The following is a 281,229-nucleotide window of genomic DNA, read 5'->3' as shown; positions in this document are numbered from 1 at the left end:
AAGCCTTCGTAGCTTGGTTTCACGGCAGCCGTGTCCACACTGTCTTCAGAAACATCAGAGTTGACTGAAGAACTATCATGTCGTTCGTTCCTGAAATTATTTGTGCATATATCACTAGCAACTTGTCGTTGTGGAATGTTTTCCTGAGTTGTCGTAATAGGTTCTGTTCGGCTATTGGCCTCAAACCCGCCCTCACGCATGCTCAATCTGGCGCGTTCCCACGAAGGGACGTGATTCGAATCACTAGAATTACGATAGATACTGCCTTCATGCCCAAAAGACGATCCAGTAATGTGACCAGTTGGCGGTCGAAGCGGCGGAGGTGGCGAGTCACTGACGTTTTTTGAAAGATTGACTGAAGACTCAAGCTCACTATCCTCAAGTGTAACATCGTCCGTACCGCGCGAAACTAAATCGAGGGCAGAGAAATGCTCCGCACTGTGCGGCTTCTCAGACTCAATGTCCAAGATAAAAGACGGCAGAGAGTTGCCGGGAGTTGAGGTTGAGTGCGGATCCTGAATGTCTGCTGATGCTAAAATTTCAACTGGTGTTTGCGAGAACGGTGTGTCCTGCATTGACAGACGGCTCCCCGCGGAAGTGCCAGTCTGGTCAAAAAGCGTATCCAGTTCTGCCTGCTTGACCCATTCTCCGCTGTTATAAGGGTTACCATCCTGTAACAGTTGATATTCGAATCCTTTTCTTGCTTCATTTTGACCTATCGCAGTAATGACAAGCTGAAGATCTTCTGCTTTTCCTGACTTGAGCCAGACAGTATCTCCGGTTCGAAATCTAGCAATATGCTCTGAATGGAAATGCTGGTCAGTGTGACCGTGATTCTCAACAGAGGTGGAATCGGGCTGTTGGCTAGCTTCGTCAGACGAGGAGGAATATTCAGGTGAGGGACCTCGCGTTGCCATATTCGATTCTAATTAGAATTGAACAGAATAAGTGACGATGGGGGCAGCATGCTACCAATTTTTTGAGAGGGACATAGCAGTGAACGTTGGTTGAGGCACCAGCTCGATCCAATCCCGGTGGCCGGATGCTATTGGCCGGGATGATATCGGAGTCGGATAAGTTCTCGGACCTGATCGCAAAAGCGCTGTACGGCGGGGCAGTTAACACCACGATCATAATTTCCGCAGGCTGCTACACCCAGTCTCGTCAGTTCTTAGTCTTTCAACACTTGGAGCTTTCATATTCACTTGCTCATTCTTGCTGAAGTCCTTTAAAGAGGGACTTGAAACCCAGCGACGGATTGAATGCAACTTGGATTCGGGATCTTTTGCTCTCAACGTGCAGGCTTTTGGCTTCACGGCCTTTTCGAACTGATTGTACTTCGTACCTTTCGTGCATGACTGAAATAACCAGATTTCGCCGCCGCCGCCCTATGCAGCAACTTTACCAAATAAGATAAAAGTCTCATTCAATCTTAGACAATGATTCGCTAGATATTTCTAGTTTTACACTATTTCAGAGGAGTGCACAGATGTGGAGGGCTTGGTTATTTCAGTCATGTACGAAGTAGCACTGGCCGTTTCCCTTCAGCTTCAATGCTACCGAAAGCTCTCTTAAGTGCTGGTCGATTTGATTAACCGTCCCTTCTCGATAAGAAAGTATAGAACTGAAGCTATTGCGTCGTATGCAGTGCTGATGCTTTTATGGAAGGAGCCCCAACTATCACTGAGTGAAAGCTGCGAGCGTTGGCCTGGAGGTTCAATCTAATATCGGTAGATGACGAAGTTGAGTATTTCTGGGTTCGCATTCAATTGATTAGAGGTAGATATTGATTGTTTGTATTGACCGGGACTCGTCACGATGTCAACCGCAAGTGCCACCTGACCGCCGTAGTCAAATTCAGGGGAATAATCGGGGAAGTTGCCCGGAGAAAAGTCTGCCCCTGAAAGCTTAATCTCGCCTTGTCGAATTAAAAGGAAGCTAGCAAACTTGTTCTCATCCTGCAGGCAGCCGATCGAAATGATGAGTTTTAGGAGAACTCAAGGCATGCAGTCCCCGCCGTAGGCAAACATGCGTACCGAGATACACAATTAGTAGGCAAACAAAGCGAAATCTCGTAAAAGATCAGCATAAACCTCGTAACCATGACCCGGCGTTTACTGGCTCAAGGCAGGAGAGAAGCACTAATGTAGATGAAAAGTGGTTTGTGCGATCGTCAGATGAGTACAAATACCAGTGCATCCCTTTGAGATAATTTTCCACTACCATCTCAATACCTTTTGATCAATCTTCGTCCAATCATCTAATTCAAGATGCAATTCCAGCTCCTCTCCGTCGCTGCTGCTTTTCTCGGTGCTGCTGTCGCCACGCCTGTCGATCTCTCTTCGTCTTTAGTGGCGCGAGATAATTGCACAACATACTCCAGTGTCGCAGCTGGGACAGTTTGCTACCATACACCATCTGATGTAAATTCCCATCAACCCCAAAAATCAGCTTGCAACTAACGAGAAATGCATAGTGTTCAGAAACCTACCTTGTGCAATCAGGCGATACTTGCCAGTCCATCGCTGCACTCTACAATAGCTTCACACTCACCCAATTCTACTACTGGAACCCGTTAGTCCTTGAAACCAATCCATGTCATCGATTTTCAGTACTAATTTCAGACAGTGATATCGGACAAACCTGCTTTGGACTCAGAGCCTACGTTCCTGTTTGCATCAGCACACCATGGTACACATTCGTGCCACCGGTTCAAGCGGATGTCGGTACCGTCGAGAGTGCAGAGAAAATCCCAGTCCCAGTCATGCCATCAATTACATCTAACTGCACGACCTTTGAACTCGCTGGAAACGGCTTGAGGGTTGATGCTATTGTGCAGCAGAACGGCATTACGATGGATGGCTTTTTGAGCTGGAACGCTTATATTGATAAAACCAACCCAGTTGCTTGGGATGGGTATTGGGTTTGTGTTGGTGCTTAACTTCGAGAGTTAGCTGTGAAGATTTATTTAGAGAGAGTCCGCTAGGTCAGTCTTGATATGCTCGTCTGAGCGTGGGTAGGCAAATTGGGCTGGGCGGAAGTGGACGAGTTAATGACGCAACAAGCACACATTCATTTATTAGAATCGCGATCGATATTTCGATTAATTAGATAAGTAATACTACCAAATATTATCGCCTAACAAAATCCAAGAAATCTACATGACAAAGTTGACTGATATCTCCATTGACTCGAGTACACCGAGTACCAAGGCCCGGACAATACAATTACAAGCTTCAAACATCATTCTATCGACGTGCAACAGCACCATCTCTGCTCCACCCACCACCTCGAGTATCTTTCATATAAAAGCCACGAGTGGCTTGCCGTCCACCACTTGGCTTTCCTTGTCTCCATTCCATATTGATAGCACTCTCGATCGCATCAAACTTTGGCGGGATTAGGCCTTGACGAAGGAAGAGATGATATTGATCTAGAATCCATCCGGTACAGCCTCTACCTTCAGTTGTGAAGTCATACTCATGATGACGCGCCCCAACAATCGTGTCGATGAATTGAGCCACCGTATGCTGGCGGCCTGTTGGAATGCTTATCATCAATTCATGATTTCTTGTAACAGCATGATTGCGATGTGTAATTGTCATTGCGCCCCGATAACCATGGCCTGGAGTTTGTGCTCCAAGTGTGAGCGAGGGATCCATGTTGATGCGAACCGCCTCTTCTTGACCAGTTTGTAGGAAAATGACCCAGTGATTGCTTCCATTTTGTAATACGGTTTGAGCAACGAAGCGAACAGCAATGACAACTCGATTTGCAGACCGAATAAGCTCCTGGCTGGGGGAGTATGTGACCGGATTGAAATTTGGTTCTGGAGAAATGCTCTTTCCGCCGCCCGAATTATTGTCTCCCTCGCTACTGAAGCAGCTACCCATCGTGAAGTTGAGGATAATAAATATAGAAAAAATAATTCTTTGAATACGAAAAATTAAGCATTTGTAAATGCAACAAATGGCTTAAGATGAATGCTGATAAGTAACTTAGCGTTATGTTATGGAGTGAGTAAATGATCTTCAAGTCGGTTGAGAGATCCTAACGGCTATCTTATACTAGAAGACTTCGACTTAAACGCCGGAAGTCATTGAATTTGTATTACTACTCATAGCTTTCGCTTCGTCGATATCATCTTCAAAGCGCTTAAGTCCAGAAGGTCTAAGAGAGAGTCTGCATAATTCCGAACAAAAATAGCGAATCGGACAATTCGTTGCGAAGACTGGAAGAGTCACTTCTCAAATCAGTCGCTTATTTTCATGCTCATAAACGCTGAACATAAAAGAAAGAGACATTTGTTAGGCAAACATAATCTTCGCAGGGCGTATAGTCTACTGCTATTGATTTCCATGAGCTGACGTTGTCCTAATTGTTGGCTTGTCAATCAGTAGCCTATCAGCAGCATAGCATAACCGATAACCAACACAACCACCGTTCAACACAATTTGAATAAACTGCTGTGCAAGCGCACAGATGGTCGTGGCCAGATCTGGCCAAGATAATTTCTCAAACAATAGACCCACCCGCAGACCATAAGTCTCCTTGGGGTGCGAAGGGTGGTTGTATTCATGCATGTTCTTACCACTACTCGCGAAACTACCAACCTTGAATGCTAAGCTGTGTCCACAAGACAACAACTCGAGAATCACTAAATTGTTTGCCTGATTTTGAATTATTCTGTGCGTTTCTATTTAATGATGCACAAATGTATCGAAGCTGTCAGGTCATGTGACACATCACGTGGCATGATCATTTTCGAGCCTGTCACTTCACGTACTCTCCGTAGCTGCCAAACCTCATTGAACACGAACATTACCAGACACAGCCAAAAGAATGTCAGCGTCTCGATGGCACGGCTGTGAGTCCGATGGGTGATCCTTCCCGTGGCAATCACAAAATAAGTGTCGAATGTCAACCTCGAAAACATGGGTTCATCTTCTTCGAAAGTTCCGAACGCGAAAACAGTCACCACATCGCAACAAGAAGTTGAACCAGATGCACAATGCTCGGTACCAGAAGTAGAGTTCTCCGATGCTTGAGAAGCACCCCGCAAGGATGTATGCCAAATCCTAAAGATTTCCGTTAATACATCTCCTGAACTGATGCGTCCTACCAATGTAGCCAGAAGCAAGAGACGATAGCTTTTCATTCCTGTTAGATAATTTGGAGCTTTCATCGGTGTCCGATGAGCAGCTCGCAGAATTGTTCTCGACCGCACCGATAATCCACCACTATGGTGCTGTCAAGATTGTCAGATTGTCCAAAACTCTTGCTCTAAAAGGTGGTCGAGGCGTTGCCCCAAGCGAGGCACGAAATATGAAGTTCGTCACCGAAAACTTGTCACTCTCTGCACCAAAGGTCTACCGAGACTTTGCTGCTGATGTCCCCGGACCGTTTGATGAGGGGTTAGTAACAGGTCATTTTATTGTCATGGACTATATATCTGGACCGACAGTTCAGGAGTGTTGGGAGTCCCTCGATGTGCATCAACGACAATCAGCAGCTGATCAGGTCGCCAGCATGGTCAACACTATGCAATCCAGGCCTCTTGATTTACCGTCAGGACCTGTTGGTGCGACAGGAGATTTATGTTTTGAAGGTCCATGGTTCACTGAAGATGGTGCCGGTCCATTTCCAACTTTAAAAGATCTAGAAGACTGGTGTAATCACAAAGTCGACATTTCTATATTGTTCAAAGATATACCTTCAGACTCTCCCAGATTCAAATTCGAGCAGCTGGTATTCACGCATCAAGATATTGCGCCAAGAAATAATATTCTCGACGTGCAGGGCAAGGTGTGGATGATTGACTGGGGGCTGGCGGGTGCGTATCCTCCTGGGTTTGAGCAAGCTATTCTACACAGAGAGGCGAAAAGTGATAAAGAGCTTGCGCAAATGGTCCTCGCGAGGTTGTCAGATCGACAAGAGCATGTATCAAGACAATATGAGTCAATCGCGTTTGGGCTTTCGCGAGGAGCACATCTTTGATTCACACTCGGTACGCTCGTTGGTCTGATAAATTCATGAGCAGAATCTTCGAAGTATGCATTTTGATAGTCACGCGACGGTTAGCCCAGATGGGATGTGCAAGACAAGTAGTGGAAATATTGCGTCCAGGAGTCGACAAAGCCGACCAGATAGTCACGTACCACGATGCTGACTACGATATACGCTGCAAAGATTCATGCCACGGTCTCATAATTCCGAAAACAACTAAGGGTGATTAGATAAACAGCACTAATGATATGTCTGACATGACTGCGACATTTCTTTGTGATGAAGGTTGTGATTCTACACGGACACAGCAAATCATTCATTCTTCAACCACAGAGTCCGAAGAACTCATGATTACCTTTTTCGATACAAGAGATTCATATCAATTCCAGTTGGCTGAAAGTCATCCATCATGCACGATCTCTCTTATGTATATATATCTGATCCCGTACCTCTACTATCTCAGTATTTCTTTGATACACCACAAACTTCTTACGCAAAGGAATTGGGTCCTCCTGGAACACACTTAGGACATGAGCACGCCAGAGCAAAATACCAACTTGGACGAAGAAGAAACTTCTACAGCAACTGTCGAGGAATTGGAATTCATTCTTGTCTCCACACGAAACCTCAGAGAGAGACAGAATCAGGTTTGGGGACCTCCAAGTGGAATGGACATATCATTTGGATCGCAGAGCAACGCGTCGACGGACCCATCATCCAGTCAGCGTGAAAATGTAATGCAGCTAACGCAAGCACAGGATAGCGACGGTACGGACGACACACATTTTTCTTTTCCTGGTACAGATACTTCGATGTCTGAGGGGCTCGATGACGATACAACTAGAACCACTTGGATCAGTGGAAACAGGGCCAGTGCAGAAGACGACACATCTAGATCCAGCTCTCCAAACACATCCACCAGAAGTGCAGATGATCCTGGGGCGGCAAAAGACGAATATCTTGGCTATTTTACGCAGGCACGACGGGCCGCCATGATGAGGCAGATGCAAGAAGATATGGGCCGCTACGATGCCCGAAGAGAACGAGATTTTGGACTAGGTGCGCGCGACCCGAGGGCTTTAACGCAACTACGAATACCGAAAAGGGATCGCCCAGATTCAGCGCAAGGGAGAGACTCTACTCGAAATGTCCGCCGAAGGAGAAACGCTATAGTTCCCGCTGGGCCTATTGTCGGTAGGTCAAGGCTCAGAGATCCGTCCAGGTAAGATCAACCTTCTCACTTACGACTCCGTCGATACACAGTACTATTGGTAATTTCTTAAATCCACAAAGTCCTGTCTAATGCAGTGAAGTTCTTAATTAGAACCTTAAAATGCTAATCTATGGTCACTGACGCCAGTTCAGACTCAGACAGCTAAAAAATCCCGAAGACACGCACCAAGATCTAGGTGTTCCGCCTAGACCGACGGATCCCTTAAGAGTGAACAGTGCAGATTACACATACCGATTTTTAGAATATCTTCATGCAGGTGGCACCCCGTCCCAAGAATCACCACCTCCATCCGGCACTGGAGATATCTTCACAGATCATCACGCTCGGTTCAGTTTATTGAACGAGATAAGCGACTTACACCCCGAAGATGATGAGATCGGAACATACCTCGTGACGAGTGACACTTTGGCACTAGTCTTTCAGACCATTTTGCGAATTGCAGTATACGATGGTCTCAATCGAAGAGAAGCAACTGCTTTCATCAATGAATGGACTTGTTTCATTCGTAACTGGGGAGATATAGTTCCTTATGTTCCTGGCTCCCTACACCCTCGATACATGATGTTCTGGGCTGCGTTACGACGAGGGTGGGCACATTGGATACCAAGTCGAAGATGTAGAAAGGAGATCCGATACATCCTGCGCCGCAAAACTCGAATCTGTCACCAGTTTCCGTTAGCTAACGATCAACCACTGACATGGGATGTGCGTCGAAATTTTCGACGATCAGTCATCTACCAAAGTGGTCTCCCTGAGCCCGAGCTGCACCGTTTGGATCCTCTGTTCCATGACGAACAAAGCTCCTTGAATCGGATGACTTTGGTGTTCGAGAACTGGACCGCGATTTCTGAACACGTCGAGGCAGGGCGATTGCCGAGCGAAGCCAGCTTCACGTCGCAAGAACTTCGAATGGATCGACTGGAACGACTGATCAGAGAAGAACGATTAGTGAATGATGGGATGGAAAGGGTGGACGAGGAAGCAGATGTAGAGGATGATGAGGACGATGACCTGTATTTTGCAGGCGTGCATAGGGACGAGGATCTTTCTTCTGAGGTGGATGAAAATGAAGATGGTGAATACTCGTATTTAGCTTCGGATGACGACGATAGCGTTGACGACGACGAACGGTTTGCTGATGCGGATGAAGACGAAGATGTTACATTCGTTCGCGGTCCGAACAGTACACGGTGGGCTTAGAGTGTCGAGCAATGCTTGCTACTGCTGACTTACCCCAAATCAATGGTTTATCTGTAGTATCAGCCGTTGAGTAGTGAGCCAAGTACCGTGTGGTGGGGAGAATACATGTTGGTGACATATTACTACCTGATTGGTTGAGAGACTGTCAGAGATGTCGATTATCTTAACAAATTCGAGATAACAATTGAACATCTTAACAGATTAAACAATTTATATGATACCACTCAGACTGGTTGATTAAATTTCGAGTTTCAGGTGCCATATATTTTATCCACTAGGAGAATGCCAAACGGCTTTTGTAAATGCAGGACTCTGATGAAAATGCGGTATCTGTCTAGACTCCAGACTCCAAGACCCATGAACGAAAAACCCCAGAAGTACCGCAGTAAATAGACCTCAAATGACGCCCCATATGACATTCTTCAAGCCTTACCACTCTTCCCCTCAATATCCTTCAACAACCCCACCAAATCCGCCTCATTCCCCTCCATCTCCAGTCCCCGTCCAACCCACTCCTTCGCCTCCTCCAACCTCCCCATCTCCATCAAACACTTCCCCTTCCTCCACCACGCCTTCGCATTCCCCACCTTCTTCGCCTCCACACTGGCTTCTGCATCCACAGACCCCTCTACCCAATTCGACATCGCCATGTGCGCCTGCGCTCTATTCGCATACAATCCGGACACCTCATCTCTGATTAACCCACTTGGCTCCCAGGGCGGTCGTGTCAGTGCCATTTGCAGCCCCAACGTGTAGAATTTTATAGCTTCCGCGTGCTTGCCTTTGCGGAATTCGCCGTTGCCGGATTCGCGCAGCTTGGTGATGTTTGCGGACCGCTTTGGGTTTACGGGGATTGGTGGCGGGGGGACGGGGGATTCGAGGTTCAAGAGGGATTTGTGGAGGTGGTTGAGGGCTTTGAGTTCTTCTTGGAGGGTGCGCGAGTTGCTGGAGGATGTGATTGCTTTGGATGTTGGGTCCATGTGGAGGTCCAAGAGGGTGAACGTCTCGGGGTCCTCCATTGTCGCGGTGTAATTATTATTCGGGGTAGAGTTTTGTTAAGGTTGATGTGACAATTGAGGTGGTGGTTTTGTAGCAGAGAAATATATCTTTGAGGACAGCTTGTTCGTTGCGAGGCTGAAGCCGTGTGTAGTATTTAATCCGGCGTCGGCACTTGTCGGTTTCACGTTAATCCGACATAGTCACGTGATACTCTTAACGTCGTTTGCCAAGCCACTCCGCCTCCCGCAGCCAAGTTGATTCAGACGTCAGTTCATCACTTGCTCAGCAGGCAGCCTTGAGTGCATGGCAAATCAGATGTTGACGGCCCGAAGTGAATGTATGGTAGGAATAAGCACTATATGCATCACATGGCTTGGTATCCTGACCGAAATCCCTTTTCCTGATAACATCATCAAAATGAGGTTAGCATGGGATGTCACAGCCTTTTCGAGTATGATTCACAGCCTACTTGAGGAAAGTATATTGTTTGACGAGTGCCTCATTTCAAAGGGAAAATAGTAAGTTATAACAGCAATATTGTGAAAATTCAATAAAGACAATCTTTCCATATCAAATCATACCTACGCAAATATGGGAAGCTATTCAGATATCAGTGAGCGAAGACATCGCCACCATCACCACCACAATCAAACAGTAGCTCGACGAGAAGATGATTCTTACGAGATTCAACCTTATCCCCGCCACCAGAATCATCATCACCATCACCATAGCAAGCACCACCATAGAAACGGATCTAAGGATCGGAGCTACGCATGCGGCGGCGTCTTCCACGCCATAGGTTTCGAAGTCTATGAGCTATGGGACGCTTTCTTGTATGGACTGGGTGGAATTATGCACAAGATGCGCATTTGAAACATAAGTTGCGAAGAAGATGGTCTCTTGGACGGACTTTTTCGAATATATCTCCACTCTTCCGACGGTTCGGCTATTGAGGACAACCCCAATCACGTCGAGCGTTATAGCACATCACGCGTATGATACGCGAATCCACCGTCGACGCTCTTTTGGTGAAGCATTAAAAACACATGTCGAGAGGATGATATGGGAGGAGGCGCTGGGTGGCACTCTCTAGTCGAGCATCTAAGCAACCAGACGTTACATCCCATACCGAGCAAGTATTTCAACGGCTCTGGAGGCGAGCCAGAAAACGACTGGATTCCAGAATTAGGGCTTTGAGGCTATTCGATGCGGCCATAGAACGGTTGAATATGTAATTGGGTAGTAAGGTACCCTAAGCAGGAGGAGGATATTGTTGGCATTTGAAGGGGTCAATCCACCTCATGTGGAAACCATAGGCTGTCATGATTCATAAGACCTAGTTTTGTGTGCACGATAACATTATGTTATACTCTTCTGCTCTGATTTATCCAATTATGTTGGCTGTTGCTTTGGAAGGCTCTCTGTTGCAAGCCTTTCGGTTTCTATGGGGTTCCTGCATTAGGTATCCTATTGTGTGAATCATCCCAGCCTTAGCAACCATATTCACACGTTGTTGCGATTAATTTCGTCATTAAAAGCCAGGAAGTGGGCAATATTGAACCCTGGTTGTACATGCATCTCTATGCGAGTGATTTGCTGTTTCTGAATTTCATGCTTATAGGCCTTGTCTGCATACTTGTTAAATTGGTTTCTATGAAATATTTAATTTAGTTCATAGCCTGGCCAACTCGTCGTGTAATATGGTCTGGCAATTGCTCACTATTTCATGACTGGTAGAATCCAACTGTTTTCAGATTCGGACCACCAGCTCTTCTCTTCTGCTTTTAGTTGACGAAGCCTGTGAAGCGAACATCTGTCTCATACGCACTCTGTCTGTACCCCAGCTTCAATCAAGAGCCGAATCTTCACAGATCCCATCATTTTCAACCTCCTCGATCTGCGTAGATTCCAGATCCCAACCTTCAGCGTCTAAAATCTCGCCCTTCGCCTCGTCAAGAATCTCAAAAATCCCTGGATCAAGTTCCCACCCCTCCAAGTAACTATTCCACAAATGATTCTTACACTCCCGTACAAGCAAATCCCCCGTGGTGCTGAAAGTCGCCAGATCGATCTTCGGCTCTGTCCAGTCGGCTTGCTCCGTCCTATCATAACCCTTTCCTTTCCTCATACCCAAAACATCCAACAAGTGCGCGCCAACACTACGACCGCTCGCGGGTTGCGGATCAGCTTGATAAATATCAAGTGCAGCAAGAACAAGCTCTTTCTCGCTGCGGATACTAAACTCCCTCATAGCCTCAATCGTCTTGCAACGGATGATCTCTTCAACTCTCTTGGCGACCTCGTCGGTTGTGAAATCAAGTGCTTCCAAGTTGTCTTCCCGTTCGCAAATTGCCTGTCTGTAGTGTTGCTTCCATACCCTATGACTATCCCATTTCTCGACGATGAGGTCGACTTCCTCGACTCTATATCTGGTGGATTGCGCGAGTGTCGCCAACACTGGATGACGCGTGTCTAAATGGTGCATGTACTTGTATAATTGTTGGAGGTTTAGAAGGAGTGGTGAACCGGACGCCATGTCTAGGACGAGAGGAAAGGGTGTTTTCGCATATGACTTTCGTTGGTAGTGGTCGGATAATCGATCACCGAAATGCGTTCCTTCTTTGTCGTCGAGATCCATAAGGACTGTGGCAGCCTCGGACTCGTTACCGGCGTCTTCGTATATTTCGAATGATTTCTTGTGAATGGATCGGGATGACCACCATGGCGCCGACGTGTCGGAATCTGCTCCGTAATCGGTTAAATCCATCTCGCCGAAGGATTCCATTTCGTCGTTGTCGTTTTCTTTGTTGTAAAGAAACCACTCTACGATGATCTTCAATACTTTGAAGGGGAGGTTTAGCATATTATGAATAGCAGGGAAATTTTTGGATAGAAAGCATAGTGTTATGATGGGATAGATATTTAGACTGTCCGGGAAATGATTACTCTTGGATAGAAGCGTCATTAAATTGCTAGTTTTAGGGCGCCTCGGTTCTGTGTATTCAGACTCCGTTCAGATATCATTCAGAAAACTCTATCCCAACTTCGTTATTCTTTGTGCATTCAGCCTACTAGAATCTATAACTACTAGAATTCATCACTGCTAGATTCTGAATTTGAGCTTGAATATGCGTAAGTCGGGCCTTTAAACAAACAATGGTCAGGTGAATATGTTGAGATGCTCTTTGTTCACTCAAATATCACAGTATTACAGTGAGTGAATGACATCGAATGTTAGTTTTCATCAAAAGTGTTAGTTTTTATCAAATATTACGAATAACTGCAACCTTACTAGGCACTTAATTTGATATATTCATCATAACTAATATAGAATTTGTCCCGAATGGCTAAATAGTGTTTGCACAAACACACTCTCTAAGGGCGTTTTAAGAGTCAAGGCGGCCCGTTTTTGTAGAAAGATGTTTTGAGGAACGGTAAAGTGCCAAGGAAGTAGAATTTTGAAATTCAGATCATAGAAGTGAATAGTGATCCGTAGAAAATGATTTCTACCCGCCCATCCACCATTTCTATTCACCACCATCCCCCTTTCCTCGGCCCTCCGTCGGCTTTTCACTAAAACTCTTATTTAAATATGAAATCAATAGCATTTCACACCAATAGCACAGCTGGAATCAGATCCCCGAGCGAAATGGTTATGGTTAAAACTTCATGAGTATCTGTCCACGAGCAGAACTTATGAGACTACAACCACGCTAATATCCTACTACGCGCCAGAGAGCAGGAAACCACGGGTACCTACTACACGTCAGAGAGTAGGAGCTGTATGCGATATATATTTTGCTTTTCTCTGTTTTTTTCTTTGGTTTTGAGGCGAGTACCCGGACGTATCATCTTTTTTAAGATTCTTTTTGGACGGTAGAGATATCAAACTTTTTTTTAGAGATCGATTAAGGCTCGAAATATACTAAAACAAATCACCCGATATCAGTGTATTAAATGAGTTGAGTTGAGCAGTGGCTACTACTCAACTCAACTCAAGATAATTATAACCTAGTCAAGCTCAACTCAAACTTAACTCAAGTTATTCATGATTAGTTTGAGTAGCTCGGTTAGTATTAGTAAGCCTCCTAATATTACCCTCTACGGAGGTGTAAGGGGTGATGTTTTTCACACCGCCTATATAGTAGAATTTTTATAAGGCGGTGTAGAAAATATTACCCCTAACACCTCCGTAGATAGGCGGCGGCTAGATTTATAGGGTATATTAGCTAGTAATCAAGGGGCTAACCCGAGATTCTGAGCTATCTAATTGGCTAGAGGTCAGGTGTGTGGCGCTACTTAAACTACTCAAACTAATTATGAGTAGTGAGATTTACTACTCAACTCAACTCAAGGGGGTCTACTACTCAAACTTAACTCAACTCAACTCAAGTTATCCATGAACAGTTTTAGTAGTTTGAGTATTCCATTAATTCACTGCCCGATATATCACTGGTCAACACTTCGCGGACGGAATTTTTGATGAGCTTTGTTCTATGCGATTATCTGACATCTAACTGCCTGATCTACACTGGAACTGCTCGGGACTATTGAAACTGGAAATTGTCTTGTCATACTTCTGTCGAATTGGGCCACCATCTCAATTGTTTTCTCATACGCACAGCAAACTATCAGAGTTGGCATACTCATAAATTTATCTGTGAAGAATAAACTGTACCTTTCTCTTTGAAAACACCAGCGCACTGTACGTACAACTCCAGTATTCCTCGCGTGAGATAGGAATCAACATTACAACTATCGCCCCACAAACCCATCAAGAAACACCCATCACAAGCTTACTCTTCTGAGAAATTTGAGCCGCAAAAGTTTCCATCGGCGTAGCCGCCACAATATCCAAAAGTGCCATATTGGCTTTCAGTTCTCGCGTAATCCAATTTCTCACTTCAAGAGCAACAAGCGAGTCGACACCGTATTGATACATCGGACGACTTGGATCAACTTCAGACGATGGGATGCGCAGGATCTCGGCTATTTTGGCCACCAGAGCGACGGTGATGATATTGGCTGCTAGCGATAGGTCTTTGTTATTCCCAGCGTCTGAAAGTTTGGAGGCAAGAGATATTGTGGTCGACCCTTCGCTATCTGCACTGCTCGATAAGGTCTTATCTGAAACAGCGAGAGGTCCAAATCGAGGGTCTTCTAACCAAGGAGGGTTGGGAAGGTTATTGGCGGCCATGATGTTGGCGGTTCCCAGACCAACACAAATTTGAGGCGACCAATCTCCACCTTGACTGTTTTGCTGGCTATTGATAATAGTCTTCATCAAAGCATGGAATGTGGGCTCTCTAATACCAAGTACCTGCTCCCAAGTTTTGAAGTTATGAGTGACCGATTCAGCAATGACACCAACATCGAGCATGATTCCCAGATTAACCGAGACTGCTTTCAGGCCTTGAGAGTGGCGATAATGGGCCAAAGCATCTTGATATGAGTTTCCGGCGTCGTACTGGGCTTGACCTGGATTGCCACAGATACCGGAAATGGAGGAGCAGAATATCATAAAATCAAGCGGTCGGTCGTGGTTGAAATATTGATGGAGATTCCACGTTCCTTGGACTTTCGTTCGTAGCGGAATTGTCCAGTCTTCGTATGTCATATTCTCAATCACGCCATCGCGAAGTATCATCGCCATTTGAATCACTCCTTTCACTGGTGGGAGTTGCTGTGAGCAATCCTCCATGGCAGACAAAAAGGACGACTGATTTGCAATATCAGCTCTAAATACCTTGACTTGTACTCCTAGCGCAATCAACTCGTCTACAACAGCTTTGCTCTCTGCTTTGCTGGTTCCTGATCTTGAAATGAGCGCAATGTTTCGTGCACCGGAAGCAACAAACTCTTTAGCCAGACTGCGCCCTAGGCCTCCTAGCCCGCCGACGAAGAGATAAGTTCCAGTTGGATCAAGTTTGAGCGAATCTTTTGCTTTGCACAGCACACGAGCATTCTTCTTATCTTCCTCTTGAAAAGTCAAGACGATTTTGCCGCGATGCTTTCCTTGCTGCATAATGCGAAAGGCATCTTCCACCTTGCCAACAGGGTATGTGGTCAGTGGAGAGGGAACTTGGAGAATATCCTTCTGTAAGAGCTTGAATACTTCGGCAAGAGCTTCTCCTATAGCAGTAGGATCTTCTTTGATAAGAGTCGGAATATCCAAGTAGGTGAAGGTAGCGCTTTTGCTAAAAGGACGCATATCGAGACGCATGTTATCTGTGATATCACGAAGACCAATTTCCACAAATGTACCGAAGGTAGCAAGGCAATTCCATGAGATACGAAGGAGCTCGCCTGAAAGAGAATTGAGAACGCAATCCACGCCGCGTCCTGCTGTCACACGGTGGATACCTTTTGCAAAACTGCTGTCTCGCGAATTGAAAATGTGTTCCGGGACGATACCAAAATGCTCGGTCATAAACCGGCGCTTGTCCTCTGAGCCCACAGTAACGTAAACCACCAGCCCCAGATGCTTTGCTAGTTGTACAGCTGCTTGTCCTACTCCTCCTGCCGCGGCATGAATCAGGACAGACTGGCCGCGACGCAATCTAGCAAGCTTGACGAGAGCGTAGTAAGCGGTAATATGTGCCATCGACGATGCTGCTCCTTCTTCAAAAGACAATTTTTCGGGTATCTTCGCAGTAACGCGAAAGTCGCATATGGCCTTGGTTGCGTGGACTCCCCCAATTGATAGGGTGCTGACACGATCACCAATCTTAAAAGACTCGGCTGCCAATGTACCGGCTCTAAGGACAATACCACAAGCTTCTTGACCAAGGCCTGTGACGGGAACAAGACCCATAGAAGCCATAATATCCCTAAAGTTAAGACCGGTAGCCTTTACTTCCACCTCAATCTCGGTTTTGGCAAGTGGCAAGTCGAGGTAATTTTCCTCTCGGATAAAGTGCAGCGTATCCAAAAGGCCAGGTTTTCCGATAGTGAGACTGAACAAAGCATTCGCATCGTTAATGCTCGAGACACGAGTAGAATCTTCCAGATGGTTGCGTATATGCTCGTCCTCGTTGTGGCCCTTGTAAATACGCTGAACTTGAAGACAGCCATTTCTCTCTCGAAACTCGTTATCTGCCGTCGCTTCTAAATGTTTGAGCACACGTATTGCAAGCCTAGGACCATGGTTTATTCCTTCTTTACTGAGATGCAAGACTTGAAACCTGGTGCTCGCAATCTCGTTGTTGACACATCTTGCAACGCCGTCGACGATTCCAAATGATGGGTTATCGCCACGGGTAATCCAGAGGAGTCTCTCGCTACTAAGGAATAGCTTTTTGATGTTCTGGAACTCTGACTCAGAAAGATCTTCCAGAACTGGGCTTTCCAATTCGAGTAGGGCAATATATATTTGTTTGTTGACATCGTTCACGTTTGTTTTGATCGTTCCTAGGCCCTTGCTGGTGGTGACAACAAAACCCTGATCCACCAAATTATCTCGCAGCTCTTTTGAAACTATTTCGGATTGATGTGATACGAATATTGGCTCTAGAATATGTACTTCCTGTGGATGCGTGCCGTTGGTAAGCTTTTTGGGTAGATCTTGAATATTATTGTTGCTCCGGTAATAAAAGAGCTGCCCGACGTCGTCAGAAATGCTGGCAACAAGATTGAAACCTTTAGAGTTGAGTGCGGGAAGTGATGGAGGCTCTTTGATGTCGGTATTGGGGATAGAAGCAGAGGTCGCAATGATGAAAGCCGCGTCAGGGGTTGCTAAAGTCACTAGACGTTTTACTATGCTGTCGATATCCCCAAGAAGCCCGTTCTCGGCATTGCAGGAAAATATAAATAGGTTTACCGAAGAATCTGTTTCGGAAACACTGACGGACGCATCAAGTTTGAAAGACCTGAGACCGTTGTCGTCGTTGTTGCTAAAATCGTCCCCAAAATCATCAACAACTGCGTAACGTGCTTGACTTGTAAGAATTGAACCGCTGGGTAAGCGTGATATGATCGTGTTAGACGCGTCGCCGAGCTTTCTTACTACTTCAACAATATTGAGTGCCGGACGCTGGTGTAGGACTATCTGCAAGAACCTAGTGGCTTTTTCCTCAATATTGACGGTCTCGTCTTCTAGCACAATTTGTTTCATTCCATCGGCATCTAAACCATCTAGTGCGTAGTCCCAACGGACTTGAGATGAGATAGCGGCAGCATCAACATTCGAGAGACCCTCTTCTTTTGATGCTTCATCACCATCGTCTATCTCCAAAGGGGATAACCGAAAGTCATTAACTGATAAAAGAACTTGTGATAAGTTCTCATCAAAAATGTCGATGTTTGCTGAATACTCATTAAAGCCGTGTGGATGTGAGGTACATACACTAGGCATTGTATGACCCGCATCTGCGGATATATTGACGGATATCTCTAGCCCGCGGATGGAAGTAGGAACCATTGGCTTGCCGAAACCAAAATTACCGTTGTTTTCCTTGTCTGCAGAATCATAGCAAGTACTTCCAAGCCAGCCTTGAAGAACTGCATCTAAGGTTGCCGGACTTATAAGAAAAGGGCGGGCTAGTTTGCCTTTGGAGAATGTCTCGCCTATATCAATAAGCTTCACGTCGTAACAGGTCTTTCCGGGTCCCGGACGACAATTTTCTACGCCTTGAAAGACTTCACCATATGGCAGAGCCGACTTGGCGAAGCGTTCGTAGAAGAATTTCTTGGTACAAGTTTGTGGCAGCTCGATCAATGTACTCTGATATTTCGCAATGCGATTTGCTTCAACTTTGGATTCTTCTTCTAACATTTGCGGACTGCTAGTTTCCTCGTAGATAATACTCAACAGACCACGGCAATTGTTTCGGAGTTTTCCTGTCGGTCCAGAACACGAGGAGACGGTGAATTCCCACCAGACTGGTTGGGTAGAGCCAGAAGTGGCCATCAAGTGAGGCCGTAAGTGGACGGTAATCTCAGTTGCAACATCCTCGGTAAGAACCAAACCAGCCAAGAAAGAGATGTCGCGCAATTTGTAGGCAAGAGCAGATTTATCTGGAAAGAAACGCAAGGTCAGTAATTTTGAAGATCCTACTGGCCGAAAGACTGCTTTGGAGATCATAATTTACTTACTGATTTCTTTGATTTGTTGCGCCGCCTCAAGCACGATACTGATCATACCTGCGCCTGGAAATAACACCGTCGTGCCTACAACGTGACTTCGTAACCATGGTTCGTCATTAAGACGAATGAAACTACGCCAGATCCGCTCGTTCTCTTCCAAAGTCGGCATCATGGCACCCAGAAGGCTTTGTGTTGGAAACTGCTGAGTAACAACCTCGCGTTGCAGACGAGAATCTGCACGGAAGCTTTCGGTATGATTCCAAGAATAAGGGGGAAGATCCGCCAAAAGGCGACAATTTGTGTCACCATTTGCCTTGGATATATTTACAGCCACGCCTTGACGGAAAAGCTCATCTGCGAGAGTAAGTACAGTGTTCAGAGCATTCTTGCCTCGCACGAGTACCGACTTGTAATGCACGTTTTCGATTCCATGGCTCGATAGTATTTGCTCTATTGGCCCACCAAGGGCGCTGTGTGGACCAACCTCGAGGAGTAGATCAAGTTCTTTTTCGCCATCACCATCGCCAGGCGACACCAATTCTTTGACCGCATCTGTGAACAGAACTGGAGACACCAAGTTACGAATCCAATAATAAGGTAGTAAAAGCTCATGATCTATCTCGGTACCTGTGACACTTGATACCATCACGATCTGGTTTTCCTGGGCTGAATCTTCTTGATAGTGTTCTATGTCTGTAATCGAAGCGTAGTATTCTGCTGAGCAGAGATGCATGTGAGATGAGTGATATGCAACATCTACCTTGAGGCGCCGAGCGAATATGCCGAGCCCATCGAAGATGATGCGAAGCGCTTCCAATGCAACGACATCACCCGATAACGTGACATTCGACGGAGAATTAACACAAGCGACCGTTGCTTGGATTTTGGAGTTTTTCATGAGCTTCTGTGCTTCTGCTCTGGAACAGCCAACAGCCATCATTCCACCATCAAGCTGCTTGGCGCTCAGTCCAGCGGACGCGGTGCCCCTGAAGTAAGCAATTGCAATCGCATCACGATGGGACAAGGCGCCAATAGTGTAAGCTGCTGCAATCTCACCAGAACTGTGTCCAACCACTTTGGAAGGTTTAATTCCACAAGATCTCAGTTCTTCGACAAGAGCGATCTGAAGCACTGTGCAGATAGGTTGACTGATCTGAGGTAGGCCAAGCCTGGACTCTTTTTGTTCTTTGATGAGCTCTGCAATAGGATCCCAATTTGCTCCCATTTCTCTTAGAAATTGAGTTGACTTTGCTACAGACTCTGCAAAAACATGTCGCTCAAGCAATTCGACGCCCATCCGAGCCCACTGGGCACCTTGGCCCGTGAATACGAATCCAATGCGTGGGGCCTTGGTAGGTGAACGTGTCGCATCATCTCCGACCATTGTTGAAAGCTGCTCGCGCAGATCTGCAGTGTTCTCTGCAACGATTGATGTTTTCCAGGAGAGACCTGAACGAGCAACGGCCAAAGTGTGCGCCAAGTTCGCAAGATATCCTGAACTTGATGTGGCAGGGCCGAGAGTGTCCAAGAATGCGAGGATTGCTTGGCTGATACGTCTGAAACCAGCTTTATCGTGACTGCTGAAGACAAACAGCCTCTTTGATATTTTCTTGGTAGAAATTGTTATGCCATTGGGATTTCGAATTGCCTGAATATTCAAGATTTACAAATTAGCAATGTTTTTCAAGAAGATCCATGAAAAAAACGCAAAGAACGGAGATACACAAAAATAGTGTCGCGGTGGACAAGATGAGTGTCGGTAATCTGATACCCAATATCCAGATCAGATAGTTGCAATTAAACTTATTAGGTCTCAACGTAAGTCGGTCGTCGAACTTAGCTAATCATCGTTTATTTGAATTAACTGACCAAATATAAGGTGGTATGTCAAGTTGACCAACTGAAATCGGTTTGCTGATTGGACTTATATTGTCCGTCACGTGATATGGCATGAGAATATTGAAGAGTAATTGATGACAGCGTTCAATCTCTCAGAAGAAATACTACTTACAGCAGATTGCTTGAATCCTTCCATAACAATATGTGCGTTCGTCCCTCCCATCCCAAAGCCACTGACGCTCATGCGTTTCACTGCCGCTGCAGGCCAGGCAGTCAACTTTGTCGGTACCACCATATTCCACTCATCTAGTGGGATGGAAGGATTTGGAGTGGTGAAATTCAGATTAGGCGGAATAAGTCCTCGTTCTAAAGCCAGCACTCCTTTGATAATACTTGCCACGCCGGCAGCCGCTTCGAGGTGGCCAATGTTTGGCTTGACACTTCCAACATAGAGCTTTTTGCGAGATGATGACATCTTTTGGCCAATTGTCCGATGAATAGCTTCTGCTTCAATTGGGTCGCCCACTTTGGTGCCGGTTCCGTGACAGTCTACGTATTGAATTGAGGTGTAGTCCAGACCGTTTGATTTATAGACATAATCTATAAGGTTTGCCTGCGCCTCCAGCGAAGGCATTGTAACTCCTTGTGTCCAACCATCAGAATTGACACCAGAACCACGAATGACAGCACGAATGTTATCACCATCTCGAACAGCATTATCTAGCATTTTCAAGACAAGAACTCCACACCCCTCACCTCGACCGTATCCTCCTGCATCTTTGTCGAACGATCTAGAATGCCCAGTTGGATTGAGAAATCCTAAATTGCTCAAATGCATTGTGCCGTCTGTACTCAGAATGAGGCCAACGCCACCGGCTAATGCCATTTCAGATTCTCCAGAACGTAAGCTTTGACAAGCAAGATGGGTTGCCACAAGACTGGAAGAACATGCTGTCTGTATAGTTGCGCTTGGACCATGGATATCTAAAAAGTGGGAAATGCGATTGGAAATCATTTCGTCACTAACTCCGAGAATATGATATTTGGGAAAGTTCGCGAAGTCTCGAGCTACACCGTCCCGATAATCGCTCATCGAAGCTCCCATGTAGCAGGCAGTTTGGCTTCCTGCAACCTTTTGAAGAGGCATGCCGGCGTTTTCGAAAGCTTCATAGGCGACTTCCATCGCAATACGCTGTCTTGGATCAAGAGCCATTGCCTCTGCAGCCGTAATGTTGAAAAAGGCAGCGTCAAACACATAAGGATCTTGTTCCAAGAAGTATCCACCCTTAGTCGGAATAACATTCTGTCGTTTGCCATTACCCACTGGATGCTGAAACGCCTCTGCATTGTATCTGTCCGTCGAAGTTGAAAAGCCATGCCTTCCCTCTTTCAACAAGTCCCAGAACTTGGAAGGATTTGTTGCTTTCCCAGGAAAGCGACATGATAAACCAATAATGGCAACAGCGTCGCCAGACGTATTTCTTTCTTTACTTGACATTTTAAACAATTGTCAATTTGATTAACACAAGCTTCTCATCCCAGGTTATTCCACAAGAAAGCCGTAAGATAGTTTGAGACTGAGTATGAAGTTGAAGTCCAAAGAACAATTGAGGCAGAGTGAAGGAGTGTAGGCTGTCAGATAGAGAGCTGTTTTCTGTCAGTGGGACGAGATAAATGGCTGAATCGAGAAAGACGAGACGGCCTACCTCGTGTTTAAAATTGCATTCTGAGTTACAATTCAGTTGTGACCCATCAGCGGATGACACGTAAATATTATATCAATATACTCCTCTTCCTCTTGCTATTGCACAAGTTACGATAAAACAATTCCCTTATTAGTCGTCAAAAGATTTACGCGTAAACATACCTAACAGCAAATTATGCTAGCTACTAGACAGCCAAAGCCGACAACCGACACAACCTGCATACAGGGTGACAATCCTTTGAAAAATGTTCCGCCCTTACATTGCATGGCGTAAGGGCATGGTGTATGACGCGATCCGGCGAATTGGCGAATTGACCATGATGACAAAACTCGGTTAATGTGTAATGCATGGAGGCTTTTATATCTCAAGACCCTGCCCAGTATGGTCTATCTCCGAATAACTTCCACATGAAGCTGAATGTACCCATGTCTGTCAGAATATTAGACTATGTTCACGGGCGTAATCAGTGTGTATTCCACCGAATTGAAAAGTAACTGTGGGTTGTCTTACCGGCCGTGTTATGAATTCCCCCACGCAATGCTGATGCATACATCAGCCAACGGCCTAGATCTGGCAGGTAAAATACAGATCTTCCATGCGTGAGGTGGCCCGTCCCGAAAATAAGCGATATGGGCGCTGCCGCGTCCATGGTTTGTTGGTTTTCACGGATATGGCGCCATTTCGTTGACGGCTGGTATATGGTGAGAACCTTGGCGTTTGGCTATCTTGGGTTTTGACACTACATGGATTGCTTGATAGAGAAGTGATAGCCACCTGCAGGCTTCAAAGCCAATCCTGGGCGAGTGATAGCATAAGGCTGACAGGTTATAGATATGTTGGTAGCTCCGAATTGGCTGGCCGAACGAAGAGCCCACGAAGCATTTGTGGCGTCCCCGGGTAAGGATTATAAACTGAATTAGAATCGTTCTCACTGGCATAAACTCTCGAGAGCAATCTTCACATTTCATTTTCCTCCGCCGTTAATTCTTTTTGCTCCGCCGTTGCTTTTCTTTCCTCCGCCGTCGTAAGTCGTAAGCAGAATGCGACTTTGATCCTTACAGCTGCGTATTCCCTTTCGTCAATCATGTATTCCCTACCATTACTTCTTGACTTCGAGAAAAGACCGAAGACCGAAACGCCCATATCACCCCCTAAAAACGGCCAATCGGAAAATAGCCATATCATTGAATGCGAACTGTGGGGCTTCTTGGCGGCTAAACCTTATCTCGACCACTACGGTAGGAAACGTTGTGGCAGAGAGGGCAAGGGTTGAGTTCGTTTGATCTACCGTTCTCGCGATATGACGAACAACTCATCACTGGCAAGCCCTTGTAGGTATACAATTTGAAATCAATCCAGGAAACATATCCGCCTGATCTCCAGAACGGACACGAAGCATCCTATCGGGGAGATATTTTCCCATCATTACTTGCTGACGGCCTGCGTTATTTTCAGATGATTGATGATGATAGGTAAGCGAAAGCCGTATAGGCGATAAGATATTCTGTGTGAAAATCCTTTGGGCGTGGACTTGGTTGATATTTGCCAAGATTGACGTTAGAACTGTTAGGCTTTGAATAAGAACCCTTGATCAATGAGATATAAGAAACTGGTGTATAAACAGCCGGGCTATAGCTCTTTTCTGAGCAAGACCTCTCGTCGACTAGCCTTTTAAACCGAGCATATCCAAACTCAATATCTCCATTTTGAATTCTATTATGTCAGTTTGTTGAATAAAAAGACAAAATTGATATCACACCACACTCTCGACAACGTCAGAAGACGATCATACTTGTTCTCAACTCACAAATATCACACCATAAGAGATAATGAAGTCTAGCACAACATCAATCGACGTGCCGGCAGCGACGACTCTTCTCTTTGGAGATCAGACGGATTCATGGGTCGACGGCATCGACCAGCTTTACAAACAAGCGGCCTCAACTCCATGGCTAAAGTTGTTTTTGGACAAGTTATACGATGCCATAAAAGCGGAACTTAAGATTACCACGTTAGACCGTGCCTTGCAAACCAGCTTGGGTCATTTCTCAAGTCTCCAAGAACTGGGTGAGAGATATCGCAACAGTACCGACGACCTTGGTGTGGTGCGTTCGCTTCTCCTCCATACCGTCAGGGCCGGTAACTTACTGCAATGGGTGAAACGAGAGCCGCACCTCATTGACCCAACATCCCATACTGAGTGGTTAGGGATTTCCGGAGGACTGCTGACTCTATCGGCTCTGGCCATTGCTGGGGACTTCGATGCTTTGTACGAAGCATGTCTGGAGGTGGGCCGCTTGGTTTTTAGGGTGAGCAAACTCGCGTCCGTGAGATCCAGAGCCGTGGAAGATAAACCCGGTGTTTGGGGTTGGGCAGTGCTGGGTATCTCAGCAGATGATCTTCGCAAAGCCATGGAGCAATTTCAAGAAAACGCGGGTATCCCACCCACCAAAAGAGCGAAAGTAGGTGTGACAGGAGCCGGATGGAGCACTATCATCGGTCCTCCATCGGTTCTGAGCCTTATTGTCGAGCAATGCTCTGCTATAAGAAGTGTTGCCAAAAATCCCCTGGAAATCAAAGCCCTGCAGCACACACTTAACATATCAAGTGCGGAAATCGAATATATGATAGGAAAAAACACAGAGTTTCTAAACAAAAGACTGATCTCGAATCAGAGTATCTGGGGTGTGGACGACCATTCAGCAACATATGATAACTGGGGAGACTTACTGAGAACTATCTGCTGGCAAGTCTTGGCTCGTCCACTTAACCTTACCGAAGTTATAGACAAGATCAACTCAAAACTAGATGGGATCAGCTCTGTGCGGGTCATTCAAGTAGGATCCAGCAGCCATGCGCCTTACTTAGCCAGCGTTTTGAAAACGCAGGACAGACAAGTATCTATCCAAGGCCAACATGCTCTCTTGCAAACAGATGATGGCGCTGCGTCGCTTATGGCTGGTCGTATTGCCATAGTAGGAATGGCTGGTCGCGGCCCGGGAAGCGACAACGTCGATGAGTTCTGGGATGTCATCATGTCCAAACAAGATCTTTGTACGGAGGTTCCCAAAGATCGATTTGACATAGATGAGTTCTACTGCGAAGCACATGATCGTGGCGACCAAAAATGTAAAATGACCACCAAATACGGCTGCTTCATGAATAATCCGGGCCACTTCGATTCTCGATTCTTCCACATTTCGCCGAGGGAAGCAATACTGATGGACCCCGCTCATAGACAGTTTTTGATGAGCACCTATGAAGCCCTTGAGTCGGCCGGGTACTCAGACGGCCAGACGAGATCAACAGATCCAACGCGTATCGCGGCTTTCTTTGGCCAGTAAGTAATCTATTTTTCCAGCCCTCCTGTCTTCCTTGGCTGCTCTTTGGCCACTTTTGATGAGTATCATCCTCGAACCATACAAGACAACTGGGACTCTTTTGCAGTCTTCGTAGATGTTATCTTTCTTTCATCCTTCTCTTTGATCACTTATGGGTTTCCTCGGGTTACAACACTGACTGTGAAACTTTTACTACAGATGTACCGATGACTGGCTTGAACACAGCCATCCTACTCTAGGATGTGACGCATACACCTTGCAGGGAATCCAACGTGCATTTGGCTCTGGAAGACTTGCTTGGCAATTCAAGTGGGAGGGCCCAACTTATTCCCTTGATTCCGCATGTGCAGGCAGTACTGCGGGCATCCATTTGGCGAGTATGAGTCTGCTATCTAAAGACATTGACATGGCTGTTGCTGGAGCCGCCAATATCTTGAGTTGGCCGCACTCGTTCACTTGCCTCAGCGACTCTGGCGTGTTGTCCGACACGGGAAATTGCAAGACATTTCGCGATGATGCCGATGGCTACTGTCGGGGCGATTTCGTCGGTGCTGTAGTTTTGAAACGTCTCGAGGATGCCGTCGCTCACAATGATAATATCCTAGCGGTAGTTGCTGCGTCTGGCAGAAACCATTCTGGAAACGCCACTTCAATCACGACAAGTGATGCCGGTGCTCAGGAACGCCTCTTTCGAAAAGTGCTTCGCAATGCACAAATCTCTCCGGATGACGTTTCGTATGTTGAAATGCACGGTACAGGGTATGTTCAAACACACGGGGTCTCTCTGCTTCCGTCCTTTCGTTTCTCAAAAACACAAACGCTAATTGCACGAATATTTAGTACTCAAACAGGTGACCCGGCCGAAATGGGCGCTGTTGCCAACACGTTCAAGCACAGGCGCCGTAACAATGGACCATTAACCGTCGGAGGAGTCAAGGCAAACATTGGCCACGGAGAAGCAGCCGCTGGCATGGCAGAATTGTTGAAATGTATCATGATGTTCAAGAAAGACATTATCCCACCACAAGGAGGAATGCCTCACGCGCTCAACCCAAAATTTCCTCCACTTGCAGATCTCAACATTCAGATCCTTTCGGAACCTCACCCATTCGTTAGACAGGCTGAAAAACCCAGACGGATCCTCCTGAATAATTTCGACGCAGCAGGGGTAAGTATTATGAACCCTGGTAAGTTAACCTAACTAATACTCTTTTATAAGGGAAATGCTTCGCTAGTTCTTGAAGATTTTGTGTTCTCGAAACAGAGAGCGAAAGATCCTCGATCAAGTCACGTGATCACAACTTCTGCTCGAACAAAGGATTCGCACAAGGCAAACAGCGCCAACCTTTTGAAATGGCTGCGAGCAAATCCAACAGCCAGGATCGAAGACGTAGCCTACTCGACTACGGCACGAAGAATGCATCACCCCTTTAGAGTTGCCTATACCGCAACGTCCACTCAGGACTTGATAAGCAGAATAGAGGCGCTGGATCCAGCTTCATTATCAACAGCACCGTCGCCATCTTCGCCAGTTATTTTCGTATTCACAGGGCAAGGATCGCACTATGCAGGCATGGGCTCCGAGCTGTACAGAACAAATCCTGTCTTTCGCGAGACGGTAGATTTGTGCGCCGCGATCTGCGAAAACAACGAGTTCCCATCCTTCATCGAGATAATAACCACCAAGGACACCGACGTTGGAGAAAAGAATACTGTGCAAATCCAATTGGCAGTCATCACGTTGGAAATAGCTCTCACAGCCTTTTGGCGATCTGCTGGGATACAGCCTGCCGCCGTGATGGGCCATAGTCTCGGAGAATACGCCGCTTTACATGCTGCCGGAGTACTGTCACTGGCAGATACTTTGTATCTTGTTGGCAGCCGCGCTCTGCTGCTCCTGGAACGCTGCGAGCCTGGATCGTGTGCCATGCTTGCACTTTCGACTTCCGTAGCGAAGATAAATGATAGACTCATCAAATCATCCTCCTGTGAAGTAGCATGCATCAACGGACCCAATGCAACTGTTATCAGCGGAACGACAGAGGACCTGGAACAGCTGCAAGCTAGCGTAACAGCTCAGGATAGCAAAGTCCGAGCGACAAAGCTCTCAGTCCCATTTGCATTCCATTCATTCCAGGTTGATCCAATACTGCAGGATTACATCTCCCTTGCAGGAGGCGTCGAATTTGGAGCGCCTAAGATTCCTGTTGCATCTACCCTGCTCGCATCTGTCGTAGAAACACCGGGGATCTTCGACCAAGAATACCTCGCTCAGCAGACACGCCAGGCGGTTGATTTCGTAGGCGCACTCAACGCGGTCAACTCCAGAATTAAAGATCCAATTTGGCTTGAAGTAGGCCCAGCACCGGTTTGCACATCTTTTGTGCGTGCTACTCTTGCACCTGCTCCCAACAAGATCATGCAAACCATCGAGGCAAATGTCAGTAATTGGACATCCATTTCCAGGAGCCTGTCAACAGCATACGTCAACAGTATCGACGTTGACTGGCTGGCATTACATAGACCCTACGAGGATAACCTGGAGTTGCTGACTCTGCCTGCCTATGCTTGGACAATGAAGGATTACTGGGTGACCTGGACCGAAAAGAGCAGAGAAGGAGTCGCACAAGAAACAGCAAAGCCTATATCTGAGCCATATCTTGCCACTTGTGCACAGTATCTAGTCAACAAGTCATCTTCACCAAAGATCCAAGTCACTTTCCGAGCGTCCGTTTCTGACCCAGGATTCCTAGCGCTAATAGAAGGCCACAAAATGCAGCAGATCGGACTTGCTTCTGGGAGCGTATTCTGCGATGCAGCATTGACAACAGCAAAGTATGCTCTTGAGTATAGTGGCAGAAAAGGAGTCACTGACCGCAGTTTGACGATACACGACCCTGTGCTCCTGGCACCATTGACAAAGAGCCTCCTGGGTAGTGATGGAGAGCTTGTGACGACAGCGGTCCTCGATAGCGCTTCTTCAAGTACTGTGCTTGTCTCATTCAAGGTAAGAACCACCACCATCAGTTTCTAGCATTCTTAGACAGATCCCTGGGTTATGATGACCCTGCTAACTCCAATACTCTCCCTTTCTAGGCTACTTCAACAGAATCGTCGCACAATTTAGGCACTATCAGAATCAACATTCACAACCCCGATGAGACTCAGATTGAATGGGATCGAATGTCTTATTTCATCAGAGCAAAGATGGATCAAAGGATCAAAGGATCCAAAGAAAATTCCGGGCACAGAATGCAACCAGATGTTTTCTATGCGCTGTTCGCAAATGCGGTAGAGTTCGCCCCTAGTTTCAAAGGTCTTCAGGAAGGTTACATATCCAATGATTTTGAGGAGGCAGCAGCGTTGGTTGTACTGAAGAACGACCCTGCTAATAGTCGTTTTACCTTTTCGCCTTATTGGAGTGAAGCTCTCGCTCATTTGGCAGGCTTCATGGTGAACGGCAACCCTAATAAGTCACCAGACGTGACGTTTATTGTCATGGGCTTCGAAAGTGTGAAGCAGACAGTCGCTTTTGAGCCTGGAAAGGAATACATGACGTACACCCGAATCGTGAAATGGGAAACCGACACAGCCTTTTGCGATGCTTTCGTTTTCGATCGTCAATCTTCAAAGATGGTCATGCAAGTGATCGGCCTGCGGTATCAAAGGCTCCCCAGAACGACCTGGCGACATATTCTCTCAGGTGCACATGCAAAAACCAAGTCTGGCGCCCCTGTTCGAGCCGCCTCACAAAGCGTATCTAAAGAAATCACCGGGGAGTCCATGAGATTCTCTACTTCCGCTGATAACGGACAAACAAAGCAAGAAGATGCTAGATCCCAGGAAGAGGAGGCGCCAGCCTCTGGAGAATTTGATCTGATCCTGGATAGCATTTCTAAATCCACAGGAAGTGATCGAGCAGAGTTCACCGACGATACTGAGATAGCCGAGCTTGGTGTTGACTCTATTATGGCTATCGAGATTGTCGCCTCCGTGAAAACCGAGTCGGATCTCGATTTGCCTGCCTCGTTTGTCTTCGAATACCCCACCATTGGTGATCTTCGCCGTGCTTTTGGAGGGAAACCAAAGCCAACAATCAAAGACTCCCCAGGTGCCAAGTCAAATTCGACATCTTCAAGCGAAGGCGGATCAAGACCTAGAAGCCCAACGCCCGCGCCTGAATCAATCTCTTCCTTAGGGTCTAGTGTGGTTCGCGTCGAAGAAGAAATCGTAACACCAGCGAATAAGGAACAAGACACATCACCCGCCCCAACTGTCCGAATCACCTTGCTTCAGGGCCGTACAAAGACTGAAAGGACTCCTCTATACTTGATGGCTGATGGAACTGGATCTATAGCCACGTATATCCATCTCCCAGTTTTCAAGTCCAAGATGCCAGTCTATGGAATTGATTCGCCCTTCATACGTTGCCCGTCAAGATTGACCAGGCAAGTAGGAATTGAAGGAGTAGCCAAGCTCATTGTCGACGCAATGATAAAGGCTCAACCTAAGGGATCTTTCTTCGTCGGCGGTTTCAGCGCTGGCTGTATGGTTGCATATGAGGTTTCGAAACAGTTGGCTGGTGCGGGTCGCAGGGTAGATGGGCTTGTGATAATCGATTTGTGCTCTCCGCGGCCCACGTTGCTGGATGAAAATGCAGTCAAAGAAGAAGCGAAGACGGGTGTGGCCGTCTTTGGGGCAGCTGTAGCCCAAGATGGATTGTGGAGTTCTTCGTCTGCCCAAGAAGATCATTTGCGTGCATACTTCGTAGCAATGAGGTTATACAACCCGCGACCCATGACAACTAGCGAGCGGCCCGGTCGAACATCGGTCATTTGGGCCAAAAAGGGTCTTGTAGGCCGCATTGCTTCTAACCCTAAGTTGATGAAAATGCTAGCAGATGAAGGGATTCCAACCGAGGCGTATCCAGGCTATATGGAAGACCCAAGACTTTCCCCCATGGCATGTCTTGTACCGGATAAAACCCCTAACGATTTGGGACCCAACGGCTGGGACAAGTTTGTTGGAGATGTTCTCACGTTGTCTGTAAATGCAGATCATCTTGACCTGCCGATGCCTGAACATGTGCATTTACTTCATGAGCAGCTAGAGGAAGCGTTCGCTCACTTTGACCGCAATTAGATACGGAGCTGTTTTAGACTGAGATGACGAAATATACGACTCGAGCAGAGACAAGGCTGATTCAATAACTATATCGTCAGGGGCGTCAACGAATGCATCCCATTGTATATTCGTCTCCACTAGAACGAGGTAGCTTCCAGAATTCCAACTATTGAAATTCAGGTTCTGTTGCCAACCTCGATGTGATTTTCAGGTGAACATCAGTGACTTTCCATCACGGGCGAAGGTAAATATTCTTATGCTTCCTTGTCCCAGAGCGCCCATTGGTGTGCTAGACGCGTTTTCATTTCATTTGTGAAGAACGACCAATCAGACCCGTTAGGCGCTCATCAGACCCGTATTCTTCCAGCGCACTCTCTTTCCAATGTAGCCACTCTTGCACCACCCCGAACGTCTTCAATATCGCATTGGCCAACGGCAGGGCGCAAGCCCATTCTGGCTCTAAGGCCAGGCCCCAGAAGAACCTTCGGACTTTCTCATCAGCCGTATTGCTGTCCAGATCAGAGAACCCTCTTGCACGCAGCATATCAGCCAGGACAAGATCATTGTGGCTCAATTGAACTTCCCCGTCACAGAAAGCGTTCATATCTGCTGTCACAAGGGATGGCCCAAAGGCTTCGTGTCGTGGTACAGTACATGCCATTTGCCAGTCAATAATGCCGGTAATATTCAGTTGATCATCAACGAGTATGTGATCCCCTCTGTCGTCGACATGTTTCAAGTAGAAGCTCTCTCGCGACTGGTGTCCCTCTAGCGAGGCCAATTGGACTGCATTATCCTTCAGAAAACGGTACGCCAGATAAGCATCGACAGGATAATCGGTATAGAGCTGGCCATCCGCAATGAGCTCCAAGTACTGCTCAGCAAATGCTGTATAATAGGCGATAGATGTGGCAAATGGTCCTCTGGGGGTAAGGACAAGGAACCTGTCGCTCGCCATGGCCGATACTTCAATCTCAGATGATTGCAAGCACAGTGAACCAGCCTTGGGGAAGGGGTATTTTTCTAACTTTACCAGAATGTTCGCAAGACCCCTCCAGACCGTTGCCTTATCGTTCTCAGTGGCTCTGCTGCTGAAGATACCTTGGCCCGCCCATGGTTTTCCCTGTAGTTCTTCCATGATGATAAAGCTGACGCCGATACCATGGTCCGTTTCAGTGCCACATATACCATAACTGAATGCTCGAGGAGCCGGTACCGCAGTGGTTTCGAGAAATTTCAAGGTTGCATATTCGCTGAGTACAAGATATTCAACCAGCAAAGACGGAAGGCCAACAGCAAAGCTAGCAACACGTGGAACCCTAAGTAACCATGAAGGAGACCCGTCGTGGAAACAAATACGGGCGTGATAGTTAGCGCTTCCCATAAGATCGCCGGGGCCAACTGCGAAGATATATTCGATGTGGCAATTCCGGCCACCATTCAGACTTGAAGCATGCTTGCAGACTGCCTCGTCGTTGATCCGGAAGCGGAGACGTTCAATTTCAGCTGCAGTCTGTAGTGCATAGGCTGTATCGTCTATAATCTTTTCGGCCAAAAATACTTAGTATTTGGGGTATGGAAGGATACCAGGACGAGCGAAAACAAGAGAGGGCCGAACAAAAGACTCTCCCACTCACTTTGCTGCATTTGTGGTGAGCCGGGGATATGTGAATAAAACAAAGATAGTTGTTACACTTGTCGCATCCACCAGCGGATCTGACGTTTGGCCGTGTGCATCCTGGCACTGAGCATGAAAAGAACCTTGACGTCATGCTAAGTAATGGTCGAGTAAGAGGAATGTAATGGCTATAACGTGAAAAGAATAAAAAATATAATTCATAGAAAGCGTGGCCGGGAAGACACGTAATAGGGCGAGAGCGTGGCTGTTGTAGAAGTCGCCGTCGGATCAATGTACATATTATAAATCCATTGCGTTGGTATACGTAGTCTCGAGGATTGGGAAACTTGTAGAAACTTCGCTGTGGTCGTGAAGTATCCTGAGTGTCAAGCCTGAAAGGGTGTTGGATCTGAGTACAATAGCTGTATCTTTAGCCTGGAGTACAATTTGAAAAGCAGATGCAGGTTGGGGAACATCTCAGTGATGGGAAATGATATTGCTTCGTCATGTCGATGTCGTGGGAGGATTATGGTCGTGTTGTTGGCAGTGACGCGACGCCAACGAGAAATTTGATGCCTCAGGCATTAGAATAATTTGGAAAAGCGCGTCTACTTTAGTGCGGTCACGTGACTCAATTGATTTCCAAGTTCGGTGTTCTTGGTTTTTATTTCATCGACTCGATGCTCAAATAAATTTCCATCGGCAACCACTATGACAACATGTATCTTTATATGTCTCCAGCCTGTCTAGAGCCTAATCTAGTTTCCATTCTCCTATCGTTGGGAATTGGCCCATATGAACCAATCTTACCTCTTCATATAAGTTTTACCCCCAATGACCCTGCAGAGTCTACACGTATCTATGCACGGCATTGAAGAGGGAAGATGAATCGATGCACCGATTAAAGGGGTCGTAAGTGTTTTGACACCTATTTAGAAACCCTCCCACGTTCGTATGTGTATGAAATGACTCATCTGACAACGTTACCCTCGTCGCCGGTGTTCCCCATCAAACTGTCGAAGAAAGCCAAGTCGACGCCTTGGAACGCCCACTCATCTGTAGGGCTCGTCAGCACCTGCTGTTTTATATTTTTCTGTCGGAGCAAACACTTACCTGCTCCCGCTGCCAGTCCTGGATACGCTCTATCATCAAGCATGGGGTTGCAAAAGTCGTTCTGCAACTGAAGCTCAAAGCCTCCATGGACCCCCGACATTATCGAAGATGTCTCAATCGCTATGTCGCTTGACATGGCCTGTGATAGAGCAGCCATATCAGAAGAGTCTGCGGTTTCAGTAATGGAGTGCGTTCCTATCTGCATGTCGCCGTGAACGTCTCCCGCGCCAGACAAATTTGCTCGATGAACTGGGTGGTGCGTTGTTGAGGTCATTTCTGGTCTGGAGATCGCCTTGCTACTACTTTTGAGGGCAATTTTGACTATGCCAAAATAAGGCACATGCACGCTTACGGCGCCATCTTCATGGTCAGGAATGGCTGTTTCACTCCCTGTTTCCAGAACGGTTACTCCCTTTGCACCAAGAGAAGAACCATTCGTTGCATCGACGTCAATAGCTAACAATTGGCGCAGTAACTCGGCGCTCTTTGCACTGAGTGCATCTGAATTAACACGGTTGACCTCTTCCATGTTCTCCTGCACCTGTTCAATCATCGCACGATCAGTGTGGTATTGGTGGGCTAGTAAATTCTCTGTCTCTGAGACGGGGCTGTCTAGGTGTGCTAAAAGCAAGGTCATGGCAGCCATGAGGGCAAGAAAATCAACCGTACGGCAACTATAGGCAACCCCGTTGAAGCTTCGTAGTGTAATGAAGCGCAAGATCATCTCTCTTGATGCGTTGACGCAAGCGACGAGGGAGTATTTATGTTTTTGTTCTGCCGATGACGACCGAAGCATGTATGGGAGATGAAGCTGATTGAGAAGATTATAGTGGATAATCTGTGCGAAGAGCCGCCGAGTGTTCCAAAATAGAGCCTGGGAGTCAGTCGGTACAACAATTAAATTCGGTACTATCCACCACTTCCCGGGCAGGCTTCTAGCCGCTCTTTGAAGCTCCATGTCGAGGGTCCGGGTCAGCTCAAAGTCATGTGAGTTTGATTGGTTTGCATTACGCTCTAAAATCTGTGAAGCAATAACACAATGGATTCGTTCCAGGCGGCCAGTTGGGGTATCTGTCCAGTATCGGGTTAACGTTTTTCTTAACTGAGAGCAAGATCAACGAAGGAAAGCAGGTGAAAGCGTGATGATACATCGAGACCGTTACAGCAGGGGCGTTCTATAAAACACCTACCTTTCGCGAGCATCGTATCAGAGGCCATACTACGATCCAGGCAACCTTGGGAAAGCCCTAGCATAAGACAGAGATAGCGGTCTAAGAAAACAATCCGAAACCACATCACGTGTGGATGATATTCCTTAGTGGGGTCAAGCACTTTGTACTGTGCCTGATTATCATGTCGGTTGAGGCCCATTAGCTGCGCAATGTTCATAGCTCTACGACACGACATCCAGCTGCGCCGAAGATTGCCAATGTTAGCCTGATAGACACTCTCGATAATGACACACTCCAGGCCTTCGATAGTCCCGAGAAGGTCGTCATTTGTCGTAACCAGACTTACAACAAGATCTGCCAACCTTTCCATCACAGTCCGCGGCGCCTCCGACAGTGACTTGATCTCTTCGTGAAGATCCGGGTGGAGATGCTGCAGGAATGTAGCAAGCAAAAGCATATGTCTCGATATGAGGACTGGATGTTGGGTCGGCCCGGGGATATCTACCCGACCTTCGCCAGCTGTTACGTCTTTCTTATCAAGAAGATCGTATGGCATGGTGATTATCTCGTGAGCTAGAATGGGAGAATGTCGGGCCGCCGCATATATCTTCATCGTATCTTCTTGCGAAGGGAGTGATGCGTGCAAAAACTGCGAAAGCTTCTCATGTTTCCTGTTTGAGTCTGATGAATTCCTAATGGATGGATGATTGTTATCTTCAAAGGTGCGGTGCTAGGGACAAAAGTCAGTCAATAAACATCAGAATATTGACGTTTAGATTACGCGCCTCCGAAGCCGAATAAAAGGCAAAGAACTGCGATGACTCCGATATCATGGACACTGGAGTTGGGATCTCATGGCTAGCACCTCTTCTCCTACCGTCTTCACTGGGGGTATTTGGTGTCCCTCCACCATGGCCATTCCCAGTGGTGTCAGTATCAGCAAAACCGAGGTCCTCAGGGAATTCCTGACTGATGCACCGAGCACCCCTTCGTCGACAGCCATTACAAATGACATTGTCTCGAGCATCGAAAATGCACCTCATCTTCCGCCGTTTACATTCCCAGCAGCTATGCGTACCCTTGCGCAACTTCCTCCGCTTAGCCTCCGAATAAACGTAGTCGGACGGCATTGTTCGTGCACGTGGAGACGACGGAGACGACATAACAACAATATGTAACAGCACACAACAAATAACAACCGGGACCGGATGAGTGCTATGAATGTTGGTTGTCCAAATGATGATGATGATGGCCGGCGGAGAACAAAGATGCCTGCGGGTGAAGCTCGACTTTCAAGCGAACATCATCACGTGAGCGGCGGTCGAACGACTTAGAGGGTTTGTCAGCACGGAGGACTCTCGTCTATGATCAGCCATTGGATGCGAGGACCAGTCCGAGTCGGCGGTGCTCCAATTACGATGGAAATTAAGCTGTAGAATCTTCTTCGTGTCGGTTCTCCCGGGATGACTTCTTATCCATGGAAATAATCCAGTGCAAACTTGTACAGGTATAAACACTTCATTGCAGCAGCGCCTTCGCACTTGGCCTGACAAGGACGGATGTCATTCGATCATTTCGTTCTTCTACAATGTCGAGCGACGATAATGAACGTGGTTCGAAGGCAGCTGAGGCCGAGTCATTGGACACTACTACAAATCCAGAAAATGTTACTGGCGACCCCGAGAAACAGCAAGATAATAAGATTGGACACTCGATTCTCGTGGAATGGGATGGTGACAGCGATCCTCTAGACCCGCGAACTTTCTCATCCTCGAGGAAGTGGTTCTACGTTGCTGTAGTCTCTACGGGCTCTTTATTGGTGTGAGTATCCAAAATGTCTGGCGTTTATTTTTATCTGAACCGAGAATTGACGTGAAGTGCATGTTTAGAACCGCCACTTCGTCACTATACGTCGCATGCTATGCACAGATTATCTCACGCTTTGGCATCTCTCAGGAGATTGCGAACCTTGGACTGTCACTCTACGTCCTTGGCCTAGGTTTGGGACCTCTGCTTTTCAGCCCTTTTTCCGAGGTATGCTTGTGCAGCAATTACTGCTCGCCCATTCTGTGGTGATTCTCTGACTGAACTTCGGACTCTAGTTCTACGGAAGAAGGCCAATATACATAACTTCGATTGTGTTCTTCTTGATTTGGTTGATCCCGTGTGCCGTCGCGCAAAACATAGAAACGCTTCTGATCGCACGTTTTTTCAACGGATTATCAGGAAGTGCATTCCTTGCCGTCGCTGGTGGCTCTATAGTAGACTTGTTTATTCCTCAGCAATTACTACTTCCCATGACCATCTTCACTGGCACTGCTTTCATCGGACCAGTCGCCGGACCTCTGATTGGTGGTTTCATCAACTCCTTCGCTAATTGGTTAGTTCACTGTCAAACTTCCATAGGATCGTATACTGGCATCTGCTAATTAAACTAAAAGGCGATGGTCGTTCTATGTCCTTCTTATTTGGACAGGGGTCATGCTAGCATGTGTCCTCCTTGTGCCAGAGACATATCATCCTATCCTACTTAGCAAAAAGGCCGCCGCGCTTCGTAAAAGCACAAAAAGGCAATATCATTCTGCCTCTGACAAAGCTCGCGCCTCAAAATCTCTCTCCAAAGCTCTCGCTACGTCACTCTATGTCCCTTTTCAACTTTTGTTCCTCGACCCTATGGTTCTAGCTCTCAGCACCTACACCTCCCTCCTTCAAGGCATCTTGTATCTTTTCTTCGGAGCTTTTCCGTTAGTATTCGTCAACAACCATGGCTTTAATCTCTGGCAAGTAGGTCTTACATTCTTGGGTCTCTTGATCGGTAACTTGGTCGCTTGTTTATTCAATCCTTACTGGCATAAAAACTGGATGGGACTCATTGCCAAGATGAAAGCGAAGCACGGCCCCGAATATAAGCCTGAGCCCGAATTGAGATTACCTCCTGCGATGATAGGATCGGCAATGGTCACTGTGTCGTTGTTTTGGTTTGCTTGGACGACTTATCCTTCTGTACATTGGATTGTGCCAATCATCGCAACTATATTCTTCAGCATAGGGTACGATATCTTTGCTCAATTTCCTGCATTCTACAAGCTAGCTGACATTATCGTCTCGAATAGACTCTTCTTTGTTTTTCAAGGTCTTTGGACATTCTTAATGGCTGCCTATCCTAAGTATGCCGCGAGCGCTATGGCTGTCAATACAACTACACGCTGTCTTTTCGCAGCTGCTTTCCCATTGTTCACAGTTCAGAGTAAGCGGATTCATAGATTAAAGAGGACGGAGAAGCTAATTTCACCTAGTGTTTGATGATTTGGGCTACCAGTGGGCTTCGACCCTAATTGCATTTTTGACCTTAGCTATGCTACCATTCCCGTGAGTATCCCTTTTACATTTTTCTACATACTGATTTTAAGCTCACATTGTTCAGATATATATTCTTCCGGTATGGCAAGACTCTAAGAGCAAGAAGTAAATTTTCTTCCGGGTAGGCTTATTGGCAAAGGTCAAATGACCACATATAACATTTTTTCAGACGGACCAGCTCGGGGTATCCCTTGAAAACATCTTCCGTTGACGGTATTTGGACTGAAAAGCTCGGGTTGTGGAAAACGAAAAGCGATTGTATTCGTAAAATGGCGATTTCGGGTTATTTAATTCGCGCAAGCTTGCCACTTTGAAGGCACATGTATATCTAATTTAATCAATCTTACAATTTTGGTGAAGCTCTTTGGGTGTTCACTACATTTGTGAAGCGTAAGTTGCCACAGTTTCTGTAATTGAGTTACTTGTATGTGAACAGTATTTCTTGGCCATTTGTTCCAAGGTGATTGTTCAACCAAGAGATCCCAGAAGTAGAATAGCTTCATTGGCACTTTTCATTGCGAGACGAGGGAGTGTACTTCCAAGCTTTCAAGCTGGACGATTTCATCTCCGTGCAAATCGCTTTGAGTTCGGATAGATTGTCTTTCACGGTGTCTTAGTGGGTTAAAATTATTTTCATCCTGTAAATTTGAATGATGTAGCCGACAGACCACTTTGTCAACTGCTAAGATGTCAAATCATCTGACTGCATGTGTTTACCAATTGGCGCAATTTGCAGTGAAAATATTATTTACAGCCTCATTATAAACCTTCAGCGCTTTGTAATAAGTGCGCAACTTAGCTTTTCTAGGTTCACGAGATTTTAGACTGTAGAGATCCTAAATCAATAATGCACGATCCGCATGAATCCTTCCACAACGCTTCTTATCTTCTGATAAGCTGCGAGAGAAGTTAGTAAAGACGAATTAAACTTTGACACGAAAGCAATGCTGTCTCAACAGTTACGCAAATAGTTGGCCGTTCAAAATGCGATAACGGAAATTCAAAAAAGATAACATCCGGAAGCCCCACATATTTCATTATTCACGGCTGTGAAAAAGGGGGGTCCACCACACCTCGCTAAATCCAAAACTGCCGGACAATCAACCGTTTAATAAATCTGTGCGGCTTTCTCAATTCAAACTTAACTGCATCGATACCACGCCGCAATCCGCCAGCACGGCACGGGAAGGAATTGAGATCTGATCGCGTCATTGAGCACTATCGCGTTGCATATGCGCGTTTTTGGTGGCTTTTATTTCGTGCTTGCTTTTTTGCGATATCAAAACACGTTGACGATGTGCGAAAGCTGAGTTGCATCTCTCGATATAACATTGAAGTTGTGCCGTGGTGTTCGTGGGGGTTTGAAGAGTTGAATCTGGGGAGTGAGGTTGCGTTATTTGCGCTGGAATGGCATCAGATTATGATAAAGTTGCGGCGGAGGAAGGAGAGTGAGGACACGGCTGCAGAAGGTCATTGTTGCGGATAGTGTGGCAGCCCCTTCAGCAAATTAAAAATTGCTTTCACCGTGCTTTGATGAGCAGACGAAACACAATTTTCCTATTGCCAATGTCACATTTTAAAGTGTGAAGTGGTCATATAGATCAGGTATAAAGCACTTGTGAGTGTTTAATATTTATTCAATCAGAAGACCATTAAAATTACAAATAAATGCAATCAGATGCTCCAAAATATTGCTTGTTTGTCTTCTTAATCGTTCCAATGGGTGTTATAATGAACATTCACCTACACAATCTGATCCCAGGGTAATCATTCTATCACTCGCACTTAAACATATACTTCGCCACACTATCGTCAAAACTTTGCTAGATGAGCATTCTGTATCGAGCTACGGACTAAGCTGAAAGAATAATGGATTACCACCAACACATGGGTTTATTTCCATGAAGAATCTTGGGGGATAGAATTAAAATCAAGAACACCCGTGGATCACTGAACAAGGAGGTGCCAGTGGTATATCTCCAAGGATTTATTCTTATTGATACTCAATATGAGCTTTGATACGTCCATTGTCTTGTCTATGTATGGGCTTTTTGTTAGATTAGTTTTCAGAAAGTTCATTACTTCAGTATCATGATGTGGTTTGAAGGCCGGGGTTTACGTATGACATTGCCGACAAAACACTTGAGCTCGAATATTACAAGATTATGCGCATGAGAAAACGAGTAAAAGGATTTGAGTGTTTAATTTATGAGTATTGATACGCTCGTTTGTGTGACTTTAGTATACTTTGTCTATGTATTTCATAAAGCGTGAGGTAAACAAACGATCTCAATACTTGTCAGATAGTAGTTGACTTATGAGTCTATCCGCGTTCATAACTCATCATCATCATCCACTCCACCACGTCTAATTTATTTAGTCTTTCTTCAAGTAATGTCTGCTTGTTACCTGTAGAACATTTCTGGTGTTGTTCTGGCGGTCGGTTATGGCGATTTACATGTGAGGATGGCTGCCGTGGATTGTTTGGCGGATTGTTAGAAGCTGATTGAGCTTTTTCGCCGGGACTAAAGACGCCTAGATTCGTGTCTGTTCCTTGCCAAAAGCGGTACGGGTTTGTCTTGATTTGTGACATTTCGGTTATCACGTAGGATGAGTTGTGGTGGTGTAGCCTTTTCTGTAATTTGCGGACGAGTCCTGATGTAAAATGATGATGGGATGATAGATAATTGAAAGAAATCAAACAGACTATTAAGCAAATACTACTTTGTATAACTGATAGGCATTCATTAGAATTCGTAAGCAGTATTTTATGGTTATGACTGGTACTATAATTAAATTTAGTAGTTTACTGTTGACCCTCGATTCACTAGCTAGTTCCACTTCTTTGAATTAGTTGTCACCAATCTGATTAAAGCTGGATATAAAGTAGTTTCTAATCACCTCAGAACATGCTGTGATTTATCAATCAGATTAAACAGATTAATGTTGAGACGATTGAAGTCAACTTCTATGAAAGCTATTTTCTAATAATGATTTCTTTTGCGCGTTTGACTTTTCGTTGAACTTACCAAAACGAGGAGAAATAGAACAGAATATAGACATCTAAATCTTGGGTCTTCGCCCAGGATGTAAATAGTCTTATATAAACTCAACGGTTCCGGTCCACTTTCTTTTTTATATACTAAACCCAACCAAAGCGCATGAACGATAAACATACCAATCCTCTCTTCTTCACAGGCTTACTTACCGACGACCATATCGCAACTCCATCATCGCATGCGCCGCTTCCAGCTCTCTCGTCCTCTAATGATGAATCCTCGCTTCATCAGCCATGAACCGTTGATAAGTAGCTCGCTGTTGACTGTCGTAATCCTGAATCATGTGATCTCCCGGCGGGTAGTATGGGCGTTGTGGAAATACTCCACCCATGATATGTTGTCCAAGCCGGGATTGGTGGAAGGAGAATTGTCTTTGCCTTAGGTATCCGCGGGAGAATTTAAGAGAGAGGGCTGCAGGTTGTAGCCGTGGTTGAATGGGCTTTGGTTGCTGCCGTTTCCTTGCCAGGAGTGGTGCGTGTGGGGGTAGGACATATTAAATTGGAATCCTGGACTACCTGCTGTGTTGGAAATTCAGATGGTGAGAAAAGGTAGTAGTGAAAAGTGTTATGTATGCTTTAACAAAAGGGTAGCTAAATCAATTGGAATAGCCGGAGATTGAGTGAATGGATGAGGATGAATAATGTCACCAAAAACCTCCACTAACGATTATTAGAGTTAGGTATTTTCAGCATAGTTTATTCAGAAGCTCAAAAGGTTGAATAGAGATGATACAGCTTTTATTTGAATTTTGGACATTATCATGAAACCTAACTAATTCACGGCCAAAATTTCAAACTAAATTCGTAATCAAATGCCAAAGTTGCAGCCAAACACATCTGTCAAGCCACACTTAACAACAACTTTCTTAGGGACGACCCATTTACTGATACGGGGATTCCTATGATTGAAAACTCTTCATCTATTCCTCCCGAACATAAGAGTTGTCATTTAGATGCGAATAACAAGTGTTTTTATGAATTACAACCTCCCTAGTGATATACCGTTCAAAATTCATACACTCAGTCGATCGCTTTCAAGCCTATCTTTCTGGTGCAGGAGACATTTCCCTCATAATAGTATTGATCAATCTTCCAAGAAACCGAAAATTCAGCTCGTCCATTTCAACAACCGCGCTCCTTCTCCACATAACCAACAGTTTCGCAATCATATCGTCGATTTGGCCTTGCCGTGCTGTAGTAGAACTCATCAAACGATCGTAATAATGGCCTTCTTCTAAATCGATAAACTGCGGAAGCCTGGTCTCGATGGCCGGAAGTGAAAAATCATTGTAAATTCCTCTGTATCGTTGGACGAAAAGAAGTGTATCGATTAGCGGCCATCGCTCATTCTGAGTGGGTATAGTAGGAACTGAGCGACCAAAAAGCGGCATTGCTGCTCTCTGTAATTGATGTCTTGTGTGATGTTCAGGAATGTGTGAATAGTGTTTGAGATTCCGCCGAATATAATCACAAATTAAAAAGAATCAATGAAACCCAGCCACAAGTCGTTTAGACAACAGTAATTTTCTGGAAATTCAAAATTTTGGATAATCTCGCAGTTTCTGACATGGAGAAGCAGTTGGATTAATACATATACGATATTATTGGAGCGTTGCTGTCGCGCATGCAAACAAACAATTGTTGGCGGTGAATCAGAGAACACGATGTGCTGCTTTGACTCAGAGATCTGATTTAATGTGACAATGTGCTGTTCCGAGCGCAAGCAAACCCAAGAATTGCACTATCGACTTTCCTTTGGAGTTCTATACAAGGACAATTGTAAACGGTCCGACAGTTTTGATGCGACGCAATCAGCACCAAGTCGAAATTCAATGACTTTCCACAAGACCCAAAGGATATATAAGTTTGTAAAGCCGAAAAGATGTCAGCATTTTGTTACCAATAAAACTTTAATTTACATCTTGGAAACTACTTTTCAAGAAGCCTCTCTATTGATAGGATAGGAATATTTTTGTCATAATTGATGGAAATTTGCCAAGTCTATCGCTTCCAAAATAATCAAAGTTAAGCAAAAGTTAGGTATGCGAACTTCTTCTTAATACAATCCTACCCCTGCCCCCTAAACAAGACGCCCTATAAAGACTCACTCTACTGTGTTTCGCGATACCACAGTTTCAGCGACGCTGTTAGCGAGCGTTTCTAACGTTCTTTTAAGTATAACAAAATCCTGGTTCTCTGTGGCATCAAATCTACCTTGTCTCCGCACGTACAGGAGTTGCCGAACCATTGCATCAATCTGCCTGTCAATTTCTGTCTCCGGGTAGCTCAAAATCAGTTGATAGAATTGCCTTTCAAGTGGACTTGCAAATGCCGTGGCATGATCGATCGCTGGAAGGCCGGGTGTATCGTAAAAAGCCCTGTTCCTGTGGATCAAAAGTAATATGTCGACGTACGGCCATCGCACAACGTAAGCGGGATCGTCGGAGTAAGAGTCGTTTGAAGGAGAATGACCAGGGGAAGACTGATCGAGGGGTGAGAAATTGGGAGTGGATGAAATTGGAGGAGAAGGGATTGGAGTAGATAGATGGGGAGGAGATGTAATAGGAGTAGATGGGATGGACGGAATTGGACTAGACCTTCTGGAAGCAGACATCTTGATTGTCTGATAATGTATGTTGGATCCTCTCAAAGAACGTGGGACTTTTTTAACAAAGGTCCGAAATTGATATATGAGCTTTGCTACTCCGGATGAGGGAGATGCTGACGCTTATATTATATGCAGGATTGCTCGGAGGCTAATTGCGTGATAGCAAATATGAAGCTGCTTGTCCTAAAATTTGATGGTCCTGTATTGGGTTTGTGTGTCTGGCGTGAGGAATAGTAGCAGCATCTGGGCAAAAAGCTAGCTTCAGTCTTGAATTTGCTACTATTATTGTTTTGACTGGCTTGATCAAATTCACTTCACATTAAAAAGTGTGACTATGATCTGAAAACATGAATTGGCGTCAGCCATGACTCTGGCGATGTTTGAAATCATCGAAGTGTTTGCATCAGTCAAGACTTAAGAGCCGACAGTCAAATCCCTTACGATTTCTGTGAGGATATTGGTAGCATTACCCTTCGAAAGGATATGAATTGAATGAAGTGGGTAAATTGTAAAGCGTGCAATCGAAAGCCAAAGTATGAAAACAAGCATCTTTAAGTCTTGATGGGGATGAGGTGTGGTTGAAGTGTTTTTGACGAAGTCGCGTCGAGATGTGGATCCATGGCTCGGGGAAACATCGGACACAGTTGACTAAGCAACCCGAAAGTTAAAATCAACAACGCGGACTCGAGGCGGAGCAAACTCTACGAAACCATCTGCTCCGGTACACTCGACTCGAAAACTTGAAATTGCGATCAGCTATCGAAAACAAAGGAACCAACCTCTTGTTACAGCACTCCGTTGCGATCCGATCCTCAAATGCGATGGTTCGTCTGAACGATGCAGGCCAACGGATCATTGCGTGCGCTACCCGGAATTCGAGAGGTTGGGCATACAGACATTGGAAATGGCGCACACATAGGGTTCCACAACGATCTTCGTACACGTATGAAATCCGTTGTGAGCGAAGGAGGTTGGTATGCGGGTTACTCTATTAGAGTTTTCAGTGTCGTTGGGGAGATAGATGTAGAGGAAAACGCAACCGTATTCTTGGAGTGCTCGCATTAGTCTCCCGCTGCAAACCGGTAGCTAGGTAGGAATGGTATTAAGATGTACTTTTGAATTGCTCGTCATCCATTTCGAAGCTGTGACAGTTATCCAACCCCGGATTTAAATAGCTGCGGAACGATCTATTCGCACCAGCGTAGCGGTGCCAAGCCGATTCAAAAACACGACTTGCTGTTACTAGTATTGTGGACCATCCATAACGCACAGCCATATTCTACTCAAAGGGACCATCTAAAACATTACGACCGTTCGCGTCTCTTTATTTGCGGAATTGCGGCTTGCTCCATATTGCACAAGCGTGGCAATAAAGTGGTGCATATTCTTAGTACGTGCAGCAAGTGTCTGACGCTAATGAACCGCCAACAAAATCCTCATGCCAGACTGTGTTTACATTCACATATAATAAGCCACAGGGCACGCATGTCATGCGTGGGTTCTCGTGCGTAGATATCTTGTAAGCAAAGTCGGAATAGTTGCATGCACATTGAAGTTGACCTCGTTCTTCACGCGACTACCCGACCCGGCCGACGCTCTGCTCACCTTTCGACCAGACAATCTGAAATTCACGCCCACCTGGATTTTGTTGCAACACGGAACTTATCGTGACCGCGTCCGATTCCATCAACACCGCGTCGAGAAGCTTTTTTAGTCACCCGATCTCGACAATGACCGTTCAAGAACCGAACGAAAAGGCTTCGCGCCGGCTTCCCATCCTGCCCTTCAAAATCAAGCAGTTGCTCGACAAGAAAAATGCAGAAATGAATCGGCCACCATCATGTGAGTACACAGTATTCACCATTGACTGATTTGTTCCCATTTTTTCACGAAGCTGACCTTCAGACAGATCAAAGAGAAGACAGCACGATGAGACGAGCGACAACATCGTCTGGAACACTCACAATGCCTGTATCCGAGATATCGAGGCTCGAAAAAGAGTATATTGAACAGATGGAATCGCTTGAAGTTCTTTCCCATCGTATTCAAAGCCGAAAAGTCGCTGGTGATATATATACCAAGCAATCAGAAATATGCTCTCTGGAACAAGACTCAACTGCCGCCTCGGATGGTCTTCCAGAGCTAGAAGCCGAGCTTGCGAAACTAAAATCTAGCTACGATCAAGACACTCAAAAAATCCATGACCTTGAGCAACTTGCGCGACAATTGTTTGCAGCAGCCGATCAAAGCCAAAATCCAGCGGAAAGAATCAAGGCGCGTAGAGCGGAACTTGAAGTCGCAGAGACGCGTCCCTCCATTCTCCGGCAAAGCATCGCGATTGATGAGCTTGAGATGGTTATCCATGAGAAAAAGCAAAGATCGGCCACCGCCGAAGCCAAGATCGAGGCCTTGAAAGTGGGAACCGAAAACGATCGCGCCATTCTCCATGAAGTTGAAAAGCGTACTGTCGAATATGTTCCAAGCTTTTCTGAGCGACTGCCTCCAAACACTGAGCAAAGTCTGGGCAATATCCGAATGTCAGTCGAGAACATGGTCTCAATGCTCCTTGAGAGCTTGGAAAAGGCGGAGTCGCTCCTGGAGACGGTCACGGAGGCTGAGAACAAGAAAATCAATGCTAGTACTACTACTCTTGATCGACAAGCTAACACTGCTGAGAAACGCCGGAAGCTACCGCAAAGAAAGACGCGTGCCGCACTCAGCAAGGAGCTAGGAGAGGTGCAGAACAAGGTCGAGGAGATGGTACCACTGTACTGGGTCGGCCATCATACTCGCGCTTGGAGAATGGAAAAGCTACGCTCGGAGAAGGCTGGCAAGAAGGGCGACCCAGTACTCGCCGCAGCATACTGGACCGCCCAGAACGAAGCCAACGCCAAAGCCGATGGTAAGTCCCAATCACATCCCCAACGATGCAACCACTAACCCCCTCCAGCAACCATGGACGAAGACTTCGAAGACCAAAACGAAGACTACATGACCACCTTCCAAACCCTCTACGACATCCCCGTGCACCACGTCTGGGAGCACCGGCACTTCACCATGTTCATCGACGTCGTCAACTGGGGCAGCGACATGGCCATCTTCCAACGCTACTACTCCTGCGACAATTTCTGGCCCTTCTACAATAAGATTATGGGGACCATCTATCCGGAGTTCAAAGTCAATAGTAATGAGGTGTTTGTGAAGGATCAGGCGTTGGTGGATGCGTATCGTATGGTTGAGTCGGAGAGGAAGGCCGGGTTGGAGGCGTTTAAGGCGGCGCAGAGACCGAGGAGTAAGAGTGGGAGTTTTAAGGCGGAGTAGAGTGGTGAAGGATGTTGGATGATGATTTCTGGAGTTGTTTTAATGATCAGAATTTGAGGATGTTTGTGTTGCTATGGACGGTTGGTATGTTTGGCGTTTTTGGTATGAGCGGGGCAATTTGGTCACGCGTTTATTTTGGAATAATGTTATATACGATCTAAAGGGCGTTACAAGTGGTGGAACGTTTTCCATAATTCTAAATTTGCTCGAGGAGTGTGGACTATCATTTATTTGACAAGTCTCTTTCCACCCTCGAATCTTCTAACGGTTGCATCAATCACCTGACGAGCAGCTTGGATACATCTTGCATTGTACATCGGGTAGAAAGAACTTGTCGAAATGCTTACAGCAATATCTGAGTTCTGCAGGTGTGGTAGAGGTCACCCTGTCTCCAAACTTATGGAATATGGACTTCACCTTCGTGGACGCGCTAACCCTTCGTGGCTTTTGCGCAGATATTTCTCGATCTATCTTTGAGGCAACACTCCACACTCCTCACAGAGAATCTCATTTCTCACGATTATCGGATTGCGAAACTATCCAGATCACGATCAATCCTATCTACTATAGTTCTCACGCCTGCATCCCACGCACGTCCACTGCTACAAATACTCCAGTTTTTCATACACGATAGGGCGGGCCGAATAGATGACTGCTGCGGCAATGGCTGCCAAAGACGAAGCGGGGGAGACGAACAATACGGCGATTCTTCGAGTACCAAAAACCAACGATGTAGCAGAGAAAGAACCAGAAGAGATGGCCGAGAAATACGATCAGATCATCGACAAGCTTCATCATCTTTCAGTTCAGGTACAAATCCACCGGCTCACGAAAATTATCGACAATATCCACAAGAGAGATGAGGAGTGTAAACTTGAGATTAGAAAGTATGATAGAATGATTAAGGAGACTGAGAATTGCCATAAAAGCGCGAAGAAACCTTGCGGCTCTTTGAAGTTGGCGTTAGCTACAAATTCAGCAACTTTGAAGACAAAACGAGACTTGGCAGCGAGATCGAACGACCTGGTTGACGAGCTTGAGGCATGCAAAGCTTGGGTGGATCGATTTCACATACAAAACGCCCTCTACGAAGAAAAAGTCAAAGTGGGACAGTGGCGAATCGAAGTTTTCGACTTGAAGATCAAGAGTTTGGCAGTTCAAAAGTCGTTGGACAATAATGCCGTGGAGATCGAGGCCTGTCATTCGAAAATACTCCAGCTCAAGGCTACATTGCCCCAAGGCAATGATAATTCATGCCAACCCGCAATGAACGTCCTGAACACAAAGCACACCAGCCCGGATAGCATCGAACATGAAATGACTTCCATGCTTGAAACACTCCAAGATATAACACGCTCGATTCAAGCTTTGGTCGGGAATCCACAAAACCCAAGTACAGATCCTCCACAAAAGCTGCCGGTCACCCCACTGGCACAGCCGACGATGCAAATGGCAACTGGTCAGTCAGCACCTGCTTATTCCGCATATGGACACGACGAAGCTCGACAATTGAGAGAGCGCGTTGAACAAAGTAGGTATCTATTCCACATAGGGAAAGAAGTCAGAGCACGTAAACTAGTGATGGATCTCGACGACCAAGACAGAAACAATAAAGTCAAGCTCAGTGGCAACAGAAGCGCACATGAAGGAAGTGTTCTAGCTGACGCCGCATTATGCAAGTTCTACAGAAGTTCGCTCGGGAACAGCGCCAATAAGATTGATATGGAAAAGATCTACGGTGTATCCGAAGATGTGATCTGGGAAAATCGCGAAAATTTGACTTTGATAAATATTCTGGGGTGGAAAGGTGGTATGGCGGAGTGGGAAAAGAAGGGACATGTGACACCTGGTGATAGAGAGAAGTTTGATTTTGATTTCAACAAGTTCTTGGAAGAATTGAAGGATAGCAACGGGGCTATTGATCAGAAGGCTTATAACGAAAAGAGTCCAGACGAGACTGGATATCTTAGCCTCCTCGAAACGTACTACGCGGTTAAAGAAAGAATGTCGAACCCTCCGCTTAGAATTTGGGAATGGTAAGACTGTGAGGATGTCAATTTGGTAGGGTTGGATTTTTGTTGTGACAATTGGACTAAAGAATTAGTTTAGAAAGTATTATGCACGGTTGTTGTATTAAATTAAAACATTAAAAATCAAAATTCAGGGTAGTCACTAAGATCCGTGAGAATTCTTGTATATTTCGAATTTTATGTCTTTCAATTACTTATACATCTAGCTACATCGACGTAAATGCCTGCTAGATGAAATTATTATTGTTAAAACTCGACGTTTAAGCTACCAGTGGAAAGTATCAGCACAAATCTGATATAATGACCCAGCAAAAGCTTTAACCATTTTCTCCTGGCCTTGTGCAACGTACCTTTCTTCCCGGATAAACAAATATCTACCAAACGCTCGGCTAAGACTCAAATGATTCTTTAAAGTCTGCTGGATCGATACCAAACCGACTGATACACCCAAAGTTGAGATGGATGAGCTACCACAGAGTGTCAAACAATATTACGCTAAGTTTAATTTGCGCTACAGCAGAAGTTGCCAAGATATTCACCGAACTTGCACAATATCGAAATTTCAAACTTGCCGTATAACGCTTTTTTTTCCCGAACGCGAGCTATCTAAATCGCTTCTCATTTTCCTCACACTATCCAGTGTCAACGCATTACACGTCCACGATTACAGCTAGCCGGCTTGGTAGCACCATCTATTCTCACCACCCTTACGCGTTTGCAATTTGGGCCTCTCAACTTGGTTCAAAGTAAAAGAGGTGGAGCAATTATGGCTATGGTACTTCATTCGAAAGCAGGCGGAGGGGAGATCGAGGAAAACATTGAGGCTAGATACAACGAAATCGTGGATGCAATTCAACTTCTTTCCGTTCGAGCACAGATCGACAGACTTACGGCAAACCTGGCAACTCTCCAGAAAAATGGCGAAAATACCAAGCTCGAGCTCGCGGAGTTAGATCGTTCAATCGAGGAAATGGAAGCTGCCAAAGTTGCCGAATCTGATAGACAGACCGAGATCACAAGAACCAGATTTTTTCCGTCAGTTGTAGGTGACATGAGACTGCGGAAGCTCGACACACAACTCCAATATCTGCAAAACAGGCAGTCTGCGTCTCAAGGCTCTCTCGCCGACGAAGAATTAGAGATACAAACTTGCGAGGCAAGCATTCAACAACTAGAAGCAACGCTCATTAACGGCAAGAAAAGTTCGGACGTTCCCCATCCTGCAGTTACAGACAGCTCGAGCAGCAACAAGGTTATTGGTTGCAGAATCAACTTCCTGCTTGAAGAGCTTCGAGATGTAACAGCCTTTGTTGAGCAGATCGTATGCACATTTCAAGTTGCTGACGCTACAAGTGGGAAAAGCGCGACTGTTACCGCTGATTCTAGTTGTGGGATGAATTCGATGGAACGCATATCAGAAGCTGGAAGGGAACATAAAATCGTCAGCAAGACTGCAGAGCAAAATAAGATTGTTGGCTTCCTTTTGGACCACAAGGTTGGATCGACAGAACAAAAGTTAGAAGCGGCATTATCGAAGATCAAAAGTTTGGAAAATTATTGCGACGGAAATGTGTGGTTAGCTGGGGTTGGAAAGAGGGTTCGTGCACATAGAATGGCACAAGAATTTGCTAGCATACAGAGGACTAAACCAGATTCCCACATTTTCGACGCGGGAAATTCTATGGCACGCTATGCTCATGCTGTCGCGGATGCAGCAGTGTGGGAAACTTGCCGAGTACTTTTAGGTAAGAGCTGGACAATCACGAAATTTCGCGACCTGTATTCTGTGAACGCCGATGAAGTATGGGAGAACCGCGAGTTCGGCGAGTTTATCAACATAATTAATTGGAAAGCGAATATGACTTCATGGACTTATCAAGGTTTGACAAATGAAGACATGTTTAGTGCTTTTGATCTCTTGCACAAGAAAGTGATGCCAACTATGAGGAATAAGGAAGGGGATCTTGATAAGGCAGGCTTTAAAAAGGACGTAAATTATGAAAGTTTAAAAGACATTTACAACAAAGGGAACCAAACCCGAAATCAGGTCTCAAATTTGAGGAAACTTGACAATGAGATTCAGGACCTTCGAGAAAGAATTAGTGCACTGGAAGTCCTGTGCGGTGAATACAGGAATAATCCAGGTCGGAATGCATCAATGGTATCCGACGAACCAATATCCGTCGAACCAAGGATCTACTCGGTTAGTGAGCTTGTGTGTGATATGAAGGATTCAGTTTGGGGATTGGAGCAGAAGTTTGAAGCTAAAGAATCTGTTCTAAAGCAGACGATTGAAGGTTTACAAGCCCAAGTAGCTGAGAATTCCGTCACTATTGGGCACTTGAGAAATGAAGTACATCAGATGCTCCCTGTTTGCAAATTAGCGATGGAAGTACGACTGAGAAGAATGGCGATTGACAACGCCTACAGAAAAACGAGACCGAAAGACGTAGACCTCGTCGAGGCTGGAAACAAAGCGGCGCATGGGGCAAACGCGATCGTAGCTGCTGCCACCTGTCTTACTTTGCGAGGTAGAAAAGAACGAAAAGACAACATCAGTACTTTTTCTGAGATGTACGGTACATCACCAGACTATATTTGGACGCTCCGACGGCATTCACCTTATATCGACATGGTCAACTGGCAAGCCGATATGTCCAGTTGGAAGCTAATTAGCTATATTCGGCTCACTCGAGCTACTACTCAAGCTTTTGATATTGCCCATGGCAAGTTTTCCAACAAGCTTAAGGATTCAAAAGGGGCTCTGATTACTCCTTTTTCCCCAAAACAAGTCATGGAGACAGTGGAATATCTGAATTTGAAAGTGGCATACGACGCTGCTTATGCTGAAATCAAAGCTTCTAGCTCACGAAACTAGACCATTGCTCACATGAATTAATGGTTCTGAGAGACGCCAAGAGAGCTGGTGAATTGGTTGAGATAGGAATTTTGCGTTGAACGATTGTTAGCACCATGCTACTTTGGGATATTTAAAGATACTACATCATGATAGTCACAAGTGTATCGTCAGTTGAGTTGCCAGTCGCGCTGTCAAATAAGCTATTAATTGTTTGCTTAACTATGAAGCAGACTTATACTTGAGTAGATTCAGTTTAATAAATATAAATGAAGTTCGCTCAAACTTTCTGATCATCATTCACTTTTATTTTTACTTCTACACTTGGTATTGTCCAAAATTTCTCAAACTCGCATTGTGGTGTAAAATGTAGCCTTTTTGATGCATAAAGCTGAGCTGCTGTTATTATCAGTAAGGTATACTGCTCAGATAATTTCGGAAAGTACAATAGTTGTGCACTTAGCCTAGGAAGTTTTCAACATACAAGCGCATTCTGCTCTGTGGAGATATCGAGTTAGCCTCCGAAATTCCTGTTGGTTTTACAAACATGACCTCAATCACACAACACAGCTCTTTCTCAACAACCAGGTATCTTCAAACAATTTATGCCATTTGAAAAATTCAGTATCGACACTCAGAACTCATATGCCGAAAAAACATATAAGCTGCTTCATATATGTGCAAGTGAGCGTTTTGGTCAAAGCAGACCAGCGTCAATTCACCACACTCGACAAGGGATCTCATAAGTTACAGTAGCACCACCCAGCCGGCAGTTGAAATGGAAGCTCAGATTATTCCTACCCAACACTCACTCGTCGATGAGCAGGGCATTACTCGCTCCGTTCTTCCTAGTCAATCAAACACCTTAGATGATCCCAAGCGAGCGATAACTCCAGCCGAAATCATGGTGGAAAAGGAGATACAACCGGTATCACCTGGAAGTTATGACCAAAGTATTCTGACTTTGAGGGCACGATATCAATCGTGTCTGAGCAACATTCAGGAGGAGATTCAAATGCAGCTTCTGGAACAAGATATAGCTTCCGGAAACCTTGAACTCCACCGATGTGCATCGGCGATCAATACGGCGACAGAAGAAATTCAAAGTTTTCAGAAAGCACGAAAAGCGTTGGCAAGATTGATCAGTTCAAATAAGCCAAAAATAAACACTCAAGAAGAGAGAATCCAACGGAATCTGGAGTCTTGGACTGTTTCCTACGATCCAGTCCATGCCATAAACCATTGCAATGAGGCAATTGAGCTTATCAAGAGCAAAGAGGCATTTTTTCATGATATGATAGAATCTTCCCGACTTCTCCTTGAGATCAGGGACAGGAAAGCCAAAATCAAAGCGGAACAAGAAAAAATGGATGTGGTGAAAGCTGAAATGGCTAATACCCAAAACTCAATTCTGCTGGACACCAAATCAAAAGTGTTACCAATAGAGGTCGTATCCGCTGACGGCATGAGAAATCTGATCGAGTGCGCAATCAGCGTGCTTCTCCACAAAGTTGTGGCGATGATGAGTTTGGCAGATGACCTGCCTCAAGCAGAACCGCCGACATCTTGCACGGAGAGCAATGCACAAAGAGGTTCAAGGTCGCTCGACAGTCTGAGATATGACTTTTTCAAAAAGCACATGGAGCATAGTTACTTTGAAGCGCAAAGGGTCTCGGCAGAACACGAGACCAAGGTTTTATCACTCAAACGCCAGCTTAAAGATTCTCGCCAAGAGATGCATGACAAACTTGCAGAGCAAGGAGCTGAATTTGAAAGAATAGAAATAAAATACAAAGAACTTCTCGGCGATGCTAAGATGCTTCTGCAGAACCGAGACCATCTTCTCACTCGTTCGCAGGAGGAATTTGCGATCTTAAAAAACCGCGTTGATGAATTAAAACCACTCTTTCACATCGGGTACAAGGTAAGAGCAGCAAGAATTGAGAGACAACGCGCGGAAAATAATCAGGTTGGCCCGGAGCTGAAGATCATCGAGGCAGGCAGCAAAGCCTGCTACGCCGCCGATGTAATCGCAGACTCTCTCATATTTGTGAATCGGTCGAACGTTCCATGCGAACAAATCGACGAAGAATTTTCAAGTCTGTATTGTGGATTTACGCCTCATTACATCCGAAAAATGGACCACAAAAGTCAAAGCATGTTGATAGATGTCACGAACTGGTGGTCTGACATCAACGTCTGGTACCACCCTGGCACCAAATCATATAACGACTTCAATCAGACGAGAATTTCGTTCGCCAATGGACTCAGCTGTTACTACGCCGCGCTTCAAAATGACAAGTCGATAAGAGAAGACACGAAGTTACTCGCCGCGTACAGATTGTTGAAAAGAAAACATGAACATGCGAGTACGATGTCGAAAAGAACTCAAGCAGAGATTGGAAACGTTGTGAAAATTGGTAAAAAGCAAGACCAAAAAGACTGGAAAAGCCTGCATGAAGGCGACAGAAAACTGTTAGAAACAGCGTTCTATAACGGTGAAGATGATGAAGTAGAAGAGATTGGCGATGACAACTTGGATCTCTTTAAGCTTTGAGTGGTTTCGTGGATGACGCGGTCATGAGACGAGTTTAATGTTTCGATGGATTTGAATTTATGTCTAAGGGATCTATGGAGAGAATATTGAAATATCTGTTGGGAATGTTTCAAAATATAGATGCTGTCATGAGGGTTCTTGACAGGCTAAAGATTTATGGGTGTTTGTATACACTTGTCATATATTGCCAATTAAAATTAATTAGGCTTAATTGAAAAGCGTAGAATGTTTGGGAACGTTGATCTCATGACACTATTTTGCACAGCTCAATTATACGTCAGTTTGATCGTTTCAGCAGTTAACTTTGCAACACAACTGTTATATTTTACTTGATGTCATTATCTGCTTAGTTTTGAAGCAATGATCACTCAAATTTTCACTCAACATCGATAACCTGATCCTAGAACTTTTCCTGCCCCCACCATATTTTCTCCAACTTGCCCATCTTTTGTCAGATAGATCAGCCCGCCGGCTTTTACGAGCTGCTTATGACATTGTTCGATTTTCCACCAGCGCTTCCCCACCCTTCTGTAGCGAGGACCTGGTAATTCATGGCCCCCAACTTCATTCCTTGCTTAGCCCAAGCAGCGAAATGATTGGCGGTAGTGATGGTTCCGCCGGTAGTTCTCTTCTGTTGTCGCACAGAAATGTACTGCCAGAACGTGGTTGTGCCAGAGATGGAGGGCTGATTGACTTGTTGATGCTTCCAAATATCATATGTAGATCCATCGCTTTCGAGTGTACCGATTTTAGTACCTTGTGCGGCGCCGTTACTGTTGCTATATTCCTGAATGTAGTATTCAACGAGCGGATTGGTTGACCAGCCATACACGGATAGAAGTACTGTTCCAGAAGAAGCAGTGGTGGTGCCGCTGAACGTGATGTTTCTAATCATAAATAGTCAGCGATGTGATGATGCAGGGTTGCTGGCTGTAAGAGCTGATTATCTACCTTGAAGTTCCAGTTTTCCATCCTCTTCCGACAACAAAGTCTTGAGCCCCAGAGAAGGTCACAGAGTAGCCATTGTTTGTTGACTGAAAGTTGACATTACCGCCAGTCTTGTAGTTCTGAGTGTAATCTTGACGACGAGCAAGGTTGGCCCCACCGATTTCGAAATCTGGAAGACTTTCAGCGGCGGAGTCGCGCTCGACTTTGTCAATTGCAGGAGCGGCGAATATCCCTAAGACTGTTGACGAAGCAATAAGCAGATGTGTGAATGAAACCATGGTGGCGGCTTGATTTTGAAGGATTGAATTAAACTATACAAGCTTTGCCAAGTTCTTATCGAACACTAGGTGCCAAGAAGGACCTCTTTATATGCATGTTTGGCCTGCTGCACTGGGTAAATGAACTTGAGTAACATTGTAGATTAATATAAAAAACGTGGATTTCTGCAATGATGCTAAAGCCGGAAAGAAACAAGCTTTCGCGTGACCCCAGATTCCAGGATCTTAAGTGCCGGAATCTGGGGTAAAAGGTACGAGGTCTTGGCTAAATGAGAAATAGGGAAGGAACGTTTCATTCTCACCACCCAGCAGGCTATATTGATCAAGATCGCATCATAGTTTTCAGTAATTAATTCACTGGATTATATCGTTATGCGTTCCAATCCTTATTCACCTTTCCTCTGAAGCAATTTGAAATTCAAAACAAAAATCGCTTAAATCTGACAGCCACACAATCATTTCAAATCACTCTTTGTTTTTAACAAAGTCAGGAAAAACACTTTTCAATCTACTCCTATGCCATAACTAGATCTAGTCATTGTTACATCTTCAAACCAAAAGATAGTCACCTATCCTGGTGAAGTAAAATAAAATACCCCAAGTTTACAATTACATAGATAACTTTAGACCTCTTATAAAGTCTTCTTCAAAGATTTCAAAAAAGATGTGGATTTTAATCACATAACTTGTGGCCACTGCATAAGTACGCTGGACTGGCGACATGCACATTTTGAACCTGTCGAATTCAACGCCTGGCATTGTGGCTGCTGTGATCTGATGACTTGACTCCCTTCTCCAATTCCCAAATTCTGAAGTGAGACGTGCATTCTTTTATCCACCAATTGTGGACGCAATGAATTTATCCATTCCATTAGTCAGAACATGATCGGCTGACCAATGATGAGAGCATTGGGCAATTCGTTTAACTCGACCAATCGTAAACATTGTGCGTCCTCTGCAAACGCTACCATGTGACTTAATGATTAAAGTTGTTGTTGGAAGCTTGCGGAGAGGCTACCATTAACTCACGCGGTAAAAGATACGATAAAACTTAACAATAATAATTCGTTTCAAAGGTAGGCGTCTTCTGTGGAAATCCCACGTCTTAGAAAGTGACGCAAAATTCACACTGGAAGAAATTCAAACCCACAGATTTTTCTTTGTTACCCAATTATTGCATCTAGACATTAGGATTGAAGTCAGAAAAGAGGGGGATGCATCTAGAAACAGCGTTGGAATTCAACGGGAAGTTAAAACCCGATAGACTCACAATGTTAGCATATTTTTTTGTTCATGGAACTTACCCACATTAAATTCCACATGCACCTGATGTGATAACCGAGGACAAATAACTTCCAGTTTGGAAAACAGGCTGTGTAAGGAGGTAGAACCCGAAATCTCATGACAGTATTGAGAGGCTGAGGAAGGTTGCAGCAAAGCGCTGTGGCTTGGAATTTCAAACTGAGGCGACTTAGATCCACGGCTTCTCACTTACGAGTAGAACTATTTCGGGGCAGTCGGAACGAATGGCCCCGCACAGCAAGATCTTGCCTAGAGCTCCAGCTCCTGTTTTCATATCTGGTATGTTGTTCGCTTCCTGCCTGACATTCTCGCGTAAGCTCCTCACCATTTTTCCGTCGTGATTATGTCGTGGATTTATCAGCCAGTTTTCCTCGCCCGAGAGAAAACATCTTTTCTTGAAGACTAGGTTACTTTAATGTGTTGACAATATATAAATTTGTGCTGTCTGCGATATGTGCAAGTAGAAGAATAGAAAAGTATATACATGAACCAGCCATGGGTTTCTTTCAACCCCTCTCGAAAAAAAATGTTTTCCCTTTTTTTTTAACCTCAGCTCGGCGTAGATGTCCTCCATTTATGGAGAAACCTTTCCGACACCAGCGCCGCTGGCAACCGAAACAGCAACAGTGCTGGCCTTCTCGGCAGTGTATGCGTATGGGATCTTGAGTGTACAGGTTTGGGTGATACGTTTGGTGGATGTGCCAGTGAGGATGTTGTTGACGTCACAGATAGAACCTGGAAGCTTGGAATCGAGGTCGGTGACCATTGCGAGGTTGGTGTTGTCGAAGACGTTGGCCTCAACGTACACTTGAGCACCCATGCGGGAGTTGACACCAGAAGTATCAGTGCCAAGGTAGTGGGAGTTGTAGACATGGACGGTTCCAAATCGAACAGATGGGAGACGGGAGTTGACTTGAGACCACTGGTTGTGGTGGTAGGTGACGTGAAGTTTGCCGGTATCCTGTGCGGCGTTGTTGTCGGAGTGACCGACTAGGGAGCCCTTCCAGTGTCCGCCAAACTTGTTCCATGAGATGGTAACATCATCAGCGGCGTGGGAAACATCTAGAAGTCCTGATAAAGGAGTCAGTATATGCGGAACTATGATAGTCATGAGAATCTGTACTAACCATCGTAGTCATCCTTGCCACCGGTAAGACCATGAGAGATGAAGTCATTGTGATCAATCCAGATTTTTGTTGACTCGTCAATGGCCAGAACATCACCCTTTGGAGGGGCAGGGCCCAGAGACAAGTTCTGGAAGATGACATTGGTGTTCTTGCGAACGCGGAAACCGGCGTCTTTGATACCAGATTTAGCACCCTTTCCAAAGATGGAAACATTGCTGCCGACATCAACAATGCCGCAGCCGGTGAGTAGGCCATCAATGTAAACGATTCTCTTAGCTACAGACTTCTTGTCAACAGCAGTGATAAGAGCGGCACAAGTAGTGACAGTGGTTGTTATTCCTCCAGCACCTCCAGTTGTTGCTGCTCCGTATCCGATGGGAGCTCCTGCAACACGTGCCTCGATTGAAGAAGAAGGAGCAGCAGAAGCTGAGGAGATGAGTCCCAGAGCAGCGACGAGAATTTGGGATTTCATTTTGAGATTGGTGAGCTTAATTGTTCAAGTGTTGATGTAGAGGTGAGGATAATTGTGTGAAACTCAAAGACTAGCTTGAGACGATGGTGAAAATTTGTATAAGAATTGAATGAGAGAATGAATGTGCGAATGCTGGTGAAAGAAAGTTACTAACATGGCGGAAAAGACTCTTCTTAAATATCTTGACAGGTACTATTCGATATCTCCGGAGAATATTGAGCATCTCAACTCCTTCATGATCCCCTCATCTCAGATACGTGATGGTTTGGTCCACCTGACATGACTGTCGTGAGAATGGGAAATTAATTGGCCGTGCTCAAAATACGAGGATACTAAATTCCGAACGGGTGCTAAGGCTCGGCATTGTACTTGTCAGTTGTTAAGACTGAGATTCTTCCGTTTTCAGATGGTTTGTAGATCAAAACGTTCTTGGCTACGAGTACCAGGGTCTTTGCGTGGCCAAGACGGAGCCACTTTTTTGCGTCCAATTGTTTCAAAGGATTCACATTGATTGTTCCAAGGCGCTAGACCAATACCCCTTTACATAAGCGAGGATAACCATTTCGAACAAATGAAATTAGTTTAAAGTTCTGAGACCTCTTTAATTGGACCTTTTATGGCTTTCAGTAGCTGCGTGGAGACAACCAACTTGGCAAGCTTATTTGGATGATGGATTCATGGAAACTCACACTGCTTTTATTGGGCTTCTCGCTAACTATCGTCAAACACAAAAACGAGACCGTTGAAATAGTAGTGTATTTTCAAAGCGAAGAAGTATTACGAGCCACAGAGAAATCAATCTTTTGACTTACTTACCATATTCACCGCGGATTATATGGATACAAACATCAGTGTGAGTAGCTCTTAAAGAATTCTCCAAATTGTGGTAATACCCCTAGTCGAGCGCGAAGCCTGAAAGCCATCGGAACATCTGTTTATTGAATTGCTCACAGAATCATGCAGATATGATCATATGGTCACCATTTTCCCTAAACTGCATTTTTGTGAGGGGTACATGATGTACATAAGCCTTGGGGGCAGTGTTTTTGTTGGGTGAGAAGCACCCCAGAACATGACTTGCAGAGAGACGAGTTTCTCCGCCAGATTTCCCCAGATTTCCCCAGACTTCTCAAATTTTCCAGTCCGGCTAAAATGAAAGCTACATGTTCGATCTGATCATCAAAACCTGGGCTTCCTCGTCCTCATACGGCATGAGAGGATCTCGGGCCAGGAGGTCCTCGGCCCGCTTGAAGTGCTTATGCTCACAAAATCCTCGTAGCTTGTCTATATTCACTTCGATTCCTTGTTCTTCTTTCTACTATGAGAACCTAATTTCTCATCAAGTCATTATTAAACAATACGAGAAATTGTGTTACAGGTAACAATTCGGTGATGATCTTCGCCTCCGGTGCTATGCGAATATTGACAATCCAGACATAATCAGTTCAATCAATTGAAGGAAGCATGAGATATGTGATATGGATGTTCAGTTATTGGCAGACACGGATCAATGCCACCTTGCTAACATATCACGAGTTTGTCGAATTCTTGACCGCTAAGTCCGCTCAATATCTTTTTAGTGACAGTAGAATTGTTGGGCTGTTGAAGATCTTTCTCTATCTAATTTGAATGAACTTTATTTCGCAGTTAATGGCCACTTACAGGCATAGAGTACTAGAGACTAACTAGAAACATAGAAATGTCAGCGTCGATACTAGCAGAACAAAAAGGTATACGTATGCCGAAATTTCTAAACCGAATCTCAATACCAAACATCATACAAGAAGTCAGATTTCTATAAAGACATACCTCCTTGAAAACTTCGCTCTTTATAATCAATATGGTTTTGATTCATTTCTCACTCTGACCCTTTTCGCAAGTAACACGTTGGCATTGCCGAACAAGCGTCCTACAAAAGAAATCATCAATTGGATAACTGAGCAGAAGTTGCAATAGCGGCACCTCCGGTAGATTCAGGGGGGTTTTGTGACTGTAGTTGGTAGTGATTATTTTAGTTCTAGTTCTACACCTCTTGGCTCCGCTGTTATTCTTAATTAAACCTTAACATCTGAAAAATGCGCATGGTAAAGAAAGAACATCACTGTATACTAAGATTAAGTATAGCTTTGGTCGCTCCCAAATCAACAGTCGACAGGAGCATTAATTCGCCGGGATCTGCTGTTTCCTTATGGTTTGGTATCGACGGTTACGAGCCAGCGGAGGAACCCCTGATCCAAGCTGGAGTTGATGCTGCGTACGCTTCTGACGGAAGTATTATTTATACTGCCCGGACTCAGGTGGGTTTATCTACCTAGATTTTGCCTTTCCAATTATATATGATTGATCAGCCTACCGCTAGCAATACAGATCATAGGCAGTGTCAATGAATGCGAGCCACTCGCTTAGAGGGACTGCGTATATGAGAGCCAAGCCTCCTCATCCGTCATATGCTCACTGTTCGTATTCTGCCAACGATCGTAAACCTCTTCAACTACCCCATTGAAGTGTAAAGTGTACCCATACAAATAATGGAAATTCAATCGATGCAGTACAGCCTATGATAACTCGTAGCATACTCGGCACTATTCTGATTTGGAGTCTACCATGGTCCAAACGAAGAACGTCGTAACCCTAATTACTTCCCAGGAAAGCGATGTTGTCTAATCCAATTCAAAAGAAAAAAAAACAAGAGCATGAAAAGTACACCCCAGCTTTCAATTCCCTATTTAGACAATAGTAATAGTGGTCTCCTTCGATTCACGATAGAATTCCTCAGCATCTCCTAACTTATCATGTACCAATTTCCCAATTCTCTCGAATGCATTAGCAACTCTGTCAGAAGGAACGAGAACCAACGACGCAACCTTTTTCGCCTTCCCGTCGGGATTGGTTGTGAAGGTGATGCATCTGAGGAAAAACACCCGCTTCCGAGGCAAAGACTTATCCTGTCGTTTTAACAGCTTCGTGTCGCTCGTATCGCTAGCGAATTCGTCGGGATATCGAAAAGCTGCAACACTGTGGTTATCCCGCGTGCTTGTGGCGCTGGTATAAAAAGCAGCGATTTCTGTCGACTCTAGTAATGGCCCGGTAATCTTAAGGTAGCCACTTTGGACGTTACCCTTTGGGTTTCGTCCAGCTGGTTTACAACCCACTTCCAGTACTCTCACATGAACTCTGTGCGGATATTTGGCTTCATCAGCATACTGTGTACGACTTGAGAAGCACATCATCTTAGACGAGTCAAGTGATGCCCATGACCATGACGGCGCTCGATAGCCTTTTGCTGAAACCCTAGGCTCTAATACCTCCCATAGAAGATCTTCTGGAAGAAACTTTTCCCACAATCCTGCAAGATACTCACCAGTCAGGTCGCTTTGGACGTCTTGCGCAATAGCCGACAATGCTGGCAGACGATCACTCTCATAAGTCAACTGCCTTTCCGAGAATAATTCGAGAATTCGAGACCAAGCCTCTCGAAGCGTCTTACTGTCTGCCGTTTTTGAATCATCGTAGTAACTCTTGAAATTCCTAGTTCCATGTGCGGTTGTGTTTTGCAAATCAAACCCTCCACATTCGCACTTGGTGTCACTTTTGCACTCCCATCTCAACTCTTCCCGCGTATACTGAACAACACGCGTGGCTAGCAATCGCTCTTGAAATGCCCAAGCTCGGCTATGTAATGGGAAGGCCTCAACTTCTCTAGTAGCAAAAGGATCGAGGATATTGTGTTGTCCTTCGAACTTACGACGAACATAAACACCTGATGGATATTTCCCATCTGGGTCATCAAGGCGTTCCGAAAGATTTCCACTCTGGACTCTTCTCTCTGAGAAGCATCCACCTCTACCATTAGCGGACAGTGTGGCACAAACAGTTAGATACGAATCTCGATATATCGGGCCCATCCTCGACGATTCAACTTGCCAGTCTTCCGAGTCATCCTGGATTATGCACAGAGAGTCGATCCATAAGTATCTGACGCCAAGTTTTCTCGTTATGGTGATAGCATCCTGGAAAGTCTTCGAAAGATCAGCCCACTCAATTCCTTCTTGTCTGATCCCGAGGGTGCCTTTCGTTGTTGTTATGATTTGAAAGCTACCCCAGCAATGACTCAGTGCAATGTAGGGAGCGTACTCTTTGCGAGTGATATAAAGCTTTGGAATGTCGCCGGCTTTGCCGACATCTATTACTCTTGTTGGAAGACGTGATTCTTCCGTACTAGCACAGGAAGGATGTCTTAGTATGCACTCTTGAACCCAGTTCTCAATCAGCTTGTAGCATGCTTCAGAGTCGGAATGTGAGTAGACAGCTTTTCCAGGATTCAGCACTGAATATTTTCTCTCTGCGCCTATATCTCATCTTATTAAGCTCGCCCATGATGACCGCGATTCCTTGATAGTGAAGCTTACCATCAGCTGCATAAAATTCTAAAACTTCTGCTGTCCCACGCGGATCTTCCCAAGCAAAAAATGGCTCGTCAACATCGATTGGAGGGTAGCATTGTATAGCGTTGGGGAAATCGCGGCTATCAACATAACTGTACCATTTAAAGCCATTATATATGATTGCACAAAGATCACATCCAGCCAGTGCTGCAGCGCGAAGTGTGAGGGTTTCTATGTATTCGGGAAGCCTAGGGCTCGTGGTCGCTCTTGCTAAGTCTCTGAAATGTTGGAGTGTCTGACAGCGTTCACACAGCATTGTGTAAGAGATTCTTCCGATAAATTTGATGAGTGATTGGAGATGAAAACGTGCCAGATCTGGTGCCACGTCAACCGCTAGGGTGGTTACAAAAAGGCGTCCGCCCCGCATTTCGTCTCAGGCGACCAATCAGTCAATAACATAGGGTGACCTTCAATGATAGTAGTATTTGAATGAATAGTTTACCCTACAAGTAAAGAGCAACCAAGTTTTCATCAGAAAAAAAGCGCTCGGCATAGAAGTAAGAAATGTGCTTGTTGCATGGCCCAGCAAAATGCAATGACATATTTGAGAACATGCCAGGGTATCATCTTGCATTTCCATATCCGGACTCCCAATTCTCATCCCATATTTTTGGCAAAAGACTGAACACACCCCAGCAATCGACATCAATCATCAATTAAATCCACAACTTCAATCTCTCGTTGAGATGCTTTTGCCCTCTTGTTCAGACCACCCTGGTTCTCTTCTTCACCGCGCTCGTGTTTGACTCGTAATGCGGGAAGAGCGGCACGATCATTCGAAGTCTACGAGGTTAGTCAACAACAACCCCAGTTGAAAGAATTCACACTGTACCTTCAATCGTCGAATATGTTCCTCGACATCCTTTCGTTCGTCCGCACTCAGACCTTGAAGATCGACTGGCTTGATGTCTGGAACCTCGCTTACGTCTTCCGGTTCAGGCGTACGTGGTATCACGAGAAGTTGCTGTAACGACTCTGTGCACGACCACTTAGCGAAAGGTTGTCTGCATCGAAGTAGTATAGTAAAGCCTACCTTTAGATCTGTACTTGAACTTGAAAACCCCTAGCGGGAATTTTGGATCATCCAAATATGTTGTCTTGTATGTTGCATGTTTTTGCTTGGCGCCTTTCGATTTCGACTCAGGGACAGGTTTAGAAGCAAAGCTAGTTCTGCATTTAGAGACACGTAAATTGAGTTATTGTGACAACTTACGTGACACCGTGCGATTTAACTTCTCCTTTCATTGCTTTTTCGTGAACAACAGAAGGGATTAAAGAATCGTTACCAGAAGAACCATTGCGCACCAGATCTTTCTTGCCAGCTGGGTTGGGAGCTGGCTTCGAAATAGCCCGAGAAACCCGGTCAATTAAGACTTTGTTTTCTTCAATCTTTGAAAGACTCTGCACGTCGTCGGCGAAATTTGAGGCGGAAGACTCGTCCGATACTACGATGACAGGGCCAACAGGATGTCATCGGGCACGAGGATAATTTCGATCGGCTTACCTGTATTGATCTTAGAGAAGACAAAAGTCTTGACAAACCCGTCTTCTGTAAAGCCTCCGCAAGTCGTGATTTTCCTTTGTGGGAGGAGGGTTGAAGATGCGACATAAGCTCCATCCAAGTATATACGACACTTCAGTGCAGGACTGTCCCACTTGTACAATTCCAGCACGGACATGTTGATTTCAAATTCCTTGTCGGTCAAACACTCAACGTACTGAATACATTTTTTCTCTGAGCTGGACTCCTCGTCGACTTCTGGTCGATATTCTTTTAACGGTTGGCCATCCACACGTATCTGGACTTGGAGCCCGATGTCAAGAACTGCCATGTTGTGTTTAGGAACAGTGATCCTAAGAATGAAGTCAGAACACGTAGAAAATTGAAAGAACGCGTATAAACGCGTATCTGAGCGCAGGTCTATCGCGCTCGAGATGGCTTTTGACTTACTTGTGATGTTTGCTGGTGTTTGCTCTCAGTCTTGCAACGATATGACTCTAGACCACGATCAAAGTGTGACAAGACTGCAGGTATTCAACAAAGCCTGGCCTCAGATGTTTAATACCTACAGATTGAACAATGTGTCTCCGCTACGAAGGTGTTTTGGTGGGAACCTAGAAGGTTCAATCGTGCTTGCCATGGCTCGCATCACCCGTGCTTTCGGATATACCTTAAATGGTTATCTCCTATTTGCTCAGCCAAACAGATATATTTTGTGCTTTGCGTGTAGAGATACAATGGCGAAGCATGACATTAACTGTTTCTTCAAAAGGGGTTTAAACACGAATATCTGGCTGCAACATATCTCGCGAACACAGTTGTCTCGTCAGTCTGAAGCAGTCTCGAAGCAGTCCACAACATCCCCTTCAGATTATCATCCATTACATTAGCGAAACCCATCATGTTACTCCAATCCTCGTGCCACCTAGTTGTTGTTTGAATCAATTTGAATAGTGCAGCCATGACCTTCCATCCAGTCAAATGCTGCCCGAATAGTTGGGTCTTCTTTGGGAAATGTTTTTTGATGGTCAGATCCTTCACTATCTGCTCTGCTCTTGCACTCTTCACAATACAAGATCTTTGCGCGACTGCCGGTTTCAACCACCTGTCGCTTTCCACATTTGGAAGGAGAAGTATCTGCCACAATGACGAGACCCTTTGAGTGCGATGTAATCGCCGTATAGATTTCCTTCCGGTCCGGCATAAAATCATGATGATGGTTTATCCCAGCACCAACAGCAGTGTCCCACAGAACAAATTTGGAATCCCAGCCACGCATAGCTTTAATAGTTGAAACCCCAATTCCAGTCAGTTCTGAATTCCGCTCGTCTTCTAGTGCAATCTGCCAGTCATTGCATTGGCCTGCCGTGTGAGATAGAACGATGATGTCTTTAGCGGTGATGCTGTCGTTCTGCTTCAGAAGATAAAGCAAGAATTGTAGGCCGAATTTTACGAACTCGCGAGTCCGTTTCTCGGATTGATCACGCCCGTAGTAGGTATTGCAGTTCCTCAGATCCAGCAACAAAGGGTAAGCTTTTCCAGCTGGGGGTGGCGTTAATGTTGTGCCACGGAGATCCGCATAGCTACTTGCGCATGTATTGAATGCTCCAGCCAGTGAAGAGAGCCTTGCATCTCTGGGATAAACTAGCGTAATTGAGTGAAATAAACTATTTGCGACATCGAATAGCCCTGGGTCGGCTTGAATTTGTTGGGTGAGTGTCCATTCCAGCCCGTCCTGCAGTTTCGCGAACCGACTATCTTCTTCAATTATGCTGTTGCAGCTGGCGAATACAATAGGCTTTGAAGTGTAATCGATGAAGTCGTGGATGCTGTCAACTTCGGATGCATTTTGAAGAAAGATATGACCAGCACTGGTTGAATACTCGTATAGAAAGGAATCTCTGGATGCTCCGATGCTCGTGAAAATAATCTCCGCCCGATTCACAATATCTTTGGCGACGCGCCGCACCACCTCAGTCCGTTTTTTGAGGGATTGTAAGTGGGAAAGATCTCTTATCAATCTGGCTGAATTTTGATAAGTTTTCCACAGTCGGAAGAGCTTGTCGTTTTGGGGCTCCGCTTCACCAAGGACTAACCACACTGCCGCCGCGAGCGAGTAGGATGGGGTGATTTTAGGCCGCCATTTAGATTCTTCAGCTGTCTTCAGACTTTCTGCTCCGTCAAGAGATCGGTATAGCTCACTAGCCTCCTCTGCTTGCCCACAGAATCTGATGGCTAGAATATCACCATGCTCATTTCGCTTCTCGAAGTGTGCTGCTAAAGCTTCCGCGGCGATCTGAGTGTCGGAAAATGCTAGGATCCGACAGCTTTGGCCTAAAGCCAGCATCATGAGTGATATCAGCAAGGTCGTTTTCCCTGTACCGCTCGCACCACTAATGCGAAGAACGCCCCCTGGTATGCGGTCAAGCTTGTTGCGAATCACTCGACGCTGGCGTGTTGTAGATGACTCCGCTAGCACATCAACCTCGTCCTTTTCGATCCCGTGAAGGAAATTGTAGACCCAAAACTTCCTCGAGTAATCGACCGCTGTTGTCTAGGTGGCCCTGATTAGCGTGTCACTCTCACTCGTTCTCGCTCTGGTGTGGGCTTCACCTTTGCCGTCGTTGTAGATTTTGATGGTGCAAGACTCCAGCCATGTATGTACCGTGGCAGGAACTGGGGAATGGTTGTATCGTTCGCTGTTTTTCTTGGAGAAGTTACTATGGGGTTCGCAATTGATCGTGAAGTTGCGGTTGGCATCATGAAGCTGCTCTGCAATCGCTGAGACTCTGAACACTACTTGCATTTCTTCATATATAGGATATGCATGGAAGCTGCCGATGACATGATATGACCGCCGCACGGAGTCGGTAGAATTTTCAGCAAGAATTCATCGTCGTAGTAAAATGAGTGGGATAGGAGGGGTTTCGTGATTGGATGAATGTTGACTATCGAACGTACAGATCGACTCCAAGGACAGAAGTGTTTTGAAGGTGAAGTCGGCTGAAATATCAGCCAGACTCGCGGTGAACAAAACAAGCGGTCGAAAATGATATATACGCAATTTAACTGACAAAACGTCGCACGTTCTGTCTAGAAACTTGACTGGATTAGATGAAGTAGACTTCCTTCTGAAATCTAAGCAGATCAAAAGTTTCTAGAGTCATAATATGGAGGACTCTGACCAAGAAACCAGTCAAAAGTGTACTAACACTTGTATCCTCCGCCGCGAGCCAGAAATAGTCTTCGCAAAAATATCTTATTCAACCATCGCATCAATAGGGTCCGTTTAATTGCCTCAACTTAGCAGCCTAGTTGTTGTTCTGCAACCCTATCGTCTGCTGCGAGAATTTAGGTTTGCATCGACGACGCGTCGCGACACAACTTTCTTCTCTCACACGTTCGATTGAGCGCAACAAAGCCAGTAGCCTACCTATCACCGAGCGAAGATCTACTAAGATCGACCTAGGCACTTGAAGAACTATAGACCACAATTGAGTCCACCCGTTGAAGGCCACAGTGATTCTCATATTGGTAGAGCAATTCCTTGTTGTACGGTAGCGCTGACTCTCTCATCGAGGGCTAGAGTGCACCTAGGAGACAGAGATCATTGTTATGACGACTAAAAAATAAAGGGCGCATTCTCAATATGTATAGAATATACCTACCTAGGTAGGTAGTGTTGTAGAAGCAAAGAAGGAGTTCGCCTTGGAGGAGTTCGATTGAAACCTGTACAGATCGGGCCGGGATCTCCGAAGCCCCGGTGCCGTCCCGTTTTCTTCCAGTCTTTCGCTCGCAATTACCTGAACTTCCACGCGTCAAAGTCAAACACGGAGTATATTGTCTCGCCGTCAGTGTTATCTCTCCTCGCGAGCAGTCCTTCAGCTACCTTTCTATCGAAATAGCCATTCGCATGCGATCAAAATCGCATCCGCCATATCGCCGATCGTATTGGGAGCGCCCATCACGCAACGCCTTTGTATTTCCTGGGCCTTTTTGAGGAGCTGCTGTCAGAAAGAAATGATTTCGCAGCTTATGGAAGGGGTGGGCGATTGGGATCAGAGGCCAGGAATGCCAGTTGCGACGACCGAAAGCTAGATGACCGCGAGTTGCCCTCGGACGAAACCACACAATCAACCCAAATCCCTACTTGATCGACACATACTTCACGAATCGCGGCAAGGCATCGACTTTGGTATTTCATCGTTCCGTTGGGAGCCGTGAGAATCATCAAAGAAGTCTTGGTCAACGAGCAACGGGTAGATGATAGATGGACATACGTGAAAAGGACATAGTCTGTTCTGGGCTGCATTCGGCGACGAGTAGGGAGGAAACTCTCTTCCTAAGTCCAACCGTGCACGGAGATATGATGGGACTATCAAGCTACGACGTCCTCTCATTTTCGAGGAATCTTCTGGATACTTCCTCTATCGTGTCCACGAACTCGACTTCTCTGGGCTCCCAGCCTACCATTAATGCTCGACTCGGTCGCACCCTCATGTTTACCCCACAACTAGCTGCTATATGCTTCGCCCACGACTGTGGATCATCGTTGTCGATAGCGCCACTTGCTTTGGCCGCTCCTGAAACGTCAATGATCGTGACGGTGTCGCTTTCGAGAACCCCGAGCCCTTTCAAGACATTTACCATCTGACTCGTCAGAGTGCGGAACGACATTTCTTGAGATGAGGCGAAGTAATATGCCTTGGGACCCTATATTTGATTGCCCTCAACCGCGGAGATTGAATCGAGAGCATATGATAGGAGCTTCGAGTAAAGAGGGGCCAGGTCTCGGACATGGACGTAGCCCATGACATTAGCTCCATTCGAAATGGTGAACCCGTTTCCTAAGGAACGAATCCCTTTCAGGTACTCAGGGAAGGTCAGCGGAAAGGGATGCTCAACGGAAGGGCTGAGCCCGTATACCATAACAGGCAAGACGATTGCGACGCTCACTCTGGGATGTGATGCGAATACCAGCTGCATGCTTGTTAGAGTAAAGTCACTTGTGAAGTACGGCATATGCGCACGTTGCCCTCATTCCTATGTGGGACATTGTCTGGCATAGAGGTGATTGTGTCGATGTCAGCTATGTCGTCCCAGATTCACTTCCCGGCGAAGGATCCGTCTGGTTCATCTCAAATCAATGCGGTACCTGAGGTGTGGATATAATGGCGTTTTGTTTCGTTATCTCCAAGGCGTTGAAGAATTGCTTTGATTCCTTTCTCCTGTGAAATGTCTGGACTAGTGTACTTGTTCGCCAATCAGTGTAACTATACTTTCATTCTCGTCTGTTGCCTTACTGATCACTATATCTGCCTCTTTGGCTGCATTTTTGACAACATCCGTAGTATGGAGGTTACCAATCAAAGTTTTCACGTTGGGATACTGAGTTTGAAGACGATCTGCTTTCTTCTGATCACGCAGTAGTGCTGAAATCTTGATCGTGGGAAACGTGCGAGTGACTTGCTCAAGTACTGCTCCTCCGATATGGCCAGTGGCCCCAATCCTACCAGTGGTCAGTTGTGTACGACTAAACTGAGCAACGAGTATCACTCACAACAAGAGTCTTGCCATTCTTTCAAGCCGTCTTATTGTTGTGTGTTATCACGCTTATAATCTTTTACGGCGACGATGTATGAATTAAAGATTGGTCACACGAATAAGTCTCATGAGATGAGGTTGCTGTGGACTAGATAAGTGGCAGTTCAGACACGAGATTTGGTTAATCAAATTGGCTTAATGTCGTGTAATATTCAAGTATACAGTGCCTTATTGGGCTCTATTTGAAATCTGCGAAGTAATAATTCCGTCAAAAGATTAGTGGGAAAGGTGACTGACACTTACTTTGTGCACCGCCGGGCGGGGCATCAAAACGGCTGGATGCATCCTCATTCAGTATTTCCAACGAAGAGCTGCCACAAAGTCCTACGGCTCATTATTGCTGGTCCGGAAATTGAGGTGCATGTTTGTAATACAGCGACCACCTACCCATATACATACTCCTTGGATTAGTAATGATATTTTCAACTTCTTGATAGGCACTACCAAATGCAACCGTTATCAACGTTTTGCTTACTGGCACACTTGCTGGGGGTTCTGGCTCTTTGGACAACGTTCTTCTCGGGAACTGAATATAAATATAAGTATGGATACAAAAAGGTTCTTCATCATCTGCTACCCAGATCTCCCCAAGTCTTGACTCTATCTACAGTTTCGCAAGGATAGCACGGCACTATGCCATGTGGGCTGCTTTTGGGGCTTCCTTCTTGACCTCAACAGCTGGTGCTGTAGCATTTGCAACCGGGGTTTCGACGACAGCTCCCTTCAAACTTGTTAGCATCTTTGGTGTTTCTACTGATTGAGGGTATTGCTTACCTCGGCTTTTGCTGGGTGTGCAGCTTTGGCTTCCTCAGCGACCTTTGCTTCCTCAGCGACCTTTGCTTCCTCAGCGGGCTTTGCTTCTTTGGCAGGTTTGGCATGCTCAGCTTTGGCTTCCTCGGCCACCTTTGCGTGCTCAGCCTTTGCTTCTTCAGCCAACTTTGCCTCTTCAGCTAACTTTGCCTCTTCAGCCAATTTTACTCCTTCAGCTGGCTAAGAAAGTGTTAGCTTTGATTCTCTCTTTCTGTTCGGGAAATTCTTACAGCGGCAACAGCAGCTTCTTCAATGCGAAATTCTTATTAGCACTACTCTAAAACTTAAAGATGTGGTTAGGGTAGAGACTTACCATCTGGGACGAAGACAGCGAACTCGCCGTTGAGATCAGCGACTGTCAAAGAAAGCTCATTCTCTTCAACCTCAAACTCAAGTTCGCCAACGTTCTCAACAACAAAAGCTTCACCTTCGAGCTTTCCAATTCTACCTAAGGAGAGATCGCCGGCAGCGATGACTTCAGCGTCTGGACGGCGTGTCAGTTATAGCCCATGGAGACTTTTGACTACGAAGCTTACTGGTAATATCCAATATGTAATCAATCTTCTGGAGGGTGATGCCTTGAGCGCCTTCGGTAAGCACGACTTTGTATGATTTGGGATCAAGGAACTATTACGGCACATCAGCGAGTGTCATTCAAAATGAACCGGGCGTTGTTTTGCACACCTTAAATCCTGCTGGAGCTGTCCCTGGGGTCTCGTTTTGGGTGACAGTTACATCGGTACCAGTGGCAGCTTGGAATTCGACCTCGAGTTTCCCGGTCGCTTCTGCGGTGAAAACAACGTCTGTCTTGATGTCATCACCATTCAGGGCAACTGCAACATCGAATGCGCCTTCGATTTCGACCTCGTTCTCTACGGCAACTTCGCCCTATTTTCGGTCAGACTTGTGTCATTATCAACTTTCTTTAAGTATTTACAAACCTCAGCAGCAGCACCCTAAAAACATGTCAGTATAGTCCTCATCCAACCGGGTCATAGAATTTGCTTACCTCTCCAGCAGCGGCCTCTTCCTTCTTTTTTGCCTCCTCGGCGAGTAAAGCAGCCTCCTCCTTCTTCTTCGCCTCTTCAGCGAGTAAAGCAGCTTCTTCCTTTTTCTTCGCCTCCTCGGCGAGTAGAGCGGCCTCCTGCTTTTTCTTGGCCTCTTCAGCTCCAGCGGCATCCTTAACGACCGTTAGCTAAGTCCAACATACACTCAATATTCCTTTCTTAACATACTCCTCCCTCCTGTACTGCGCCCTCATTAGCTGCAGCCCCGCCGCCTTTTAACAACGAAAGTGCTTGCTCGAGAACCGCAGTCAGAGATGCTGATAAGTCGCGCTCGGCAATTTCCCGTCTTTCGAAGCTATTGGGGGTGGTTGTAGGAAGCGCAAGAGCACCGGAGAGCAATGTGCCCATGACGACGGTTGAGAAACGCATATTTGTTGTGAAAAAGAACGAACTGGCTCTGCCAAGGCTCTGGAATAGATGCTGGTTGAAATGGTCGAAGAAAAGAATGTATAGGACCTGCCAGCGAAAAGAGTGGACCTGCCGAAGAAAGTATGTAAAGTAACCGAGAAAGAAGTTGTTGATGAAAAGAGGGAAACAAAATAAAGAAGAATCTCACTGGAGTTCTTATATCAATAGAAGATCACGCCAGATCTCCCTCGGCACCGTAAAGTATAGGGGAAGCCAAGAATATCGAGACGTAGCAGTAGTCGACCAGCCAGCAGGAAACGCCTATTGTTCCCCCGTCAAACGACAGTTGGAATAAAAATGCTAGGGTCAAGCCACCATCTAAAGGTCTTGTCGTCTATCATGTATATGCATCTCTGGCATTTCCAAGAGTCTAAGGAGCAACACCAAGACAACGCCATGTAGATATCCTATGCAAGATTGGCTGCAGTCTCGATGTCTCAAAATTCTGCTGTCACTCTGTAACCGTGATGGTGCCCAAGAAATATTGGCATCGATCAGTTGCGGCGTATAAGCTTAAGCTGCTTAACTCTTGGCTTTGGCATCTTGGCTCGCTCTCTTACGTTGGCCTTACAAAGCTTGACAACAACCGTTGAATTGCAGCGGAAGCAGGTTTATGAATGTAGTTCTAGCCCTTGGTTTATTCTAGAGTTATAGCCATTCGAGGAGACATCTTTCAAAATCTCCCGAAACTGTGCTCACATCTCGAATGGCAAAAATATAAGAACCAACACAGGCCCAATGCAAAGGAGCAAGAAATTTCGTTTTTTCAACTGCCAACTAAAGTTTTGCGGGGATGGGTCTCCGTCCAAGAGTACCAAGGTTTCGAGTGGGCCAAGAACTGCCATCCGTTCTCCGGCAAAAAAGACGAGACGGAATTGGCGTTCTGAAACGGGTGATCGGTGCAGGATTTTGGAACTGCGGGTGAGGCGTTAATTTACGTAGGGCCAAACATTCTGGGCCAATTGATGGACCGGAAAGCGATATCTCGTCAACACGTTGTGTTTGTCAGAGGTCTTCCAGATGCATCGCGCCTCTCACTTGCCGATGTTCTTACTGCTATATTTCTGCATATTCTCAATTTCGAGGGTGGGCTGGATGGTTCACGCCTCGAGGGATCGTGATGTTGGGTCCGCGAAACATATGGCAAACATGTCGTGCATTTCCGTGTTGTTTCGCCAGACCACGAGGTACTATTCGCAGTTCTCCCTGCTTCGAGAGTCACGATCGACCTACTCGGTCAACGCCGGCGAAATGCGACGCGAAATCTGGGCGGACAATCTCCAAATTTCTTGCGACGATGAACTGTCCCATGTACTGTAGACCTGTGGCCATGTGCCTCGTGGTATTTGAGAGGATTTATGAAGCTTCAATTTTGTTAAATCCTTTCGTGGAGCTCGACCGAGCTCCCTAATGTAAGGAGAGCTAGAGCAACACGGCAGCTGTTGCCTGGCTCAGAGTGCATGTTCCTAGTGTGGGAGATATCGATTCATAAACATCTCTGATTTATTCACATAATTCGTTATTACTACACATGAAGAGTCTTGTAGGATTTTAATCCGTTTCCTTTCCCACCCCCTTTTTTACACATTTATTGTTGCAGTTGGTATACTTTGTACTCAAGTAGGAATCTGAAATCAAGGATGTAGGATTTAATAGTTGTAGGATTTAATAGTTGAATGCTTGGATTATACTACGGTTTTTCTTCTTTCTTCTTCAACTCCTCCCAAGTGGGATAGTCAGTGTATCCCACTTCTCGTTTACTTGTTGGTCCGTAAAACTTCGCTCGGTTGTATTCGCTCAATGGCCAACCATTTTTTAATCTGCGAAAGTTAGTACAGCAAAAGTAGAAATAAGCAGAGTAAGCTTCATACCTTTCGACCAAATCAGGGTTACTGACGAACCACCTAGCAAATACGCAACCATCAACCCTGCCGCTTTCTACAGCACCCCAAACACTCTCAGCATTCCACAGACCGGCACTGATAACTGGAATATCCCCAAGAATATCCTTAAACCCACTGATATCAACCTTCCTCCCACCCCAGCCCTTCTCGAATACTTCATGGCCTACCAGCTCGTCGTTTCGGGCTTCGACAAAGTGAACATAACTGATCTTTGAGAAATCCGAACGAATCTCGCGACAAAGATGGCTCCAAGTCACCCATCGACTATCATCATTCATATCGTTGTAGATACCAAATGGGCTTAGCCGGATCGCGACATTGTTCTCCCCAATCTCATTTGCGACGGCCCGTAATAGCTCAAGTACAAACTTACATCTCTTTTGAGGAGATCCTCCATATTCATCTGTTCTTGTATTTACATTTGAATTCAGAAATTGCTCTATGAGATATCCGTTGCCACCATGGAGCTCGACGCCATCGAAGCCACTTTCAATTGATAGCTTCGCCGCGGTAACGTGATCCGCAATCGTCTTTTGGATGTGCGCAACAGTGAGCTCGATAGGCGGAAAGTCTCGATATAGCACACGCGAGGACTCTCCTGGCGGTGGATAGGGGTACTTTTCGTCAGTAGACCACGGTGTTGCTGAAGCGGAGACTGTGGGAAGACCTTGCATTTGAGGGATTGAACATCGTCCTTGATGAGTCAATTGGGCATATATGATACCTTTCTTGGCGTGAACAGCTTCAGTGACCTATAATATTCAGACAGGGCAACTTTATTCATGTAAGAATTCTCGCTTACCAGCTTCCATGCTGCTACGTGCTCAGGAAGCCACATTCCAGGAACACCAGGCATGGCACCAGACTCTTGACTGGGCAATATACTCTCGGTGATTATAAGACCACCCTCCGTAGCCCGTTGGCTGTAGTATTTTGCTACCAATTCGTCTACTACCCAAATTCTGTTTGGTTTTTCCGGTGTACTTTCGGCTAATGGAACCCCACGGTTTCTGGTCATTGGCGACATAATGACGCGATGTTTGAGTTCTATGTCTCCATATGCAATACGAAGCGAGGAGAATATCTTTGAGGAAGCCCCATTCGGAGCTCCTTCGCTAGCTATTGAGCCCATTTCCAGGAGTTACGTTGAAATTCGCTAACGATTTCTTTTTAATTGAAGAAGGCGAGATTCAAATGAACAAAGTAAATGAGCGAAACCACAAGAACTAATGATCAATATAAGTATGTCCAACACGCACTTTATCAAAAGAAACCATGATGTATCACAAGGAAAGTGGGATGTCGCTAAATGACGGATCTCCATCCCGCAGTCGGCATTATCGGAGCACGACATCTTTGGCAATTCTTAGCTGATGCCGACAGTGCAGAGATCTTTAGAAGTTTTCTGAGATCAAAGATAGAGATCTTATTGTTGCCGATAAGCGATGCTGCCGAAGGGTTCTTTTGGTTTCCAAAACACTCGAAGAGCCAAGAAGAAAATCTAGCTCCTTCTGAGACTACTGAGGAATGTCTAGAGTAGACTATTCTCACTGAAAGCTACCTAACGTAAACTTATTAGTTGAGGATTACCACCCGCCATGACGAATTTGGGGAGCATACATAATGTGCTTTCGGTGGGTTTAAGTTGATGATCGTTTGCTGGCAAAGAATCAAACATGAGCAAGTAAATGAACCATGAAATACATCAACCGCTTCACGTATTTGGAATGAGCTCAATACGCAAGTTCCACCACGGATTATGTTTAGGAGGTTCCCACGGTGGAACTGGAAAATAGCAATAAATGAAGCTTTTTTCAGCAACACAATCCGTCGAGACTCGGGCCTTTGTGGCACTCTTTTATACGCGATGTTAAGGCCGGACGATCAACACAACCCAGTATTATCTCGTAAGTAAGGCGATAGGCTTTTAATCGAGATAGTGCCGAACAACAGCGTCTCTATGGTGGTGGTTGTCGACTTGTCTGCGAGGTGTTGGAAAGTCGATCGGCATTGCACGTGACTGGTTTATGCACGTTCCACATCCAAACTTCATCTGGGAACTGTTGCTTCAAGACCTCGTTCCAGACACACATTTCCTAATTTACTCCAAACCCGCGAAGTTCTGCTGGCTTGTGTGTGTTTCTAGTTGCACATTCATCTTTCCCTCCTTCCAATTGCAATCTCATCTGCTTGCTAAACCTTATATAGCGACACCTCGGCATGGTTTCGTGTGCGATAATCCATGCCAAGTCAACCTATTACACACACGAATCTAAACGACAGCGAAAAACTTGAAACCCTAAGCTGTGTTGTCACTTCGTCCCTGCTATACGTCCTACTGTTATCCTACGCGATCCGGCGACGAAAATGGCGACTAATTATACGCTACATGATAATCCAAAACTCTGACAGCAGCTTATAGAACTTGAGATCCTTGTAGAGAAATGCAGTGGAAATTCGCAGATTCCAAGGTTTTTTAAAACTGAACAGGCTACGCATCAATACCAACAATGTTCATGGTCGGCTTTAGTGGGCCGCCTAGCTTGAGAAATCACATACTGGTGTTTCTCGTGGTTGAATAGATTTTGTGAACGATATGTGAAGGTAAAGGCCGAAATCCCTTATCTTCTCCTTGATCGAGTAGTACATACTGTAATGATGGTTCTATGACCCGGGCAACTGCTTCTATGGAAAAAAGACTTGGCCTTCAATAGGGGCATAACGGGCACGGGTCAAAATTCTTACACCACTGCCGTGCAACAGAGCACAAGGTCTTTAGCGCCTTAATCGACTCTGCCTCACTGGCGGCCATCGGTGCCCTCTCGCGCTTGTGACGAGGACAGACCTCGATAATAACGTCAAATTCATCTTGCTCCAGCACTCAATTTCTAATTTATACGACGTAGCAGGTAGCTGTCGGCTATTTGACAGGGACAGCGAGCCACTTCATGTGCTTTCGGGGCACAGTGCTAGTGCTGAGCCTCATTGCCCGAATATCCTGCATCCTCATTCAGCCGGTACGACACAACTTCGTCTGACGTTACCAAAAACAAAATATCTGTGAACTTCGCTCTTCTGTTTCTGTGTCATTCTTGGTAATACTGCGCAGTTATGGTTCTCGGAATGGTTGCGGGAGCTCTGTCCGCATTAGCCATCGCATTCATTCTCAACTTCTGTGTTAATTTCTACAATCATCGAAGATGGTTCAGAGGTTTGGTAGGTGAAGCTCTTTATTTTAAATACCAAATTCTGATCTTCAATCTAGCCTCAACCGCCCCACAGCTTCCTTTGGGGCCATTTGAAGATCATGGGTGAAGCAGCTGCAGCAGCACCCCCTGACTGTCACCCTCAGGTTTACCTAACGAGCATTGCGCAAAAGTACAAATTGAAAGGGGTTTTCTACATCGACTTATGGCCAATTTCAACTCCAATGGTTGTATTAATCGATCCCGCTGTTATGACTCAAGTTCAAGTCACACAAGTTCTGCCAATGCATCCCATGTCCGAAGATTTCATGAAGCCTATTGTTGGACCCGACAACATCGCTTCGAGTAATGGAGCTGTATGGAAACTGGTGCACAATAGTATAACCCCAGCATTCTCTTGGTCACATATTAGAAACCTCTCGGCGGTCGTGATTGATGAGTGTGACACTTTTCGATCACGTCTCGATATGTTAGCCGAGACAGAGAAGACCTTCTCCATGGAAACTGTTGGATCGCAACTCATTTTCGATGTTATCGCTAGGATAGTCTATAGTTTCTCTCTGAACGCGCAAGGAACCGGCAGTCAAGACCTCGAAGATCTTAGGGGTATGGTCAAGCTTGCTCATGTTCAGCTATCGTGGAATCCAATCGCAAAATTCAAAGCGATTTTTTCAAGAAGAGCTCTTCATAGACGGCTAGGAGTCTCTGTCAGCACTCAAATTCAACAACGCCTGAAAGTCTTGACGGATGATCAAATCGTTCCTCACCGGAAGAATCCTCATTCGATTCTAGACTTGATGTTGAGAGAACACTTAGAACAAGAAGATTTAGTTGGAAACAAGAAAAATTCAACAGAACTGTCTCCGGAGTACATGAAAATACTCATCACCAAGTGAGGATGGCGCTTTCCATAATTAATATTTGCTAATGTCTTGATAGTATCAAAGCGCTGTTGCTCGGAGGCCAAGGCACAACCTCGGATACTCTTTGCGTATGTTCTGTTCTTCCTACTGAACGTGCTGCATCTGCTAATTTGAAGTAGTACATATACATGCTTCTTTCAAAATCACCAGAAGTAGTAGCAAAGCTCCGAGAGGAGCACACACGCGTCTTTGCCCCCTCCTTCAACGAAACAATCGACATACTTCAGACGAAGCCATCAAAACTCGATGAGCTGGATTATACCACAGCTGTGATTCGAGAAACTCTTCGACTGTTCCCCATAGGTTTTGGCGTAAGACAAGCGGCGGACGGGTAAGCAACATGATATGTGTTTGATGGTACTGAGGAAGACTGATAGTTTCGTAGAGCGACTGTAGCCTGGAACTCGACCAAATATCCAATAGACAATGGCATCGCCGTGGTTTCTAACGCCCACTCTCTTCATTACGATCCCGAATATTTCCCGTCAGCCTCGACCTTCAACCCAGAGAGATTTATAGATCCAGCTACTGCTGTGCATGCGAAAAACAACATGTGGACTTTCTATCGCGGCCCACGGGCCTGTCTAGGTCAAAATCTTGCAGTCGATGAACTGAGAATCATCTTGTTAGAGACAATCAGAGACTACGAGTTTGAATGTGTTAATTTGCAGCCGAACGAGAAACAGAAAGTTGCATGGTCAGATTTGGATGAGACTTTTGGGGACATTTGTTTCCAGAAAATCGGGTTAGGTGCTCAGGTGAGAGATGGAATGATCATGAGAGTGAAGAAAGTCGGGACAAATTGATATCTAAGTGCTCATGTCTTCCATTTTCATAATGCTGATGATCCTGCTTTCTCCCAATTCAAAAGCCAGGACTCCGCTTAAGGTGTCAATGGTATGGCAGGGCATGGGCTCAAATTGGTAAATAGCGAAGAATAAATCTTACAAAATCAAGTACTCGACATATCCGAACGCAAAAAACCTTCCTCCTGCATTCTGCAAACCGAAATAAGACCGAAACAACTTCCAATAAATGAATCGTACTCCAAAATAAGCGGAGTAAAACAACATGCTGTCTGGTTTGCTCTTAGCACGCAGGCAAAATGATCGGTGTACTCTCAATCAACTTTGACGCTTCGAAGAGAAATTTAAATCGCTCCTCCTGCGCAGCTTTAGCCTTATGCCAGATCTCGGTATGCCCACCAATCCGTTCGCCCTCTCCTTGATTAACCCACACCAACAGCTCATCCACATATTCCGCATCTTTACCTCGGAGGTTATGGAACTTCTTCCCAAGCCCCTTACTCTCCACTCGTGCCACGTATTCTCTCCTCATCTCCTCCTGTGTTGGCAATTTCGCTCTGCCGCTGAACGCCGCAGCCACAGCCATCGCTTGGAACTCGAATAACGTAAATGTAGCGGTGAAATAGGGGACGCCGACGAAAGCGAGGGTGGGATCGGGGATGTAGAATATGTCTTTGTGAAGATTGTGAATCATAGTTCCATCTGTTACTAAGATTGTATCGGATGCGACTGATGGATCCGTTGTGTCGGAGTGAAGGTTCGGAAGGAAGGGAAGCGTAATGTGGTAACCTGTGCACACAACTACTGCATCGATGTTGCATAGGGATTGACCAGACTTTAGTTTGATGGTTGAAGGTATTGGTTTGTTCTTCCCATCATCGGTTTTAAGATTGGCTGTCGAGAACGAATCTATCTCGCCAATTCGTGAGGCATTAGGAGGTAGAAGACTGGTTGGAAGGTCGAAAAGTCCATCGCGAGCGCTTTGGTATACCTTATTCGCGTGTGCACCAATTTCACGAGCAATATCTGTGGAGGATGTACCAGCTCCTATTAACAGTACATTCTGCATCTCAAACATTAGTAGCCAACTCATTACAACTCAGCGATGGGCTAGTCTACCTTTCCTTTGAAACCGTCTGGTTTTCGATAGGCTTTGCTATGCGAAATACGATTGGGCCATTGCTTCTTCCATTCACTGAGGCCAGGTATGTCAGGGACGCGTGGAGCATGATAATGTCCGGAAGCGATCGAAACGAAATCGAAAGTCTGGTAGAGGATTAAGGCGTGTTTCCTGACCGCAGAAGACAAATCACTTACGAGAGTTTTGTCTTCAAACCTGTATTCTCCCTTGGTGTCACCTTTCTTGAGTAGCCGATAAGTCAAATTCCACTCCAAATCTTTCTTCTCTAGTGTTGTCACTGAAGCTCCATAGATTGTCAAGTCTTCTACGCCTGTATGTCTTGACGTATCTTGAATATACTCTTTGATGACTTGGTTGTTTACAAAATCCTCGGTTCCTTCCGGCCAAGCATTGAGCGTTGTTCGTAGTAAGGGTGTTGTTACATTGTTTGTTAATCCTTCGTAGCATGGGCTTTTTTTTTCTGGTTAAGTATTGGAATTCATAGAACTCGCGACTGGACATACCTCGTAGGAGCATGGAGTAGCTCTAGATCAGGAGTCTCCTGAGCTGCGCTATAAGTATACTCCTCTCCTTTAGATGCTTCAATAGATGGGTATGTTGGTTCCAGCGGAAGACGCTCGTCATAGACCCTACAGTTCAAACCAAATCAGTAGCTGAGTATGAGACGAATGGATATACCAACCACACTCCACCAGATACTTTAGCTCTTTCAAATACGGTCACACTAAAACCGGCGTTTTTAAGATGTGCCGCTGTCACGATCCCGCTGATTCCAGCTCCAATTATTGCAACTTTTCTTTGCGACATGCTGTGTTGTTTTTCTGAACAACACTAAGACAACTAAACTTATATATATGAAAAGGCTGTCTTCAAACATAGAGCAAAAAGCCAGTATCAACATGTCGTTACAAATCTCCGACCCCCATCTTCCAATGATGAATATTTGGCGGGTTACAAGATAGTGTCAACCCCCCACTAAATACTCGATGTCGCGATATATGCATCATATTATGACTTCCAAAAAACGTGATTTCTCCCCAACCAAGTGCCGAGATCGTCGAAACCTAGCACGAAATAGCCTTTGGCGGCGCGGGGATAGCAAGAACATTATAAAGCAAGCTAAACAATAGCGTCGGAATGGCGGATAGCTATTTGTGGCTTAAATACAATGTCCAAAAGGTGTGAAAGTGGCGATTTTATTCTTCATTATGCCATGGATTTATTTCTGCTTACTCCGTGGAAGATTGCTTCATGTGACGCCTTTTTCTTGTCGTATTACTCATGGAAAAATAGCAATTGCACAACGTACCAACATCATTGTATGCTGCACGTTGGGCTCATGTACAAGCTTCTGTTAAGGTTCGCCTAGTCAACCTTACCGTAGCTTCCATTTACCGCATTGGCTCTAGTGTTCTAGCCCGTCATCTATCTGCCGAACAAATCCAGTTCTTTGACCACAAAGTAATTCAGTCCACAGCAAGTCCATATACTATCAATTAATTTCATTTTTCTTGTGTATCAACAAATCTAGCTTTGTATTGAGTTTGCATTCTCATATAAGTGTGAGACTTTCAATCGCGTTGCCAGCTCCTGACTTAGGCACCAACTCACCATTCATTACCCCATAAATATATGCTTCACCAACAAGTTCCCACTTCCCAGCATCTACTTTTCTCAGTATCATTGGCGCAGCAGCGCCAGCTAAGATCCAAACCTGATCATCTGGACGTATAGATTCAGCAGCAATACCAAGGTGGTTTTCTCTCGTTCGAAACATTCTTCTTCCCACATATGCTGAAAGAAAGCTCGATTTTATTTGCTCGATCGTAATATCCATAATCTTCGGTAAATGTTCTCCTAATTCTATGATATTTTCCATTTCTTCCCAGCTGGAGACCACTGAAATACCGTCTCGAGATGAGAGATCCAAAATTAGAGACTGCGTTCGCGCATGAGCATTTTCTAGAGCAGAGACGCCTCTGCTTGCATTGACGTAGTCTGAATCTGTGTCCGTATCGAAAAAAGGTGTTTGCAGAGTCCTCATCACGTCCTTCGTTTGCCACAGATGGTATGTGAAAAGTAATGGAAATGCCTCGAGGGCTTCGGATCCTGCTGCTTTGTTGCGAAATGTGTCCTTGATCAGTGCCCGCCAGAACTCTTCGCGACACCTCTCTCGAGAATTATGATCTGGGCAAGTGTCCAAAGCCTTCAGGAATAGTTCGAGCACAGTGTGCATTGAATGATTGTCGCTGATTTCTACTTCGGTGGCTGCATATTCAACAACACGGTCGAAGTGAAATCCCTTGACATTCAATTCGCGATCTTCCCCCGCAATATTTTTAAGCTCTACCCAATCTAGACCCTGGCTTGCGTTCCAACGCTGAGATTCCTTCTCTGGTCTCGGAATTCCTTGCAATGGATGCATCACAGGTCGAACACTATAATCCGGAACCCATGATGGCAAACTCTTCAGCTTGCGTGTTGAACGGTCTTCCACAAGCGAAAGTAAATTTATATCCCCCTGCTCTCTCATCGAGACGATTGAAGCTTTAGTGTATGCGTCTTCCACTTTCATGCCTACTTCTTTAGATAACCACTCCACGGCAGTCATTTCCTTTACTCTCGGACCAGGGTTCCACATTCCTCGTACAGCAAAGACTCTGTCTTCTGGCATTGTGGCATTGAATTGTCGACTCGATGCCAATAATCTCTCTAAATCTAGCTCTTTCTGTCCTCGAATAACATCATCAAATATTGCTAAATTGCTAATAGAATTTCCAATATACCGTGTTATTGTAGCGTCGCCATTGACAGTTTTCTCCACTTGCTGATTTAGGAGTTCGTCAAGTCTTGACTCTTTCATCGTTCTAATTGCAGCAATGATGGAAGCCCATAATAGCGTATGTGATGCCACAAATACTATTAGATTTTTAGCTGCCCAAGTCTCTTGAACTACCCAAATTCGGCTGAACCAGTTGCGAAGAATGAAAGCAGCAAAAGCTTGCCATTCCCACGATTCGATATATCTGATATTGAGGCTTTTGTAAATTTCCACTTCAAAGATGTCATCGTATGGGAACTCTCCATATAGTTTATCCTGGGGAACAGAAGCTAGCAGGTGTAACACTTCAAGTGCAGTCTCCAACTCCGGGTCATTTGGGCCTAACTGAACGCCGAAAATGTCAGCTTTGTGGTCTCGAAAGCTTTTCAAGAAGGGGTATTCGTGAGACTTATCACGCCAGCTCCCAGTGCATAAAGTAAGTTTCAGAACCCCCTGACCACCAAAAAAAAGCTTCAAAAGCGCGTTATGTAATACACTAATTGGAGAAATTCATGATGTCTTATCAAGCAAACTGAGTGTACATCGAGTTCTAATTGCCGATTATCTTATCATCGGAGAAACCAGGAAGATAGTCCTGAGTTCAAGTCGCTTGAATATGAGTTGAAGAAATTAGGAAGATCAATAAACACTTACCCAAACGACAACACTTAAAGACTTCGAATAAATATCCCTCATCATATTAACCTGGTGGGCCTGTTCTACCGGATCGCGTTGATTGATACAAACCGCATCAATCCAAATCCCACTCTGCTTCTCGTACCCATGTTCATGCCCACTCGGCGACCTATGTTTATTCCGACACAGTCTTTTAAGCGCTTCATACAAGTTCTCGGCAATACCGATACGCATGTCTTCGTCCTCAGGGGCATTGTGATTATTAAGCGAAATCTCATATTTAGGGAGTCCGTTGATCTCGCGTTGCTCTTCGGGAGGCCAGAACTTTTGGTATAGTGGATCGCCCCAGGTGTAGGATAGACAGTCGTAGAGAGGTGAGTCGTCTAGATTCACTATCTCCAGGGTGCAGGAGAGTGGTTCGGTGGGCGTGGAGTCTATGCGAAGGAGGCGGATGCATTGTGCTGTTGGTAAAGGATTATACCGATAAAGCTTTTCTGGTGGGATGATGAAAGCCATTTTAGGTGAGAAACATGTGTTTGAATTTAAATGTCAGGTCTTCGACTTGATATTTTAAAGAACACTCGTCGAAGGATGCAGTGATGCTTTTTGTCGGGGGCTGGAAACTCTGATTGCGGTAAGCTGTAACCTGGAGCTGCATGTAAGCACAACGTCAGTGACAAGGTCGCGCTGAACGAAGTAACTGGAAGTCGAGGCATGGCTTTCCCTCGATTCTTTTGAATTAAATAAAACTCGTTGAACTCTGCTGTATCAGATATGGGTTCTTACACCAACCCAGTTGAGATATTATTTGAGTTACTGCTTTCATTGTTTGGTCGCCACGAGGCTTACCCGAGGTGTGTCTCAATGAAAACGTGGCTTTCTTTGATTTGTCTGATTGGTTCAGATATTATATCCGATTTTGTTACCCAACAAAGCAATTCTTTGTTGATCTTGTCTCCGCCAGGCTCCAATCGTTCCAACTAATCATTGTAGACAATAACAATCAAACCTAACTTTTTCTCCCGCTGGTGCTGTTTCGCGGGATATCAATTAGTAGAATCTTCCCCGCTAGCCATCCTTTGCGGAAGACATGATTTTCAAGTGAGCAACATTGTTTTCATCTTTTGCTTCAGTACATAGATTAAGTGATATCGCTTTTAACTTTCCAAGTATAGCAGTGGTATATCCAACAAAACATTAGAGTCTCTTTCATCGCCACAACAAATACGGATAACTACCTACCTCCCATTTAAATTAAGCTCCCTTCTTTAATCTACTAACAGAAGGACCCGTTCTAATCTGACCCGGAACCTGGGCAGAACAAGCACCACCAGCCGGCGGCAAGCAAACCCCAGGAACAGCCGTCCTACCTCCGCCGCCACCAAAAGCAATGGCGTTCTTACTACTCTGTGTCACACAGTTTCCAGGAGTTCCACAAATCTTTTGATCAGACCTACACGTCCCTCCAGTTCGAGCTAGGGTCTGGCAAACGCCATTGATGTTACTACATTTCAGAACGCAAAACTGTCCAGAGCCCTTCTTCCCAGAAGCAAGACAAGTCGTTATTGACGCGCAGAGAGTTCCTGGTATGGCATTTGCGCAGTCCGCAGTACTTTGACAAGGAATGGGCGCAGCTTTTGCCGTTGCAGGAGTAAAGTCTTCGAGTCCGTCGTTGGAATGAGTGAGAAACGCGAGAGATGACGTGTTGGTTAAGTGTGCAGTGATGTTTGAGATCTCGACAGCTCCAAGATTGACTGAAGGCGATGGGCCCTCAAAGTCGGGTTTATTTGTTCCCGTCGTTGCGAACCCTGTGGACCCCAGAACGCAAAGAGAGTTGCTATTCCAGATTGCATCGGCGGCATGTTGCCACAGTGCCGTATAATTATAAAAGGTCTTTGGAGTGTACCAAATTCTACAGTCCGCAGCCTGATATTCAAACTGTAAAGGAATCGTCTCATCTTTTCGTACTTGATCACGCAAATTGATGCTGGCGAATGTAACATATACATCGAGTGCCTGTGTTCGGTTCGGTAAGAGGTCGAAAATCTCCTCGTCTGTGAAGTTCGCGGATTGATAGATTCTTTGAGCAAAATCTATATTAGCGTCTAACTCAGCAGTTGACTGAAATTCAGCCCCACGATTTCCACTTGGTGCTTGCATTGGACCATTGTTAGGTCGACCACCTGCAGCCACAACCTTAACACCTCCTTCATGGCGCATCATTTCCATGAAGATGGCGCAGGCAGACGAACACACACCATCTGAGAGCATGATGATATCTTCCGCCGCATACGGAGGGACTTGGCTTGGAGCAGGATTTGATCCGTATCCAAAAACAGTAAAATTACCATCGTCGATGTCGACCGCCGCTGTATCGAATACTGTGTTTGATAGATTATAGCGTTGAACAGATGTGAACTTGTCTCCATTCAAAGTGTGCGGTCCGAAGAACTCATCCCAGTCTGTGAACGTCCGGCCCGTTTCGGCATTGAGGCGTGGAGTAGACACCCATTCGTCTGTGATCAACGTATCAAAGTCATCGCTGTCGAGGTCTGTTTCCTCGAAATATGCTGTTACTGCATTGCCTATGGCATACGCAGCATCGGTCGCTCGCAATCGTGAGCCAATAAAAGGGTCAATGTTAGGGAAGAAATGCTTAAAGGCAGCTATTGCAAGAAGAGTCATGCCACCGGTATTGGACTGCAAGTCAATAACAATCTTCTTAATTCCAATGCTACGGCTTTTGGAAAGGAATTCCTCAATAGTAGAATCAAAGAGCCCAATGCTATCGTCATCCGCGTCGAAGCTGGGAATACTCAATACGCCAACTGATGTGTTGTTCAAGAAATAACCTAGCAACCAAGTTAGACCCAAACATGTAGACTAGGGACATGAGGTATACTGACCTGATATGTAGCCAGCCCCAAAAGTCCCCAGATCAGCCTGTGCTACGTCGGGACACTCAGGGTATGCAGCATTGGACCAGGAGTTGGTACACAATGGTGTTGGGGTGCTATCAGATGTTGAGGCAGTCAATGTTGAGTCAGAGGTTGTTGTGGGTTCTACTGTGGACGAAGAAGTCTCGTCTACTTCTTGTGCAGTGGCATTGATGTTGTTGTTGTTAATCAGGTCTTCGTCGAAGGAAGCAGGCAGCACGCCGAGGACGAAGAGATTATAAAAATCACCTCCAGTTTCCAGAGGTCCCGTGTTTCCTTGTGTATTGTAAATAGCGATAAAGTCATCTGAGATAATAGTCCCATTCTCTAATGTGAAAGTGATAGTATCGCCGGGGTAGAAGGTTGTTCCACCACCGAACACGGTGAAGGTTCCCTGAATGTCCAAAGCGGCACTTCTCATCAACTGATTCCAATCTGCATGTGGGTCGACCATCCCGATAGAATTTTTCGACGCATACTTGGTGAGATAAGTCTCAGCAGGCTCGCCATTGATTAGGACAATTGGTGAAGGTCGGTAGTCCTCGAAAAAATTGCTATCATCCACGTGGGTGGTCAAGTAAACTTTAGGTGTCTGGACCCCATCAATCGAGAGCGACACGATATCGTAAGGACTTGCAAAGTTGAAAACAGCAAGAATTCCAGCAACTAGGCTGATATGGCCATCATGAGTAGCGTACACAAGTGTTTGAAGGGCAGCTTCGAACTCGTATTGATTTGGGAACAGTCCACTTTCGATAGCACTCTGCACCTCATCTAAACCTTGAATTAAATCCACCGCTGGTTGCTGATAACTCGGTGGAGGAGTTTTGAGATAAATCAGTGTACTCTGAAATTGTAAAGTATATCTGTAGTAATCTAGAAAACGGCTGGCAATAGCGGGATTGAAAGGCACACTTGTGAGGCATTCATAAGCGATGCTTGCGCTGAAGAAGCTGCTGTCTAAAATATTGTCAGATTGGTCTTCGAGTAGTGTGTTGAAAGATCCTACATACTTTGGTTGTTGACAATAGACCCGCAAGCTCTAGAAAGTGCAGGAGCTGGTGGACTGTCTGTTGATGCTGGCAGCGCGAGACACAATCCTGACAACAGAGCGCTTGGCAGCGACAACAGTCGCAAATATTTAGATAACGCCATGCCCACTGCTCGAATCCGTGGAATGAATGACTGAAGAAAAAAGAAAGATGCAACAAGAAGCGATTGTACGACGGGTTTTGATAACCAGAAGGCGAGATCAAATAGACGCTGCGACAACAATACCTTGAGAAGTGCATGGCGCTGACAGTTGATGGCGGCCAAAAGCCTCAGCCGCAAACCAAATTACGAGGGAGCCTCTTGATTCGCTAGTTTTCCAGAACCGAAAGGGAAAGATGACACACGCGTGAGATCTCACCTGCAGAATTTTAAGATTGTCCATCCATTCTCGTCACCGTTTGCTGAGCCTCAATTCGGTTGACTATCCCGAAGACCAATCAATTCCGGAGACTATACCTTGGTGACTCGAAGGATCAGATTGTTCTCATCCTTACCCCCACCGCACGTGGCTTTTGTCTTTTGATTTGTGAGAAATATAGAGTTAGGTTTAAGGTTTTCTAAGTACTCGGAATAGATCTCGAGGGCATTATAGGGTAGGGGGGCCGTCCTCGATTTTTCCTCGATATTTTGAAAGTTACAGTAGGTAGACTTAAGTCTATATATACTCTAAAATAGCGGAACATTACCTCTATTACTATATAACTTATAAATAAAATAATAATAAATAGTCTATTAAGTTTAAATAAAAGTTTAATCTCTATTTATTATTATTAAGAGATTTATATAATAATATAAGTTTGTAGATATTAAAGTAGAGGTATATAGTAGTATATATTTAGTATTTTATTAAGTTTTACTAGATTTAATATAAAGAATATAAAAAGATAAGAAGTATATATATATAGAAAGAACTACTAGCTATATATTTAAGATTTTAACTTAATAGATCTAAATTATATCTAGTTCTAGTAGTTTTAAGTTTTTTCTAAACTAGACTCTAAACCTCTTTACTATATAAGTATATAATAGTATACTATTATATTACTTTCTCTTTAAAGTAAAAGCTTACTTTAAGCTTTTTAAAGAGTTATTATATTAGGTTATAAGGTATAGGTATATAGATATAAAGTAAGGAGAATAGCGGTAATTATTATAGTCGTTAGACTTAAGGTTCGAATATAAAAGACTTAAATTACTTAAAGAAAGAAGCTATCTACTTAGAACTAAAGAACCCTTATATAGTAGAAACCTTAACTCTAGAAGATTCTATTTATTAGAAATTAACTAGTTACTATTATTAATATTAATAAGAATATTAGTAATATTCTTATTCTAGAATATTCGCTTAGAAATAAACTTTACTACCTTAGTAATATATCTTTCTAGAATATTCTATACTTACTATAGACTCTTTATAAGTACTATAGTATAATATAAGTATTTATTACCTAATACTTATACGCCCTCTTAATAACTACTTATATTATTTAGTTATTTTAAAGTATCTTAGATATCTTATTTTCTTAGATATCTTATTTTTCTTAAATATTAGAAAACCTTAGTTTTCTTAGTTTTATTAAATCTTATAACTAAGGTATTTAAGATATTTCTTAAATTTAACTTTATCTAAAGGCTTAGTAAATCCGTCTACCTTTTAATTCTTAGTAGGTATATAGATTAAGTCTATTATACCTTCTAATATAATATTTCTTATATAGTAGTATTTAACCGCTATATATTTAGTACGTTCGTAGTATATAGAATTATACCCTAATAATAAAGTACTATTATTATCGGTATATAAAGAGAACTTATTTTATTTATAAAAACCTAGTTCTTTAACTAAGACTATTATATATATAGCTTCTTTAGAGGTAGTATTTATAGCTATATACTCGGCCTCGGTAGTACTTTAAGCTACTATAGACTATAATTTAGATTTCTAGCTTATAGGCCCTTCGCCTAAGTAAAATATATACCCGGTAGTAGATTTAGAGGTATATATATCTCCGGCGTAGTTAGAATTATAATAGCTACTAAGATAAGAATTAGATTTAGTATAAGTTATACTATAATCTATAGTACCTTTTAAGTATCTTAGTATTTTCTTAATAGCGGTAAAGTATTCTTTACTAGGATTACTAGTAAATCTAGCTAGTTTAATAGTAGAATAAGCTATAACTAGTCTAGTACCTAGTACTATATATAATAGGCTACCTATAATACCTTGAAATAGCTTAGTATCTTCTTTAGTAGCTATTTCGGTATTTAGAATTATTTTTAACTTAGAATCTATAGGTATATATATAGAGTAATAATTAGCTATATTATATTTATCTAATACCTTAGATATATATTTACTTTAACTTAGTTTTAAGGTATTCTTAGTACAAATAATATCGATTTCTAAGTAATCCTTAATTTTACCTAGTTCTTTAATAGTAAAGTGTTTTTTAATACTATTAATAAGGTCTTATATATCGTCTTTATTAGGTCCGATTATAGCTAAGTCGTCTACGTATATATAAATATATATATTTATATTACTATTAGTAAATATATAAGATTTAGTTTTTAAGGGTTTATAACTAAATTCTCTTAGTTTATCTACTAAGGTAAAGTACTAGATTCTAGCCGATTATTTTAAGCCGTATAAAGCTTTATTTAATAGTAAATACTTAGCTTTACTATTATCTATATTAGAATCTAGTTTAATATATTCTAGACCTAATAGTAAGGTTAAATATAGTTTATTTATATCTATATTACCTTATATAAAGGCTAAAACTATATCTATTTTATAGATATAGTAGTTATTATATAGAGCTATAGTAAATAGTATTTTCTACGCTATTTGCTTAATAACTACTACTAAGAGTCTATATAGTCTTAACTATAGATTTACTTAAAACCTTTAGCTACGAATCTAGCTTTAAACTCTATAGTATTTTTACTATTATCTTCTTTTAGCTTATAAACCTATCTAGTCTTAATAGGTTTAATATTGTAATTACTAGTAGTTATAATATTCTAAGTATTACTATTATTTAAGGTATTAAGCTTATTTTGTATAGCTTTAATCTATAGTAATTTATAAGGATTATTACTACTTATAGCCTCTTTATAAGATTTAGACTCTAAAATAATAGTATCCTTAGTTTTAGAAATAATAACTTTATTACTATATTACGACTAAGGTACTATCTCTAAGGGGATTCTATAGCGGGAGCTAAGAGCCTTCGGGACGGTATTACGTAGAGAACCGAAGAGTATATAATAGAGCCCTAGGGCCTTCCCCGGGCTCCTCTAGGTCTAGTAGGCCCGACGGGTCCTTATAGTAGAAGGGATCTAGAGATCTAGAGAATAAAGGTTCTATATAATAATTATAATTTCCTTAGATAGGAGCTTTATACTTAACTTACTATAGTAATAGTATATTATCTATTTAACTTACTCTTATTATAACGAATATACCTCCGAGTATATAACCTAATAATCTTATATATACTTACTTATATACTAACTCGACGAAACCTCTATCTATAGTATATAGAAGAACTAAATCGTTATACTTTAAGTACCTATTCTAAGTATACCTCGATTATTAATAATAGCTTTATCTAGTAAGAAGACTACTCTACTACCTAATAAAAGTCTAACTACTAGTTATACCGACCTTACGCCTACTACTAACTCTACCTAGAGAAGCGGTAAGGAGGCCGACGATATTAGTATACTAGACGATAATAGAAGGAATATTATAGTTAAAAATATAGTACTACTTAAGGTAGTACTCTCTAAACGATATTTAGAAAACCGTTCTAAACTCGAGACCTTTCTACTTTAGGCCGAATTATACTTTACCTTTAATAAAGACTAGTTTAGCTCGGAGAAGTATAAGGTTCTCTAGGCTACGTCGTACCTTAAGGGCCTAGCTTACCTTTAGATCTAACTCTTTTTAAGAGACTATTTTAAATATAACGACTAACTAGCTAGTATAATAATAGTAACTTAGAAGATCTTTAGAAATTTTAGGAGTTTTAAGGTAGAAATACGACGAATATTTAGAGATATTAATACTAAGAGAATAGTAGTACGTAAGCTATTAGCTCTTACCTAAATAGGCTCGGTAATATAATATACTACTAAGTTCTAACGTTATAGAAATAAGACTAGATAGAATACTATAGTACTACTTAAGATCTTCTAGAGAGAATTAAAGGTCTACCTTAAAGAAGAACTAGTATACTAAGAAAGGGTTTACTATAATATAGTAACTATAATAGAGAAAGTAGTTAAGATAAATAACCGCCTTTATAAATTTAGAAAAAAATATAGGAAGTTAGATTACTACTATAAGAGGTACTATAAGTAATATAGTAATACTAGGTAATTAAACGTAGCTTTTAAGAAAACCTTATAATAGAGATAGCTCTCTAATAAAAAAAGATAACGACGTTAAGAGAAGAGACTTTATTATAAGTATAGATAATCTAGTTACCTAGCTAGCTTCTACTATAAGGAAAACTATAAAGGCCTAGAGAAGTAGCTTAATACTATACGCTAGTTAGCTATAATATACTATATAGCTCGAACTATACTAATATTAGTATACTCTAGTACTAATACCTTACCTTCTTATAAGGAAACTCGAGATAATATATAACTATTAGTAAACTAGGCCTATTACCTAGAGGACAGCTATTACCCTATAGCCGACCCCGAGAATAGCGACTTATTATATTCTAAGTAAGGAGAGGTTAAACTAGAACTAGGAGAATATTAGTACTTTAATAAGGTTACTATAGAAGAGAATCTTTAGAAAATACGTTATAAATACTACTTTATAGTAACTAATTAGACTATTAAGAATAATCCCGAGACTAGTACCCGCTATAAGGTTATATACGTCGATACTAAAAGAATAGTATTTATTTAGTAAAGTATAAATAAAATAACTACCGAGTTATTAGGCCTATTAATATAGCTACCTTAGCTAGCGGACTTACTCGAACCTAGAGATATCTAGAAAATTATTAGCTAATATTCTAGAAGACGACTATAGAAATAAGCCTTCTTCGTAGAAGGGTAGGTGTTTATTTTTACCTAATAAGAAGCCTCGATACCTAATATAAATACTCTACGTATAGGTACGCCCTACTAGCTAAAAGCCTAGGAATCTCGTTACCGAGTTTAGGTTAACTTAGTAAAGGACGTAGAAGTTATAGAGTTTCTCTTAAACCTATATAAGATTTATATAACTAATAGTTAGAGATAAATTATAGTAGAAATAAAAATTCGTAGTAAGAAAATTCGAGTTATACTAGACTTAGAGGCTACTAGGAATTTTATCTTACCTAATATAGTAAGGGAATTAAATATTTCTATTATAAGTATAAGACTATATATACTCTAACTAGTAGATAGGACTAATACTAACTATAATAAGAGAGTAGTAGACCGAGCTACGGTCTCCTCTAAACTATCCTCTCTAGATAGATATAAAGTAGATATCTAATTCGATATTTTAAATATAGAGAACTATAAGGCTATTTTAGAAATACTCTAGTTCCGAGAATATAACCCGGAGATAGACTAGTATACTAATATAGTAACTTATAAGAGATATACCTACGAGGGTTCGTAGCAACTAGAAGGCCGGAGAGAGGTTAGCGCTACCTCCTCTAAAGCGCCTAGATACCTTAAGAGAACCGAGAGTTTTCTATAGAATACTAGTAAAAGTATAGAAAAATAAATATCTATATAGTATTAGAAGTATAAGAAGTTATTTAAAAACCTAGAAGACTTTTAAGCCTTACCCGAATACTAACTATAGAACTACGAAATTAATTTTAAAGAAGAATTAAAATACTTTTTAGAAACCTTAAGGCGCTACTATTTCGACACTACTAGGACGCTAGAGGAATATATTAAAATAGTACTTAAGAAAGGATAGATTAGAGAATCTAAATTACTAATAGTATTAAATATACTAGTTATTATAAAGTTAGACGATAATAATAGAAGGCCTTATATTAACCTCTAACGAGTTAATAATATTACTATCGCTAATAAATATCTATTACCTAACGCCTAGTACTTATAGGACAAGCTAGCTAAGGCTAAGATATTTACAAAAGTAGACTAGCGGAACGCCTTTAACTTAATATAGATTAAGAAGGGTAAAGAATAGAAGTTTACTTTCCTAGTACTATCTAGACTCTATAAACCTTTAGTTATACTATTTAGGGCGAAAAATACGCCGGTAATATACTAAAGGTAGAATAATAATATCTTACGAGAATACCTTAGTAAGTTTATTATTTACTACCTTAATAACCTCCTTATCTACTTAGAGAATAAAGAGAAGTATAAAGAATACGTCTAGTTAGTCCTAGAAGTCTTAGTAAAGGTAGACTTTAGGTTAAAACTAAGTAAAGGCGAGTTTAGAGTTTAGAGAATAACGTTTCTTAGTTATATTATTAAACCTAGTAAAATAAGTATTAAACTAGAGAAAATCTAACGAGTCGCGAATTAGCCGGAATTAACCTATATTAAAGACGTCTAATCGTTTCTTAGTTTTAGTAACTTTTACTAATAGTTTATTAAGAGATACTCTAATATAGCTACTCTACTAATACAACTTACGCGGAAAGACGTATTATTTATTATAGAAGAACCTAAGAAAGCCGCCTTCTAGTAGCTAAAAGATAGGTTTACTAGTAATCTAGTAATAAGAAGTTTTAATAAAGATAAGCTAAGTAGAATTAAGACCGATACCTTAGATACTACTATTAGTACTATCTACCTATAACTAGATAAATCCGGAAAGTAGTACTCTATTACCTATTACTCCGAGAAGTATTTACTAGCTAAATAGAACTATAATATATATAAGAAGAAACTTATAGCTATAGTTAAATCGTTAAAATATTAGAAAATCTACCTCCTAGGAGCTAGATACCCGGTTAAGGTCTATATAGACTATAAGAATCTACGTACGTTTCTTACTTTAAAGAAACTAGATAACTAGAGAATAGTAAGATAGGCCGAGGAGCTCGCCTACTACGACCTTATTATTAAATATATCGCTAGAAAAGATAACTCTAGAGCTAATACTCTAAGTTAACCGCCTAGATATAAGGATAATAAGGTATATAAGAAGTAGGCTATTCTAAAAGAAGATAAGAATAGAAACCTTATTCCTAATACTAAGGTAATTACCGCCCTTACTAAGATCTATAGTCTATAGTATAATAAAATTATAGCTACTTAGAATAAAGAACCTAACGTTTTAAAGGAAATATCTAGATATAAAGATAGTAAACTAAAAGTACCCGACTTATATACTAAGGAATTTATCTAGAGATTCTACAAGGCCCTAGAATACGGCTACTAAGAAATAAGAAGAACTCTCTAGAGAATCTAATAGTAATACTATATTAATAAGCTTCGATCTCTAGTAAAAGATATAGTAGCCGGCTATAATACCTATATCTAGAATAAACTAGTATACTACGGCCCCTATAGACTTATAGAGATAATACTAATTCTCAAATAACTATAGAAAATAATATTATAAAACTTTATTACTAAACTTCTACTATTAAGAGATCTAATAACCGGTGTTAAGTATAACTTAATTATAGTTATAATAAAAAGACTTACTAAGTATATAATCCTAATACTATATAAGAAATCTAGTACTACTAAGAAACTAGCCTACGCCTTTATCCGATACGTATTCGTAGATTATAGTACTCTAGAGAGAATAGTCTTCGACCGAGATAAGCTATTTATATCTAAACTCTAGACGGCCGTAATAGTATATATAGAAGTAAAGTAGAAGCTATTAACCTCGTTCTACTTATAAACGAATAGAGGAAATAAGAGAATAAACTAAGTAGTTAAGGTATACTTAAGGTATTATATAAACTATAAACAAGATAATTAGGTCGTACTACTACCTATAGCCTAGTTTGCCTATAATAGTATACCTATAGAAATAATATAAGTATCGCTATTTAAAGCTAACTTTAGCTATAAGAAGACTATATTCTAAGAACTCTACGACGTAAAAGTCGATAACTAGGTAAAAAGGATCCTTATTAATAATCTTACCTCTCTTTATAAGAAACTTGTCGAGAAACTTAAGTTTATCGTTAAAAGAAACGTATACTACTATAATAAAGGCCGTAGTTAGGAGCCTACGCTATAAGAGAGAGATAGAGTTTATTTAAGTAGATATAATATTTAAATAAAATAACTAAGTAATAAACTAGATAATAAGAAATTAGGACTATTTAAAATTAAAGTACTTAAAGGATACTTAAATTATAAATTAGCTCTACCTAAGAGTATAAATATCTTTCTATTATTCTATATATCTCTCCTTAAACTAGCGCTACTAGAAGCCCCGCTAGCTCTAATAATAGAAATATAACTAGTAAACTCTAATACTAAGTATAAAGTTAAGAGAATCTTAGACTATAAATACGTTAGAGGGAAACTAAAGTACCTAATTAAGTAGAAGAATTACCTATAATTAGAAAATATATAGGAACTAGCGGGAAACCTTAACTACCTAAAGTAGCTTAAGAAGTTTTACTACTAAACTCTAAAGACGACTAGAAAGCCGGGTTAAGGTCGGAAAGACTTAGGATCTCGTTAAGATTTAAGGCGTTACTAAATAGAGGTAGTATTTTTTTAATCGCCTAGGCCTTATTTTCGAGCCTTTATCTCTTTTCCTAGGTATTTAGCTCGTTAAGAAACTAAAGGCCTTTCTTAGATATTTCGAACTTCTTCTTATAAAGAAGCTACTATTATTTCCTTAGACGTAGGACCTTAGTTATCGTCTTATTCTCCTACTTCTCTAGCTTCTCGATCTAACGATCTACGGCCGCCCGAGCCTCCTCGCTAAGAATACTCTTTTCTTAAGAATTAGATAAGCTATTATAGGTATATTTATAGCGAATATATTTAGAATACCGTAATAACCGGTTTATATCTATTATATACCTCTACTCTTTCTTTATATATAGAGAGTAAGGAGTTATCTCGAAACTATTTATTTTAATATTACGAGTAAAGTTAAGACGTTCTTTTAATTTTTATTAAATACTATTAGTTATATTAATAAAGAAACTTAGTTATTAGTAACTAAAGAATTTTATTTAGTTATATTTAAGCGTAAGAATATACTAGTCTAAATAGGGGCTAGTATTATAACTAAGGTACTATCTCTAAGAGGATTCTATAGTAGGAGCTAAGAGCCTTTAGGACGGTATTACGTAGAGAACCGAAGAGTACGTAATAGAGCCCTAGGGTCTTCCTCGGGCTCCTCTAGGTCTAGTAGGCCCGATAGGTCCTTATAGTAAGAGGGATCTAGAGATCTAGAGAATAAAGGTTCTATATAATAATTATAATTTCCTTAGATAGGAGCTTTATACTTAACTTACTATAGTAATAGTATATTATCTATTTAACTTACTCTTATTATAACGAATATACCTCCGAGTATATAACCTAATAATCTTATATATACTTACTTATATACTAACCCGACGAAACCTCTATCTATAGTATATAGAAGAACTAAATCGTTACATACTAGTATTACTAGTAATATTAGTTTTAGTATTTAAAGTATTATTACTATAACTACTATCGCCCTCTATTTTAGAGGTTAAATAAGCTATAAAAGCTAAGTTAAATAAAGCTATATTAGCTCTTTTCTTAGATCTAGTAGTAGGAATAATATATTCCTTAGACTTATTATAGTTAATATCTAATTTGTCTATTTCGTATTCGCTACTAGAGTCTTCTTTACTAGTACTATCTTTATCTTTAGTACTATTATTATCTTTAGTACTATTATCGTCTTTAGTACTATCTTCTTTTTCTAAAGTATTTTTATTACTAGAATCTATAGTTTTATCTAAGATATCTAGTCTAGTAGAAGAATCGACTCTAATATTAGTATTAGAGTTATTTTCTTTACTATAGTTATTATTATCTTTAGTATTAATAGTAATACTACGTTTTTTACGTATATTATTATTAATATAACTATAGTCTTTAGATTCTTCTTCTAGTAACTTAGTATAGTCTTAATTTATCTTATTTTCTTTAAGATAATCTTCTTTATAAACTAAGTTTTCTTTAATAATTACGTCTCTAGTATTTATAACCTTTTATAACTTAGGTATATAAACTAAGTAACTATTAGAAGACTTCTACTCTACTAGTATACCTATATTAGCTTTATTAGCTAACTTACCTAGTTCTTATTTATTTCTTACTTCTTTAGATATTAAAGTATAAGTAAGAAAACCTAGGATTTTAATACTACTAATATCTAGCTTAGTATTAAATATAGAGGTATAAGGGATAGTCTTAGTGGTACTATTATAAGTACGATTTTTAATATATACTATAGATTTAATTAAGTAAGGCTATAAGAATAGAGGTATATTCTTTTCGTTATAGATAGTAATTAGCCTTTCTATAATATATCTATTTAGCCTTTCGGCTATTTCTATTTATTCGGGACTATAAGGACTATTATAATCGTTATATATACTATTATTAGTATAATAACTAGACTACTTATTACTCTTAAATTCTAGAGCGTTATCGGAGTATAAACCTTTAATAGATATATTAAGTTAATTTCTTAGTAAGTTATTTAGTTCTATTAACTTATCTATAGCTTCTAACTTATATTTTAAGGTATATATATAGATAGCCCTAGTACGTCTATAAGTAAAGGTTATAAATTACTTTTTACCTAGTAGACCTTATATTCTAAAAGGGCCGGCTATATCTAAGTTAAAATAACTTAGTATTTCCTTATTACTATCTAGAGGTTTATAACTAATATTCTTAGTTATTTTACCTAGTATATACGAATTACAGTTATCTAATTTAGTTTTACTAGTTTTATCTAGTTTATAGCCTATAGTGTTTTCTATAGTCTTAATAAGATAATTCTTATTTATATAATTTAACCTCTTATATAGTAAATCTATATTAAGATTCTTAATACTAGAATCTACTTTATAAACTAGATTTTCTAGTTTATTATAGTCTATACTTAAGTCTAAGTAGTAAGCGTTACTATTCTACTTAGCTAGTATAGTAATATCTTTATTATATATGTAAGTAATATTCTTATTAAACTCTACTTTCTAACCTTTAGAGGTTAGAGCTCTAGTAGATAATAAGGTAGACTTAAGACTAGGAACGTAGTTAACTTTAGTAACTAGTATTTCTATCTTAGTTTTATTATTAGCTATAACCGGTATTTTACCTATACTTAGTAAAGGTAATCGGTCACTGTTAGCTATAGTAATATATCTATTACTAACTAGCTTATAGTCTATTAGCTAGTCTTTATTAGAGGTAAAGTGCTTAGTAGCCCTAGAATCTAATATTATAGTATTATTACTATAGTGTCACGAGTAGCGTCGTCCTCGGCGTCGTAATACTTCTAGGACCGAAGGTCCCGGGATTAGATAAGGTTATAGGAATTAAGTAGTTTCTAGAACTACTATCTAGTAGTTTTATTTAGTTAATATTAGCTATATTTAGGTTAGCGGATAGGCCCCGCTTTAGGGTATTGTTATATAATAATAAAGGCTCGATAGGTTTGCTAGATAAACTTATCGAACTAGATAAGGGTTTAATAAGTTTAACTAATAAACTTATTAAACTTAAGAAAAGAAAGTTCTATATAATAATTATAATTCTCTTAGATAGAAGCTTTATACTTAACTTACTCTTATTATAACAAATAGATCTTTAAATCTATAAGTAATACTTTATACTACTACTTACTATATACTAACCTTATAATACCCTAGTCTACTATTAGGTAGAGAACTAAATCGTTATACTTTAAGTACTCGTTCTAAGTAGTATTATAAACTATTAATATAGCCCTAACTAAAGGAATTAGAAGACTAACCGCTAGTTATATTAATCTTACCTTAATAACTAGCCTACTAGAAAATACTAAAAAGAGAAAGAAACTAGCTCGAGATAATAATAATAAAAGAGATAATATTAGTATACCTAATACTCTACTACTAGTTATAGTTAAAAATACTATTAAGAATAATAAATCTCTTAAAGTCGCTTTTCTAGATAAATTTAATAGTAAGTAAAGCGAGTTAGAAACCTTTCTCTATTAGGTTAAAGTTTACCTTATATTAATAAAGATAAGTTTAAATTAACTACTAAATAAAGTATATATATAGTCTCTTACTTAAGAGGAGACGCCTAGAAATAGGTTTAACTATTCTTAAAAGACTTTCTTATATACTAATCTACTAAAGGATAGATAGTAATAACTTAAAAGATCTTTAGAGAAATAAATAAATTTAAGATAGAGATCTACTATATATTTAGTAATATAGACGCTAGATAAACTATAGAAAGAAAGCTTCTAGTACTCTATTAAATAGAATCTACTATTATCTATATAACTAAGTTTTAAAGATATAAGAATAAAATAAGTTAGGATACTATAACCTTAATAGCTCTTTTTAAAAAGAGATTAAAGAACTACCTTAGAGAGAAACTAGCCCGGTAAGGACTAGTCTATAATAATATAGTTAGTCTAGTAAAAGAAGTTATTAAATTAAATAACTAACTCTATAAGTTTAGAAAAGAAAAATATTATAGATAAGAAAGTTAGAGTTACTATAAAAGAAAGAAATATAGATATAATAATAAAATTCTAATAAGATAACTTAATACTATAGACCGATAACTAAAACTCTTAGATAATAAAAGAACTTATTAATAAGAAAAGAGACTTTACTATAAGTATAGATAGTCTAGCTACTTAGCTAGCTTCTACTACTAGAAAAATAATAAAGGCCCGAGAAAGTAGCTTAATACTACTTACTAGATAGTAATAATATACTATATAGCTCGAACTATACTAGTATTAGTATACTCTAGTACTAATACCTTATCTCTCTATATAAAAACTTAAGATAATATATAACTACTAGTAACCTAGAGATATTACTTAAGGAGTAACCTTTATACTATAACTAACTTCGAGGCTAGTAACTTCTTATATTCTAAATAAGAAAAAGTTAGACTAGAGCTAGAAGAATACTAGTACTTTAATAAAGTTACTAAAGAAGAAAACGTTTAGAAAATAAGATATAGTTACTACTTTATAGTAAATAATTAGACTATTAAAGAAAAACCCGAGACTAGTATTCGCTATAAGGTTACTTATATCGATACTAAGAGAGTAGTATTTACTTAGTAAGAAACTACTAAGATAACTACTAAGTTACTAATACTATCTACCTAGCTACCTTAGTTAGTAGATCTAATTAAGTCTAGAGATATTTAGAAAATTATTAATAAATTTCTTAGAAAATAACTATAAGAAAAAGCCTTCTTTATAGAAGAATAGATACTTGTCTATACCTAATAAGAAGCCCTAAGACTTAATATAAATACTCTATATCTAGATATACTATACTACCTAAAGGCTTAGAAAGCTTATTACTAAGTTTAGGTCGACTTAATAAAAAACGTAAAAGTTATAAAAATACTTATAAATCTATATAAGATTTACGTAACTAGTAGATAGAGATAAATTATAGTAGAAATAGAGATTTATAGTAAGAAAATCTAAGTTATACTTAACTTAGAAGCTACTAGAAATTATATCTTACCTAATATTATAAGAGAATTAAATATTTCTATTATAAGTATAGAACTATATATAATCTAATTAGTAGATAGAACTAATACTAATTATAATAAGAAAGTAGTAAATTAAGCTATAGTTCTCTTAAAACTATTTTCTCTAGATAGATATAAAGTAAATATCTAATTTAATATTTTAGATATAGAGAACTATAAGGCTATCTTAGAGATACCTTAGTTTCGAGAATATAACCTAAAAGTAGACTAGTATACTAATATAGTAACCTATAAGAGATATACCTATAAGGGTTTATAGTAACTAGAAGACTAAAGAGAGGTTAGTACTACCTTCTCTAAAGCGCCTAAATACCTTAAAAGAATAGAGGGTCCTTTATAGAATACTAGTAAGAGTATAGAAAAATAAATACCTATATTATATTAAAGATATAAAGAGTTATTTAAAAATCTAGAAGACTTTTAAGCCTTACCTAAATACTAACTATAAGACTATAAAATTAATTTAAAAAAAGACTAATAGCTATCTTTAGAGAAACTAAGATACTATTATTTCGACACTACTAAGATATTAAAGAAATACATTATAATAGTACTTAAGAAAGAATAGATTAGACTATTTAAATCGCTAGCTATATTAAATATACTAATAGTTAGAAAGAAGAATAATAATAATAAAGAAAGGTCTTATAGAGATTTTTAGAGACTTAATAATATTACTATTTAAGACTAATACTCTTTATCTAATACTTAATATCTATAGAATAGATTAGCTAAAGCTAAGATATTTACTAAACTTAACTAAAGGAATATATATAACTTTATCTAGATTAAGAAAAAGTATAAGTAGATAATAGTATTTATTATACCCTTTAGTCTTTATAAATATATAGTAATACTATTCGGGTTAACTAATACCCTGGCTACTTACTAATAATAGAATAATAATATTCTAAGGGAATATCTAGATAAGTTTATTATTTACTATCTAGATAATATTCTTATCTACTTAAAAAATAAAGAAGAATATAAGAAATACGTCTAACTAGTACTAGAAGCCTTAGTTAAGGTAGATTCTAGGTTAAAACTAGAGAAATATAAGTTTAGTATTTATAAAACCTTATTTCTAGGGTTTATTATTAAACTAGGAAAACTAAATATTAACCTTAATAAAATCTAGTAAATATAGAACTAGTCTAAAGTATAGAATATTAAAGACGTCTAGTTATTTCTAGAGTTTAGATACTTTTACTAATAATTTATTAAAGAATATTTATAAATAGTAAGACCTCTTACTAATCTTACCTAAAAGAACGTACTATTTATAATAAGAGATAAGAAGAAGGCTACTATATAAGAACTTAAAGACTAGTTTATAAATAAACTAGTTATTAGAAGTTTTAATAAAGATAAATAAAGTATAATTAAGATAGATACCTTAGATACTACTATAGGTACTATTTACTTATAACTAGATAAGAAAGAAAAGTTATACTCTTATATATTACTTCGAGAAATACTCGCTAGCTAAATAGAACTATAATATCTATAAAAAGAAACTTATAACTATTATTAAAATATTATAAAAATAGAAGATTTATCTTCTAGAAGTATAATTTCTAGTTATTATCCTTATAGATTATAAGAACCTAAAGACTTTTCTAACGTCGAAAGGATTAGATAACTAGAGAATAGCTTACTAGGCTAAAGAACTCGCCTACTTTAATATTATTATTAAATATATAAAAGAAATAGATAATCTATAAACTAACGCTCTAACTCGCTAATCGAGATATAAAGAAGATAAGATCTATAAGAAATAAGCTATTCTTAAGGAAAATAAGAATAGAAATCTTATCCCTAATACTAAGGTAATTACTATTCTTATAAAAATCTATAGTCTATAGTATAACGAAATTATAGCTACTTAGAATAAAGAACTTAATATTTTAAAAGAAATATCTAGATATAAAGATAGTAAACTAAAAATACTTAACTTATATACTAGGAAATTTATCTAGAGATTCTATAAGGCCTCGAAATATAACTACTAAGAAATAAGAAGAATCTTCTAGAGAATCTAATAGTATATAATAATTCGAGTATTCTATATATAGTAAATAGAGGTTTTGTCGGGTTAGTATATAAGTAAGTATATATAAGATTATCGGGTTATATACTCGAAGGTATATTTGTTATAATAAGAGTAAGTTAAATAGATAAGATACTATTACTATAGTAAGTTAAGTATAAAGCTTCTATCTAAGGAAATTATAATTATTATATAGAACTTTCTACTCTACCTAAGTTTAATAAGTTTAACGAGTTTAATAAGTTTAATAGTAAATCTAGTAAACTTATTAAACTTATACTTATTACGTAATACCGCCTAAAACTAGGGTCTATCTACTAACTAGAATATAGCTAATATTAACTAAATAAAACTACTAGATAGCGGTCCTAGAAACTACTTAATTCCTATAATCTTATCTAGTCTTAGAACCTTTAGTTCTAGAAGTATTATAACGTTAAGGCCGCCGCTACTCGTAATACTATCCTCTATTCGGACTAGCGAGTCTATACGCTTAAGTATAACTAAGAAGAAATACGTCGGTTAAAGACTATAGACTTCTCTTCTTTCTACTATACTACTCGACTATATAACTAAACGTTCTAATATTATAGCCCTTAAAAAATAAATTAATTTAACTAGAAAAAAGATAGCGCCTTATTTTCGTTATAAAAGGGCGGGAAAAACGTATATAGTTTTATAAAACCTAAACTATAGTTATTATAGTATCTATACTATTACTAGTAAGACTTATAATATAAAAGAAGTAAATCGAATACTTATAGAATTCGACTAAGAGATGTTACGAGTAGCGTCGGCCTCGGCGTCGTAATACTCCTAGAACTAAAGGTCCTAGGATTAGGCGAGGTTACGGGAATCGAGTAGTTCCTAGGACCGCTGTCTAATAGCTTAATTTAGTTAATATTAGTTATATTTAGGTTAGTAGATCGGCCCTAGTTTTAAGTAGTATTACGTAATAAGTAAGAGTTTAATAAGTTCGCTAGGTTTATTATTAAACTCGTCGAACTCGTCGAACTTAATAGAACTTAAGTAGAGTAGAAAGTTCTATATAATAATTATAATTTCCTTAGATAGAAGCTTTATACTTAACTTATTATAGTAATAGTATATTATCTATTTAACTTACTCTTATTATAACGAATAGATCTCCGAATCTATAAGTAATAATCTTACGCCTACTTCTTAATATACTAACCTTATAATAACTCTAGTCTACCCCGGGTAGAACTAAATCGTTATACTTTAAGTACCTTATTCTTAGTAAGTACCTAATTATTAATAATAGCTCTAAACGTTACTAGTCTAGCCGGAAGCGTCGTAGGAACCCTAGTACTACTACTACTACTAGCCCCTACTATAATCGAAGTAAAGGAGGGCCTACGAATCCCTCTACTAGACAAGTATAATAGAACTCTAGCTAACCTAGAATAGTTTATTATAAAGGCTTAACTCTATATAGGTTTTTATAGAGACAAGTTTAGAAACGAAATAGATAAGGTTTTATTCTTAATCTCGCGCTTTAAGGGGAGGGCTTATAACTAGATTAAACCTTATATTAGCGATTACTAGGAGAATAAGACCTAGGCGGGCTTAGTATCTATAGTTTACTTCTAGTTTATTAAAGATTATTTTAAGCTACTAAGAGATTTTGTAGCTAGTATAAGAAAAGCTTTTAGAGATATCGATATTAAGAAAAAGTTAGAGCTAGCCTTACTTAAGCTTATCTAAACTAGGTTAGCTATCTACTATAATATCGACTTCTAGTAAACCTTAGCTAGGTTAGGACTAGGCGATAAAGTACTAAAAATATTATTCTATAGAGGATTAAAGGAATTTATAAAGAATAAACTATTATATATAGATCCTCTTAAAAGCCTTTATAAACTAAGTAAAGCCGCTATTAAAATCGATAACTAAGCGTACGAGCGCTATATTAAAAAGAAAGAAGTTTATTCTTACTATATACGTCTAATAAAGAACTACTATAGCGATCTAATAGAACTCGATATAATTAGTAGAAAAGAACTTAACGCCTTAGAGAAGAATAGAAAGAAGCTTTCTAATAAGGAAAGGATACGTCGAAGAGAGAAGGGACTCTACTTTAAGTATAGAAAAGAAGGTTATATAGCTAGTTTCTATTATAAAGAAAAGCCGTAGAAAGGCTAGAAAAAATAGTTTGGCTATACTAGATAGCTAGTAGTAATAGATAGAGCTACTCTACTAAAAGGTAATTAGGGTAAGTAAGAAGCTACTAAACTTAGCTTAGTAGTCTAGATAAAATCCGAGGACCCTCTAATAACTAAGGAGTATAAGATTAGAGACTTCTTATACTAGATAGACTTAGAATCCGATAGCCTCTTAGCCTACTAACTCGAGAAAGTAATTCTAAAACCTAGAGAATACTAGTACTTCTAGAGGATAATAGAAGAGGGAAATATTTAGATAACTAAAGATAGTTAGAAGTTTACTACCGACTAATAGATATAGGAAGAGAAACCTATAATTAATATACGTTATAAAGTATCTTTTATAGATATAAAAAGGGTAGTATTCTAATAGAAACGTACCTAGAGGACGACTATTAAACTACTTAGACTAATTAGGTAGTTACTCTACTTAAATAATATTCTTAAGCCTAGAGATATATAGGAGATTATTAGTAAATCTCTAGGAAAACGTATCTAGAAGCGAGTCTCTTTCGTCGAAGAATAAACTAATAAGTTCGCCTAATAGGAGGCCCTAATTCTAGACACGTATACCTTATACCTTAGTATACCTTATCGCTTATAAGAATAGGTAACGTAATACTATATATAGACCGACCTACTCTAAGACGTAGAGGTTATAGAGATATTATTAGACCTCTATAAGCTCTATACTACTAGAGAATAGAGATAAATTACGGTCGAAATAAAGATTAGAGGAAAACTAATTAGAGTTATAATTAACTTAGGAGCTAATAGAAACTATATCTTACCCTATATAGTAAAGAAGTTAAATATTTCTATAACTAATATTTAACTATACCTCCTAAAACTTATAGATAGGTTAGATTATAGTAGTAGATAGGTTAATAAAGTAACTATCTTATTAAAACTATTCTTACTAGATAAATATAAAGTTAATATCTAGTTTAATATTACCGAAATTAGAAACTACGAGGCTATATTAGGAATAGCCTAGATCCGAGAGTATAACCTCGAAATAGACTAGTATACTAATACCGTAACCTATAGAAGATACGCCTACGAGGGTACGTAGGGTTAACTATAAGGCTAAAGAGAGGTTTACGCTACCTCCTCTAAAGCGCCTAGATACCTCGAAGGAATAGAGGGTCCTTTATAGGTTACTACCGACGAAGGTAAAGAAAAATAAATACTTATATAGTATAGAAGATTTAAGAAGTTATTTAAAAACCTAGAAGACTTTTAAGCCTTACCCGAATACTAACTATAGGATTATAAGATTAATCTAAAAGAAGAAAGATAACCGCCTTCTAAGAAATTAAGACGATACTAGTTCGACGTCTCTAAGACGTTAGAGAAATATATTAATATAGTACTTAAGAAAGAATAGATTAGACTATCTAAATCGCTAGCTACTTCGAATATACTAGTAGTAGTAAAGATAGGTAATAATAAAGAAAGACCTTATAGAGACTTTTAAAGACTAAACGATATTACTATTAGAGACTAATACTCTTTACTAAATACGTAGTATCTATAGGATAGACTAGCTAAAGTAAAAATATTTATAAAACTCGACTAGAAGAATACCTTTAATCTTATTAGGATTAAGAAAGAATATAAGTAGATAACTATATTTATTATACTCTCTAGCTAATATAAATATACCGTTATACTATTTAGGTTAACTAACGCCTCTATAATATACTAGAGATAGAATAATAATATCTTACGAGAATACCTCGATAAGTTTATTATTTATTACCTCGATAATATTCTCGTTTATTTAGAAAATAAGAATAAATATAAGAAGTATATCTATTTAGTTTTAGAAGCCTTAGCTAAGGTAGACTTAAAACTAAAGCTAGAGAAGTACAAATTTAGTACTTAAAAGACTAAGTTTCTAGGGTTTATTATTAAACTAGGAAAAATAAATATCGACCCTAAGAAGATCTAATAAATAAAGAACTAGCTAGAATTAGAAAATATTAAAGACGTCTAGTTATTTCTTAGTTTTAGAAACTTTTACTAATAATTTATAGAAGGATATTTAAAGATTATAGGACTACTTACTAATCTTACTCGGAAGAACGTACTCTTCCTTATAAGAGAAAAAGAGAAAGTAGCTATATAGAAATTAAAAGATCGGTTTACTAAGAAACTAGTTATTAGAAGTTTTAGTATTAATAAACTAAGTATAGTTAAGACTAATACCTTAGATACTACTATAGGTACTATTTACTTATAACTAGACGAGAATAGAAAAATATACTCTATTATATATTACTCTAAGAAATACTCGCTAGCTAAATAGAACTATAATATCTATAAGAAGAAACTTATAGCTATAGTTAAAGTACTAAGATATTAGAAGATTTATCTTTAAGGAGCTAAGTTCTTAGTTATTATCTTTATAGATTATAAGAACCTATAAACGTTCTTAATAATAAAGGAATTAGATAATCGACGAATAGTATAATAGGCCGAAGAACTCGCCTATTTCGATATTATAATTAAATATATAAAAGAAATAGACAATTCTCGAGCTAATACTTTAAGCCGTTAACTAGGGTATAAAGGAGATAAGATCTATAAAAAGTAGGCTATTCTTAAGAAAGATAAGAATAGAAATCTTATCTTTAACTCTAAGGTAATTACCGCCCTTACTAAAATCCGAGGCCTATAGTATAATAATATTATAGCCGCCTAGAATAAAGAACTAGTAGTTTCTAAGAGAAACTTACTATATAAAGATAAAAAACTTAAGGTACTAAGCTTATATACTTTAGAGTTTATCTAGAAATTCTATAAAGCTCTAAAATATAGCTATTAAAGAATTAGGAGAACTTTCTAGAGAATTTAGTAGTAATACTATATTAATAAGCTATAAACTTTAGTTAAGAAAGTAGTAACTAAATATAACGTCTATATTCGAAACAAATCTACGTACTATATACCTTATAGACTTATAGGACAAATACCTATTTCGAAGAAACTATAGAAAATAATATTATAGGACTTTATCGTTAAACTTCTACTCTTAAGAGATCTAATAATAGGAGTTAAATATAATACGATCCTAGTTATAATAAAAAGACTTACTAAGTATATAATCCTAATACTATATAAGGAGTTAAGTACTACTAAAGAGCTAGTATACACTTTTATCTAGTATATAGTTATAGACTATAGTACTCTAGAAGAAATAGTCTTAGATTAAGATAAACTATTTATATTTAAATTCTAGACGACTATAACTACCTATATAGAAATAAAGTAAAAGCTATTAATATTATTCTATCTATAGATAAATAGAGGTAATAAAAGAATAAACTAAGTAGTTAAAGTATACTTAAGATATTACGTAAACTATAAGTAAGACAATTAGGTCGCCTTATTACTAATAGCCTAATTCTCGTATAATAGTATAGCTATAAAAATAATATAAGTATCGCTATTTAAAGCTAACTTTAGTTATAAGAAAATAGTATTCTAAGAACCTTAAAACGTGTCTATTAATAGTTAGATAGAAAGAATTCTCGTTAACGACCTTTCCTTTCTTTATAAATAACTTATTAAAGAACTTAAGTTTATCTTAGAACGAAACGCGTCCTACTATAATAAGAAACGTAGTTAGAAGTCTACGCTATAGAAGAGAGATAGAGTTTATTTAGTTAGACGAAATATCTAAATAAAACAACTAAGCGACAAACTAGATAATAAAAAACTAGAACTATTTAAAATTAAAGTATATAAAGAACCTTTAAATTATAAACTAGCTCTACTAAAAAGTATAAATATCTTTCTAGTATTCTATATATCTCTTCTTAAGCTAGTACTACCTAGAGTACTACTAGCTCTAGTTATAGAAATAGAACTAGTAAACCCTAATACTAAGTATAAAGTTAAGAAAATCTTAGACTATAAACTTATTAGAGGAAAACTATATTATCTAATAAAGTAGAAGGACTACCTATAATTAGAGAATATATAGAAACTAATAAACTACCTTAACTACTCTAAGTAGCTTAAGAAGTTCTACTACTAGTATCTAGGGCCTCCTAGAAAGACCTAGGATCGAAGTTCGAATTAAGTAGTAAGAGGTTATAAGTAGAGAAGTCGTTAGGCGAGGTAGAGTAGGTTAGTAGTCGTTCTACTTCTACTTTCCTCTTCTTCTTCTCTCTCTTCTTCTCTTCTTTTTACTACTCTTTCCTCTCTAACTCGTCTAACTCGTCTAGCGAGTTAAGACTCGCCGAAATTATCTTCTACTTATACTTATAAAGAAAGTACTTTTACTTCTTAATACGTAGGGCGTAAGAGGTAGCCTCTTATTAGGCCGCCTACGCCTTCTACTAAAGATCCTATACCTCTTCTTTCTCGGCCTCTAGCTTAGCCTTCTAAGCCTCGATACTCTCCTAGTCGAATTCCGTAGATATTCGGTTTACCTCTTTTATATTATAAGTCTTACTAGTAGTAGTATAGGTACTATAACGACTATAGTTTAAGTTTCGAGAAACTATATATATTTTTCCCGCCCTTTTATAACGAAAATAAGGCGCTATCTTTTTTCTAGTTAAATTAATTTATTTTTTAAGAGCTATAATATTAGAACGTTTATATAATAATTTAGTTCTTCTATATACTATAGATAGAGGTTTCGTCGAGTTAGTATATAAGTAAGTATATATAAGATTATTAGGTTATATACTCGGAGGTATATTTGTTATAATAAGAGTAAGTTAAATAGATAATATACTATTACTATAGTAAGTTAAGTATAAAGCTTCTATCTAAGGAAATTATAATTATTATATAGAACCTTTATTTCCTAGATCTCTAGATCCCTTCTACTATAAGGACTCGTCGGGCCTACTAGACCTAGAGGAGCCCGGGGAAGGCCCTAGGGCTCTATTACGTACTCTTCGGTTCTCTATATAATACTATCCCGGAGGCTCTTAGCTCCCGCTATAGAATCCCCTTAGAGATAGTACTTTAGTCGTAATAGTTTAGTTATATAGTCGGGTAGTATATTAGAAAGAAGAGAAGTCTATAGCCTTTAACCGACGTATTTCTTAGTTATACTTAAGTATATAGACCCGCTAGTCCGAATAGAGAATAGTATTACGAGTAGTATTAGCCTCGGCGTTATAATACTCCTAGGACTAAAGGTTCTAGAATTAGGCGAGATTATAGAAATTAAGTAGTTCCTAGGACCGCTATCTAATAGCTTAATTTAGTTAATATTAGTTATATTTAGGTTAGTAGATTAGCCCTAGTTTTAAGTAGTATTACGTAATAAGTAAGAGTTTAATAAGTTCGCTAAGTTTATTATTAAACTTATTAAACTCGTCGAACTTAATAGAACTTAGGTAGAGTAGAAAGTTCTATATAATAATTATAATTTCCTTAAATAGAAGTTTTATACTTAACTTATTATAGTAATAGTATATTATCTATTTAACTTACTTTTATTATAATAAATAGATCTCCGAATCTATAAGTAATAATCTTACGCCTACTTCTTAATATACTAACCTTATAATAACTCTAGTCTACTCTAAGTAGAACCGAATTATTATAAGAGAGTATTAAGGCTTAGATAACTAAGCTAGAGGCCGAGAAAGAAGAGGTATAAGATCTTTAGTAGAAGGTATAGGCGGCCTAATAAGAGACTACTTTCCGCGCCTTATATATTAAGAAGTAAAAACGCTTTCTTTATAAGTAAAAGTAGAAGATAATTTCGGTAAGTCTTAACTTACTAGATAAGTTAGATAAGTTAGAGAGAAAAGAGTAGTAGAAAAAAGAGGAGAAGAAAGAGAAGAAGAAGAAGAAAGTAGAAGTAGAGCGACTACTAGCCTACTCTACTCTACCTAATAACTTCTCTACTTATAACTTATTACTACTTAATCTAAATTTCGATTCTAGGTCTTTCTAAGAGGCCCTAGATACTAGTAGTAGAACTTCTTAAGCTATTCTAGGTAGTTAAAGTTATTTATTAGTTTCTATATATTTTCTATTATAGGCTAAGTCTTTAGTTAAAGTAGTAGAGTCGTTTATAATAGTTTATAATTACTAAGAAAGAAAGAGAGGTAGAGCCGTAGCTCTCTATATATATATACTATAAGTAAAGTAGGTTACGTATATATATATAACTCTAGTATAGGTAATACTAAGTACTACCTTTAGGTTTAACCTATTATAATACCTCTCTTCTCTATCTATAGCTAAACCTTAGCCTTACTTATTTCCCTTAATAAATATTATTAAAAACTTCTTAGTTAGGCCTCTTATTAACTATATTAAACTTATTCTATATAGTTAATAGTAGAGCTCTTTCTTTTACTTTTCTATATTTATATAGCTTAAAAGCTTGTAAATTAAGTCTAAAATTATTAAGACTAAATCGACTATTACTTGGCTAAACCTCGGCCCTACTTATTTCTATATTATACTTAATTAATATAATTAAGTAACCTTTCTACTATAAACTAATATCTCTAAAGAAGTAATTATTTAGAAATATTAGTTTATCTTTTTATCTTATTTCTAGTAATAGTCTTATCTTACTAATACTATTTCGTGTTTTCTATTACGTTTTATTCTTCTAGGCGCTTAGTTACCTTTTTAACCGAGACTATTCTTTTAAGTACGTTAGAACTACTAGTCTTTTACTAACTTTATTATCCTAGATATCTAGAGTAGCTAGTTTCTCTATTTCTACTCTTTATTTCTATATCGGTTATATATAACCTATCTATTTAATAAGGACGCGTATACTTCTCTCTCTACCTCGCTTCTTATCTAGAATCTTATTTACCTTATAGTAATCTTTATTAGTAACTAGGCTTAGTTATAGTTAACTATTATCCTAAACCTAACTCGGTAATAGGTCTATTACTACTAGTTATAAGAGTTTATTATAGAAGACGTTATATACTCTAGGTAGTATATCTAACTAATAAAAGTATATACCTATAGTTTCTAAGACTATAAATTTAGTATACTTTATATCTAGTTTCTTACTTAGGCGATTTGTCTTTATATTCCTTAGATCTAACTATACTTTATTATTTTTCTTAAAAGTAGAAGATTAACTTCTTTATTTATTTATCTAGTCTTCTATATTCTACTAAGCGATAGCTATTACTACTTAAGCGAAATCTTATATATCTTTTAGTTTCTTTAGAATAGTATTAGCCTTCTAAATTAGCGACTATAGAGTACCTTTATCTATAGTAATTTCTTTATTAAACTAAATAGGCTCGACGTAGTAACTATAATATAAGAAGAATAGGCTTACTCCTATAGAGGCCGTATCTCTATTATTAATTATAAGCTCTATATATACTAGTAGCTATACCTACCTTTTCTAGTTATAGTCTATAAAGTTTCTAATATAGGCTTTAACGTTCTAGTTTATTCTCTTAATAGATCTATCGGTTTCTAGGTTAAATACTATAGAGAGTCTCTATAGAATCTTTAGCTCTTAATAAACCTATCTCTATAAAGAGCTTATAAACTAAGTTCCCCTATTTAAGATAATAGTCTTTAGTAACTTATATTATTAGTAATAGATAGTTATAAACTAATTAGTAACCCTTTTAGTTATAATATTACTTAATAGTTAAAATATAACTTCTATCGTTAGTCTATCTATTACTACTATAATATTTATATAACTATTACTTTTAGGAAGCTTATTAATAAAGTCGACTAATATCTCTTACTAAGATTAACTAAGAACTAGAAGTAGTTTAAGGAATTTTTACTATCTATTTCTCTAAACTTTATTTCTTCTATAGACGTTATAGTTTCTTATAAACCTTCTTACTTACTTTAATATTTCTAGCTAAAAGAACTATCTTATAAGGATAGTATTAGTAGCCTTCTATTCTAGATATCTATAGATAATTAAGTCGTATACTTACTAAATTAACTTTATTCTAAGCTCTTTAAAATTAAGTATCTAATATCTTCTATAGAACTATAATTTCTTTATACTAAAGATAGAGTACTTATTTATTAATATCTATAGCTTAATCTTAGCTAGAAATTTCTTTATCTCTTTTTATATATATTCTATTAATACCTAGTAGACCTCGTCCTTCTCTTCTATAGTTTTCTAAAGAGTCGCTAACTCTTTATTTACTAGAGTTCTATCTAGACTAAAAGAAACTTTTTTCTCGTTAGAGGTCTTATTTACTAAAATTAGGTCTTTAGAACTATCTCGCCTAGAAATCTCTAAGGTACTACTAGTATCGTCTAACTTATCTATAGTCGGCTCTAATATTATTATTATTATTATAGTTTCTTCTTTAACTCTACGACGACTTTGTATTACTAGTTTTACCTATATCTTATAGGTAACCTTAATAATATTCTTTAGTAACTTTATAAGAGTATCTAGTTTTAGGAGTTATAGGGTCTTAGCCTAGAGCCTCTTATCTAAGTCTTCTTATAATATATTCTAATCTCTTCTTAATAGAGCGTCTACTCGCTTATTATCCTTACCTAGAATATATAAGAGCTTAAAGTTAAACTAGAATAGCTTAAAGGACTATCTTACTTATCTTTCTATTAACTTCTTTACTATTATAAAGTATTCTAGGTTCTTATAGTCTATTTTAATCTTAAACTTATAGATACTCTTAAGTTCTACTTTCTACTTCTCTAGATATTTAATAATTACTAATATCTCCTTATTATAGATCTTATAGTTATATTTAGTACTATTATTCTTCTTTAAAAAGAACCTATAAGGCCGAAGTAAACTATCTCTTCTCTACTTATTAGATATAGAGTATATATCGATATATAGATATAAAGTATATATAGATATAACGTAGAGAGAATAGCGGTAATTATCGTAGTCGCGAGACTTAAGGTTTAAATATAAAAGACTTAAATTACTTAGAGAGAGAAGCTATCTACTTAGAACTAAAGAAACCTTATATAGTAGAAATCTTAACTCTAGAAGATTCTATTTATTAGAAATTAACTAGTTACTATTATTAATATTAATAAGAATATTAGTAATATCCTTATTCTAGAATATTTACTTAGAAATTAAATTTACTACTTTAGTAATATATCTTTCTAGAATATTCTATACTTACTATAGACTCTTTATAAGTACTATAGTATAATATAAGTATTTATTACCTAATACTTATACTACTATATAAGGACCCTCTCTATATAATATCTCGATAAGTCCGTTTCTAATAGTATCTCTAGATTATAATTAAACGCTACTAGTAAAGGCCCTTCTATATATATCTTCTTTAGCTTCTTAAAACTATTTTATATACTCTTATTTTACTAGAATAGAGTATTCTTAAGTATAAGTACTATTATTAGCCTTACTATATTTAAAAGGTTCTTAATAAACTTTCTATAGAAGTTTATAAAGCCTAAGAATTCTTAAACTTCTTTTACTATCTTTAGAGCTTTCTATTTAAGGATAGCTTTAACTTTCTTAGGGTTTATTTAAACTCTCTTCTCTACTTTAATAATAAAGCTAAGATACTTTATAGACTTTACCTTAAACTTACTTTTACTAATATCTAATTATAGACTAGCCTCTTAAAGACGTATTAGTACTTAATTAACGTATTTCTAGTACTTTTATAGCGATTCTATTATATATACTAGAATATTATTAACGTATACTAAATAGAACTCGTCTAAGTAGCCCTATAAAGCCTAGTTAATATACCTCTAAAATATACTTAGAGTATTTACTAAGCCGAAAGAAGTAATAAACTATTTATATAGGCTATATCTTGTCCTAAAGGTAGTTATCTATTTCTCTCCTTTTACTATTCTAATCTTATAGAATATAGCTATAATATTAAACTTTAAGAACTAGTATACTCTACTTGTCGTAGACTAGGTTAGTTACGTAGGTAATATAGTTTAGGTACGCTATAAGAGAGTAGCTTAGGCTACTTACTAATACGTACTAAGTATAGGACTATATATATTAGATACTTAGCTATCCTAAACCTAAGGATTTAGACTTATTTTAATATACTAAACCTCTACTCTACCTATATACTACGTAATAGTTATAAGCCCGGTATATAGCTCTATAGCTACGTATATTAACTTTATAAGTATTATAGTATAGGGTAGGAGTTCTATAAGACCTTACTTTATTTCTAAGATTTCTCTAAATTAATCTATACCCCTTTATTTATATTACGTTAAAGAAATATAATAACTATAATAACTACTATTAAGATTAGTACTTAGAACTATTTTATACTTAAGTCTATACTAGATTAGGTTCTATTCTATAACAAGTACCTTAACCTAGGCGAATAATATAGTATTTCTAAGTATATTAACTTAGAAGTTCTATACTACCTAGACGACTACCTTTTAGAGTCTAAAGGACTAGTTTAAGTTACCTTAGAGGATTATATTATTAAAGAGAAAAGAAAGGTAGTAGTAAAGGCTTAGAGATTAATTAACGACTCTATTTATAATAGTATTAAGACCTCGAATCTAATACTAAGAGCCTTAATACTACCTATTTCGAAGGTAATCGTTATAAAGAACGTTAAGATAAAGAAGTCAAAATAATATAAGATTAAGTATAAAAGATTAATATTTAGATATAAGGTAAGAGTAGCTTAATATAATTAGTATATTCTCTTTTATAGAAAAATTTAGGAGTAGGTATCTAACTATATTCTAAGCTTAGTCTACGATACTAAGTATATACTTATACGATCTACCGATATACCTTATTCTCTTAAATAATTAGTCGCTAAGTATAAGAAAAGATTTACTCTTAGTAATATTATAGTAGCTCTTACTACTTCCGAATCCTATAAAGTATATATAGCTAAGGTAGCTAAAGGAGGGGTAAATTCTATTCTCTAGGTTTAGAAGTAGTAATTAGTTTACTTAGCTTATATCTTCTATAACTACTATAAAGTTAAGATAATACTTACGGTTCTAGAGTTCCTTAGGGCCGTAGAAGTTTAATTCTAGCTAACCTAGGCTTAGATAGAAATCGACGCCTTTAGTAAGATCTAGTATAGAGGCGGAGTTACTAATTTAATCGGTTAGGTCGTAGAGGACTTTAAATATAAGTACTAATAAGATACTCTCTTAAGGTATAAACCTACTATCTTTACCTTTAGACTAAGCGAGAATAAATCTAACTCGTCTAGGTTAAGGATAAGATCTCTAATACCTTAATAAGCTAAGCTTAATAATAAAGTAAGTAGGTACTTATACGGCCGAAAGTAGTATCTCTTCGCTCTAGACTAGTACGTATAGTTAGAAATAGTAGTAACTAGATTAACTAAGGTTAGAAATAGAAATTAGTATCTAGGTAACTACGACTCTCGATAGATCTTAACCGCTCTTTACTTCTCTAAAGGAAACTCACTTCGTTAAAAGCTAATAAGTTCTTATAGGTAAAAGATCTTAGCGAGTCTGAATAGAGGTAACTCCGGCTTATAAACTAAGCCGAGCTTAAAATTATAAGAGTTAGAAGCTTAGAAGCTAACCTATAGAAAAATTATTATAGTTACCCTTAACCTATTTCTAGTCTAGGACTCCCTCGAAAAGAATTATATAGAGATATAGTTTATTAGTACTTTCTTAATATATCGCTATCTATACTCTAAGTCGACTCTTATTAATAACTACGGTACTTTATATATAGTTAACTAAGAGGAGTTACTCGACCCTAGTACTTTTAAACTATCTACTTAGACTAACTTAATCGATATAGAAATAAGCTCTATCGCCGTTAAAGAACGTAGTACTTATATCTTTAAAGGAGTAATTAACTATAGTAATAGTAAGAAGAGAGACCTAGTTCTAACTAAGGTAGCTATTATCGAGGGTTTTTATATTAATATTATAAGTAAAGCTATTCTTTATATTTTAGGTCTCTAGGTTTATAGTTAAGATATAACGTTATATATAGGTAAAGTAGATAATTCTTTAATTATTAGATAGCTAGAAAGAAGAGCGAACCTTATATTCTTTAAATATAAGTTACTTTCCTCTTATCTACTTATCTCTTAAAGTAATATAATAATAGTATATTCTATAATTAAACGTAAGATTAAATAGTACTTTAGAAGATTAAGAGACTACCCTAGACTATAAGAAGACTCTACTTAGAAGTAGTATCTACGAGGCTTCTATATAGTAGAAATAGGTCTAGTTAAGCTAGCTAAAAACGTAAGAAATATTAAGGTTACTAGACTTAAACGAATTAAATACTTAGTATACTCTATTACGTATATAAGTAAGTAGATTAACTACTTAGAATCTAAGAACTACGCGCTAAGACTATTCTATAGAATAGTATAGAACCTCTTTAATTATAATAAAGTATATAACTCTAGCCGATAACTACTTATTATTAAGAATAAGTATAGTAGTAAACTATAGATATTCGCCTTACTAACGAGAAAGTAGGTTAAGATCTTAAGAGTATTATAGAACTTTAACGCCTAGGTTATAAGATAATATAGGCTATATATCTATATATTTCGGTATAATAGAGAAAGGAGAGTTTTCTTATATTTTAGTAAGTTAGAGTATAAGAAATTTATAGAGAAGAAGAGTATAACGATTTATATTCTACTCGTAGTAAACTAAGGTTATAAGGTTAGTATAAGGTAAGTAGGCGTATTATTACTAGGTATAGACTCGAAGGTCTATTTGTTATAATAAGAGTAAGATAAACTAATAAGATACTATTACTATAGTAAGTTAAGTATAAAGCTCCTATCTAAGGAAATTATAATTATTATATAGAACCTTTGTTTCCTAGAAGCCCTCTAAGATCCCCTCGATAACTTAGGACTAAGTCCTCTCTAGACCCGACGGGTCCTAGAGGATCTAAGTTACCTAACTATAGGTCTTGTGACTATATATCTCTAGGTCGTAATACTATCCCCTATTCGGACTAGCCTATCTTTATACTTAAGTATAACTAAAGAAATATTATATCTAGAGTAAGCTCTTTCTTTCTTTTAAATATAACCTTAGTATCGATACGTAAGAGACTAGAGAGAATCGCCCTAGCCTTATAAATCGACTGTTTCTTCGAAGCTAAAGAGATATCTCCTTATAATTTTTATCGACTATATAAGCGCCGGTATATTATAGATTCTAAGAAATCTACCTATTATTCTAAGTATATTTATAAGAAGCGTTCTTCTTATAACTATACTTCTAAGCTTTCTTCGTTAAACGATTAGGCCTCCCTAGACTGTTAGTAGTAGAAACTCCGTAATAAGGAGAAGGAGGCGATAGTAAAGATCCTTCGGCTACGTAAGTAGTAGCGTTTTCTAGATAATCGGGAGAAAGAGATAATCTATTATAGGGTTAAGACTCTAGACGAGCTCAACGCGGTTAAAGCCGCTAAGCGGGCCGAGGAGGCCTGTTAGGAGGCGGTAGCCTCTTCCCTAGCCGAGGCTTCTAGGTTTCTTAAAGAGCCTACTCTTAACCCTAAAGCTTTCTCTAGTCTCCTCGAGTCCTTCTAGGTTAGTCTAATATTATCTTCTAACTTTCCCGGACCTATTTTAGATATAGGCGGTAGAACTTCTTAAGCTACTTTAAGTAGTTAAGATTTCCTACTAGTTCCTATATATTTTCCGATTATAGGTAGTCCTTCTACTTAATTAGGTACTTTAGTTTCTCTCTAACGTATTTATAGTCTAAGATTCTCTCGACTATATACTTAGTATTAGAGTTTACTAGTTATATTTCTATTATTAGAGCTAGCGGGGCTTCTAGTAGCGCTAGTTCGAGGAGAGATATATAAAATACCGGAAAGATATTTATACTCTTAGGTAGAGCTAATTTATAATTTAAGTATTCTTTAAGTACTTTAATTTTAAATAGTCTTAATTTCTTATTATCTAGTTTATTACTTAGTTATTTTATTTAAATATTATATCTACTTAAATAAACTCTATCTCTCTCTTATAGTATAGGCTCCTAACTACGGCCTTTATTATAGTAGTATACGTTTCTTTCGGCGATAAACTTAAGTTTCTCGATAAGTTTCTTATAAAGAGAGGTAAGATTATTAATAAGGATCCTTTTTACCTAGTTATCGACTTTTACGTTATAGAGTTCTTAGAATATAGTCTTCTTATAGCTAAAGTTAGCTTTAAATAGCGATACTTATATTATTTCTATAGGTATACTATTATAAGTAAACTAGACTATAGGTAGTAGTACGACCTAATTATCTTATTTATAGTTTATATAATACTTTAAGTATACTTTAACTACTTAGTTTATTCTCTTATTTCCTCTATTTGTTTATAGGTAGAACGAGGTTAATAGCTTCTACTTTACTTCTATATATACTATTATAGCCGTCTAGAGTTTAGATATAAATAGCTTATCTCGATTAGAGACTATTTCTTCTAGAGTACTATAATCTATAAATATATATCGAATAAAGGCGTAGGCTAATTTCTTAGTAGTACTAGATTCCTTATATAGTATTAGGATTATATACTTAGTAAGTCTTTCTATTATAACTATAATCGAGTCGTACTTAATACTAGTTATTAGGTCTCTTAATAGTAAGAGTTTAATAATAAAGTTCTATAATATTATTTTCTATAGTTATTCGAGAATAGGTATTTTCTCTATAAGTCTATATAGGCTATAGTACGCTAGTTTGTTCCGAATATAGGTATCGTAGCCGGTTACTACGTCTTTTACTAGAGATCGAAGCTTATCGATATAGTAGTTCTATTAGATTCTCTAGAGAGTTCTTCTTATTTCTTAATAGCTATATTTTAGGGCCTTATAGAATCTCTAGATAAATTTTTTAGTATATAACTAAGGTATCTTAAGTTTACTATCTTTATATTTAGACGTTTCTTCCGAAACGTTAGGTTCTTTATTCTAAGTAGCTATAATTTCGTCGTACTATAAACGAGGGGATATATGTAATCTAGTATATAGTAAATATAAATAACTAAGATAACAAAAGAGGTAGTTTTTAATAAGTAAAGGAGATAATATTTTGAAGCTATCTAGTAACGAGCTAATATATAAACCCGGAATAGAATAACTATAACCCGAAATAAGTCTACCCTATTATATCTGTCCCCTCTTAGAATACTAAGTCGCCCTCTAACTTAGCTATATAATATAAATTAAATAACTAAAAGAAAACCTAGATTCCCCCGTACCTAACCCTCGGTAGCCTAAGGTAGGCCCTCGGCCGCCTAGGGCTCCTCTAACTCGTTAGAATTATTAGAAACTCTAGAACCCTTACTCCTACTACCCCTTTTAACTATATTACTCCCTAGTACCTTATCTTCCTTAGTAGCCTCTCTAACTACCTTTATCTTCTTATAAAGATTTTTTACTCCTAGAGTAATCTCTTCTTTCGTAAGAGGGAATAACGGAATCCTATCGTCCTACCTAGTATAGTAGTTAGACCCTCTATAATCCTATCTACTAGAAGTAAACCCTATAAAACGCGCTCCTAAGATCCCCTTCTTTACTTCCCCTAGATTTTAGTAGTAAGATATATCGCTAAACTTCTTTTCTTCCTTACGTCGAAAAGCCTTAATCTTATTCTAAACCCTTTTCTTTACTTTCTCTCTCTACTTAGCTAGGTACTTATCGGATTCTATAAAGTCCTTCTCGAGATATAGCTTCTTCTACCTCTTAACTCTAGTATCTTTCTAAGAAAGCTCTCTAAGTAGAGTATTAGAAATAGCTCCGGGTAGTAATAACTTAACGGTAGCTAGGAAACAACTAGTAGTATAGTAAACGTATAGTAGGTAGTTAGGAATAGTAGGCGGAGACTTTAGTTTCTTCTACGAGAAGGCTACTTTCTTAGAACTTATAGGTTTATCTTATATAAATCTACTATATTAATTTACTTCTCGAAAAACTCTGAAGACTCCCCTATATCGTTCCTTAGGCTTAGCTAAGAATCTAATAGGAGTAGTTTATTAGAAAAACTTTACTTCGCCTTATTTCGCGGGTTTCTTTTCCTAGACTACCCTAAGCCTCTCGTAGTCTTTATAAGGGAAGTTAAATTTTAATAATCGTAAGACTTCTTATTTATAGATCTCCTCCTAAGTAAGTTTACTACGACTCTATACCTCTCTAACCTATAGTATTACGGCTCCCCCGACCTTTAGAACCTAAGCTAGAGCGCTCTCTTCCCCTTTATTGTCTAAAGAAGTAAACCCTACGACTAGTCCGGTTTTACTATCTATTAGATCCCGTAGTTTTATCGAAATAAAGGCGTAAACTTCTCTAGTATCGCCTATAGTGTCCTTAACGTAGAAAGGTATAGCTAGTTACCTCTAGTTATCGCCTATAGACAAGTAATATCGGATAGTCTAGTAGAACGGGTCGCCTATTAGAATTTATTAAGCTATAGAATAGTAATAAGAAAATATCTATTTATTTATCTTATTACTAGAGCCTAACTATTAATACTACCTTATTACCTTAAGTTCCTCTAGTAGTAAAGGGCTAATAGAATTCTCCCTCTTCTACTACTAAGAAAATATATCTAACTTAACTAACTCGAAACCTATAATAGCCTTACCCTTAAACGCCTCTAGAAAGTAATATTATAGAATAGCTAATTTCTAAATAGATAAGTCTACGGCGGCCGTAGACTTATATCTAAAGCCCTAGTATATAGTAAGTAAAAACTAATTCTTCTCTCTTTCGAAGTCTATATTAAGAGTATCTTTAATTAGTCGGTTTATAAGCCTATAATACCGATTTTCTAGAGTCTTGTTTAATATCTAGTAGGTTTTTAGACCTAGCTTATAGTAGAAAGCCCGCGTATAAGAGTAATAGCTTTCTTCTTACTAAAATTACCTATTAAAAGTAATAAGCTCTTTCTTCCCTAGTTCTGCCGCCGCCTTAATTCCCTTAAAAAACTCTAGTAGAAACTTCGAGTTATAGCTATAGTTCTATTCTTTATCTACCTTTTTTCTCGATAGGATACTAACTTTCTTATCTAGTCTCTTTATTCTATTATCGGGATTATTCTTCTTATTCTCTAAATCCTTACTATCCCCCGTCTCGCTAGATATTCTCGGAATCTACTTTCTTCTTACTTTAGCCTTCTTCTAGAAGCTAGCGTTATTAAATAGCGGAATAAATACTTAGATCTTAGAAGTACCTTTTCTACTACCTCCTCTAGGAATCTTTAGGCGAGCTAAAAGCTTTATCTTTTTGTTCGGTTTAACTACCCTTTTACCCTTAGCTCTTTTAGTAGCCTTACCCTTACTTATCGCTTTAATTAAAGGCGAGCCGCTACCGTTAGAAGTTTTAGAGTTAGAATTGTAAATAACCTCGGTACTAATAGCTCCCTTAGACCCCTTACCTTAAGAACCCTTTTTTACTAGCTCTTTCTCGTTAGGATCTTTACTATTAGTACCGATTAGTAGCTCTTTGTCTTTTTCTTACTCTTTCTACTTCTAGAATACTTAACTAAAGTATATATCTAAATCTAGTCCTCTATTCTTATCTAACGAATTATCTAAAAGCGTATCTCCCAATAGTTCTAGAGCTAAACTACTAGGCCGCCCTAGGCTACTACTAATCTCCTTATCTTTCTCGATAACTATAAAGATATAAGAAATAGCTAGGGCTAATAATTCGTTAAACTATACCCCTTCTTCTAGGATCTTAGTATCTTTATTTAGATATATTCTATATCTAACTAAGAGTTACTTCGTTATTACTAACGGTATTACCTTATCTTTAATTATTTTAATAGCTAGTTAAATATTAGTAGTTATTACTCTCCTATCTTTTCTTCTACCTAGCTTGTTACTTAAAAGATAATCTATAATAGCTACGTTAATATATAGTATAGCCTTAGCGAAGAGTATATCTCTACTTAGTACCCTAAGAGCTTAAGTAAAGGCTTCTATCTAGATTTCTTCTCTATTCTTTCTAACTTAAGTTATAATAGTATTTATCTAGGTTAAACCTCCTTAATCTTTACTCTAGTTCTTTTAAGCCTAGCTTTTTAACTTCTCTCCTCGGTCTCGTTCGACCTTATTTAAGTTTAGAAAAGTCTAAATTACTAGAAAGTATCTATTCTTATATTTCTTTCTTATAGTAAATTCTCCTAGCTATAACTTATTCTCTACTATATAACAATAAACCTCCTCTAACTTTTACGACACGTTATTTGTTTTGTCTATTAGTTCTTTACTCTATACCTTTATTATAGTATTCTTGTCCTCTCTCGAAAGCCCCTCTAATAATACTCTAATCTTCTTATAATCTAAAGGTAATTAAGTTAGTTTAATTACTAAAAGTTCCGCTAACCTTACTACTCGTTAATCTTTATTTTTTATAAGGTTTGTCTTTATTATAGTTAATTAACTATCCGCTATCTTAAATTGTAACCCGGAGAGTCCTCGGCCGCCGAGAGTAGTATAGCTAAAATCGTAGTATTATAGATCTATAGAAGATGCCGGGTCTAGGCTCCTAGCGGGCCTATTAATATAGGACGAAAAGTTACGTAAGCCTCCCGTACGTAATTTAGTACGGCGTCTATATATATATATAAACCCCCCCCTAGACCTCTTACCTTAAGCCTTAATAACTACCCCTCGGCCGCCTAGGCCTCGCTCTTAAATAGATTCTTTGCAATTATTACTACTCTACTAACTATACCGACTAATATATCCTCGGCCGCCGGAGTATTAGCTAATCCTAAGTAGTATACTCCTAAGGAGAAGAACCTTACTAATAGATAACTCGCTACTCTTCTAGACTATAACCCTAACCTAAATCCCGATAATACTTTCGACCTTAGCTTTTCGATTACGCCTACTACTACTAATATAGTACTATTCCTAGACGCCGCTACGGGAGAATATTACGTTCTAGATCTATACTAGAATAGAAAACTTTACCGACTAAACTACTTAGATATAATCTTCGGTATCCTCTACCTAGCTATTCGGATCTAGCTCCTTTATATTCTATAGGTTTATAGGTTTATTCTTCTATTCGAGGTAGATTCGTTAAAGCCCGATAAATATATTCTACGGAAGAATCGTTAACCTCTTAGAGATAGTCTCCTATACCTAGACGGAAAGATTACTATACTTAGCGGTATTATACTTTAAGGCGGAAATAATAAGTTAAGCGGAATCGAAGTTTCGCTAATAAAGCCTTATAATCTCCTTAAATACCTAGATTATATTTCCTAGAAGATAAAAACCTTATTTAGCGGTAGAAAGCTTACTTTAAGTAGCGACTCTAAACCTATTATTTAGAAAGATAAGATAAAGCTTAATATTTAGCCTAATCCTTATCTCCTCTCTTCTCTAGTATCGAACATTATAAGCTCTCCTCCTATAGCCTCTTTAAGTAAAAGTATAGAAAAAAAGTCTTCTAGTAAGGTTAGTACTCTACGTATTCTAAAGGGTCTAAAGGCTACCCCTAGGAGTACTCTAGCTAAGCCGTCTAGGAGCGCCTTAACTAAATTATTCCTAAAAATAGAAGAAGACCTTTACGACTTAGAGGAAGGCGACTTCGTTCCCCCTATTATTTCTAAAGAGCTCTAGGTTATAGAACTTTATAAGGATAAGGAATATATAAAAATTAGGCTAGACTAAGTTAAGAGCTATTACGAGGCGCTAAGTATAAAACTTATTATCCTAGAAAAGGAGCGATAAGCGAAAATAGTTCGTTTAACTAAAGAGGTAAAGCGAGACTTCTATAAGTAAAGAGAGAATTGTCGAGAAATTTATATACTTAAGGCGATAAGTGTAAGTCCCCTCCCGCCCTAGACTTTTACCGCTAATTTAGTAATCTAGGAAGAGCTAAAAATTACCCTCCTTAAGGATAGGGCTCTAACTAAGGGAATAGTAATAAAACTTCTAGAAGACCTTACTTTAGTTACCCTATTATCTGTATAAACGGCTTCCCTTAGAGTTCTAGGTACTTATAAAAAGGGTTTTAGTACTACTATCTCTAATAGTAATTTTCTAGTTTCTACCTAATTATCTCCTTTTAAGCCCGGAAACCTCTTTAATCCCAATAATATAAGTACTAGGCCGCCTAGGCCTCGCTTCTTTACTTCTATTTCTTTCTAATTCTAGGTAATAGGCGGTAGCGAAACGTAAGTCGAGCTATTCTCCTTTAGATCTATTTAGTAGAAAGAAGTAGAAAACCTCCGGCGACAATTAACTATTCTATAAAGAGGTTACGTCTAGCTTAACTATTCTAAACGATTTCGGTTTAGCCGTAGCTTCTTAACCCTAATCTAGATCTTATTCTATAAGTAATATAGTAGAAGAACTCTTTAGCGACATTTATTCTTATCTTAGTAGTACTAAAGAAGACTTTAAGTAAACTACTACTATTAAGACCGAAAAGGAATTAGACGACGAGAAGTTTACTAATACTCGCTTAGTTACCTAATAGCTCTTAGTTTTTCGATAACTAATTCTCCTTTTCTATCTATATAATACCTCTTCTTATTTAGGGAAGATCTATAGGTTATACTAGGATAAAGCGGCTTATATAATAAATAAAAGTATTTTCTAATCTATTACGTCTTTATATATAAGTATTCTTCCCTAAATAATTTTAATAACTCCTATAAGAAGTAAAATTATTTCTAATTTAGTATTTCGTAATAACCCTAAGACTACCTAGGCCTTATACCTTCTACTATACTTCCCCTAAGCCTACTACTACTACTATTCTATTTCCTTCTAGAATTAGTCTCTATCTTTACTCTTCTTCTTCTATTTTAACCCTCCTCTTTCCTCTTAGAATTATACGCCTTCTTTATTACTACTTCTTAAGCTCCTTTCTTCTAGCTTCCTCTCTTAATAGCCTCTATAATTTCTTATTCTTTTCTTCCTTATCTATCTTAGCCGTTTTATTTCTAATCTCTTTAAATTCCTCCTCTTCTTTAGCTTCTAGCCCTAGTTCTACTAACTCTATTATCTTCTTAAATATAGAGCCTTTAATTTCTACCGGATCCTAGACTCCCTCTCTTTTCCTAAAGATTTTTAACCTTTAACTAGCGAAGGTTCTATTTAACCTCGTCCTATCTAATTCCTTAAGAAAATAAGTCTCCTTATTTGAAATAACTCTAGCTACTCGAAAAGGACCTAGCTAGCGATAGCCTAGCTTTACTCTAGTAGATATATCTACTTCTTAGAGAGTATTATATAGTAGTACTAATTTGTTCTTTAAAATCTCCTTACTTCTTAGCCTTCTCCTCTTATTAAATTATTCCTTTCTCTTCTACCTTATAGTTTTTTGTTTAGTAGTAGCTTTCTTTAAATTCTTATCTCTAATTTCTAGCTATCTTATATAAAGTACTAGTAATTCTTTAGTAGTTTTCACTTTCTCCTAATTAAGTATTCTCTAGGTTAGGATTAGTGTTTCTATAGGTAAGACCGCTTTAGATCTATATAGAAGGTAATATAGGGTCCTTCTAGTAGTCGCTTTAGTTGTTATTCTATTAGTAAGAAGAAATACGTATAGTCGGTCTAACTACTTCTCTATTTCCCTATCTATTATCTTAGCTAGTCTCGCTAAAATCTCTCGGTAACCTCTCTCTATTATCCCGTTTATAGGGAGGTTATATACCGAAACTACTACCCGGTAAATACTATATTTCTTAGTTAAAATAATAATCTATCCTTTATTTTTAGGACTACTATTAATAACTAGCTTTCTAAATATACTATAATAATAAATTATATCTTTCTAGATAAATTTAGCTACTTCCTTAGACGTTCTACGGGCTAACGCTCTAGCCTCTACCTATTTTAATAGATCGTCCCTCGTAACTACTAGATATTTCTTCCCTCTATAGGTCGGTATCCTTATAATATTAAGGCTAATTTTTGTCTAAAGAGCTCTAGACTACGTTAGATATAAAGGTTCTTTCTATCTTCCCCTTTCTCTTAGTTAGTAAGGTTTATAAGTAGAGATATAATCCTTTACGTCTTAATAGTAGCTATCCTAGAAATACTATTCGGAAACCTTATAGTAAGTCGAGTCTCTTCTCTTATAACTAGTATTATCGTAGAGATATTAGAGGATCCTTTAGCGTTCTTTCTAGTCGTCTATTACTCGTCGTTCTAGTAAACCCTTATTTACTCTACGAAATAGGATCCTACCCCTAACTAAATAGTTTAGAGCCTTAGTCTTAAATTTCCTTCTATTCTCTACTTTAACTTTCTAAGAGATCTTAAGCGTTAGAAGGAATTAGGTAATTAGCTTAGAATCTAAAGACTAGTCCTCTTATAGATAGTCTTCGATAGTAGTAGGACAAACTTATACCTTAAAATAAGGAATAGCTTAAGTGTACCTAAGTTTTATATTAATAAAATCGTTAATATCCTCTTCTAGGGCTTTCTCCGCTAGCTCTTCTTCCGTAGCCGGCCTTTAGGACAACCTATCTACTATAGTATACTTTATTCCTTTAACGTGTTTTACTTTAAAGTCGAATAGCCGGATCTAGGCGAGCTATCTAGTAACTAAAGCCCTAGGCAAGTCCGATACTAATTAATTTAGCTAGGAGACTAGAACTACTATATTTATCTCTAGTAGAAAGTAAACCCTATAAAGCTAATTCCGGACTTTCTTTAGAGCCTTTAAGACCCCCCTATACTCTTACTTTATAGTATTATAATTCTACTCGGCTAGGCTCTAAGTTCCGCTATTATATCTAGATAGGTAGCGCTTCTTATTCTTATCTTTCTATATTAGGACTATTCCCTAACCCTTTAAACTAGCGTCGACCGCTAAAATAATAAGGCCCCTATTAACGTCTATTCGTACTAGCGCTAGAGCCGAGACTAAGGCGAGCTTTAGCTTATCTATCGCTATATTCTATAAGTTAGTCTAAATAAAATCTACCCCTTTTCTTAGTAGTCGATAAAGTAGCTCTACTTTCGCTATAAAATAAATAATCTAGATATAATAGTAAATATAAACCCTAATAAAGGTATAAATCTCTATCTAGCTAGTATACTTCGACTAATTAATTATCTTAATAACCTTATTACTATCCGGCGACCTACCCTCTATAGTATAGATAAATCCTACTAACTTAATCCTAGTAACCCTAAATTAAGACTTAGGGCCTATTATAGTACTAGCTCTTTCGATATTAGCTAGTACTATATTAAGGTCGGTAATATATTCTTAAACGAAACGGCGAATACTAAGAACTACCTCTTCTTTATTATACCTTAACCTAGGCCTAAATATAGAGACGTCGTCGATAAAGATCTAGGCCCTAAGTAGAATATAGTCTTCTAATATCTTTATTCTAACTCTTACGAACTAAGCGACTAAATTAGTAGCTCCCTAGACTAACGTAGTATACCTAAGTAACCTAAGTAGAGTTATAAACGCCGTAATATCTCGACTACCTTCGGCTAAGGTAACCTAATCGTAGCCCGAAAAGAAATTAATTAATAAGGTAATCTAATAACCTATAAATTCTTCCGAGATCTTATCGATATTTAGAGGTAAATTAGCGTCTCGGACTATAATAGCGTTATACTTTATTGTAGCGTCTACTATTCTATAATCTCTATTCTTCTTTTTAACTAAAAACTACTAGTTCCGGTAAGGGCTATATACGGGCTCGAGTACTCTAGCCGCTATCCGATCCTTAAATATCTTATTAACCTTTTTCTAAAAGTACTTTAGAATAGAGAAGCCTTTAGCTTACTAGGCGTCGTATAGGATAGTTCTAATTTCCTAAGAGGGTATAACCTCTTCTAATATTCGACTATACTCCGAGAATTTCTAGGTAAAGCCTTTCTCTCTTCGAAATATAAACTTAAATATTAGCTCTCTTTCTCTCGGTAATAGCTCTTCTCTAAGTAATATCTTCTTTATTTACTCGGGCGTTAGTCTCGACCCCCTAGGAATATCTAAGAACTTTAGGATAAGAAACCTATTATACTTATTTACTAGTTCTACTAGTCTTCTATTCTTCTTCTCCTCTATTCTCCGCTACTTCTAATTACTCTTTCCCCTAGGTATAGATCTATTAGATACCTCTTAAATAACTAGAACTACTTTATCTACCTTCTTCTTATATATACTAAAAACTCTTACTCTTCTAATAAAAGGAAAGATAGTACTAGCTTATAATAATAAGATTAAATTAGTTTTACGCGATATCGAAATAAAAGAACTACTTCTATTAATAGTAGGCTTAAAACTCTCTATATAATTACCTCCTAATAATACCTCGGCCGCCCTAAGGTCCTAAAATCCTACTACTCTTAACGACCTAATATAGACTACTTTATTACTATACCTATCCGTCCTAATAGGCCTAGCTAATCTTTTCCTAGGAAAATACGATCCTCTCTAATCTTATCGATTATCTTTACTACTCTAAGAGAAACCTACTTAGTACGTTTGTCGTTTATAATAGTAGTAAACTAGTAGCTATCCCTATAAGAGAAGAATATAAGAGCCAAAATAATAAAAGGTATTTCTAGAATAAGATTATTTATTCTATCCTTTAAGGTAAACAAGTATTATATAACGTTAACCGAGCCTATTCGAATAGTAACGTCTTTATAAACCTTACTAAATCTTACCCCCTTACTAATATAACTAACTATTCTAAGTATCGGATTAGAACGTATTACGAGACCGACTATCTTAGAGATATAGCTAGATAGAATATCGATATTAAAACCGGTATCGAGTAAGGCAAGGACCTTAATATTCCCGATCTTAACTCTAACTCTTAGTACTTTAATAGTATAAGGTCTAGGCACCTCCTCGATAAAGGTAGACCCTATAGTTACTTCTTTAATCGTACTTATATTAGCTTTGTCGCTCTTTGTCGCCTTTTCCTTTAGTATTACTATAAGTATATTTTTAAATAATAGCTTTTATAAAATATCTAAATTAGCTAAAATCTCTCTAGTAGTTATTCCTTAAACCGGGGCGTTTAAGATCTTATTTAGTAAATCTAGAGGCGTAGCCTCTTTCTTAAGGATATCTAAATACCTCTCTATTTTTTGTACTATTTGTAGCCCTAACTTAAGTATTTACTTAGTTTATTCTTTATCTAGCTCTATTTCCTCTACTTCCTCTTTCTTATCTACCTCTTCTACTCTCGGAACGCGTAGATTACTAATCCTAGGGATCCTTAGAGCCGCTAGCTTCTTTTCCTTATTAACCCTATCCCTTAACATCTTCTTTAGGTTCTTCTATTTCTCCTTATCGACCTCTTTATCCCGAGCTACTATATATATAGAGACTAACTCTAATTTATCTTCCTCTAGATTAGAATTATCTAGTTCTATTACTTCTACCGAGTTAACGTTCGCCTTATACGTTAGGTCCCTATTACAATTAACGGACCCCTCTAAGTTAGGGTTCTTTAGGATCTCCGTCGGCCTTAGTAAGTCCTAGGCCGTCGAGGGGCTACTTACTTAGACCTTCCTCTATATATTTTCCTAGTTTTAAGTATTCTAGAAGAACTAAATAGCCGCGGGGGTTTGTCGAATAGTATCTATTCTTACTCTATCCCTAGGCACCTAAAGTTGTTTTCCTCTATCTCCGGCCCTACTAAGGTATACCTTGCCTTTATATTCGTATATTAGTCCTCTCTCGATATCTATCCTAAACTCTATATACTCTCTACGTATATAATCTATCGCTAAGTAATACTAATAATAGCTACCCTAACTAATCCTAGCTATATTAACGTTAACTACGCCTATTCCCTATATATTTAGATATAGAGCCTACGACCTAGGTAGTCTACGGTTCTAATTCTAAGTTAGATATACGCCGTTCTAATTTAGGCCCCTAGCCGGGTTAAACTATTATTAACCTAATTATATACTAAAACTTAAAACTATCTTTTAAAATACTTTAACTAATTTATTAACCTTCTTATCGAGTACTTTAGTTATATAGCTTACCTCTAACGGTACTTCTATTTTAACCTTAGAAGGCTTATTCGCCTTCCCCTCCCTTAGTTAGCTAACGATATTCTCTACGCCGAGCGTAGTCTCTATATTATTAGAGAACTCCTTAATATTTTTCTTAGCGTTTATAAGGCTTATAGCCGTCTTAACTAGCTTATTAAATATAATCTCCTCCGGGTAGTTAGAGGACACCTTATTCTTACTAATTACTTTTACTCTTAGCGGTTTAGGTAGGCCCTATAAGAACTAACGACTCCTAGTATACTCCTCGATTATATATTTATTCTTTAAAATCCCCGAGATTCTTACAAATTACCTAACGTATACTATTATATCCGGTCCTATCTACCGCTTCTTATTCTTTAGCTTTTCTAAGAATATAATTAAGTTTATAATCTATATAGTATTATAGCCCTTAAACTTATACTTTATATTCTTCTTTAATTCTTTCTAATCCTTCGAAATATAGTCTAGTAGACTTTAAATCGTTTAACCGCGCTCGAGATTATAGTAGTAGTTAATCCGATTAAGCTTGTCCTAGTCTATTCGGCTATTATCGTTAAAGAGGTCTTTATAACGGTTAAGAAAAGTAGTAATATTTATACTATTAAAGATATAGAACCTATCTACTTCTAGTTAAGATATTAGTAATACTATACGTAAAATTAGCGTAACTACCGTAGTAGGTACCGTTATTAAGGAGCCTATAGTATTAGATATACTTACTATATAAACTCTAACTTCTAGAATAGACGTTCTTAGTATCGGTAAAGGTAGCGATAGTAAGGTGTCGTAGGTAATATTATTAAGTCTCTTAATTTCTTTATATAAATTACTTATTAGGTTTACGCTTATTAAGTTATAAACAATTCTGTTTAGGTTTAAGATTAGTAAAAGTATTAGATTAAGAAGGAGTAAACTAGTTTATTAAATTAAGGTTATTTCTATTTTTCTAAAGCCCTTAGCCGCTAAAGACTCGTTAGATATAGGCGGCGACTAGCTATATATATAATTCCCTCTAGGCTTCTATTATATAGCTAAGTAATCTAAAACCTCCGGAAATTACCTCTTCCGCCTAATATTAGCCCTCTTAGCTATTTTAGAAAGTATAAGTTTCTAATCTAGTATACCGAAATAAGTCTCTACTACCCTTTTACTCTTAACCTTACTAGTTCTTAAACTACTTAAAACTAGATTATTTAGAGTTAAACGAGTCTCGCTATTCTTAAATACTCTCTCTTTAGCTTTAAATTAAGAGGTTAATTAATAGACAAGTACGAAATCCTTTACTTATAAAACTCCGTAACTCCTTAATATAATAATTAAATAAGTATTACTAAAGCGTTCTCTACGTAGGTTACTAATATAAACGAGGGGATATATATAATCTAGTATATAGTAAATACAAATAACTAAGATAATAAAAGAGGTAGTTTTTGACAAGTAAAGGAGATAATATTTTAAAGCTATCTAGTAACGAGCTAATATATAAACCCGAAATAGAATAACTATAATCTAGAATAAGTCTGCCCTATTATAGTACTATAGACTATAGATCTTTATAAGGGCGGCGATTACCTTAGTATTAGGGATAAGGTTTCTATTCTTATCTTCTTTTAAAATAGCTTATTTCTTATATACCTTATTATTCTTATATCCGGGCTATCGACTTAGGGCGTTAGCTCTAGAGTTATCTTTTCCGGCAATATATTTAATAATAAGGTCGTAATAGGCGAGTTTCTCGGCCTATCTTACTATTCTTCTATTATCTAGTTTCTTTAAGGTAAGGAACGTACGTAGATTTTTATAGTCTATATAGACCTTAACCGGGTATCTAGCTTCTAGGAGGTAGATTTTCTAATATTTTAACGACTTAACTATAGCTATAAGTTTCTTCTTATAAATATCGTAGTTCTATTTAGTAGGTAAATACTTTTCGGAGTAATAGGTAATAAGGTACTACTTTCTAGATTTGTCTAGTTATAGATAAATAGTACTAATAGTAGTATCTAAGGTATCGGTCTTAATTCTACTTAGTTTATCTTCGTCGAAACTTCTTATTACTAGGTTACTAGTAAACCTGTCCTTTAGCTACTAAAAGGTAGCTTTCTCGAGTTCTCCTATAATAAATAGTACGTCTTTCTACGTAAGTCGCGTTAAAGGAGTTACTATATCGAAGTATCTCTTAATAAACTGTCGGTAGAAATTACTAAAGCTAAGAAATAATTAGACGTCTTTAATATAAGTTAATTCCGGCTAATCTATAACTCGTTAGATTTTCTTCGGTTCTATACTTATTTTCCTAAGTTCGATAATATAGCCTAGAAACGTTATTTTCTAAACTCTAAACTTATACTTACTTAGTTTTAATCTAGAGTCTACCTTTATTAAGGCCTCTAAGACTAAACGGACGTATTCTTTATAGTCCTCTTTATTTTCTAAATAGATAAGAAGGTTATTAAGATAGTAAATAATAAACTTACCGAGGTATTCTTATAAGATATTATCGTTCTACCTTTAGTATATTACTAGTACGTTTTTTACTCTAAATAGTATAACTAAAGGTTTATAGAGCCTAGAGAGTACTAGAAAGGCGAACTTCTATTCTTTACCCTTTTTTATCTATATTAAGTTAAAGGCGTTCCTTTAGTCTACTTTCGTAAATATCTTAGCTTTAGCTAGCTTATCCTATAAGTACTAGGCGTTCGGTAGTAGATATTTATTAGCGATAGTAATATTATTAACTCGTTAGAGGTTAATATAAGGCCTTCCGTTATTATCGTCTAATTTCGCGACAACTAGTATATTCGATACTATTAGTAATTTAGATTCTCTAATCTATTCTTTCTTAAGTACCGTTTTAACGTATTTCTCTAGCGTCCTAGTAGTGTCGAAATAGTAGCGTCTTAAGGTTTCTAAAGAGTATTTTAATTCTTCTTTAAAATTAATTTCGTAGTCCTATAGTTAATATTCGGGTAAGGCTCGAAAGTCTTCTAGGTTTTCGAATAACTTCTTAAATTTTTTATACTATATAGGTACTTGTTTTTCTTTACCTTCGTTAGTAACCTATAGAGAACCCTCTAGTAGTTTAAGGTATTCGGGCGCCTTAGAAAGAGTAGTATAAACTCTATTCCGGCCCTCTAGTTAATATAAACTCTTATATTAGTATTATATAAACTATACTTCTTCGGTTTTCTAATTTATCTTTAAGTTATATTCTTATATCTATAGTATTTCTAGAATAACTTTCTTCTTACCTATTAGTATAATATTAAACTATATTTCCTCGGTATATCTATTAACTACTATTCTAAGAGGAATAGTTATTCTATTAATAACTTCTTCGTCGAAGGCGACTCTTTAATCGTCTACTCTACGTAAGGTATAAGGTTCGTTAATAGGCTTTACTAGGGTATTTATTCTTCTAACTATTTATAAAGAGATAAAGTTTTCTATAGCCCCTATATCTATTAAGGCCTTAACTTCCTTTCCTTATAGCTTTATATTTAATACTAAGCGGTTTCTATCCTTAGTCTTTACTACGGCGATAGTTTATATTTCGTAGTTTCTCCTTAGCTCTAGTACGGCGATATAGATATAGTACCTAAACCTAGAGAAGTAGTTTTCTCTTTTTAGAGAGATATATATATAATAGTTATCGTAGTAGTACGCTAACTAATAGATTAATCTATAATCCGGATATAGTAACTATATAGCGTTATATACCTCTAGTTTATTAAGCTCCTACTCCGAGATATAGGCTTCTTAGGCGTTAACCTAATCTATTCTCCGCTATAGTCGGCTCTACTCTTAGAGTACTTATTCTAGTTTTATACTAGTTTTAAACTATTTTCGTCTAACTTCCTTATTAGTAAGTCCCTTAGCCTCTAGATCTCTTAATTAGGTTTTCTCTATATTCTCGGCCTTCTTTCTAGCTAACTCTCTTTCTTTATCTATAGCTAAGGTAGACCTTATTCTAACGTAAGCTTTCTAAAGTTCTAACTAAAAGTCCTCTTTCTCTTTATCTATAAGGTAGGTCTATTCTTAGAGTTTTTCCTTAAGATTTTCTTTAGATAGGGTCGGAGCGACTCTTCCCTCAATAGTTTCTAAGTCTTCGCTATTAGAGCGGGCTAACTATTAGTCGAGTTCTTTTATATCGAAGTCTATTAGACTAATCTTTCGGTAGATACTCTCTACTTCCGGTTTTATTTCTAAGGAGTAGTATTTCGTAACTACTTTTACGGTTTTAAAATTCTTTCCGTAATTCTAGGCTTAATACCTAGGTTTTTTATATTTAAAATATAGTCCTTCTACTCTTAGTTTTTCGCGCTTAGCTAGTAGTATAGACTTCTTGTTTTTCTTCTAAGTCCTACCCTTTATTACTACTTTTATATATTTTATTAGCTCCTAATCTATTAAATTACTATCTCTATTCTTTAGGCTATAATTATAGTGTCTATATATTTCTTTCTTTTCTAGATAATATTTGTAGGCTTAGTTATCGATTTTAATCGCCGATTCTACGAGCTTATATATTTCTATAGTAGGCTCTATTCTTACTAACTTGTCCTTAATATAGTCTTTTAATTCTTAATAGAATTAAATCCTTAGGGCTTTATTATTAAGTCCTAGTCTAGATAATAGTTATTAGAAATTAGTATAGTATCTCGTAGTCGATCTAGTTTATCTAAGGCGTAGGAGTTCTATCTCGGCCTTCTTCTTTTAATTAATATCGCTAAATACTCGTTTTAGTCCTATAGCGAATCCGTTTATCGAAATAAAGTAATCCTAGGTAGCTTTTAATATACCTATAGTAGGTTTATTATTCTTAGACTTACTAGCTATAAATTTCTCGAGGTTAGGTTCGATCTAGTTATACGCCTTTTCTTCGAGGTAGGTAACTATAAATAAGACTTAGTCTATTTCGTTTCTAAACTTTTCTCTATAGAAGTTTATATAAAGTCGGGCCTTTATTAGAAACTAGTTTACCTCGCTAGGTTTTCTATTAAATTTATTAGGAGGAGAGATACGAAGTCCTTCCTTAGCTTAGACAATTATTTAACTAAGGTTAACTTGACTAGTAGTTAGGCTAAGTAGGTTATTAGGTACTATTATTAATAATTAATACTTACTTAGAATAGGTACTTAAAGTGTAACGATTCGTATTCTACTCGCGGTAGACTAGGGTCGTAAGGTTAGTATAAGGTAAGTAGGCGTATTATTACTAGGTATAGACTCGGAGGTCTATTTGTTATAATAAGAGTAAGATAAACTAATAAAATACTATTACTATAGTAAGTTAAGTATAAAGCTTCTATCTAAGAAAATTACAATTATTATATAGAACCTTCGTTTCCTAGGAGCTCTCTAGGATCCCCTCGATAACTTAGGACTAAGTCCCCTCTAGACCCGACGGGTCCTAGGGAATCCAAGTTACCTAACCGTAGGTCTTGTAACTATATATCCCTAGATCGTAATAAAGATAATAGCTATTAAGTTAACTCTACTATATATAAAGAAGCCTAATAGTAGAAGTAAGAAAGTAGAATAGAAGGTAATTTTAAGGTCGATTATAGTACTCGTATACGCTAACCTTCTAGAGGATCTATAGCTAGAATCGACGTAAGTAGAAGCTTACCTATATAATATAAGCCTAGTAGAAAGGTATAACTAGAAATTACTAAATAAAGTACTACTATAATAGTTTCGAAACTACTATTACTATTTTAATCTAGACGTAATTAAGCTAATTACTATAGATTTAAAGCTAGATTAGAATAGTATCTATATCTATAGTTATAAAGTATATACTATAAAAAGAGATAGAGAGGCTAGACTATTTAAGAAAGAGTTTAAAACTATAATAAGAGCTTATATTAGATACCTCGTAGGTTACGTCGTATTAAATATCTATAGAATCTAGATTCTAGAGCTAAAAGAAGTTATTATTACTTATAACGTTGTCTTTAACGAAACTAGCTTCTATAATAAAGCCTCTAAAGAATACCTAGCTTTAGGAATCTAAGAGAAGAGAAGTCTAGTTAATAAGATTTAAGAACCTTTTAATAAAGTCCTTTAGGACGTAGATATAATAATTAAAGGTATCTTTAAAGAAGATAATATACTAAGAACTTGTTAACTATAAGTTAATAAGAATAGAGAAAGCCTAATAGATATTATAGAAGCTTAGCTAGAAGAGGCGAGTACTAGAATATACTAGCTAGATACTTAGCGCTATAAGCTAAAATTAGGGGTAGAAACTAGTAATATTAGACTTTTAACTCCTAAGAATACCCCTAAGCCTAAATAGGCTAGAGGTATAGAAACTACCTTAGAATAGACGTTATTAACGTCGAGGGTATTAGAGAAAGTACTAGTAGAGCTAAACTTAACTTCGTAGCTACGGGAGAATTATATTATAAGGGGAATCCCTTAGGTAGTAGTTTAGTATATACTTGTCGCTTCTAATTATTAATATATTAATAAGAGAACTACTAAAGTCGAGTCGTCTAAGAGATAGAAATTAGATAATAAAACTATAGTAGCTTAGAGTAAGGATAATACTAAGTCGGTTACTTAAGTAATAATAACTAAAGCCCTAGTAAAGAGAATATAGAAAGTCTATAAATAAATAAGAGAGCGTTCGACTAGAATAAAGTAGAAACTAGGAGAGGAGAAACTAAAGAGAGACTCTAATAAAGAAAAGACGTTAGAAATCTATACTATTTTAGATAGAGATATTAATTAATTAAATAGGAAAATAAAGTAATTCTTAGAAACGTTCTAGTCGCTAAAGACTTAGAAAACTATTAAATAAAGGCTTCTAGACTAAGAGAGCTACGATAATATCTATAATATAATTACTACTTCGATTATTTAGAATAAGTATTTATTATAGGCGAAGAGGCGCTTATTAGCGCCTCTAAGTAGTAAAATAGAGGGAGTAAATACTTCGATAAATTATAAGGAGCTTCTAAAAGCTACCTCGGTTATTTAGAGTAAGTACCTAGTATATATAAAGATAAGCTTATAAGCGACTCTAAGTATTATATATATAGATCTTCCGGCTCTTCTAACTAAATAGAAGAACCTTAAAATATACGAATTAGAAGATAAGTTTATTAAGGATATAGTAAACGAAATTAAGAACCTAGAAAAGAAGAACTATTAGATAATCCGTTTAATAAGCGATATACTAAAGATACCTATTCTAGTAAAGTAGGTGTTTATATATAAGCTTAATTAGAAAGGCAAATTACTACGTTATAAATTAAGGCTTATAGTAAGAGGTAATCTATAATATAAGGATACTATTTAATTAACTTATATAGTAACCTTAGCTACTAAGTCCTTCCGTCTATATTATACTTTAGCTACTAAATACAACCTCGAGATAAAATAGTTTAACGTCGTAAATACCTTCGTTAATATAGTATAAAAGAAGGATAAAGACTTAGTATATTACTACCTATTACTAGAATTTAAGTAAGTAGATAAGTATATTAAATTAGATAGAGCACTATATAGATTAAGGGATTTCCTAGTACTATAGTATAATAACTTTATTACTATAATTTAAGCTTAAGGCTTAACGTTAAGTAAAGAAGAGCTATATTTAATATATAATAAGGAGTGTAAAGTCCTTATTATCTTCTACGTTAATAATATTATTATATTATACTATAAACGGGATAAGGCTATAGCTAAGCTTATATTTAATAGAATAAGACGCTTATATAAGTTAACTAAGCTTAGAGACTACTATTAGTTTCTTAGAATTAGAATTTTAAGAGATAGAGTTAAGAGGACTATAGAACTAGTTTACGACGTATATATCGAGAAAATTACTTTACGTTTCGGCTTAGCCGAGGGGGTAATTCTAGTAACTCTACTTCTAACTATCGACTTTATTAAAAACTAGGATTAAGCGTTAAAGGTAAAGGTTAAAGAGTTCTAAGAGAAAGTTAGTTTAATCTTATATACTATAATTATAATTAGGCTAGACGTCACTTTTATAGCCTCCTAGCTATCTTATTTCCTTTAAAACCTAGCTCCCGAGTACCTTAAAATAGTAGATTAGATAATATATTACCTATTTAGAATATATTTTCTCGCTATTTAATTCTACGCTTATCTACTTAAGATAAGCTTATCTTCTAACCTCTTAGATACTCTAATTATAGCTTTCGATACTTTATTTATAGACGACTCTAAATTATATAGGTTGTCGTATAGTTTTATTATTATATTATTTAGAGGTTTAATCTATTAGAGGGTAACTCGATAAAGTATAATTATACTCTTAATAATAGAAGTAGAGCTTCTAGGACTCTCTAGTATAGAAAAGGAGGTAATAGCCCTTTAGAGGTTATTTAGAGATATTTAATTAATTCTAGGTTAGCCGTAGAAGATCTATTATAATAACTAGTAAACAATAAGGCTAGTTATATAGAAAGGAGGTAGAGTAGAAACTAAGCTAAGGTATATAGATATCTATAATATATAGTTAAGATAGAAATACTAAAAAGAAAGCTTTAAGATAGTTTATCTTCTAATAAATAAGATACTAGCTAATAGTCTAACTAAGAACCTACTAAGGTATAAGTTTAAGTACTTTTAATTACTTCTTAACCTATAAGATATTAGGGGTATAATTAAGAAGCTAGATTAGGGTTAATTTAGGCGCTTACTTACTAAGACTAAGCTCGAGCTAGAGTATATTAGAGGATTATTTTTATATATTATATATTTATTTTATTAGATAAGTTAGAGGTTCTTATATAGTTTTACGGCGATTAGAATAGTTTAAAGAGGTTATAGAGACGGAAAACAATTAATATTAAGCTACGCCGGGCTAGAGAATAGAATATATTAAGAGGACTAGCCCTAAACTAAAATACTAGATAACTAGCTAACTACTCTAACCGAGTATAGAAACGAAGCTAAGAGAGTCGAACCTAAGTAAGTAAGTATAGCTTAAGGGGTAACTCTTAGTTCTTAAGCCGGAGGTATAATCTTAAGTACCTCTATAAAGAGGATTTACGCTTCTTTATAGACTTTATATTCTCCGGAAGAAGACCTTTAATCTCTTTAAGATTAATTACTATATTATTTAAAACTACCTTTATCCTCGCTAACGTAGGGGTAGGTAGACTACTCTTTTTAAGTAAGTCGATTTCCTCCTAGACTATACTAGTAACCTCTAAAGCTATACGAGCCGAGGCCCGGAATTTCGTAAGACGCTATACTTAATTAGCTATACTTAAGTTAGAAATAAGTAGTAGAATATATAAAAGTAGAGTATAGAGGCTTTCTATCTAAGTCTTTTTTAAGACTCTAGCTATAGGCTACGACAAAGCTCTTATAATAGAAGCGAGTATAAGTTAGAACTAGGCGGTAAGGGTATAAACCCTCTATATAGGCGAAGTAGCGATTACTACCTAAATTATAGTAGTAGTAGCTAATCTTAGTCGTTCGACTATTTAAGAGAGACCGAAGGTAACTAGAGTAAGGCTCCTTATACTTAGTAGTATAAGTACGTTTCTAACCTTTAGCTATAGCCGTAGGATAGAGAGAGACTAGAGTAGAAGACTATAATAATTAGCTACTTAGTTCTATAAAAGTAAGTATAAAAACTTATAAGAGATAAGCTCGATAAACTCGAAAGACTTAGAGAGCCTCTACTACTAAGATCTAGATTAAAATTATTCTCTAGACCGTTACTACTACTACTACTACTAATACTAATACCTAATAACTCTTCCTTTCTCGCTAAAAGGCGATAGTACTCCTCGTAGTTACTAGCTTTAAAGGCGACGTTTATCTAAGTAGAGATAAGCTTAATCTCTAGTAGTTCTAGTAGCTCCGAAGAAGTATAGTTTTTATACTTAATTTAAGCGCTAGAATCTTCTTCCGGAATAGGAGGTATAACTAGTTTATTCTAACTAGTAGAAAGAACGGTAATATAGCGAGTATTATATCGCGTAATAGTTACGCGAGTAGTAGCGAGTTACTTAGCGGTTTAATATCTCTTTAGTATAGTAAAGATTAATTAATTAATTAGAACTAGAAATAAAAGGTAGAAATAATAGAGAATAAGAGCTAATTTTAATAAGATCTAGAGGGTAAGCGTTACTTATATACTTCTAGGAGCTTACCTCTTTAGAAGCTAAGCTTATATTATTTTCTTAAGGACAATAGAATAAATTATAATCGGTTAAGTTTAGTAAGCGACATAATATTATATTTCTAAGTATAATAGCTAAAGCTAAGCTTAGAAATATACTATTTTAATACTTATAAGGGGTAGAAATATAAAAGGCTAAGAATAGTAAAGTATAGTTAGATAGATAAGTAGTTCTTTAGAAGATAATATTAAGCGAGGAGTATTTAGGTTTCCGCTATTTAGCTATATCTAGATAGCTACTATAGGTTTCTATAATATATAATTACTAGACAATACTAACCTAAAGCTACGTTTAATAGGTAAGTACTACTTTAGATAGTTCCTAAGCTTACCTAGAGGGTGTGTCGTAGACTAGGTTAGTTACGTAGGTAATATAGTTTAGGTACACTATAAGAGAGTGGCTTAGGCTACTTACTAATACGTGCTAAGTATAGGACTATATATATTAGATACTTAGCTATCCTAAACCTAAGGAGTTAGACTTATTTTAATATACTAAACCTTCACTCTACCTATATACTACGTAATACTACTTATAGTTTATAGTATTTTATAAATTAGAGAAAGTAGGTATTAGTCCTTCTTTATTAGCGCGTTTAACTTTCTATAGTCGACGTAGAATCTTAACTCTCTTTCTAGTTTTTTCGTAAATAATATAGGTACTATAGTAAAGAAACTACTAACCTAAATAAACCTCTTATTTAATAGATCTATTAGAGTCTTTTAAAGAACTAGTAGTTTATCTTGTAATATATTATATAGTAGTCTCTAGAGAATTATAGCGTCTTTTCTATCTACTTTTTCTAGCTTAATATAGTAGTTAATACCTACTTAGTATAGAGGTAGTTTATTTACCTTATTTACGTCGAAGAGCGCTTAAAACTACTTATATTATAGTAGTAATAATATATCTATATCTAGTTTCTTTTTACTCTATAGCGCCTTATTAATATCTTTTATAGAAGCCGTAAATACTTCTACGTAACATTTCTTTTATAAGAAATATAGCGCGCTCTTACTTACTATATATTAAGCCGTATTACCTAAAAGCGTAGCTTATTTAGCTCTATACTTATTAGTTTAGAAACTCTTCGTTAGAGTTATAAACGCTATAGTAGAAATCTACTTATAGTCTAGTTCGATTTTCTCTTCTAGAATATACTTTACTCTAGTCTTAGAGCTTAAGATAAAGATCTCTCTATTCTTTCCGTCTATCTTTACGTTATAGGCTACTACCTAGAGTATTTTAATTACTATATTCTTATTATCTATTCTCGGGATAATATATATAAAATATCTAGACTTATAGTAGCCTTCTATATCTAGAGAGAAATACGTAATAGAGTCTACTACTTCTTTATATTTATTAAAAGCTACTATAGCTTAAGATAGAATTTAATAGCGTAAGAGTTTATATTTTCTTATAAAGCGGAAATTAATTATACTATAAGTAGAATATCTAGTATTAATAAGAGTCTTTATATTAATTCTATTAACTAATACTAGTATATCGAATACTAATCTATTTATATTATTTTTAAAGTCTTTCTATATATTATAGTCTAATACTTTCTCTAATCGCTTCTAATAGCGGCTATAGTTAGAAACTATTCTTTTTCTAATACCCTACTCTCTTCGCTAAAGTCGTCTAGTACTAAGCTTTCTTTATCCTCGATCTTCTTCTTAATAACCTTACCTTTTACCTTCTTATTACTCTTAGTTAAGGCGACGACTTTCTTAGTTGTCTTCGACTTAGGCTTTATATTACTAGAGCGATTATCCTTTAGAACTACTTTATAATCGGCTATAAAGTAACGGTCGAATCTTTACTATAAATAAAGAATATTATTACGTCGTCTTATTTTTTCTTCTTTATTATACTAAGGCCCTTTAGATCTCCGGTTATACTACTTAACTTTCTTATATCGAGCGCTAAATACTTTAGCGAAGACTTCTTAGTTAATATTTATTAGTTCGCTATACTTAGATTACTTCTTAGAGGAACTCGCTTATATCTTCTAGTATAAATAGTAAGACTTTAAGTCCTTAACTATTTATATATTCTCCTAGATATTACTTAGTACCTTATAGTACTATTAATAACTAGGTAGTTTAATAATAGTTACTATCTAATCTAAGAGTTTACTATTAAGCGACGTTCTTAGAAGGTTCTTCTTAACTATATCCTCTTATCTCTAACTACTAGCTTTTAAAATCTATTAGTTTATCTAGGTAATATATTCTTAGAGTAGCGTAAAGCCTTACTTTATATATCTAAGGGCTTTACCTACCTTTATAGCTTAGTATTCGTCTTTAAAGACTAAGTTTAGTTAGTTAAAGAATCCGTTAACTATAAACTCTAGGCTTCTTTTAGTATACTCGATCTATAGATAGATTACTTACGCCGCTTTACTCGTTAGACGACTAAATCTATACTAGACTTAGTATTCTAGATCTCTAATTATAGCCCTATTAATTATAAGTTTTACTTTAAGCTTACTCGCCTATTAAGTATATAAAGTCTTATCTTTACTATTAAACTTCTCTATATCCGGTAAGCTAGCCTTCGGCTTTCTAGCTTTCTATACCTCCGTAGAAGGAGAAGCGAGTTATTAATTAAATATTATAACTAGAGGGGGAGGTATAGCTAGAATCTACGGCTAGAGTCTAGCTAGAGCTTCTAAGATATTCTTTATCTAGGTATTAAGTTATTAAGCCGTAGTAATCTAGGCTTACTTCGCGGCTTATTATACTTATTCTATACTTATAACCTAGGCCGCTAGCTCTCTAATCTAACCCTTACTCGACTAGTTACTTACTACTAGTTAATTAAAGATAGTTTAAATATTATTCTCTATAAGTAATAGTACTACTAGTCCTCCTAAAGAGCCTTCTCTTACGTTACCTTACGTATTATATATTCTTCTATCTATCGCTTCTTTGTTACTATTATAGTAACTATTTATAAATCTATAAAAACTCTTTAATAAGCTCTCTAATATTTACTACTATAAAGTCTTTTCTTCTATTATCTAAGATTCTCGGGTAGGTAAATAACTTTTAAGTAAAAATTCTAATTCTACTAAATTTACTATATAATCTCGATAACTTTATAGTTTAGAGTTTTCTTACTCTATTTATATTCTAAGTTGTATACTAGCTACCTAAATATTATACTATTATCTAATAGGTCGATTAAGCTCTCTACTTAATTATTATCGTCGAGTGTAAGGTACTATTATAGTTTCTATATTTCTAGTTTATATATTTCTAAACTTATATACTATTATACGTCCTCTAATTGTAAGATAAGAGTAAGTAATTATATTATTACGGGCTAAGCCTTTAGTTAAAGTAGTAGAGTCGTTTATAATAGTTTATAATTACTAAGAAAGAAAGAGAGTTAGAGCCGTAGCTCCTTATATATAGGTAAGGTAAGCGAGGTAAGTTACGTATATATACGTAACTCTAGCGTAGGCTATACTAAGTACTACCTTCGGGTCTAACCCGTTATATTTACAGACTATAGTACCTTAGAGGGAATAATCTTAGACCGAGATAAACTATTTATATCTAAACTCTAGATAGCTATAATAGTATATATAGAAATAAAGCGAAAGCTATTAACCTCGTTCTATCTATAAATAAATAGAGAAAACGAGAGAATAAACTAGGTAGTTAAAGTATACTTAAGGTATTATATAAACTATAAATAAGACAATTAGGTTATACTACTACTTATAGCCTAGTTTATATATAATAGTACGCCTATAGAGATAATATAAGTATCGCTATTTAAGGCTAACTTTAGTTATAAGAAAACTATATTCTAAGAACCTTATAATATAAAAGTCGACAACTAAGTAGAAAGAATTCTTATCGATAACCTATTCTTTCTTTATAAGAAACTTATCGAAGAACTTAGGTTTATTATAGAAAGAAACGTATATTACTATAATAAAGGACGTAGCTAGGAGCCTACACTATAAGAGGGGGATAGAGTTTATTTAATTAGACGTAATATTTAAATAAAACGACTAAGTAATAAGCTAGATAATAAGAAATTAGAACTATTTAAAATTAAAGTACTTAAAGGACGCCTAAACTATAAATTAGCTCTACTTAAGAGTATAAATATCTTTCTAGTATTCTATATATCTCTCCTTAAGCTAGTACCGCCTAGAGCGCTACTAGCTCTAGTTATAGAAATAGAACTAGTAAACTCTAACGCCGAGTATAAAGTTAAGAAAATCTTAGACTATAAACTTATTAGAGGAAAACTATATTATCTAATAAAATAGAAGGACTACCTATAATTAGAGAATATATAAGAACTAATAAATAACCTTAACTACCCTAAGTAGCTTAAGAAGTTTTACTACTAGTATCTAAGGCCTCCTAGAAGGTCCTAAGATTAAAATTCGAATTAAGTAGCGATAGGTTATAAGTAGAGAAGTCGTCGGGCGGGGTAGAGTAGGCTAGTAGTCGCTCTATTTCTACTTCCCTCTTCTTCTTCTCTCTCTTCTCCTCTTTATTCTACTACTCTTTCCTCTCTAGCTTATCTAACTTATCTAGTAAGTTAAGACCCGCTAAGATTATCTTCTACTTCTACTTATAAAGAAAGCGTTTCTACTTCTTAATACGTAAGGCGTAAGAAGTAGCCTCTTATTAGGCCGCCTACGCCTTCTACTAAAGATCTTATACCTCTTCTTTCTCGGCCTCTAGTATTAGGATAGAGTATATATCGATATATAGATATAATGTAGAGAGAATAGCAGTAATTATTATAGTCGCGAGACTTAAGGTTCGAATATAAAAGACTTAAATTACTTAGAGAGAGAAGCTATCTACTTAGAACTAAAGAAACCTTATATAGTAGAAATCTTAACTCTAGAAGATTCTATTTATTAGAAATTAACTAGTTACTATTATTAATATTAATAAGAATATTAGTAATATCCTTATTCTAGAATATTCGCTTAGAAATTAAATTTACTACTTTAGTAATATATCTTTCTAGAATATTCTATACTTACTATAGACTCTTTATAAGTACTATAGTATAATATAAGTATTTATTACCTAATACTTATATCTAGCTTAGCCTTCTAAGTCTTAATACTCTTCTAGTCGAATTTTATAAGTATCTAGTTTACCTCTTTTATATTATAAGTCTTACTAGTAGTAGTATAGATACTATAACGACTATAGTTTAAGTTTTATAAAACTATATATATTTTTCTTACCTTTTTATAATAAGAATAAGGTGCTATCTTTCTTTTAGTTAAATTAATTTATTTTCTAAGGGCTATAATATTAGAACGTTTAGTTATATAGTCGAGTAGTATATTAGAAAGAAGAGAAGTCTATAGCCTTTAACCGACGCTTTCTTAGTTGTACTTAAGCGTACAGACCCGCTAGTTTAAATAGGGGATAGTATTACGAGTAGCGTCGCCCTAGTGTTATAATACTTCTAGGACTAATAGTCCTAGAATTAGTCGGAGTTATAGGAATTAAGTAGTTCTTAGGACCGCCGTCTAGTAGTTTAATTTAGTTAATATTAGCTATATTTAGGTTAGCGAATAGGCCCCGGTTTTGGGTAGTATTACGTAATAAGTAGAAGTTTAATAAGTTTACTAGGTTCGCTATTAAACTCGTTAAACTTATTAAGACTTAAGTAGAGTAAGAAGTTCTATATAATAATTATAATTTCCTTAGATAGAAGCTTTATACTTAACTTACTATAGTAATAGTATATTATCTATTTAACTTACTCTTATTATAACGAATATACCTTTAAGTATATAACCCGATAATCTTATATATACTTACTTATATACTAACCCGACGAAACCTCTATCTACTATCGAGTAGAGAACCGAATTATTATATAAAGCTCTAGAGAAGTATATCTAGGAGCGAGTCTCCTTTATTAAAGGACAAATAGACGAGTTTACTTAGTAAGAGGCCCTAGTCCTTAATACTTATACTCTACGCCTTAGTATACTATACCGATTATAAGAATAGGTAACGCGATACTATATATAGACCGACCTACTCTAAAATATAGAGGTTATAGAGATATTATTAGACCCTTACGAGCTCTATACTACTAGAGGTTAGGGACAAATTACAGTCGAAATAAAGATTAGAGGAAAACTAATTAGAGTTATAATCGACTTAGAAGTTAATAGAAATTATATCTTACTCTATATAGTAGAAAAGTTAAATATTCCTATAACTAATATTTACCTATATACTCTATAACTAGTAGATAGGTTAAATTATAGTAATAGACAAGTTAATAAAGTAACTATCTTGTCTAAATTGTCCTTACTAGATAGATATAGAGCTAATATTTAGTTTAATATTACTAAAATCGAAAACTACGAGGCTATATTAGGAATAACCTAGATCTAAGAGTATAACCCCGAAATAGACTAGTATACTAATACTATAGCCTATAGGAGATACGCCTATAAGAGTATATAGGTTTAACTATAAGGCTAGAGAGAGGTTTACGCTACCTCCTTTAAAGCGCCTAGATACCTCGAAAGAATAGAGGGTCCTCTATAGGTTACTATCGACGATAGTAAAGAAAAATAAATACCTATATAGTATAGAAGATTTAAGAAGTTATTTAAAAACCTAAAAGACTTTTAAGCCTTACCTAAATACTAACTATAGGATTATAAGATTAATCTAAAAGAAAGAAGATAACTATCTTTTAAGAAATTAAGATAATACTAGTTTAACGTCTCTAAGACGTTAGAGAAATACGTCGATATAGTACTTAAGAAAGAATAGATTAGACTATCTAAATCGCTAGCTACTTTAAATATACTAGTAGTAGTAAAAATAGGTAATAATAAAAGAAGACCTTATAAAGACTTCTAAAGACTAAACGATATTATAATTAGAGACTAATACCTTTTACTAAATATATAGTATCTATAGAATAGACTAGCTAAAGTAAAAATATTTATAGAACTTAACTAGAGAAATACCTTTAACCTTATTAGGATTAAGAAAAGATATAAGTAGATAACTATATTTATTATACTCTCTAGCTAATATAAATATACCGTTATACTATTTAGGTTAACTAACGCCCCTATAATATACTAGAGATAGAACGACAATATTCTATAAGAATACCTCGATAAGTTTATTATCTATTATCTCGATAATATTCTTATTTACTTAGAAATAAGAATAAGTATAAAGAGTACGTCTACTTAGTTCTAGAAGCCTTAGCTAAGGTAGACTCTAGACTAAAGCTAGAGAAGTACGAATTTAGTACTTAGAAAACTAAGTTTCTAGAGTTTATTATTAAACTAGGAAAAATAAATATCGACCCTAAGAAGATCTAATAAATAAAGAACTAGCTAGAATTAGAAAATATTAAAGACGTCTAGTTATTTCTTAGTTTTAGAAACTTCTACTAATAATTTATAGAAGGATATTTAAAGATTATAGGACTACTTACTAATCTTACTCGAAAGAACGTACTCTTCCTTATAAGAGAAAAGGAGAAAGTAGCTATATAGAAATTAAAAGATCGGTTTACTAAGAAACTAGTTATTAGAAGTTTTAGTATTAATAAACTAAGTATAGTTAAGACTAATACCTTAGATACTACCGTAGGTACTATTTACTTATAACTAGACGAGAATAGAAAAATATACCTTATTATATATTACTCTAAGAAATACTCGCTAGCTAAATAGAACTATAATATCTATAAGAAGAAACTTATAGCTATAGTTAAAGTACTAAGATATTAGAAGATTTATCTTTAAGGAGCTAAGTTCTTAGTTATTATCCTTATAGATTATAAGAACCTACGAACGTTCTTAATAATAAAGGAATTAGATAATCGACGAATAGTATAATAGGCCGAAGAACTTGCCTATTTCGATATTATAATTAAATACGTAAAAGGAATAGACAATTCTCGAGCTAATACTTTAAGCCGTTAACTAGAATATAAAGGAGATAAGATCTATAAAAAGTAGGCTATCCTTAAAGAAGATAAGAATAGAAATCTTATCTTTAACTCTAAGGTAATTACCGCCCTTACTAAAATCTAAGGCCTATAGTATAATAATATTATAACTACCTAGAATAAAGTACTAGTAGTTCTTAAGGGAAACTCGCTATATAAAGATAGAAAACTTAAAGTACTAAGCTTATATACTTTAGAATTTATCTAGAAATTCTATAAAGCTCTAGAATATAGTTATTAAGAAATTAGAAGAACCTTCTAGAGAATTTAGTAGTAATACTATATTAATAAGCTATAAACTCTAGTTAAGAAAGTAGTAACTAAGTATAATACCTATATTTAGAATAAGTCTATATACTATATACCTTATAGACTTATAGAATAAATACCTATCTTAAAGAAACTATAGAAAATAATATTATAGAACTTTATTATTAAACTCTTACTATTAAGAGATCTAATAATAGAAGTCAAATATAATATAATTCTAGTTATAATAGAAAGACTTACTAAGTATATAATTCTAATACTATATAAGAAGTTAAGTACTACTAAGAAACTAGTATATACTTTTATATAATATATAGTTATAGACTATAGTACTCTAGAAGAAATAGTCTCGAACCGAGATAAGCTATTTATATATAAATTCTAGATAGCTATAACTATCTATATAGAAATAAAGTAAAAGCTATTAATATTATTCTATCTATAGATAAATAGAGGTAATAAAAGAATAAACTAAGTAGTTAAAGCTTACTTAAGGTATTACGTAAACTATAGGTAAGATAATTAGGTCGCCTTATTACTAATAGCCTAGTTCTTATATAATAGTATAGCTATAGAGACAATATAAGTATCGCTATTTAAAGCTAACTTTAGTTATAAGAAAATAGTATTCTAAGAACCTTATAACGCGTCTATCGATAATTAGGTAAGAAGAATCCTCGTTAATAACCTTTCCTCTTTTTATAAATAACTCGTTAAAGAACTTAAGTTATCTTAGAATAAAATATATTCTACTATAATAAGAAACGTAGTTAAGAGCCTACGCTAAGAGAGAGAGATAGAGTTTATTTAGTTAGATAAAATATCTAAATAAAATAACTAAGTAATAAACTAGATAATAAGAAACTAGGACTATTTAAAATTAAAGTATATAAAGGGCCTTTAAATTATAAAGTAGCTCTACTAAAAAGTATAAATATCTTTCTAGTATTCTATATATCTCTTCTCGAACTAGTACTACTAGGAGCGCTATTAGCTCTAGTTATAGAAATAGAACTAGTAAACCCTAATACTAAGTATAAAGTTAAGAAAATCTTAGACTATAAACTCGTTAGAGGAAAACTATATTATCTAATAAAATAGAAGGACTACTTATAATTAGAAAATATATAAGAACTAATAAATAACCTTAACTACTCTAGATAGCTTAAGAAGTTCTACTACTAGTATCTAGAGTCTTTTAGAAAGACTTAGAATTAAAATTTAGATTAAGTAGCGATAGATTATAAGTAGAGAAGTCGTCGGGCGAGGTAGAATAGGCTAGTAGTTACTTTACTTCTACTTTTCTCTCTTCTTTTTTTCTCTTCTTCTCTTTATTCTACTACTCTTTCTTCTTTAACTTATTTAACTTATCTAATAAGTTAAGGCTTACTAAAATTATCTTTTATTTTTATTCTTAAAGGAACTTTTACTACTAGTAGATATAAGTATAACGAGCTAGTATCTCTTAGATCTAGGCCTTAGTCTACTTATTCTCTAGAAAGAGTTTCTCTTCTTAAACCTTAATACTTTCTTAGTTATAAACTAAGAGTATTCGATTTATCTTCTTAATATTATACGACTTTCTAGTAAATATATAGGTACTATAACGACTATATTTTAGGTCTTAAGAGACTATATACTCTTTTCCTACCTTTTTATAGCGAGAGTAAGGTACTATTTTCTTTCTAGTTAGATTAATTTATTTACTAAGGGCTATAATATTAGAACGTTTTATTATATAATTAGGTAGTATATTAGAAAGAAGAGAAGACTATAGCCTTTAACCGACGTATTTCTTAGTTATACTTAAGCGTATAGACCCGCTAGTCTAAATAGGGGATAGTATTACGAACAACGTCGTCCTTAGTATTATAATACTCCTAAGACTAAAGGTCCTAGAATTAGACGAGGTTATAAGAATTAAGTAGTTCTTAAGATTACTATCTAATAGTTTTATTTAGTTAATATTAGCTATACTTAAGTCGGTAGATAGGCCCCGGTTTAGGGTACTGTTACGTAATAAGAAAAGTTTAATAAGTTCGCCGAGTAAACCTATTAAACTAGCTAGAAGTTTAACGAGTTCGACTAGTAAACTTATTAAACTTAAGAAAAGAAATTTCTATATAATAATTGTAATTTTCTTAGATAAGAGCTTTATACTTAACTTATTATAGTAATAGTATATTATCTATTTAACTTACTCTTATTATAATAAATAGATCTCTAAATCTATAAGTAATAGTCTTACGCCTACTTCTTAATATACTAACCTTATAATAACTCTAGTCTACCCCGGGTAGAACCGAATCGTTATAGTCGACTAGGTTGACTAGCGACTTAAGCGATTGTCGACTTAGTCGACTAGCGACTAAGTCGACCGGCCTACTACGAAGGTCCTATATAATAATTATAATTCCCTTAGATAGAAGCTTTGTACTTAACTTACTATAGTAATAGTATATTATCTATTTAACTTACTCTTATTATAATAAATAGATCTTCGAGTCTATAAGTAATACTTTATACCGCCGCTTACTATATACTAACCTTATAATACTCTAGTCTACTATTAGGTAGAGAACCGAATTATTATACTTTAAGTACCTATTCTAAGTAGTATTATAAACTATTAATATAGCCCCTCTAACTAAGGAAACTATTAGTCTAACCGCTAGTCGCGTTAACCTTACCCTAACTACTAGTCTACTAGAAAATACTAGAAAGAGAAAGTAACTCGTCTAAGATAACGACGATAAGGGAGACGACGTTAGTATACTTAACGCTCTACTACCCGTTATAGTTAAGAATATAATTAAGAATAATAAATCTCTTAAAGTCGCCCTTCTAGACAAATTCGATAGTAAGCGAAGTAATCTAGAAACCTTCTTTTACTAGGTCGAAGTTTACCTTATATTTAATAAAGATAAGTTTAAATTAACTACTAAATAAAGCGTATATACGGCCTCTTACTTAAAAGAGAAAGCTTAGAAGTAGGTCTAGCTATTTTTAAAGGACTTCCTTACGTACTAATCTATCTAAGGACAGATAGCGACAACCTAAAGAGTCTTTAGAGGATTAAACCGATTTAAGGTAGAAATCCGCTATATATTTAGCGACGTAGATACTAGATAAACTGTAAAGAGAAAGCTTCTAGCTCTCTATTAAATAGAATCTACTATCTCTTATACTACTAAATTCTAAAGATATAAGAACAAAATAGGTTAGAATACTACGGCCTTAACGGCCCTATTTAAGAAAGGCTTAAAAGACTACCTTAGAGAGGAACTAGCCCGATAGAGACTAGTCTACGACGATATAGTTAGTCTAATAGAGAAGTTATTAAACTAGACAACTAACTCTATAAGTTTAAGAAGAAAAAATATTATAGATAAGAAGATTAGAGCTACTATAAGAGGAAGAGATATAAGTATAATAATAAATCCCCGATAAGATAACTTAATACTATAGACTAATAACTAAAACTCTTAGATAGTAAAAAGGCTCGCTAATAAGAAAAGGGGCTTTACTATAAGTATAGATAGTTTAGCTACTTAGCTAGCTTCTACTACTAAAAAAACAATAAAAGCCCGAGAAAATAGCTTAATACTACTTACTAGATAGTAATAATATACTATATAGTATAAACTATACTAGTATTAGCGTACTCTAGTACTAATACTCTACCTCTCTATACTAAGACTTAAGACGACACGTAACTACTAGTAACCTAAGGACACTACCTAGGGGACGACTAGTACTCCGTAGCCGACTCCGAGACTAGTAACTCTTTATATTCTAAATAAGGAGAAGTTAAACTAGAGCTAGGAGAATACTAGTACTTCGATAAGGTCGCTAAAGAGAAGAACCTTTAAAAGACAAAATATAGCTACTACTTTATAGCTACTAATTAGACTATTAGAGAAAATCCCGAGACTAGTATCTACTCCGAGGTCGTATACGTTAATACTAAAAGAGTAGTATTCGCTTAGTAAGAAACTAATAAAACGACTACTAAGTTATTAGGCCCGTTAATATAGCTATCTTAGTTAGTAGACCTACTTAAACCTAGAGATATCTAGGAAATTATTAGCTAATATCCTAAAAAATAACTATAGAAATAAGCTTCCTTTATAGAAGGACAGGTGCCTATCTTTACCTAATAAGAAGCCCTAATACCCGACACAAATACCTTACGCCTAAGTACGCCTTACTATCTAAGGGCTTAAGAATCTCGTTACTAAGTTTAGGTTAACTTAATAAGGGACGTAGAGGTTATAGAATTCCTCTTAAACCCGTGTAAGATTTATATAACTAACGAATAGAGGTAGATTATAGTAGAGATAAAGATCTATAGTAAGAAAATCTAAGTTATACTTAACTTAGAGGCTACTAGAAATTATATCTTACCTAATACTTATTAGTTTTATATATAATATATAGTAATAAATACTTATATTATTCTCTTTCTATACTTAATTAGGTTAAGGCTTAGTAGTACTATAGTTTAAACTAAGTCTACGTATTCTTATTATTTCTATTCGTTAGAGATAAGAATAATAATATAGTAAGCCTTAGTAATTTAGCCGGCATATAGGTGTGTGTAGCGCTATTTAATCTAATAGGCTACTTTATATAGTGTAGGTATCGGCAATTATACTATAGGTTAATAGTTTAGCTTTAAAGCTTACTAATAACTTATTCTAAAGTTTATATATAGTTAGAGATCCTCTCTATAGTTTTAAGTTCTTTAAGTAAAATATATACTTTTTATATATTATTAAGTTATCTAGTCTTTATTACACTTTATCCCAAATTTTACCTTCTATAATACTATAAGGGAATTAAATATTCTTATTATAAATATAAGACTATATATACTCTAACTAGTAGATAGGACTAATACTAACTATAATAAAGGGGTAGTAGACTAAGCTATAGTTCTCTCTAAACTATTCTCTCTAGATAGATATAAAGTAGATATCTAATTTAATATTTTAGATATAGAGAACTACGAGGCTATCTTAGAGATACTCTAGTTCCGAGAAGATAACCTAGAAGTAGACTAGTATACTAATATAGTAACCTATAAGAGATATACCTATAAAGGTTTATAGTAATTAAAAGGCCGGAGAAAGGTTAGCGCTACCTCCTCTAAAGTACCTAGATATCTTAAGAGAATAGAGGGTTCTCTATAGAATACTAGTAAGAGTATAGAAAAATACCTATATAGTATTAGAAGTATAAGAAGTTATTTAAAAACTTAGAAGACTTTTAAGGCTTACTTAAATATTAACTATAAGACTATAAAATTAATTTTAAAGAAGAATTAAAATACTCTTTAAAAACCTTAAGATACTACTATTTCGATACTACTAGAATACTAGAGAAATACGTTAAAGTAGTACTTAAAAAAGAATAGATTAGAGAATCTAAATTACTAATAGTATTAAATATACTAATCGCCGTAAAACTAGGTAATAATAATAGAAGGTCTTATATTAACCTCTAACAAGTTAATAATATTACTATTACTAATAAATATTTACTACTTAACGCCTAGTACTTATAGAATAAGCTAGCTAAAGCTAAGATATTTACGAAAGTAGACTAGAGAAATACCTTTAACCTAATATAAATTAAGAAAGATAAGAAATAGAAGTTTACCTTCTTAGTACTCTCTAGACTCTATAAACCTTTAGTTATACTATTTAGAGTAAAGAACGTACTAGTAATATACTAAAGGTAGAATAATAATATTCTACGAGAATACCTTAGTAAGTTTATTATCTACTACCTTAATAACCTCCTTATCTACTTAGAAAATAAAGAAGATTATAAAGAATACGTCTATTTAGTCCTAGAGGCCTTAGCTAAGGTAGACTTTAGGTTAAAACTAAGTAAATATAAGTTTAGAGTATAGAAGATAATATTTCTTAGTTATATTATTAAACTAGAGAAAATAAGTATTAAACTAGAGAAAATCTAATAAGTCGTAGATTAGCTAGAATTAACCTATATTAAAGACGTCTAATTATTTCTTAGTTTTAGTAACTTTTACTAATAATTTATTAAAGAATACTCTAATATAGTAACTCTACTAATATAACTTACCTAGAAAGACGTACTATTCTTTATAAGAGAACCTAAGAAAGCCGCCTTCTAGTAGCTAAAGGATAGGTTTACTAGTAACCTAGTAATAAGAAGCTTTAACGAAGATAAGCTAAGTAGAATTAAGACTAATACTCTAGATACTACTATTAGCGCTATTTACCTCTAGTTAGATAAGTCTAGAAAATAGTACCCTATTACTTACTACTCTAAGAAGTACTTACTAGTAGAATAGAATTACGATATTTATAAGAAAGAACTTATAGCTATAGTTAAATCGTTAAAATATTAGAAAATCTACCTCTTAAGAGCTAGATACCCGGTTAAAGTCTATATAGACTATAAGAATCTACGTACGTTCCTTACTTTAAAAGAACTAGATAACTAAAAGATAGTAAGATAGGCCGAGGAGCTTACTTATTTTAACCTTATTATTAAATATATCGCTAGAAAAGATAACTCTAGAGCTAACGCTTTAAGTCGCTAACCCGGATATAAGAATAATAAAGTATATAAGAAATAAGCTATTCTAAAAGAAGATAAGGACAGAAACCTTATCTCTAATACTAAGGTAATTACTACTCTTATAAAGATCTATAGCCTATAGTACGACGAAATTATAGCTACTTAGAATAAAGAACCTAACGTTTTAAAAGAAATATCTAGATATAAGAATAGTAAACTAAAGATACTCGAACTTATATACTAAGGAATTTATCTAAAGATTCTATAAGGCCCTAGAATATAGCTACTAAAGAATAAGAAGAACTTTCTAGAGAATCTAATAGTAATACTATATTAATAGACTTTGATCTCTAGTAAAAGATATAGTAACCGGCTATAATATATATATCTAGAATAAACTAGTATACTATAGCCCTTATAGACTTATAGAAATAATACTAATTCTCGAATAACTATAGAAAATAATATTATAGAACTTTATTATTAAACTCTTACTATTAAGAGATCTAATAACTAGTATTAAGTACGACTTAATTATAGTTATAATAAAAAGACTTACTAAGTATATAATCTTAATACTATATAAGAAATCTAGTACTACTAAGAAACTAGTCTATACCTTTATCCGATACGTATTTATAGATTATAGTACTCTAGAGAGAATAATCTCTAACTAAGATAAACTATTTACGTCTAAACTCTAGATAGCCGTAATAGTATATATAGAAATAAAGTAAAAGCTATTAACCTTATTCTATTTATAGATAAATAGAAAAAATAAGAGAATAAACTAAATAGTTAAAGTATACTTAAGGTATTATATAAACTATAGATAAGATAATTAGGTCGTACTACTACTTATAGCTTAGTTTATATATAATAGTATACCTACGAAAATAATCTAAGTATTACTATTTAAAGCTAACTTTAGCTATAAGAAAACTACGTTCTAAGAACCTTATAATATAAAAGTCGATAACTAGGTAAAAAGAATTCTTATCGATAATCTTTCCTCTCTTTATAAAAACTTATTAAAGAACTTAAGTTTATTATAAAAAGAAACGTATACTACTATAATAAAGGCTATAGTTAGAAGCCTATACTATAGAAGAGAGATAAAGTTTATTTAACTAGATATAATATTTAGATAAAACGACTAAGTAATAAACTAGATAATAAAAAATTAAGACTATTTAAAATTAAGGTACTTAAAGGACGCTTAAACTATAAATTAGCTCTACCTAAAAATATAAATATCTTCTTAGTATTTTATATATCTCTCCTTAAGCTAGTACCGCCTAGAGCGCTACTAGCTCTAGTTATAGAAATAGAACTAGTAAACCCTAATACTAAGTATAAAGTTAAAAGAATCTTAGACTATAGACTTATTAAAAGAAAACTACGTTATTTAATAAAATAGAAGGACTACCTATAATTAGAAAATATATAAGAACTAATAAATAACCTTAACTACTCTAAGTAGCTTAAGAAGTTCTACTACTAGTATCTAGGGCCTCCTAGAAAGACCTAAGATCGAAATTCGGATTAAGTAATAAAGGGTCGTAAGTAGAGAAATCGTTAGGCGGAGTAGGGTAGGTTAGTAGTTATTCTACTTCTACTTCTCTCTTCTCTTTCTTCTTTTTCTTCTCTACTTCTTACTCTCTCTTCTCTAACTTATCTAACTCGTCTAGCGAGTTAAGACTAGCCTTAATTATTCTCTACTCTTTTTTATCTAAAGTATTCTCTTCTTTTTTAAGTCTCTATAGTTAGGTAGAAGCCTTTTATAGACGAGCTATCTTCTACTTCTTTAAAGTATATACTTTCTACCTCTTATCCTCTAGAGATTTCTATTTAAATACTTTAAGTATTCTATTAACTTAATAAACGTTATAAGTCTTACTCTAGCGGGTATACTTAGTATATTAAGACAACTTTATATTATAGGGCGTAATATAAGGACGCCTACTCTTCTTGTAATAAGAGTAAGAAGCTATATTTCTTTTACTAGTCTTTTTAATTAAATTTCTTAAAGAAATATAGTAATAATTATTTATTCTCTTAAGTAGTATATTAGAAAGAAAAGAAGTCTATAGCTACTATATAATTTATTTCTTAGTTATACTTAAGTATAAAGATATACTAGTCTAAATAGAGAGTAGTATTACGTGCGCGGTATCTAGAAGCCTTACGACTCTAGAGTCGAGAGAACTCTAGAATATTATATCTAGAATATAATTAGATCTAGAATAAAGCCTTTAGGACCTAGCCTAATCTAAGATAAGTATTCTAGGTCTAGAGGGTTTCTAGAAACGTCCTTCTAGATACTACTAGGTTCTAGAAACTATAAGTTACTTATTTATTACGCGGGTTATAGGGGTAAACCGTAAGATAGTTAGTTAACCCCTAATTTCTTAGTTAGAAAGAAAGTTACGTATTATAGTCGACTAGGTCGACTAGCGACTTAAGCGATTGTCGACTTAGTCGACTAGCGACTAAGTCGACCAGCCTACTATAAAGGTCCTATATAATAATTATAATTCCCTTAGATAGAAGCCTTGTACTTAACTTACTATAGTAATAGTATATTATCTATTTAACTTACTCTTATTATAATAAATAGATCTTTAAATCTATAAGTAATACTTTATACTACTACTTACTATATACTAACCTTATAATACTCTAGTCTACTATTAGGTAGAGAATTAAATTATTATAGTAAGTTATATATAGAAATAGTATATTACTATTAGTTATATTTATTTTTAGAGTAAGTTTAGTATTAAAAGTATTATATTACTTAATTAAGTTAGTAGATTATATAGTATAATATTAAGACTATAGTTTATAAACTTTAATTAGCTCTATAGAAAATTATTACTTATTATAACTATAATACTAAATCTACTAATTATAAGTTATAGTAGTAGTAAGATAAGTTAATTAATAAGTAGTTATAGTCTTTATTATTATAATAATTATTTTAAGTTTACTTAATAGCTTTAGAAAAGTAATTAGAAATACTAGAGTTTCTCTCTTTATCTAGTTATTTAGATATAAGTTTACTAGAAAGATAGAAATAACTATATAGTTTATTATTATAAAGATTAATTTTAGCTATTATATAATTTTATTTTAAGCTATAAAAAATATTAAAAAATATTAGGCTAACTTTAAATGTAAAGAAATTAATTTAAGTACTTAATTTATAAAGAAAATAAAGTATATAAGTATAGATTATAAGGTTAATTAATTATTAAATTTTAAATTACTAACTACTCTTATTATCTACTCTTTTATTTACTAAAACTTAAGTATTAAAACTTATATAATAATATAAAGCTATAGAGATACTATTAAGTAACTTTAAAGCTTATTTAAAAGATATATTAATAGTTATAAGACTAATTTAACTAGTAACAAATAGCTTAAGCTCTAAATAACTTAATTTAAAAAAAAGAAAATTTATTTAATAGATTTTCTTAAATATTAACTAAAATTCGAGATAACTAAGATCTATAAACTTAGTAAAATAATATTTAATTTTAATAGAGTTTTTACTAGCTAATCTACTTAGTATAAACTATATAGAGTAAGCTCTTATAATTTAAATAGTATACTTTATCTAAGAAAATATAGCTAGTAGTAAATTCTCTAATTTATATAAGAGAAGTAAAAAGCTAGTTAAAACTAGCTTTTATCTATATTCTTAAGAATAAAAAGTAATAAAAATTAATACTTTTAAACTCTCTAGACTCTATAGACTCTATAGACTCTATAGACTCTATAGACTCTATAGACTCTATAGACTTTATAGACTATAGACTCTACTATCTATAGATTCTACTCGCTATAGACTCTATAGACTCTTATATTTAAAGTACTATTTTAAGACTTATTATATAGTTAAGACTCTTATTAGAGACTTATAACTTACTAGATTATATAGTTAGACTATTATAAGAGACTTAGACTTACTTTAAACTCTACCGAACGTTAAGAATATTATTATAGAATTTATAACTATATTCTAGTAGCAGAGTACGCTCTAACTTAACTAGTATTACTATTATTTCGATTATCCGACTCTAAACCCTAGTAACATCCTCTAAATCTAACAACCTAACCTGCGGCCAATTCCCAGCCGCAATTTAGTCGAACATCGAGATTAACGTCGGAATAGTATGCTCCTGCATGCCTGCTATACGAGTCCTTTTCGTCCGATTATCACCTTCTCTCTTTGGATCGAGCAAAGGAAACACCGCGAAGGACTACAAGAATGCTTCTGCTCGTAATGCCGAGAATCGTAAGCGAGGGGCTTCGAGTAACAAGCTGGGAAGCTTTGCGAATGATGATATGCAAGGGATATTGTATGAACAGGCATTTAAGGTTGAGGTGGACAAGCTTTCTCAGTCTGAGTTCTCCTCAAAAAGTGCCGATGAATTTTCACCCAGAATCATGCTATCAGCAAGTGGGAGGCATGATTCGGCATAGGAGAGTGAGTGCCAAGTTGAGCTACGAACTACTGCGAGTGGAGTATATAATTAGCGATATATATCCAACCTAGTGGCTTTCAATAAAGCACATAAAGTCTCACATGATCCATGCCTGCCATCTACAGGTCTTCGGACGTAGGTGCTAGAGTGTTATCAGGTCTGAGAGTTGCACGTAAAATTTCTTATACACAATACTGTCATGTACTATATCTCGACTCTACAAGACACGCCTTTAGGACGCCACGTTACAGTCGAGCCTATCTATAAGAACGTACTTTAGACTATTAATTTAAATTAGATTAACAGAACATTTTTGCATATACGACTTTGTCAGTAAGAGAAAAATACTTTTCTTAATCTACTTTATCTAATTATATAATAAATTAAACCTTTAATATTTATAAGATCATTCTACTACTCTTAGTAGAGTACTAATTAGTATATAGAATAAACGAGAGATAGGCTATTTTTCTATAGACACTGTCTAAATACATCTCATCTATAGATACAAATAGAAAGAAATCTAAGATTACTCTCGATCTGCTTTCCATAAGCCAAACGGACCTTTGCAATTCTTCCACATCTTGATGGTCCCATCTTCACTGCCTGTAGCATACAGTTTTCCATCGGGTGAGAAGCTAATGCTCCAGATTGGGCCATGATGACCCTTATGCAAGTCTATAGTCGTTAGTGATTGCTTGTGTTTTTGTGATCAAGAGCCTACCCAGTTCCAGTTCCGAATCGTAATCATAGACTTTAGCCCAAGTATCTTTGATTCCACCAGTAACAAATTTCCTCTGAGCCGGGTGTAAAGCGGCACTTGCTACATCATAAGGCAGAGCTACGGACTTGATGAGGGTCCGAGAATCCTGCCCGCCATAGAAATAGACAGTTTTGCCCGCGGCGATAACAAGGACGGGAAAGCCACCACCTATATCTCCCGACTGAGGTTGAACGTTCGTGAACTCGCAAGAGCCAATGTCACCCTGAACCAATTGCTCTTGGACAACAGACTGCGTGCGTAGATTCCACCAACGGATAGCCTTGTCATCACAGGCAGTGACGAGGACATTGGGATCCTTGGTCCATACAATAGACTTGATGGTACCCTTATGAACGCCCACCCCTACTTCAAATCCCTCCTCAGCACCAATGGTAGACCGATCAGCTGTCCCATTCACCTTTGCGTCCGAACTACCTACCATCCTTTTCTGAGTTGGAGCTGCGGTCGGATTGGAGATGGCCCCAACTTTCGATAAGTCGAAGATCCGAAGCTTCTTCTCCACCCCGCCGGTTGCGAGCAGATGGCCCTCATTTGGTGGAAACGCAATGGCGCGAACTATATGGCCATGCTGGAGTGTACACATCACTTCGCCGCTGTGAGTGTCCCACACCTTCCTAATTTTCGATCAGCTCTGAAGACTATTTAATCCACGATCTGCTCACGCTGTAAAATCTGCAGAAGCCGTTGCAGCTGTCGCGGCATCCGGAGACAGTCGTGCCTGATAGACCGCACCTTTATGCCCAAAAAAAGTCCCAATCCTATGTTTGTTAGCGACGGCCGGCTCAGTATGGAATCGACAGGAACACCTACCAATCGCCAGTGACTCCATCGCGGAGCATAGGATTATTATCTGCCAAACATTAGCTGCCATCTCTCGCGTTTGCCTCATGGTCGTGGTCACCTTTGCATGCGGATATCACATAGTAATCCTCCTCTCCGTCGACAAATCCAGAAAAGCTCAGATGTGTCACGGGTCGTGAGTGGCCATGGCAGGTTAGAGGAACAAACTGCTTAGATATCTCTGGTCCGCCCATGGTTGAGAGCGGATGCAACCTCTTCCACAACGTATAGCATGCGGGTTAAACGCCCAAGTACAATCGACAGAATGCTCAAAAACGTAGCAGAGCTTGAAGACACCGTCCAGGTCGGGAAAACAATAGATCCGGCGGTATGTGTAGTCTTGCAGTGACTGGAGCTCGAAGGTCGGATGCGTGAATGAAGTGATCAAAATATCGCAACTGAAAGACAATATTGTTCAAGATAGAAGATTCGTAGATATCGTAACGGTCGTTAAAAGGTAATCACTTCCAGAAGCACGTCGTCTGCAAAGCTGTCCTCAATTTGAAAGACTCAGGAAACGTAGTTTTGTATAGGCTCTCAGGACCAGACTCCCCTTGATGTTTGAGGAAAGAGGGTCGTAGAAGTTAAGGTGCCGCATGCGTCCACATCAGGTAAGGTGCCTCTTCTCTTTGGGAGATTGGAGCCGATGCTAGTCGATCGATAAGGATCATGTGACTCTTATCATAAACGCCCCGCCATTCCGGTACACGCAATGTTCAAGACCTAGAACGAGAGAGAGCCTCTGATTTATTTGTCAAAAGGACGAGGTCAAACCTGACGAGTTTCTCGAGCGCCCAACTGTTGTTTTTCTAGACGCGAACCCGACATGAGCGAATATAAGCTGTCTGCCTCCCTCATAGGCCATGAGGATGATGTAAGTAAATACATGTTCAGTTGCCTCTCCTAGCTTGTTCTGAGGTTCGAGTATAATCAAATTTAACGAACAACGAAATAGGTCCGCGCTGTCATATCTCCTACAGCAAACGCTATAATATCCGCGTCACGCGATGGAACAGTACGCCTGTGGAAGCTTCTCTCGAATAGCCCGCCACTATACGATGCGGTGATCTCCTCGAACTCCACAAGCTTTGTGAACAGTCTTGCATATCTTCAACCAAGCGACGATTTCCCCGATGGTTTGATCATATCTGGTGGAAAGGATACGGTTATTGAGGTGCGGAATCCGGCCAAAGGTCCTGAAGACAGCGCTGAGGCGTTGTTGCTCGGGCATGGGAACAACATCTGTGCACTCGATGTCGCTTCCGATGGAAAATACATCATTAGTGGTGGTTGGGACTCTGAAGCCAGAGTGTGGCCTGTTGGCAAGTGGGAATCCGAGGTCGTTCTGAGAGAGCATCAAGGAAGTGTTTGGGGTGTCCTAGCCTACGATTCGGATACGGTGATCACTGGGTGCGCTGATAAGTTGATTCGAGTGTGGACCACGAGCGGTAAACTGGTGAGGACAATTCGCGGGACAGAAGATTGTGTTCGAGCACTATGCCGCATACCAAAAGGTCATCCATCTGGGGCAGATTTTGCTTCTGCGGGTAACGACGGCAAGATCAGGTTTTGGACGCTTTCTGGACAACAAGTTGGCCAATTTCAAGCACACGACAGCTATATATACTCTCTTGCAATGTCGAAGTCGGGTGAAATGTTTAGCTCTGGAGAGGACAGGTCAGTCCGAGTCTGGAAGGGTAGCGAATGCCAACAGACGATCACACACCCAGCAATTTCGGTCTGGGATGTAGCTGTCTGCCCGGATAACGGAGACATTGTGACTGGAGCCAGTGATAGAATAGTCAGAGTTTTTACACGGGATGTGTCTCGTGCCGCTGATGCTGAGACCACCAGACAATTCGAGGATTCAGTAAAGCAGTCTTCAATCCCTCAGCAATCTCTACCAGAAGTCAACAAAGAAGAACTGCCAGGTCCTCAATTTCTCAGCTCTAAATCAGGTACGAAGGAGGGCCAAGTGCAAATGATTCGGGAACCGAATGGGTCCGTTACTGCACATCAATGGTCTGCCGGTAAAAGTCTCCTTGATATTTGGTCTAATGAGCGAGTCTTGCTAACTATTCAGGCCAAGGACAGTGGATTAACGTGGGCACCGTTGTGGATGCAGTTGGCAGTAGTGGGAAGAAGGTTGATTACCTTGGGAAAGAATACGATTACGTATTTGACGTTGATATTGAGGATGGCAAGCCGGCCCTGAAACTGCCTTATAATCTGTCTCAGAATCCGTATGAGGCCGCCACGAAATTCATTAATGATAATGAGCTGCCAATTACCTACCTCGACCAGGTTTCGGATTTCATTACTGCAAATACCCAGGGAGCTACTATAGGCTCACAGCAGGAGGTTGTGTCGGCACCTGATGCCTGGGGCAGTGATAACAGATATCGCCCTGGGGATGAGGCTGCTGCCAGGACTACCACCGGAGCGCCGCCCAAGATTGTTCCACAAAAAGAATATCTCAGTATTCTGGCAGCTCGCGTCGCAGCGATGCAAAAGAAAATCGTTGAGCTGAATCAAGCACTAATACAGGATGGTCATAAGGATGTCTCCTTAAACCCAGCCGAACTATCCGCACTTGCAGGTATATGCGAAAAGCTAGGCTCAGCAAACGAAGCAATGAAGTTGAAAAACGTTACCGATGGACTCCAGTTGGCGGTTAAGCTCGTCACTGCGTGGCCTTATAAGGATCGCCTCCCAGGTCTCGACCTCCTCCGTCTACTGGCGACCACTTCGGAAATGGCATCGTACTCATACAAAGGTGGCTCGATACTTGACGTTCTCATTTCTGCGTCATCAGAAAACTCACCACCGTCAGAAAATCATGTTATGATGGCGGTTCGTGCCTTTGTCAACCTTTTCACGTCTGATGAGGGACGAGTGTTGGCCATGAAGCGATTTGAAGAGGTACAGACATTCATCACCTCTCACCTCGCGAACACCAGTAACCGCAATCTGCTAGTAGCTGTTTCTACGGTATATATCAATTATGCCGTGTACTTTGCTACTGTACCCGAATCCACATCCTTTGAGCATGTGGTCGCCATATATGATACACTCTCCAAACTTCTTACCACACAATCAGACAGCGAGGTCATCTACCGATCTCTTGTCGCTACAGGAACACTTCTGACATTGGATGAAGACAGCAAAAATGCTGCGAAAGAAGTTTATGATATCAAGGGAGCCGTCGATAAAGCCTTGAGTAAAGCAAGTGATCCCAGGGTCAAGAATGTCGGAAAAGAAATAGGGTTGTTACTTCGATAATGAGACGACAGCTCTGATCCATGGCTGTGGTTGATTGCCACTAGTTGTTGAACACGGAGCTGCATTGCTTGGAGCATAGTAAATAAATTAAAAGACAAACGATGTTCAATAAAACCTGTAGGTTTGACGGATTGGGGATTTTGCAATGCAAGCACTCTCTGGCACACTTGTCTTCGAATTAGTCATTCGGGAGGAGTACTTTGGTGCACAAACGAAGCGGAGAGTTTCCAATCATTCATCGGGACTGTACTACAGGCGTAGAAGCCTTGTTGATACCATGGAAAATCACATATCCGCCATCGAAATTAGATGACCTCAAAAGAGTCTCGGGGGCTAAAGCCTATAGTTGTTAAATGATTGGAATCATCAAATGGTGAATGGCTACTTTGTCGCTCCGTACCCTTTCCTGTACAGTTCCTACTCCTTGCCTCAAATATCCGACGCCCTCGACCTCGAAACAATTACAAAAGGAATATATGCTCCCACAAAGACCATTTCCGAAACTCCAGATATACAAATCCGCTAAGGGACATTGAAATGCATGCGTCGAAATATCTACACTATCGCTCTTCTTATAGTCTTCTCTCTTTAATCGGTTTTCCGCCTGGACCCTCAGGCCTATCACATTCCGACCCAACTGGGTATGTTGCACATCCTGCTCACAACTGCTTATTATAAAAGAGCCCACAACGCCAAGGCAAGTAGAGGTAGGAATGAGGCAACCTCCATCGTCCTTTGAGCTGAAGAGGCAGAAGCGGAGATAGAATAGACATTGTTGAATGCGAGATCGGAACTATTGAAGCAGTTTGAAGCGTTGACCTCATTGATTTCTGGATCCAGCGGGTCGGCGAAGGTAATGTCTACGCACTATTATCAAAGTATTAGCATTGATAGGTGATAGGATAGAGAATTTTGAGATTGCTTTCTCTACGTACCGAATACAACGCCGCCCCATGCAAAGCAGTCTCTACCACCTGAATGGTGGCATTGTCGCCAACTTTTACAGATGCGTTCACGGGAAGAGGTACCTGAGGTAGGCAGAAGGTTCCTGGGTAGGGATTCTTGCTAGGACCAACGATTTGGAAGACTGGCACCATGGGGAAGGACATATTGGGTGGACCGTGATCAGGACCGTCTGTGCCGAAGCCTAGATTCATGTAGAAAAACGCCGTAGCATGTCCTTGAAACCATCCTGGTTGAATAGCGATAGCGCCACCGGTTATGGGCCATTTGGTGCGGTTCGTGGTTGTGAAGTGTCCGCCGCCTAAGCAAGATTAGACCACTGTCTTCTAACGACTTATGGATGCCAAAGAAAAGGCGTATAACCCCTGCTCAAAAGAAATATTTCCCCGTAGGAGGAAGAAATAAGAATGGGAGCGATAGAGTCGATAGAATGGTATTGAATGACATGAGTTCTAGTATGAAAATGGCGCTAAACATGCTCATCGAGGACTTGTGGACCCAGGAACAATACAAAAAGAGGAATACTCACAAGGATACATCCATTGCATCCCATATGGCCATGTCTCGTTCGTGATTAGATTGTCTCCTCTCCAGCCCGGGTATGTGATAACGGTATGTGCTTGAACTGCCGACAGGATGACGGCCGTCACCGCAAGGGCGCGTGATATCCTCGAGAACATGGCGAGAATCGTGTGAGGCTAATTCTTCTTTCGTTGTCGTTTTTTATGCTGTCGTTTCACTGCGTCGCAAAGACACACAGGAGGCTATCTTCGTGGTGGTAATCAAATCCGGTGGGTGAGGAGGCGCGCAGCAAATGAGTCAAAGGCGAGATGCTCAAGACAAAGAGACACAATCACAGTCGACTCAGTGGGTTGAAGGTAGATGAAGATTACCACGGCGCAGACTCTAGGAGAAAGGTCAGAGTGAGATGGAGAGGAGAGGAGAGGAGAGGACAGGAAAGGAAGAGACGAGGTGGGCAAGCGGTCGTGAAAATGCAGCCATCTTGGCTGTCAGCGTCCTTAAGTTCGAGGGCTCACATTGGGCTGGACCAACAGCACCTGGAAGCCAGCGACGAGTAAGAAGAGGGGAGCGAGGCAGAGGGAGGGTTGCGAAGTTGTGTGAGAGGGTGCGAGGTGCAGTGGCAGCAGATGGGCGGCTGTATGGGGCCAATGAGGGCAGTGACTCTTTCCCCACCCACCGCATCCGTGCCTTCACCGGGAATAGGCTCGAGGTGTCTTGCATGCAACATTCAATCGTTGGCCCAATCAGCTCATCTACGCGCCCAGCGGGTCTGGAGTGCATGGATAAGTCCAGATAAGTGCGGGCGCGAAGAGATGGGCAAATCATTCAACCTCAGGTAGGCGAGGGTGAAGTTAAGCTTCGGGACTTCGGATGTGCACTGAGAAAGTGATTCGGATAGCCGCTGGGTCTGTTTGCTGTCCACGCAGAGCGAAGAGAAGACATTGGAGATGTTGGGGAAGATCAATACTCCCGCCTTGGTCAGAATTTATTTGACTGGAAATGGTTATCGACTACCTATTTGTGGATGCTCTAGCTCGTGATGCTTGAGCCTTGGTGCGTGGAGATGGACTGCAGGGACCGAAATAGTCACAGTTGACTGTCAGTACGGCAGCTGCAGGGACCGAAATAGACCTCCATAGAGAATATTCTTGTGCGACCGTTTTCTTTGCCGACGGTGATATGGATACCTCGATCGATGGTGTAAGCAGAGGGCTATAACATTATACTTTTTAATGGGATAGTATTTCTACCAAATCAAAGTTTTGCTAAGAGCCCACGACTTGTATTAGAGAGCAATAGTAGGAGAGCAACACAGTACCTAGGTAGTTGCAATAAAATGCTATGCCTCTCTTTAGTACGACCATTGACTTACTGGTGACTAAACTACCTCTCCAATTAAACTCAAACTCCTTACCTAGGTAGTCAACTCTGAGGTTGACCTTAAAGTCACAAATGTCAAACTGCTCCGTGCCTAACTACCTATAGGTAGGTACCTACCTAGGTACAACAGGAATGGTACTTGTAATTCGGATAGCTAGCGACGGGAGTTATTTTACGGCTGACAAGCACGTGTTATATGCTGGTCCTAAATCACATGATATGGTACGCCCCACTGCCAGCCACCTGTACCAATGATCCCTGCTTACAAAGCAGCGAGCGCGCTGGGAACGAAAACTGCGATAAACAGTTCGACGATACCAGCACCGTAAAGCGGCATGTATTGTACTGTATAGGATGGATCCTCTACATCACCAATTCAGTAGCCTCCAACCACAAGCTACTCGAGATCTCCAGCATGGCCACGGCCAGCAACACCTCTCCCATCATGCCTTGACCTCGCAAACCGCCGGTTTGGACCTCAGCGGTCTCGACGATACGGACCATGTTTACCAGGAGCTGAATCGCATGCAGGATGGACATGCTGCTTTCCAGTCGCAAAACCCCTTCGAGAGAAACCATCTACACGCGCCTCTCCATGACCATTCCCCCCTCCATGCCGGCCATACTCTTCACGACAGTCACCCTCCTCACACGACCCTTCACGATTCACACCCCCCGCTTCACGATCCTCATCCTCCCTTACACGACTCACATCCTCCTCTGCACGATAACCAGACTTCTCTCCACGATGACCATGCCTCAATCCACATCCAAAACAATGGCAGCCCTCACCCGCTGCCCCATACCCCACAACATAGCAATGGCGGTCAGTTCGGCATGTTGACTGGAGGTCCAGTCCAGCACAATGCGATCAGCCGACTCCAAGAAGAAGAGCTATTTGGGCCACCCCCTCCGGTACCTGAGGGTTCCGACCAGCAGAGCAACGGCCACCAAAGTAATAGACTGGTTGATAATCCACCAAATCTGGACGAATGGCGACAGAAGCTCTTTGACGTTGATCAAATGATTACTTTAAGCGAGGACGAGTAATCATGGCACCCCGTAGTTTGCAACTGATACTGACCTGCCTTGGTAGATACAACACATATTTCCCCCATGTCGATAACGTTTACTCTCATCGATCCACGCAAAAGTACAAGAAAAAGCCCTTCGTATCACATTATTGGGATTGTCGTCTGAAGGGACGGCCACCAGGAACGCCAAAGTCAGATGATCCAAACAAAAAAAAGCGCAAGAGGACAGCTCGCGAGCGTGATCTCTGTGATGTCAAGATCAAGATTACCGAATACTTCCCCGGTGCCTTGCAACAAGCTGGATTCGAGCCGGAAAACGGTGGTCAGCCGGCTTCAAGTAATGGCTTCTTTGGATCAAATGAGGCCGCTCAAGGTTCCCAATTTGGCGTGTCTATTGTTAATCCAACCCATCCAGCCAGCCACCCAGGTGCGAATAGCGCGCGTTATTACACTATCCAGCGTGTTAATGGCAATGGTGGCAATGGCAAGGGCGACGGTGTTCCAGGACCTCACAAACACGACCTTGCCGAGAGCGATAGAGTTAAGAAAAACAGCGTTCAACGTATGATGTCTAAGAAGGAGAAGGAAGATAAAAAGCAGCAGGTAAGACTTTTCTACATCCCGCTTCGATGAACTTCCAGGAACAATTTTGGGATACGCATGATTTATATCCCTGGGTGGTTTCCGCTTCTGTTGTAGAAATGCTTCGCTAATTTCTTACAACGCAGAAAACATACCATAAGAAGGCTAGCGGCACTGCCTTGATGACCGTTAAGAAACACTCCAAGGACCATGAACTCAAGCTTTATGGTAGTTGTCATTGGTAGGTCTTCTTGGCTCCCGCCTCGCTTTAACATCCAAGGCATGTCGCTAATCTATCTTGCCTTTAGCCCTTTTGTTCAGCGAGTCTGGATCGCGTTAGAAGCCAAAGGGGTCCCTTACCAATACGTAGAGGTAGACCAACTTAAAAAACCACAAGCTCTTCTAGATATTAGTAATGCTGGATTGGTGCCTGCGTTACGCAGCAATAATTTCAGCATGAGTGACAGCACAGTCCTCCTCGAATACGTGTGTACAACCCACTTTTTTTATGACTCGACTAATGTATTGCAATAGCTAGAAGACTCTATGCCCAATGTCGCCCCGATGATGCCACCCCATCCCCAAGACAGAGCCATAGCTAGACTTTGGGCCAGTCATGTAGGTGTTAGATGTCCTTACTAAAGCACTATCTAACCCTTGACAGATTGATCGAAAAATTATACCCGCGTTCTATTCCCTTTTACTGAATCAGGATTTTGCCAAACAAGCCGAGTACACAAAGAAACTCCAAGATGTTATTCAGACGCTTGTGCATTCGTCGGATGCAATAGGCCCGTTTTTCATGGGCCCATACTTGTCTTATGTTGACGTTATGTTTGCTCCTTGGATGCTCAGGCTTTCAAGAGTCATGAAACATTACAGAGGTTGGCAAGATCCCGTTGGTGGCACTCGATGGGCAGCCTGGATGGACGCTATCGAGACTAACGAACACATTCGTAACACAACATCATCGGACGATCTTTACATTGACAGCTATGAACCTTACGCACAGAATCGTACTGGCACGACCGGCCTTGCTGACATAACGAATGGTGGGATCAATCTAACCCTACCGGCAGGACATTAATACTCTTAGCATGGATCTATAATCCGAATCTGCCGGCTGAACATCAGGATTCTTATTAGGGCTCGTCCTGTACAGCCGGTTACTGGTGGATTGGTCATCTAATAGCGGCAAAACAGAACGCTAACATGACCATGTATGATATAATAAACTAAGCCATGCTCGAAACTTAATCGATGAGACAGAGGGCTCTTTGCCAACTACAGGGCGAGCCGAGCGAAAACCGACTTTGCTCTTTTAATTATTTTCATTGATCATGAATTAGCTGTCTTCAACTAAACAACTGCTCATCCGTGGCACACAATCTCGCCATCTCAAACTGCTCATCAGTAGCACACACCAGTGTTCGGTGTCGTGCGTCTCTTGCTCCAACATCTTGCACGATGCCGGATATTTCCTTGTCATTCTCTTCCTCATCAATGGTAAATCCCAGGCAGCCTACGTCTTCTGTGACTCGTTTTCTCAGTTTGCTACTCTTTTCCCCAATGCCACCAGCAAAGACGAGGGCATCCACGTTTCCATGTAAAGTCACATAATAACTTCCAATGTACGAACAGATTCTATCGACTAAGATGTCGAATGCAAGTTTGTGAGACCTCTCCGAGGAGGATGCAATCGTTCCAAAGTTTGTGGTACCGGTCAATGATTTCCATCCACTTTCTTTATTGAGGATTTCTTCAGCGCGCGAGATGTGCAAAGAAGAGGTCGAGGCTGGCGAGAGTTTACCAACGTCGGAGGCGTAGTGAAAAACCAGACTTTTTACGAGCAGACATTAGTCGGTATCGCTCCGGCTCGGAACGGGGGGGTGGAACAACAAACCTGGGGTCAACACTACCACTTCTCGTTGCACCAGGCAAGCCCGCCAGAGGTGTCAGTCCCATGGAAGTATCCCAGCTCTTTCCATCCTTTACAGCGCAGGCAGATGCGCCGCTGCCCAGATGGAGGATAATCAAGCTGGTTTTCCCGATGTCTTTGCCCAGAAATTCAGCTACGCTTCTAGTTATAAAAGAATAACTGATTCCATGGAAGCCGTATTTTCTCAATTTATTTTTCCGAGCGATCTCTTGGTTTATGGGGTAAGTGCGTATGTGCTCGGGAATTGTATGGTGGAACTGGGAATCGAAGACTGCTATGTTCCGCGTATGGGGAAGATCCGAGATGCAAAAGCGTACGATTTCCAAAGCTGAGGAGTTGTGGAGCGGAGCGAGGTCGGTGAGTACTTCCAGATGGTCGTATGTTTCTTTGTCAATGATCTTTGGCTCCTCGTAGTCTCCGCCATGGACTACGCGATGGCATGCGATGCCAACATCTTCTTTCGAATTGATCTCGCTCAGCTCTGGATCTCCTATCAACATGTCCAGCATGTGTTTGAACGCATCATTCTGACTCGAGATTTTGCTCGACACTTCTTCGCCCTTGTGGATTGGTTTGGAACCACGCGTGTACTTCAGTCGAGGCGGAGGCGATGTAAGACCGTCAATCTGAGTCTCAGCAATCTGTTTTGGCGACCGGCCTTGACTCGCGGAGAAAACGGATATCTTCACCGACGAGGATCCAGCGTTAATGGAGAGTATGATCTTCGCCATGTTGATGCCGAATGAGTGCGCAAAGTAGGCGGGCGGAGGATCTACGATGTAGTGGGATAAATACAACGATGCGAATGGGAAATCGCAAGTCGATGGGAAAGCTACATACTAGACCAAACCAACGGCTACCGCTGCCCAAGCCCTCGGAATTCGATGGGAACGAACGAGTTCCTCTGAGGATGAGACGGATGGGAATGGGACCACAAACGGCATGACGCGACATGCCATAGACCCCTCCGAGCCCTCGGCTTCCCCCACCTCATCGTACTGTTTGCGGTCTGCGTGCGATAAGCCGTTATCACAAGCGAGTGGGAGCCAGCGATCTGGAATATGGGATGGGCAGGGCACGGGCCCGCTTCGGCACGAACGGGATTTTCCCTATTCCGATTACATCAATGAGCACAGTACCTGGGTATATCTTATCTTGGCATATTGTCTAAGCATGTTACAGTGTAGTGCAAAGAGTTTGCACCCATGTCTACATAACTATTCATAATAAAATTTAGCGAACCAATAGAAAAATCAGAATCCTAGACGCTAATTCATTATTGGTTCGTTTATTTGCATAAAGCTGACATGGGTGCAAACTCTTTGCACTGCACTGTAGGTACCTAGATATATTGCTATTTCTCCCTTCATGTCGTCGACTAACAGACGACAGCCGAATTCGATTTCTCAGATGGTCAGGCCATAGCAAGCTAAGACCCCGTGCTGACTATGGCACCGCACCTCTGAGCCCGGATGTTTGTGCGCCCAGGCATCTGTTTCTTCTCAACTTCTCAGCAACTCTTATACTGAAGGCTATGACGTTAGCCTTGTTTTCACACGCCGGCCATCCTGCGGGTCGTTCCAGCAAGGCGTTGGCTGAACATTAGTTGTCGACCTATGTTTGACTGCTTCTAGCCCTCTAGCCCTCTAGGCCATGTAACCGGAGCTTTCGGCCGTTGAGTGACGTCTTATCCTCTGTAGCTCGGAGTGGTGGGTAGAGGACGACTGTTTTGATCTATCTCTTCACGTACAAGTAAAATCAACATAAACGTCGTGCCTGCTGTTGATTCTCTGATCTCTTTTTCACAGCCTTCTTCCTCCGAGTACTCCTCCTGCTTCACCGTTCTTTCACTCCTGACCGGCCACGGTATAACACGCGTAAACATGCCTGGGGAAGAGATTGACAGAGCAAACCCGCAGGCCTTGGCCTCGCTGATTCCGGATGCGGTGCTTGAGCTATCAATCAAGCTCCAAACATTGAAGCTGGAAGATGCCGATCTGAAGGGTCTTGAGCTGTTCAGACGCGCGAGTAACTACATTGCTGCTGGTAAGTCAACCGATCAGGATCCAGAAAGGAAGAGATGCTAGGAACGCACTAACTGCTAAGCTATGATATTTTTGAGCGACAATGCTTATCTGGAACGGGATCTTACATTTGATGATATCAAACCCAGGTAAGTAAACAAGTACCTCGCATAGTCCACAGAATGTTCAATTAACTAGGCTGCTAGACTACTTGGCCATTGGGGAACATGCCCAGGCCTCACTCTGGTCTACGCACATCTCAACTATCTTACTCGCAAAAACAACCTCGACACAATCTATGTTGTAGGTCCGGGTCATGGAGCACCAGCTATCCTCGCCTCTTTATGGCTTGAAGGAAGTCTTGAACGCTTCTATCCCCAATACACTCAAAACAAACAAGGGCTCCACAATTTAATCACCGGCTTCTCTACTCCCCATGGTTTTCCCTCGCACATCAACGCTGAAACCCCAGGAGCGATCCATGAGGGTGGCGAACTAGGTTACGCACTTTCGGTCTCGTTTGGTGCAGTTATGGATAACCCTGATCTGATTGTAGCTTGTATCGTGGGTGACGGTGAAGCCGAAACTGGTCCTACTGCTGCTGCGTAAGAACCCTTTGCCCCCCAACGTTTCAATCTAGAAGTAGGTGCTTACATACTCTTAGATGGCACGCAGCAAAGTATATCGATCCGGCGGAAAGCGGTGCTGTAATCCCCATTGTTCACGTTAATGGGTTCAAAATCTCTGAGCGTACTATCTATGGGTGTATGGATGACAAGGAAATGGTGACCTTGTTTACTGGGTATGGGTATCAATGTCGATTCGTTGAGGATTTGGACAATATTGCAAGTGTTGTTATCCTGAAGATCTTGCAAGGGCTAATCTTTACTAGGATCTTGATCTAGCAACAAGTTTTCAGTGGGCTCTTGACGAAATTCACAAGATCCAAAAGGCAGCTAGATCTGGCAAGCCTATCATGAAGCCACGAGTTCGTGATGATCTTCCGCTTCGATAAAATTCATGCTGACAGGTTCTAGTGGCCAGTTCTGATCATGCGCACCCCTAAAGGATGGTCTGGTCCAAAGATTGTAGACGGGGAATATGTCGAAGGCTCATTCCATGCCCACCAAGTCCCCCTCATGGCCGCAAAATCGAACAAGGATCAGCTGGCCGATCTTCAAAAATGGCTCTTGTCCTACAAGCCTTCAGACCTCTTCACTGAATTGGGGTCACCTGTTGATGCAATCTCAAATATCATACCATTAGAAAATGAGAAAAAACTTGGCCAACGGGCCGAGTCGTATAAAAAGCACGAGACTTTGAACCTCCCGGATTGGCAAAAATTCGGTGTGGAGAAAGGAGGAGAAGAGAGCTGCATGAAAACTATTGGAAACTTCCTCGACCAAGCCTTAGTGGATAACCCAAAGTCCCTCCGTATTTTCTCTCCAGACGAGTTGGTTTCAAATAAGTTAGACGCTGTACTTAGACATACTGGTCGAAACTTTCAATGGGACGAATTCTCGCACGCACAGGGTGGCCGTGTCATCGAAATCCTCTCCGAACATACATGTCAAGGTTTTCTTCAGGGCTACACCTTGACTGGTCGTACCGGAATCTTCCCATCCTATGAAAGTTTTCTTGGAATTATTCACACCATGATGGTGCAATATTCCAAGTTCAACAAAATGGCACGGGAAACTAATTGGAGAGCAAATATTTCCAGTATCAACTATCTAGAGACGAGCACGTGGACACGACAGGAGCACAACGGGTTTTCTCACCAAAATCCCAGCTTCATTGGAGCGGTTTTGAACTTGAAACCGGATGCAGCGAGAGTCTACTTCCCACCCGATGCGGTTAGTTTTCCTCCTGTCAACGTGAAGTAAATACTGATATCGATAGAACACGTTCCTTTCCACTATCGCCCATTGTCTACGGTCGAAGAATTACGTCAATCTTATGGTTGGCTCGAAGCAACCACAGCCAGTATTCTTGTCCGTGGAGGAAGCAGACAAGCATTGTCAAGCGGGTGCTTCTGTGTGGAAATTCGCATCGACAGACGAAGGACTAAACCCAGACGTCGTTTTGGTAGGCATAGGTTCCGAGCTGACCTTCGAAGTTGTAACTGCAGCCGCCATTCTCCGGCGCAAATGCCCTTCTCTCCGTGTTCGCGTTGTGAACGTGACCGACCTTATGATTCTCGAGTCCGCAACACAGCATCCCCATTCGCTCTCCGATGACGAATTTGCCTCTCTGTTCACCCCAGATAAACCGATTTTCTTCAACTACCATGGCTACTCCAACGAGATTCGTGGTCTACTGTTCGGTCGACCCAACTTGGAACGTGTGAGTATTGGCTGTTACAAGGAAGAAGGATCGACGACCACTCCTTTCGACATGATGCTGCGCAATGGTGTTTCTCGATATCATATCTGTGAAGCGGCTATCAAGGGTGGCGCCCGCGTCAACGAGAAGGTGGCACTCGATATGGTGTCATTATTGGCAGAGGTGAAACATCAGGTTGTCAAAGTTCAAGAGTACATTATGGCGACAGGGAAGGATCCTGAGGGAACTTTTGATATACCCAAGTTCCCTGGTACCGTTTTCGAGGAGGGGAAGAAGGGGAGCAGTGGCAGTGGGAGTAAAGAAGATGGTTTCTTTGTAAACTGATTTCTGTATATAATTTATCGGGCCACACTGGGCCGTTTGAGTTCATGTAAAAAAGTTTTAGCATATTATCTTGTCTTACGTTTGGTACCAGAATAATGAAGCTTGTGTTCAGTTATTTGGCGAGACTTGGAATTGTAAACTGAGTTCACGGCTTCAGAGTTAGTTACTTGATGACATGGGATCAAGACGGCGAACTGAAGATAGCTTCTCCCCGAAAAAGTGACAATGCCATCACGGACTATTCCCAAACCTTGTCCAATCATATGCCGATAAAGGGGATGAATGTCCTCCTCTGACCCACAATCTACACTGACCATAGAGAACGAGCACAGGCGAAAGGGGTAATGGTGTCTGTTGGTATTATGCTAGGTTCTAGCACATACACCGTTCGCCTTAGATGTAGATTTCCAAAGAGCAATGGAACTGCTTGAAATCCACCTAACCTAGACTATCCTTGCGACATGACAACCAAGCCTCGGAGCATCATGTAAATTGAAACTTTTAACATAGGTTGGATTGAATTACCTTATAATTATCACCTGCACACAAAACACGGAACACATCATTCGAGATAATTAAATGTATTATTTCCTTCCAATCCATCGCCGAGAGGGCAGACGCATTCTAGCGCGTCCACACCGGCGATAGCAACCTCAATCTGCTTTGCACCAGAAAATAGTACAAATGGGTATCATCCACCATGTATTCAGAAGCCCTTCCTCCCTCCAATCCCGCGAGATCCAGCCTATTTTTAACCTTCCGAGCGCGTAGCCCTTGAAAACAATAAGCATCGCAATTAAAAATATGTACATCTTGTTGACAGCACCCACTCATGCGCTGAGCAAGAAATTTGAGAAGAAATATTCTACCCGCCAACGCCGGAACCAATGCACCAAAATAATTCAGCCGAAATGCGTAACGTCGTAAAAATGTACAAAGTAGAGGTTGGGTACAAATCTTGATGACAACATCAGCATGCCCCAATCTCTTAACTCAGACGTGATGAATGAACAATAGGAGGTGAATGCGCAGCATGGTATCCTAAAAGCTAAGCACTTTCATGACATGCATCGTACAGGCAGTGTGGCTGTACTCGCAACTATTAAACGGTTTAAATCTTGGCTTTGCACGTTTCCTGTCATTAACGAGAAGGGTGGCTTTGTAGGTCCACAGCGGCAGCGAGGGCGTCAAGCCCGCTGGACGATGATGTTGGGCTTTGGTTGGCCATGTCCGGCACTGGTCTCGAAACCAGTGTTTGGGTGATGAGAGTGTTGTATGGTTGGGAGCTGAAAGCCGGATGATGTCGATCGATAGGCGAGAACAATGCAGGGTCTATGATAGAGGTCATGCCGGTGTTGGATGTCGTCCTGGCTGGGGTTTGGGGACGGCTGGTTGCACGTCCGCTTTTCTTCACGCCGGAATGTATCGTCAAAGCTGGTGGTTTGGAACCAGTCTTGTTGGAATGCGATGCTCGTGCTCGATCTTTGAAATGGGTTTCGAGATGTTGCTTCATGTTATCGTTGCGTGTGAATTTCTTCTGGCAGCCTTTGAAGGTGCAGGGGACGGCTTTCTCTGCCGTATGTATTTTGGAGTGTCGAGATGCATGACCCGACGTCGTGAAGGTTTTGTCGCAACCCAGAGTGTCCCTGTAGCGACAATTGAACCTCTTCGAGGCCCGTTCGGAAACGTTTCCGTTTTCGTCGTGGTATAGATCCTCCTCATAGACTTGCATCTGGGAGCGGGGGCTGCGATCCTCGAAGGGAGATTTCGCTGCGACACCGTAGTGGGGAACTGAGAAGTCTGGGTATGATGGCATTCGCTCTTGGTAGTCGAAATGACTCTGGTCCTCGTACTTTGACGCGGCATTCATGTAAGAATGCTGACGGCCCAGCTCTGAATGGGGGGTGATGGGCGACATGGCGTCGCTGGTATTCTGGGAGTCGAAGGAATCCGCTCGGATCAGCGCGGGAATGGCAGGCGAGCCGGAACTACTGGGTGCAGAGAAGCTGGACGCTGATCTGTTCATATCCGTCCCGGCGCAGGACGATTGCGATTGATGGGAGTGGCTGCTGAACTGAGAAGAGTTGCGGCTCTGCAAAGGTTCGTCGTTGAGAAGAGAGACTTTTCGGCCAGACGAGTCTCGCGCGTGCATGCTGGGTCGGGTGGCCATGGTTATGCGCGGTCGTTCACGCAGGATATGCGGGGAGTTGGAGGACTTGTGCGGTGGCAGCCAGCGTTTACGGCACTGGATTGCGAGTTGAGGGACGGAGAAGAGTAATGATGCGAGGAGTAAGATGGACAATAATGGGTGGTGTTGTGGGGAGCTCGTGGGCGTGGGTGTGGACTCCACTGCAGCGAAGTGGCTGTGACGTCGTCGCAAGTATAGGTAGGTAATTATGTACGGAGTACGGGTTGGAGTTTAAGACTGCGAGGATGCGAAGATGCGAAGATGCGAAGATATCCAGCACCTGTGGAGGAGTGATAAAATGGTTGCAGCGGAAGCGGAAGCAGTGAGGCGCAAAGGGGAGGACGACTCGCGGGTTATAACTTATCAGTCGTTTTTGAAGGGTCGCCGAGCTGTGTAGAGACGGGGCAGATGGGGGGATGGGAGATGGGAGATGGGAGCAGATGGGAATCTTGTATGGGATTTTGGGCGCACGCCGGAGCGAGTGGAAGGAAGTGGGCGCACCCCTGCCCGCTTTTTTCCTGGTCTTGTTCCCAGGCCAGGTTCTGAGGTTCTGAGGTTCTGAGGTTCTGAGGTTCCTTGCGCTTGCGACGCAGGTAAAGCGGAGACTGAGCAACGGCACTAGCGATCGTTGGCGTCGCTAGTCATTTCTACTGGAGATACTCGAGCACTCGCAGTCTCGCACCGTCAGGACTCAGGACCAAGCAGATCCACTAAAACACCAAGCGATCTCTGCGAGGGATCTCGGAGAGTCTGCGCAGGCCACTTGGAGGACAACCACAGAGCCAGCCAGGAACACTGCTCCATGGTGAGCGGCAGCAGACGAACAAGTGACAAGTGAGAAAAGAATAATGATGAGAGAAGTGATCAACGAGAACGGTCCGTCTCGACGTGACTGCGAATGACGAAAGCTCCATTCCAGACGACCTGTCTAGACGGACCATTACATCGAAGCATATCTCGGCCTAGCATGGAGGGGTGGGGGTGGTGGGAGCGTGCAAAACTTTGGAAGTCTTGTCCTGGCCAATGCTGTGAAGCAGTGACTGGAAGTGGCTCGAAACCTCCTCCAAGCCGAATAATACTTGAATTGACGTCCAGGGAAGTCGTCGACGTGGTGTGCTTCATGCATCGCTTGATACCAGATGCAGCTTAATTGAGCTGGCTTCGTAAGGTAGTTCAACCCCCCCCCAGTCCCCGCCCCGGTTCGCAACCTCACACCCGCTCGGAAATATCTCTGCACGTCCAAACTCAGGAGAAGACCCTCCGGCTATGGGTCAACCGTTGACCATTATTGACAACATCACCAGCCGAACAGGAACGCGTTACTCCATCGACAACCCGAATATGAAGCGAAGCCGATTTTTGTGAATTCGGCGGCAGTTGTTGTGTAGGATGCGCTGCGCTGCGCTTTCGTCTCAGGCACAACCCCGCCGTGGTCCCCTCTTTCACAACGTCACCAGAAAAGGGGTCTCCTCTATACGAGACGAGTGTAGCTACCTACGAAGTACTCCGGACGTTGGGTAGATCTTGCTGCCACAGTGGAATACTACGAAGTAGTATACGAAGTAGACAGCAACAGCTACAAGTACCTAGGTACCGACCGTGCCTTGCCTTTTCTCTGAGGTGCCTTGTCTTGTGTTCGTTTGAGCAATACTCAAAGTACTTGGCTAAGTCGGCCGACAAGAATCTCGTATCTTACCTTTGTTTGTACCTCTCGTACCCACAGGTTGAACAGACGTTTCACGCCTCATCACCGCCAGTTCGTCTGGGTCCCGCCAGCTTCACTATGGCGCCCTCGGTGTATTGATGCTATCGCAGGGACAACATCCATTAAATCGATCTCATAGCAACCTTCCAGATGAACAAGAACCGTTTCCTAGATCTGGCCATCGCGATTTGGCCATCCCCACTCGCCGTCTCCAGCCGGAACGAAGAGTAATGATTGAAGCAGCCATCTACGTTCATTCTGCATCACCAAGCCACGTCTGACTCTTAATTCCAGCCGGTTCAAGCGCGTGGAAAGAGTTTGAGAGTCACATATCAGTTGCAGGTATCGTCGCTTGTTTTGAACTTTGTTTACTTCAAGGTCACTGTCAAAGGGGAGGGTGAGTTCCAGCGACTGAAGGAGCAACGGAGCCGTCTCCGTTGAGAGGATCGAGCAGTTACAGATCTCGTCCCAAGAGGCGGGGCGCCGTAGAGTGGAGCGGCCAACTCCCTGCCAGCTCCCTGCATCTGCAGGGACATATGTCTTCCCGAAATGGAAAGTGATCAACCGTCATCAGTGGGCTCGCAAGAGAGACCCTCTGCCAAGAAGCAAGAAGCCCAGGAGAAAGTTTAAGTTTCGGGGTCAAGTTTCCACGAGCCACACCGACCCACACGGGTCAGGAGAGAAATAACCTGGAAGAGATTTCCGAAAATTCGAACTTCGTAGGGTAGGGGGGGGGAGGGGTCGAGGGGAAGGGGATCCCTTGGGAAGTCTCCCAAACGGGAATGCACGTGTAATGCCGCATGACATCATTCCGACGACTGCGATCGAGTTCTCTGTGGGGGATCGATCCAGTGGTTATAAGACCGTTCTAGTCCAGCCCATTCTTGAACTGTGCTCGAGTACCTTTCGTACACCTGGGCAGCGAACAATGCCCGTGATGTGAGGACTGTACGAGTACCAGACTACCAGTCCCAGTCGACCAAATTGGGAACAAGCAAAGTACGGCTGCAACGGCAAAATTGCGGGCAGAGCTCAGGAGTCTTGATGACTTGACTTTATTATTAGTGTGTACTATAACATTAAGTTCGATCACTTAGGAGTAAAGTAAATACCAATACTGTAAGCAGTTGCCCGATAGAGAAACCGTGTTAGTCACATTTCATTCCGTCTGCGGACAAGACGCTCCTCAATTGATTACTTGAAAAGTATTATTTGGCTAGCACGAGCAAGGAGCAAAAGGATGTACGACGGACCCTGAAAGGTCGGATTGCCTCACCGGAGACCCTTATCTAATGATTTTTTCAGGGTTGAATGCCGTACAATCACGTGCTCTCCGCCCTAACATCATGCAATTTCAAAATGGCATGTCTCTATGCCTCTCTAGAGGGAACGAGAAGTAGTAGATTTTTAAGTATAGGCTACCCTTACTAAGATTAGTACTATAGTAACCTAACTACCTTAATTATTTATCTTTTTACGACTATAAAGCTATAATATTAGAGTATATCTTAATATTTAATAGTTTAAGTATCTCTACGTCTATAATTATAAAATCTCTTAGTATAGAACTTATACTAGTACTAGATTTTCTCTTAATTAACCTTCTCCTTAAATATCTTCTTAAAACGTTTTATTCTAGCCTTAGTAGAGACTATTCTTCTTTTATAGAAACGAGCTTTATAGATTCTTACTATAGTCTCTAGTATAGAGAAATCTATAGATATACTAAGAAGAGTAATAACCTCTATTCTATTCTTCTTAATCTAGTTTAGTATTTTCTTAAACTTATAGATAGAGTCTTTATTCTATATAAGAATAAGCTCTTAATAACGCTATTCTAGATCTTTAAATAACTTCTTTAAAAGCTAAATATATATATTACATTATATCTTATTTACGTTATTATTAACTATATAGGTAAAGACTCTTTTATAGTTATATTAGATTACGACGTAGATATCGTATTTATTTATTATCTACTCTTCTACTTTCTTATTCTTTACTTTTATATTTTTAGAGATAACCTTTTTATATTAAATATTCTTAAATACCTCTCTCTATTCTATACTAGTAGAACGTTTTATTCTCTTAGTTTTAATAGTACTAATCGAGAAGTAGAACTTATTATAAAAGGTAAAGTTAAGCTAATCTTTAGATATTAGATAAAGCTTAAGATATATAGTGATCTAATTAAGTCTCTAGTTATATTAAGTATATATAAGCTTCTTCTCTTCTTCTTAAATATAGTTTTCGATATTCTTATCTTTCTTAAGGTAGTACTAAATAGATAATACCTTAACGTCTTAAAAACTATAAAGTTTAAAGTAAAGAGTTTTTAGAATCTAGTACTTAGCTATTTTAATAAAATCTAGATATAGTATACTCTTCTATTTAGAAGAAATATTTAAATCTCTTAATAACTCTCTAATAACCCTTATAATTTTCTAAGTAACTATTTAATTAGAACTATAAGAATCTAGTCTAAGATCTTTCTAATTATAGAGGTATTATACTTTACTAGACTTCTCTATTCTTATCTATAATTATAGTAGAACGTTTATAATATCGAATATTTAATACTAATTAATTAGTTAACTAAGATATTAAGTTATAGCTTTAGCTATAAAGATAGTAGATTATTATAGAGTTTTATATTATTTAGTAAAGTAAGAAATAGCTCTAGGTAGAGTATAGTATTTTCTTCTTACTAGATTAACGTATTTTAGAGTAGAAACCTATATAGAATCTATTTAATAAGTAACTAATTAATATTTCCTCTTTATTTAAAGTATCTTAAGTAATTAGAGTAGTTATAATTAATTATTTATAGGTAAGGGGTTACTATAGTACTAATTTTGGTAAGGGTAGCCTATACTCAAAAATCTACCACTTCTCGTTCCCCCCTAGAGATGCCTCCATATCTCCTGTGCAGCTGCGCTCCGCCCTACTGCCTGCTTCTCGCTTAATCTGTCCACCGCAGTCTGCAATGTTTCCCGCGGGACTCCGTACTCGACGATAGGTAATACAGTCATGGCCCGGCACAAATACCTACCTATGCAACCACGGTCACATACTTCAGGCCGATGATGACAGGTAATAATATATCTCACTTAGTTAAGCATACCTCACCTTGCCCCCTCCCTAGCTATGCTGATGCTTTCTCTCCCTATCCCGAAGCAGCTCGACGAACCTGCGCTGCGCTCCCGCCTCGCGGCTTCATACGTCTTTCCGATAGGCACGGCACGATTCCAAAAGGTAGTGTCACTTGGGCTTGACTCTGGCCAGCTCTTACCTGTATTTTCCGTAGTAGTTAATGTGTATCAAGGTCCGCGTTAAGTATTTACCCTAGAATGAACCAAATCTGCTTGGCGCCCTCGTAACAAGATGCTGTCTGGACTCTGGACCCTTATGGTAGACCTCGAGAGGGTTTCCGTTGTTTACAAAGCACCTTCAACACATGGCGCACCAAACGGCTCAAGTCCCAGATTTATTAACGACCCTCAGTGTGGTTCGGAAGGGTTCACCACGTTCCTAGGTCGGCAATTGCTATCCATCATTCTTTACAACAACAACAACAACTCAAACTATATAGTTTTACATCATGATTACATCCTTTCTAAATACACTTGCTACTTTACCCGTTATGTCCGGACGAATAGCTGTTGGGGACGTAATCATAAGCAGAAGCTGGAGGCATCTGAGGAACAAGCAAGATTCGGCGGCTGCATCCCTTGGTTGGTCGCCCCTTCCCTTTCCCAAAACCAGCACTCCCACATCTCACAACTGCTAGCACATTATTGCTTGTTTACTCGCGACAAACGTACGCTGGTGTGTTCGCAGCTTTTAACGCAAGTGTCACCCTACTGATCTTAGTCAGGTCCGAGACCCGGAAACCTGTTATGATATCCCACTAAAGGCTGATGGTGTGAGCAATCAGGACAACGATAATTAGAGGTGGTTGACTGGCGGTTATTTTATCCTTGAAGACAGAAAGTTCGTGCTAACGACAATATTTAGTTTACTTTAGTAGTGCATGCAGTTGGCGTGATAGTGCTAACCCGGAACATACCTCTGTATATAGGAGTCTCGCGGAACTCGTGGACCCACACAAGTGGCATTCGAAAGACGAATCCCAATCAACTAGACACGATATCGTATACTAAGTCCATTGCTTTTAGCTCATAGCGCAATTTAAACTCTGTCGGAAAACTACTTCGACCTCCCCTGAATAAACCGCAGTGGGGAAAATATAGGCTTTACTTATTACACCAATGATAAGTATATCGTCAACTACTTATTGGCCAAACAGCCTAGTTTACCGTAACTTCTAGAAGACCCACTGCGGTTTATTCAGGGGGGGGTCGAAGTAGCAAGATTAAAAGCGTCTATCCTTCCCCAGTCCATCTAAGTTCAAACTTGACAAGCTAGTCAGAAGGTCAATGCTGCTTATCTTGTCCCTGTGATGGGACTCATATCTTGATAGATAGGCACTCATCCGAACTGTCTGTATATTTTGGGTGTTTATACAGTCTATTGCTCAACCTAATCAAACAGAGCGAAATCAGCCACCGATGTGTTGCAATTAGCTGATTTTATCTCACAACTCGATCCAGTGAACTATCAAGCGCCCGGCGAGACCATGGTAGCTCCGTCAAGAATGAGGACCTACCGACACCTCTCACTTCGGAGTAATGTGGAGCACTCGATTATTAGAATGGATCTTATTCAAGTGCTATAGTGCATCTTACATATCCCTTTAATTTATATTAATCGTGTATGTGCACCATGGCGCTACATCTCTCGCTTGCTTCTGAGGCAGCCTTGGAGCTGTCGTGTGCGTCAAATTAGCAATGTATCAGAGAAGACCCTTCGCGGGTAAATCACCAGCAGAAATGCACTTCAATCTTGTCAGTTTTCAGCTCACGTGGTAGATGAGCAACGTCCAAGAAAGGTAGCAAAATCTCCTTATTGTCAGAGCTCAGAGTGCCTTGTTGAGCTGAACAGTTATTGGACTCAAAAGCTCTATCTACAGTCTCGGACACACGTTGGGCCTGGCAATAGATGGTCTTCCTTTCAGCGAAGCGGCACTTGGCTCGCGATGGACGAGATGAGTAGCCGACGAAACTCGACAATTTGTCGATCAGGTTGAAAATATTTGGTGTGTTTCGTCCATTTGTTTCCAGTAGATAACCATTATCAGACTTCTGTTTGGGATGAGTTAACAACCGAAAGCAAATACCCGCTCCGATTCATTCTTTAAGTTGGCAGATAGTTAGTAGATACTGCCATTCATTTTATGCTTTGCGAGGAAGTGTACAACAAAATTGTGAGTAGCTTAGCTTCTTTCCACGAATCGAAGTAAATCTTCACACTCCACCAACAGGAATACATGTATCTTCTTGTCCTTCAGAGATGATTATGTGGAATAGGGACCTCGCTCGAGATCATCCATTTTTAGACATATCCAACTACACCCAATCCTCCGCGCTCTTCCTAATATTTGATGTTTTGCTGAAAGTTTCCGTTCCTGTTTGATGCGAGATGTCCTGTGCCGCAAGAAACTCAACACTGCTTCTAGGTCATGAACAGTGTCCAGGAAGGGAAAACGAGTAACCAGTAAGTTTGAAAGCACTATTATGGTGTTTGTGTGGTCATTGCAAGAGCCCGATCGGATCTTCTGGTGACATGTATTCTGAATGTAGTCGGTATTGTCTGACAGACGAAAATTGTGGTGGCGCTTCGAATGCAGTGGCTAAAAGCCAAAACATCCCAATCTAAATTATAGAAATGAACAAGGTTTGTGTCGCGCGACAGGGCCAGAAAGAGGTCTTGACTTTGTACCCCGAGTAACATCAAGTTATTAGTATAAAATGCTTCCATGTGTCTCATTCCACTCGCGACAGCATGCTGTTTCAATCCTTACAGAAACTACATTTGATCGAGTCATTGGTGAGATTTCAAACATTGTTGGGCTGTCATTGGGTACGCCAAGACTAAACTGTACCACATGGTAATATATTTGCACTTCTGTAGTAGGTTGACATATACTCGAATACTGGCTTTGCAAAAAGTAGAAAACATCCGAAATACAGACAATGGCGTCGAGAATTTCGTACAAACCCTAATCTGAATCATACAATTTGATTAGTAGATCCCAAAGTTCAAAACATCGAGAACCATAAATGCTTGCTCGCCAATTATGCGGATGCTAGCCTTCATTATCAAGAAATTGCTTTCACCAAATAACGTCCAAGGGTGAGCAGTGTATTTCCCACCAACAGAAGCTTCCGAAGAAATGAATTAAGGAAGAATCAATTGTCAATCTCATTATGAGCTATCTAAATATTCCTGGCGTGTCTGGGCGACTCGTTCATAAGACAGCTAATTCATGTGCCCCCACAACGAACTGGCATAGTCTTAAGAAGCTAAACAATCCTCGACGCTCACTTGTCTTTCTTTCGATCTCGCAAGCGACAACACCTGGCATTATAAGGCTCCCAGTGGAGTACAAGCCATTCGGATCTAACACGGAGACAACCTACTTGATTGCCTTGACTATATCCACGTGGCGCAACAGAAGTGTATATTATGAAGCCGGAAATTGGCAGGCACTGAAGCAAGGCCCTCCAAAGACTCGGCACTGTTGTGTCGGAACTTAGGCAATACACAGCGGGAAAGCTACATAGTAACCACTATCCGGAGGTCGAGCCGTTCTCAGGTCAGGCGGACCTACCTTCAGACCATATAAACAAAGATGATGATCAAGTTGTGGAAACCATACGACGCTATTCCCTGGGAACAATTGTATTATGTTATAGCTCAAGTGAACGAAGAGCACAAGAGATATCCTGAAGGATTTTGTACATCTGGAGTCTATAACATGAGTTAAGATATAACTCATTCCCCACCGCCGGCTGGGCCAGTAAGTGTTCCACCCGCCTGCCTCCAAGCCGCAGCCTTGGCCAGAAGGTTCGAAAGAGATTGTGTTTGTTGATCATCAGCTGGGAAAACATAGTCGATGTACTCTTCGTAGCTGTCATCATCCAGCTTGCGACGTCGCTTAGTCTTACGTGGCATCTGTTTCTGCACCGATTCAATATCATCTGCCGAGCCATGGGTACGTTCGAAAGAAAGCCAGGCATTCAAAAGGGAGACCCGCTGTAACGAATTAGCTTCTTGCACGGATAGAAAGAAAATACATAGGGCTCTTACTTCTTCCTTCAGGTCCTGATCCTTCATAGTATCTAAGGCCCTCTCGAATATCTTTCTTGCTCTAACTTTAGCCCCTTCACTAACCTCCCTCTCTTCCTCCTCCTCTTCCTCATCATCTTCTGGTACGTTGATCTCGAAATGTGCGTAACTAATCCAGACTTTGACGTGCCCAGTCTTTTCTAGTAGTCTCTCATACAACGCCCTGGTTCTCTCGTACTCTCCTTCCTCCTCCTCAAAATCAATGTATGCCTTCCAGAGAAGCTCGGGCATATCAAGAACAGTCTGGGCGATTGCGAGTTCGAAAATTGCACGCGCACGTTCCAGATCATCAAGACCGCGTTCAAGCTCGGCGAACTTTATCCATGCTTGGCAGTTCGACGGATTCCATTCAATATGCTTCTCATAAAGAGTCCTACAGCGAACGAATTCAAATAGCTTGAGCTCCAATTCGATATACCCTTTAAACAACTTGTCTTTCGGACACATTCCAATTGCTTGTCCCAAGGTTTTCCTGGCGGCTTGGAGTTGTTGCTGGCGTATTTCGAATTGGGCTTTCATAAGCCAGATTTTGGCAAATGTGAATTTCTTATGCGGGATTAGTTTTAGACATTCCTGGTAAATTTGCTTTGCCCTTGAAATGTCTTTAGACTCCATTTCCTCCCATATAGCATAAAATACCCAAAGGTATATATATCGTCGCCAATGCCTCTTTTCCTGAGTGGGTGGAATTTGAGCTATTGCTCGCTCGTACACATCTCGGACCCGATCGAAATCACCGGACACTTCCTCCAGTCTGGCGTAATCGAACCATGCATCGTAGTTTTTAGGGTTTTCTTTGACCTGCTCCTCATACTGGACTCGCCGTTTTGATAGAATCACGTCCTCTACACCCTCTCGATTACCGAATTGCTTTTCGAATGTTGTATACGCCTTATGGAGGCCAATCGATTTCGACCTTGCCAGGCGATCTAGAGCATATTTGTAGATAGCCCTCGCGCGCTCGTATTCCTTGAGTTTCGCTTCATATCTCGCATATGCGATGAATAGTCGCTCATCCATAAAGTCGTCGCCCAGAGCTTCAATGGCATTCCCAAACACCTCCCTCACAAGATCAGTCGTGCCATACTCTTCTTCGAATCTAGCCCATTTAATCCAGTTTCTCGGTTCAGGATGCACCATGGTAAATCTCTGGAAGATGTCACGAGCTCTTTGAAACTCCCCGTACCGCTTCTCCAACTTGATATAGCTGCTCCATGCTGCCTCATCTGGCTCCCAAGCCATCCATCGCTCAAATACCTGTCTTGTGCCTGGTACATTTCCCAGCATTTCCTCCATATAACAATATTTGTACCATAGTTTATCCACCCGCGGCAGAATAGTAACCGCTCGATCGAGTAGATTTCTTGCATGGTTGATATTCCTCGATTTCATCTCCGCTTCAATATAGCGAATCCACAGAGTCACACTAGTTGAATCTACATCCAATGCTCTCTCGAATATCGACCTTGCACGCTTGAATTCCTTCTGCTCAAGTTCCCATTGGGCGTATCTCATCCAATTGTTCATGTTTATCCTATTCCTCTGCACATACGCCTCAAACTCCTTCCTTTTTCTGCCTTGAAATTCATGGAGTTCTTCGAGATCCGCAAATCGCTGCGTCGGCGCCTGTAATCCGGGTTCCTGGCGATCAACTGCTTCCCGTAAGAGCTGCTCTGCAGAGATCTGGATGGCACTTGCGGCCTTGTTCTTGACCCGTGGAGGTCCTCGAGCGGACTCCATGATTGCGAATGATCGATGTTTCCTGAATTGAAAATGCGAAGGGAAAAGGTCAGATCGCCGAGTCAATATGGCTGAGTACCCGGTCTGACGCAAGACGGTTCTCTTCTGTGTTCGCTGCGACGCCAAGAACGACAGGTGTTGTATGTTGCTGAAGCTGTCTAGTGTTGCGCGACGGTCGAAGTCGAATAGTCGCCAAGGAATTTATTTGGCCAGGCAAGGCTGCGCTAGCGTCTCAGCCTGGCAAAATATTAGTGACCACAGGACTAGCCGCTGTTTGAATAAACAGACTTTCACCGAATCGAACTGTCCATTCGCGCGATTCATCGCCATCACATAATGTCGACTCTGGCAGATGAGCTGTTGCAGGACTTCGAAGATTCTGGTTCTGAGAATGGTGAGCAACAAGACGACGGCCTACTCGCCGACGAAGATGGCTCACATGCACCGAACCCCCCAACCTTACACGCAAATGGCGAAAGCATGGAGCTCGACGGAGACGAAGAGGATGTCGGAGATGACGAAGAGATGAGTGGTCTGAATGATACTGGCGTCGATGTAGAAGATGAGGAAGAGACCAAAGCCAAGGTGGAGAAAATGGAGCTCGGCGGCGTTGACGATGTTAGAAGTGTCGCAAAGCTCATGAGAACTTTGGAACCAGTTTTAGAGGTTAGTCTCCTATCTCTCTCAATACGTGTCACATGGATATCTATTATTTACATTGCCACATTGTGTGCTAGTCCTGACACCTAGCTACGTATAGAGAATCGGCCACTTCCAATCGTTACCACCAGAAAAACAAACTACGCATGTCGGTTCTATCGAGGACAACCCAGAATACAAACTTCTCACGCAATCTAATACACTTTCGACCTCGATAGATACGGAGATTATGATAGTCCATAAATATATACGCGATCACTACTCAGTGCGGTTCCCCGAGCTGGAGACGTTGGTAACCAACCCGCTGGATTACGCCAAGGTTGTTACGATAATTGGAAATGGACCTATGGATGGTGATAGCATTAAGGCTCTTCAGACTTCGAAGGACAATCGGTTGGGCGCTACTTTGCGATCTGTACTAGATGGCCCCTCAGTCATGATCGTGACAGTAGAGGCGACTACCACGAAAGGCAGGGAAATGACGAATGAAGAGCTAGACCGAGTGTTGCGAGCTTGCGACATGACTCTCGCACTCGACAGGGCGAAGAAAACGTTGACGGATTACGTCCAGTCTCGCATGAACTTGTTTGCGCCTAATTTGACGGCACTAATCGGATCCCTCACTGCAGCACAACTTCTCAATTTTGCGGGTGGCCTGACTGGACTTGCAAAGACGCCAGCATGTAATCTACCGCCTCTTGGATCGAAGAAACAGTCGGGTACAGGCTTTGCCACCAATGTTGGAGTGCGACAACAAGGGTTCCTATATCATTCGCCCATCATTAGAGGCATCCCTAACGACTTGAAAAGACAAGCCATGCGAATCGTATCAGCAAAGGTTGTTCTCGCGGCTCGTGTAGATCGGGTACACAACAGTCCAGATGGTTCTACTGGAGAGGAGCTCAAGGCATCATGTTTAGAACGTCTTGAGAAACTGACTGAACCACCCCCAAATAAAGGTCAGCGGGCTTTGCCTGCACCAGACGACAAGCCAGCTCGTAAGCGGGGAGGCCGAAGAGCTCGCAAGGCCAAGGAAGCTACAGCCATGACGGATCTTCGTAAAGCTCAGAACAGGATGATTTTTGGTAAGGAAGAGAAGGAAGTCGGGTATGGTACAGGCGAAGGCACGAAAGGACTCGGCATGATTGGCCAAGCCAATGAAGGTCGGATTCGGAATCTCCAGGTCGATCAACGCACAAAAGCCAGACTGAGCGCGAAGAATAAAGGCTGGGGAGGGGCAACACCTGTTGGTGGATCTGCCTCTTCACTTCGGGGTTTCGGTCAAGGTGCGAGCGCTGGTATTGATCTAAGAGGCAAAGGGCTTCGTGCTTCAGGCGTCGGCAGCACCGCTGGAGCGGGTGCGGGAACAGCTTCCAGCATTGCGTTCACCCCTGTTCAGGGTCTGGAATTGGTTGATCCCAAAATGCAGGCTGAAATGAACAGGAAGCGGAAAGCTGAAGAAGATAGATGGTTTAAGGGTGGTACTTTTACTCAGGTTGGGGGAAGTATGGGACCTCCACCACCACCGAGTAAAAAGGTTGATACTGGGGCAGGAAAAATGGCGCCTCCCCCATTGCCTGCGCAGAAAAAGTGAGCGAGTGCTCGTGTTAACTGTAATTCAGAGGTTGATTTTGCATGGTGTTTCGGGCATTGGTTGGCGTTTGGAAGGTGTCTCTACGTTGAATGTGTACGATTGGTGGTCGTCTACCTCGTTGGGGAGGAAATCAAGTACTTACGGAAGTAACAAGCTTCCACACTCCCTGGATGTTGCTTTGGTCCGCTGTTTCTAATATTCTCTTTGCATTGTATTCTCTCCGACTCGAACTATATACTTCCCAAGCTGGTAGAGCTCCGCCGTGTGCTACCTGTATACCAATGTGTGTGGTAAGGGGAAAAGCTTGCGACTATGTTCCCTATAAATTTAAGCTATACCAGGAGCTGTCATTTCATGACGAATGGATAATTGTAGAGGTATATCATGCCCAGCAACCCCCAGTATTGTACGTGTTGGGCAGTATGCATCTTGCAGCAGCTTATTTCAGCTCATTCTTTGTCCATACTGCATCGTGCTAAGAAGCCTTGCGCGTCTTTTAACGTCTTAGGACTTTTAGTTCATCTATCTTTCTTCTAGAAGGGCGTCTTGCGAATCTACCAGTAAACGCTCTGACCCTGTTGGGGTCCTCAAGCTGTTTGGAACATTTAAGCGCGCCCGCAGCGTACAAGACGACCCCCGAGAACATCAAAGCCCGCACTAAATCCACCATCACCGGGATCCCAGGACTGTGCGGACACGTTTTTCCCGTTTCTCTGGCCGAGCGCGTGGCAAGTGTGCCGCTGTCCCATACTAGAATATACAAAGTAAGAGATACCTCCGTTCTTGGGGCGCCGGAGTACCTTCCTGACTCCTGACCAGCGCGGCTACAGCGAAGCAGACCCGGTTTTCTCTGTCAAAGTAAGCCTCTTTCATCGAGTACGGACGTTGATGCGCCCTGTCCTTGGTACCCTACTCATTGGCAGTCGGGCGGCCTAGGGTCTCTGTATTTCGCTCTACTCAGTCCTGAGACCTGCTCTTCACGTAGCCTCAACATGTATGAATATGGCAGACAAGCTGACGCTGCAGGCCCCAGGTGCACTCGAGACTCCGTCCAGATTCTCGAACCCATCCGACTCTGCAAACGAAGACGAGCCTCCGCCGTCTCCTGAACGAGGTGATTTTCTTTCTGGTGTTCGAAGAGGAATCAAGAAGTGGGGATCTGTGTCTGGCAATCGAGCGAGACCACCTACCACCCAACTCGGGGAGACCTCCTTACCAACCCTCTCGGAACCTGCGTCAGCGGCTGCAGATACCGAAACAAACCTACGAGTATCGAGGAAGCATGAGCGTAGGACGAGCAGTCTGAACCGTGAAAAGCCTTTGCCAGCACCACCACAGTCACCACCGTTAGCCGAAGAGCCTCCTCCTCAGAACATCTTCTCCCCTCCAGACACACCCAAGGCCCCCACAACGATGTCTCGACAAGGTGCGGCTGGAAGCCGTACAAGCACAATGGACTCGTCTACATCGGGGAGCCAGTCATATGGCGGAGCATTCGGCTCCAACCAGAGCAATGGTACTGGACCAGCAAGGCAGGTTGGGGAAGATGACTCGAAAGACACCACGACTCCGAGGAGCAATGGTCCTCCATCAGCGGGTCCATCCCCAGCCCAACCACGCTCTGCTGGGGGCCAGACAATAGGAACGCCCGGAACAACGCCAGCTACACATCTCTCCGGGCTTATGTGCAATGTTCACAGGACTACTGGAAGGGAACCTCATCCCTTGGTAGGTGCAACAACTACCATATTGGGCGACAAGCTGTACGTATTTGGCGGACGAATTTTGTCGAGGACTAGGCCTGCTCTAACATCAGACCTCTATGAACTTGATCTCATTCGTCGGCATTGGACAAAATTAGATGTATCAGGAAATATTCCACCACCGCGATACTTCCATAGTGTTTGTCCGCTCGGCGACACGAAACTGGTATGCTATGGTGGGATGTCCCCCGCCCCAGTCCAGGGACAGGCTGCAGTTGTTGCTACGCAGAGCGCCCAGGAAGCACAGCCAGAAGTGGTCGTGATGTCAGATATCTATATTTATGATGCACCAACAAAGGTGTGGTCGTATATTCCAACCCAGGAGAACGAAACACCCCAAGGCAGATATGCTCACTGTGCCACAATACTTCCCTCGTCTGCTACCTTTTCCTCTGTTAATGCACCCAATTCTGCTCTCCATCACAATCCAGCCGGAGCAAATCCGAACTCAGGGACCATTGGCGTGAACATTGACGGGAGTGGCGGAGCTGAGATGGTGGTCGTGGGAGGTCAAGATAGCGCAAATCATTATATTGAGCAGATTAGCGTCTTTAATCTGCGCAGTCTGAAATGGACCAGTACACAGCAGCTGGGGAAAAGTTGCGGGGCATATCGCAGTGTTGTGGCACCACTCCCAAGTAGTGTTTCCACTCGACTTGGAAAGAGTTCGCCGAAGCCAGACTCGAGCAATTTTAATCAAGATGTGCGGGAAGCCGGATCATCAATGTTAATATACTCGAACTACAACTTTCTTGATGTCAAGCTGGAACTTCAGATACGTTCTCCGGATGGAACGCTAGCTGAAAAACCTATGCATGGCACCTTTTCGCCACCTGGACTACGCTTTCCCAACGGTGGGATTATTGATACCAATTTTGTGGTGAGTGGCACATATCTCACCTCATCGAAACAGGAATACGCACTTTGGGCTTTAGATTTACGTACTTTGACGTGGAGTCGAATCGACGCTGGAGGAAATGTTTTCAGTCAGGGAAGTTGGAATCGCGGCGTTCTCTGGGGTCGGCGAAACACTTTTGTAATTCTTGGAAACCGCAAACGAAGCTTGGTGGAGGACTATAATCATCGAAGGATAAATTTCTCAAATGTTTGCATGGTCGAGCTTGAAGCGTTTGGATTATACGACAACCCCCGCAAAGGAGCGCCGATGTCTGGATTTGTTTCTGCCAGTGCTCCATTCACAGCACCCAGCTTGAGTCTAAGTCTGAAAGTTGGCTGGACTGCTGGTGGCCGCCCTTTGTCAAGGGCAGCAGAGGAATTAGGTCAGAGTGCACTTGGACTAAAAGAACTCGCTGATATGGATATCCTTTGCGTCGGTGGTGAACGAATCCCCGTCAACTCACGGATAGTAGCACGAAGATGGGGACCGTATTTCGTCCAGCTGCTTCGAGAAGGAGCCGCCACTCAAGATGGCAACGATGCTGCAACTGTTCGACCAGATCCCATGTTGAGACACAACCCGAGTCGAAATAGTAGTGTTACTATCACACCTAGTCTTGGGGCGTCGTCCAACATGTCATCATCATCTACCCTGATCAATTCATCGACGCAGGGTACCAATTCTAACCACCAGTCGATTGATCCATCTTCGCTCGCTATACCACCTGATACCATTAGCCTCCCGCCTACCTCCCGACCTCGCACACTTTATTTGCCGCATACACACTTAACCTTGCAATCGCTCCTTCACTACCTGTATACTTCCTCATTACCACACTCAAGCTCGCCGCTTTGTACGCCTCAAATTCTTTGCTCACTGCTCCAACTAGCTCGTCCGTACAAAATTGACGGGCTGCTAGAAGCAGTCGTCGAGCGCCTGCATGGAGTTTTGGACTCTAGAAATGCTGCTGCTGTATTCAACGCGTCTGCTATGGCAGCTGGAGGTGGCCGGTCAACAAGTTCTTCCTCGGCATTTGGTGAGAATTGGTTGTCGTCTGAGTTTGCTGATGTTCCTGGTGCGCCAGGTCAAGGTCCTCCGATACTTCAGTTGGGTTCGCTTGGAACAGACATGTCCCTCAGGAGTCAACAACCTTTACGAATCAATACATCAGTGGGAAATCTCAATACGGGTGCCGGAGGTAGGAGAAAAGATGATGAAGAATCGCTGAGTGCGACATCAAGTGCGGCCAGTGATGTTTCCGGCTCCGACGTCAGCGGCATGACGAATGATATTGATGCCAGAAACGATGCTAACGGAAAAGAGATCTGGAAAGGTGATATCAGTGCTGTCATTGGCCTCCAGAAACGAGGCCTTCGTGGGTTGATGGAGGGTCGAAGACTTAGGGAGCGAGGTGGGAGCGTTCCCAGTGTCACATCAGGCCCACGAGTTGGCTTAGGAATCGGTGCCAATTGATGCGGACGTCGATATGTGGACGAGCGCCTAGACAGAGTGCGCTCTAGACTGCTACCGTTGCCAGTAGTAGCCGTCATTCGTCGTCCGATCTCAGGTAGAACATGCCTCATGGGCTAGGGGACATCTGATGGTCATGTATAACGAACTTCACGAGGATACGGGTTTGAATTGGAGACAATAGCTTTATCTTGGGTTTTCACGTTGTCTTAGATATGTTGGAGAGCTTTGTTCGTTTTAGCTTCTCGTATTTGGCTGTCACAAATATCCCTAACGCAGATTCTGAATATCTTGGGCGAAGCACAAAGATATGTTATTCTGTTTTTTTTTTGGATGTCTCCCACTTTGTGAGACTGCAAAGCAGGCACAAAACGAGTATTTTTATACAACTCGTTATTAAATGAAACGTCTAACCTCTTTCTCAAGACGTGTGATGGCCACTGACGTTCGAAGGATGGATACTTGAATGAATACGGTTAGCTCACTAACACACAGCCTTCATAGCATCCAATATAGGGTGGTTGGTGTTCCAACGTCCATCGCTGATTGCCCCAAGAAGGTGCCTTTAACGTTAACCTATTCGAGGCAACTAGCTAGGCTGGTGCCGAAGTGCACGAGTACCTAGGTATTGAAACCTCGATTGGCAGCCCACATCCGGCTATGACACAGTCTTTTATCGTACAGCATAAAATTCAGATCCTTACTTCACATAGATAGACGCACAAAATCTGAGAGGAATTCACCTTAGACAGTTTTTTTTTTGGAGTACCGAGCTGGAGTTCCTATTTGCTTTCATTGTTAACTGAAGACGCTCAAGGAGCTAACCTCTTGCGAGACAGGGGTGTCGGGAGCTCCACTACTTAGGTACCCTCCCCTCCCTTACGCGAAGACAACACCAAACCTCTTTCCTCCCCAACTTCACAACTCCCGTCTTGTTCGCATCGTCATCAAGCACGTCAAGCTGACAGCGGAAATCAATATCGTTTTCACCTGTAGATCGTGGAGTGCCGCCTCATCATGTCGACCGTAAAACAAGCAGTCTTGGGTTTTACTTAATGAGCCGCGTCAGATTCCGAGCTCTTCGTACCCAACATGCTCCCACCTCCGACTCTGAGCTTTACTATTCCTTCCGTACACGATGATCTGGTACTTTCATGCCGAATATACCATCCACCATGCCTCTCTCCGGAAAACCTCTCCCAGCTCGAGAGTTGGGATAAAAAGGCAGCCATAATTGCCCACCCATATGCGCCTCTGGGGTATTTGAAATACGCTCTTTTGCAGCATGGTGTTTGGTCTGACCTTGGATTAGTGGTAGTTACGACGATCCAGTGGTCGACTTGATCGGGTCCACTATCCTCAAAGCTGGCTTCTGTGTTGGCACTTTCAATTTCAGGTGCGTCTTCAAAATGCTGCCAATGTGCGATGTATGCTGATCTTCCTGGTTCAAGGGGTGCGGGTCAATCCCAAGCACGTACTTCTTGGCGGTCACTGGCGGAATACAATGATTACATCTCCTTTATTGGTTTTATGGCATATTATATTCATCTTCTCGCGCTGCCAGTCACAAACGTCTCACCCATGAGTCAACCCAAGTTTACCGAATCCGAGCCCGAATTGCACAACCTAACTCCCGTTCCCTCACAATCAGTAGCTCCTCCCCACGTCGACAGATTTAGAAGTCCAACTATGAACCCTGATGGCTTGTCAAGTGCAGGCTTGGAGGCTAAAACCAGCGATACTCGACCAGTCTTCTTAATGGGGGGTTATTCGTATGGTGCAATGATAACATCATGTTTACCTGCCATACTTAGCTCGATTCTAGAACCATTCCAAAGTCCTGCTACTGGCTCAGCCTATGCCGAAATTCGGATGCGAGCAGAAAGTCTCGCTATGCAACAGAGCGAAGCAATAAGCGTTCAATTGTCGTTGTTCCACGCCCAGCACCATCGTGGTCGCAGTCTACAACCAAACGATCTTCTTTGTAGTCCAACGTCTCGCAAGGCTAGCGGTGGAATGCGCACTGGCGGCACTGAAGGAATACGGAGAGCCAGTCACGACTCGCACCGCTCGAGGAATTCGTTCTCAATCGAGACACAAGAGAGAGTTAGAAAAAGCGTAGATCGAGTTCGATCTCTGACGAAACAAACAAGGCACCAACCTCGTAGGGCTAACAGTGACGCCTCCTGGGCATCCTCTTGGAAGAGTGGTGAACTCGGGAAATCAAATCATTCGTTAGAGAAAATATTAACGGATAACGACATTGGATTATCGTCTGAAAATAATATCAACCCGATAATCGGGCTGGGAGATAGATTCAGAACCGCCTACCTCCTAGTCTCTCCCCTTCAAGGATTTGTAGGGGGGTTACTCACGCTCTGGAGTTTTAGACCAAACAAAGGGCTTCCTGACCCAGAATTCAAGTTCGGCGTGGAGCCAACATTGGCCCTATTTGCTGATGATGATGCTTTCGTGGCGGTAAAAAAGTTACGAACTTGGGCCCAACGATTCCAGGTGGAAGGGGTCGACAAGTTCAGGTACAGAGAGGTTAAGGGCGCAGGTCATTTTTGGCACGATAGAGATTGTCAAAGGATTTTGAGGGATGAGATCAAGGCGTTTGTCACGGCCTTGTGAGAGAAATTCCTAGTTGACTTGTACTTCGTACCACCCAGAGTAAACCGCAGTGGATAAAATACAGACTTTACTTGTTCCAGGAATGATAAGTATATCCTCAAGTCATTATTGGCTAAATAACCTTGTTTACCGTATCTTCTAGAAGACCCACCGCGGTTTATTCAGGGGGGGTCGAAGTAGATGTGAGCGGGTCACAATGTTTGTAGAATCTTCAAGAACACATCCCTGGATCCAATAAAAAGTATGACAGCTAACCTTGGAACTGGGTTGACGTGCTTAGCCATGAATCAAGTGTTGGGTGTATACGTCTCTTCAGGTGAGTCATGCCAATTTGAGAATAACCTCCGAATTACGACCGATGATAAGACCCAAATCAGAATTTGGGTAGAAGGTCAAGACCAGAAAGAAGGCGAGTCGACGCCACGACAAACATGCCATAACCGAACCCCATCTACAAAAATGGAGATCCAAAGGTTTCTTTACCTCCGCTCTTTCTATACGGTAGTCTGTGGTAACATGATCATAGTATGGCATCATGGACAAATCTGACAAAGCTGTAGGTTGACAAGTCCATTGTATATACTCCTGTTCGCACTGGAAAACACGACGGAACGTACTAAAAATTGGTATTGAGCTCTATAAACATTTCTTGCTATCATAAGTCATAGCGTGCGGTTGTTCCAGTAAACCACTTCCTTCATTTCCTTTCGGAATTCAAAACGGTTTTTGCAGACTTTTCGACAGAGCCCTCAACTATGAAATGGGCGGAGGTCAATTTGCTCGCACCAGAACCGAAGCCTATACAAGCGAGGTTTTATCGGGGTTTTCGATGATCTGATGGTCACTTTATACTTCAAGCCCGAGGTCTTTCTCGGCTTTGATGACACGAAGACTGTTCTAAAGTTAGTGGTAGCTGAATACAATGGGATTTCCAGGTAAACATACGTGTTGGTGTTACCCATGCCGCCCTTCCATCCCTGAACAACGACAACAGTCTCACCCTGTGAAAGGACGCCTAGCTTCATAGCCTCAGCAATACCCCACTTGATTCTGCGATCAACATCCTCCTGCCAGTTGACTTTGCTGAAATCTGGTTTTTGTTCGGGGAAGAAGAAAGGATATACGCCACGATACAAGTGACCATAGCGAGAAGCACTGGCGTTACGCGTGACCATGAAAATTGGGCAAACAGGTCTGTACTTGGACAGGAGACGGGCACTATCTCCGCTAGTGGAGAGGACGATTAAAGCACCAGCATTCATATCCAGACTGGCACGGACAGCGGCCATGGCACAAGACTCGACTATGCTTACTGGTCTCTTAGCAAGGGCAGTCAGTTCCTCAAAGTGAGAAACATATGCGATCGTGTTCTCAGCCTTGAGGCAAGTCTCGCTCATCTCTCTAACAGCTTCATTTGGATAGCTGCCCTTAGCAGTCTCTCCTGACAACATAACACAATCGGCTCCATCAGTGACCGCATTACCAACGTCACTGATTTCGGCACGGGTTGGGCGTGGGTTGTTGATCATCGACTCGAGCATCTGTGTAGCACAGATGACTGGCTTGCCAGCAATGTTACACATTGCGATCATCTTTTTCTGCGCAGCGAAGACCTCAGCAGCAGGAATCTCGATACCGAGATCGCCACGGGCAACCATGACTCCATCTGTTTCCTTGAGAATTTCGGCAAAATTGTTGAGACCTTGTCTGTTTTCAATTTTGGCAATGATCTGAATATTCTTGCCATCTTCACCAAGAATCTTACGGATGGCGGTGATATCTTCACCACGACGAATAAAGGAGGCAAACACCATGTCGACATTGTTCTTGACACCAAACCGGAGATCTGCCTGGTCCTTCTCGGAAAGTGCTGGAAGGTCTACATCGGTGTTGGGAAGGTTGACACCTTTTTTGGAAGAGATCTTTCCATTATTGCGGGCACGAGCACGAATCGTCTTGTCATCGATAATGTCAAGCACGTCGAATGCAAGAACTCCGTCATCCACGTAGATAATGCGGCCCTTCTGGATGACCTTGGTGATGTTTTTGTAGTCTACATACCTGGAAGTAGGTGATTAGAGGAACTGGATGCCAGAGCGGATCACCAATAACTTACATGTTCTCCACGTCGCACGCGGTAGCGTACTTCTCATCAGTGGTGATGTTGATCTCAGTTCCAGCACTGATTGGAATATCCTCGTCACCTTTGGTGTTTCCCGTTCGGATCTCTGGACCTTTGGTATCCAAAGCAATGGCGATCTGACGACCAGCTTGGACCTTTTCGGCCTCACGAGCATTGTCGATTACGGATTGATGGTACTCATATGAGCCATGAGAGAAGTTCATACGAACCACATTGAGACCGGCAGTTCGGAGCTTGTTTATAGCCTCGACTGAGTTTGTCTTGGGGCCGATGGTACAGATAATAGATGTGCGGCGATAGTTCTTTGCTGGCTTGTATTCAGTATTGAGAGCAGAGATCCATTCGATCTTTGTAGAGCCGGACGAAAGGTGGTCCATCGCGGTAGCCATGATTGAGGAGAAGGATGGAGGTGGAAGAACGAGGCTGTGGAATAGCTATGTATATTCTGCGATGCGGGGCAAAGCCAGAGGAGCGATTGTACGATTCGAGGGGTTGATAGAGATTTAGATCGTCAGGTTTGAATGATCAAGGAAGGAAGGTCTGCAATATTTTCTGTCAGTTGGTGGTTTGAGACACGATTGTGCTAGCTGTTACTCAGCTCAACTGTTTGGTCTTGGTGGGGGTGATAGCTTCGGAGACCGACCAATACAACAATCAGACGACACAACGTTTCACGTTGCGATTGAGAAAGTGATGGTGATGAGGAGACCACGAGTCTTGCACAGAATTAAATGAGCAGGGAAGAAGGAGGGAAGAAAAATACTCACTCGGGTGATGAGGGAATTCTTTCAGGAGATGGGGTGAGCAGAACTGGTGGAAGGAGTAAAAACTGTTGCTGCACAGTTTTGATAAAAGAAAGTATTTGTTTTGCGCCCATTATGGCGGACCCCACCCCCAAGGCCAGGCCAGCGTGCCAGCCCGACTCCAGAGCGAGGGGCTCAAGTCCTCAACCGCTTTGCTGCGACATGGTTGGCTGCGCGGCTGCTATCTCGGGGCGATTATTAGGTTCCCGCTATCCATGGATCTAAGTGCTGGTGGGGGTATCACGTGTCCATGGTATAGTTTCGAAGACCTATCGTCGGCGACGGTTTCTCGAAGACATTCCAAGGTCTTGCTGCATCCAAACCAAAGATCGTGAGTGAGTAAATCAATATTCTCGTCATTCTACGATCAGGTGATGAATACGACGAATTCGGTAAAAGGATGATAATGATTCAGTCCTGTAGGTGGTCACACAGCCTTTATTAACTGGCTTCTGCGGAGGTGGACCGGACCGATAATTCGGGAGCCCGGTTGCGCGTTCACCGGGTCGGCTAGCCTGATGGTGCTGGCAGGTGCACAGCAACCAGGCTCCGAGACTAAACAAAGCAAGTTCCGACGTACAACTCCAGCACACACGAGAGCTTCGACTGAGAACCCTTTCCCAACCTTTTCCCTGGCCATTACACATACCCGTAACCAACAAGCAAGGCAAGTAACCATGGTGGTGAGTCTCTAGTCCCTTACGCTCCTAGTCACTGCTTGATGCATACGGAACCTAATCGCCCCAGTTTCTCAACTTACTGACATTTGGGTTATGGGGAAAGCTCGGAAGGTTAACTCACTACGCATTTGATGCTGTTCTCAGTACGCCTACCTTTGGAGAGAATGTCCTTCGACTGTTTGCTAATCCGTTCTTTAGTCTCCACCATTCTGGCTGGCATGAAACGATCCACCGGCTTAACGTACGTTCTATCTCATATCTTGTTCCGACTCGTCGGCTGTCTACCTGTGAAGCAAACTTTCGCGAAACCATCCCCCTCATTAGGCACCCTTCTCCTAATAGAGACCGCATTTGAGAGCACACCAGCTGACGAGTCCCATGCTCCGGGACCTTAGGCCCAGTTTCAAGAAAGAATCCATCTCTGAGAACAAAGATGTCAATGTGTGGATTGGAAAATATCTGGACGTCGGCGAGTGGGTGATGGACACTTCGGTTGCATTAGCTGGGTCGAGCGGATTTTTCGAAAGGAAACGATAAGCATGCGCGGAATCAAGGCCACGACATACAGATAGCGAAGAAATCAACATCGAATCCACCGGCGACGGACACGCTCGCGAAGGCGGCGATTCCATAGTGAGAGAAAATCGGACAGCATGGGCATTTGGACTTGTAAAGGTCTAGGGCGTTAAGGTGTTGAACTTTGGACTGCGTTTGCAGATTGCGGGTATGGCGAAAGGCGATGTCTCTACTTTTTCAAGCAGTGCTACTCAGGATTAATAGACATCTCGAGAATGCCGCGTTCAATCAAACAGATGGCATACGAACCAGCGTTTATTTCCTTGGTCTAAAGTTAATGGCGACTTGTGGTCGATTTCAAGTTGCCAGGATGTGGATTCCTACACATCAATAAGAACATGCACTGTCGGCTAGGGATTTTAGGACTCTGAAATTGCAAACTAAATGTAAATCAGTAGCGGTTCACATTTTCATGGCGTAGTGGATTGAAACATGGCTGAGTTGGTATGGTAGTCTGATCCTAATGCTCTTCCCGAGTTATCTATTAGGCCAGATTCTGCCCGGTATTTTCTTTGCTATGGGACGCGAAGTAGTCCTACCTATCTATATCTAGTGTCATTGACATTACTAGTTGTAGCAATTGCTTCTATCCTGAGCGCTGATAGAGTATTATGTAGCGATTGTACTAAGGTGTTGTAGCCGCATATGACTATATCTTCCCGAGCACACCCTTAGGATTAATAAGGATTCTTCACGTATACTGGTGTGGTCTTTGAGAAGATCTAGGCCCTTGTTCCAGCACTACAATTTTGGATATTGACGTAATAGCTCCTACTGCCTCCCGAAGATTGTGTCCCATTAGTCTTCATACTATATTCCTCTCATACAACGTCTCAACTGGCCAAAGCAATGGAATTCCGCCACCTGGGCGATGCTCGTTGTTTCATTAATCAGCAAAATATGAAATCAGATCTTATCGACTCACCAAACAGCTCGGACAACTTGCCTTGAGACCATGAGTTATAAGCTGTGGATAGGTTTTGTTCAGGACAAGAGCTCTGGGGTATCAGTACTATTATTGTAAGACATCTAAGGGTATAATCAAAAGCCTAGAGATAATCAATGACTATCCTCAACCAATAACTCTGCCAAATTCGGACCCTCATCTTCGCTTTCGTCTGCCTCCACCCGCATATCCAAACTTGGGCTTTCCTTATTACTACTTGTAGTCCTATTCTCGGATTTGTGGTCACTTTCTTCAGCACTAACACCACTGACACTACCAAGGTCTTGTTTCACAACACTCTCCGCATGAGAGATGAACCCCGCAGTCTTTTGCAAAAGCTGTTTACCCTCTTTAAAGGCTTCGAGTTCGGCACAGATAGCACAAATCAAGAGGTTCCATTTGTTATCCTCTGCTGTTTGCACCGCGGAAGCCAAACGGTCTATGGCGCTTCCCATCTTGGTAACATGCCCCTGGAGCACTTCGACGTCATGGCCACCAGGGCTAGACATGTCTTTCTTCAACTCGTCCTCAAAGCTGTTAACGATATCAACCACATCTTGCCACAAGCCTGCGCCGTCTTCCAGCGCTTGTCGTTCAACTTCAACATCTTCATTCTTTGAAGATAATTGTGCAATTTCCCTTTCCCAACACTCTCTCGCCATGGCCAACGTCCTTCGCGCAGGAGGAAGAGACAGAAAGCCTTCTTCGCCGCTCAAGACTGTGCTAGTCTCAACTGGAGGTCTCTTCAAAAATCCTCGCACTTCTCTCTCCGCTTCTCTGATCGCCCCTCGCCAACTACTCAGTCGACTCTCTTCCCTATTTACTCTCTCTTTGATCCTCTCGGCAAGCCACTTCTTCCTTGCCTTCATCTGCGTCAATCTCTCCTCTAGCTCTGCTATCTCATGCTCTACAGCAGTTTCCTCCTCTCTCAACTCCTCTAGTTCTCTGGTCTCGTCTTGGGATTTGCCTTTTTTGAATTCCGTCTCTGCGGCCAAGATGCGCTCTTCCCAGATCGAAAGCTGAGAAAGAGCATCCTTACGGCGCGCGACTTCATCTGAAATAATAAGAAGTTGGCCTTCTTTCACCATAACTAGCTCGGACACGCCCCGTAATAAACCGCGACGAGCACCTCGAAGTCCTATTCGTTTCTGCCGGGGTTGGCGTACTGGTATGACGCCCGAACCATTCAAACCGTGATTTCGGACACTGCGGGATGTTGGTGTGCTGCTTCCAGCATCGCTTCCTCCTAGGCTACTCCTACCAGGGAGGCTCTCGCGGTCGAGCCCTTGTATAAGACCCTCGGACTGAGCGTCAAGATATGTTTGTAGTTCCGTCTGAATAGACCTTTCCCTGCGTTCCAACAATAGAAACTGATTGTGTACATTTCTTCTGATCTCCACTTTGTTGGGTTCTCTGCCATGTTCATTGTCCATATGCTTCGCAGGCAGCCCAACCCTCATCGCTATAGGCGGCGGTGGAGTAGCAAACTGGATCCTCCTTCCTGTGGAGGATAATGAGCTGACATTGCCACTATGGTATCTGTCGACGAATGGTTCGTCGAAACCCCCGCTTGCTGTGGATTCTTTATTATCGCTGTAGGGATGGTAAGCTTGGTACGTCCGAGGATTGGCGGCGTCATTTTTGGAACGATAGAAGGCAGGAGGAGGAGAGGGAGATGCCGGGCGACTCTCTCTATCTAGAGAAAGATTCTGGAGTGAGATAGAGTCGTCTCTGGGTGTGTGGTGCGTTGGTAGGAGAGGGTTTCGGTCTGCGGAAGAGGATGATCGAGAGAAGAACGAGGAGCGCGACATGATCTGACTCTTAATGCGGCCGCTCGCAATGGTCGCAGTGGTTCCGTAAATCCAGTATTTTCATAGAGGAGAATGCATCTCGGTTTCGCAAAGGCTACCAAGGTGGTGGATGCGGTAACATTTATGTCTTGTTCTCGTTTGTCTCACATGCGCATCCAGGTCGGTCATCTGCGGTTTGTGGTTTCTGGTGTAGCTTCTATCAAACGTGGTATGAGTGGTGACTCTGATTCCTGTAGTTGCGGGGTGGTGCAGGTTCGACGCTGTTTAGTCGAAAAGGGCACGCTCGAGTATCAATGTCCATGTTTTGCATCGAGCTTACCTTGTTTTAATCATGGTGATTCAGATGCCATTCCATGGCCAGCCACCCCAACCCGCATCGAACAGCGTACCATCAACATAGACTTTTGTGTGATCTTCAAAAGGACAACTTTTTTATTGAGATCAAAGGGACAACCTATTAACGACCTGCTCTATCTATTACGAAAGGTTTTGGAAGATGTCTTGCAGCCTCGGCAAAGTTGACCTCTGAACATTGTACAAACTCGGCATAGTTGCCTCAACTGCTTAAAACTCGTGACTAGGTACATACATCGAGATATATAAATCCAAACCAATCTACCTTTCATACTGACCTAGTACGATTATAGATAATCAATCGATGGTAAAACTCAATTCTATTGCTCTTCAACATAGAGAGTCTACTAAATTACCCGGGGAATCATTCTTATGGCCACCAATTTTGGTCTTTGACGAGAAATCTCTTCCAATACATCAACAAATATAAATAAGATACCGCACGATGCGTCCTTCACTTCTCGTTTGTATCAGGAAACAATAAATTCGGTCAATCTTGCAAAAAGTCGACAAAGGTATCGCGAGACAATGCACAAGAGCATACACGTCTAAGTCAAGCACGCAACCAGTCTCCGAAAATACCACACCAGATGAGGATTTGACTTCCCGAGTACTTCCGCAAATGAAACTCAGTAACGGAGACCGCCATTCTTTGACCCCCCCACCACGTATGCTGCAAGACAAGCTTACACCCAGGGAAAGGGCCAACGCGAGATTTCAAGTTGAGGGAAATGCAATGTAAGTCCCCTTTCATCACTATGTGTTCTTGAGGTGGACAAGAAGGGATGCCAGTGAAACGAATCTGGCACATGGCGCCTTGGAGGTAGGGTAAATGAGCCTGGAATCATCAACTACATTTTAGATTTCTTGTTGCGTGGTCTGTTCGACTGACCACATCCGTTTTCGCGGCGAGGGGTTCTTCAGCGAAGAATTGCACATTGTTGCAATTTCGATCGTATCCAGATGGAAGATATGAAATGGCTAACAAGTGTTCTGTAGAGTTACTGGGTGAGCTGGAACTCTAGGATTCGCGTGTGCCAGAGCTCTACTGGAACACGGTGCAAGTGGTCTGATGATTTTTGATGTGGAGAAAAACAAATCGAGAATCAAAGTCGAGGAATTACAGAATGAATTTCCAAAAGCTAGGCTCGGTTACAAGATAGTCGATATCACAGATGATGCAGCCGTTGCAACTAGTGTTCAGGAATCGGCGAAATTTCTAGGCTCTATTGACGTTGTCCTTTGTTTTGCCGGTGTCGTCGGATGTACACATGCCCTTGAAATGACAGCTTCGCAGTGGCGTAAGACACTGGATATTAATACTACAGGGAGTTTCTTTGTAGCTCAGGCCGCAGCTAGACAAATGATCGCACAAAAGACAGGTGGTAGTATTGTGTTCACTGCCAGTATCAGTGGGCATCGTGTCAACTACCCTCAACCACAGATCGCTTACAATGTGAGCAAAGCTGCGCTGTTGTCACTTAAGAATTGTCTAGCCGCGGAATGGGCAATCCATGGCATCAGAACGAACTCCATCAGCCCAGGATATGCTGATACGATTTTGAACGAGGGAGATGGCCTTGCGGGGTGTAGATCTATCTGGACTCCGAGGAATCCGATGGGAAGGATGGGTTCGCCGTCGGAGCTGACAGGCGCTGCCGTATTCTTGTCCAGTTCCGCAAGCACTTATATTAACGGTAAGAGCACGGCAGAGTTCGCACGGAGAGTGCTGTCATTTATGATACGTCTGCTGATATTCGCGTAGGCGCCGATATCGTAGTTGACGGCGGTCAGGTCCTCTTTTGAGATGGCTGCTTTGCCTCAGAACTACGGATTGTGGAGAGCACAGCATGAAAAGTAGGAGTGTCATGAGTTGGGTGTTGTTATGAACATCCGTAAGTGTTATTCTGGATTCTGTCTGCTCTAGATATGAACCGATTCCGGCACGTTGGCACCCTATCTATGCCTCTGTATGCCACGCTTCTCACGTTAGTAGACCAAATGCCATACAAGCTGAAACAGCGTCCAGTTCATCCTTCAGTAGTGTTCTAAGCCGCCTCTAGCAGTCAGTATAATGTTGTTTAAGGCGTCGAAATGAAACCAAGCGATGTTATATAAGCCATGCAACGGTATGTCCCTGAATCATGGAACTGCTGGATGCTTTCTCTCGGATAGATGCTTTCAGTGTATATTATTTCTTAGTCGCTGTAGATACATCAACATCTTGACTGAATTTGTACCAAATCCAGATTGATGTGCGACCATTTTGAGCGTACAGTGCTTCCAGATTCCATCCTGGGGTGACAACTAGTCGTCAAACTCTGGACTTTGGGTGGAAATCTACGTTTCCGATGTTGCGCTAGTGTGGCCTGGATCGTGATTAGGGCATCGTTTGACCGTCCATCGCTCCCACTCTTGCCATCTCAATTTGTTAATAAAAGGAACATCATCGCCGATGTCCCTCTCGCAATCGCATATTTGAGATGTAGAAATGCCTATATGTTCTGGGGATGCTGGAGGTTCCATCGCAGCATCGGGTATGTTATAATGATCATCTTCGATATCGTTGCCTTCCGTTTGGCTTTCTTCGCTCTCATCGCTTTCACTAGCCTCACTATCATCATCGTCCCCGTGAATATTACCAATGTCAAAAGCCTGGGGGTCGTGCTCATCTCCTTCATTATCATCCTCTGAACTTAGATGCCCTTCGTCTTCATTTTCGTCATCAGATGATGGTAAGTGATATTCTGATTCAGAAGATTCGTCTTCCACGTAATATGGTGCTCGTCCACCATCTCCATACCCAATACCAAAAAGACTGATCCAGTCGAGGGTTAGGTTTTGTTTGATTTCTTTCAACACATCTTTCCATCGCAATTTCTGGTCGCCCTCTTCGAGGTACACCTGTCTTAATCGGACGGACCTCAGCGTTGGCAATCTCAGTAATAGCCTGACAAGTTCATCGCCATTTAATGACCATAGATGTACGCCAATGTATTTGATGGAATGCCAAGACATGTCATGAAAGACGTCGTGCAGCGGAATTGAAACGACCCTTTCAAACGCGATATGAAGGCCAGATAAATTTTCTGTACACGGTAGCAGCTGTTGACAATAATTTGAGAGCCAATCAACCCTGCTATTCATAGTACTGCCGTTATCACTAACGAGTCTTAATAGCAAACCTTTGAGACGTCCCAGCGCCATTTTCAAAGGCTCTGATGCATATGGTAAACTTGCGGTCTTCCCTTCGCCTGTTGGGGGTCGTATATCTAGGAACCGGCAGTCAAATATGTTTGCCGGACTGTCCGAGGCGAGGAACGCAGCAATCAAAGTCTCCATCGCGTGCTCGCATGCGTGACGCCAGCTCAGATACTGTTGCCCATTGTTATAACAAAGGTATTTGAAGTATTCCTGATCATTTTCGTCCATAACTCTGAATAGCCTTAGCCTTTCGAGGTTTCGCAATGATTTGAGAGCGAGTGTCAGGCTCTTCAAGTCCTCTTCACTCATACGAAGCTCGGATTGCTCCATCGCCCTAATCATGGTGTTCTTGACCAAAGCCTGCTTCCCCACCCGCCACCTGCCACGGCCTGAGACCTGCTGACGCTGTCTCTCCTTTTCCTCGCCTTCCAAGTACATTTCGAAATGTTTGTCGCCTAGAATGACATCAGATACATCCTTTATGGCCAGAAGGTAAGTTACCTAAATGAAACGGAGGAACCATATAAGTTAACTTTTTCACATATCTGCTTATAGCTGGGTGCGAAGATATCTGCCTTAACGTTCTAAACCCCTTTTTGGAAAATCGAACACTAATTCGATCGAACAAACGCTCAGCACAGATTTTTGACAAATCCGAATTAACAAGCCTCTGGTAATTATAAGTGTTAGTAAAGATACTTGTTAGAACTATCTCCAGCCTTTTGGAAAAGCCGAATGCTGACACCCCTTCTTTCAGCGGCGTTCGCTGTCGCGGGCAGCATATTGCGACTGGGAAATGAGGTGAAATGAGACATCGACTCTTTTAAGAAAGTGGGTGTAGAATCGGGCAGTGGTACAGTTCAGCACAGTACGTTGCGAAATGCTACAAGAAGAGAGCACGTACAAGATTCTTCAACTCATGCAAACCACCAAGTGCGTCGTCAGGATTGCTGGGGGTAAGCCTATCAGGATAACTCTCCAAGCTAAGGCAGCTCCTGTTTTCGATTTGCACCATTCCTTTGGGCTTTTCTGACAAGTAATCAAGAATGATGATTTTTATCTCCAGCGGCATTCTAAGAAGATTAGGACGAGGGCCAAATTTGACCTGGTGGAGTTCATTGAGTCTTCTTGCGGTAAGACGGAAATTGAGCACGTCAAGCCAGTTGCTCCTCTGCAACTCTTTGTACATCGAAGTTTGAGACCTTTCGCGATGTGTCAAGGGAACTTTTTGAGCGTTTTCCAGTCTAGGGTCAATGCCATCGAAAAGGTGGAGAATGATGTTTTTGATAGCTCTGAGGGGCAATCGTAACAAAACTGGTGCGTTGCGGTCAAAGAGAACTCGATACAGCCCATTTAATCTTTTACTTGTAAGACGTAGGTTGACAACATCATCCCACCTTTCTCTTCTCACAACCAGTGATACCTCTTGTATACTGACAAAATGAAACCTGCCGCCTATCCTTCTGGGGTCCACGTTCCCAAGGAGGTGTACAATAATCCTGTCTAACACGTGAACCGGAATTCTTCTCGAGTCGAGCGATAGTGACATGTTGCGAGAGAGGAAGCAAGAGCGAGTAGCTACCAACAGCAACCAATCTTGGTAACTGCACACAGTCCTCTAGACTATGTTGCCGCTAGTAATCCTGCTCACTTTGTTAGACGCGAAATTTGCAGTATGGTTATGGAAAAATGCCTGTAAGATAGACGGCAGACAAGCTTTGGTACTCACACCTGACCAGCTCACACGACGAAAGCTCCACGGGAGATCAACGAAAGTAGCAAGATCGATGTCCCTGTCCATCGGCGGTGGGGTGCGGGAATCTCTCAACATCGAGACGTGGGGATCCGTGGCACACTTTTTCTTGCTGCCACACGCACTGTTGAGTTTATGATATTGTCCGAGAGGTGCGTTTTCTGAGGGATTTATGCATAGAAAATGGTGTGCTGGATAGTGACGGTCCTAAGAGAGCGTGGGATTTTGGCTGAAGAATCATGGGCCATCAATGTCGAGGGGACGACCATGCCCTTAATCTTCCTCGCAGCTTTCCCGAGTATAACTTGCATACATATGCAATCATGTGATGCCCGCATATGCATATCTGGTTCCAATCGAGGGCATTTGCAAAGGGGCCGCATAATGGCAGCGAATAATGGACGGCAGGATGTATGAGGGAGAAGTCCGCTGGGAGTTCGTGGACGAATGAAGTTGCATTGCAGCGCCGGACCAGGACTAGGAAGACTGGAGCGACGTGGAATGTACCCGTCGCGGCACAGTTGGCTGAAGAAGCGACATGTAAGTAGATAAAGTGCAACTTTTCCTCCGCCAGGTCTGAGTTTTCCTACGTGAAGGCAGGTATCTGGTCATATCATACGAAATATGCAATCATCGCCGTCTGCTGCTGCGTCTTATCAACACGGCGGACGAGTATAGTCAGCATGCATCCCTCTGCACCACGCCGTACGGAGTACCTAGGTAGGTAGGGCAGGCCATGAAACCGCATCGCTCTCGATGAGTGGTCGACGTGATGGGCGCTTAGCACGCGGCCACCGCTTCGCATGGCTGGCAGCTGGCATTGGGAGCGAAAGCGGTCTCGTGCGATGGGTCGCTCGTGCAGATCCGCAACCGCCAGGAAGTTTGCCACGGCCATGGCCGTGGCTCACGTCCCTTCGTTTTCTTAAGAAGTGGAGAGGAGTTGTGAGTTGTTGAGTTGTGAGCCAGTTGACCGTGTTGACGACGTAGAGGTTGTCCAGATTCAGATCCCAGATTCCAAAGTTCGCATTTCCTACTCCCCAGCTTAGTACTCCGAGTCCCGGAATTCCTTTTGCGCACGTACTTGTCGGGAGCGGCCCGAGGCTTCCAGGTTCCTATTTGACGCCGGATGCAGTTGCAGGGCAAAGCAAGGCTCATCTCATCTGGTCGTGGCTTGTGTGAGACGAGGAGATGCAGAACACATCACACTCCGAGAATGATTGCGATTCCGTTGTCTGCAGGCAAGTCTGCTTCGGGGCTGATGAGACGCTTTTGGACAATCGAAGAGCTCTGCCGTAGGTTTCGTCATGTCACGTCACGTCAGAGGAGCTGTATGAAGTTGAATGATCCTTATCGCATATTTGCAGCTTACAACAGTACTAACGCCATTCATGCCGCGGCTCTTCTGCCCTGCCATTACCTATAGCCATCTCGTCGCTTCGAAATCTCGACGAAGCGCTATCTAGGTATTCGTACCATATGGGCCCTTTGGGGCCCATCCAAAGATCGTCCGGGAGAGGAACACGATCTATGGAGATCATATAGCATCTGCGTTCTGTGGGTTTACGGAAGATCTGCAATATGGGTGTGAACCTTACTTTTGAGACACGGACCTTGATTCTTGGTTGTCCTCTATATAACAGTATATCCATCAAGAGACTGCTCAGCTAAGCTTCACCAAAGTCCCAGTGGCTGAGAGACATGCCGGAAAAGACGATAGCATTCCTTCCACTCCCTTCTTAAATTATGTAGACACATCATATATCCGTCGCCTTATTGGTTTGGAATTGGATGCAGCATCAGGTGGCAAAGTTAATGCTGACAAGGTTGAAATTGGTTGTAAGATTACCTGTAGCACTTCTAGGGCCTTATGAACAGACTGTTCAGCACCGAGGTGATTCCCATTCATGTAACAGCTTTCGTCTAGACTCCGTTGAATTGTGCCATGGGATGTGTTCAAAAAAACTCCCATCACTTTTGGTTACGCAATCCTCCACAGGCATGGCAAGCGAACCTTCTTGGAAATGCGAGCCTCTCCATTGATCCCAAATTGCGTGGAATCCTGGTTCATACCTCTTTGTTATTCAGCTGAAGTCTCGCGGCGACAAATGCATAGCCGTAGAAGAAGATGGTGGGGAGAAAGACAGATGCATCATGCATGTAGAGTTATACTCATGCCTTTAACTAATTTCAATAATCTTGATACTGTAACTCCGGTCCAGATAACTGATCGAAAAGGTGTCATCCTGCAAACTTCTGCTTATCCCGCAGAGTATTCATGCATGATGAGAATGCAGAAATTCTTATTACCCTTCTGAAACTAGCGATTGTGTACTGCACTGGAAATTGGTATCACATCGTGTCGAGCAAAGACGATTTTCATGTACTTCTCTTCAAAAAGACAACCCAAACTGCTGGTAGTGTATCGAGGAAACATAAGTTTGTCTTCATAATGACGAACCTCGCGAGGTCTCGGCTATTCGCTGGCGGATGGCTGAACTGCTGATCTTGGACTCGAAACTTGTTTCGCTGTGACCACTATCTTCTTCTGTGGCACGAAGAACATCGACCTCAAACACTTCAAGAGCTCTCCAGCCTTTTTCTGCTCGCTTCTCGTTGACCGCTTGGCCACCAGACTTTGTCTCACCGGACACCACGAGTGCCGTTACACTTTCGTCTGTGATAGTAGGCCCAAAAGGATCCTGAATCTCAACACATTCAATTGTCACCGAACAAGAGTTGAGTTTTGTAAATATTCCTTTCCCATTTGGAACGGGTTCGTTCACCTCCTGGATCTCGAGTTCTTTCTCGCGGCCAAGCCGCGTGAAAGAGAGCACGGAAACTAGAAAATCCACAACATCATCCTGTCTCTGCTTCCAGCTGCTCAAATATTCAGCATGTTTCTTGTTCTTCAGCAGTTGATCTCCGGTGATGCCAACAATCAGACGAAGTGGTATCCTCAGGGTGTCGTCGTGGGGTTGGAGTAATAACGCGGTCGCTGTTAGCAGAAGTTTGTGCCCGGCGTGTAAATGGTCGAACGTACCACCAACAGCAACGACTCTATGGGACATCGAGGTATTGGAGCTGGCTTGTACTGGAGCCGGTGTGTTGTTCCTCATAATGACTCCACCTCCAACACGATACAGATTGCCATTTAGAGGAGGTAACTTTTCGCTTGCAAGACCTGTGTAGGCCGCAAGAAGATGTTGGCCTTCCTCACCATCTACGTTGTATATGGTACGCCAATGTCGCCGAGTTAAAGCAAACGTGGGGAGGTCAATTATTGGGCCCATAGTACCGTTGTCGAGAGTTGCCTTTCCTTGCGAAACTACTCGGGTTCCATCATAATCCAGTAAGAGCACCCGAGCATCTATGGATCCGGGGGTACCGCAATCGACATCAACAGCAAGTTTCGCGCAAACTACACAAATGAGACTATAGATATTGGCAAGCAGGTGTTGAGCATCACTCCACAGTTCAGAACGGGGTCGACTGAGTCGACTTTGGAGTGCCGGACATGGGAGGACAACTTGAAGAGTTGTTGTGTGAGGCAGCCTCCCTAGAGCTGACACCACAGCCTCAATCGGCAATCTATAGGCTGCGTAAATCGTTGTCGCATCTATTTCAGTTGGCGGAGCAGGTAAGAGGAGAAGAGAGGTTGACGGTGTCATGATGGAGGCGTGGTGAGCTTGGAGCTGGCCAGCACACAATCGTAGCAAGAGAGCGGAATTATTCTCATTACTCGTTCCCAAATTGAAATGAATGGACCCAAATTGACGAAGAGTCCTTCGTGAGTGAATCAATCAGGCAGTCTCTGATGAAGGAGAGAAGAAATTCCCAGTTACCTACTTCTAGGTTGGAACTTGGGAGTTGCCCCTCCTCGCTAAGCCGCAAGCGCAGACGAACACATGCCCATACATCGGCCTCGTCGTCGTCGTCGGAGAGCAAAAGAGCACTACGCCCAAACGAGCATTGTGCCTGCTCTTGTTGATATCTTGACTTATGTGACCTAGCATGCCCTTTCACCACTCTAAATCCTCGAATTCATCGCAGTCACAGAATGCGCAGCAAAACCTGCCCTTGGGAGCTGTCGCTGGTATTTTGCAAGCAGCGCAACCCTTAGGATCAATCGGCGCGCCAACTGGCAACCTGCACCAAGCATTGTCAAATCGAACAAGCACCACCAGCGATCGTTTCGTGAACAACACTTCGCACTCGAGCGCGCCTCCAGCAACCCGTTCCGAATTCTCCTCAGCATACGGTTCCACCTCCCCAAATCCGAACGCAGTGGTGCCATCGAGCAGCACTGTGAACCAGCCGCCTCAATTTGATACCTCGAGACATACTCGGCCTGACGAGCGTCGCTCACTCCCAAGTGCCGGCGCAAACAATATGGCTTCGCAGAGAGGCGCCTTATCTCCACGGGACTACACACCAGCGGGCCCTCGCATTGGAATTGAGCAAGCCACGCCCGAATCAGCTCAATATCACAGTGGTGGGCAAGTCCCTGGATCTCTACAAGCCGGCAGGCCTGGTCCAGTATCATCTAACTCGGCGACCTCAGTTCCAACAGGCGCTCAAAACATGTCTCAAGATCAATACAGTACGCCTTCTCGTTCCTCGGGCATGGGATCATCTCATAATTACACGCGCTCGAGCCCAGCCGGGTTCGAGGGACAAAGCTATGTTGGAGGATACGGTGCGACAACCCCTGGCGGTAACGATTTCACCTCTCCAACGAGCTCAAAATATACCCCCCAAAATGCGCAGCGCAACGTGTCGAATACTCCTCTCGGTCTTGCGGATATCCGTCCTCGTGCGGATTCCGGTCTGGAAAGTCCATCTGGAGCGAATCCATACTCCTATGATGGAGCGAACGCCGTACCTACAAACAGTAACTACCTAGCTCCCTGGGCAATCTACGCTTTCGACTGGTGTAAATGGCCTGCTCAAGGTCGGGATGGAGGAAAATTGGCTGTCGGAAGTTATCTCGAGGACGGACACAACTTTGTAAGACATTCTTTACCTCCGGAACGCTGAATAGTTACTGATCACTATATACAATAGATTCAAATCCTCGATTCCCATATCACTCCTTCCCCTTCTGAATCATATACCCCAGGAGCTTCCAAATACGGTCTGGACTTTGTTAAAATCGCCGAAGCAACACATTCATATCCAGTAACAAGATTGCTTTGGGAGCCACCTTCATCGCAGAAGCAATCGACGGATTTACTTGCCACTTCTGGCGACCATTTGAGGCTATGGTCGTTGCCATCAGAGACACCACTTCCTTCTCCAGGGAACAATATAACCCAAAGGACAAACCATGGACGGGATCAGCCGGCGAGTAAACTCACGCCATTGGCTCTCCTCTCCAACTCAAAGACACCTGAACACACCGCACCATTAACGTCACTGGACTGGAACACCGTGTCTCCTAGCCTGATTATTACATCTAGTATAGACACCACATGTACAATTTGGGATATACCGACCCTCACGGCCAAAACTCAGCTGATAGCTCACGATAAAGAAGTGTTTGATGTCAGGTTTTGCGCCGAGAGCACCGACGTGTTTGTCAGTTGTGGTGCGGATGGGAGTGTTCGAATGTTCGACCTAAGGAGTTTAGAGCACAGTACGATCATTTACGAACCGAGCTCTAAAGACGATAAAGGTATGGGGAAATATATGTACTAAAGAGAGCTATATTAATATTCAGTAGATACGAGTCCCGGTGGTGGAAGAATAAGTCCTACGTTGGCACAACAAACAATGTCATACGCTCCACCTCTACTTCGATTAGCGGCATCTCCTCACGACCAACACCTTCTTGCTACCTTCTCTCAGGACTCCAACATCATCCGGATTCTTGACGTGAGGCAGCCGGGCCAGGCACTGTTAGAACTTCGTGGTCATTCGGCCTCCGTCAACTGCATTGAGTGGTCCCAATCCCGCCGTGGAACACTTGCGTCAGGTGCAGACGACTCTCTGGTTCTCATATGGGATCTACTAAGTCAAAGCACCGCACTTGCACCACCTGGGCCGGCTTTGAACGGAGCCCCTCTGCCAGACAACAGTAGAGGTCCTGCCGCGAGCTGGCAGTGCGATTATGAAGTTGGCAACATCAGCTGGGCACCACATAGTGGTCTGAACAATGATGGTTCTAATTGGTTAGGTGTTAGCGGAGGACGTGGTATCTGGGGTGTCAAGCTCTGAATATTCTCATCCTGTTGCACGTTCTGACACTAATCATTCTGCAAACGCATCCTTTCTATGCCAAGGAGGGACTTGGCACGTGGTCCTTGCATTGAAATGTTGATATTACAGCGCTGCGGGGAAGGGAACATATAAGGTGCTGAGAATGAGGATGATCCTTAAACACGATGAATGAAATAGCTGGCGTGTGCTAGCTTAATGAAGCTCCGAACCAGTTCATGATAGCGCTTGAGTCTGTTGACGGCATGGGAAAAGGACATGGAGGGGCCGGTCGCGCCCGATTCCCTCTATAGTATTGGAGTCATATTAAAGGCATAGAAGATTATAACTCCAATACCAGGTGCCTGAAAATACGCGCTGAGCTTCGTGATATCTCAAGTCGACGTCTTACCGAGGACCAGGCCAGTTCGTTCTTCTCTTTGCATGTAACCCGGATTCAGCATCGCTACACCAAATCATGTAATCTATTAGTGAGCAACTGCATGTTGCTTGCCTGTCTCATCTTTAAACTCTCCCAGGTATTCTGTCCTGTGTATCTCTATAATCCAGCAATACAGCACACTCTGTTTTACGCGGCTACGCCTTCAATCTACATCATCGTCATTAGTATAGCTCGTCTTCTCGTTCTCTTTACCCTCGGCCTTGGCATTCGACGCTGCAGGAGCAGGAGTCTCTCCATTCTTAGCAGCTTCATATCTCTTTTTATCATCCTCGCTAAGCAAATCTAGAGGTTTTCCTCCCTCCACACCCTCTTTCAAGGTTCCATCCTCGTTTACGTCTTCTTTCAGATATAGCGTGAAGAGGACGACGAATAAGACTTTGTCCGTGGCGCGGTTCTTGAGCACATATCTGAGCGTATGTGAGCGCTTTTGTTCCCTAAGAAGAAGCAAAGAGTGTTGGTATGATTGTGGTCGAAAATTAGCAACATTAGCAAATTAAACTTACCGAAGGCCTTGTCCGTCCCAGTATTTCATGATGGGCATTGTGAAGCCGGGCAGTCGAAGGGCGAAGTCTGGGAATATTAAATCAGCGCGTATCCAGGTGAGGCCGAGAAAATCGAAAACCTACCATTGAAATCCAAATAAGGATTATAAAAGTCACAGCCGTATGCTACCCCTTCCTTAAAACTCCAGGTTTTCCTGTTTTCCTCATTCAAGAAAAACTTCTTTCTCGCGGCAATTGCATCTGGAACACCAATCTCTTTCCTGGCTGCTATGCCATCGGCATCACCGCCTTCTTCAAAAATCAGTCCAACGTCTTCTACCTCTTCCCCGTCGTCATCATCCTCTTCATCGTCGTCTTTGACCTTTTCTCTGTCGCCCACACTCAAAATATTTACTGAAGATGCAGCAGGACCATACAAATACGGCTTATCAGCATAGACATCCCCGTCAAGTCCTGGATCAACAGCCCACTTCACAATTTTGAACGCTGTACTGAATCCTGGTGGCAGCCGATCGCGGATTGGGTGATCGAAGTCGTTGCCAAATACTAAGTCGTTGCCATTTATAGTGGATTTCGGCGTAAATTTGAAAGCAATTGAGTATTGATCTTTTGCTGTGTTGTGGGGTGGGAGGTCGAAATATGGAGAGGTCGAGGGAGACTCTCTGGGAAGTCCGCGGTAGTTCTGAAAAACAGTCAAGTCAGCCAGGTCTGACTCAACTTGGATATTCAAAACCCGAATTCTGTTTGCTAGTTCGCGAGACAATCTTCTGACTTTCGTTTTCAGAAATTCTCCGTCCCCCAAGACAGTGAGCTCCAACTCAAATCTCCTACAGATCTAAGGGCAGGTTCTAAATATCACATACCTGTATCCTAACGTTTAATTCCACAGTAACATCCTCACTTTCTATCCTAGTCGTCTTCGGGGAATTTACTGGAACGATTTGATGTTTGGTAATGTCATACTCCGTTCCCGTAGTGACCTGGAGGATGTAATTGTGCGCCATTTTATCTAATTCCCTGTATGTTCCAAGGAGTCGACTTTCTGCGGCTGGCTGCCCTGACTAAATTCTGTCCAAAAACTCGAGTTGCTACAAAGGTCAACACGCATCTAAACATGTTTCGAAGGTGTCTTACTGAATGATCAAGCGGCAGAAATTTGAGATAGCAAATGATTAGGAAATCACTGTATTCCTAACGTCTGTATTGTGCAAACAATAAATTGCACCTCGTAGACTCGTCAAAGCCGCTGTCGTCACGAAGGCAAAGCATCCCCTCCAACAAAAGTTTTGCCGTCGTGGGAACAAGGATGAAGGCGGTGACCTCATCGCAACTGACCTTAACATGTGACACACCTCCAGGGCTCTTCATCCCACGACACTCAACCACCGTCCATTTGAGCCACATTTTGCTGCATATCTGCAACAATCAATATCGAAGATCCTCAATTTAAGCTTAATCAAAAAAGCTAATTACCCAAATTAAGGCACTCTCGCCCCTTAAACAGCCGTTGTACACCTACCCAATGGATCAAGGGAAGCATGCAAACCACTATATTTTCGACTCCTCAACAGTGATTAGTTTCGACAACAAGTCTTGGAGCCGAAGGACCCCTTGGAAACACCGATGATCCATCAACAGACTAACTCCCACCTTCTCAATTTGTATTTTACGTGAGTGAAAACGGCCCTTGTACATATACGAACTTGCGGTGACCTGAATACCCGGCTTGTTTATTATGCGCATGAGATATGGAGAAGCTGGGCTAATCCACAAGCGAGGAAGTTGCCCGAAAGGGGCGCGGTACGATTGCATTTTGGACATGGGTTTCTAGGAAGAATATTATTCATGGTCGAATACTATACAATTTCGCTCTTGCGTTATCGAGAGCTAAGTATTCTCCTGCTCCCCAACGCCGTGGCTATGATCCCCGTCATTTCGCCATTCAATTATGTAGTATAATGCCAAAGATTATATCCAGAATCAGAGTTCAAGAAAACTGTACAAGCGATATGTTTACGATGTGACTCAGTGGTCTAGAAAAGAGCCCACAAGGTGCCCATCTCTCAGAGTGGCGGGAGGCGGGTCATTCAGAGGTGACAGGAATTGATCGATGTCAACCCGTTGATAGAAGCTGATGTGTCCAAATCCGACCCAATACTGAGCCAATCTGTCGTGGCTTATCATGATTAGCTGGCTCTCAATGTATTTGGGATTTCTGAACATTCGTGCTGCGATATGCCCTCGCGATTTGACCACTACGTCGTGTCAGTTAATAAAGTTATAATACCGGTGATTGACTGACCTCGAGCACCCTTGAACCTCTCTTCCGTAGCATTTCTGATAAAACCACCGGATCCAATGTCGTCGGCAACAAAGGTATACTGCCCGCGAGGGATATTTGGATCGCCAGTCAGTTTTATCGCCTCTAGTTTTCCACGATAATTACGCTCTATTTTCTTGCGAGCTTCCCACTCATCCACAGTTTCATCTTCTGCTTGCACCACAGATGTTTCATCAAAGGGCTCTTCATCATCTGGCTGATTCATGAGCAGAAACTCGCACCCGTGACCACTGTAGTCTCCAACCCAAATACCCCTGAATGGCTTTTCTTCTGTAGGTGTGTACAGGCTTGGGTCGAGTGTAGAATAAGTATGTATTTCCTCGCCGAGATGTACCCCTGGTACACTCCGCCCTTGATTATTGTTCATCTCCATCCATCTTCGAACTCGAAAGGCCTGGTCTGTAGCCTCAGACCGTTTTACAGGACGGTTACCAAGGGGTACAAAGCCTTCATCTTCTCCAATCCGCACTCTATGCCTTGCGGGGATGGCTTTAGGGGGCCAATAGTCCACGTTCTCGAGATCATTATCAGGCCACGGCCGAGCAGGAATGAAATTTGAGAACACGCCATGTGGCTGTCTTTCTGCGTCGATCCGCATTGGAACTTCTGTCGAGGATCGCTGAGCCGATGCCCTCAACCTCGAAGACCTCCTCAGCGAGTCGGTTTTGGGCAAGTCGAATTGGATAACAGGCTTGTCCATGTGAAGCCGAGGTCGTGGTGCAAAAGAGTGGATCAGAACTTCATCGTCCGCTTCCCACGGGTCGAAGGCGGTGACCTCTTTCTCTGCGAGCAAACGATAGCCTTCAATGCACCCACGTCGAGGATCGTATCGGCAGATGATTATCTTCCCAAGCAGGAAGTAATCCGAGAACCAAATCTTGTACTTGGTCAAAAACCAGCGAGGATCATGAGCCATGTACAGCTCTCGATAAGTCTTGCAAGGGCTTGGCGACTTTAGCTTTACTCCAGGAATGTTCTTTTGGACATGATGTTGCCAGCAAATGTCTGATCTCGCGTGCTGAGATAGTGCTCTACAGGTGTGAGAGGCAGAAATAAGGTCCTCTGGTTCAAGTAATTGCATAATAGTGTCTATCAGTTCGGCCGGCAATGTTGAGAGAAGAAAGCATTTATCTGGATGCGACGCGGCCGCTACATCTTTTGGAGATATCAATCGTCAGCACCGATACTCTATCAAACAGGCTCGTGCAGTAAAGAACGAGGCATAATCGGAACACAGATACAAGAGATCGGGGTAAGGAGGTCAGAAAATACGTACTTATTAATCCATGGAGGGTCTGATGGTTGGCTATTCCAACCGACTCTAGATCCTTCAGTCTTTGAGCGCGGGTTGATGTTTCTGGTGTGTCGACTGTTTCCAAAAGAGAAATGTTTGAGTCCACTGAGGCATTTGGAGTCAGCTTTAGTTGTATCTTGATATTTGTGATACGAAGATTCAAAACGTTTCACTTGAGACTGTTTTCGAGAAGCATAGAGAAGCGTTGCTGTAGGCAAAGGAGCTGAGCACACCAACAGTACTTACCACCGGGATCGACACGGCCATGCAAGTAGACATCGTTGTTGTTCATAGAGAAGACTTCTTCATCTGGCATGTTGGGCATGTTGGAAGGCTCTGGAGAAGACGAGGAGCAACGCATCTTGCCTCGTTTCTGGGTAGTTGCCCGAGACTTGTCACTCAGTTCTCTCTTTAAGATTTCTTCCGACTCTCCTTCTGAGTATAGTACGAGAGTTCCCAATGTGGAAGGTCCTAAGATCGGCAAAACAGCTCAAGGGAAGATTTTGTTTGATCAGCCTCTGGCGCTGCATCGATACATGACCGTCTCTCGGAAGCAATGACCTTGTCGCCTCGAGCCTGTGCGCTCGCGAATCTCAACAATCGCTCCGAGATATCTGGGGACTGAGCAGCGGTCCTGGGCTGCAGTACGCCACCGTTTCTTGGGGGTGAAGGGGCAGACGGCCGGGGGTGAGTGATGGTGAGGAGAGCGAATGGACGATGCTCGAATAGAATTGCAAAGATTAGAGGTGTTCTTCACCAGCGCTTGGCAGCCACGGTTGATGCTAAGTTGCAAAAGTGGTTTTGAGCTTCCTCTTTCGGACGAAGTGATGAAGGTACGACTTTATGCGGCAGTTCACAGTCGCCCGATCGGCTTTTGAGCGTAATTCCTGGTCGTCGTGCCCTTAGCGTCCCACTCAGAGCAAGTCTCCTGTGCAAGCACCCAGATGGGTCTCTTGGCTTTCGCTGGAGCTGGTGCTGGTGCTGGAGCTGCTGGCTGCACGCGGGGGGGCGACGGGCGTCAACGCGGTCGGATTTGGTTTGCTCTCCACGCTCGACGTTGGGGTTGTGGAGGGAGTCGTTGAATCTAGACTTGGGTTGAAGGATGGAAAGGGTGTACCTACCTAGGCCGTGCAACCGGGTTCGGAGCAGCAAAAGAGCAGCGATTTATCAGAGGATGACGATAAGTTTGTCGATTCCGTGCCATCATGCGAGACACACCGCCGTAGATAACAAGCAGTCGCGGCTTCGATTCTTAACCATCCAGGTTGTATCGAGTATGAGGAGAAATACGGTACGGTAAGGTACGAGGGAGAAGGTCGAAAATGGACGGCAGTACTCAGCCTAGCCTTGTTCTTATCAGCACGACATGATTATTGACTATGCCGCCGTCGTGCTGTCTCTGGCCGTCTTGTTGCCGCAGATGGATTGTGACGAGACAGCTCGCAGATGTCGTGAGCAACGGCAACGGCAACAGAACCATGCGACATGGTCTTGAATTTTTGGGATGCTGGTGGATGCGAGATGCGGTCGATGTGATTGTCCGTCCGTGCCTCTTCCAGCGTGGGCGGGAAGAAAAGAAGACTGCAAGGAGCTCTGACCACCCTCCACCACCCTCCACCGCTGATAAACTGAGAGACTGTCCCAGTCCATCGGAGCCGCGGAATCCTCGTGGCGAGCAAGCATGGGAAATACGCAGATGCTGTCTCGAGCCCGCGCCGTATCAACGCCGTATCAACGCCGTTGCCGTCTTTTATGACGATGAGTTGTTCTATTGGTGACGACTCGAGAATCAATATAACAGTCTTTCACAGCTGCATCAATCAATCCAAAAATAGCAACACGATGGGCACTATTCAACTGTCTTGATGTCGCGTATGCTCCCCGCTTCCCATTTCGACTGCAAGCCCGGCTGCCAAGAACAGGCAGGTATGCTTTTGCTTTCCCGTGTGGAAATCGACCCGCGGCGGCGGGAGAGCCTGGAGATTCTCCATGCCTGTCCCAGCACCTGCCACCGAGACCGGAAACCCTCCATTGACGTGCTTGCTTACTAGATATGGGGGTGGTTTAGACAAGTACTCTCCAGAATACTCTCCAGAATACTCTCCAGAATACTCTCCAGAATACTCTCCAGAATACTCTAACCTCCAAGCCTTAACAAGAGCAGCCGAGGTCTAACTACTCCTTCTTAGCTGATCAGACTATCACAATTGTCCATCCACGGCCTTGGTGAAAGACATTGGTGGAAGAACGACTGAGAAAATGACGACGCCACAAATAGCTAATCAGCAACTTGGACAACTTCTTAGTGCTGTACAATCTGCATGCACTTCGTTAGAAGCAACTTCCCTTCCCCAGATTCTGTAACTTCAACCCTTCAAGCTTCAGCAATTATTTCCGCTGTCACCCATGACCTCCTTACTCCCCATCATCAACGATATCATTCCAATGGTCATACCGCGTCCCGTGCATGTCACTAAGGCATCCGAGCTGGATGACAGCACTGGTCAGACGGAGGGGATGATTCGAAAGGGGGCCATTGTCAACAAATCTGACAAGATATGCGCATCAGGTTCGTTGCTTCTATTTTCTTGATTCTGCCGCCCTCCCATGTTGCCGAGATACAACTGTCAATGACCGCAGAAAGTCTACGTACCATGATTTTAATCATATACCTGCGCTCACTGCTATCATGCAACAGACCGCTGTCTTCAAAATGTATCGCTTTGGGTTACAAGCTTTCCATCATAAGATTGAGCCGTCTTGCACCAAACTTGGCTGTCTTGTTTCATTGCTTAAGTCTAGCCGTTGGATGCCTACAGTTTTCTACTGGCTATCTTGTACAACAATACTCATGTAGGAACCTTTACCCCACCAACACGGCTGCAACCTGACCAGATGAAGACATTACAATGCTCGGGCCCGCACATATGACTCCGCTCTGGAGATAAGACGACGCAGGCTCCCATGACTAACCATCATTTTATCTCGTTGTCACAGCCATTGTAATTTCAAAAGGCAAGAAAATCATCATCGCTAACTGTGGATGAATATCAATAGTCATGATTGCACATCCTCACACGGCGTCCGCGGTTCATCATCACGGGTAAGTTCTACGCTTTTTTAATATCTCTTTCTATCGAGGTGGTTCGGGCATTATCTTTTGGTACTATTTAACGAGGCGAGTCTCATAATATCTGCGAAATACGGCTGGACATCTACATGATTATCTGTCTGCGGCTCATTCATCGTTTTGAACGGAATAGCAAGAGCTTGCCAGGTTTCTTACAAGTATAAGACATCTTAAGATCATTTGATTCTGATCCTGAAATGATTGTAAATTTCTGCAATGCTTAGATTACCACCAAATCGTCAATTTAGTTAATGTAGTACCCAAACTCAACTCAACTCATGATCTAGTAAATCAAGAGTTGTTTGAGTAGTTTGTAACTCGATAGTATACCACGAATTGTCTCAGTACTTAGCAATCCGGCATCAAGAGCTGCAAGATATAGATGATATTTCAATTTCATCATCCTGTACGAAGCCTATTGTGTATTACATGCAAGAAAGTTTGAACGTACATTGTCAGAGGTCTGCTAGATCATTGATGACGACCACAAACTGAACAGTAATTTATTAGAAGAATTCGAGAAGCCTCGGAGTCTATAACTTAAATCGCAGTCCATATTCTTCTCGGTCAATGTACTTTCTCAGACGGTTTAGGGTCATTATTATGATGTGAACCTTTTCTTGAAAACCTCGACATGAGGGATGCCAGATAGCCCAAAAAATAAAAGTTTCTAGATCTTGCGAGTCGTCAAATCTAGTGTTGACTTCATCCGTGAAAGACACTCATAGACCCTCTGTCTATGTCTGTCGCGTACATTTGTATATGTGTAGCATGATTAGAAGCTTTTCCTAAGAACCAACAACTTACAGTCATCACCATTCATCACCTTCACATCCACACCTTGATTTTCTTTTCTTTTCCAACACTCAACCTCAAACTAACGAGTCTCCCAGCGAACAAGAAACCATAATCTACGCCGTCTCCGGCCACGGCACCAGTATATCCTCCCCTCTCCTCCCCACCTCTTTTCTCTCCCACCCCACTAACCACCCCCCAAGTAATATCCGACAACGGCAAATCTCGCCAGAACCTCTCGCCGGGTGACTTCGCGCTTATCCCCGCCTGGGCCGAGCACCAAGAGGTGAATGAGGGGGAAGAGGATGTTACGTGGGTGATTACGCGTAGTGGTGGGGAACCGGTGGTGGTTAATTTAAGTGGGTGGGGTGGTAGTGTTGAGGAGGGATAGGGGAGGATGAGAGGAGAGGACTGGGATGGGTGGTTGTGTTTGGGGCTTTGGGTGTTGTGATGTGGTAGATTCATGTGATATGGATTTTTTTGATGTGGTAGAGTTTGTTGTACAAATTCGGATGTATAATTGAGCTAAGTATAAGTTGGCTGTTGCTAGCAACCGAAAAATCGTCTGGTACTTTAGACTAAGTTACCACTAAATGACGTGTCATCTAGATTACTGCCAGCCCAGCGGTGCTCCTTCTACTAAAGTTCCAGTACGATTCACTCTCTGCTTCAGTTAATAAAAACAGTTGACTTTATAGGACAGTATAACATGGGCTATCAGTTCTGGAATTAAAACCATTGTGATTTCGCTGCTAGATATAATACACCATATGACCATGTTTGATGCTAAGTATCTTTTTGTCGGCCCAGAAAAACAAAGAAATCAACGCCTACCATGCGAAGTGTATCAGTCAAATCCCGGCGCAGCCACAGATGTCTATTCAACATATCTTGGTCCGTCGTCCTGCCAATTCGCCGCTGGAGTTTCTGGCATACCTCCGTTATAAGCTCCTGGCGTTGGAGCAGCATAATAGCCTTGTGGACCACCAGGTGTTGGAGCATCCATTGCTTGAGGTGTAGGTGCACCCCAACCTCCACCTCCCCAGCCTGGAGCAGGCGTAGGCGCGCCCCCTGGGGTAGGGGCACTATAAGGTGCTGGTGTAGGAGCAGAATAGGCGCCAGGTGTAGGAGCGTTGATAGCTGCAGGAGTAGGTGCTGACATTGCCGCACCTGGAGTTGGAGCATCGTACGCATTTGATCCCCAACTATTACCACCAGAGTGATTGCTAGACCCCCAATTGTCCGCTGCAGGTGTCGGTTGATAAGCTGGAGTCTTGGAACCCCAGGCATCTCCTCCACTGGTACCACCACTGTAGCCAGGCGTTTTAGAACCGGCATTGAAGGCATCATTAGACATCCCATATGCTGGAGTTTTGCCACCTGCTGACCACGCAGGAGTTCGATTACCACCACCATACGAAGTTCGGTTACCATCATAAGGGTTGACTGTTCGCGATCCATCAGCCCATCCAGGTGTTCGTCCTCCATCAGCGCCAGATTTCCAGGCTGGAGTTCGTCCACCATTGGCCACTGCGGGTGCTTTTTGGTGTTAGCTTTCATCACATTATCAGGATCTCGTAAGACTTACTTCGTCCAGCGCCCCATGCCGGCGTTCGCCCTGTGTCCCCACCTGGTGTACGACCACCGTCCCATCCACCACCACCAGGAGTTGCACCGCCAAAACCTCCCCTACCGCCACGCGGTGTAAAGCCGCCCCTGCCACCTCTTGTGCCTGGATCGATACTCGCTCCTGTCAGTTTGTCTTTAAATGCTAACGCATCCTTGGGCACATTGACTGTTTTGTTCTTGGTATGAAGTTCGACACGTGCGTTATTATCCGACGTTTCTTTCACAATACCGAGAAGTCCTTTATACGGGCCCTTCCGAATTGTGACAGTCTGACCGATAGAGCGATCTCTGCCAAATGACTTTGGAGGAGCCATGTCTCCTCCAGCGCCCCCAGCGGGGTTACGCTTCATTGCTGGATTCATTGAATTCAGATCAGGTCCAGCGCTGGCTTGAACAATACCCTTCGCGGTCACGCTGTTGACCGCGCTTGTGCGCGTAACAAATATACCGGCGTTAGTGCTCTGTGCCGGGTTGCGCAGGAAGAGGTACGTCCGGTAACTGTGTATGACCTTTCCTGTCCTCATTTCACCGCCATGCTCTTTGACATTGTCATCCATGTTGATCTGAGCCCCTCCGCGGTCAGTTGCAACCGCTCCTCTTCGCTGTTTTTCAATTTTATTAGAAATTTGTGAAGGCATGACTGTCCTAGTCTGGTTGTTTTGGTCTAAAACGACGAGTGACTCTCTGTCAACCTTGACAACGCAAGCAACTGTGGCTGGATCTAGTTGAACCAGATCCCAAAGCTCATACTGGCCTAGAGATGAAGCACCACCAGAGTCGCTGGCTTCCCGAAGGTCCTTACTGAACACTGTAATTTCAGAATTATTCTGATCGCTAAGAATTGTGACACGGTCTTCGGCGATTTTGACGACCATACCGACTTCATCGCGGTACCGACTGCCACCAATGACTTTGACGTGGTCACCCTCTCTGAATCTTTTCCGAAGTCCCTTCACCGGTACCTCAATCGTCTGCCCTCTGAGCGCGCCTTCTAGAACAGCCATAGTTACAATGTCGCCTTGAATTGACACCGCTTTACCTTTCACTCCTTTCTGCTCACCCTCGTACACCTCAACAATATCGCCGGGAAGATATGATGCATTAGCGGTGCTCGCCTTGAGACTCGCTGCCAAAGCGTTCAGATCGATATTTTCCGTCCCGTCATCCCCTCCAGATGAAAATCTCGTCACTTCCTCCAAAGTTGGGGTGACATCCGCGACCTGGATGGCTTGGATTTTGATATCTTTTTCACAGAAGCCATTGACGTACTCATCTCCATAGTATGTCCAAGTTTTGGTTTGAGGGTTTCCAGTAAGATATTTTGCGTGCCGCTTTTTAGCTTCGACCTCAGAGAAGAACCGTGATGGTGGCCGAGGACCTGCTGGTGCTCGCTTCCGTTTGCCATTTGGTCCATCCAGTGGTGCATTCAAATCTTCGTGCAATCCATAATCTAATCTGGGCACATATCTGACTCGGAGCTCTAGACCAGTATCCGTCACATCAATAACCTGAGCAAGATCCCCAGCATACTTAGGAGGTCGCTTCAACCGCACATAGGCTCCAGGCTCAAGCGGTGGAGTTTTATGAACCCTCAAAAGATCGGGCATTTCCTTAATCGCAATCATTTGCATTTTAGTCCGCGGATAGACGTTCATTAGGCCGTCGAGGGCCGCCATGATATCGGAAGCGCGCTGCGCTTCGACATAAATGAAGCCTTTCATCACCGATTGTGTCCCACCGCGTTCGAAAGCAGATGTTATAGCCAGTTCGTCCTTGGTGCCGATTCTTTCCTCGATACGTTTGATAATAGAGAAGACTGCCTCTCTCTCTTTGCCCTCCTTGCAGCGAACAGCCCAAATGCTTGGATCATTGATACTTGGTAGAAGAAGCCTCCTCGGGACAATATCTGACTCTCCAAGACCGCGACTAGATCGTCCTTTGTTTGCATATCGTTGCCGTAGAATTTCCGCCTGCTTCTCTGCGTCCATGCTCGCCTCCATCTCCCGCCGCCTGTCCAACTCTCGATGTCGTCTGTCATCGGTCTCGCCGCCGGCTGGCAAATCCGCAAGATCATCTGGATGTGTATCTGCAATAAAGTTCTTGCCCTCTCCGAGTTCATCATCATCATCTTCATCCTCGTCTTCATCCTCGTCAACTTCGGCTTCAACATCAAGGAATACATTGCGACGGTCTCGCTTGACACGTTTTCTCTTTGGGCCCTGAGGAGGATTAGCAAGATCCTTGGTTTTAGGCAGACGCAAAATCAGAAATAAAATGTATCATAGGCATCTACCAAGAACTGGTAGTCGAGGAGGATAAAATACGCACTGCTATTTCCTCTTCATCTTCGTCTTCTTCATCGTCTTCTTCGTCATCATCGCCAGGCTCCTCTTCATCTTCCTCCCCGTCATTTGGCGCCCGGGTATTAACATCTCCTTCATCACCCGAACCGTTGTCTTCTTCTACGCGCCTTTTTGAGGCTTCATCGCGGATTTGCGCGCTCGGGTCTTCGTCTTCACCACCATCCTCGCCATCGGAGGCATCTTGTGGTTGAGGATTGAAGTCCTCTTCGTCAGACTCATCTTCGAAATTGGTATTGAGCAGATTCGCGGTCGACATTTTGCGGGTTCGTAGAGCAATGCGATCCGGGAGAGTTAGTGAAGCTCCTTGCCCGTGAGATTAAGGATACCGATTCCAACAGCACCTCTTTCTTTGATGCTTTTCGCGATTATTCTATCGAGGAACGGTAAGTCCGATGGAAGGAAGAACGGTTGGATGCGGTTGGCAGTCGAACGCCTTTGTGCTTCTGAGAAAGACAGAAGGACAATCACTGGAATTTGGTCTAGCGCCGAATCCGGTTAGCTCAGCCTTGTCTTGGCCAACTCCCGAGCTCCGACGACCAACCCAATGGTAGAAAAGTAGATGTGATCCCTTCTATCCTTTGGAAAGTGGTGGTGCGAGTATGGACGCAGTCAGGATAGACAAGTTTGTTCATGTTCGTTATGGAATTAGTTTTACATTGAGGCGCTAATCAGTTATAGACATACAATGAGATCAAGGTATCAAATGTCGCCATTCCGCAGCGGAAAAACGACGAAGTCCTAGTGACTATTTTCGCTGCTGGTGTTAACTTCGTGGACCTTTTATATGTAAGTTTTCATTAATGACGGAGCCGTTGCAACTGCTTCTTATTTTTGCTGCTTATATTTCAGACCGGCGTTTCTCAACTGTCTTCCAAGTTTCACCTGAAATGCCTTTGTTTCTATTGAGCTCTCACAATTACTCCATGTTCAAAAAGGCAACAATTTGCAAGGCGGCTTTCAATTTTGATCGATATCTTGGTACCCATTTTGACTACCTAGGTCTCGTTAGATGATAAATGCCTATTTTGGAAGATATACAGAATTCGCTTTTGCCCTATCTCAACCACCTTATGTACATCTCTTGGGTTCTGAGGCCATCACAATGTACGGGAGATTTAATGGGGTTTGTGCTTTGCCTTAACGGGTGGAATCTGCTCTTGAAATCTCTTCTAGAAGCATCGAACTTGGTACATGATGCGCCTTTGCATTCTTCCACCTGATTTCCGTTTGCTATTGGTCACTGTCATCTTAACAGTACTTACATACCAGCAATAACAGCAGGAGGGAGCTTCTTCTAAAAGCGAGCCTAGTATATACTTCATTTGTTCCAAGTACTGTTGGAAAATGTCACCCACTGCATATCATTAGTTTGCTACACAAACTCTAATGTACATAGAGACGTTCTGTTTTTCCAGTTGTTCCAGGGTAAGCGTTTCAGGTATATTATCCCTATCATTGTAAATTCGATTGCGTTGGACCAGCGAAATGTAACTTTGTCTTGTCGCTTAGATAAAGAACCACGCTCTGACAGTTTGTAGTCTAGGGGCAAGCACCAAAATAATAGGTCACTTGTCTTGCCACCTTTTACACTTGGTTTAGAGTTTGCCGGCGTAGTGGACAGTTCACCTCCAGGCTGTTCCTTCAAACCTGGGGATCATGTCTTTGGTGGTTCTCTAGGATCTTACGCCTCCCGTATTTCCGTCAAACCATCAGTGCTCCACCACATCCCTTCAAAATGGTCTTTTGCTGAAGCCGCAGGCCTCGCTGCTACTGTGCCGGTTTCCTACGGCGCTCTTATAATGCGTGGCAACATTCGACCAGGAGAGACGGTGCTTATCCATGCTGCAGCTGGTGGTCTGGGGTTGATGGCCGTGCAGATTGCAAAGGCCAGAGGATGTACAGTCATTGCTACTGCTGGATGTGGTTTTAAACTTGAAGTTGCTCGGAAATATGGCGCCGACCATACTTTCAACTACAAAGACCCCGTGTGGTTCAAGCATGTCTTAGACGTGACGAATGGAAATGGAGTGGACGCAGTATTTGATCCAGTGGGACTTGTGGATAAAAGCCTGAAATGTTTAAAGCAAAAGGGCAGGATATTGATTGTAGGGTTTGCAGGGAACATAGAGCAGATTGGCACAAACAGGGTGCTCTTGAAACAAGCGGTCTTAATTGGTTATGTAAGTTTCTTACTCATGACATTTTACCTTTTCAACGTCCCTTTGAAATTCTAATTTGGAAGTAGCGATTCGGAGAAACAGAACGACAAGACCCAGCCGAGACTGTAGGAATCTGGAAAGGGTTGAGGGAGATGATTGACAAGGACCTCATCAAACCAACCGTTTATGATAAGGAATATACAGGGCTTGAAAGTGTCCCGGAGGCGATGACGGATTTGAGTGATAGAAAAGTGTGGGGTAAAGCGATCATTAAAGTCACGCATGATGTGAAGGCTAGGATGTAAAGCGCTGATATTATGTGTGTAATGTCTAATCCGCTATATACACATTTTCAGCGTAAGCAACCCGTTAGAATGATATTGCTATCCTCCATAAACCAGTATGGTCGGCTTTATACAGCATGCCAAGCTACATCATCAGACCATACTATATAGAATGATGTTCTCCTCTCTTCCGCACAGTATACTCATTGTATCCTCATACTTCTCGTCTCAGCCATAAAGCTATCATCGTCGCTCTCCTCACTGTCTAAAATTGATTGAATCATCTTTTTACTGTACACCGGTGCCCGTAGTTGATCGTCTTCGCGTTTGATGTATGCGTCCTGACTAGCTACAGTGACGTTATGTGAGTGGATCCGAAAGGTTGTGCTTTGGGCTAAGACGCCCGTTTTTGTTTGAAAGATGCGACCTGAGCTCACATTAGCTATCAAAATCAATTTTGTCGCTGAAAGGGACATACACCAGATGCAAATGCAACATAAGAAGAGCAAGACAGTAGAGTAGCCGCACATCAAGACGACAGACTTGGCCGATAAGAAAGTTTTCTGCTCTAGGTTATCAAATGACAACAGAGTAGTACAGGAATAAAGGCCAACCTTTTCCGCCTCAATGAATAGATGGATATTCGAGGTGTTGCCAAGATTTTGCGCGTGAGGCGTAAGGAAGCTGCGGTCCTCCATCTTAATATAAATGACGGTCGAATTATAATACCAACGAATGAGATATCTCTAGAATATGGATGGAAGCATTATTGGGCTTCAAGCTGAGCTGTTGGCCGGAGATGCAAAATTTGGGAATCAAGAAGGAATCGCGAGAGGTCGCTTTTTGATTTGGAGTTCATCTCTTTCCACTAACTTGATGGGGTACATTTACTTATGACAGAATATATACAATCTTAACAATGGCGCAGTTTCTAGAAGGCGTATCTCATATCAAGCCCGCCCTAGTGCCTTACTATAAGTTTGGGCCAGATTTAGACTGCATAGTCTGGTGGTTTTAGCAGGCCTTGTCTAGATCTTTTGGCCCAAGTTTTTCTTTCCGTCAGAACTAACTAGAAAAACGACATACAAATTACATCAGCCACTTTCGCAGTAAGCGCGAAGCACAGATATCAGCTTTCGTCTGCAAGTTGCATTGTCGAAAACCTGGGCGTGGTCAAGGTCTTTGTGCCACATAACCTCAATGCCGGTCCCTTTCCAAGTTCTATATTTCCAATCATCATGCGGTTCGACAGAATCCGCGCCGCCGCCTCTTAATCTGAGCAATGAGGGTTCACTGTCGGAGCGATCAAGACTGACCGGCTCGGGTTCTTCGTCTGTGTAGCCACTAAAGGTCGATTCCGAGCGGCCACCTAGATATCTGCCCACAGCCAATGTGTCTACAATGAGATCTTTTCCACTAAGGCTGGCCGTCACCTTCCGGCCCTCAAGGTCTTTCTTCCATATAATGTTTTCATTCCAGAAGAAGTGTCGACTTAAGGTATGGCTAACACCTATGTCCATACTCGCAAAGTAGTATAGTTGATGTTCATTTGCGTGTTTGGGTTGCCGGCGGGTAAAATTGTATGCGACGTCTGGTAAGTGTAAAAGGAACGAGACCGGGTCTACCAATAAGATGGGGCCAATCCGCTTTGCTATAGAAGGAGTTTTCAATAAATGGGTTGAGATCACGGTTCCATACGAGTGGCTCGCAAGGACGAACTTCTGACTCGGACTGAAATGCTGGAGGAGAATTTGATCAATCTCGGCGCATAGCTCATCTTTAGACAAGGCGTGATGTGTAATTCTAAAAGCGACAGGCATGATCTCGATTGCTATTATTCCTATTTGCTCGTTTGGATCGTTGGAACCCAACCCAGCAGTTGAATTAATCTCATTAAGAAAATTGGTGTATGGATAATAGCCAATTCCTATACCATGGACGAAAACTACGGGGAGTCTCGTCGTTGATGTGTGAGGACGATGCCAATATGTGGTATGCTTCGCCGGAGAGTGGTACTTTGTGAAGAGAGATTGCCATCGAAACGGGAACAGAGTGAAAAATCGTGTCAGTTTCGTGCGGTGAAAGTGGAAGCCGTGGTAGAGCAATTTCATATATGTAAGGAAATCAACAAACCCAACACACTACATAATGTCAGTGTGTAGATTCATTTCGGGCGCGTTTAAGGACCTTACCATATACCAGACCAGGCTTCGATGTAGCATTTTCACCTCATCCAATGTCAATCGCAAGCACTTTGCGCTTCCTCTACCATCCTCTATCGGCTGCCCAAGGAGTGTTTCTGTCGCGGAGACCATCTCGTCCAATTCATCCTCGTCATCTCCTGGTGGACCCCCACGGTTGAAAAATGCCCATAAAAAGAACTCCTTCACATTGTCTTTTCGGATGTCTTCCAGTTCTGCCCCCAGAAACCACTTCCGCAAATAGACCTCAGGATCCGAGATGTTCTCGTTGCATAATCTGAACAGCTCCTCTCGCTCATCGCGACTTGGGGGGTTTGGATGCTTGGCTTCGCGCTGAAGGTAGGACTTGTATGGTAGGAAAACGCAGAGGAAGAACAAGGATTCGGCAACAGCTATAATTTCTATGATGAGTGGCACTCCGTATGCAGTTGCTTTGATATTGAAGCCATGAAGAATGAGATTTATTAGGGTATAAAGGAGGGCGATGGGAGCTAGGTAGTGTAATCCAATAATACACACCAGTATAAAGTAGTATTCGGGCTTCGAAGTCCCTATCATGGTGGCTTCGGCAGCAAGAGTATGTAAGGACGCGATATTGGCGCCAGTTTGGCGGTTCTGGCAGTCTTTGTAGGGAAGAAGGAGACGGTGACGCCTACGGAGATCTCAACAGAACGGAAAGCGCGTCAAGCAACACGGCTCTTTGACTACTTGTCGGTTCATTTGAGGTCGGAGAGCCTGAATTGGGTGCGCAGCATGCCAAACGGTTGAATGGAGTAGCAGCGCGTAAATGTGTTGAAATTGTTGAAATTGCATGTGGTAGTTCCAACCCAGCAGCTTTCCACGATCTTTCACGTGGAGTGCCTCGGTCAGAGTCGGTCTCAGGGAGCGGATTGCAAAGAACCTTGCATGTTACAACGCGTGTCGCGGTAGGTGTAACCACTTTTCCGGGAGCCTCCCGATGTCAACTGAAGCGACGATTTTATTAAGTCCGACAGGCCGCAATATATCCGAAAAGGCTGCTGTGAATTGTGCAAAGCCGCACAGAGCTTTCATGCCACACAATATCTCCTACGACGTCGCGACGTCTTCAAGATAACAGGCTTTCGATGTCGATCAAGGTGAGTGACTGTCTCGAAACCCTTATGCAGCACAGTTTCGTGGCTTTGTCACAACTCAAGCGCTCAGTTGTCACCCGGGAACTTTTTATTGGACTACCCATTTACATTCTTCGAGCAAGTGCTCATGTGCTCCACCGTTCAGAGCTTCCCCTACCACCGAATTCTACGAAGGTCCAATTTTGACTAAGGATTTGTAACGTTCGATCTCAGATCCACCACGATCGTTCTCCTCGTGTTTCTGAGAAGATGACATTTGCTAATGGTCAAGTCGTTAGAATGATTACACGCTCAGCCCTGTGACAGCACTTGCGTTTTACTCTTTCGACGGCGAGACGCTGCTCTTGGCCGGAGAAGGCTCCTTTCTCAAAGTATTCCACTCGAAGAGCTCAGACTGTCTTTCTCAAATTGAGTTGTTCCAGGAGCAGGCAATTCATGGCGTCTGCGTCAATCAAAGCGCGGTTCGTGACGATGAGGCTCAAGTAATAGTTTGGGGAGGCCGCAGCTTAGTGCTGCTGAGCAGAAAAGACATCATAGACATTCTAGATCAATCTTTCATCAGTAATGCGTCCAGGTCTATTATAATACCCGACTGGATTTTTGACGTAGCTGCGTCTAGTCATGAAAAGAGCAGCTGCCTCTTAGTCACTGCCCATAATGATTTGTTCAAGGCAGAAGCGACAGGACGAACAGTGTCCTATAAACATCTACCATCGCCTTCTGAGTCTATTCTCTATTCTGCTCATGTAATATGGGATACTCCAAGTCGGATCCTCGTGGCAGCTGGAACTGTTTTTGGCGAAATCATCGTATGGGATCTAACGGTCACAAAATTGGGCCACTGTGACAGCGCTAGAACCTTATTCACATTTTCAGGACACGAGGGGTCGATATTTGGTGTTAGTTTCTCGCCGCTTCTGGCTCTCTCGGACAACAAGAGTACGAGATTACTCGCAAGCTGTAGTGATGACCGTACCATTCGAGTTTGGGATTTGTCGGAAAATGAAGAAAAAGCAAAAGACGACACCAAAATACTCAACCCCAGAGAGACTGGTTTTGGTAGCACTGATACCATTACTGGAGCTGTAGTGTCTAATCGATGCCTGGCAACGGTTATGGGACATGCGTCGAGGATTTGGGGCGTCAAGTTTCTTGGTGGAATGTTTCCACCGCCCGCCGACTGCCATATAGACATTGTTTCTTTTGGGGAAGATTCAACAACACAGCAGTGGAGATTAGATGTAAGTCTGTTGAGTACTGTTCTGGGCCCTTACTGACTTAGGATCAGCTCAAAGAAAGTACACCTAGTGCAAACTTAACTCACGTCAAAACATACGCATTTCATAGCGGAAAACACATATGGTCAGCTGCTGCTAAAACCAAAGATGCCTACTATCATTCCTTAGCCACCGGTGGTGCGGATGGTAAAATCGTAGTTTATCATCTGGTCATGTCTGACATTTCTCGTGGGTCGTTCAAAACGAGGGACGATCAACTTACAACTTTTAAAGAATCTAGTGTGCGGGCAACCCAACCGAGACTAGGGGAGTGGGATTTAGAAAGTATTTTAAGCTGCCTCCCCTCTTCAGGTCCCAGTGTTACCGACGAGCTCAATGACCCGGAAGAGAAGCTGGCTAAGTCACCATTCGTCATGTCGTCAGGAACCATCAAAGAGCCAAGTAAGAAAAAGCCCAAGAAAATAGCTAAAGATGCTTTTAACAGATATGCTTTCACGGCAAGAGACGAGTTTATTGCGACAACCAATTTCGGTCGCGTTATACTTATTAAGATAGGCTCAACTTTGGAAATCTCGGAAATAAAATTTCCTCATCCCAACCAGGCAGATCTTAGATCCTACTCTATCGTTCAAGGGTTTCCGGAAATCTCAATGGCCTTTTTGGCAGGAGCAAATGGTAAAATCTACGCATTCGTATCCAATAGACTTGTTGAAATAGGTCAAGTCAATGGCAAACCTGCCGACATGTTCAAGATATACGACAAAGAAGCTGAGCGCTATGAACTTTTAGTCACTACCTTATCGGGAAATGTTGCGACGCTCTTCTTGAATCCATCGAGCTCAGTCAAGAATGATATCCCGGTCAAGTACATCAACTACACCTTGCCTGATGATTTTGTGGTAACAAGTAGTGGCATTTGCCAGAAACTGCTAGTTCTGGGCTCACGTAAAGGATCACTCGCGGTTTACTCAAACCCTTGTGGACCCGCTCTTCATTTGGAAGGCCATTATAGCATTGAAGGGGATGCCATCACATCGATTCTCCAACTTCCGGATTCTACGGAGTCTCAATGGAAGAGCTACTTTCTAACTACTGGGAGAAATGGAGTATACTCAATCTTCGCTTTGCATTTCGCGTACAACGATCAGAAAGTAGTACCGACTGATGTGTATCCAGTCCATCATGGAACACCACCCTTCGGGCCCATGATCGAGTCAGCATGGTTTGAAAGCTCCAATTTGATGCTATGTGGATTCAAAAGTAAGGACTTTGTGGTCTGGAATCAAACCACACAATCAGAAGTTATGCACGCTGAATGTGGTGGAGCTCATCGAAGTTATGCCTACTCGGCTTTGGAAAATGCTGGAGGCAGCGGACACTTCGTTTACACTAAAGCTTCTAAGCTATACATTTATTCGCAGTCATGTATATCCCATCGAGTAATCAAATCGGGGGGGCATGGGCGGGAAATCAAGTCGTGCGCAATTTCCTCTGATCAAAGATTCTTTGCAACTGGTGCTGAAGACACGACCATTCGGATCTGGCAGTATATCAATAACGGCTCCCAACAGAGTAAGGAATTTAGCTGTCTTTCGGTCATACAGCGGCACACAGCTGGTATACAGCATCTTCAATGGTATGGATCAAAGTACTTGCTCAGTAGCGGCGGAAATGAGGAGTTCTTTATCTGGGCTGTAGAAGAAATCCCAGGGTTTGGTATTGGTGTTGCCTGCGAAGCAATGTGCCCTGATCAAAGTGAAGACCGGGACTTGCGAATCATGAGCTTTGATGTCACCCAAGCTCCAGAAATTTTGGGCGGGAGAGGAGTCTCCGCACTCTTGATAAGCCTAGCATACTCTGACTCTACGATTCGTACTTATACGTACACTCGGTCATCGGGTTTCACTCTTATTGGAAGTGGCAAGTACACATCCTCGTGTCTTACGCAGATCAAACATATCTCTGTCATAGAGAACAAGCTATATATCCTTACAGGATCTACGGATGGCAGTCTTATCGTTTGGAAACTACTTATCGTTCCTCAGAGCCAGGATGAGGACGAAGAAAACAGCTACCACCCGTCTCCTCCACGGCTAGAGATGATGTCGAGTTCGAAGACTCATCAAAATACCATCAAGTGTTCAGGAATTTCACTTTCCTCTGATCACATGCTCCTTCTTGTTGTTACCGGCGGAGATGATAACGCTCTCGCATTCTCAATATATTCGATGGAAAACATAGCTGCGAAGTCAAAAAGATATTTACTTCGTTCTGCCCATGCTGCAGCCATAACAGGACTCTGCACATTGTCCGAGCCGTCCACAAGCCGTCGATCTTGCTCATTTAGAGTGATAACGTCAGGCAATGATCAGAGAGTGAAAGAATGGGTATTCAGCGTCCGCCAAGAGCCGGAAGAAGGTTACATAGTAGACATTGACAAAACTGGGGATATGTATACATCTGTAGCAGATGTGGGAGACGTCGCTATCTTCAAAGATGACGCTCCAGCGGGTGAGGTTAAAGTCCTTGTGGTAGGGAATGGTATGGAAGCCTGGGATATACAGATGGCGAAAGCATCTTTGGCGGACAGTACCTGCTAAGATATCTGGCCAGTCACGTCAGTTCTTTCTGGCAAAGACATTACTGCTGTAATACTTGGGTAAACATGACAGCCCAAGCATTCAACAACACTGATTCGGGATGTATTGCCACTGATACTAGCAGATCAAATCGTTTCTTACCACTCCAGACGTAGGTGCTTAGAAAATTGACAGTGACAATATCTGTTGCGGGCTGTATTCTTTGTGTTTTTACTCCGAGTCACGAGTCACTGCGACCAAGCTGACCCGAAAAGGACGAGACAAGCATCTCTTAAGAATTTTTCCTGTAGTTCTCTGTTTCTGTGAATTTTCGGAATTCGCAGCTATACGAGCTACGTATTCACTTCTACTTACGTCGTCCGGGTACTTATTCAGCAGTCTAGGGAAGAGTGAGTACCCCCCTATACTTCCAAGTTGTAGAAGGTGCCATTCACCACATGATACCCCTCCAACCCCACGTGGTCCGTGCATGAGAGAGAGCTGCTGATGAGCAAACTCCATGATAGCATGAGGAGCCTCTTAGTCCGTCTGTACTCAGCAACGCGCTTTGCAAAATCTGGAGCACAAAGAATCATTCTTCGCTTTCGAGTGGTTGTATCATCCGCGACTCAAATCGGCCCTTTCGAGCTTCGTTCCCTCCCAGCCTCACCACTTTGTTCGCCATGGACTTCAACGGCTCGTCGCCCTTCCCAGAGGGCGTTATCTCGTTCCTGGACACTGATCTTTACAAGCTGACGATGCAATGCGCTGTGCTGAAGTACTTCGCGGATGTACGAGTAACTTATGCGTTTCATAATAGAACACCTGAGAAAAAACTGTCAAGAGCAGCTTTCAAGTGGCTTCAAGCTCAGATAAACAGTGCGATTCTACAGCATATCCGTTTATTGTGGCTAACGATCGCTAGAACTGGGTAACATTGCGCTTTCAAACGATGAGCTTCGATTCCTCCAAACCACTTGTACATACTTGAACAAGCCATACCTTGATTTCCTAAAAGAATTCCGTCTAAATCCTCGCGAACAAATCGAAGCTTCCTTCTCTCCCGAGAATGACACCGGTAGTGACGAAGATATTGGCGAGTTCTGTCTCATAGTCTCCGGCTTATGGGTTGAGACCATTTTATACGAAATCCCCCTCCTTGCTCTCACTAGCGAAGCATATTTCCGATTCATGGATACAGATTGGACATATGATGGGCAAGAGGAGAAGGCCTACCAGAAAGGTATGCGCCTTCTTGAAGCCGGCTGCGTAGTATCTGAGTTTGGTACACGCCGGCGGAGAGACTATCATACCCAAGCGTTGGTGTTTCGTGGACTCGTCAAAGCTAAGAAAGAAGGAGAAAGAAAGGGCTTGCCTGGGAAGATATCTGGAACCAGCAATGTTCACTTAGCTATGCGATTCGGCATACCACCAATCGGTACAGTCGCTCATGAATGGTTCATGGGAGTCGCGGCTATCACTGGAGACTACAAAACAGCCACAACCACGGCGTTGCAATATTGGGTAGGATGTTTTGGGGAGGGGGTTCTTGGAATCGCTCTGACCGACACTTTTGGTACACCAATCTTTTTGAAGGCCTTCAGTCAACCGATGACAAAAATAGAGTCAGGAAGTTTGACCGAAGACACCTCAATTAGAGAGGTACCCTCGAGTACCCCATTGGATATGGTAAATGGAAAGTCTAAAACATTCGCAGAAGTGTTCGCCGGTGTGCGACAGGACTCAGGTGACCCAGAAAACTTTGTTAAGATGATGCGTGAGTTTTACGACGCACAGGGAATCAAGGAAAAGAAGACGATAGTCTTCTCAGACTCGTTAAATATTGATCTATGTCTGCATTACAAGACAATATCTGACGAAGCTGGCTTCAATACCTCATTCGGAGTTGGAACCTTCTTCACTAACGACTTTGTTCACACGAAAACTGGTACCAAGTCGACTCCTCTCAACATTGTCATCAAATTGGCCACTGCTGCCGGTAGATCTGCAATCAAAATCAGTGACAACATTGGGAAAAACACTGGCGATAAAGCTACAGTTGAGAAAGTCAAACAAGAGCTAGGTTATGTGGAGCGAGACTGGGCCCAGGGCGATGAAGCGACAAGATGGGGAAAGGAAAGTGAGAACGAAAAGAAATAATCAAGTTCCGTAGTAAGCCAGATATAAATTGGTCAGTCTATCCGGAATTTGGCGGCATATTTGGGTATGGATAGAGAAAGAATAGTGCAGGGCGTAGTACGTCGAGAGCATCGAACCCGGCGTTTCTAGCTTCATGATAATCCGGCATATTGGGCACGGGATTTATTTGGTAAACAGCAAAGCGGGCACTTTGTTTACAGTAAATTTCAATGGGCGTTGATCATAGATCTTTGGAAAGTATTTGCAGACTATGCAGATAATCCGTTGGAGAGGAGCTGCAACGACGTCTTTTAGCTTTCTTCACTCTTAGGAGGTGGTAGAGTGGAAAGTAGCTCAGACGAGTAAAAAGCAAAAACCCAATCACAACCTGCGAACCTAGACGGCTAGTGTAGCCTAAATCCATAACAAACGAAAAACCATTCTATTAATCTAGTTGATCAAGGGCCAACCACTATCCATTAACATACTTTTTGTCCAACACAAGAGGCGCTCAAGAACAGGGAAAATGTTTCCATATACAAGTCCACTTGGAAGGTCAAAAGCAGCTATTGAACTTCTTGGAAAGCTCATAAGCCTGGAAATGGAACTACCCAAAAGTCTCTAACCTTCTTTGAACATAGGCAGCAAGTCCTTTCACCACATCTTCACCAATAACATCTTCTTGCCAGGTATAAGCTACAACCATAGGCCCTTCACTGATACTGATAACACTTGCTTCAAAGGCTGGTCCTGTGACAGACGGACTTTGACTGAATACAAGTTTCTCCAACTTGACTTTGTCGTCACCGTCTCCATTGTTTGGTAGTTTGACCAAGCCGATGTTGGATATCTCGTACGTCTCATCAATCCGAGTCTTCTTGAGACCTACTTGACAGTAGGCGTCATAATCTGGGATAGTAGCAAATCCTATAAGGCCCGCAGAGTGAACAGTAGGAATCCCGGCAAGATCAGATGTTATTTCCTCCGTGAACTGCTGTGAGACCTCTTGAATAACCATTTTCTCTTCGTCAGAATCCTCCTCCGCGGCCCTAAGGGAATCAACCAAAGAAGACTTCCATTGTGTGACTATGAATGCGATGTGATTGACCATTTCGTCATCTGAAACCCCGGAGAATCTTCGCATAGAATAGGGTGTTGTAGCAGAAAATGCCTCAGCTGAGGAGATCGTTTTGGATAGATAAAGAAGGAACAGGGCGTGTAAAAGGGATGTCATTGTTATCTTGCGAGAACGACAAGCTGATAGAGCAGTAGAAAGGCTGTCTGCTGGAAGAATGAGCAGGTGTGTACGAGGAACGTACGGATCTAGACGGGGAGAATTTCCCGCCCATGGCTGTGGAGTTGGAGGTGTCGTTGAAGTTGTAGGCTTCGATGTTTTGGGGAAAGGAACGGCAACTTCGATGGGTATTGGGATGGCTGTAGTTGGAGGTATTAGATGCGGCCATGTCGAATTCATGTCAAGACTCTCGGTTCCCTCGGCAAGATATTGGAATAGCGATTTATGTAGGACGCGGACAGATCCTCCGTCAGCTATGCCGTCTAGATGAAATTAGAATCCGTTTTTCTCGACAAGACGTGAGCTGTGTTGAAGGATCAAGCTCGTCTGCGACCAGAATATGAGCTTATAAGAGAGAACAAATGGAGATGCTGCATACGGTGAACGGGTATAATGACATCAATTGTCGACTTTGAGCTCTCAACGAGGGTATCATACTTGATCGCCACAAGTTTCCATCCTGGTTTCTGAGTTTGGTCAGTCCAAAGGTGTTCGTGAACAATGCCTATTTCCTTTTCGAGAGTAGCATTCCGCTCTTCGATCGACGTTTTTATTGACTTGAGCTCAAAGACATCTTCCCAGTTGATATGTGGCAAGCGTGCAAAATGAGCATCTGATGTATCTGACTTCGGCACAAGTCCAAAACACAGAGCAGGGTGTCGAGTAATTGTTTTTGACACGGCGAACTTTAACAGACTTATCAATTGCGTTTCGTTGGAAAACTTCGCCGGGAGTGTATAGGTTGCTGAGCCAGCGAAAGAGCGATAAGTTCCATAAGTGTTGCGAGCGGCATAATACTTTGCTAAAAACCCTGGAAAATGTTAATGATGAGTTCCTTATATTTCGTGATACAGCCAAAGTCATTTCTCGCCCTCAATCAAATTCGATTCAATAGCGAGCCTATTCAGAGATCGTTTCCACGAACACTCATTGGGCTTGCTCTAACTTTGGAGCTTGCATGACGATGAGTCGATGGAATCCTGCTTACTGGCGAGCGCTTTGGAAACCCAGCAGATGGCATTTTTCAGTGCTGTGAAATTCCCTATCTTGAGTTTGTGTAAATGATCTTCCACCATCGAGACGAGCCACTGAAAAGAACATTCATCTTAATAAAGCTGTCACTGCTCTCAAAGCATGTCTTATGCCAAGCGAAGATCTTTTCAACTTCACTCCTTTCCTGTGATAGAATTGGGAAAACTGACGATCTAGTACGTACCTGCGGTCACCGAATTATCGGAACTATCCATTATCGAGTAGATTATAGTTCTCTAAACTAGTTATAGACCGAAAAAGTTCCCTACGAGTGATAGGAGTAATCTTTCGACTGCCCGATGTCGAGAAAGAAATTGTTGATATACAGTGATAGTTCCTTGATAACAAAAAGACGAAGGATATTCTTTAGGTGATGAAATTAATGAGCGTAACCTCAATATTTATACAAAACGTTCATAGAAATGCGGTACTCCAATTGGTATGACTCTAAATCGGAGGCTAATAATACCAGTAAAAAGTCGATATAAATGGGGGTCTGGTACACGTGACTATAGTCGATGAACGATTCCAGGCTGGTAAGCTTGGAGAATTGAGGAACCTGAGACTTGCGTCTCGTCCGGCTATCAAGAGATTCGTACTTGAAGTATTGACTGCAAGGCGTAAGCTCATTAAAGCCGCAAAATACACACTTCACATTTCCATGCTTTGGGGAAGATTTGGGAGGGTTGAGCTCGACTGTCTGTAAATGATGAGACTAATAAATCTCGGGCCGGCCCCAATCTTGGAAGCCTTTCAACTCTGCCCGTTGTCATCCCGATTACTTATCACTTAAGCTGTCAGTGACTCAACCCTCAACCTTCACAAACCAGCCGCGCCATTAGAACGAGAGAAGCCTTTTTAGACGCGGAGGAAGTTTGTGAAAGCGAGAGAATATTCATCCTGCTAGATTATTGTACGGTAGATGTGAATTAAAGTAGAGTTTACTGAGCCTCACCGCCACAATGAGTGTCGAAACCGTGGATCACCTCACCTCTGTTGGTGTCACCGAGATGGAGAAAGCCGAGCATACTGTCAAAGATCTTGATGCATCGAAGTTAACAATTGAGCTCACAAATACTCCCAGGCCTGTGCCCGAATTGAACTCAAAAGAAACTTGGTCTTGTCGAGCTTGTTCAGATCATAGTAAGTCTCTAACAGGTAGCATTAATACCAGCTTCCTCATAAGTATGATGTAATCAAATGTGCTGTTGCTAATGGAGAATTAGTGGTGACGGTAACTTGGTTGGAAGGAAAGGGCTGGCAAGCTCCTAAAATTGTACCGTATGGCCCTCTGACAATGATGCCTACCGCTTCTTGCTTGCATTATGCCACCCAATGCTTCGAGGGAATGAAAGTATATCGTGGATTCGATGGGAAGCTCCGACTATTTCGACCAGATAAGAATTGCCAGAGAATGGTGATAAGCTCCACCAGGGTTTCACTACCCGCTTTCGATCCTGTAGAGCTAGAGAAGCTAATCAAAGCATTGATGAAGGTCGACGGCGCAAGTAAGTGAAGCACGATAGTGTCAAATACGTGCTAAATTGTTGCAGAATGGTTGCCTAAGTCACAACCGGGCAATTTCCTCTACCTAAGACCCTCCATCATCGGAAATGGAGAAGAACTAGGAGTAAAAGCCCCGGCCGAAGTTTTGCTTTTCATAATAGCTGTGCCATGGCCTGATCTCTCGACAGGATGGAATCCATCTGGAGGAGGAGTTCCAGGGTTGAAGCTTCTTGCTTCTAAGAATGATACTCGAGCATGGCCAGGGGGTTTTGGATACGCAAAGGTCGGCGCAAATTATGGGCCTGCTTTCGTCGCAGCAATGGAGGGACGTAAAAAGGGCTACGACCAAATCTTGTGGTTGTTCGGCCCGGATTACCAGGTATGGTTGATCTTCGCAAGATAGAGGCAGAGAGCTAATTGTGTACTGCAGGTTACTGAGGCAGGAGCAAGTAACTTCTTCGTTGTTTGGCAATCAAAGGAAGGAACAAGAGAACTCATTACTGCTCCCTTGGATGACAAGATAATCCTCGATGGAGTAACTCGTAGAAGTGTTCTTGAGCTTGCTCGGACGAGATTTGTAGCCAAGTCGGCATATCTAAGCGATGCCATTAAAGAGCTTAATATCATTGAACGGACATACACTATAGCTGAAGTCGAGGAAGCTCAGAAGGAAGGTCGCCTCATTGAAGCTTTCGTTTCAGGTACTGCGTATTTCATTACTCCCGTTTCGGCAATTTCTGTCCATGACGAGGAGTTCCCGATCAACATGGACGCTGGCCACACTGGACATTATGCGGGTATGCTGAAAGAGTGGCTCATGGAGATCAAGTATGGCAAGGTTGACCACGAATGGGGTGTTGTTGTTGATGAAGATTAGAAGAATCCTACGACCACTTGAAAACAGAGTGGTGATACTGTAGTATCTTAGAAATAGAGAGAAATGCACTAGAGCACACTTCAGCTTCAACCTGATGACTCTATTTGGTGTTCAAAATGCAGGAATACTATTAGTGACGCTTTTGTGCAAGAAGCCAAGGATAATACTCAAATCTCCTACGAGGAAACAGATTCCATCTTGGAAGCAACCGGATCCGACGGTACAGAAGTTTTGGGAGCATAGATCTTTTTGCGAGCGGAAAGAAAATGCAAATACAGGTTTGTCTATAGCGATAGCTGCCAAAGCTTCGACGGGTTTCGCGTTTTTGTGAAAGTCGGATTTGTCGAAGTAAGAACAAACCAAACGCGTCAAGTTAAAGGGTCAAATGTGACAGCGTTGCGTGTGCACGTGGCAGCAAAATTGTGGGGTAATTCGGGGGTAGAGGATTACTGTGCTTGCTACCCCTCCAAAGTATTGACATTGACCGCCAAAATACAAGAGAATCTTGAACATTGTAGGATCACTTTACCACAGCGTTTAAGACGTTCTCCCCAGACAGTAAACATGGCAGCCTATCCACCTTTGGCAGAGCGCCCGATCAAGAACACAATTGTCCTCTTCGATGTCGACGAAACGCTCACACCAGCTCGCCGGGTATGTCTCACCCAACATAGCTCTTTTCACAATCTTCTGGCATCTTTTCTCAGTCTTCTTATGCCTCCCAAAGTCTGCTTAGTTTGTTCCAGCTGACAGTGATTTAGATGGCCTCTCCGGAAATGCTCATTCTCCTGCAGCAATTACGCCAAAAAGTAGCGATTGGATACGTTGGCGGTTCGGACCTTGCGAAACAGCAGGAACAACTGGGGACGGCCGAGATCTCAGTCACTTCCCTCTTCGATTACTGCTTCCCCGAGAACGGCCTTACGGCACGTAAAAGCATATCCCAGATACATACCATTCATGCTGACTTGCCATCTAGGCATTCAAATCGGGCCTTCCACTGCCGTCAACAAGCTTCATTAAATGGCTAGGCGAGGACAAATATAAGGAGTTGGTGAAATTCGTTCTCCACTATATAGCTGACCTTGACATTCCGGTCAAACGTGGGACTTTCATGGAGTTTCGCAGTAAGTTGCTCAGAGGCTTTGAGTTGATGTGGAATACATGCTGAATTGACGTATAGATGGGATGGTAAACATTTCACCCATCGGGAGGAACGCAAGTGTGACGGAAAGAAACGCATACAACGAGTATGACTTGGAGCACAAGGTTCGAGAAAAGATGGTAGCTGCTTTGAGAGAGAAGTTCCCAGAGTTTGGTTTAACGTAAGACTATCCAAAGCCTCTGTACGCATCAAGCTAACCAGTTACTAGATATTCGATTGGTGGACAAATATCTTTTGACGTGTTTCCTAAGGGCTGGGATAAGACATTCTGTCTCAACCACCTTGAGAGAGGAGCCAAAGAACCAGGAGGAATTGAGTACACAACTATACATTTCTTTGGAGACAAAACGGCGCTGGGCGGCAACGACTACGAGATTTACAATGATCCACGTACTATTGGGCACGCAGTAGACTCGCCAGCGGATACAGCTAGAATAGTGAAGGAGCTGTTCGACCTTTGAGATGGTGTTGGTTTGATTTGGGAAGCATGCTTTGAATATAGATACCTTAGGTAGAACCCATTGAGTTCGGCGTAAATAAATGGAAAAGCGGAATTTAAAGACGAGTAGCTGAAAACAGTAGACCATCCAATTACAGCCACGGCGACGACGGAAAGTGTCATGCTATCATGTTGCCATGCCCAAAAGAATTCGAACATCATTCTAGAGCCTACAAGGGCTTTGTGGTTGGTCGTTTCAAACTCATCTGGATTGAATTGACTCATTGCATTCATTCATTACATATTATGCTATTCTATTTCTTTACACCACTGGTATTTATGCAGTTGATCAATGCGTCCTGTCCTGTACCCAAACACCTCGCTATGCCAAACAAGTTGTATACAAAAGACAATAATCAATCAAGTCCTTCCCCATTTAGGATGCTGTTCAAAATTCCTGCCCCAAGGCCCTCAACCGCCTGGGCAACTTCCTTCTCACCAACACAGCTGCCGATTCTCTTCTCGTCACCGCTGCCAATTCCAGCTCCGAACTTTCGTGATCTGCTTGGCGTTCTCATTCCGGCAAAAGAGCCATTCCTGCCATCTACCGCACTAACCAAGGATAGAGTTTCTAAGTTGCCGATAACATCTCGGAATTCGGTGCTGGTGAGAGGGTGCAAGATCGAATCGCGCGTGCATAGCATGCAATAAACATCGTACAAAGCTTTGATTGTAGGAGCCACATTGTTGGACTTAGACGGTGTCGCCATAACATTTGCTGCTGCTGTTCTTTTGCGCTTCTCCAGGGCGACCAATGCACATAAGGCTGCCTTTTGCTGAAGATTCAAGGTCTTGAGCCTTTGATTGGCTCCATTGCCAAAGGTCGAAGCCGTGATCTTGTTGACGTGTGCGATGGAAGCTCTGGGAGCAGTCTCAGGTGTGAGTGTTGAAAGTGACTGAGCTAAATTGGTTATTTGCGTTGCGGGCATTGGTGAGGTACCAACTGGAGACGAGAAGTTGACGTTCTCTTCGAGCGGTCTCTTTGATGGACTGCCCAAGAGTGTCTGCTCCTTTAATGCGAGTTCATGCTTTTGCTTCACCTCTGCTTCTATCACATCAATCGCCCGTCGGCAAATATCGAAGGCTTTCCGCAGATCCCCCGACTGGCTTGAAACCTTTCTAGAGCATAACTCGATGGCCGCTGGATGAAGGAAAGGCAGGTAATCTGGCGAGGGGCCATCCTTGACAAGAGACTTGAGCTTGGCAATTATGACAGCTTTGATCTGGGCTGCGGTGTATGGGAGAAATGGGAGAAGATGAGGCTTCATGTTACGTGCCTTCAGTCGAGGAAGGAAACGATCCGTGAGGTCTAAGGCATTGGCGATTCCAATCAAGACCAGGTGAGATGACTTTTGAAGCGACCACTCGAACAGCTTGTACAGGATTTCCAGGTCCAAATTGAGAACGTGGTCGATTTCGTCGAGTGTGATAATGTATACGTTTTTGGATTTCTTTTTCGGAATAAAGATGCCTTCAAGAGCCTTTGTTTCTTCGCCTTCCATAACGTCAATGCCTTCACACAATGTTTCTAACAGCATCTCATACAGGTCTTTTGATGTTTTGAGACTCATACAATTTACATAAGCTTTCTTCAGATGAGTCGATTCGGCGGTTTCGTTGGTAGTCTCGTTCACCATAGCACTCTTACCTGTGCCTGGAGGCCCACTGACATAAATGCATCCGCCCGACGTTTCTTCGATGTGCGTTTTGATGAAAGTGGCTAGTTCTTGCTTCTCCGATTCTCTGCCAACGAGTTTCCCCGGTTCGGAACTTCTAATAAATAGTTGACGAGCCCGGCTGTATACTGTTGACATTGATCCACTTGATGTCGAAGGCGTTCGTGGAGTTCGTGGAGTAAGTGCTTTACTTCCAATGGTGATTCGGTGCCGCGGGGTGACGGGCAGCTTCTTGGAGAGCGCGTCCCGATGTCTAGGGGTTTGAGGGGTTGGAATTTGAATGCACGAATTTTCATCTGGAAATGATCAGCTCAGTTTGCACCAGTGATGCATACAAAATCTTGTGGACATGTGTGTTGGTGTAGCATACCATTTGATGGAGATAAATCTGCTCGTTTCCCCTTAATCTTGAACTCGCCGCGTTTCGATCGGGTAGAAACGGTGCTGTAGACCTCGTCCATGTCTATGGAGTCGCCGTTGCGTCCAGTTGAAACAAAGGGATTCTCGTTCTCATCGTTGTATATCTCTTCTCGTGCTTGACGCTTTACGATTGGGCTCTTTGAAGCTTTTTGCACGTTAGTAGTTACTTTGCAAACTGCTCCGAGAAAGGCGTACCTGAATTTGTTGAGCTTCTAGTACGTTTCCCCAAAACTGTAGAAGTCATGATGTCGATGGGGTTCTTCCGTGATGTCAAACGGGAGAATGCTGTGGTGTTGGGGAAGGCGTGGTGGAAGAGAGATTGGTTACATGGGAAAGTGCAAAGCGGGAGATGAAGCTTTTGACGGTTCGGCACGCACGCGTCGAGTCGCGACTTTCCGCGCGTGCATAGACCAGCGCTGCCAAAAAGTGGCAGGAAGGTGAAACCACTTAAGCTCGTGTCACGGGATGTCGCTTGGAAAGACTCCGACGATGCGGCCCGACCCCTGGATTGACCTCGGAGATATGCTTAGGGGTCGCGATTGAATCATCAACGAGCGACGAAGAGTACCAATACAGCTGAATATTTTGATAAGAATGACGGGAATGTATAAAATACAGAGCATATCTGCGAAGCTTCTCTTCGGACTCCCACATCAATCTTGTGCAGTCAATTCGATCACTCGTCCTGACTGACGAGAATCCCAGACCACTGCACGGATGGTGGGGTGGAAGCAGCTGTCAGCGCCAAGAAGGACTCGTCCTACGGATATTCATGGCGAGGAGATCAAGAGGCTATTCGCAAGTGGTTTTGCAGACGAATCTCACGTAAAGCTGTATGCATATTGTCTTCATTGTCTTGGTTATCGCGATGTGCAATCATATCTAGATTGAACATGCTCATACCTCGAGAGCTCTAATTGCCAACTCAGTCTAATGTCGTAGCGGCCGCCGTGAAGCTATTATGCGCCGGCGTACTCGAGTAAAACGAACTATCCTTTGGTGCCTTTCTTGGTGTCTCCTTCGGCGGCAAGGAAATATATCGACTTTGCCCTCCTATCACTGGCCTCATCGTGCTCCCGACCTGTCCATGCTGCAGATATTGCATTCTAGCCGCCGGCATGTCGTGGACTTTCGAGGTGCCTCCCGCAGCCGCCCTCCCTCATCCCACCTATCATGGCCATCTCACCCGCCCAGCAAGCTGGCTCACTCGCCCCTCCCCCTCGCTTATCATCACCGACCAAGCAAAGCATGGAAATCTCGTCCAGTCTCCATCCAGCCCCAGTCGGTCGTCGTGGCTCGAACTCTGGTCAGGCCAAATCCGAAACCAGCCTGATTGCTGAGATATTTCCCTGCTCGCCCATCTTTCACGAAACTCTTTCAGAAATCTGACCCGACTCTCGCAGCCTCCAAGCTCTGTCTTTCGCAACCTTTGGCTTCTGTAGCTGGCCTCGCTCGCGGTCGCATACACCCCAGCATCACGACACATGAGTTGTACATCCCTCTGATCCGATAACAGTCTCCCCGCATCGATCTGTACCTCCGTGCCTCCTCCCCACGACTCAGTAGCTTACCCGTCAACATCGCCCAAAATAACACTTGGTGCGTCACTTAGCGAATCCTTCATTGGATACTTCGACCTTGTACCTGGCCATGGCAGGTCGTCAAGGAAAACCAGACGAGGAGCTTTTTCTCTCGAGACCTAATAATGGCGGGGACAGTCCCACCGTCGAGCCTTTGAGGATTCATAAACCAAACAGTCCGCAACCGCAGACCGGTCGAAGCAAAGTGCCTCAACCCGCGACCAAGATGTTATTTCCACTGCCTCCGGGCGCCTCAAGCTCAGCCAGTCCACTTCCATATCCTGACGACGAAGACGATGACGACGAGGAGGACATGTTTCCTCCACCCGCCAAGTCGCAGACTTATCGAACACCATATCCCGAAGAGAGAAGGCCTTCAGGACAAGGAGGTTTTGCTGGACCTGGCAAGGAACAATCGCGGCCAGCGACTGGTGGGAGAAAAGCATCGAATGATACTGCGCCGAGGTTGATGACCAGCCCGATTGACAAGAGAGGTCCTGGGCTGGCAGAAAGACGAGGAACAGCCCCAAAGCCTCTCCCGGAGTCTCCAGGCCCAGACCTTCCAGACAAAGAAGAATTGTTTGCGATGCCGCTGAGAAAAAACACCGCACCTGTCGCAGCACCAGCACCTCCAGCTGGCAGACGTCCATCAGAGACAGGCCCAAACCCATACCCCGAGTACCATCAACAATATTTCCCCCCCTCCACTGCCGCCCCTCCCCAATCGAATGCTGCTCCTTCGAGAGAAAACTTGGTCGCGCCCACTCCAAACGCCATGAACAGATTCTCCTCGACTGCATCTACCTCTACTACAAGAGCCACAAGAGGTTCGCCGCCCCCTCCCGAGACGCCAATTCTAGGGCCCGGTGACCCAGGAGCAGGTGGTGGAATTGAAGCTAGATACGCGGCAGCGGGAATTTCTGGAACTGCCACGCTAAGCAATCTTCACGGTCGAAACGCTGCTGCTGCTCAGCGTCAAAATCAGTATGGCCCACCTCCCGTCCCTCAACTACCACAAACACCTGGACTTCCCGCGCAGCAGCAGCATGCGCCGCGGCCATGGACTCCCCCTGATTCCCATGATGCTAACCAATACGGACCTCCCATTGTTTATCAAGGTGTGACTGAAGTTACAACCCAATCAGCAGCCTCTCCGCCTCCAGCAACAATCCAGCAAAGTGGCCCACAATCCACCGTGATACCTCAAGCACCAAACTCATTTGAGCAAGACTTTCAGAGAATGAACGTATCTCCGCAAGATCCTCCTCCAGCGTATTCTAGTGTCACACCAAATGGTGCTGCTAGCTCTTCATCGTATCCTGCAGAGAAAGGAGGGCGAGCCCCAGCGCCAGCCGCAATTAGCACAACTTCGAAACAGAACATAGCTCCTCCTCTTATGTCCCCAGAGTTGCAACATCCCGGCCATCCCGCATTTGCTAATGACGCCCAGCAACCGATTGGACACCCTCAGCAGGTTACACAACCTATTGCTCAACAGCAACAACAACCTCAAGTACAGCAGCAACCACAACCGCAAGCAGTGGCAAACTCGTCACCTTTCGGTGGAGCAGGTCCATCGTCGCCTCCACCTCTTCCAGAAGGATGGATCGCTCATTTGGATCAGAATTCTGGTCAATACTATTATATCCACTTGCCAACCCAAGCGACACAGTGGGAATTTCCTAAAGGACCGACCCCTCTCAATCATGATATTGCACCTTTGTCTCCAGTGATGTCAACCTATGGACACCATCCTCTCATGTCCCCTGGTCTAATGTCCCCGGGTTTAAGTGCTTTTGGCAAACAACCTCTGATGTCTCCTGGTTTTCCGCCTCACACTCCAGGCTATGCAGAAAGTATTATGAGCATGGCTTCACAAACTACCACGGCTGGAGGATTTTCCGGGCCACCACCAAGTGCTGGCGTTGATATGTACAAAATTGCCCCTACTAATGGAGTTTATTTTGGGCCTTATCTGCGATATGTAAACATGGATATGGAACGAGGATTGTGGTTGGGTACCATCATGCTTGTGACCGACGGACCTCAGCCGCCTACGATTCATATACACCAAAGTGTTGATTTATCACCCGATCCGCGGCAACTGAAGGCAAACCCGATTTTCACACATCAACGATGGACGTTTTACCGATATGATGTGGACTTACAGATGGGCGAAGGGCCTGGCGACAAATGGACATACGCCATTACCTCGCATCTGGGTTGCACACGGTATGAGTTTCTGGTTGCTGGACGTTACGAAACGAATTGGAGATTCATTGCGCATTCTGGTAATGATTTTGCCATGAATACTAGCGCTGCTGAGCGGTCCAAGCTTGGAGGAATAGGTTTTATGTGGAAAGACATTTTGCAGAAAAATGTCGAATGCGGTGGATTTCACGTCCAGTTAGGTTTGGGTGATCAAATCTATGGGGATCGTTTATGGAAAGAAATTCCACTACTGAAGCAGTGGCTTGCTATGAGTGGTAAAGATAATCGCAAGAGTGCTGCGTGGACGGCAAGACATGAGGAAGATGTGTCTCATTCATATTTTCACTACTACACCAGTCACTTCGATCAGCCATATCTGAGAGAGGCTTTTGCCCAAATCCCGCACGTCCTTCAGATTGACGATCATGATATGTAAGTAAGAACTGCCGTAATGTTCTCCTAAGCTAACAATCGTAGTTTCGATGGTTTCGGCTCATATCCTGAATATATGCAGTCATCCAACATGTTCAAAAACATTGGCCGTATCGGAATCGAGATGTATCTGCTATTTCAACACCACACGACGCTGGAAATTCTTCGTAATGTGAGCAGTGATGTTGATCTGTTTACAATCACCGGCTCTGGCTGGCATTTCGTCAAATATCTCGGCCCAGCCGTTGTGGTTGTGGGTCCAGATTGCCGCTCGGAACGAAACCAACGGCAGGTTCTTGCGGGCCCGACGTACCAAGGCTTGTTCCCGAAGGTTGCAACATTACCACCAAGTGTACAGCACTGTATTTGGATGATCTCGGTTCCTGTGGTCTATCCACGTCTAGACACTGTCGAGAGCTTAGCTCACACCATGGCTACTGGTAAGAAAGCAGTAACAGGGACATACAATCTCCTTGGTAAGGTGACAAGTTCGGCTGCTGGTCTTGTTGGTGGCCGTGAGGCGGTTGCTTCTGGTTTCTCCCAGGTGAAAAAAGCAGTTGGCAAATCAGGTCTCATGGGCGGAGTTCTCAATACATTTGGAGACATCGATATCGCCGACGAATTACGAGACATGTGGACTCATGAATCCAAAGATCTTGAGCGCACGTACCTAATACGTACTCTTCAAGGCATAGCCAACCAAAAAGGAATACGAATGACTTTCCTTTCTGGAGGTTTGTGCTAGCCTATACCCTTGTACAATATGAGCTAACATTCGAAATTAGACGTAAACTGCTGCGGTGCAGGCCTGGTGCACGATCCTTCTCACCCTTCGGACCATAAGACAATGTATCAAATAATTAGTTCCGCCGTTGTCGCTGCGCCGCCTCCATCTTATGTCCTTAAGATGCTCCACAATAATAAACCACTCTACGTCCCAGCTAATGGTCAGAAGACGACCAATCAAATATCTGATACTAAAGAAGACATGATGGAAATCTTCCAGACCGATACCAACGGTGGTCCTCGAGAGATGAAGAAGCTAATGGGCAGGAGGAATTATGTCGCGTTTGTGGCCTATGATCCTGAGAGCATCAACGGCGGCGCAATGGGGAATGGAAGTATGCACAGTGGTCAGAATGGGCTGCAGAAGTTGAGTCTCGCTGTGGACTTCGTTGTTCAAGGTGATGGTGGGTTCAGTCCTCCTACCAAGTACGGGCCGGTGATTGTTCCAAGTTTGGAGTTTGGCAGATGATGGGATTGCTTGGAGATGAAGAGGAACGACGAATGATGAATTAAGTGTAAATTGGTGGTTATTTGTGAGGTTGGAAATTTCGACACATAATACGTGGGGGCTTGATTTATGACATGATGAAGATGCTTGAGCATATTTTGGGCGTGGAGTTGTTGGATCACGTTGGATTTTTGCCTTCTACTGGTGGTTGAGCCGTGCTGGAAGATAGTGATTGATTCCCATTTTAGAAGCGACATATCTAGCGGTCTAGGGACAAAGTGAATATAAGACACCTTTTCGATACGAGTCGGATGACATATACTCTCGTGCGCGTCAAAATGTGATGGTAAGGTATTCACGGAGGATGAAACGTTTGTGCAATTGTTTTATTAATATTTGCTCAACTCATAGAATGGTGCATTTCGAAGGCAATCCACAAGGACCCTCCTTATCCTTCTCCGGTTCCACTTCTGGTATCTTAGTCTCCTTCTTTCCACTCTCAGCTTTCTCTGGCTTCACCGCCTCTTCCTTCTTCCCATTGCTCTCTGGGCCGGCTAGTCAGGCGAAAGTGACCTTGCTAACAGCGGTTCCAAAGCTCTCTCCCTGGGTGGTAGCAAGCTCCAACTCCAGAGGAGAAGGTTGACGGCTGCCGTCTGGACCGGCAAAGGTACCAGCTCCCCATGGTGAACCACCACGGACCTCAGACAAGTTGGCGAGGATTGGGAAGGCGGTCTTGTAGCCGAGTGGGACGTAGATGATGCCGTGGTGGGCGAGAGTGGACATGGCTGCGATGACGGTTGACTCTTGACCTCCACCTGGGGTTCCGGTGGAAACGAAGACACCGGCGTATTTACCCCAGTAGGTACCATTCGCCCACTGTATACGTGGTTAATCATGGTTTAATAATAGTAAAAGGAGCTCTGAAGGGAGCTTACTTGGCCACCAGTGGTATCCCAGAAGGCCTTCCATTGTGCTGGGAAGTTACCGTATCTGGTTGGGACACCGAAGAGGAAAGCGTCGTACTCCTCGAGCGTCTTTGCGGTAGCAATTGGGTAGTCTGGCTTTGGAGGAGCGTGCATCTGAAAAGGATTGATATCAGTTTCAGGGTCCAAAATGCATGTAGGGTCTTTTTAGTGCGTACCTTGGTCAAGACCTCAGCTGGGAGCGTCTCGGCGATTTGGTAGATGTCGGCATCGATGCCAGCTTTCTTCAAACCCTCCTTTTCAGCTTCAGCGAGCTTGGCGATGTGGCCATACATAGAATACTGTTTTGGTTCATTGTTAGCAATTGATGACTTGTGGTCATGTTGAGTTGGCTCGGTGTTGTTGAGGTTGTTGTTTGCGTCGCTCAGGAACGAGAGTCCAGTGCGGGGTCTAGTGGGATAGTTTGGCTTGTACTTACAAAAACGATTGCGACTTTTGGTGCCATGTTGACGGATCGTTGTATGAAAATGGGAAATTGGGTATCTTGGTATGGTCTTATAAGGAGAAGAGGAAGTATGATGAGTAAATGAATACGAAGTGGTGGATGAGGGGAAGCTGTTTATAAGTCTTGTCGCAGCTGCTTAACATTCCACTTCACGCCAGACCCTAGTTAAGTTGCACAGGGACAAGCGAGTTCAGCGGCCCCGATGGGGATTGATTATGCGATCGTTACTCATCATTTGTGCTGCACTTAGCGAAAAGGCATAGGAAAGATTAGATTCGTCTGTCATCTACCCCGGCGCGCTGACGGGGTCCACCAGATGATAACGTGATGATTGCGAAGCAATGCCCAAGCGGCGGTGATTTCTATTTGCTCCGTCACCATCAGTCAAGAACCAACAAGCCAATAAGTCAGCGCAAACAAACAGCGGGGCGTCGCAAAGTCAATCTTTGCCATGGACATATGCTTCTTCTCCCTTTCCAATTTTCCCTTTGCGTTCTGCACCCACCGGTGGACATGCACGCCGGCTGAATAACGAAATGACAACGCTACCTGCTTGACCGTCCGTCAGATATGGCGATGTGAGCTTGCAATGGTTGGAGACAGATTATGCTTGTTTGATGCAGAGTCGCTCCTCGTTGCCTGTCTTGGGACGGGTGAGTACATAACGACCGATCGCAAGCGCATGCAAGGGACGTCAGTCTTAGTCCGGTCTACTTCATGAACATCGTGACGGGACCTGCTTCACAAAGTTGCGCAACTCGGGATATATAACTCTATCTTGGGTCATCCAGTGAAGCGTTGCTCGAATGGGCAACGAGCATGTTTCCACGACAGGATAAACTTCGACGGACCAGGTCAAAGATGCTTCCGCACAGATCTTCTATTAACCAATAGCACCATTGAGCAAAAGGCCGTTGCCGTTCTGTCAGACCATGGCATATGAGCGAGTTCACCGGAGTCGTTGAGAAGCAGAAATGTGCACGCAGATCAACATGCCGCCAATACCACCACATGGAACTAACAACAAGTAAGGTTGGAAAGATGAAACTCCAAAAGCATGAAGTTTGGAAGTCTGCCTTGAGGCGGCCCACTCGAATTACACCACCACTGATGCAGTACCTAGGTAGCTGGTAGTGAGGTCTGTACGATCAAGTGAAATGTTGATCAAACACTGATTGGAGATTGAAAAAGCTTCTAGAAGGAGAACACTTAAAGCTCTGCCTCAAGTTTGTACTCTCTTACCTGCATAGACAACATCTACGAAGAAGTACCTTGTGCCTGAGGCGACCAATCTATTTATTCAGCCGTGCGCTAGGAACCATCTGTGCTATTTTGATGTCCTGAGATTCAAGGGCGCGGTTCCCAGTCCAAGGCGATTCTGCCTGGGCGTCAAGCGTCAGAAACCAAGAGCAGCGCGAACGAGATAAACTCACCCACCACAGACGACAACTTGCTCTCTTCATCTCCACCCAGCAAGTCTTTACTTTCACAACACTCGAGTACCGTTCGCGACTCACGTCTTTCACCCTCCACTGCAACCGCTGCGCGAACTACTGCCGACAGCCGCCCACCATCGACTGCGCCAGCATATCGAGCATCGTCCTCGACACTCCAATTATCCTTACGCGGATCGGGCGACCCAGCAACATCGGCCGAGTCAAAATCGTACACTTCTTGACCCCAACAAAGACGAAATTAACACCTTCACCTCCGCTCAGGCTCAGGCACACGCTCAGGTAAGCGCACAGATGGTGAGGGGGAGTTGAGAGACTCTGCCCACTCTCCCGAATCTGCCCAACTCGAGGACCAGCCCTACCCGTCGATGCGACGGTTGAGAAGCTCCCTTCAAAGACGACCTCTGCACATATCCAACACATTCACTACATTATTCACGGGCCCTTCTCAATAACGACTCTAATGCTGACACATTTCGGCGCTTTAGGTTCGCACCAACATCTTTCCTGCAAGGTTCGTTTTACGTACCGCGTCGTACCTTGACATCGCGAATCTCTCAACATAATAATTCCTCCTCCTCGGCGCTTACCTTCCCTTCGAAACTTTCAACACGAGCAGAGAAGCTTCCGCACATCAATCTCGAACAAAGCGGTGCTACACACAAGGTTCACGATAACAGATCGCTGTCACTCCGGATTGCGGGGATCTATCTTTGCGACCGCTTCTCGCCGCCTGCGCTTTCTCCTGGGGTAGGTTGCAGCTAGAACATCAGCAACGACGTCAAGCTACACGACAAATTGGGCTATTTCGACTTCTAAGGTTAGAGTCAATTCCGAAACAAAGGCATACAATTTCATATCGACTTGTCGTTGGTCGAGGTCGGTGGATATATCCGTTTCGCATAGCCTCTGGACTCAGCCACAGTCCTGTAAGGCTCTCGCCAACCGGTCCAAACCAAAACAACCTCGTAGTGTTCTAAGAATAATCATTACAACAAAAGTCTGACATGGATCAACAACGTGGAAGGTCTCCCTCTGCGGGGCATCAACAGAATCATATAAGTCGAGGTCCGTCACCGGCGCCGCAATTTCAAGATAATGCAGTTTCGGTAGGATTGGGACTTGCTCTGGATCCAGCACTATCAGATCCAAATCAAACCTTCCTTAATAGCAATTTCAACAACGGATTCATGGGACAGCAACAGAATCAGCAATTCTCGTCAGGTAGCTTGTCCGATCCCGCGTACGCTACCTCGCAGGATTTCACAAATCAAGCCCAATTCGTCAAGCAAGAAGAGCCCTCACCATTTGCTCCTCCACAGCGCAGCTTTACCCAAGAACTGCTTTCCTCAAACTTTAACGAAGGTGATTTTTCTTTATACTCAACGCCAGGCCAAAGTGATCAGTTCGGCGAGCAATCCTTTTTTATGAACGACCCATCACAAGCAGCAGGCAACATCAACCCCGCGGAGCTTGAAATGTCTTCCCCACCGAATCATTCCGCTACTCCCCCGGGACTTCTCCCACCTGGCACTCGAACCCCATCATCGGCACACCAGTCCCCAAGTTTCAACCAAGGCGCCTTCCAACCCTCTCCCGGGCACTCAAGAAATGCTTCTCTCGGTCCAGAGAGCGCAGCCTTTCCACAGGGGCACCAGCAAGAATGGAGTATGATGGCACCTCAATTTACAACGCACCGAAGATCGCCATCCGAGTTTTCTGATGTATCGGTACATTCCGCGAGTCACTCTCCAAATTTAGGGCACCATGACACGTTTGAATCAATAGAGCAGCAGCGATCACCTATGCAGCAGCCTCAAGATCATCTTTATCAAGAGGTACTTGGTATCCAGAACTTTTCTTTGTCGGACCAAATTCCTAGTCCACATCGGGGGCTAAGTCCTGCTCACAGTCCTGCGATCTCACCAAGACTTGTTCCACAGCAGATGGCAGGTCCTAACAATAACTTTATGCTTGGATTGAATAATGGATTTGGACAACCACAGGGCATGTATGGGCAGTCTGGCCAGGAGTCCTTTCCGCAGATGCATGGAAACGGTATGGACATGGGCCAGGCGCCGCTGATGGCTCCTCCTACAATCGAGGTTGAATTTGCGCCCGCATCTCGTCAAAATAGCTTCGAGCCACCCAAACCTTCCTTGGACCAAGATGCGTTAACCCCACCTGATAGAGGTATGTCAAACACAAAACAGAATATGCATATTATACTAACGAAATAGGTCGCAACCGTCGAAGAGCTGTCTCAGACACCGGTTACAGCAATCCTTCAGGCATGGTTCGCCAACACTCCCCAGGAGCTGGAATGGCAGCCGGTCTTGGTTCAAATCTTACCCCTCATATGACCGACTCACATCGATCACTGTCACCAAATGACAGGTCTGGAACTGCTTCACCCAGTAGCAGACGTCGTCAATCAACTTCTGCCCTTCCAAACCGAGACTACATTTTAGGACTTGCAGATCCTGACTACCAGGCGGCCGCGCCTGACAATAACCCTAAACGCGTACAGAAACATCCAGCTACATTTCAGTGCACGTTATGTCCTAAGCGATTCACTCGCGCTTATAACCTCAGGTCACACTTGCGTACTCATACAGATGAACGACCCTTTGTGTGCACAGTTTGTGGGAAAGCATTTGCACGCCAACACGACCGGAAACGGCATGAAGGCCTCCACTCTGGAGAGAAGAAGTTTGTTTGCAAGGGCGAGCTCAAGCAAGGTGGCCAATGGGGTTGTGGTCGTCGATTTGCTCGAGCCGATGCTTTAGGAAGACACTTCAGGTCAGAAGCGGGTCGGATTTGCATAAAACCGCTATTAGATGAAGAAGCCATTGAGAGGCAACGATTGTGGCAGGAGCAGCGTATGCAGCACAACATGCAACAGCCAATAGCCGTTGATGCGAATGGCTTCCCTATGGACGCGAGTGGGAACTACACGCTCCCAGCAGCCCTGCTAGCTCAGTACCCCGCTCTGGCGAATCTGAGTTGGACGGATATGTCGCAAGGGGACGTCGGGTTGGACGATGATCCAAGCGGCAGAAGCAGTTTCGACGCTAGCGGTTCAGAGTACTACGACGAAGGTGATGAAGGAGGATATGTTAGTAGTGGACCGGGACCGCAACAAGGCTACCACCACCAGCCACAAATGAACAATGCGTACAATGGATACTCAAGCGATATTGGAGCTCGGTAGAACATAGCGTTGAGTAATTTTGGTTAGAACTTTATATTCAGGAAATGGCGGATGATAAATACCCGTAATTTGGAGGAAAGAAAGGAGTTTTGGGGGGCCATATGTGATACTATTCTATATCGTATGATCGGGCGCAACTTAGATACCACTCGAATCGCTTTTATCATTTATTCTATTTATCTCAAATATCCATTAGGATGAACCACATTTGAAGATCATATTAAAGACCATTTGGATATACCGTAGCTAATCACATAGGATATTTAGAGTTATGCAATTTTCTGTTCATCTTGAAAGATTCCTTTAGTTGCTGCCGTTCAAGTCTCCATTAGTTATTTTCGTATAACTGGATCTGTCTTTCCAAGTGTGAATTCGCCCAAAACAAAAGTCAATCTGCCAACTAAAAGGAGACTTCTACTTCGTTAACCCTCACTTCTTATAGCGCACCAAACTGACCGAAGAACGCCGTACAATCAATGCACACACTTGAACATAATTTCTTCATATATACAAAACTCATACCTTCCTCCATAAAAAAGCCATCCAAATCAAACAACCTCGCTAATCGACTCCGTCCCCACATAACGCTATTTTATGATGCCATGCAGTCGAACCCATCCAGCGAAAGTCTTACAGCATCGCGACCCCCAAAAACGCCACCATGACCCTTTCCGTGGCGAATCCAAGGACCCAGAGCCGTCCGATTCAAGCCCATTCGTTCCCCCGCAATATAAAATCGCTTTTTCGTTCCTTCGTTATCCATACTTCGTTTCGAGGGTATCCGCAAATTCAAACGCTCCGCTATGCACCAAATACGCAAATCGAACAGGTCGCATTTGACAAGGGGTCACTCTCATTCGATGTTGTAGATCCCCGAGACGATATTCCAGCACCATGTCGCTATCGGATCGCTACTTTTCAAGTCCCGTATATAATCAATCATCAGCGCGATACTTTCTTCGACTTCCGTCTCGAAATTCTCTCCGCACATTGTTGCCCGGATGTCGCGCAGCATGGGATTGTGTCGCGTCATGTGTAAAATGAGGAGGATACCGAGGAAGTTCTGCGACCAGCAGAATAAGTATGGGATTAGCCGTTTGCGACGTGATGTGGGCGAAAGCGTGATGGGCCATTTCAAGCATGTCTATGAGTAAGCGTTAGCTTTTTCGTTGGTTCAGAGTGAAGGACAAACGAACCCGCAAACATTCAGCAACACCTTCCGCATCTTGATGCGACATCATCTCTGGGTAATGTAGAGCCTTGAAAATGAAAGGTCGGTAGACCATGTACTTGGCGTAATAATACCGCGTTCGCAATAAGGCCACTTGAATGTCATAAACGTACATGTAATGTACAGGCTCACGATCCAAATCGGTAGTGAATAAAGATCGTCCAGCGCGACTGATTCGTTGTGGGGAGAGTTCGGGGTCCAGGGAATGATTGGCCTGCGGATTTTCCTTCTGAGGGCCAGGAAAGGCAGCTGAATCTTGGTCAGACCATTGAAGATCGGATGGAAGCATTCCTCGCCACTGCGTCAATCTTGAATTTAATTGCTTCAAGACACTGGGAGTGGCGCCAACAAAGTCCTCGCTATTCGAATTTGAGGATGTCTCGGGGTTTCTCATCGCTGAATTGGTTAGCATCGACGAATGTACATATCCTATTCCATTACAAGTTAACTCACAATCATTAATAGCGTTGTGGAGATCAGCGCATAATCTTCTAAGCGCAAGTTGCGACGCATAGTGAGCTTCGAAATGCGAGGCCTGGTTCCCACGATGATCTGCTTCGCAGTATGCAGCATCAAAACTAGGCAAAGGAACGTTGGGCTCTAGAGCCATAATACCAGTGAGTGGCAGATCGAGCTCAAGATGCAACCCCCTGTTGATGTTAAGCCACAATCACCACTGTCGAAAAACATCAGGTTGAACTTACGTTTCCATCAATACGCAATGCCAATAGGCACGCTTGGTAAGATCGCCTCGAGGAGAATTCCAATCGATCGTGTTACTACTGTACCCGTTAGAAGAGGTTACGATATAGCAATCAGACGACTTACCACGTGACCATGATTTGACAGGCTTGTGACGCGGACACGGTCAGTCTCCAGAAGTCCTGTTTGATGTTCAGTATGCAAATTAGGCAAGTGAGTCCAAATGGTGGCACGTACGAGGTGTCGAGAGCAATTCTCATAGTAAAGCCTGTAAAAACATCGTAAGTCACTTCCTCAAGGCTTATGGAGCGAGTATGCAGGAGACTTACGCTGCCAGGGAAAAGATTTGGACATTTTCGAGATCACACTTCGTGAGCACGAAGCCAAGACGTTTCCTAGCCTCGTTGAATAGCGAAAGGCCAGGGGGTTTGTGTTGAGAGCCTCCCCTAACGCCACTAGGCCTGCCTTTATATGTTTCAACGGGTATTCCTGTAGCGCCCTCGATAGCCAGCTCGCCAAGTGCAAATACCAATAACGCCAACACCGATTCAGTCTCGCCATCGAACCCTTCCGTCTGGACCATTGCGAGAATATCTGCCATAAAATTCTGTCTGTCCATGAAGGGGTATAACATATTGAAAGAATCGAAGTATGCATTCGCTAAACGCTGCATCACGTCCCGGGTCAAGTCGGGAAAGGTGACTCTGGGACCGCCAGTAGCCCTCGTTGCTGGTGTTTGCATCCCAAGAAACGCGGTTTCTTCCAAACATTCGTCCATGGGCATAGGGCCCTGGCCCTGATGCATGCGCACTATGAACGCAGAGCCCTCTTGTTCCAAACTCCTCATGTCTCCAACATTGGCTGGCACGGCTTGTATCAAAAGCTGCTGAATAGCGGGCCATGTGAGCATTTTATGAGCGGCAGAGGCATGTCGGTATGGCTGACTTCTGGTTCCACGGCCGGGACTTGGTTGGTAAGAGGGTAGACGATTAGTATTAGGGTAGGAATATGAATTTGGATCGGCATCGACGGCAGAAGAGTGCTGACTTGAAGGAGATTGTTGTGTAGGTCCAGAAATAGAAGCATGTGAATCTCGAATGGGAATTCGGTCAAGTTTGCCTTCCAGGCTCTTCAGCCGGTCCAGGATTTCAACAAGAGTCTTGTCCTTTCTGCAGATTTACCAGTAAGTCCCATTCAGTGCGCAAATGTAAAGAACGTCAATCGGAACGATGGGCATGGTGTGAATCCGAGGGTCCTATGTCGCACTTACTTGGTCGGTTGAGGCTCTCTGTACCTACATTCCAACTTCATCCGCTGGCACAGGCTACATTTGGGGCGTTGCTCATCACATTTCTGCTTCCTCTGCCGGCAAGTTTCACAAGCCTTATCAAAACGTCAGTGTCTTGCAGCCGGTATTCGTTGAAATGGTCGCAAATACGCGCACTAGAGCTCCTAGAGGCGGCTTGCAATGTTGTGAAAGAGACTCGATGCTTACTTGAGTTGCAATAGCTCCCCGTTGTTGTCGAGAGACATTTTGGTTGTTAGAAGATGCCGCGCTTGACCCCCCCGACTCCATGATTCATGGCTGGTTCCTCCACAGGCGCCTACAGAGTTGGAGACAACGAGTATTCTTCTTGGGCGTGAGCTTTAAAAGAGAGCAAAAAACCGCGATTGTCGGTGTACACGAGTGAGTTCTGACACGTCTCCAGCGGCTGGGAATGCTACCGTGGTGGAAGCTCGACGATACTTCTTCTGCAACCGTTCTTATTGTAAACTTATCGGTTTGCTTGTCGGGCCGGGAAAGTGAGGCACGAGTGGAAAAAGTCTTTGATGTCGGAGGCGGAATGAACAGTTGCGAAATGGTACGTCTGGTCTGGTGCAGAACAGCTCCGGCGCATTGCCGCTGTCGCGAGGCCCGTCTCGTCACGATTTAAAAGCGTCAGATCCAAAAACGTTGCTGGTTGGCTTTTCCATCAAGCAGAGCAAACACGCAGGTCTAGACAGTCAACGGTACTGGGTCTTGGGGGTGGCGACAGCGAGAGTGTGTTGTGTGGTGGGCGAAGCGATTTGGCGATGAAGGGTGCTTTTTCCACGCGAAATATGCAAGAGTTGGAATCGAGGTGAGATCTGGAGATGGGCTTGTGGATTTTTGCCTAGGGAGACATGGCAGAAATGCTCCTGTCAAATCAGAATGGATGAACTGGCGGAGTGTACGTCCGCTTCCGATCATAGAGACACGGTCAAATGCTTCGCCCAGAGCCTTTCGTCAACGACAAAGACTCGTCCGTGGCCCTCTCAACCTTCTCCGACTCCAGTTGTCTGACAAATTGATCAATCGCCTCATTCAAAGCCCGTTGGGAGGAGGGAGCTGCTGTTAGCCAGATGCCCGCGACCGCCGACCAAACCCTTCGACGAAGGTGTAAGTGCGATCGTGACGAGAGCGAACGAGAGCGAACAAGCACTAGCTTTCAAGCTGCTGGCGATGGTCCACCAGGCTTGTCATTGAAGATTGGGAGCTGGTGATGGTCAGCTTGGTGAGGTGTGTCGCTTCCTTCTGGCTTTCTACCACCGACAGCCTCGACCTCAGTCCAGTCTCCATCCACAGGTATGACAGGCCAACGAAGGTCGTCTGTGGATCGAGCGGTACCTAGGTAGGACCTAGGTAGGTACTCGTGGACAGACGTCAGAAGAGGACAAGCTAGTCGCGGCGGAGATCACTTGACTATTGAGAACGCAACAGCCATTATTGACCACGGACGGCGTCTAATTGTCACTCGCTTCGTGGTGCTGGACCTACTTCGAAGTACATGTGGGTCACATTGGCAACAACCATTTCTACTGGCGAATTCGCGCGAATGTCAAGAGTCAATCCCCGGTACCTGGCTCGCCGATAGAAAGGCTCGTTCAAGGAACGGTAGGTGTGGTCACGTTTGCGACGGCGACACTCACGCGCACGCACAAGCACCGCGGAGACAGCGTCCGCAATCCGCAAGACTGTACCAGCAATACTTTGCCGCTCCATGTGATGTGTCGATTGCAGCAACGTCATTCTCGATCATGTGAAGGCGGAGAGCAGCTGGTAAGATTCCTATCTTGAGTGTTGAGGATGGTCGGTTGTCGGTGCTGGCTAGGTTGGCAATTATTGGGAGGCAGAGGCAGAATCGGATTTGGGGCAACCGCAACGAATTGTAGGGTTACCTCGTGCGAAGTGATGGCTTCGGAAGGTCGAGTTCTCCTACCAACCAGAGCAAATTATTGGTCTTATCTGCCTATCCAGTGATTAAAACAAACAGTTGAACCTTATTTAATGGGCGACGTTGGCAATTAAGGGTCCTACGGATCAGAGACCCGTGCAAATCACGTCGAGCTCTGGTCGATCGAGCCTAAGGTGGGCCAGCAGTCTCGAGCGCTCCCGCCAAAACTTCTGTATCAACCATACGAATACGCAATTTAACTACAGAGAGCAAGAGGGAGAGTAATGAATTGAATACTCCTCGACTCGTGGCAAATGGCTGTTACATACATCATCATGTCTCTCGTCTGTGCTGGAATTCAACTTCCCACTACGTCATATGTTGTACGTGTTAACCACAATCTTCTCATCCATGGCCCGAATCTCCTACAGATTTGCTGTGCTAGCACCCAAGGGAGACACTTGAGGTCAGATTGGTAACATCGAGTTAATCTCGCTCTCCCACGACACCCTTTATGGGGGTCATATGGCGTCTTCCACCCCCAATCACCTAGCTTACTGGCTCGGCTCGAACGGTGCCTTTAACTAAATCATAATAGGTTGGAGTAATCATGCGCAGCTCTTTTTTGATTGGGCAATCACCGGTACGCAATCCTATTGAAGGAGACCTTGATCATTTTTGGGAATTGGGTGTAACCGTAGTACATGATACATCAGACGCAATCTTTGTCGCTTACGAAACTTCCAACCCAATTGCTTCCGCAGATTCGACCAGATGGACTTTCCAGATGGACTTTGGCAATGACCATGGCCGGCTTCTGGCTCATTGTTTGCTGTGGTTGAGATTGGGGGCTCACCAGCACATACAACAACGATGGGATACCTCCTTGCCTGAGAAAAAGGATATATTCTCTCTGGAACCGATTCTTGCTTGATACATTAAGTAGATACACTACACCACGTTGTCTCTTCTAATAAGTCTAAATTCGCGTGGTGGACAAGGAGTATTCGAAATTCGTTTCCTATCTTTGTTGTATTCGGAGACTGCCCCGTCAGTCTTGTAACGTATCGATGGCTCTTAGCAATGATTCGTAATGCAACAAACGCTATGCAGCAGTTTCTCGAGCACCACGCCCATCCATATACATGATACAATTTTTTTTCAAGCATGAAGAGCATTCACCGTTAAAGAGTTTTATAAAGTTACTCTATAAGGACTTCTCCGGGTACGCTTAGTGAAACAGAGTCAATTGCAGACTCTGACAACCCAATCAAACTAGCCAACCTCTCTGAGTGTCTTTAAAACTCACAAAGTAGGAGGTTCAAAGCAGATACTTTAAACCCCTAGTCAAAGATGCATCAACTTCAAATCGACTTGTTCTAAACAATCAAACTCACAGATACGATTTCTGTTCTATCGAAAACTCAGCTGAGCACTCATTCAACCTTCATTAATTACATTCAAGCCAAACTAGCCCTCATCGCCGCATTAGAAGACAAAAATCACCTTTCTGTCCACAAAGAAATACCTGGCTTATAGGCTATGCCGATATGCCTACGTGTCTCCTCACCTGCTGGTTTTCTCATCTGATATTTCAATTCTTTCCCCATCTTCTTTAATACTCTTAGCAAGAGAAACAGACAAGAAAAAACATCCATGCTCTTCGCTTTTTGAATAATAGAAAGTTGCGTTTAAAGATATGCTGTTATATTTATTATGCAAAGGCTGAAGATATAATATATTTTGGCATCAAAGTTAAATTGTTCTGATATAACCCAAATATCATACCTAGAAAATGCAAATATTTAGACCTAAATGGCCCAGAAATAGACCGAATATTATCGCGATAGAGAAAAACGAAAATCCTTGCGAGCGAATGGGGGCCAAGGTATTTAATAGCTACCACCATTGTTGAGTCTATCGAAGACTTATCTAAGCAACCTCATTTAACCATCATTACTTACAGAGGGGCTAGACTAGATATAATCGTTCACTTCTCAGGCACATAAAGTAGAGTTAGAAGATATATACCAACTCCAGGTCGACCTTTTCCAAAGACTCGGATTCACGAACACAGAGGTAAACTCTACCAAATGCAACGACGTGCCACTTTTGCCCATAGCAACAGCGCCCAAATGATGTGTTTACTATATGAATTCCTAATTTCCTAGAATTTTCTATAGAAAATGCCAGTCTTCAGAATATCATACACGAAATCAAAATACCTACTACCCCATCAACCATCGTGATCAACTACTAGACATCACTATTTCTAGGCGATACCTCCACAACAATTTTATAATTTTCTTGTGAACCCAATCTTTCACTCTCTACAGTTATACAGCCATAAATCCATCCCAACAATCTCTTAAACAAAACAAATCTCCTTCCCATTTCAGTTTCTCACCCTCAACTCCAACATCCAGTCGCCAATCCAAACCCCAACCCGAATCCCCTCTTCCCCCTTCCATCTCCACTACCCAATTCATATTTTCCATCCCTCACATCTACCTGACAAGCTCGGTATCACCTCTTCCTCCGACTCGAAGCCGAATATGGATTTGTGTCATTCATTTCAATGGAAATGTAAAAGAAAAAAGCCTCATGAATTTCCACACCCGTTGTCGCTCAGCAGTAAATCTACCCGCGCTCACAGGTGGCCAAAACTCAGGACATCGTATCAGCGCTGATGTTTCAATATGAGGAAATCTTGGTGACTAGGAAACTGATGTTTTCCAGGAGGATGTGATAGCCTTTCGCGATAATGAGATGGAGACTTGTGATTTGAGAGGATGTTAGGAAAGAGCTCAGAAAGATTGAAGATATGTTTCAAACCTAGGAAGATGTTTTCTCACGACAACCGTCATCTAATACCGTAACTAGATCGTTTTCAAGTTAGCTTTCAAGGTTAGAAGAGCAGTGGTTTGCCGTAAGGGACGGTGTTTATGAATTACATTGCGGATCTAAGGATGTTTTGAGGGTCGCCTGAATGATCAGATGAGGTATAGAATGGAAGATGGCTAAGTGTGAGAAATTGTGATGATTGTTATGATGAGATTGTCAAAAATCCTTAGCACACTGATTCATATTCTTCATGTTTATCATATGTTGTTACCTGCGCATATTTCAGCGCCACACCTCCAGCTATCCGAATCCAAACCCATCGATCCTCATATTTCATTAAATCGAACTTCCATGCACCCACATATCAAACTCGCAACCATCCACCATCAATACCCCTGCGCCCTCCGCCACTTCTCCTCCCACCCCTCAAAATACGGACTCTCATCCAACGTCGCGACTTCCCAATCCGCCTTCACCACCCCCTTCTCAACCTGTTCCCTCGCCCACTCCTCAAGTGCAGGAAGTACCATATGCTCCACATGCCACGTATTCTTATACTCCATCAGACTCCTCTTCCCCTCCCTCAAAATCTTAATCAGCAGCGCAGGAATCTTAGGTTCATCTCTGAATTCCGTGACAGGCGTGAAGAGCGCTGTGAAATTGAAGACGATGGCACCGCTGAGAGGCATACGACGGAGGGTTTGCCAGTCTACTCTCAGATTACAGTCCTCGATTTTGAGATCTGGGCTTTGGACTTCTCGGAGCTTCTCGTGCGGGTCGCCTGGAGGCATGAATAATGGGCAACCGACCTCCAAGCCCCAGGATCCGCGCTGGATTGGGGCGTTGGTGGGCATTTTAGAGAAATAACGGTCCATGGAGAATTGCATCTTTTCTTTGTAATCTGGAATTGAGCCGTGGATATCGCGGAGTTGGAGACCGAGTTTGGTGGATACGTTCCAGCCCAGTGAGGAACAGATGACACCGGCGCGCATGTAATACATGCCATCAACTTCGTTTCGGAGGACGATGGCGAAATCCTCAGGCACGTTGTTGAGAAGGATATGGAGGGGAGGCTGGCTCTTGATTTCGGTTGTAGTGTTTAGTAAGTTATTGGTAAATATCTTTCTGTCCTTTGATAGCGAGAAATGAAGCGGAAAGCGGTGACAGTAGAAGAGTAAACATTGCTCCATCAATTCTTTACAAGCGAGTTCGGATCCTGGTAGAAAATCGAGAACTTTGTTGCCGTGAAGACGGAAGAGCTTCTGGCGCTCCGCAATCATGGAAGGATATGTTTTATCAATTTCTAACCACCAGTCCGGCTCCATTTTCGTGAGAGCTGAAGGATGTTAGTGGAAGACCGACGCAGTCAATTGGGCATACCCACACATTGTCTGGTGATAATTCCATCTTAGAGGACGATATGGCCGTGTAACAGCCGTAAGAGGATTGAATTCTTTGAACGGTGAGGGGTTTGGAACACCAGTCAGGATATCATAGGCTGGAAAGTCACCCAATGCTATGATCTCTTCAGTAGACAAGCCAGTAGGGGTGTATTTGGGAGAGCGAGTGTCCATATATGAGGTAGTCATCGGCAGCAGATCCTTGACAAACGATCCAGCCGCAGGTTCAGGAGATAATAAAATCTTCTTCTTCACTGCTGGCAAAGACTTTGCAAGCTGAGGGAGAGTTGATCGCAGGGAAGGCGGAAAGGTTTCGACAAAGTCCAGCGCTGCAGGGGCAGCTTTCTTCTCTGTGTTGCCTGGCGAAATAGAACGTGGTGGTGTTGAAGCTCCAGAAGCACGCCGCCGAGGGAAGCGAAATCGATCCAGGACGGAGACTCTTTGACGACGGCTGAGAGCTATCAGAGAAGAAACGAGAAATACAGCACCAAAGCCGAAGACCCAATAACTGGGAAATGACTGGATGAACGCCATGGCGCAGCTATACTTGGAATCGAAAGGCGGTAGAGGTTGGCGTTAGAGGTCTTCCTAAAGATATGAGTGTGACTTGTGAATTAGTATATCAACTCTCGATCGTCAGACTGCCCGAAATCTGAGTCGCGAACATCCAAACAAGTTGCCAAAAATCGAGATACAGCGTCTTCGACTTCGAGGAATATATGGCAACGGGAGGAATAGATCTCAGCTTTGAGTAGCCACCCGTTACCACAGATGTAAGTCGCTAGACCCCCACTTCGCATGTAGACTGGGCGATGATGCAGGTTAAACAGCCCAGAAACCACTTGTACCGAAGAGGTAAAAGAATCAGGAAACAGTCGTAGAGGTCTTCGCGCGCGCTTGAGACCCGGCAGCTTGCATGTGAGGCATTTTTTTGAGCGTAGAAGCAGTGAAAGGAAAGGTGATGAGAAGGGATGGGACAACTGTGAATACCACCTGGGCACCCCGAGAAGGAACCAAGTCCTGTGTATCATTCACGGTCGTTTGTAATGTGTCCAACAAACAACCTGAAGTGAATAATTGACGACTCACCCCACTGCATCTCTTCAGCTCCCCTCGGCCATCCGCCCACCCTCGAACGACAGCCACCTGCCGGTCTGAAGCAGTGAAGATCCAAAGCTGTCCCAATGCGGTCGACAGCGGCCGTTCCCCCAGCAAGCCCACCGCCTCTTCCCATATACATCCGGTCACGTTGCCGATTCGTAGTGCGCACCATACCCAGCGGGCATCGTATCAAATGCGTCCTGGGTCGCGCCCCTCGAATCCCATCCGTCCATGTCGACGAGACCAAGGGACAACTGGACCGCTTCTGGTAGGCCGCTGCATCGGAATCGTAGGGCAGGACGGAGTGGTGGGCAGACCCAAAACATGTCGTGCGTGGTCCACCCAGCTCGTCTTCGTTATCGCTGGGAGACTTTTGCCCCATTAGGCTTGGACATGTTTAGGGATCACGTGTTGGCCATGGGACGGCTAACAGCTATATCAAGATATTTATAGAATACAAAAAATATAACGCTGGTAAACTGGTATATTATGTTGCAGTAGATTGAAGGGTATATATAGTCAACTCAAACGCGCCCACCATAGCTCTAACAAGTCATCGAGACCACACCCCGCGCCGTCTTTCCTATGCAGATACACTACGATACAATGCTCCGTCTCCCAAAATAAATATAGTGAAACGAACAACCCTGGGGTATGAATACATCCTAACACGTAAATCCCACCAAATCATTCGCTAAACTCCGGCAAAATGCTGCATTCGCTAAACCCCAGCTATCTTCTTCCAACGACTGAAGAGACCGCCAGATGCAGACGGACCTCGAGACGGTGTGGTTTCGACAAAGCCAGAGTCGCGTCTACTGGATCTACGTTCTCCTTGGCTGCCCTCACCACTTCTCACGGTTGCCTTATCACCGCCGCGTCGAGATTCGCGTCTTCTCCGACGTTCCTCTGGATCCTCATCGCCATACTTAGACTGCCGTCTTGACTTGCGACGTCTGGCATTGTCATCTCCATCTTTCTCTTCGCCCTCCGCAGATGGAGTGGCTTCCGGTGGCGGCGGCGCATCAGAGTGATCTTTAACCCACGAGTCTGTGCCAGAATGCGGCCATCCAGGCTTCTCCTTCTTACGTTTGGCATCCTTATAAACAGGGCCATCCGCAGGCATGAACTCGGCATCTCGTGATTTGCTGCCATTGCGAGAGTCAAAGTAATCTTCTGGAACTGGAGCCGACTTCCGTCGACTGGTCCTTGGGGTGCTGCCGCCAGCTTTAGCAGCGCGTCGCTCTTCTCGTCTTTTCCTGCGCTCTTCGTCCTCGGCGGGCGGATCCATATGTGATCTTCTTCGGTCAGACTTTCGTCGGCGTTCAGGATCTTCTGTTAACGGTTCACCATCAGTTTGTGCAGATTCCTTTTCAGCCTTACGAGCACGACGTCGTTGTCGGTCTGCTTCTTTTGCCTCAGCGGCTTGTCGATCGGCCTCCTCGCGAGCTTTCTGTTCACGTCGTGCAGCGCGTCTCGCTTCCCTGTCCTCTTGCTTACGAGCTTCCTCTTGCTCCTCTTGCTTCTTGCGACGATCTCGCCTCTCTTCATCCTTGGCCCTTCGAGACTCTTCAGCAGCTTTGTCTATAGCTTCCCTCTCAGCTCTCCTCGCGTGTCGAGCGGCCCTACGAGCCTCTTGGTCCTCGTCGGCTGCTCCACCAGACATGGTCATATCGCGATCCACCGTATTAGATCTCTCTCTGGTAGGACGTTTGATTTTTCGATCCTCACGCCTCAATCCACGTACGCCTTCGTCATCCGTAACAGCCGTGCTTCGTCGTTTGTTATCGGGTCGAGATTTGGAGCTTAAAAGACCACCGAACATGCCACCAAGACTAGCCCTCTTCGCGCTTGAATCAGCTCTCTTCAATCCAGGTATGTTTTCGGACGGGCCTCCGGCGTCGACCATAACAATATCATCTTCTTGTTTCCCCTGTTTGTAACCTCTTGCATTAGCATAATCCCTTGAGAATGACGGCGGCTCTCTGGACCGGTACGGCATGTCGTCCATTCCAGGTGGCATTGGCACTGCTGGTGGCGGGGCGCCTCGGAAGATTGGGTCTGAAATTACCTTCGATTTTCCTTTTCGTTCCCGACTGGATCGCTCAGGGGCTGGTTCTTCGACCATCACAATGTCATCATCATCATCAATGATACCTGAAACAGTCGTGTTAGCTATGTCAAAAGGTGAGGTGAGATTTGTTTATGTGACTTACCACGTGATTTGCTCTGCTTTTCTGACTTGCTTCTCGAAAGTTTGCCAGGGGTGATTCCCAGCATCCTTGCGGCCTTTGCTGACATCTCAGGCGGATCTTCTGGAGGTGGAGAAGGCATGCCTGATTCATCGAGGACTGCAGAGTGGCGACGACTTGTGCGGCCGCTACTTGGCCGTTTCTCAGAGGTCGACTTGGATCGTGACAAAGTGGGTGTCGCGCCAAACATGCTCGATATCCCCCTCGAGACTGGTGGGCGATCGGCTTTTTCAGACGAAGAGTCTTTCGAAGATGTTTTCTCTTCCTTCTCAGGTGATTTTCTAGAAGACTTGGAACGTTTCACGTCGGAGTCCTTTGCTTTCTCCCTAGAAGATTTCTTTTCCTTCTCGTCTTTGCGTGGAGTTGCACCCCATGCGCCCCACGAGGAAGTGCCATCGCGAACTACTCTAGGACGCTCTTTCTTGGATGATGATTTGGGCTCGGGTGGTGGAGTTGGCGGTCTTGAGATGGCGACCTCTTCCTTGGGCTCCTTGACTTCCTTGGGCTCTTTTGCTGCTTTCTTTTCTTTGCTAGATGACTTACTCTTGCTAGACGCTTTGGGCTCAACGGGCATCTCAAGGTCAAGCAAATCGTCGTCGAAATTATCAGACGGGAAACTACCGGGGACGTCTTTAGATACTGATTTGGGTGGAGGTGGTGGGCTGGTCTCCTTAGACGCGGATTTTTCCTTCTCCTTTTCTTTCGAGGACTTGGACTTCTTCTTATCCTCCTTAGTCTCCTTTGGTGGCGCTGGAGGCGGGGGAGGCGGCGGGGGGGCGAGATCTTCTACTTCCTTCGCCGGCTCGAATGCTTTCAATCGATCAGCAATCTTTCCTCCGGAGACTGGTTTCTTGGTAACGGTTGATGCCCTCATCAAAGCTGCAGCTGCAGCAGCAGCACGAACACCAGACGAGGACGATGTGTCCTTGGACGTGCGGGTGGCTTCTGGAAGGTTCGCTTTGTCAGCACCCGCACTTGCAAGATTCGCAATCTCGTCTCGCGGCGTAGCGGCGGCACCCTTGCTCGACTTTTTGGCACCCCAGAAACTAAAGACCTCGGACTTGTCCTCGATTTTGTCGACCCCGGAATCCAGATCGATGAGCAGATCCGCTTCAGGCGCAGCCTCCACTTCGATTTCCGGCTCGGGGTCTTTGCTGGCCTTCCCCTTCTTCCCCTTTGCGGAGGCCTTGGTATCCTTTTTGGAGGACTTCTTGGCATCTAGAGCCGCTTGTTCTTCAGCCTCCTGATCCTTGAGAGCCTGCTCCTCCGCTTCTTTGGCAAGCTTCGCTTCGAGCTCGTCCGCGTCTTTCTTCTTTGCAGCATCATCCAATTTCTTCTGCTCCTTCTTGGAGAGCACCTTCTTTGGTTTCGCTGCCTCGAGCGCGGCGAGCTTTTCCTCGGCCTCCTTTTGACCGGCCTCCTCTTTGGCTTTCCGCTCTTCTTCGGCCTCTTCTTCCTCTTTTCTGATACGATCTGCCTCCTCCTGCTCCTCTTTCTCTTTCTTTGCTTTCGCATCAGCTTCTGCCTGCTCCTCCTTTTTCTTCTTCTTGTCGAACTCCTTCTTCTGTTTACTGGACATCTTTTTGTAGGCAGCTTCCTCCTCCTCCTTAGCTTTCTTCTCATCCCTCTTCTCCTCCTCTTTAGATTTCACCTTGGCGGCAGGGCTTCCAAAATCTCCCCACATATCTGCTTCAGGTTCGGTAAGATCCATTGCTGGGGGTGTCGGGGCAGGAGGTGGGGGATCGTCGACCTTCTTGGACTTTGACTTTTTGTCCTTCTTAGTGACCGCTCCCCAGCTGGAACCCCAATTGTCTTCGGCAGGTTTGGGTTCATCAACAGGCTCTGGTTCTGGAGTCGCAATCTCCTCGACCATCTCGAAAGGACTCTTAGTCTTCTTACCCTTCTTGCCTGTCTTGGAAGCGGAAAAGCCCCATGAATCTTCTGCTGTTGGTTCCTCAACTATATCGGGTTTGATAGGCTCGTCTAAGTCTTTCGTCTTTTTCTTTTTATCCTTGCTCTTAGAATTGGTAAATGACGAGAAGAAATCGTCGCCACCGGCGTCGCCAACTTCAGGGACGACTGGAGGTACATCTTCTTCGATAATGGACTTATCCCCCTTGCCGTTCTTGTCGGTTGATTTTTGACCCCAGTTCATCCAGTCATCATTGCCGGAAGATTCGATGGCTTTGATGATAGGCACAGGCTCTGGAGATGTCTCCTTTTTCCCTGCCTTCTTTTTGTCCTTTTTACCTGTGATGCCCCAAGACGAGCCCCAACTCGATGCTTCTTCAACCTTTTCTGGTTCAGGAGGAGGAGGTGGAGGCTCGATTTTGGATTCTGCGACGGTCTTGTCCTTCTTACCTTTCTTGTCCTTCTTACTCCCGAACATACCCCAGCCGTCATCAGCGGTTTCCTCTACATTAGGCTCTGGTTCAGGATCGGGCGCAATCTCAATCGGAGCAGGAGGTTCTTCGGTGGCTTTGCCTTTCTTGTTCTTCTTGTCTTTCTTAGAAGTGGCAAAAGAGCCCCAACCACCACCATCATCAGGCTCTTCCTGAGCTGGTTCCGGAACGACTGCTTCGACCTTAGGAGGCTCCTCGACGTCAAAGGCGTTCTTTCCCTTCTTCTTTTTCTCTTTCTTTGATGTTGGAACAGAACCCCAAGCATCGGCTTCGGGCTCTGGCTCTGGTGCAGGAGGTGGAGGAGGTGGGACTTCTTCAATTTTGATCGGCTCGTCTTTCGTTTTCTTCTTCTTGCTATTTTTCGTAGAGAAGGATCCCCAACCGTCATCCGCAGGTTCTTCAACGATAGGATCTGCTATGACAGGCTCTTCCGCTTTGACCGGCTCATCGATCGTGTTCTTGCCTTTCTTCTTCTTGTCTTTTTTAGATGTCGTCGAAAACCCCCAACCAGAATCAGCTTCCACCTCTGGCTCTGGTGCAGGAGGCGGAGGAGGTGGTATTTCTTCTTTGATTTCTTCAATGGCGCCCTTGCCCTTCTTCTTCTTGTCCTTTTTGGAGGTCGCAACAGAGCCCCATCCATCGTCGAGGGGCGCGGCTTCGATTTCAGGAGGTTCGACAACTTCGGCAATCTTCACAGGTTCCTCGACCACGGCTTTACTTTTCTTTTTCTTACCTTTTGCAGCACCGAAAGATCCCCAGCCGTCATCAGCAGGCTCTTCAGCTACGGGATCCGCAATGACAACGGGCTCCTCTTTGATTTCCTCGGGCTCGTCAAAAGAGCCAAACCCAAATGATGCCTTCCCCTTTTTTGCTTTCTTGTCCTTCTTGGAGCTAGAAAATCCCCAACCGTCATCGGCGGGTGCCTCTGGTTCTGCTGGTGGTGGCGGGGGAACCTCTTCTGGCTTAACTACATCGTCCACGATATTCTTACCTTTCTTTTTCTTGTCCTTTTTGGAGGTCGCGACAGAGCCCCATCCATCGTCAACAGCGGCCTCCTCTTCCACTGGCGGCGGCGGCGGCGGTGGTGTAATGTCATCTTCTTTTGCAGGTTCGTCCCAGACGTTAAACGTAGCTTTCTTCTTTTTCTTATCCTTCTTATTACCGGCCGGAGCCCATTCGTCTTCGACAGGGGGCGGTGGATCTACAGGCTTGGGCTCTTCTGCGGGAGGTTCCGGCTCGCCCTTCTTACCCTTCTTCTTTGTGGTTTTGGCAGCTCCCCATCCTCCCCCCCAGTCGTCTTCAACCGGCGGCTCTTCAGCTATAGCAGGAGTCTCATCCTTGGTTTCTTCAAAATCCATAAAGCCCCCTTTTTTCTTCTTCTTATCCTTTTTGGAAGCAGCGGTGAATCCGAAATCGAAGGTATCATCTTTTTTGTCTGGCGCATCAGGGTTGTCAGTCTTCTCTTCGTCAAGGGACCCAAAGGTAAATCCAGTATTCTTCTTCTTAGGCTTCCCTCGATCTATACTCCAGGATGTATCACCTTCAGCTTCTTTGTCCTTCGTTTCCGTTGCATTAGTAGCAGAGAAATCCCATGTACTAATTAAAGTCAGCATCTCTATAATCGACAGTGATACTCAGTCCATTCCCGTAAGTCTCCAGAGTAACATCCTCGTCATGCAATTTGTACAGATATACCTTTGGGTTTGTAGATGGACGCTCATGTCTCTGGTCTTTATTTGCAGGTAATGAAGTGCAGAATAGGGTTTCTGCAAAAGTACAGATGAGTAGCTTACCTTGATGTTTTGGCAGTTTTGGAATCCCCTGTGGCCCAACTTGAGCCCCATGTTCCCACTCCAGAAGCACTTGATTTCGAACCTGCACCAGAAAACCCTGTATCAAAACTTAGATCTAACCCCGGACCGTCGTCTAACTTAATCTCATGAAACGCATCAAACTTTTCCACGGGTGGATCTGGAGCCGCCGCCGGTGTAGGCTCTTCTGCCTTTGCTCCTTTCTTTCCCTTCTTCTTACCTTTGGCTGGCATAAAACTCCCCCAGTCGTCGTCAGCTGGAGGATCACCGCCACCAGCGTCACCATCTCCATTCGTATCGTCCTTTTTATCCCCAAATGCGTCGCCGGCGCCAGCACCGGTATCTCCAGCACCCTTATCAGCACCATTCTTGTCCTCGCCAGCCCCTTCCTCCTTCTTCTTCTCATCGTCATCCCAACCACCTTGGGCTGCACCACCCTTCTTCTTCTTATTTTTTGCCGCCTGGGTGAAACCTTGATTAGAGTTGAAGTCCACTTTTGAGGCCATCGCGGGGTCGTGGAATAGGGAGGGCTCGTCTTGTTTTTGCGGCGTATCCGTAAGAATGAGGTGGTCGGTCTGGAGTGAGGGGTGCTTTTCGGCACGAGCTTCGGTATCGTGGAAAACGGTAACCTCTGCGGTCTGTTGTGGAGAATCATCACCACCTCTCGGCGAGCAGTCTAGCCTCGTTTTTGGAGTTTTGAGGGGTTCGACGTCCTTTCTGCACCGCCACGTAAGTGCTAGATCCGGAAATATATCCTATAAGTTCGTCAGCGATCTGAGCTGTTCACGATCCACACCGCTGTCCTGCGGCGGGCTTCGGCCACTACTGCACTGCACGACAGCAGCAGCAGCAGCCATGTCGAAGCATAGACGTATATAAGAACATGAAAATTATTGAATAAGATCGCATTTGGTCGTACCAGTCTTGTTGATTCAGGTTTCTGGGTCCGCAATTCAACCCATGCCTTGGCCAGAAAGCTCAATCGAATGCGCGTGTCCTCCGCAGTCCAATTCCCATCATCCAATCCAGTCGTCCAAGAATGAGTCGTCCGTAATCCATAATCGTTCTCTGGGCGACAGTCGCCACACTTTAAGACCTCGACAGCTGCCATTCTGATTTCTCAAACTGGTGTATTTACTGTTTCGCGTCAGACTCATCGAGGCTATCTGGCCGTGGAGCGCAAAAAGAAGGCTGTTCGGGATCGTAAATGTCGACACGAAAAAGTTCTTTTCTCTTGCAGATTTGAGAAAAGCTCGCAGCCCTTGGGTCGTCTAGAGCGAAGCGTGTAAAATATGAGGTCGGAAAGGCGACAAATTCCTCACAATGAAGGAATGGAGATTCTCCTGAATCAAGTTGTCGGCAAAAGAAGTGGTACTGTGCAATGAAGGATGGTCACACGGATTCTCGTGTTGCAGCCACTCGCAGTCGCGCAAGGGCTCAAGGGATGGTCAGGATGGTGGAGGGTGGGAGGTGGTTGGATGGTTCTGACCCTGGCTGGCTTGTTGTGAGACAGCTTACCAGCAGTTTCTCGGGGAGCTGTGCACGACGACGAGGAAACCCTTATCATGCGCGTCCGTGCTTGTGATACACAATTGCCGGAAGAAATAATTCTGTAGATGATGATGATGATTGCATGGTGTTGATGCAGCAAACACGCTGCACGCGAGAGACAGAGGAGATGGCGGCTCTGTTCTGGATCTTATCTGCCAGCACCAGGTGACGAGATCTTCGCAGCGACGGGTAGGTTGACTCTGGCGCAGACACCATGGGTCGGCGCGCATTGTTCAGTGATTTTTTTTCACGCCGGCCATTTTGACATTGGCGGGGAAAGTTCGAGGTGGATTCTGGTGGAGAGAGGGAAGCGGACTGGGGATGGGCTGGATGGGGACCGGCCAAGTAAACAAACACAGTACAACAAACATCAAGGGCAAGTACTCATACAGTAGTGTAGGGCAGCTGTGCATCATCGTTATTGCATGTCGTTTCCCGACGATTTGTATTTTAAAGTACGAGGTATCAGAAGATCAAGGGCCGCATCTGGTGCATCCCGGAGTCCTTTTCAGGAAATACCTTCGAGTAGCGATGAGGCACAACTCCTGTCCCAGCCAAAGGTAGTCGAGTACTCGAGTATTGGTCTGAAATCTTAATCCGAGTATTATTCCTTCGCATCACCAAACCCGAGCTCCAAGACGACCTTCTCACCACCTCATCACCTCTCCACCTCCCTCCCCACTTCATACTCGGAGTCCGTCCTCCTTCCACAATCATCCTTCGCCGCCTCTCACCGCAACTTTGAACTCATCTCTCAAGCAACGCGCCAAACAAATCAACAAATCGCGACAGGCAATTGGATTGATGCATAAATACCTTATTTCGCGCGCCTTTCTGGTTGGCTCAGGCGCATGGCGACGAGGGCACATGTGCGGAACACGCTGCCAGGAACGGCATGGCATCGTTGCCTCCCAACCATTCGGGCATTCGTACACCATCTGCAAGTCGTGATAGGTCTGCCTTGCAGCGTCCGGTTGAACAGCTAGAGTCTCGTACGTGATTGCGGGTTCATTACTTAA

The 281,229-nt window shown here is 42.2% G+C and overlaps 65 protein-coding genes across 65 annotated transcripts in view; 27 read left to right on the top strand and 38 right to left on the bottom strand.

Moving 5' to 3' along the window:
* The window catches only part of GLAREA_11281 (C2H2 and C2HC zinc finger), a gene marked incomplete at both ends in the record, with an annotated part of 5,469 nt that extends 4,552 nt beyond the window's left edge, over positions 1-917 (bottom strand). Inside the window, one exon of the mRNA XM_008079469.1 lies at positions 1-917. This exon is cut by the window's left edge and continues 731 nt beyond it. Coding sequence (XP_008077660.1) covers positions 1-917 — 917 coding nt within the window.
* Positions 918-2,270: 1,353 nt separating this feature from the next.
* GLAREA_11280 (LysM) lies at positions 2,271-2,941 on the top strand (the record flags this gene model as incomplete). The annotated part of the gene is made up of 3 exons (XM_008079468.1): positions 2,271-2,423; positions 2,477-2,574; positions 2,629-2,941. 3 exons carry the CDS (start codon positions 2,271-2,273, stop codon positions 2,939-2,941), a joined length of 564 nt encoding a protein of 187 aa, XP_008077659.1.
* Positions 2,942-3,248: 307 nt separating this feature from the next.
* GLAREA_11279 (uncharacterized protein) lies at positions 3,249-3,893 on the bottom strand (the record flags this gene model as incomplete). The annotated part of the gene is made up of 1 exon (XM_008079467.1): positions 3,249-3,893. One exon carries the CDS (start codon positions 3,891-3,893, stop codon positions 3,249-3,251), a length of 645 nt encoding a protein of 214 aa, XP_008077658.1.
* A 1,041-nt stretch (positions 3,894-4,934) lies between these two features.
* On the top strand, positions 4,935-5,997 carry GLAREA_11278 (Protein kinase-like (PK-like); the record flags this gene model as incomplete). The annotated part of the gene is made up of 2 exons (XM_008079466.1): positions 4,935-5,027; positions 5,131-5,997. 2 exons carry the CDS (start codon positions 4,935-4,937, stop codon positions 5,995-5,997), a joined length of 960 nt encoding a protein of 319 aa, XP_008077657.1.
* Positions 5,998-6,536: 539 nt separating this feature from the next.
* On the top strand, positions 6,537-8,440 carry GLAREA_11277 (uncharacterized protein; the record flags this gene model as incomplete). Its single annotated transcript, XM_008079465.1, has 2 exons — positions 6,537-7,228; positions 7,372-8,440. 2 exons carry the CDS (start codon positions 6,537-6,539, stop codon positions 8,438-8,440), a joined length of 1,761 nt encoding a protein of 586 aa, XP_008077656.1.
* A 422-nt stretch (positions 8,441-8,862) lies between these two features.
* Positions 8,863-9,459, bottom strand: GLAREA_11276 (TPR-like protein; the record flags this gene model as incomplete). Its single annotated transcript, XM_008079464.1, has 1 exon — positions 8,863-9,459. The coding sequence occupies one exon, from the start codon at positions 9,457-9,459 to the stop codon at positions 8,863-8,865; it is 597 nt and encodes a 198-aa protein (XP_008077655.1).
* A 1,826-nt stretch (positions 9,460-11,285) lies between these two features.
* Positions 11,286-12,302, bottom strand: GLAREA_11275 (uncharacterized protein; the record flags this gene model as incomplete). Its single annotated transcript, XM_008079463.1, has 1 exon — positions 11,286-12,302. One exon carries the CDS (start codon positions 12,300-12,302, stop codon positions 11,286-11,288), a length of 1,017 nt encoding a protein of 338 aa, XP_008077654.1.
* A 1,911-nt stretch (positions 12,303-14,213) lies between these two features.
* Positions 14,214-21,860, bottom strand: GLAREA_11274 (Thiolase-like protein; the record flags this gene model as incomplete). Its single annotated transcript, XM_008079462.1, has 3 exons — positions 14,214-18,454; positions 18,533-20,171; positions 20,535-21,860. 3 exons carry the CDS (start codon positions 21,858-21,860, stop codon positions 14,214-14,216), a joined length of 7,206 nt encoding a protein of 2,401 aa, XP_008077653.1.
* Positions 21,861-23,897: 2,037 nt separating this feature from the next.
* On the top strand, positions 23,898-30,551 carry GLAREA_11273 (Thiolase-like protein; the record flags this gene model as incomplete). The annotated part of the gene is made up of 5 exons (XM_008079461.1): positions 23,898-25,408; positions 25,608-26,168; positions 26,250-26,577; positions 26,629-28,416; positions 28,506-30,551. 5 exons carry the CDS (start codon positions 23,898-23,900, stop codon positions 30,549-30,551), a joined length of 6,234 nt encoding a protein of 2,077 aa, XP_008077652.1.
* Positions 30,552-30,834: 283 nt separating this feature from the next.
* On the bottom strand, positions 30,835-32,180 carry GLAREA_11272 (Protein kinase-like (PK-like); the record flags this gene model as incomplete). Its single annotated transcript, XM_008079460.1, has 2 exons — positions 30,835-32,069; positions 32,171-32,180. 2 exons carry the CDS (start codon positions 32,178-32,180, stop codon positions 30,835-30,837), a joined length of 1,245 nt encoding a protein of 414 aa, XP_008077651.1.
* Positions 32,181-33,121: 941 nt separating this feature from the next.
* GLAREA_11271 (Zn2/Cys6 DNA-binding protein) lies at positions 33,122-35,566 on the bottom strand (the record flags this gene model as incomplete). The annotated part of the gene is made up of 4 exons (XM_008079459.1): positions 33,122-33,207; positions 33,265-34,335; positions 34,455-35,128; positions 35,193-35,566. The coding sequence occupies 4 exons, from the start codon at positions 35,564-35,566 to the stop codon at positions 33,122-33,124; spliced, it is 2,205 nt and encodes a 734-aa protein (XP_008077650.1).
* Positions 35,567-36,024: 458 nt separating this feature from the next.
* Positions 36,025-37,921, top strand: GLAREA_11270 (MFS general substrate transporter; the record flags this gene model as incomplete). Its single annotated transcript, XM_008079458.1, has 7 exons — positions 36,025-36,257; positions 36,326-36,470; positions 36,539-36,816; positions 36,878-37,486; positions 37,550-37,683; positions 37,733-37,805; positions 37,861-37,921. 7 exons carry the CDS (start codon positions 36,025-36,027, stop codon positions 37,919-37,921), a joined length of 1,533 nt encoding a protein of 510 aa, XP_008077649.1.
* Positions 37,922-42,958: 5,037 nt separating this feature from the next.
* On the bottom strand, positions 42,959-43,468 carry GLAREA_11269 (uncharacterized protein; the record flags this gene model as incomplete). Its single annotated transcript, XM_008079457.1, has 2 exons — positions 42,959-42,998; positions 43,086-43,468. 2 exons carry the CDS (start codon positions 43,466-43,468, stop codon positions 42,959-42,961), a joined length of 423 nt encoding a protein of 140 aa, XP_008077648.1.
* A 1,724-nt stretch (positions 43,469-45,192) lies between these two features.
* Positions 45,193-46,783, top strand: GLAREA_11268 (uncharacterized protein; the record flags this gene model as incomplete). Its single annotated transcript, XM_008079456.1, has 3 exons — positions 45,193-45,304; positions 45,372-46,364; positions 46,413-46,783. 3 exons carry the CDS (start codon positions 45,193-45,195, stop codon positions 46,781-46,783), a joined length of 1,476 nt encoding a protein of 491 aa, XP_008077647.1.
* Positions 46,784-47,446: 663 nt separating this feature from the next.
* GLAREA_11267 (uncharacterized protein) lies at positions 47,447-48,823 on the top strand (the record flags this gene model as incomplete). Its single annotated transcript, XM_008079455.1, has 1 exon — positions 47,447-48,823. The coding sequence occupies one exon, from the start codon at positions 47,447-47,449 to the stop codon at positions 48,821-48,823; it is 1,377 nt and encodes a 458-aa protein (XP_008077646.1).
* Positions 48,824-49,579: 756 nt separating this feature from the next.
* Positions 49,580-51,691, top strand: GLAREA_11266 (uncharacterized protein; the record flags this gene model as incomplete). Its single annotated transcript, XM_008079454.1, has 1 exon — positions 49,580-51,691. One exon carries the CDS (start codon positions 49,580-49,582, stop codon positions 51,689-51,691), a length of 2,112 nt encoding a protein of 703 aa, XP_008077645.1.
* A 757-nt stretch (positions 51,692-52,448) lies between these two features.
* Positions 52,449-54,227, top strand: GLAREA_11265 (uncharacterized protein; the record flags this gene model as incomplete). The annotated part of the gene is made up of 1 exon (XM_008079453.1): positions 52,449-54,227. One exon carries the CDS (start codon positions 52,449-52,451, stop codon positions 54,225-54,227), a length of 1,779 nt encoding a protein of 592 aa, XP_008077644.1.
* A 475-nt stretch (positions 54,228-54,702) lies between these two features.
* On the bottom strand, positions 54,703-55,453 carry GLAREA_11264 (Concanavalin A-like lectins/glucanase; the record flags this gene model as incomplete). Its single annotated transcript, XM_008079452.1, has 2 exons — positions 54,703-55,114; positions 55,179-55,453. The coding sequence occupies 2 exons, from the start codon at positions 55,451-55,453 to the stop codon at positions 54,703-54,705; spliced, it is 687 nt and encodes a 228-aa protein (XP_008077643.1).
* Positions 55,454-57,329: 1,876 nt separating this feature from the next.
* On the bottom strand, positions 57,330-58,354 carry GLAREA_11263 (Pectin lyase-like protein; the record flags this gene model as incomplete). Its single annotated transcript, XM_008079451.1, has 2 exons — positions 57,330-57,826; positions 57,883-58,354. The coding sequence occupies 2 exons, from the start codon at positions 58,352-58,354 to the stop codon at positions 57,330-57,332; spliced, it is 969 nt and encodes a 322-aa protein (XP_008077642.1).
* A 2,726-nt stretch (positions 58,355-61,080) lies between these two features.
* GLAREA_11262 (uncharacterized protein) lies at positions 61,081-63,055 on the bottom strand (the record flags this gene model as incomplete). Its single annotated transcript, XM_008079450.1, has 2 exons — positions 61,081-62,702; positions 62,764-63,055. The coding sequence occupies 2 exons, from the start codon at positions 63,053-63,055 to the stop codon at positions 61,081-61,083; spliced, it is 1,914 nt and encodes a 637-aa protein (XP_008077641.1).
* Positions 63,056-63,444: 389 nt separating this feature from the next.
* On the bottom strand, positions 63,445-64,631 carry GLAREA_11261 (uncharacterized protein; the record flags this gene model as incomplete). Its single annotated transcript, XM_008079449.1, has 5 exons — positions 63,445-63,582; positions 63,632-63,774; positions 63,833-63,963; positions 64,013-64,244; positions 64,304-64,631. The coding sequence occupies 5 exons, from the start codon at positions 64,629-64,631 to the stop codon at positions 63,445-63,447; spliced, it is 972 nt and encodes a 323-aa protein (XP_008077640.1).
* A 594-nt stretch (positions 64,632-65,225) lies between these two features.
* Positions 65,226-67,060, bottom strand: GLAREA_11260 (P-loop containing nucleoside triphosphate hydrolase; the record flags this gene model as incomplete). The annotated part of the gene is made up of 2 exons (XM_008079448.1): positions 65,226-66,854; positions 66,914-67,060. 2 exons carry the CDS (start codon positions 67,058-67,060, stop codon positions 65,226-65,228), a joined length of 1,776 nt encoding a protein of 591 aa, XP_008077639.1.
* Positions 67,061-68,683: 1,623 nt separating this feature from the next.
* Positions 68,684-69,877, bottom strand: GLAREA_11259 (NAD(P)-binding Rossmann-fold containing protein; the record flags this gene model as incomplete). The annotated part of the gene is made up of 5 exons (XM_008079447.1): positions 68,684-69,013; positions 69,098-69,280; positions 69,331-69,359; positions 69,604-69,809; positions 69,861-69,877. 5 exons carry the CDS (start codon positions 69,875-69,877, stop codon positions 68,684-68,686), a joined length of 765 nt encoding a protein of 254 aa, XP_008077638.1.
* Positions 69,878-70,535: 658 nt separating this feature from the next.
* GLAREA_11258 (uncharacterized protein) lies at positions 70,536-72,150 on the bottom strand (the record flags this gene model as incomplete). Its single annotated transcript, XM_008079446.1, has 9 exons — positions 70,536-70,625; positions 70,679-70,894; positions 70,945-70,976; positions 71,028-71,198; positions 71,251-71,341; positions 71,399-71,602; positions 71,656-71,670; positions 71,724-71,894; positions 71,950-72,150. 9 exons carry the CDS (start codon positions 72,148-72,150, stop codon positions 70,536-70,538), a joined length of 1,191 nt encoding a protein of 396 aa, XP_008077637.1.
* Positions 72,151-73,879: 1,729 nt separating this feature from the next.
* Positions 73,880-75,120, bottom strand: GLAREA_11257 (FMN-linked oxidoreductase; the record flags this gene model as incomplete). The annotated part of the gene is made up of 3 exons (XM_008079445.1): positions 73,880-74,009; positions 74,061-74,845; positions 74,896-75,120. The coding sequence occupies 3 exons, from the start codon at positions 75,118-75,120 to the stop codon at positions 73,880-73,882; spliced, it is 1,140 nt and encodes a 379-aa protein (XP_008077636.1).
* A 2,084-nt stretch (positions 75,121-77,204) lies between these two features.
* Positions 77,205-79,028, top strand: GLAREA_11256 (Cytochrome P450; the record flags this gene model as incomplete). Its single annotated transcript, XM_008079444.1, has 5 exons — positions 77,205-77,309; positions 77,359-78,191; positions 78,239-78,290; positions 78,342-78,553; positions 78,608-79,028. The coding sequence occupies 5 exons, from the start codon at positions 77,205-77,207 to the stop codon at positions 79,026-79,028; spliced, it is 1,623 nt and encodes a 540-aa protein (XP_008077635.1).
* Positions 79,029-79,311: 283 nt separating this feature from the next.
* GLAREA_11255 (FAD/NAD(P)-binding protein) lies at positions 79,312-80,976 on the bottom strand (the record flags this gene model as incomplete). Its single annotated transcript, XM_008079443.1, has 5 exons — positions 79,312-80,091; positions 80,148-80,294; positions 80,346-80,619; positions 80,673-80,798; positions 80,852-80,976. 5 exons carry the CDS (start codon positions 80,974-80,976, stop codon positions 79,312-79,314), a joined length of 1,452 nt encoding a protein of 483 aa, XP_008077634.1.
* Positions 80,977-81,721: 745 nt separating this feature from the next.
* On the bottom strand, positions 81,722-84,142 carry GLAREA_11254 (uncharacterized protein; the record flags this gene model as incomplete). Its single annotated transcript, XM_008079442.1, has 2 exons — positions 81,722-83,335; positions 83,645-84,142. 2 exons carry the CDS (start codon positions 84,140-84,142, stop codon positions 81,722-81,724), a joined length of 2,112 nt encoding a protein of 703 aa, XP_008077633.1.
* A 738-nt stretch (positions 84,143-84,880) lies between these two features.
* GLAREA_11253 (ClpP/crotonase) lies at positions 84,881-87,717 on the bottom strand (the record flags this gene model as incomplete). The annotated part of the gene is made up of 3 exons (XM_008079441.1): positions 84,881-86,478; positions 86,533-87,522; positions 87,576-87,717. The coding sequence occupies 3 exons, from the start codon at positions 87,715-87,717 to the stop codon at positions 84,881-84,883; spliced, it is 2,730 nt and encodes a 909-aa protein (XP_008077632.1).
* Positions 87,718-163,529: 75,812 nt separating this feature from the next.
* Positions 163,530-165,985, top strand: GLAREA_11251 (WD40 repeat-like protein; the record flags this gene model as incomplete). Its single annotated transcript, XM_008079440.1, has 3 exons — positions 163,530-163,577; positions 163,659-164,733; positions 164,787-165,985. The coding sequence occupies 3 exons, from the start codon at positions 163,530-163,532 to the stop codon at positions 165,983-165,985; spliced, it is 2,322 nt and encodes a 773-aa protein (XP_008077631.1).
* Positions 165,986-166,657: 672 nt separating this feature from the next.
* Positions 166,658-167,628, bottom strand: GLAREA_11250 (uncharacterized protein; the record flags this gene model as incomplete). The annotated part of the gene is made up of 3 exons (XM_008079439.1): positions 166,658-166,852; positions 166,921-167,249; positions 167,478-167,628. 3 exons carry the CDS (start codon positions 167,626-167,628, stop codon positions 166,658-166,660), a joined length of 675 nt encoding a protein of 224 aa, XP_008077630.1.
* A 1,576-nt stretch (positions 167,629-169,204) lies between these two features.
* Positions 169,205-171,553, top strand: GLAREA_11249 (Thioredoxin-like protein; the record flags this gene model as incomplete). Its single annotated transcript, XM_008079438.1, has 6 exons — positions 169,205-169,896; positions 169,947-170,487; positions 170,613-170,707; positions 170,775-170,952; positions 171,001-171,084; positions 171,131-171,553. 6 exons carry the CDS (start codon positions 169,205-169,207, stop codon positions 171,551-171,553), a joined length of 2,013 nt encoding a protein of 670 aa, XP_008077629.1.
* Positions 171,554-171,821: 268 nt separating this feature from the next.
* On the bottom strand, positions 171,822-173,136 carry GLAREA_11248 (Actin-like ATPase; the record flags this gene model as incomplete). Its single annotated transcript, XM_008079437.1, has 2 exons — positions 171,822-172,305; positions 172,370-173,136. The coding sequence occupies 2 exons, from the start codon at positions 173,134-173,136 to the stop codon at positions 171,822-171,824; spliced, it is 1,251 nt and encodes a 416-aa protein (XP_008077628.1).
* Positions 173,137-174,288: 1,152 nt separating this feature from the next.
* GLAREA_11247 (thiamine diphosphate-binding fold (THDP-binding)) lies at positions 174,289-177,099 on the top strand (the record flags this gene model as incomplete). Its single annotated transcript, XM_008079436.1, has 7 exons — positions 174,289-174,451; positions 174,512-174,578; positions 174,636-175,034; positions 175,094-175,214; positions 175,322-175,417; positions 175,467-176,285; positions 176,332-177,099. The coding sequence occupies 7 exons, from the start codon at positions 174,289-174,291 to the stop codon at positions 177,097-177,099; spliced, it is 2,433 nt and encodes an 810-aa protein (XP_008077627.1).
* A 1,141-nt stretch (positions 177,100-178,240) lies between these two features.
* Positions 178,241-179,269, bottom strand: GLAREA_11246 (C2H2 and C2HC zinc finger; the record flags this gene model as incomplete). The annotated part of the gene is made up of 1 exon (XM_008079435.1): positions 178,241-179,269. The coding sequence occupies one exon, from the start codon at positions 179,267-179,269 to the stop codon at positions 178,241-178,243; it is 1,029 nt and encodes a 342-aa protein (XP_008077626.1).
* Positions 179,270-184,376: 5,107 nt separating this feature from the next.
* GLAREA_11245 (uncharacterized protein) lies at positions 184,377-184,944 on the top strand (the record flags this gene model as incomplete). The annotated part of the gene is made up of 2 exons (XM_008079434.1): positions 184,377-184,820; positions 184,870-184,944. The coding sequence occupies 2 exons, from the start codon at positions 184,377-184,379 to the stop codon at positions 184,942-184,944; spliced, it is 519 nt and encodes a 172-aa protein (XP_008077625.1).
* Positions 184,945-187,889: 2,945 nt separating this feature from the next.
* Positions 187,890-189,983, bottom strand: GLAREA_11244 (TPR-like protein; the record flags this gene model as incomplete). Its single annotated transcript, XM_008079433.1, has 2 exons — positions 187,890-188,150; positions 188,205-189,983. The coding sequence occupies 2 exons, from the start codon at positions 189,981-189,983 to the stop codon at positions 187,890-187,892; spliced, it is 2,040 nt and encodes a 679-aa protein (XP_008077624.1).
* Positions 189,984-190,319: 336 nt separating this feature from the next.
* Positions 190,320-192,237, top strand: GLAREA_11243 (Nop; the record flags this gene model as incomplete). Its single annotated transcript, XM_008079432.1, has 2 exons — positions 190,320-190,649; positions 190,744-192,237. 2 exons carry the CDS (start codon positions 190,320-190,322, stop codon positions 192,235-192,237), a joined length of 1,824 nt encoding a protein of 607 aa, XP_008077623.1.
* A 1,002-nt stretch (positions 192,238-193,239) lies between these two features.
* Positions 193,240-196,371, top strand: GLAREA_11242 (Kelch motif; the record flags this gene model as incomplete). The annotated part of the gene is made up of 1 exon (XM_008079431.1): positions 193,240-196,371. One exon carries the CDS (start codon positions 193,240-193,242, stop codon positions 196,369-196,371), a length of 3,132 nt encoding a protein of 1,043 aa, XP_008077622.1.
* A 1,089-nt stretch (positions 196,372-197,460) lies between these two features.
* Positions 197,461-199,002, top strand: GLAREA_11241 (alpha/beta-Hydrolase; the record flags this gene model as incomplete). The annotated part of the gene is made up of 3 exons (XM_008079430.1): positions 197,461-197,627; positions 197,681-197,764; positions 197,820-199,002. 3 exons carry the CDS (start codon positions 197,461-197,463, stop codon positions 199,000-199,002), a joined length of 1,434 nt encoding a protein of 477 aa, XP_008077621.1.
* Positions 199,003-199,848: 846 nt separating this feature from the next.
* On the bottom strand, positions 199,849-201,534 carry GLAREA_11240 (Phosphoenolpyruvate/pyruvate; the record flags this gene model as incomplete). Its single annotated transcript, XM_008079429.1, has 3 exons — positions 199,849-199,894; positions 199,948-201,063; positions 201,119-201,534. The coding sequence occupies 3 exons, from the start codon at positions 201,532-201,534 to the stop codon at positions 199,849-199,851; spliced, it is 1,578 nt and encodes a 525-aa protein (XP_008077620.1).
* Positions 201,535-202,466: 932 nt separating this feature from the next.
* GLAREA_11239 (duf1748 containing protein) lies at positions 202,467-203,165 on the top strand (the record flags this gene model as incomplete). Its single annotated transcript, XM_008079428.1, has 4 exons — positions 202,467-202,631; positions 202,696-202,771; positions 202,827-202,869; positions 203,024-203,165. 4 exons carry the CDS (start codon positions 202,467-202,469, stop codon positions 203,163-203,165), a joined length of 426 nt encoding a protein of 141 aa, XP_008077619.1.
* Positions 203,166-204,263: 1,098 nt separating this feature from the next.
* On the bottom strand, positions 204,264-205,961 carry GLAREA_11238 (uncharacterized protein; the record flags this gene model as incomplete). The annotated part of the gene is made up of 1 exon (XM_008079427.1): positions 204,264-205,961. The coding sequence occupies one exon, from the start codon at positions 205,959-205,961 to the stop codon at positions 204,264-204,266; it is 1,698 nt and encodes a 565-aa protein (XP_008077618.1).
* A 1,426-nt stretch (positions 205,962-207,387) lies between these two features.
* On the top strand, positions 207,388-208,121 carry GLAREA_11237 (NAD(P)-binding Rossmann-fold containing protein; the record flags this gene model as incomplete). The annotated part of the gene is made up of 2 exons (XM_008079426.1): positions 207,388-208,012; positions 208,081-208,121. The coding sequence occupies 2 exons, from the start codon at positions 207,388-207,390 to the stop codon at positions 208,119-208,121; spliced, it is 666 nt and encodes a 221-aa protein (XP_008077617.1).
* A 534-nt stretch (positions 208,122-208,655) lies between these two features.
* GLAREA_11236 (uncharacterized protein) lies at positions 208,656-211,068 on the bottom strand (the record flags this gene model as incomplete). Its single annotated transcript, XM_008079425.1, has 3 exons — positions 208,656-209,974; positions 210,021-210,189; positions 210,424-211,068. 3 exons carry the CDS (start codon positions 211,066-211,068, stop codon positions 208,656-208,658), a joined length of 2,133 nt encoding a protein of 710 aa, XP_008077616.1.
* A 2,648-nt stretch (positions 211,069-213,716) lies between these two features.
* On the bottom strand, positions 213,717-214,940 carry GLAREA_11235 (Nucleotidylyl transferase; the record flags this gene model as incomplete). The annotated part of the gene is made up of 1 exon (XM_008079424.1): positions 213,717-214,940. The coding sequence occupies one exon, from the start codon at positions 214,938-214,940 to the stop codon at positions 213,717-213,719; it is 1,224 nt and encodes a 407-aa protein (XP_008077615.1).
* Positions 214,941-215,283: 343 nt separating this feature from the next.
* GLAREA_11234 (WD40 repeat-like protein) lies at positions 215,284-217,488 on the top strand (the record flags this gene model as incomplete). The annotated part of the gene is made up of 3 exons (XM_008079423.1): positions 215,284-216,279; positions 216,337-216,946; positions 216,995-217,488. 3 exons carry the CDS (start codon positions 215,284-215,286, stop codon positions 217,486-217,488), a joined length of 2,100 nt encoding a protein of 699 aa, XP_008077614.1.
* Positions 217,489-218,072: 584 nt separating this feature from the next.
* Positions 218,073-219,437, bottom strand: GLAREA_11233 (uncharacterized protein; the record flags this gene model as incomplete). Its single annotated transcript, XM_008079422.1, has 4 exons — positions 218,073-218,337; positions 218,434-218,500; positions 218,557-219,115; positions 219,297-219,437. The coding sequence occupies 4 exons, from the start codon at positions 219,435-219,437 to the stop codon at positions 218,073-218,075; spliced, it is 1,032 nt and encodes a 343-aa protein (XP_008077613.1).
* Positions 219,438-220,458: 1,021 nt separating this feature from the next.
* GLAREA_11232 (F-box) lies at positions 220,459-222,393 on the bottom strand (the record flags this gene model as incomplete). Its single annotated transcript, XM_008079421.1, has 4 exons — positions 220,459-220,688; positions 220,736-221,923; positions 222,051-222,173; positions 222,315-222,393. 4 exons carry the CDS (start codon positions 222,391-222,393, stop codon positions 220,459-220,461), a joined length of 1,620 nt encoding a protein of 539 aa, XP_008077612.1.
* Positions 222,394-226,870: 4,477 nt separating this feature from the next.
* GLAREA_11231 (Translation proteins SH3-like protein) lies at positions 226,871-230,241 on the bottom strand (the record flags this gene model as incomplete). Its single annotated transcript, XM_008079420.1, has 3 exons — positions 226,871-227,532; positions 227,582-229,841; positions 229,951-230,241. 3 exons carry the CDS (start codon positions 230,239-230,241, stop codon positions 226,871-226,873), a joined length of 3,213 nt encoding a protein of 1,070 aa, XP_008077611.1.
* Positions 230,242-230,584: 343 nt separating this feature from the next.
* GLAREA_11230 (NAD(P)-binding Rossmann-fold containing protein) lies at positions 230,585-232,449 on the top strand (the record flags this gene model as incomplete). The annotated part of the gene is made up of 5 exons (XM_008079419.1): positions 230,585-230,617; positions 230,664-230,771; positions 231,382-231,410; positions 231,529-232,165; positions 232,231-232,449. The coding sequence occupies 5 exons, from the start codon at positions 230,585-230,587 to the stop codon at positions 232,447-232,449; spliced, it is 1,026 nt and encodes a 341-aa protein (XP_008077610.1).
* Positions 232,450-233,522: 1,073 nt separating this feature from the next.
* Positions 233,523-235,187, bottom strand: GLAREA_11229 (alpha/beta-Hydrolase; the record flags this gene model as incomplete). Its single annotated transcript, XM_008079418.1, has 2 exons — positions 233,523-234,569; positions 234,621-235,187. 2 exons carry the CDS (start codon positions 235,185-235,187, stop codon positions 233,523-233,525), a joined length of 1,614 nt encoding a protein of 537 aa, XP_008077609.1.
* A 548-nt stretch (positions 235,188-235,735) lies between these two features.
* On the top strand, positions 235,736-239,582 carry GLAREA_11228 (WD40 repeat-like protein; the record flags this gene model as incomplete). The annotated part of the gene is made up of 3 exons (XM_008079417.1): positions 235,736-235,747; positions 236,023-236,985; positions 237,033-239,582. 3 exons carry the CDS (start codon positions 235,736-235,738, stop codon positions 239,580-239,582), a joined length of 3,525 nt encoding a protein of 1,174 aa, XP_008077608.1.
* A 662-nt stretch (positions 239,583-240,244) lies between these two features.
* On the top strand, positions 240,245-241,721 carry GLAREA_11227 (Nicotinate/Quinolinate PRTase C-terminal; the record flags this gene model as incomplete). Its single annotated transcript, XM_008079416.1, has 2 exons — positions 240,245-240,440; positions 240,487-241,721. 2 exons carry the CDS (start codon positions 240,245-240,247, stop codon positions 241,719-241,721), a joined length of 1,431 nt encoding a protein of 476 aa, XP_008077607.1.
* Positions 241,722-242,307: 586 nt separating this feature from the next.
* GLAREA_11226 (uncharacterized protein) lies at positions 242,308-244,241 on the bottom strand (the record flags this gene model as incomplete). Its single annotated transcript, XM_008079415.1, has 3 exons — positions 242,308-243,257; positions 243,374-243,805; positions 244,211-244,241. 3 exons carry the CDS (start codon positions 244,239-244,241, stop codon positions 242,308-242,310), a joined length of 1,413 nt encoding a protein of 470 aa, XP_008077606.1.
* Positions 244,242-244,988: 747 nt separating this feature from the next.
* On the top strand, positions 244,989-246,409 carry GLAREA_11225 (D-aminoacid aminotransferase-like PLP-dependent enzyme; the record flags this gene model as incomplete). Its single annotated transcript, XM_008079414.1, has 4 exons — positions 244,989-245,169; positions 245,253-245,534; positions 245,580-245,911; positions 245,963-246,409. The coding sequence occupies 4 exons, from the start codon at positions 244,989-244,991 to the stop codon at positions 246,407-246,409; spliced, it is 1,242 nt and encodes a 413-aa protein (XP_008077605.1).
* Positions 246,410-246,973: 564 nt separating this feature from the next.
* GLAREA_11224 (HAD-like protein) lies at positions 246,974-248,035 on the top strand (the record flags this gene model as incomplete). The annotated part of the gene is made up of 5 exons (XM_008079413.1): positions 246,974-247,063; positions 247,171-247,290; positions 247,389-247,536; positions 247,593-247,734; positions 247,783-248,035. 5 exons carry the CDS (start codon positions 246,974-246,976, stop codon positions 248,033-248,035), a joined length of 753 nt encoding a protein of 250 aa, XP_008077604.1.
* A 394-nt stretch (positions 248,036-248,429) lies between these two features.
* On the bottom strand, positions 248,430-250,413 carry GLAREA_11223 (P-loop containing nucleoside triphosphate hydrolase; the record flags this gene model as incomplete). The annotated part of the gene is made up of 3 exons (XM_008079412.1): positions 248,430-250,045; positions 250,120-250,314; positions 250,365-250,413. The coding sequence occupies 3 exons, from the start codon at positions 250,411-250,413 to the stop codon at positions 248,430-248,432; spliced, it is 1,860 nt and encodes a 619-aa protein (XP_008077603.1).
* Positions 250,414-251,819: 1,406 nt separating this feature from the next.
* GLAREA_11222 (WW) lies at positions 251,820-255,647 on the top strand (the record flags this gene model as incomplete). The annotated part of the gene is made up of 3 exons (XM_008079411.1): positions 251,820-254,392; positions 254,438-255,126; positions 255,178-255,647. 3 exons carry the CDS (start codon positions 251,820-251,822, stop codon positions 255,645-255,647), a joined length of 3,732 nt encoding a protein of 1,243 aa, XP_008077602.1.
* A 537-nt stretch (positions 255,648-256,184) lies between these two features.
* GLAREA_11221 (Flavoprotein) lies at positions 256,185-257,054 on the bottom strand (the record flags this gene model as incomplete). The annotated part of the gene is made up of 4 exons (XM_008079410.1): positions 256,185-256,502; positions 256,562-256,705; positions 256,768-256,890; positions 257,028-257,054. The coding sequence occupies 4 exons, from the start codon at positions 257,052-257,054 to the stop codon at positions 256,185-256,187; spliced, it is 612 nt and encodes a 203-aa protein (XP_008077601.1).
* Positions 257,055-259,515: 2,461 nt separating this feature from the next.
* On the top strand, positions 259,516-261,722 carry GLAREA_11220 (C2H2 and C2HC zinc finger; the record flags this gene model as incomplete). The annotated part of the gene is made up of 2 exons (XM_008079409.1): positions 259,516-260,701; positions 260,749-261,722. The coding sequence occupies 2 exons, from the start codon at positions 259,516-259,518 to the stop codon at positions 261,720-261,722; spliced, it is 2,160 nt and encodes a 719-aa protein (XP_008077600.1).
* Positions 261,723-262,575: 853 nt separating this feature from the next.
* Positions 262,576-265,188, bottom strand: GLAREA_11219 (uncharacterized protein; the record flags this gene model as incomplete). Its single annotated transcript, XM_008079408.1, has 8 exons — positions 262,576-262,866; positions 262,919-263,349; positions 263,407-263,603; positions 263,658-263,732; positions 263,782-263,837; positions 263,893-263,923; positions 263,985-264,824; positions 265,151-265,188. The coding sequence occupies 8 exons, from the start codon at positions 265,186-265,188 to the stop codon at positions 262,576-262,578; spliced, it is 1,959 nt and encodes a 652-aa protein (XP_008077599.1).
* A 4,891-nt stretch (positions 265,189-270,079) lies between these two features.
* Positions 270,080-271,627, bottom strand: GLAREA_11218 (uncharacterized protein; the record flags this gene model as incomplete). Its single annotated transcript, XM_008079407.1, has 2 exons — positions 270,080-271,029; positions 271,078-271,627. The coding sequence occupies 2 exons, from the start codon at positions 271,625-271,627 to the stop codon at positions 270,080-270,082; spliced, it is 1,500 nt and encodes a 499-aa protein (XP_008077598.1).
* A 493-nt stretch (positions 271,628-272,120) lies between these two features.
* GLAREA_11217 (uncharacterized protein) lies at positions 272,121-272,576 on the bottom strand (the record flags this gene model as incomplete). The annotated part of the gene is made up of 1 exon (XM_008079406.1): positions 272,121-272,576. The coding sequence occupies one exon, from the start codon at positions 272,574-272,576 to the stop codon at positions 272,121-272,123; it is 456 nt and encodes a 151-aa protein (XP_008077597.1).
* A 339-nt stretch (positions 272,577-272,915) lies between these two features.
* On the bottom strand, positions 272,916-279,770 carry GLAREA_11216 (uncharacterized protein; the record flags this gene model as incomplete). The annotated part of the gene is made up of 4 exons (XM_008079405.1): positions 272,916-274,351; positions 274,411-278,444; positions 278,642-279,414; positions 279,579-279,770. 4 exons carry the CDS (start codon positions 279,768-279,770, stop codon positions 272,916-272,918), a joined length of 6,435 nt encoding a protein of 2,144 aa, XP_008077596.1.
* Positions 279,771-281,229: the final 1,459 nt, after the last annotated feature.

Source organism: Glarea lozoyensis, assembly GCF_000409485.1.
Source record: "Glarea lozoyensis ATCC 20868 chromosome Unknown GLAREA11, whole genome shotgun sequence".
NCBI lineage: Eukaryota > Fungi > Ascomycota > Leotiomycetes > Helotiales > Helotiaceae > Glarea > Glarea lozoyensis.
Note: the sequence above shows the minus strand (reverse complement) of the source record. Positions and strands in the feature narration are given on the sequence as shown.